The sequence below is a fragment of the Gallinula chloropus genome, assembly GCF_964237585.1.
Source record: "Gallinula chloropus genome assembly, chromosome: Z".
Classification (NCBI taxonomy): Eukaryota; Metazoa; Chordata; class Aves; order Gruiformes; family Rallidae; genus Gallinula; species Gallinula chloropus.
In genome coordinates, this window is record NC_140089.1 from 62,612,986 (window position 1) to 62,901,343 (window position 288,358).

Consider the following 288,358-nt stretch of genomic DNA (forward strand, 5'->3'; position numbering starts at 1 on the left):
CAGAAAGCTGAGCAGCTGTGGCCATGGCAGTTTCTCACCTGTCTGGTGAAACCAAAGTTTCAGCGGTGCTTTGTAATTTGCTAGCTTGCTACCTGGTTTTTAAATGCTGCTTTTACCAGGAAAATGCAATTTTATCAAAATAAATACACAGTAATGTGTATTCTTGCAAGATGGCTTAAAGTGGAAGAGTTAAAGAACCAATCAAGACCCATGTCAAGAATTAGTTGATATTCATACCAGAGCCTCTGATATTATAGTACATATTACCAGCAGCTGCTGGGGCTGCTAAGGAAACTGAAGGGTTGTTGTTTCCCTGTGTACACACTGAATGGTCTGCGTAGGAAGATTGCTTCAGTACAAGAAAAGGTCTTGCACTGTTTGAGTCTTGGCAAACCCAGCAGCTGCCTGCAAATCCTGCTGCTGAAGCTGCCGCAAGTTCAGTGCGGTACTACAGCTGGTACCATTCGCCATATACATTGAAACCCTAAAAAAAACCCCAATGATAAATAGTGAAATCAGTGTGTATCAGGCTCCAGATGCGTTCCAGATGTATGTCCAGGCTCTGGCTATGTGTGTGCACAGCACTGCTCATCCTTGGCCTGAGCCCAGCTGTACAGCTCTGAGCACAGCTGTGGTAGAGGGTCCGTCATCCCACTCCTCTCACCTGCCTCTTGTACTGGAGTGAGAGCTCTTACAACTCGTAGTGCTTTTAAGACAATGTCATCACAGAATCACAAGTTTGGAAAAGACTTAAGATCATCAAGTCCAACCGTACCTGTCATATGCCAAACCCTATCCCTAAGTAAGTACCTCATCTACCCTTTTTTTAAACGTGTCCAGGGTCGGTGACGCAACCCCCTCCCTGGGCAGCCTGTTCCAGGCCCTGACAACTCTTTCAGTGAAAAGTGTTTTCTTAACATCTAATCTGCCCCTGCCTGGTGCAGCTTTGTGTCGTTTCCCCTTGTCCTATCACCTTTCACTTGGCTGAAAAGGCCATCGCCCACCTCTCTACAACCTCCCTTCAGATGGCTGATAAGGTGGTGATAAGGTCTCCCCTCAGCCTCCTCTTCTCCAGGCTAAACAGCCCCAGCTCCTTCAGCTGTTCCTCATAGGGTTTTTCCCTCTTTTTCTGTGTCTTTTGGGACATAAGTAACCACTTTTGAAGTTGTGTCCTCTACTCTCTCTCCCTCACATGTGGTTCAGGGAAGGTTTATGCTGCACAGTGACACCTGTTAAAACAAGAAGATGTGGGTTGGGGCTTCTGGTGGGCTCCTGTGTTACAGCAACAGCTTCTCTGCTCCACAGGTCCTCTCTGCTGCCTCGGGGAACTCACGTTCCTGGCAGAAGCTCGCCTTACGTGTGAGGCAACTACAGCGCTGTGCACCCAGTGAAACTCCCCGGGCTGGCAGCCCTGTACCTTGTCTTCCTGCCGAGAGCCTACTGCTGGCCCCAGGGGCACCCTGTGAGGGAGGCCTGCACCTCTTCTCATTCTTTCCCTGAGCTTTTAGTGCTGGACACACCACCGTAGGGTATGGAATAGCCCTGCGGTCATTTGGGGACAGCTGTCCTAGCTCTGTCCCCTCCCAAACTCTCCACTCCAGCCTATACTTGCAGGGGATGGGGAGAGGGTAAAGAAGCACAGAAAGAAAACCTCAGCGCTGGCAAACCCTGCTCAGTGACAGTCAGAACACTGGTGTGTTACCAACACTGATAGTCACTAATCTGAAGCACGGCCCCACACAGGTTGCTGTGAAGACAATTAATTCCATCACAGCCAGAGCCTGTATGAAAATGAAAATCCAGATGTTGACACCAGCATCTGCAGGGATCCACAACAGCCAAATAAAGACAGCTCTCTGAATCACAGAACAGTTTGGGTTGGAAGAGACCTTTAAAGGTCATCTAGTCCCAACCCTGCTGCCGTGGGCAGGAACACCCGTGAACACTGCCAGGGAAGGGGCACTGCAGCTTCTCTGGGCAGCCTGTACCAGGGCCTTACCACCCTCACAGTGAGGAATTTCTTCCTGGAGAAGAACTGTACAAGGTCAGTCCATTTTCATAAGCTAGAGCACCAGGATGAAACAACCATGCTCTTCAGAATTATTCCAATGATCTCTCCTCGGACCCCTGGGTGACAGACCAGGCTTAGGCAAGTCTATCAAGCTCACAGCAGGGATGGTCACATGGGTCTGCAGGTTCTGACTCTCCACCTGGTACCCCAAAACGATTTCCCAGATTGCTTCCCACTGGCCCTGTGATGAAACACTGGTCTCCAAGGACAAACGGAGAGCAGTCCTACAGTAGGTGTAGCCCATAAGCCGTGTCATCATCAATCCACAGTCTCAGGCAAGTAGTCTTTCAAGCGAGTCAGTCACCAAAAGTTGCCCTGAAAATACTGTTTGGCCCTCAGAACAAGTGGGCTATGCTGCTGCTTTCTGTTGCCCAGCACTGATTGCTCGATCAGCATTTCGCCCACAGCCCACACCCAATCAAGACACCTTTATATGCTGCATGGGTATAACCACGCTGCCAAAGGTACACCTCCTTTTAAAGAAGGTTCTCTAGACAAGCCAGATGCCAGTCTGACAGTACATACAGCTGCCCAGCTTGTTCCCCCTCTACATGTGACAGCTGCCACGGCACTGTGTGAGCTGGGCCCAGTTTAATGACGCTGAATCAATTAAAATTGACTCAATCTTTGGGAATACTGGCTCTGGAAGAGTGCTGCATTAGCGGAAAAAGCCCCACAAATGGGCAGGTCTGTCAGGCAGGTGGAGAGGCACCACTGCTGTCAGAGCTGCACTTTTCCAGGCATAATCTCCTTTCCCATTCAAAAATTGTTTCTGGGTAGGTGAATCCAAAGAGCTGGACTCTACAGAGATATTCTCACAGCAGCTTCTTTCCCTATTTAACAAAGCACCCTAAACTGGTCATTTAATGAAGTCAAGGAGGGACAGAAAATAGTGACATGCAACTTTATAGTTTTGGCTTTGGTAACAGGCGTACAGGAGCAAGGCCAGGTCTGGGAGCCACCAGGCTGGCCAGCTCATTGACCTCTCTTGCCTGAGGAATCTTCCTGCTTTGCAAGGTGGAGAGGAATAAATCAAATGTGTGATTCTGAGGGTGTCAGTAGATCATCCGTTAACTGATGCTTGTTGTCTTCTCACTCGCTTGCTCTCTGTCCCTGAATTAACCTAAAACAGAAGAATCACTTAATGAGTAAGCCTAGCCTTGAAATTCTGACAACAGCTTTAAAAAAATGTAAATTATGGAACGAACTCATTATATAAATTGCTGATTATATAACCGAATGGAATAATTAATTGCAACAAGCTCGCACGCGCTTGGGTGGTAGGTGGTGAGGAGCAATGTGTTTACCCTCCGCTTTTATCTCTGCTTCTCGCCACCTCCTCCATCTGCCTGACCAACTGTCTTTTGTGTCTGCTGCACCTTGCCTTCAGCAAGTGCAGGAAAACATTCTCTTTAAGAGACCTTCCAGGTGTAGAGGTGCACTACAGGTGACAACAGCCCCCCCAAGCCCTGGGTGACAACTAGCTCAGCCGCTGCAGGCCTGTGTCACTGCCAACTTTTACACAGCTGGCGAGGGGATTGGGAGATGCTCTGTGCATGCATGCAAGCTACTTCTACATGCCTGCTTTGTGGAGTCCCACTGGGGGCTTGCCCAGCTCGGGGTATAACGCTCGTCTTCTGCATTGCACCATGGCATGGCTCCTCACCACTGTGGGGCAGAACTGCCTAAGGTAGCTGTGACTGGGGAATTTAAAGGAATTTGCATTTCAAAACAGAAAAGTAGGCATCCTTTTGGGGGTTTGTTTGGGGTTTGCTTTTGGTTTTGTTTTCCCAAGGCGTTTGTAGTGATGCTGTCATGTATGTCAACTAGGCAGAAGAGGTAATCCCTGTATCTACAGAATATTAGAATAGGGTGTATTTTGGATAACTTTTACTTTTCCAGCTATCTTTCTCAGTATAGGTTCTTTCATTCTTACTGTATGATGACGACATTAACTAAAGCAGGTCACCAGTGTAGTCACAGGACAAGGGGTAATGGCTTCAAGGAGAAAGAGAGTAGGTTTAGATTAAATGTTAAGTATTCCTCACTGTGAGAGTGGTGAAGTGCTGGCACAAGTTGCCCAGAGAGGCTGAGGCTGCCCCCTCCCCGGCAGTGTTCAGGGTTGGGTTGGATGGGGCTTTGGGACACGTGGACTAGCGGAGGGTGTCCCTGCCCGTGGCAGGGGGTTGGAAGTAGATGGAGTTTGAGGTCCCTTCCAACCCAAACCATTCTGTGATTCCGTGATTCGATTTTTGCTCTTAGGAGCATTAGAGAAGCTTTTAAAACATGGCCCAAACTTTTTGTTGACTCTTCCCTCCCGTTATTTCACGACGGGCCTCTCACCCGCAGCCCGGGAAGCGCGTCCGCGGGCGCAGCTGCCCGCAGCGCGGCACCGTGCCCTGGAAGCCAGCCCGGTTCAGCTGCCGGGCTGCACTCCCAGCCCGCCGCCAGGCACCGGGGCTGGCACAAACCCTTGCCGCCCTGGGACAGGGCGCCTACGCCACTGCTGGTCTGCAGCGCTGGCTTGTGCTAACTCTTCGGCAATCTACTGGGGGAAAGCAGGGGCCACCCCGCCGCCGCGCTGAGGTGCACGGAGGCCTGTTTGTCAGAGGAGCGCCCAACGGCAGCGACGGCGTTCACAGCTGGGGCCGGGATCTGCCGGACCGAACTCGCCCGGGGCACGCCGGGCGTTCCCGCCGCTTCTGCAGAGCGGAGGCTTCTCCGCCGAGTAACGAGGGCGCAAACCGGCTGCGTGCGGCGGAGAAGCCCAGCGGCCCGAACAGCCCCCCGCTCCCGCCCGCAGCTCCAGCCCCGGCCCCGCCGCCCCGCCACAGGCGCCGGGCCAGGGGCAGCAGGGAGCGCAGCGCCCGCTTCTGGGCAGGGCCTCGCGCCGCATTTCAGGCGGGATCCCGCCTGTCGCTGCGCCAGGAGCCGGCGGGAGGAGCGGGGTGCAGGGGGGAGGAGCGGGGGAGCGCCGCGGGGTGGGTGTAGCTGCTGCCGCCGCCACGGCTGCCCGGCTCGGCTGAAGCCGCCGCGGCGACCCCAACGCCGCCGCCCCCGCCTTCCGCCGGCCTCTCCGCGCCTCTCCGCGGCTCAGCGGGCCGGGCCCGGGCGGCGCCGCCAGGCCGCCGGGTGGCGCTGCCGCCCTCGCCGCCCTCGTGCCGCGGGCCGCGCCGCTCGCTCCGCCGCCCGCCCTGCAGCCCGGCGGCCGGGCTCGCGCCGCGCGGCCCGCACCATGGAGGCGCCCCCCGTTACCATGATGCCCGTCACGGGCGGCACCATCAACATGATGGAGTACCTGCTGCAAGGTAAGCGGCGCGGGGCGGCCCGGCCCTTCCCTCCCTCCCGGCACCGAGGGCAGCGCCCGGCGGGCCGCGGGCCTTGCCTGCCGCCGCGGGGCCGCTGCCGCCTCGGCCGGGGGGCGGGCGACGGGGAACCTGTGTCCGAGGGCGCTCGGGGAGGGAGCCGGGCGCCGGCGGGCGGGCCGAGGGGGGCCGCGGGGTGCCAGGCGTGGGGAGCGGGCCGCTCACCCGGGACGGGGTAACCGCGTAACCGAGCCGCTGCCCGCTGCAGGAAGCGTTTTGGACCAGAGCCTGGAGAGCCTCCTGCACCGGCTGCGCGGCTTGTGCGACAACATGGAGCCGGAGACCTTCCTGGACCACGAGATGGTGTTCCTGCTGAAGGGGCAGCAGGCCAGCCCCTTCGTGCTGCGGGCGCGGCGGTCCATGGACAAAAGTGGGATGCCCTGGCATCTGCGCTACCTGGGCCAGCCGGAAATAGGTGACAAGAACCGCCACGCCCTGGTGCGCAACTGCGTAGACATCGCTACCTCGGACAACCTGACGGACTTCCTGGTGGAGATGGGCTTCCGCATGGACCACGAGTTCGTGGCCAAAGGGCACGTGTTCCGCAAGGGCATCATGAAGATCATGGTCTACAAGATCTTCCGCATCCTGATGCCGGGGAACACGGAGAGCATTGAGCCTCTGTCCCTCTCCTACCTGGTGGAGCTCAATGTGGTAGCGCCAGCGGGACAGGACATCCTTTCTGACGACATGAGGAACTTTGCCGAGCAGCTGAAGCCTCTAGTGCACCTAGAGAAAATAGACCCCAAAAGGCTGATGTGACTGGAAAGCTGGAAGGCACTGGTTTTGTTAGTGTTTCCAAAGAGGGTGTTTTTAAAAAAGAGCCTTTTGAGGGCAAACCAAGACCCAAGAGGAGAATAAAGGGCTACGTACAGTACATACATACACACAGCTGTGTCGGTTGCAATTACTGAGTGTTCTTGCCTTTGTTTGAAGTGGACAGGGTGACGCCATTCAGAGTGTCAGTAAATGCTGGTAGCGGTACTGGCCCTTCTCCTCTCAGGGAGATAACCTGTCAGGAAGCATTTTTGCCTAACGATCCAAACCCACCAGCTTCCTGCAGTTCATTCCTTTGCCTGCCTGCACGTGGGGGCGCTGGCTTTTCTTTTTCCTTTTAAGCACCATTCCAGCGTCCTACCTAGTGATCCAAAATGTTTCTTTTTAAGTGACACCTGAAGTTAATACCCTTTATTGCGGGAGGGCTGTTTGGTTTTTTAACACAGTATGAAAAAGCAAGTGTACCGGAGTTTATGAGAGAAAAGTACTAGAGCATGTGACAGGAACAGGCTGGGGTACAAGGTAACCTCACAGTGAAATGGTTTCTGATATAACCACAGTTATAATTGGGAAACAATTCAGCAACCTTACACCTCCTAACAGGTTTTTCAGATCCTCTAAGGCTGTTCCACCTTTTTCACTGGGGGTGGGTACAGCAATGCTAGTTCATGGGAGAGCAGTAAATTACATGGCTTTATTTGGTATGGGGCTTCTCACACTGAACAATGACATGTTAGGGCATGATACAGCAGCTAACTTAACTAGTGATGATTTAGCTTAGCACATTTCCTGGAGCAGGATGGTTTGTCACCCTTCCCTGTATTTCAGTGATACCTGAATTGGGTTTGAGAGTTTTCAAATACAGCTGAAACAAAAAGAAGCTTATTTAAATGTCTCGAGTTGCGTGTTATTACCTAGATGGGAAATACTTTCTGGAAGGTACGAACACACCCACACTTCTTTTGTTCATACTCACCCCCATCAGACAGCTATCTATCATTTAGCTCTATCCTGGGCTAAATGTTACAGGGCACAACTTGCCAGGGGGAGAGGGGCAGACCTGCCCAGCGCTGCTGAACTCGCCAGGTTGCTCCATGATTTCAGCTGAAGGAATGGGAACCCTCAGGACTGGTGTCACTGTAACCACTTAGGCATCTGTCACTTAAGTGTCATTTCCTGCCACTGCAGCACCACTTGGGCAGCGCTTGCCACACGTTTCCAGGGCTTGTCTCCTGCGACATGAAGCTTCCAGAAGGGATCAGGGAAGCTGAAAGTTCTGTGCCAGCTTTTCAAAGGGTAGGCACTCCGAAGTACAGAGGCACATGGGAAGCAGTAAGTATGGCAGGTCCTTCTCAGATGCCTCTGAGAGGAGCTCAGTAATTTGCTTTCCAAGTGGGGGTGCAAACAGTGTGGATGAAACGGTGACAGAGAGGAAAAATCCCTCATGGAATCTGAGGCAGGCTATCTCAAGCAACAGGAGGCTGAATGGAAAGTTCCCAGTTGAAGTTTTTACACTTCAGAAGGCACTACATCTGACTATAGCTTGGCCTCTAGTTCCCAAAAACGCTAATTTAAAATAGTTCTTTTTAAGGAGAATTAGTTTCAACCTCGAGAGTTGCAGCAATCCACATTACCAGCCTTCTTTATTCTAGCTGTCATCTATGCAGAGAATAGGCAGAGAAAAGCAGCTTACTGCATCAGTGGTTACAGCTGAAGAAAGATGGACACTTGCAGGCACCTAATGCTAACAGTGTATCCTTTTATCTTATGAAATCCACTTTTATCTTCCTATGAAATTTAGCTTTTAAAGCTGGAGATTAAAGAGAGCAGCATTAGTAATACACACTGGAAAATTGCATAGCATAATCCTAATTATCACTCATTATATATACATGGTCTAATTTCATTGTAGTTACACAGACACATACAGAAATGCTCCATCTCTCCTTACTGAGAAGTACCGGGTTTTTAAGTTACACATGTAACTTACAGCACCACAAACATGACTTGTTTTTCATCTTGTGGGATTTCTTTTTGCCAGCTGCAGGAGCTGCATTCTTCAGGGTCAGGGCTTACCTCAGGACTCTCTGTTGCAGGATCTTACCCAAAGAAGCCTTAAGGTTTGGGTCCTGTGCAAGTAATGCCTTCTGTTATTTCAAACTATTCCTCCGGTCTTGTGTAAAGTTTCTACAACTTGACTGATTACCATATAAAAAAGTAGAAAACCCTGACTAAAAACTAAAGGTATGATTGATACTGATACAATTAGGCACCAGCTACTCCTGCTGTTAAGAAAATTCACTTTACAGCAGTTCATCTCTGTTCTTAAAAATTGCTCAGAAAAAAACTTCAGAAAAAGCCACAGGTTTATCCTCTTGGCGCTCCTGGTTCTTCCCAGGGAAAGGTCCGTGCTGTTGTTAGCTCAGTACAAGTGCAGGCAACAGCTGAGATGCTCTGGAAGTGCACTAAGCCAGGGCCACACAGGAACATCTTGTAACACGTCTCTGTCCTGCTAACACAAAACGAACTTTGGATACGTGAACTAATGTGGCATTCAAGCTGCCGTCGCAGTAACCTCAGTAATTCAAGCAAAATGCTCTGTTACATGTCTTCCACACATTAAAATACTGTATATAACCAATGTTTAGGCCATGAATGAAGTTATAAGGGAAAATGATATAAATAAGTTTCTGCAAAGCACTGAAGATTAAAAATAACTACAAACAATTGATTTTTCTTCATAATTTTTAATACTTTTCACTTTTAAATACTGGTTTTAAATTTGTGATTGTAACATGGAAGAGCCAACTTCTTTTCATTTTGAAAACTTATCATTAGGATCATAAAGCTATTATAGAACAGTTACACTCTACACACTCAAGGTACTCAAAAATATGATTCATGTTTTAAGTCTGTAGATGACCAGTGGCAATTCCAATACAGTGTTATCTGTACAACTTGACAAAAATACAGGTGGACAATCTGATTATAGAGAATCTGCACAACTTCATATAAGCCAGCTCAGCCCAATTATGTAGAAGTTAATTTGTTTTTCAAAATGCACAGAAATATGCCAGAGATGTTCAGGCTCTCAGGCCATCTCATCCTCATCCCCAATACAAGTTCTGTCAAGTAATCTTCAGATCTAGTTGGACAACATCCAAATTCTCTGAATGTATGCAGATAATCGAGGAATGATACTTAATGGAGAAGACTGCTGCATTCTCAGCCCTTCAAACTGGTTCAGTTAATGGAGACATCCATTCTAGAGTCAGGAGCTGCTTCCATGGAGACTACCACAGCTCGCCGCTCCAGTCACAGGAGTATGTAACTCAGAGCGCACAGACCTGAGAGGGGTGGGCTCAAGAGACAGAGCGAGTTTACAAAACCTTAAGAGCAAGATCCCTTTCAGAAGAAAGGATCTAATGGCTCCCTGCACATGGGCAATGCGAAAGGCCTACAAGAGATCTGCCTTTTTGTCACTTGTTTTTAAAGAGGCCAATTAAAACTGATTTCTCAGTCTTGCAACTCCTTCCATATCACAGAATCTCAGAATGGTAGGCGTTGCAAGGGATCTCTGGAGACCATCTAAAGTCCAACTCTCTGCTCTTTAAGAAGCCTCTTCCAAACTCTGATTGGGCAGGGCTAGCTATAGTGAAGTACCAGTGCCTTTATCTAAAAGTAAAATGTATTCTTTACAAATAGTATCTGTAGTGTAATTTTATTTACAGAATAAATCGCAAAAGTACATCACATTTAGTGCAAATGCAACTAATGATATAAGTTTATATACTGCTCTGTAAACTTTCCATACCTCTGTAAAATAAAGCTATCCAATTAAATTAATAAACTCACCTGTGTTCCAACAATTACCAGAAACGACAAATAAGGAGTTAAACTCTTCATATTTTGGATGTTGGTTTTGTTTTTTTTAGAGTTCCCATCAGTGGCTACAGTGGAATGAACCATTGCTTGACTGATTGTAAAAAGATGGAAGTACATTTGAGGTATAAGATTATTTCTTTTAACATCGCTATATAAAATGCTCACTGGTGACAGTAAACATGTACAAATTTTCATCTTATTTGCCTTACTAGCATTACCATATAGGCACTTTTCTACATATTCAAATTAACAGAATAACTCTGTAATAAGGCATATTCCATGCACACCATTAGAGAAAGGCAAATAAAAAGGGAAGAGTTATGGAGCATGAAATCTGCATGCATGTGTAATCATGTGTTACATATGATTTCATCTCTACAGAGAAGATGAACAGATAATGTTTTCAACACTGTGCAGATCACATTTAACCATTTACCAAATCTTCATTAAGTTACTAGATTATATTTATTTTCAGGCACCTACCATACTATATCAAGTAAGACTTCCAGCTTTCTTTTGACAAAAATATATCTGAAACTTTTTTCTTGAGATACACAGGTTAGTAAAACACCGAGCAGTCTCGAAAGAGTTTCCAGCTATGGGACGTGGATAAAAGACCTCAAGTCAGTACCAGTCTGCCACAGTCCTCGCCGAACGAGCATCCCCAGAATCAAAAGGCAGGCAAATATCTGACATGTAAATTCTCACAGCAACTAAAGGGAACTTTTCAGTAAGAACTACGCATCCGTATAGCTCTGACGGGTTTTTGATGAGGCGGCGAGTAATTTTCTACATGAACCTCATAGCATGGCTTTATTACGATGAGGAAAACACATGCAGGATCTGAAAATAATGTATTCATTCTCATTCTAGACCGGGAATGTTGTCTTATGTAGACCAAATTAATTCTATATATATATTATAGTGTACCTTCTCACAGCTTCAGGAAAGCCCTGGGTATCATGCAAGAAAGCAGTCCACATAAAGCATGGACAGATGACTTCTAGCTTTCAGGCAGTCTCTCGCCCTCTCATACAGAATCTTGCTAGATATTTCTAGATCATGTTTAATAACAAAAATTCTGTAGCACATATTACATAACTAAAAATACAATAGAAATATAAAGATATCTGGAAAAAAATAAAGCTTTTCACACTCTTACTCCTTCCGAACCAAAGATCGTCATAAGAGTAAGACAATAGAAAAGGCAAAGTCATCAGATATTGACAGCCCTCAGTTATTAACTGACATTTTTATGTAACAAGATGATTCATTATAGAAACCAGCAGCAATGAACTATGATTATACAAAGCGAAACAAAACCTGCCAATAAGTCACCTAAGGCTTTATTGAAGCCCCTCTCTCCCTTAAAATACCCCATCGATTTTTGTGCATATAAAGCGCATACGGTATGCTATGTGTGCACTTGTCTTTTGTGCTTTTTAGACATGCACAAAAACTGCACGAGTATCTTAGGAAGGCTGACAGTGAAAGTCTGCAACTGGTTTAAAATGAAATCAGTAATCCCCATTGGTGATTCAAAGTTGTATGCATTCTTCTTCTTCTAAAGCAAGCAAATAAAAATAGAGCCATCTACATGTTATCAATACATGTATTTATAATTACACACTGATTCAGCAAGAAAAGTTAGCAGGAGAGAGCTAGTGTTAAATATTCAGCCTCATGGTGTTGCAACACTTCTTCACTTCAGTATACAAAGCCTAGAACTTGGGCCATAAAAAGACTGTAGATCCTTCGTTCCAACATGGAGTGCTCTATGCGTGGTCACTTCTCCAACGTGGAATGCTCACCCAGTCTTGCTCCGGTTTCTGCAGGTAAGGGAAGACAAAACCACAGCACTGTGAAGTAAGAATACGAATAAAAAAGCAAGAACTTGTTAAACACCTTAAATAGTATCGGCACTGCTGCGATCAGATCTGAACTGTGGGCTCGTGACAGCTCTGTTTTTCATGGTTCACCTACACTAGTTCTCCAGCAACATGGAATTAAAAATGTGACTCACCCAAGGGCTACCTGTCACAGAACAATCAAATGACTAAGAGTGAGTTTGGAAGTCTGATATAATAAACAGATATAATAAATAGAACCCCTAAATAGCAGTAGCCTATGTCATGCATAGAAAAAAATCATAAAACTGATCTTCAGATCACGGTGTAATACTGTAACTACCAAATGGGATTCAGTGGTTTGACACTACATGTATATATAATCAAGTATATAGCCAGAGTCTACACTAACAAAAATTAAGTGAAGCCTCACTCAGCAAGAAGGCTTGTGTCTGGCAGATTCATACAGCCCCAAAAGTGATCAAAAGAAATCATCTTCTAATGTTGTATCATCATTTAGATGTTTGAAATCATTTTAGATTAGCCCAATGCCCTATACCATTAAAACACATCCACTGACTTCACCATACAGCTGTAGATCCCTTTTTTTCCTTAGGCTCATCAGAAAGGCTAGGAATTTAAGTCGCAGCCTTTTGAATACTCCATTAATGTCCACCAGTCTGTCAGAAAAGTTCCATTAACAGCCATCCTAGATCAAAACTATCCTGTCAATATAAAAGACTACCTTGATCTTCCTAATATTCTATCAAATACGCAATTATAAGGAGAATTTAAGATTTACCAAAACTTTGTGAGGCTCTAGAGAGGCTTCAGTATGTATTCTTTTCAGAACAAGTGGAAAATGCCCATGGCAGTTGAGAAAATACTTTATCCATCTATATTTCAACATAAATTAGACGTGTATGCAAAATTTTGCAATAAACTAGTAAGAATCTACAAAAAATAAATACATGGAAACTCCTGCAGCTCTTATTCTTCATGTCAAAAATACAAATGAATTACAGCAATGCTTTTAAAAGTGTATTGCATTGATACTTCAAACTAAGCACTTCATTCACACTCATCATGGCAAGGGACATTTCTGAACAGCATACTTCTCTTGGGCTTCAAACTCACAACAGACAGAGCAAACGCATACCTGCTGTTACTAGAATAAAATAGGCTTTCCTGCTGTTTTCTCTTGCACGTAGGATGTAAAGCGCTTCAAGAATTTTGGATATTCCCGTTTTGCCACTGCCCGTAACACTGACGCTGGCGCCCATCCTCCTGGGTTCACTAGAAGTAGACAGGAAGAAAACCATTTAAATAAATCCACTAAAGGCTAGAAAAATTGTTATTCCTGTAACTCCTTCTGAAGTAACAGGAAGGAGTAATGATCAGCAGAATTTTTTTTTTAATGCCCTTACAGCTTCTATTACTGCACTTCCTACTCCTAATACTCGAGCTTGGTCCAGTTTTATGATGTCATTATTTAGAAGACATTAAACATGCTGTGTTGCAAGTCTTTGGGGAATGCCCAGATGGAACGCGAAGGACTTCCAAGTAAGGGCAGAAAGAGAGTCCTGAGTTCCTTCTAATGTTGAAGAAAACAGAAGTCATGCTTAACTTCTCAGTAACCGCTGCACTTGTCTGCAGAATTGCTAAATAGCCAGTGTCTTTAAAATTATTTTAAAGCACTTTAAACAAATTCAAACTGATTCTGAAATAGACTTCAAATCACAGGTTAAGTATTTTGCTGAAAAAGCTGCCACTTCCCCTATAGTCAGAGTTCAGAATTTACTAAGGAAAATGTGGTTTTTATGGGAAACTTCTGAAAAGGAAACAAAGCAGCTTACCCCGGAGCTTAACACAATATAGTATACTTATACAGGGTTTAATAGAAATTACATCACTCCTATACAGCAAAGATTTACTGAACCAATTTTTTTTTGGACTTGGACTCTTCAGTAAGCCATGTAATTGATGGTTAAAATATTATGCAGGTGAGCTATGCTTAAAGCATTTTCTAGCTGCTGGAAAGGAGCTAATAACTACATAGCTCCAATATTACAATACACAGCACAATTCTAGGTACAGTAACAATACAATTTGGCCTTGGTAACTTTTCAGTCAATACCAAGGATTCTATCAGTTAAAAAAAATATAAGTGTAGTGCACACTAGATAATAATATAGTGTAGACTAGGTTATACAGCTTGTAAACATCCTCATACAAAATGTATTTGCTCTTTCTTAATACTGAGAGTAAGAGCTGTATCTTTGCTGTCAGCCTAACAAGACCAATCGGGGGAAAAATCCTAGAGCAACACATGAAAAAACACAGCATTACTGAAATGAAAAGCTATGCCAAGTTATCCCAGTTGCAGACATTTGTTCTGCCCACCCCTCCGCTCCCCAAGGTTCTGTGCTTAGGACTCAGCTACACACCGCTTCCATTTACTGCTCTCAGAATGCCACACAGTGAACGATCCCATTCACTGATTCACGTAGCGCATGAATCAGAGTCTCTTTGAACATGAGGACCACAAGTGTGGAGCTATATATAAATCTAACAGCAAACAGTTTTGTTGGCTTTCCTGCCAGCATTCAGCTCCCCAGAATTAGGAGGTATCGTGAACGTCATACTGCAAAAGTTTAGACTTACCGTTAGCTACATATGTAATCTTGCATAGGATGTTGTCCCTGCTTATTTCCTTGTTCCCCTCTGGTGGGCTTACTAGAGTCTGACAAATCATAGCAATGTTTATTTTGGCACGGACACAGCGATTGTTCAGCTGCCAAAAAAAATGAAACATTTGTAAGCCTAAACGAAATGCGTTCCAGCGCACTCGACTGCTAACATTTTCATTTACTATGAAGCCTAAGACACTCCAGAAGCTGTCCTGCTGAGAGTTTGGCTTCTAGTGCTGCATGGATGTAACATGTATCCAAACAAAATGAAAGGTACCTGGTGAATAGGAAAGGGTTAAACTAAAATAAACCAAACCTCAGGTTCTGTCTGCTTAACACATATTAGAAATTCGTTACTTTGTTCATCATGACAAATGAGTGAAGAACCATTTAAAGAATAACCTGTCAGCATTTAGAAGTATCTATTAGTAATTCTTCCCTGGTAAGCAGGCTTTGGCACAGCAATCAAGACAGAAATACTCCAAAGAAAACAATCATTGCAGAACTATGCAGGATGGGAGGTTTAACATATTCCATACCCAGAATGATACAAAAGCTTACTCCTATATCTGAAAATACTGAAGAGTTATTGATTCAATTCCACACAAAACAACCTAAATTCTTTAAAATGTTTTCACATTGCCAGAAATTTTGCTTCTGTTCTGCTGCAACACCCGAGGTCTGCCAACTGTCTGGACAAGGCAAGGATGCTTTTGGCTCAGAATGCCTTCATTAGGTCATTTTATCACCCGGTTTAAATAAACTGTATTTTCATGTAACCACCCCCACCTCCCTCACACCAGTACTGCACATGCCTTACCACACAAGAGAAAAATGGCACCTTGAACGCAGACCTTGCAGAATGACAATAGTACTTACAGGAGCACTGTCATGTTCCACGGAGAAATTGCACACAATCCATGTTTCAGGATCATTTTCACTGAATGCTGGTATCTTCCTGATGGCAGACAAGTACAGCACATCCCTTTGAGAAGCTGGCCACACCCTCTGTAGAGAAACACCTGAATATAAGCTTTACCAGCTTTGCAGGCAAAGTACTTACCGTCCTCAAATACAGGAACAACACAAGGAAGACAAAGCAGGTCAGTCATGTGAATTAAGCGAAAGTTTCTTCAAGTTACTAACTCCATTTTCAAAATGGAAACAAAACACACCTGTGGTATAGATGTGTTATCAGGTTATATGGCTACGCCTCATGTGAGGCCTTTGAAATGCAGAAAACCAACCTGCAAGTGATAAACAGGAAGAGCCAGTTCCCCTCCTGTTCCCTCAACCTCAGGTTTACATTTTAGTTAATACTTCTAAGTTAAAAACTGAACCAGCAGTTAAGTAAGCAGTCAAGACCAGGTTGGATAGCGTTTTGGACAACCTGGACTAGTGGAGGGTGTCCCTGCCCATGGACTAGATGGTCTTTAAGGTCCCTTCCAACTCCAAACGTCTCTAAGATTCCATAATAAGCATAAATAGATGTGTCTGCAGTTACTTATGTCTTCAGAGAAGGAGAGAAATATTTAAAACAAATATTATTTTTTAAAAATACTACTAATAGTATTATTTAAAAAATACTACATTATCTACAACAAAGTTTTAGAAGCAAAATATCTGATAAAGAAATACAAAAGCTATTTTCCTGAATAACCAATGGGGGGTGGGGGGAAAGTTCAGCTTTTACCACAACACTATACAGTTTACACAACTATCTTACTCAAAATGTGTCCTCTGTTACAGAAGTTTTAAGGTAACCACATTATTGGCAAAATTGTCGAAGTCAAAGAACTGGTTTCATATTTGAGTATACTCCTATCTGAAATCATGCAAAATTAAAGACACATTCGTGTACTTGATCCCCATTTTTTTAACCTTTAAGTTACAGTTGTTGGTTTAGAATTCAAATGAGAATTTTAGTAAATTTACATCAGAACTGGTTGGGAGAGCTGGGAAACATAATGAAGTGACAAGAACAAATCTTGTACCAGCAATTCTATCACCTCACAATGCAAATGTGTATGTCAACTAGTTGTGGTCAACAACGGCTTGCCTTATTGCAATAAAATACACAATACAGTGGTATATAGTCACTGCTGACTTATTGCTTCATTTTGCTTTAGACTACTCTTGCCTTGCCATCTATTTAGAGATTAAAAACAGTCCTCACATGTTACAAGCTCTATCAGGCACACGTAGGGCCAATTATGCTATCAAGACAAGTTTGAAAAATTGACATAAGTTGCAGCTTAATTGAGGACTTGTTCTGAACTGCTGTTTCAAACAGTAATTGTAAGATGTTAAGCCATTAAAGTATTCAGAATCAGATTACAACACATATGCCCCAGACTGTCTAAGGTATGCATATGGCTCAAGTGTTATTACCTTATGTGTCTGGTAAATGATGATTGCATTATCAGCTAAATTTTCCACAACATGGAAATTTTCAATTGTTGCTAAAAGAGGAAAGGGGGGGAAAAAAATTCCATCAGTATAAACAAGCACAGATATTAGGTCAATGTTATAAACAGTATCTTTGCTGATGAACATGCAAATCTTAAGAACCAGTTCCTTACTTTCCCAGTCATTACGAACGTCGACATTCCAGAAGTAGTGGCAAACTTCATGCCCCGTTACCCCTTTAACGGCATGGGTTGCTTTCAAAGGATCTAACACTATCCCGTTCTCTTCTACCTCTCTTCTGTACACCTATAGCCAAGCACAGAGAAAGAAAGAAATGCAGAAGAGAAACTGTGAAAACTGTGCATGTTCTGTTAAAAATTTCATCAAGGTTTTAAAAACACTTAAGTCTTTAAAAACACTTAAGTGTTTTTTTTAAAAAAAAACTTACCTGAAACACACTTACTAGAAAAATAATGCATTGAGTAATTTGCCCTGACCATGTTCCCTGCCAACTGCCAATGCAGACATTCTTAATGTGGCAATTCACATTAAAATTCCATTATCTTAAGAATCTCCATTCCAGAAGTTAAATAAAACCTTATTTATCACCATGTGCCTGAATCCATAGAAGCACAGTACAGCAGCCAATACAGTAACTTGCTACTCTGTAACATTCATACATCAAATTTACACATCATTTTAATACCATGTTTCAAGTAGGAGGGAACTAGAAAGTAATCTGCAAAGATAAAGCTACTGCAAGAGTTACTCATGCTTTTGAATCATTCTATGATTCTCATGCTTAGAATCATTCTATGATTTTGTATTAATAAATATGTTAGAAGCCACACTTCTTGTGGATTTCAGTCCTAACAAACTACACTGTGGTCAGGGAAAACTGCTTAACAGCATAACTTGTTGAGTGCAGGTAAATCTGAGAATCATTTAGGCTGGGAAAGACCCTCAAGATCATTGCATTCAACTGTAAAGCTAACACCACCAGCTCCACTGGATTGGAAGTATCTGTCTTCACAGGGCATCACTTTGAATCAGATAAACAAAATCCCAGACATTTACCTTCATTTCTCCTTCTTCTACTACTAGCTGCCAATTGGCATCCCCTCCTACATCTTGTAAGGAATACGTCATATGGTTTTGTACCATCTCTTCCACCTTTAAAGGAAAAAAAAATTGCACATTTTTAACTTGGAATGTACAGTACTGGGTGCTGCAAATCAGTACAATCATAAGATTGTGTGCTGGAGCTGAATTTGGAAAACAGAGCTTTCTATTACAGGTTATTACAGTTAAGAACAGATACTTCTGGTTTTCAGAAATAAAATCCAGAATCTTGATATAGCTTTCAACTTCATTCTTTCCTACCCTTCCTTTTCACCTCTAAACTGTCAAAACTCACTATTTCTACATAAGACAGTTTATCTCAGCATACTTCAGGTAACTTTACACAGTACTATAATGCACTCTAATATATTCACTGAAGACCATTTTAAAAGCTCAAAGGTGAGGGGGATGGGAAGGAAGACAGACAAGCTCTAAAAGATGAATGCATAATAAAAAACCAGAAATGATTACATAAAAAAATATGATGACACACAAACTCTGCTATTATAAAATACTCATTTTAAAACTATTTTGCTTGGCAGTTGTGTGAGGTTTTTTTAGGGGCCAAATATTTAATATATTTTTATCAAAATGTGTGAAACCTTTTTTTTTTTTTAAATTCCAAATAATATGCATGAAAATGGGTGCTGGGACAGAGGATGGATTTTTATTTTAAACCTACATCCTTATTTTGCTTCTTTGTTTCTCCACCCCTTTCTGAATTCTGCTCTTCCCCCAAATAAAAACAGAAGCAAAAATAAAAGGTATCCATTATTGCTGCAGAATATGTACAAGTGCCTTTCACCTGAAAGGTTAAGTCCACACGATTGCCACTATTTTCCTCAATTACTAGAAATGCCGTCTTTTTTAAAAAAAGAAAAGCACTACAAGCAAAGGTTAATCAATTGACCAACACAAAGGTTAGTCTATGAAGTGCACAATCACAATATTAATAGCCTGAAACCCTTAAGTGGTTTAGCACAACTTACAATAAATAAGCCTAGTGTACATATACAATAATATATAAATTGTATAGGAGCAAGTAGAAATCAAGATTAAAAATATTAATGATCTTTTTCTGATACACTACAGACTTGAAAGATGTTATTTACTTTTAATCTAAGGCAGTAATTTCATTTGTACTATGTACTCCATGGGCAATACACTTAAGAGCAGGAAGAAAAAAAAGGTAATTGAATCAAGTCAAAATCCTCAAAGTACAACATCAAAATAAAATCCATTGGATAGAATTTCTAGTTTATCTTATTTTAACTACAGACTTCTTTACAGAAGGAAAAGTTATCAGTCCAGTTTAGGAGGTTTTCTCTGGGTTGGTAGTTTTTGAGGTTGGGTTTTGGGTTTTTTTAATTATAATGAACTAAAAACACCTGGAAGATTTGTGTTTCTGCTTTTAGATTGGCCATTCTTTCCTGACAGTTACTGGCAGGTTTCCTACAAGAGAATTCTTCTTTTTTCCCCCAGTGATACAATGACAGTCAATCCAAACTAGGTAAGAATATGGGCCATGTAAGTACTTGGTTTACTGGCTCTAGGTCCCACTTCTTTTGGAAAGGAATCTTGGCAGCTCCCAACATTTACCTGCCACACCTTCAGGTCCCTCTGTCTCTTCTCCCATATTTCCTAACCTCTTAAGGACAAAGACAGCTTTTGTATGTTAGGTTTGTCTTTTGCTTTTTTGCTTTATGCTAAATGCAGAGGGCTGAGAGGAACAGCAAGGAAAGATGAGGCAGCACCCCCAGGAGTGCAACCTAAACAATTTTCTTACTTCTGCTTCACCAAGGAATTGCAGTACCTACAACTGCCTTGCACACACTACCTGCCCAAACTGTATGTAATCTACACACTGGTCACTGTCAACCTGCACCTATTTCAGAGGCACAGAATCACAGCTCTTTCCCCCTTCGAGGCCACACTATTACCTCTGGGTTGCTGGCAGGCTACATGCATGGTCTGCAAAAATACCTGTAACCTGTATGCCATGCAGCCTTGACCTGAACATGTAGAGGGACGTTCTTAACTTTAAAGGCCCTCAGAACATCTCTGACAGTCCTTCAAAGGAAAGTGACCTGCAAAACACACCCAGTGTTTTAGGCTCACAACCTCCCAATGAATAAATACCTTTCTAGAGGCACACTGAAGAACCAGCTCACACCAGAATACACATTAATATTTCTCAATCTTAAAAACAGGGCTGCAAATTTCTACCTGAACTTTTACAGATATGAAAACTCCATGCATGTGAATGAAGTATAGATACAAGTTACGTTTATTCAGAATCAATATATTAGCTTTACTTTCTAGAAGTCAAATCCTCAACCTAGGGACAGAGGCCAAGGTCCTATTAATAAGGTTGAGAGCAGGTTGCCACCAAAAAGTGTTCTGCTTTTCTCTTCATGCTCTTAGTTGTCTTTCACCTGCTTGTTTAGCAGCAATGAAGATCCACTGCAGCTGGACTGACTCGTTGATCTGGCAAAAATTTGTTCTAGGGAAAATACTGGATGGGAGGGTGGGGTGGATAGTTTCTTTTAAGTTAAGAAAAACTGTCCTTTCTGCAGTGAGTCCATTAACTCGAAACTGCATTCAAAACCACTCAGTAGTAACTTCTACACAGTATACATAATCCATGCAGCAGCTGATAAAAGCAACATCTTGACTCTAGTCCATTTGATCCAGATCCTCGGTTAGCATTACTGCGATAAGGACTTGATCCACCTCAATTTTTTTACAAATGGTTAAGTTTTTCACTCTGATACTCAGGTTTATCATATGAATGCATAAATGTTATTACAGGCATAAAAGAGCAGAAAATGAGGATGCTTGCATAATTTAGCAACTATGAGCTCCCCTTATGTTGAACTGCCCATGTATCTCTAGCTTGACAACCAGGTCCTATCTTTGGAATCAAACTTGCTTTCTATTACTTGATTTCTCCTCTCCTCCCAAGCAAAAACAAACTTGAAAAACTAATTTGACTATTGGAGTACCAGTAGATGATCCTATCAGTGTTGTGCAATATAAACTGCATATTCAATTCCATGAAATAGGATGACTGAAAAAGGTCAAGGCAAGTGTGGGGATTTCAGTTCAATAAGCAAGCTAGGGTCCTGCTCAGAAAGCTGGTAATAAGGTTTGCAGGCAGTACAATTCCAGGCTCTGTTAATTAAAAGAAAATCCATTTCTTCTATTTGGAGGAAAAAAAAAAAGTTGTTTGCAGTGTTACTAGTAATTTCAAAATATCAGATCCCAGAATGTTCTATATTCACAGTCACATATAGAGCACAGCAGAAGGAAATTAATGTCACGAAGGCCATGTCTGCACCAGTTTGAGAATAAAGAACAAACACATGAACTCACCTATTGACTTCTACTGTGACCTTCACAATAAGCACCTACAGTAATTTCATGTATCACTGTAACGTGTCACTATGACTACACTGACATTCAGGATGACAGATTGACTTTCTGAAGGATAAGCGAATATACTGAAATTCGTTGGTAAAAATTCTCATACCCACAACTGTGTTTGTCAACAACACACTTCATGACCTTTCAGTAATGAAACTAATTGTAGAGGTCAAAAACGGCAATAGCGAACCTTAACATTTAATATCTTAATGTCATTAACTAGTAAATCAAACCTTCAATTTAAAAGCAAGAAAAACTACTCAATTTGAAGCAAAGACTGTATCCAACCCACACAAAACAGGTGTAATTCTACTTTTGTTATAATCAGAAATGCAAAATTTTTGAATTGTAGGCATTTCTTCTAAAGCTACTGTATTAATTCCAACAGTTTCACAAGATTTGGGCCTCTGCACAAGTAATATGCAAGCAAGCATAATGTAAAAAGACAACCATTTAGTACAGGAATAGAGAACTCATTTGTCTCAATGTACTAGTCTAAAGCAGCAGTGATTTATGTAACAAAAAACCCAGGTTCTAGAGAAGAGGATGAAATACAGCAAAGATATGCAACCCCCACTCTACACTTCAATACAGTACCTGGGCGCTGAATCTGTGAACATCATCAGAGGCACTGACTAGATCAATGGAAGACATGGAGGAAGAGCGACTATAAGGCTACCAGAGACAGACAAAGAAAAAACCAAGTAATCAGAACAAAGGCACAACAGAGCATTCAGTACCAACTTGCAAGCACAAGATAATGAAGAAAAGGAAAACAAAAGCACCATAAGCAGCAAGCACAGCAGCGAATGCTGATTTCATGCACCTATTATGCATTATGCTCCCACTGTAGCCCTGAGAGAAGCATAGTGTTTCCAGTAACGCTAAAAAAAGTCCACTCATTCAGATACAAAAGACTGGTTTTGTTGGGTTTTGGTGGGTTTTACTTGTTCTGATTGTTTGGTTGAGTTTTTTTGCAAAATCAATTCAGTGAATTTTCATCAAAGTATCTTAAAAACACTGAGGTTAGCAAGTTGGGAATTTCCTTAAATTATCTAACTGGAAACATTCTAAATAGATACTCGAATCAGTATGTTTTGAGCCAAGATGGTCCACAGTCCCAACAGTCCCTCTCCAATTTCAGATACTTCATTTAAAAATGCATTGAAAGTTACTAGAAACACCTAAAAAAAAAATCTCACCTATCCATACAAAATATTATATGTAACTATCACAGGTCAGCCCATTATTCAGAAGAGATCAGGAGAAATATCTTACTTTCTGGACAAATCGATGAGTCCCCACAGCAGAATATGCATCTCCAGCAGGTAAGGATGTTGGCCAGTGTAATCTGACCTTTTCACTTTGGGACTGCAACAAAACAGACTTAATCATTAGTAGTCAGCTGCTAATGGGTGGACTATGAAACAGAGTGAGTCACCCTCAGTCTACACAGTGGCTACCATCACTAATGCTGTCCATAACAGGCATGAAACTGTCATCCTTCTGGAATTATCTGGAAGTGAATGTGCCTAAAGACTGAATTAGTTCCAAATTTAAGGTGTATTTCTGAGTTAAGGAAAACAAATCAGCAGCAATAAGGATCTATGTAGTAGTACAACACCCACTCAAAACTTCTACTCTCCACTAAAAGATTCCAACATAGATAAATTCTGATGGGCACTATACCTCCACTAGAAAGTCTTTTCATTCTTAACCAAGTCATTGCATTCTATATTCACAAGCCTAAACACATGTAAGACAAAGGATGCACCACTTTGTTATCCCACTCATTTTGTATACTGCTATGCATTCTACATATTCTACATATTTCCTCACATGCATCTTATCCCTTTTTGATCCTTGTCACCGAAATGCATTCAAGAAGTGAGTCCAAGAAGTAGCCAGCACCTACAGAATTTTTAAGTAAAACCAAACACCAACAGAACTATGACTTTCCTAATTCACATACTTCTATAATCAAAAGACATTTCAGATCAATAATTAGGTTTTGATAAATAGCAGCAGTGTTTGATATTCTTATTTGCACAGGGCATTGGTTACATACGAAGATAAGTTTTATCCAAGACACTTATTTAGGAATTAGAAACCATAGATACTCAACTAGTTTAATACTTTATAGAATGTTTTTTTCTGTGTAAGCTGTGAAGTCACTTTCTCAAAATCAGTGTTAAGCAACAAGACCTAACTGTAAAAAAATATTAAGTTAACTCCCCTTGTTAGTGGCAAAATAAAATATTCAGGATATCCTGGTGCACCCCAAGATTGAGTTTAAGCCATAGAAGTCTCCCACGAAGTGCCCATCATTTTTTCAAGTATCAATACCTGTTCTTCCATTTTATCCTGTCTATCGAGAGCAGCTTCAACAGCATCAAAAAACTCTTCTTCATTAATCAGACTATTAGGACCCTCCTAGAGCATAAGAAACAAAACCATTTCAAAATTTTGGAGACATCATGCTTACATATGGTACTGTGCTTTTAAGTGATCGAAACAAATGTCTTCTACAGGCATCAAATATTTTTTCCAATATTCTTCGTTTACAATTCCTCCAAAAACCTTAAGTTTTTAAGGAATTTTCTCCCTCTAACTACATTTAAGATAGTTGTATACAGAAGAAAAACAGGAAACTGAGTAACAGTCTCAATTTCCTTGGACATCAAATTTAGCTTTTAATTAAGATGTATCTTTACTTAAAAATGTTTACAGTGCGTCAGTAAAGTACATGTATGAACATAATTGTGTAGCTACACTCCTTCCAGGTATTCCAGTGCCCTAGGGCAGATTCAAATACACACTCAATACACAGTAATAGATGACAAAATTCTGGTGATCGCAATTGAGAGATTCTTGGAAAGAACAGTTTAACACTAAACACCAGGTACAGTTGAGTCACCTATTAAAACCTTGTGTCTAAGTAAAGTGGTAACTTGAGAAAATTAGGTTTAGTAATTTAAATGTCTTGTAAAACAAGACAGTCCAACAAATTAAGAAAACCTACTTTACAACAGGGATATCTTGGAAATGCAGCTGAATTCATAACCAGGTAGACAACGTCCAACTTCCTATCCATCCTTCTCTTTTACAGTGTATGTCTCAGTCACAACAGAGAACCTAAGCTCAATTATCATTTAAACATCTCAATACACTGATACTATTTCTATGTGATTTGTAAGTAGAAAAGTGTTTGATTAATGTACATGAAAGAGTCTAGTTCTTAAAAACTGCAAGACTGTTTGAGGTGTATGAGCTTCCATTATTCTTCACAGGGTAGTTCGAGCGCCTTAGAATTTGATTAAACATTACACTGAGGAGGAAGCTACTGGAATTTATGATCTAACAGACTAAAGGAACCTAAAACCACTAAAAGTTTGTCAACATTAAATTGCAAGAGGTGGTAACAAGTTAAAAATTAATTCACATTAACTTCAGATTTTAGGACTGCCTCTGTAGTCAGGATTTTCATATTTGCTTTACATATCTACACAGCTGAACCATTAAAAAGAGAAAGTACAAAACTGTTGCATATAAGCAGTATCACATGTAAAAGAAAAAAGTAACAGCAGAAATATCTGTAAGAAAATGCCTTAGATAAAAGCAGAACATGGAAACTTGAAGAGACACTTCCATTCTCAAAAATTAAGGACTGAGACTCCTCGTGGTTTCAGTTTCCGAGATGGAAAAACAGAAGTAGCATGAACACACCTGCATGAGCCAAACACCTTGATTTATACACCCTTTTCCCCACTCTGAGGAATAGGATAATCTTTAAATGTCATAGTATTTTTAAAAATCTCAAAAGCAGAATTTATACCTCATAGTCTGGCCCTCCAAAATGGGACTTTTTCTTCAGTTCTGTCACAGCATTTTTGTATGCTTCTTCAATTCTTCTTCTTTTCTCTATCTCCTGTAAAATTACATGGTCATTTTTTGTGGTGAGAACGAATCAACTGATTAAAAGTCAACGTGCCAATAAAGAGAATGACCAGTATAGCTTTTTTCAGTAACAAGTGCAAAGCTGCTGATTTCCTGAATTGATTTGCATGCCTTTATTATATTTGTTCATATACATGCATACATAATAGAAATCTTGGGGAGCCAGCTACCTTGAGGATAACTTCTTTAAGTCACGTGGAAGAAACTGGATCAGCAAGCGAAAACTGGTACCTAGTTTAAGTGCAGCTATTCATGGCTCATTGAGGGTCAGACCTTGTATCTGACTGACAGCATACATATATAAACTTTCTTGACACAGACGCTTGGGCAGTGACAACAAAGGGCGAAAAGCAAGACTGGATAAAAAGTTAACTTCTTGAACATGGTGAAATACTAACAAGTCACAGCATGTACATTTGCATCTATAAATAGCTGGCACAGGATCAGTATGAATCATTTTGTGAACTCCATGCAGAGACTAACAACACCGTTCTCCTATACTAAGTGTGTGACTGTAGCCACCAGTGATGTCTGTCGCATATTTTGAACAGGAGTAATGTTGGAATTGGATTGTGTCTAGTATTTCCTCTGCAAGTTCTACATACTGGCAGATATTCTCAGTGAAAAAGCTATAAATGCTTCTGAAATTCTTGCAGAACTCAGCTTTAATATTTAAGATGTTTCTCTGTCCCCTTTCAGATCAGTTCAGGTAGAAGAAATTTAGGTCGTATGGGTGACAACTGGGCACCACACACTATTTATTGCAGATAGGAGTATTGAGCAACCCAACCTGAACTTTAAAGATTCATTGGAAAACCCTTAAGCAATACTGAAAGGCTGAGTTCACCCACTGGGAATTTGGTGGTAACAGTCACTCTGGAACATGTTTTCCAGCTTCTAAAGAAAAGTTTGAAAAATAAAGCAACGGTTCTGATGTAAAACGAAGCAGTATATTTTTCTACAGGAAAATTCTTGGAGGGAAAAAAGCAGCACTTAAAAAGGAAGACAGTTTTGTCTCTGACTGTGAACATAGGCTTTCCCCTTTTGAAACTGTCACAAAGAGGCACTCACTGCTAACATATTTCATAGAACTTGCAAATTCATATTTTTTGAAAGTAACTGGAGAGTCCTGAAGATGCACAAAGCATGACTTAAGCATAAGCCACTGAAAGGATAGAAGCTCAACCAGAACACTTGGAGTGAAAACAAAAAAAAAAAAGCCCCAAACTACTCCCGCTTGCCCCAAATTCCTACACTTCCTCTGTTTTTTGTCTGCAAATTACTGATAATTCACATGTGTCAAAAGACAGCTCTCCAAATCTGTCAGCGTCTATTGGCAACTACATTAAACAAGAAAGAAATCGGGAAACTGACTGTGCAGAAAAAAAAAATTATTAAATGTATTAAAACTCTGAAAAATTGAGTTACAATTTCCAAATGTGAACAAAATAAGCCACATTAAAAAATGTTAATCTTGAGGTAAAATTTAATGTTCAGAAGACTAGTTTGCATATTAATAACAATTAGTAAGATCAAATGAAACAAGAATAGAAAAATGCTGCTGTAGTCAAGACAACAAGCAAAACATCACCACAAGGATTTTGTTGCACATAAAACAACGGACCAAATACCAGAAATTAAAACCTTCCCTGTTTGTCCATTTTAAGAGACGTCTATTTTAAAATACATTCAAGAGGCTAATGCTGAAAAATATACAGCACTGGAAAAATAAAAAGTCAAGTTCAAGACCCTAACGGTTAAGAGTACAAAGCCAAAAGCAAAGCTGCAACTACTACTACCTTTAGATAACATTACATGCTTTTGTATTAATTTTATTCTGGCCATCTGACTGTTTTGGTAACAGAAAGAAACTAAATATAGAATTCTAAAAATGCATTTTTGAAGTGCATTATTTTATCAGTCTCCTAAAAAAGATGCTCTTATAATCATTTGTTTTCAAAGGTTTTGAAATAGTTTCCAACCTGCAAAACTAACTTAATCCCTTTTATTAAAAAAGAAAGGGGGGGCTTTATAAAGATACTTAGCAACACTGTACTCATCTCTAGTTTAACTGTAGTCTCCTCTAGATTCAACAGATTACATGGAACTTGAGCTTTTTAATATGAGAGTATTTTTAAGAAAACTGTAATTCTGATACATGTTTGTTTCAAGCACAGCAGGTTTTTAGGCTAAGAAAGTCCTCTACAAGATGGAGGTTATATAATTTTGTGAGGTAGTAGGACTCTTTATTAATCCACTTTGTGTGCTGCTGTTAAGACAGTTCTGAAAGCAGTGGAATAATGAAACTGGAAAGGAAAGGACAGTGAGCTGGATTACAGTGGCACTTGCATTACTTATGAAACACTCATTGATTTTAGCCACTGACAGAGATCTTATTCTTCCTGTGACAAACCTGCAGAGTGCAGTGTCAGTGGCGTAAAATATGCTGACATGCAAAGAACAAACTTGATGTTACCCCTGCAGCCCCCCCACCTTCTCCACCAGAACCCACCCATGCAAAACTACAAGACTTTCAGCTAGATGGACTTTTACAAGCACTGAGCAGACTTAAAGAGCTCTAACACCCTCCCAGCTAGACCACAAACACAAGCAGGTGCCAAATTTAATGCTATTTTCCCCACTAATCTCTCAGAGAAGGTATTTTTAATTTTTATCATCTCACAGTATTTTTTGGAGCAGTTTACACACCTATCTAAGAAAACCAGAAGTAGAAAGCTCAACACCATTCTCCTCCACATCTACCAGATGATGGCAAAATGTTTTTAGCTCATGCCCATAGTTAACAGCAGATGCTCTTATAAAGCCATCTTTAACCACTAGAACAACAAGACAAAACAAAACTGAAAGCAGCTCTAGGACTTGAATGGAATAGTGTTAGAAGATGTCTAGTTACAGTAAATTGCTGTTTTTAAGGGTGTTAGTCACAGGGGACTGGAGGGGGGGACTCTGTGGGAAGAGGCCCAGGGGCTGTCCCATGTCAGACACAGACAGCTCCAGCCAGCTCTGAAACAGACCCACTGCAGGAGACAGCTGAGCCCATCTACCGTATGTGTGGCAGCTCTCTAAAAATGTATTTAAAAGCAAAAAATACCCCAGTGAGAGAGGAAGGGGGAACAAGAAGTGAGAAATAACAGAGGAGATGCCAAAATTAGAAGAGCAGTAGCTCCAGTACTGAGAACATAACCACACTGCAGCCCAGGGAAGACCCCATGCCAGAGTAGAGGGGCACTTCCTGAAGGAACTGTGTCCTGTGGAGGGCTCACACTGCAGCAGATCTTTCCCCAAGGGACTGCTGCTTGTGGAGAGGACCTGTGCTGGAGCAGGAAAAAAAAGTGTGAGGAGGAGGTAGCAGCAGGACTGACTACAGCCCCCAGTTCCTCACCCTGCACTGCTTGGAGCCAGCAGTGGGTAGAAGGGCCCACAGTGAAGGAGTGAAGTCGAGCTTGGGAAATAGAGGAAGAAAGTTAGTTTTGTGTTTGTCTTTTTGTTTACCATTAACGAGATCTATTTTAAATCAGTAACAAATTGATTTTTCCCCAAGTCAAGAATATTCACCCATGATAAGAACCAGTAAGAAACCAGACTGAAGCAACCCTGTCTGATCTCAAATTGTCCTTCCTTTACGCAGGAGGTTTGGGTGAAAGAGATAGAGAGACTTCTTGAGGTCTCTAGTCCAACCTGAATTACCCTATGATTCTATGGATAAGCTTCAAGTCCTGAAGGTACTATAATTCCTACAATTACTTTGGTGAAGCAGTAACAAATGAAGTGTTGACAGAAGTTGCAATACAGTCAGGGCCAGGCCTTTGACATGAACAAAGACGACCCAGGAGACAGAGGCAAGGATTCCAACATGGATGTATTTTGTCTGCAGGAATTTATTTTTGAATCATCTACCACTAAGACATGTGGAGTACGATTTGAAGTGCGATACAGACCAAATTGAAAACATGTTAAGTGAAAAACAAGAGACAACAACTGCTAGAGGACTGCACAGGATACCAATCAATAATGGCAGGATTCTAGAAATGTTCCCCAGGGCTCAGTGCTGGGGCCAGGCCTCTTTAACAACTTTATTAATGAGCTGGACAAGGGGATTGATCTCACCCTCAGTAAATTTGCAGATGGCACCAAATTGTGTGGAAGTCTCGATCTGCTGGAAGGCAGGAAGGCTCTGCAGAGTGACCTGGACAGGTAGGAGCAAGGGGCAGAGGCCAACTTTATGGGTTTCAACAAGGCCAAGTGCTCAGTCCTGCGCTTTGGTCACAATAACCCCAGGCAAAGCTACATGCTTGGGGCAGAGTGGCTGGAGAGCTCCCTGGAGGAAAAGGACCTGGGGTTGTTAATGGTCAGCCAGCTGAACATGAGCAGGCAGTGTGCCCAGGTGGCTAAGGGCATCCTGGCCTGTATCAGGAACAGTGTGACCAGCAGGATTAGGGAAGTGATTATCCCATTATAGTCAGCTCTGGGGAGGCTGCACCTCAAGTGCTGTGGCCAGTTCTGGGCCCCTCACCACAAGCGGGACATTGAAATGCTGGAGCTTGTACAGAGAAGGGCAAGGAAGCTGGTGAAAGGTCTGGAGCACAAGTCCTGTGAGGAGCAGCTGAGGGAGCTGGGGCTTTTTAGTCTTAAAAAAAGGAGGCTGAGGGGTGTCCTCGCTCTCTAGAACTACCTGCAAGGAGGGGGTAGAGAGGTGGGGGTCAGTCTCTTCTCTCAGGTAACAAGGGATAGGATGAGAGGGAATGGTTTCATACTGCACCAGGGGAGATTTAGGTTGGATATCAGGAAGAATTTCTTTACTGAACGGGGTATTCATGTACTGGAACAGGCTGCCCAGGGAAGTGGTGGAGTCACCATCCCTGGAGGTATTTAAAAGGTGTGTAGATGTTGTGCTTGGGGACATGGTCTAGAGGTGGAGTAGGCAGGATTAGGTTGTGGTTGGACTCAATCTTGAAGGTCTCTTCCAACCCAAATGATTCTATGAAGTCTGAGGTACAACCTAGCCAATCCTCCTGCACATCTCATGACACTGTTCCTTTCAAGCTGCTATAGCGGGTGAGTAGGCTTAACATGACCTGTCATTGCAATCAGAATAACAGATACTCTAATACCACACACCTAAGAAATTAAAACAATTAGTATAAGACATGATTTAATATCTCCATCTCCCAAAATGAAGTGAAATAATCATATCTTAGAGGCACTGGGTTAGAACTGGGTTAGTTAGAACTGGGTGTTCTCCCTCAGTATTGTCACCATCACTTATCACAATTAAAACGTTTAAGAGATTTGCATGTCATTTTGCAAGCATGGATAATTAGGTCTCTTTGAGAAACAACACACTTATTACTATGGAATACTGTCACGTCCTCAGTAGATATAAAAACATAGAAACACAATCTGAACACAGGCTGGAAAAAGAAAGACTATGATAAATAATGTTACTGTATCACCAGTTCAGATAATGCTTTATTATTTTATAGGTTAAATAATGAAAGCACTTAAAATTAATATATGCTGTATGTAAAAATAAAAGTAATACCAGGAATAAAAAAGTTAACACCTCATTTGAATTTTCAATCTCAAGCTAAAGAAACTTTTTTTCCATGAAAGTAAAGGAAAATGATCTTACCTTATCTAGCCTTTTTTGCCAGCTTTCTTCACGTTTTACCATGAGTTCAATACAATGAGAGAGTGTGGCAAGTATTCCAGCAGTAGTTGCCTTGAAAGTTATAGCTTCTCCTTTGAAATCTATGCCATTAATTCCTTTTGGTGTCACATGTGGAAATACTAAAAAACAAACATGAATCATTCATGGATAGCTGCCTTTACCTCAAACATTTTACATACATGCTTTGTTTTACAAGTGTTTGAAGAGCACAGGCTGGATAGAAACTTTATGTAAAAATAAAAATCAAAAGTGCTAATAAATTTCATCTATCCACAGGATAAGGAAAGAGATTCAAAAGCAGCCGCACATCCCTTCAGCTTCATCTTGCTATACTGTATCTCAACTCTGCTTGTAATGCTGTATTACTCTGCACTCTGCAAATCATGTGGGTGGAGGGAGTGGTAATACTTTGTAACAATAGCAGTTTGACAGCTTGAAGTGGGGACTAATTAACACAGAGCAACCTTACAACATATCTGATACAGCACTAAGAAAGGAACCATTTCAAAATGCAATCAAACCCAAACCATAACATTCTAAGTTGCTTTAAGCAGGTAATTATAGATTTAAAAACCTCCAAGTAAAAAGGTATGATATATGATAAAAGTATCAAATCTGTGGAATTATCCAAGTACTGTGGGTTTTGCAGTTCCAACAACTACTTCATGCTGTCAACCAAGCCATCTGTTGCTAAGGCTATTTAAACAAGTCACTTAAAATGTGTGACAAAAAAAGTACCTATTATATGTCAAACTCGTATGTAGGTTGACATAATAACAAATCAAACACTACACACTAATGTCATAAAATATTAGAAGGCAGAAGTAACACTCATGTTGAAGCTGACTGAGCCCAGCAAGTTATAGTAACTCCTGCTATGCCATGGGGCAAGCTAATGACTTATCACCTAGCTGGGTATCGCTTTCTCCCCTCCTCCCCAGTCTGTCAGTTTGTCAACATGCCACTGTTTTGGTTTAAAAGGTACAAATAAATATTTGTGTAAGTTTATCCAATATCTGTCTGCAAGGGCAAAGCGGAGCTTTCAAGCAGCTCGGTTCTTGTGGCAAAGAGAAATGCAACTGCTGTTCTCTAATGGTAAAGCATCTGTACTCCCAGAACAGAAAGCAACTGTCACATGGTCTTAAGCAATGTTTAGCCTCTAGAGGTTTTATATACCCTCCTTTCAGAAGGAATCAAACGATTCTTCAAACAGATGATTACAGGCCACACACTACTTCAAATACCTCAATAAGCATATATATTGTGTTAGAACGCAGCTTATTTTTCGTTTCTTGTTAATCAAGAATGCTCCCTAAAAGGTAAAAATTATGGGGGCTGGAGAAAAAAGAAAGTAAGGGAAAAGAAAAAAATCTGTTTCAGAGACAATGATGAGCAGAGCAGCTCTCCCTCCCCCTAACAGCTGCAGAGGGAACATGGAGGAGGCTGAGACTTGAAGTGGTGTAAGCTGGCAAGGAGGCGATGCAGTGGAGTCACTGAGAAAACTGAAAACCACACAAAAAGACCTTCACCCACAACACTTCATGACTGAAAAAATACAGTTCATACTCTTGATCTGCCCTGTTGGTGTAGACTGTGTTCATGTGCAAGCTTGCCAGCACAGCTATAACGCTTCACATGTGATTTTTCTCTCCTAATTATAGAACATGCTAGATGTGTTGAAGAAACTACCACTGGTTGCAACACTACAAAATAATTTCAAGAAATCTCTATAGTAGATTCTTACAGGAGATGCAGCAATAGAGTCTCCTTTCCTGGCAAAAGCCCAGGTTTTGTTCTGGGGTATCTCTAGGTCTCAGCTAAAACTCATTAATACTTCGATACAGTTTCAGTCATAATTTATTCTCAATCATTCTTAATGACTGGTCTTAAGGCAGCCATGATACATGCAGAGCTTGCAGTTCTAAAATCAGTATCCACAGTTCCCTTCAGCCATTATAAATGTGGATTATAAGTGAGCTCATTGCTGGAAGATGCAAAACATTTTCTTTGAAGAGATGGTCACTCAAGAGATTCCTTACAATGGATGGGGAGTATTTTGAGTCATTCTTAATCACAGGTAACATTTGTCTTCCCACAACATCAGAAGATGATCTTAAGCCTCGTCTCAGCAACAGCTGAGCTTTAGCAGAAGTATTTGTCAGGAGATTTTCTCTTTGAAGAGCCTTAACATCTTCTCTATTCCTTTTTTATGGTGGGTTTTTTTTTTTCAAGTCAGCTACAAAACTTGAGTGTTTCAAAATGAAATTTATCATCAAGAGATCTATATAGTTCAAGGTAAAAAGTAATAGGAAAGTGCTCTTCGAGCTTCATCAAACTGCATGCAGCCAACTGAAAAATACAGCAGGATGATTTTTCTCCTACTTTTATTTCAACATTTTCCAAGTTGTTTCTTTTTAATTATCACATCATTTAAGCTTTTTGCTTTATTTTTGATTTTCTCTCTCCTGCTCTTCATATAAAGGATTCTTCATACCATGCTTTAGCCTTCAACAGTTCTTAGACCTTTTTTCCTACACCTCTTTGTCTACTAAGATAGGTCAAGTTTTCCCTTCTTGTTCCTAAAAGATTCTGTTTGTAAAATGTCCCAGATACCATGTGTTTGACCAAATCTGTTTTCCAATGAAACAGAAAATTAAAGACAGTAAGCAGCAAGAAGTTCTATTGTCTTTTCCATTCTATGCCCCATAGCATCCCGTATCAATAATTTTAAGTGAAAAAATGTACGTTTTGGCCCACCACTTATTGATACTGCTATCCACAAATGATCGCAAACAGGTAAGATCAACATCACAAGTTCTCCTCTGAGAACCATCCTGTTATTTCAGCAATATGTTGGTGAATATTCTTCCTCCATTCAAAGCACAAAAATCCCAGTATGTTTTACATCAAATTTTTCCCCTTCAGCCTTTGGACCATTTCCATATGTATGCTTCCAGTACAAAAAACACCTTACCTCTTCAAAGAGGTTCCTTAAGTAGGTTTCACCTCCTCTTCCAATTCTTAAATAATTTTAATCCAAATACACTAATTTGCCCGAGTGGATACACAGGAACAATTCCTGATCAAGATTCTACGTTCTTAGAATAGAAGATCCCAGTGGATAAATATGCATCAGAAGGATTCTCCATTGGTGTTTTATACAAATTATAACTGTTTCAGTTACCAGATTTTTTAAATTGGAAAGTGAACAATGAATTTAAATACCTTCATAGTACTCTTCATTCAAAGAGAACACATAACAGAAAAAGCCTTCCTATCCAAAACATCTTATTCATGGCAGTACACAAATCTCTCTAGTCCTGATGATTTTCCCCTCCCACTCAGGGAAGGTGCAGAGTGGAACATATTTCAAAAGACAATGTCAACAGAGTCCTCTAAGTAAGTCTTAAATCTAATTATTTGAACATTAGATGGGTGCCCTAGTGGCTTGAACAACAGGTGTAAAGACTCCTCCTTATGATAGCAGGCTAAAGAAGAATTTGAACCCATGCTTCTCACTTCCCAGAACACTGACTGCAGAACAGCCCCAGAAGAAACAGGTAACATTTCTCAGCTACAGTTAAAAAGACTGTTCCAGTCCTTCTAGGACTGGATAGAGACTTTAAGAAGGAAACCTGAAATTTGAGAAACCAAAGAATCTGAACTGCTGCTCTGAGGCTCAGCTTTGGAAAACTCTGAAGTTGAAGACAAGTCTTTTGCTATCAGTTAGTCTGTAGTTTTCTTCCCAATACATGGGTATGGCGCTCTCAACCTGAGATATCTACTTCCCCCACTGTATCACTTACAACTTAATGATTCCGCCCTAGGGGAGAGACTTCAATTTTTCATTTCTAATCAAGCTTTGTAGCACTCAGCTACTAAATATTTAATGGATCTAGCCCTTAGAAATCAAACTGAGGCACAGAAAAACTAAAATGGAGATAAAGCTTTGCATAGAAATAATTGACGAAAAGTAAATTTAATGGAATCAGGAATCATAAAAACTGGAATAAGAAGTTCTGCAAAAAGCAAGTGGTTGCAGAAATCATTTTCTGCAGTGAGTTATCATGAATTTACATACAAGTACCCATAACACATAGCATTTTCCCCTAGCATGAAAGTTCCCAAAGACTCAAAGAACTTTTTAGAAGAGGAATAAAGCTCTCTCTTCAAATTCCTGTTAAACAGGTGATGAAAACATGAAGTCACTTACTTGCATTTAAATATTCTAAGATGACCAGATGTACCAAAAATACAGACATCCTAATGACATTCCCCATATCATATGTGTGTGTGTATATATATATATCAGATACACCAGAAGACTGTAGATAAGAAATGTTCTAAAGATAAATTAAGCTGAAACTCCTACATGATCCTACAAAAATTAAGTTTGACATAGACATCTCTTTCAAAACTAATCACACAGCAAAATTAAATTCTCATTTAACAGTTTCTAAAGGCTTTTTCAGTTTCCTGAAATTTGTTCTGACTTAACATACATTTTTCCTCTTTTGCTTGTAACAGTTTTGGCTATGCTGTAGAAAGAGCACTTCAATACAGGGAGGAAAGGTGTAACAGATAGGGACAACAGGCAATTAAAAAGCAAAGCGAAGTCAAGGAAAAGGCTTATTTTTTTGCCTATATTTTCCAGGTTCTTGATGAAAGTATATGCATTATTAAAAACACTTTTGGCAAGTACGTTGTGAGATTCCATCAGATATGAAACTCAAGATAGTGCAACTTCAATGATTTGTGAATCAAAGTCTTAGAAATAGTTTAGGACTAACTGAATTTTCAACATCTAGAGAATGCAAGCCTGAGAAGAACACAAACAGATTTTAAGTGCAGATTTTTAAATTTCGACAGATCAAGAGTATGAAGTTTCAGTACACTAAGGCTTGCATGAGTTCTGCCCATTAACTGCCTGGATGCAGGGAGTATGATCATTATATCATTTAAGGTAAGAATAACAATCAGAATTTTGTTCATCCTAACAATGAAAAATGTAGTTCAAGTGCTAAAATTATGCTGAGCTGGAATCACTAACAGCGTTGACTTAACCATTACGTAGCCATAGAACTTGGAAAAACCGAACTGGGACATGCCTAGCTGTAAAGACATTGTGCTCCACCACACTCCTAAAACAGGTAACACTTGCAGGAAGAACTGCAATTACTTTTCACAAATCTCAGTTCCCAATATCTGAATGATAACAGCAGTTTCAACAGACAGTGAAAATGGCTTCGGACACAGAATAGGAAATTCCATCTTGGCAAACCTGCATTAGCTTTTTTCTTTTTAATTAATATCTCAGAGAATCATGGAAAGCAGCTAATGAATAATAACATAAATAAGAACCTCCTGTCACATGTATTTAAATAACCCTTCTTGCCATTTTCTGGATAGAAGAGATATCATCATACCATTCAAATGACTTTTCAGTGAAAAGGTTGGGAAACACTTACATTTCTCTTTACTGTTGTTACTGTTATGTAAAAAATCCCCATCCGAACGCATTGTCGGGAAATCATCTTCATCATCTTCTACCACTAAATTTGAGAGAGAGTGTGTTAATGGGGCTAAGAAAGCTTTTCCAATTCTTTGGTGTGCACGCAAGAATTAAGAGCATCTTCGTGGGCAAGAAGCATTTAAGATTTTTTCATATAACAAGTCATGAACATCACAACTCCATGCCCACACCCCCCCACACTCTTTTTTTTTTTGACCTAAGACCACTATCAACATTACTGGAGAAACTATCAGGAGACTTAACATTTACTCAGTGTAAAAGTTCAGCACCCAATTCTAACTTGACTTCACCTTATAATGCTAAATAATTACTGATCTGTAACATCAAATGCTTAAATTTTCTTTTATACAGTTGACAGCTACAGGTTAACATTAAGTAAAGCCAATTTTTATGGGTATACAACTTCGAAAGTGTGACCAGGTAACTCCATTTATGCAGAAGTATCTACAATTCATCCCTATACCAAAAAGAAAAATTAAGATGCACATTTTATTTATATGGCATCAAATGCTGTATTAAGCACTTTGAGGCTATTACTATGTAAAAAGCTAAATTCCATGGAGATATGAGGTTTTGGTCACAGTTTACCTTTATCCCTCTGAAGTTCGTCTTTGGAAACTGCATCTGCGCAGGCATCAAAGTATTTCTGCAAAGTATCAACTTGTCTGCACAAGATATCTCTAAAGGTTTCCATTTCTGCAAGCTTCTCCCGTAAGCTATGGCCCTTCTGAAAACACAAGAGAAAAGAGCCTGAAATACAACTACATACTCAGCAATAGTATGATGCATAAATAAATTTAAAAATTTTATTTCTGCAGCTATGAAGAACAATTTCAAGTACACTAAGGGTGTTTTAGATATCAGCAGCTATGAAATACTGTTAAAGTTAGAAGAATACTGTATACAAGGGTCTCGTACTCATTTTGTCCGCTGGTCTTAATTTTAGTTCTTGACTGAATTTGCTATTTTAGAGCATTCAACAAAAGCTTATTAAAATGTTATCTTGCATGTTATCAATTTTATGCCTATCTGTCTGTAAAGAGCCAGATCTAGTTTAAGATCTGTGTTGTAATCTTTACTCCCCTTGTGTTGCTCCTCTTCTGCTGTCCCAGAAGTACAGTCTAACAAGTTCATATGTTAAATATGGTACACATAGACAAGGAAAGCCATCTTCTGTCAATTAGTATTTATCAAATTAAGTTAAATGAAGTAGCAGAATCAGCATTCCTTTTAATTTAGAGGCCCTGGTATTTTGAGGAGTAAATTAGGAAAAGTTAGTAAATGCTCCCACAGGCCTGATTTTCTTGCCACTGTTTAAAAAGGACAACTGCACAGAGGCATGAAAACGCTTCCTGCATCATCTGTTAACCATTATATGAATCACTAATACTTACAGTAAACCAAATACTTTGCATTTTTTCTATGAACAAGTGAATGAGTCTTCACATAAGTTACTGCTTTTCCAATGGCACGTCTTTCTTACATACTAATACAGAGGAAACACTCTTTACTAACCTTGAATGAAGAGGTGGATGTCGCAGAGTATCCACTTGCTCCAGAAACAAGAGACACCATGGAGCCATGGCGCCGTAAACTCGACTCAGATCCATAGCCAGATTCAGTCTAAGAAACAAATGACACACAATACTAGAGTGCTGAAGCTTTTAATAAATACGGAAATCATGAAAGCAAGATTAATGTAATATCCTCTGAAACCAGTCCATTTGTTTCTTGTCAGGAAGCAGTCGGGGCTAAGTAACTCAAACTGTGCCTGCATATCTAAGATGTTGATGCAGCATCTGTAAAGTTACTATGACTATTTTTTATTATCATAATGATTTGTAAAAACCTGCTTGTCTACAAACTATTATGTGCCCCTGAAAGAATAAGGCAACATATATTTAAGGGTTCAAAAAGAGGACAATGTTCCATTATTTTGGTTTATGTAATCCCTATCAAGCAATTTTCACACCGCATTCAAAAACCTACAGAACTCTACAATTAATTTGGGGATTAACATGGTTCATTTTGAAGACAATGAGCATCAGTTGATCCTTCCCATCACTCCAATAGTGGTATTTTATTTTTTTAAAGCAACAAAATAGAGATCACAGAAACCCAGACAATTACTGCTAGCGTGCTGGGGTTTTTTTTGCCTTGTTCCAGGCTTCTTTATCAAGTTCTTTATACTAGACTGAAATTATTACTTATAAAACACAAAAATCTATATTAAACAAGATGATAACAAGAGGAAGATAACATTAAAAATATCAATTTGGAAAATTTCCTCAAAAATCAAACAGAAGCAGATCTTGAGGAACTGGGAGTAAAGTACTTCTCTAAATGTTAACATAAATGGCCTTTGCATGGCAAAGGAGAAGAAAAACCCTGGAAGAGAATGTGAGAAATAAATAGATGGTTCAGAGCAATATTTGAAATACTTTTAATAGATGAGTTTGATCAAGTAGACAGTGACAAAATTGTCAAGGACTTTTGGCAGAAGTAGGAAGTTGAGCACAGAAATTGAGATGGGGCAGGGAGAAGGGGAGACAAAACAAATTATATAGAACATGAAGAAACAATGAAATTCTAGCTGTTGCACTTTTTATTGAAAAAAAAACCTTCATAGACTTTGGGAAGGCAGGAAAGTGCTATAAATTAAGATGCAAATGAACTTATTAAAAACAAGGAGAAAGTACAAAAATAGTTTGAAGTGTTGATCAATACAGGAGGATTTGGACAGTACTGCAATGGGCAGGACAACACATGTATGTTTAGGCTACAAAGGAGCAGTGGGAGAGAAACAAAGTTTTTTAGAAATTAAGGTATGACTGAAAAGAGAAATGTGAGTCCCAGAGTCAACGTAATTCCTGAATTAACATGACTGAATGAGATTATCTACCAAAATCAAGCAACAACGAGCCGAGTCAATTTCTACCTGGCCCATTTAAAGAAAGAGGAGGAAGACAAGAAAGCACTGAGAAAACAGAAGAGAAACAGGATGAGTATGAAAGTAGAAGCAGAGTTGAGAATTAATATGACAAAGAAATACAGAACTAGAAAAAGGTACTCCAGAAGTCTGATGGAAGAAGGCTAAGTGATCATCAACTTAACATAAAAAGAAGGGGCACTTGTAAATTCAAAGGATTTAATAAGGCACATCGTAAGCTCATTGCTTACTTCAGTAGAAAAATCAGAAATATGATAACTTGTATTCTTCAAGTTTATGTTTAGTGACAGTTTAAAATAAAATGACAGAGCACAAGACAGTTTCCTTACTAAGTCATACTATAAGGATGTATTAATTTAGTAATTTCTGCTGTAGAACATGCATTTAAAGCTATTTTACCCTGAGCAACAGTCCTAGAAAAACAGCTACATAAATGTAGCTGCCAAAATCCTAAAAGCACAATTCTTAAAGAATTAATCCTACTATTTGTGTTAAGGCTTGGCTTTAAAATATCTATTAGAATAAGCTTTTTGTTAAAAATGTTCAAATTGGACTTTTTAAAAAAATATCAGTTCAAGCAGTATACCTGGCTTTGGTAACGTATTTGAGCTGAATTTTGAATTGCAAGGCAGTTCAGTGTGAAGATTATAGCTTAATTCAAGGGCTTGTAATTTTAAATATAACAAAAATCAAATAGTGAAGCTTTGGCTATGTGTTGGGTTTTCTTTTTTCCTAGCAAATATTCAAGAATGGACTTTGGCTCTTTTTATGGACTTTTAAGTCCTAAAAGACTGGACAAGAAAAAAGAAGTAGGTAAGGGAACAAAAGAACTTTTACACAGAGAAGTGTTTCAGGCATACAATTATTTAGTTTCAGAAATGTTTAATGACCACAAACACCGGGAGCATTTTAAGAGTCACATAACAGAAGAATGCAACATTTCTTTTAAGCTTTCCTGTAAATGCAAATAAAAAACTTTACTGTTTTACTGGTAACTTCGGTGCTTATTTAAACATATGCTACAAATACTAAAATGACTCTGACTGGTTTACTACAGTCAGTTTGACAGTAAGGAGTCATTTTGATTTTTAAGTTTTACACACTAGAACGAAAGTAAAATTTCATTTACATATTACATATGTCTTAATAAACAGATTCATTTTAAGATGTAGAAATAATAGCCATTGGATTGATGTCAGAGCATTACAAGTAAGGACACCAAATGTTTTGATTGCTTTAAGTGAGAAAGACACACCTATGCAAAACCTGGATTTAAGCTCAGGAAGTGAGATTTCTAAATTTATTTGAAGAGTTAATCAAAGCGACTTTTTAGTACTAGTACTCTAGAACAGATATAACCACAGAAGTAGAAAATCTGGTGACTTATATTCTAGGAACACATAATGAAAATATAATAATTAAATAATTTTCTTCCAATATTACCTATACAGTGAATGCTCAGTCTATTTAGTTCACAAAATTAAAAGCTGAGAATGAAACAAAAAAAAACTTCTTTCCATATCAATATGTAAGCTTGATTTTTCAAGGTGCCTTTTTCAGCTGTGTATGTATATATTTTTTTGACTGTCATTTACGCTTGTGATTAATAATTCCACTAAACCGTTTAGCCACTGTTCAGAATTGTACACAAAACAGTATATACAGCTGTCTGCTGCATATAGCTTGCAAAACCTACCAATAAAAAAGGTGCTACATAAAAAGCACTGAGGCAGTTTTAACTACTTGCAACCAAGGAGCAAATTCTGCAGACTGAACAGCACACAGCATGAATCCAAAGAATGTGCATTTACAGATCATGTTCACAAAACGATTTCACACAATTGTATTTAAACGGCCAATGGAAAAAACATAAATTACATCAGGAATACTTATTTGTCAGAATAAACAGAAAATAAGTATTCCTTTATATCTGATGCAGAGACAAGCCACCCAGCTCACAGCAGACACATGCAAGCAGCTGAACATAACGAAACCGTGCATCATGCAAAGCCCCACCATTCTGCTACCGCAACATCTAAACGAGAGCAGGTCACTGCCGCATTTATGTCTTGCAAAGCAGATCATCATTAACTATTCCCTGCAGAAATAGTCAATTACATTGAGAAGAGGAATGCCGGCTTTAAGCGTCTTCTGTTCACACAATTTTTAATTTCCAAAGATAAAAATCTGAAAAGCAGATAGAGTCCATATGATAGAAGCTAACAGTCTCTGCTTGAAAACAAAATAACTTGCGGAAGTTCTATCAATTCATAGCACCAAGCACTAACGCTAAATTACCATGCTCCGTACACAGATGCAGTTCTTTGAAATTCCATGCATTCCTCATAGCTTCAAAGCTACACTAAAACTGGCATTTGGCAGTATGTTGCAACACCTTCTGCTTTCTAAGGCGGTGCACAAAATCCATTAATCCTTTTGTTATGATAGATGAGAGGAAAGAGCCACATGATCCAAAGCTTCATGTGATTCTTTACTGGAGCAGGTGCTGGTATCAGCAACAAGGCAGTACGTCAGAAAAGCTGCCTTCAGTGAAACAGCCAAGTATTCGCAGAATCATATTGCAGATCTCCATTACAGCTCTCAGATCCGCCAGTTAAGGGTTTCCTAAAGTGGGTCAGTAATACTCTCGAGTAAAGCACAGGCTCAGAAAAAAAGCTCCCCCACTTAAAAAACCCTCAAAATAAAGCGAATTATTCTCCCAAGTCTTCAATGAATTATTTTGATTATGTCTCAATTTAGTGCCTGTCAAGCACTTCAATGTATATTTGTCCACCAAGGCAGATATTTTCAGTTAGCATTATAAATTATTTATTATTTTACATAATAGAAGCAGCAGGCAGCTCCTCCCTCTAAGGCATATGGCTCACCCGAGGAGGTGATGAAACAGACGTTAGGATGCAGTACCTCTAATCACATTCTCTGCAGTATTTGTGAAAAATTCAACTAAACCATCACTGAGATCAAACCACAGTATCTTTTGAAAACCAAGAATGTAGCTAAGAGTAAAAACACAGGGTGAAAGGTACTATGAAAGACTTGGTGAAGACTAAGCAGACAAGCTCTGATCTATATTCCACGGGCAATTTTTAGACTTGCTGGAAGTAATTCAACATATACTTAAAAAAGAAGGATGACTGGTAGGAACAGCCAAGGAAAGCCCACCTGGCGATGGCTGCATACAGTAAGAACACCACAGACACTACAGAGCAGTCTGCGATGCATATCTGAGGACTGAAGTTAAAGACACAATTACATTTGTCTGTAGGTCTGATTTTTCAATTGTTCCATAGCTGCTGACAATGGAAATTTAATGTTTCAAAAAATGAGGCAGTTATTAGCATGAAAGCATAGGTAGGAATTTCACCATCCAGGTCACAGGAGCTGATGACTCCATTGCCTACAGCCGTCCCAAGTGCAGTGCAGGAGTCTAAAACGAAAGCAAAACCCCTTCTATTCTAACATGACCTTTATTTGCAACTGCAAAACCAGGTAAAGAAATGTAGATATATTTTTCCTCCAACAGACATAAATTGCAAATCCATTGCAAACAATCATACTACATACACAGGAGGAAAAAAGCCAGCAATTCTGAGTTGACAAGTAAGTATAATAAGACAACTGAAAAGACAGACACTATAGCAATATGGGCCTAAAATTACTGTGACTGCTATAGGTACTTGTACAACCTGAGTAACAATTACCTTTTGGGTCTTTGCTTCTCAAACTCCATATACTTTTGGTAAATCACTATGTGTTGCCTACAGATTATAAGCAATAAGCCTCTTTAAAAGCTGCATGAGCTAGTGTACTATGCAGGCCGATAAGCCCTGGAAACCCATACTGCTTTCTAAAGAGAAGGAAAAGGCCAAGAAGCAATATCAATGCAAATCACTGCAGAGAGAGGAGAACTCAGGTTGACAAGAGAGAACTAAAGGTAAATGTCTGTCCTTTGACAATGTTTATTTATCCAGGTATTTCACACCCACATTTAATTACACGGATGTGTACTGTTTATCCATGAATTCTCTAAACTGTTAATGTACACAGGAAAACTATTCAGCCAGTATTATTCAATACTTTTAAATGCTACGACTCCACAAAAGCTGAATAGGGAGAGGCTGGTGCTCCAAAAGCAAAATGAAGAACTTCCAGGACACTGAACAGGACACACATAAGCCCACAGAGGTGGTGAGCAACACACCTTTAGAATTCCTGCTCCTCAGTCTTGGGAGCCACTGTGTCCAAGTGTGATTTTACAGAATAAATCTCTTCCCTGAGCAAAAGCACCAAAAAACCAAGGTGACAGTAACTTTGTATAATGACTAAGTAAGAAAGCTAAAGCAGCTTGTACTGCTGGGCAATGAGGCTATAGAAAGAGTGGGAGCCAACTTACATTTGTTCCTCCCATGAATCTGGGCTGTCAATGAGAGGGAACAAGAAAGACCTGTAAATCTACAAAGAACAGAAATCTCCATTGTGCTATTAGACACTGTCAGGAGAAGCACTGATGTTCTGGCCTCAGCTCCCAATGCACTGAAATACATGTTTTACTCACTTTCATGGTTTAAAAGCTAGATGGAATAGTCATGTATTTTAGAGACCGAGTTCAAACACATACTGCTTTATGTTGGTTTAAGGATAGACCTTGCATAACTGTACCTTTAAAAGTAAGAACAGATCTGACCCTAACTGAAAACACTTGCCATTAATTTAAAATTCAAAAGGGAGTGTCACTAGGGACGACGCACAAGTGCTAGCAAGCAGGCGAGCCGGAGGGAAACCAAACCGGCTGCCAGAGCCCGGGAACAGGCCTCGGCGGCCGCTGCACGCAGCGCCCACTAGGTGGAGGGAAAGCCCGCGCCTTGGGGGCCAGGCCGCAGCAGCAGCCACAGCTCCGGGCACGGCTAACGTATTGCGGTAGTACCTGTCCTGCCCTTCCAAGGGGCACGGAAGGACTGACTGCCACTTACTCCATCGGAGTGTCTGTTTGATGGGGTGTATGTGTGTGTCTGTGCGTGTTTAACCTTTCTAAGGCAGTGAAGGGCTGTATTAAGATCACCTCTGCACAGCAGTGGAAACACACCCACCCACAATCAGTGTTACTCGGAACGATTTTGGGTTCTGAAGACTTAACTGGACTTCAAAGGGTTAAACAGGAAAGTTGTTTGTTTTTTCACCTTTGCAAAAAGTTACTTTTTGCAAGTCTGGGGCAGTTTTGGTCCTGGACTTGAGGTCCTGGACACTTCGCTTATTCAGAAGAAACAGATGAAGAAACCGAGAATTCAAAGTACAGGAGTGAGCAAAGTTCTTTCTTGCACAGGAAGATACGGACTACGGTAAGCTTTATAGCAACACAGAACAAACCCATCAGCAGGCTTATCGATAATCATAAACTATCAAAGCAAATAGTTCCACAAAAAACACAGGGGCCATTACATCTCTTGTTCACCTAGTGCAGTTCAGTTATCTTGTCACTGCCAAAGATGGCAAGAGGGTTTCTTTTTCCCCTTCCACTGAATCCCCAGCTAACCATCAGAATGTTTTGCATACCTCTGAGCATGCAATAGGTAGCAAGCACTGGAGGATGAAGAAAGTCAGACAGGTCAAAAATGGAAAAGTCTGTACTATGCCTGACAGAGAACTTCAAAACTGATCATCACCCAGTGGAAAACCGTGAGAACACATTCAGCTTAAACAGCAATCTCACATTTGGGAAAAGGAGTTTAATTTCACCACAGTGCTTGTTTTGCATCTCACAGCCTATCACAACTAAACACATTTTTCTGGACTTCCAAAACCTATTTCCTACTCATATTTTCTTCTTGCTGTGACCCTTGTTTTTATCAGGTCTCAGCAATCACTTCCCTCAAAACCAAGGGAGGCTCTCTGCACCCATTACACAGTTGAACAAAAATGGTTACATGAAATTAAAGGCTCCCCAGGGCATTCATCTTTTTGTCATGTTCCTGATAAAGCCTCAGATTCCTGAAGTTGTCCAGGGTTGAAGTTTCATAAAAACAGCCCTCCTCTATATGTTAAAATTATGTGTGCTTAGAAACGAAGACCAGTCTGATTTAAAAGCTCTTTTATGCACACAGAATCCTGCCATCAGTAGGAGCTTTATGCCCCTTTCCAACCATACATCAATTTGGCCATAATTCTGTCCAACGGTTATTTTTTTAAAGAAAATATTAACATATGAGATATAAAGTATCAGTTTTAAAGTTCTGAAAGGACAACTATGTAAACAAAAAAAGAACAGTTCTGCATGACAAGCAGAAAAGAGCTTACACCACAAGAAACACTTGCAAGATGTTAAGTCAAACACAATGGAAGTAGCACCATTTTAGGAAAAGTGAAATGATAACATGAATGGCTTTCAAAGACTAGGCCTACTTACTTCCATAATTCTGTTAGTTTGTGGGTCAAGAACAAGTCTAACATGACAAAACCAAAATTCTGAGGTGATAAATTATCATAACACTTCAAAAGACCTAGTCCCAGATACAAAAAGGCAAATATATGCATATTGTGCAGTTCCCACCTCAAAAAAGTTTTGAAGCACAATTAGATTATGCTAAGAGCTCTGTACCATTCAAAGGCACATTTGTATATAGAAAAGGATCAAAAAAAATCAGATAGTTTCCCATGGTTTATTGAATCATCAACCTAGAGCCTGAGAGTACATCCTCACATCACCAGACACTACCATACACTGTATTCTAACAGGTCAGGATTGGGCAAAGTCGTTTTTCACACACCCCATATTACTTCTAAGTCAATATCCTGTGTGACCGCCAGATGGAAATAGTAAAAAGGAGACAGACTCGTCTAAAGGTTACTATTGGTCAAAGCCCAACAGTAACCCGTACCCTGTTTCTGCTTCAGTCCCAGTGCATATAAACCTCCTTTCCTTGGCAGACCATTAAACAGAGCAGTTTTACCTTTCGCCTTTATAATTACATTTGAGACACACTGCTGAGGATGAAGTTTTCTGCACAAGAAGTAACGATGACATCTAATGCTGAAAGAATGGCAGTGAATCAGATGTTTAAATCGCACCTCTCAGCCAGTTCAAAACAGTAGCAACTAATTTCCAGTTAAGATTGTCCAAAGTCATTAGCACCAAATTAAACACTGACAAATACTTAGACACAGATTTCTTAAAACTTCATCTCACATGAAGTAGTTAGGCTCAATATAATTTAGCTTTAAAAAAGAACGCTTAACGTGTGACAAAGAAAACTGGGCACCTCTGCCTCAAGTACCATGTCCAACTAGTTAACTTTTCTTCACATGCAATTGCCCTGCCATTAATTTGCAGCTGTCAAACATACATCTCCTGAAAAGGAGTTTTATATACCAGACAGACAAACAGGCACAGGATTTCTTCAAATACAGAGTATGCATTAAGTAGGTTCTCACCAAACTATTTCTCCCTGTACACATATACACTTTGAGAAGCACCAGAAGAAACAAAATTCTATTTAAACCCTTCCAAACCCATAAAACAGTGATCACTACCCATGCAGTGGTGATAATTTCTTCAAGTGAAATGTCTCTATTTAGCCTATTCTAATGCTTAAGTTTAAGCAGGCTTACTTAGGAGCTTGCAAAACTTTTACGCAGTACATAAAAGCTAATTTCAGAAGGCTAATCTTTGGTAATTAAAATGCTAACTCACATTACACACAGTAATAGTAAACATATCAGTAAAAACATTACATTGAACTTAATCTGCCAGTACAAAACCACCCCCCACACTATCATTATTCATTCATGCGAACAGAAACAGACTGCTTTTATTTGCTGAAAGCCAACACCCTCTGTGCAAGACAATAGGAAAAACAACTTCAGGCACAGCACAGGTCTCTACAGTAAATTGACCTACCCAGCCCTTGAAGGAAAACTGGGGAACTGATGGAAAAAATAGCTTTCAGAAGGCTGTTCCTAGTCCACCAGAAGAAAGCAAACCAAAGGATCTAAGCTCTAAAATGCTCAGGACTTTGGAGATAAGCATTATCATCAGTTTTATTCAGGATTGTAATACTATTGACTATCGTTATGTTGTACATTGAGCTGTGGGTCACCTTTGTTTTTGTTCTTACTGCTTTCCAGAGGGGAAATAAACCAAGTATGAACAAGACAATGAATTCCAGTGAAGTGCTGGGTACTAAGACACACTCCCCTACACCCTCCCCACTCCCCCAAATGAGGATTAGCTAGAGATTAGTGTCCTAGTGATAAAACAAGCAGTTTAGTAGCCTATTCTAATTCTGTCTTCTATTAACTAAACTATCTCAGTTCATGACAGCATCACTGTCATTTGTACAAGCTGTAGGACTATTTTCTGTAAGAATTTGTGCATTAGCTGTACCCTGTACTATGAAAATCCAGGCAACTACAGAAACACATTCAATATGTATGTCCTCAGAATAGATTATTTTCTAGACCCATATATTCTCTACATACACTTGCATAATCCTTAAATCCTTTGTGTTGTTTCATTAGATTATGGGACGTGTAGTCAACAGCTAAGAGCTGCTGCCTATCTTTGCGCTGTCTTTTCACATTCCCAAATGGCAGGTTTACTTTAACACATTTCCTCGAACCTACCAATACATGAAATAGAGACTTTAGTTTTTGTTAATCTTGGTTCAGCGTATTTGTGGGCAGACAGAAACAAGAAATCGAAAACAAGCAGAAGCTGTACCTTCAAACAGTGAAAGACTGAAGCAAAATGTAGGGAAACAGAGCTTAACCAAACCCTTTATTTATCAAGTGTGAAAATCAGCACTAGATGTTGGTTTATCATAGAATCAGAATGACTAGGTTGATATCTCCAATACCACCTCCCTGCTCAGTGTGTGTCCAAAGGGATACTCAGCCTTCTATCCCAGAGGGATGTGTTCTTTAGAGAATTATAATATCTATTTTCAAAGCCAACACGATTGTTATGAAACGTAACTGGAACACACAGGCGACAAAAAAAATTGGACTGGTTAAAGCGAAACAATCTGCATTGTTTATAATTAATCAAGTGTGTTGGGCTGGAACAGACTGAAAGCTTTAGTCCAGCTTTAAACAGTTTAACTGTAAATACTTATTAATACAGCTGCAACTTACAGCTGCTGTTTGAACATAGGCCCAAGAGTGCCAAAAGGGTGCCAAGACAAAGAACTATTTTTTTCTTTCCTGAAAGGGAAGTTTCAACAGTTTGGAAAGGTTTGCTGCAGCATTTATAGTCAACTGAAACTGCTTCACTGACTTTCCCCCGAAGTCCTCTTGCAGGAAATACAGTTTCCAGCATTAAGTGCACTTAGCATATTTAGTAACATTGAATGACTAGCAATCTTGTATGTATTAAAGAGCTCCTGCTGAAAACAATGCTAAAATAATGGAATACGTAAGGCACACCCAAGCTTAGTTCTCCTCCTTGAAAAAGCATATTTGATTCAATTTTAAAGACAGAAACTTTTGTTATTTCCAGTAAAGAGCTATCAATTTAAGCAATCCATCTAATCTTCCTCTGAAAGCACAGCTTCCGTATAGCTTCTACAAGTTTCACTACCAGCATCATAACATACAACAGGGCAAGTAGTTCTTATCAGCTGAGCAGCCTCAGCTATATTGACTTGCTTAAACCAGCAACTTTAAGATAATACGCAAATCTTCACAAGTTATTTCAGATTACTGGATGGGTGGGGAAAGAAAGATGGACAACTCACTCTATTCTCCCCCATCCCCCAACGTTTCCTGATGTCTGTGTTCATACCAATAAATACAGGACATTTAAATACTAGCAGTTAAATATTAAACCTCTCTTTCTCCCCTCCCATCTAAAACAGGCATGCTGAAAACATCAGACTTTTTATTCCTCTGAAGTTAAGGCCACTAAAGTGATAACAAATGCCTATTTTCAAGCATGATTTGTTTTCAGAAAGAGAAAATAATCTTTTTGATGTCCTACAGTGCAAATTATATTAGAAAAATTACCTCAAGAGTTTCCAGTAAGGCAAGTAGACATTGAAATAAAAAAACCCTGAAGATGTGGCAAGTCTTCCTGTGTTTTCAAAAGAATCACCCCAACTCTTTAGAGTCACATTAGCTCCTGCAGCTATCTTCTTTTTCAGGAGGGGCAAGGGGGTGGCGGTGGTGTGTGTGTGTGTCTGTGTCTCTCAAAAGCCAAAGTTACCTCTGGTTCCTGTTACTGAATAAATACCATTGCTACTTGTGCACCCCACCCATGTGGCTGAATAGCATCTACTCCCTGTGGCTAGGGTGTAACTGGTCTGCTAAAATCAACTCCACAGGTTTCACCGTAATGAAAGGCCACTGAAGAACAAAAAAAAAATAAAATAAAACAACCCACACTTATCAACTCCTTTTAGAAGGGAAAAAAAAAAAAAGACTGCATTTGGTAGGTGGAAGCATAGAGAGTATCCAAGATTCTTCTGTGAAACTGTTAATGCACAGCACTGTTTAGGCTGATAATTAATAATTCTGCATAAATAGCCTGCAAATCTATTTGGCAAGTGTCAACTTTTAACTGTTTAACCATTCACTGCTTCCACATTGCAGCTTTATTTTCCGTTCTGCGTATCAAGAGCTTATCCTCATCTTCAGGGGCATTTACGACCGAAGTCAAGCTCTACACAAGTCCCTCACAATGAACAATATTGTTTTCAGGGAGACCACGCAAAAATGTTCTGTCACTGCCACCGAGACCTCAATTCCTAGAACTACCATGTGTCAATCTGCTGGTTACAAACAATGACATTCCCAGTTTGTCTATTAAGTTAACGTATACACTATCTAAATCATCTACCATAGTTGTTTTCACAAAGTGTATTGATAACATCTTTGAGTTTACTACTAGAATCTCACTTGTTTATAGAAATGAGATTTACTGCACAAGACGGCTGCATATTCAGTCTGGTAGCTCAGTTCTGGTCACCTCAAGACTCAGACTTGGCACCAAGTTTACTTTAGTGCTCCACATCACTCTTTATTAAACAGCATCAGAAAAATATTGACTGACATACTGTTCACAGCCTAGCAGTAGTGTTTGAAGCCTTTCATGGTATCTCATATCATATCACTTTACAAAGTGCTTTCTTTCATATGATATTGCACTCACAAGGCAATGCTCTGCTAATCTACATTTTGGGCTGTAGCTTTCAGTCACCCTTTAGGTATTTCAAAATACCATGGTTCACCAGTCCAGCTATATCCAGTGACCAAAAAGTCACTTTTACCTTTACATGCATTTAGATCTTCAGTCAATTCATACATTTAGCTAATTTAAGAGCAAGACAGGAGCAAAATTACCTCAACTAATTTCACTACTCTTTGAGAGGTAGGGGTTTCAGAGAAGAAAAGTTCAAGACCTCTACCAAGATTACAAAGACTCCCTGCTAATGCTTTGACTAGACAGAGGAGAGAACTTTTTAATTAAGAACATACGGCAGAGTGATCACAGCTTTCACGGATACAAAGATTTAAGATTATCTTAAGTGCACCTACATATACAGCTTCAGAGTCAGATAAGCAGTTCCCAAAAGAATAACAATCAAACTCTGGTATCAACCAAGATACCACTTAATGATCTAGCCTTCCTTCACCTAGACAGTGTCCATACTTTATAAAGTACTAGAAGCAGCACAATCACTTAGAAACTGAATCGAACGCAAAGAATTACTTCTGGAAAGAAACCAAAACCTGAAACAGCACAGCTGATAGAAGAGCAACAAAAACATAACACTTTGTACACTGTAGAAGAATGAAGTTCAAGGTTTAGTCTGTTCTAAGAAATACTGTGCTACACAAGTACAGGACACGTAACAATCTGCAGATAGTTCTAGAGACTAATCAGGTTTAGTGGTTCTCAAGTTTAATAAGTAAAAAAACTCATGGTGTTGCAGAACAGGATAGTTGACAAGGCCCAAAAAATAATCTTACATTCTATACAATAGCTCTAAGAGTCTCAGTAGGAATACTGAGTCTAATTTTGGTGCTGTGCCTTAAAGAAAGGTGAAGACTGAGTTTGGAAGAAAGCCACAGAAGGTATCAGAGTGTTGTAAAACTTGTCTACATGAACAACAATTGAGGAATAAGGAGGTGCTCAGGCCAGCAAAAAACCTCATTATATCCTAAGTGTGGTAAAGATTAAGAATCTCCTCCCCAAACTGGGAGTAAGACTAGACTATAAAGGAAAACTCAGATTAGATAAGGACAGCAAGAAGAAATCCCTTTAACAGGCTAAAGTGCTTCCACAACCCCTCACTGTTATGACAGGTCCAGCTTATGACAAAACATGGCATCTAATAATCAGGACTCTAGTTCACATTAGGGGAAGAATTAGGATTAAATTTATGAGTCTTCCTTCAGGAGGGCCCTTCAGTTTAATACTCCTCTGATACCTATACTAGCCTGATGTTACCAAAGCAAAAAGAAGAAATGTCAATATTTGCAGTTAAAGGATGAACGAACTTGACAAATCCAAGCACCTGGTCTATCTTGAGACAGCTACATCATTCTCCTGTGCAATTCCCACATTAGTCTGAGATTCAGGCCAAAATCTAAAGTAAGAAAGTATATTACTGCAGGGTTCAGAAGACTATGCTTGAACTTATTTTTTTGTTCAGTTATTAGGGAGTATCTACGCAACCACTGAAAATTCAGCTTTGAAGGGAGATGTCAAATATGAGTACATAAGTTAAATATTTTATGTCGACATACAGCAGTGACAGAACAGCAACAAGAGCAGATTTGAATTCCTGCACAGGCCTGAACAACACGGCTCTTGGTTTTTTAGGTTCACACTAGTATGCAATGCTTTTGAGACACCTGTAAGCACACATCACCACTCATCAGCGACATGCTTACACATTTCTGTCTGTTGAACAGGTAATGATTTTTTACAGCTTAACACATGTATCTTAATGATGTTCTCCAGCCTACTGTCAGGCAAGCTGCACTGCTGCTACAAGTCGGTGCCTCGCAACACCACAGTTAAAGCAGACCTCTAGCCTCTGGAGCAACACGCAGTATCACAGAAGCTCACGGGGTATTCTATACAATCCAAAGTGTCAGCATCAAACAGAAATATTTAGAATTTGCTCATGTGCTGCAGAGCATCAGACGAGAACAAGGAAGCCCAAATCAATATAGTAGAGAACCGATACCAAGGCTGCTCACAAAACTTGTTCTACAACTTAGGCCACTGATATCAACAGAGGTAAAAGGAAGCCTCATCATCACTCTCCTACAATCCTCCTTATAAGACTGAGAAATTAAAAAAAAATGTTAAACAATATTTACCTACTCCCATACCTTTTGTGCTTTCCTTCACCTGCACTGTTGCTTCCATTTAAGCATATCTTAAAAGGTGGGACAGAGGAATTGGTACTAGGATGAAATGCCGAAAAAAATAACAGATTAGGAAGCCAGATTTTTTCATTTTCAGATCTCAGCAACTGCTGCTGAGGAAGCAAATTATTTAAAAATCGCACATTACAGAAACACTTAAACTCCAGGAAAGGAAGTAGCGGGCGAAATGTCAAGGGAAACTATTTCTATTGCGCTCTCCTGTATATTGACATTAGGCTGTTGAAAAATTTAATTTTAAAATAACCAACAACGTTTTATTTATAATTAGCATTCACTCATCAACAATAGAAAAGATTCCATTTGCAAGAAATTACTTGGTAGTGACTAGATTTCAGGAATGTAGTAAACTGGTACAAAGAAATTACATTTATAAAGGTCCTAATATCAATGTAGACTTCTGGCGACCATTTGCTCAGTGCTTTGTCATACACTTAAATATAGCCTATATAAACATCCAAACTACTTATTTTAGTGGTTCTCCAAATATCTGCTAGAAAAAACCCAGGAAAATTAATGTACCAAACATTTTACTCATGGAAGAAACATATACTAGTAATTTAATTCCTATTTTAAACGTTACATCAGCATATTGCATGTAAATGTTTCTAAAGCACCCCCACTCTTCATATACTTTCCTATTCATTCTGAATTATCTTAATAATATTGGTTTCAGTCCATACACACAATAGATTGAGTGATTTATTTGCAGGTCTTTATTGGCATAGTCAGCAAATTAGTTCAGTTTTGGGGCAAGATTCGAGAGGTGTAGAAAAGGAGAAAATTACCCTATTTTCAGAAAATATTACAGCTCTCCTCACAATTGCTGAAAGCCTACAGACAAGTAATGCCTCTGTACTCTCCCTTCCCTGTTAATAAACTGAGCTCTAATTATTTATTACAAAATAAAACTCTCATATTAGTTTCCTGTTAGATTAACTAGTCAATTTTTCTTGCACTGAAATCCACTGCTAATGAGAAAGGTAGCTACACCAGCATTTGTCAACATCTTCTTAGCACAGCTAACTAAAAGCAATCTCATGAATCAGTATTTACACACAGTATTCAAACAAAAGCTTGACTTAAAATACTGTTACCATGAAATTTCTCAGGGCAGCTACTAGGTTGAAGGTAGATGCACTTGGATCTCAGAAGATGTAGGATTCCAAATACAATACATGAAGAAACAAGTACTCTGGGTGCTTATCATGTTGGAAGTAAAATATAAGGTTTCCTCTGAGTTTGAAAAAAGTTACTCCTGCATAAGGTTTCATATTTGAGTTCACAAGAAATATAACACAAAGACAGAAGGCCAAGTTCAATTTAAGAAATATTTTAATGTTGTACTTCAATATTTTGGATTGGATTCACCAAGGTGCAATCATGCATGAACAAACATGCATGATTGCACCTTCTAAGATGCACATTCTAAGATGGCATGAACTGGTTGGGTGGATGAGAAAACAGTGAACATTGTCATCCTGGACATCACCAAGGCTTTTGACAACTGTTTTCCATAACAAGCTTAGGAAGTGTGGGTTCAGTGAGTGGATAGTGATGTGGATTGAGACCTGGCTGAATGGCAGGGCTCAGAGGGTTGTGAGATTCTAGACTGGAGGTCTGTAGCAAGTGCTGTGTCCCAGGGGCCAGTACTGGGTCTAGTCTTACTCAACATACTCATCAGTGACATGGATAAGTGGACAGAACATACCCTCAGCAAGTTAACTGATGATCTAAGACCAGGAGGAGTGGCTAACACATGAGAAGGCTGCACTGCCATTCAGCGAGACCTGGGTGGGCTGGAGAGTTGGGCACAAAGGAACCTAATGAAATTTTTAAACTTAGTGAAACAAACAAAGGCAAGTGTGGGGTCCTGCACCTAGGGAGGAATACCCCATGCAGTGGTACATGTTAGGGGGTGACCTGATGGAAAGCAGCTCTGTAGAAAAAGACCTGGGAGTCCTGGTGGACAACAGGTTAACCATGAGCCAGCAGTATACTGGCAGCAGTTTATTAAAGTGAATCAACTGTTTTAACACTTATGCCTAAATTTTACTTTACTAGGCTGTCAAATCTAGGTTTTTTGGGTTTTTTCACCATCTTAACTAGATCTGTACTTAATACAAAAAAACTGGGATGTGAAGTATCTTACTCAGTTTGACTGCTGTTAATTTATAAGTAAATAATTGCTAGAAAAGAGAGGCTTTCTAGATTTTACTCTTCCCAATGTTTCTGTGTAACATCCATAGTAGTGGATTGATCCTCTCCCAGTATCTAACAAACAGTAAGAACAATGGAGTAAACACTCCTCCAAGGTTGTCACCTAAATTCCTTTCACAGTCAGACAAAAATACCTTGTATATCATCACTTCAAAATGAAAACCAGAACCTACCTATTCCTTATAAACCAAACTTATTTAATATCTAGATAGCCTCCAGAGAATGACCTTTTCCAGTCTGACACACATTTAAGACAGGTATTGTAAGAAGCTCAGCAAGATTTAAAACAGTATTTCAGTCTGACAAACATAGGATTTTGAAAATCCAAGACTTAAAACAGGGTCAATTTATTTTGCTGAAGACTTTCAAAGTCAATAATGAATATACACAGAAATGCATGGAAAAAAAGTTAAAACTAATGTGGAGCAAACCTAAGCTGATATAGAGTTTCTCTTTAAATGTTCATTTCCGAACAAGTTATCAGCAAGTTTAACTGAGGTGTTAGATTCACAATACAAGAAATAATTATCTCACCTCAAAAGTTCAAGTTAATTTGCTGAAAATAATTTTAATTATTCAGATGGTTCTCACTGCAAACAGCAATTTACTCCCATTATCTGCATCTTAAGGAAGTAACACAAGTTTGAATGTTAACATAACTCAACCAGAGTGGAGAGTAAAGAATGAAAACTTCAGGTAAGTTTAAAACGTGTAAAGAAACACTTTCTCCTTCAGTGAAGAAGTAAACCTTTTGGTTTTTTACCTTTTTACATTGGACACACTTTTTTTTTATTTACTTGAAGTTACATACTGTAGGAATCCATGTTCTCTACAGTTTCCTCTCAAGACAGAACTAATATTTAAGACTGTTTCCCTAACCCTACATTAGAAATTCCATTCTCCCGTTTTCAAACCACGGTAGACCTGGAGCCAGTCCTTCAATTTATTAAGAAGAAAGCAATTTTTCAAAAGCACTGATACCTTGGCGCTCATGCACTATCCATACTTTTTATGACAAAAAAAATGTGGAAACCCAGTTTGTTCTTGAATTCTTCAGCAATATACATTGCCATTTCATCCATCTAAGAAAAGGGCTCAGGGTAGGAGAACTGAGAAGCTTCCTAACAATATATAGTATTCAGTCTATAATAGTAAAGATGGTTATTCCCTGAGTACTCATCCTCAGGAACTGGCTGGCAGAGAGGGGAAGAAGAGCGAAATTCCCATGGTTCAGGATGAAATGATTAGCAACCTACTTGGCCAGTTAGACACTAACAAGTCAATGGGGCCAGATGGGATTCACCAGAGGGTGCTGAGAGAACTGTCAGATGTACTAGCCCTTTCCATCATCTACCAGAAATGCTGGCAGACTGAGGAAGTTCCACTTGACTGGAGGCTGGCAGATGTGACACCCATATATAAAAACGGCCAGAAGGAGGATCCGGGGAACTACAGGCCTGTCAGTCTGACCTCAGTCCCGGGGAAGATCATGGAGAGGGTCATCTTGGGAGCTATCATGCAGCACATGCGTGATGGCCAGGGGGTCAGGCCTAGTCAACATGGGTTTACAAAAGGTACATCCTGTCAAACTGACGGGATCACCTTCTATGACAAGGTGACCTGCTTAATGGACAAGGGGAAGGCTGTGGATGTGTCTACCTGGACTTCAGTAAAGTCTTTGACACGGTTTCTCACAGCATTCTGACTGAGAAACTGGCTGCCACTGGCCTTGACAGGTGGACCCTCTGCTGGGTTAAAAACTGGCTGGATGGACGGGTGCAAAGGGTGGTGGTGAATGGAACCAAATCCAGCTGGAGGCCGGTCACAAGTGGTGTCCCCCAGGGATCAGTTCTGGGTCCAGTCTTGTTCAACATCTTTATCAATGACCTTGATGAAGGGATAAGGAGGACATTGAGGTCCTCGAGCGAGTCCAGAGAAGGGCAACCAGGCTGGTGATGGGGCTGGAGGGCAAATCCTATGAGGAGCAGCTAAGTGAGCTGGGGCTGTTTAGCCTGGAGGCTGAGGGGAGACCTTATCACCACCTACAACTACCTGAAGGGAGGTTGTAAAGAGGTGGACGATGGTCTTTTCAGCCAGGTGACAGGAGATAGAACAAGGGGAAATGGCATGAAGCTGTGCCAGGGCAGGTTTAGATTGGATATTAGAAAAAAAAAATTTACTGAAAGAGTTGTCAGGACCTGGAACAGGCTGCCCAGGGAGGTGGTTGAGTCACCTTCCCTGGATGTGTTTAAAAAAACGGGTTGAGGAGGTACTTAGGGATACGGTTTAGCATAGGATGGGAATGGTTGGACTTGATGATCTTCAAACGTCTCTTCCAACCTTGTGATTCTGTGAATATACACCCTTACAAACAGATATTTCACAGATAGGTATCTGCTCAGTACATTGAATGGAACAGGTCCCTAAACTAGTACTACTATGACTTTTGGTATTCCAAGCTGGCAGTGATGAAGTGGCAGAGAGAAGCCTGAGAGCTATCAAAAGGGACTTTAGGGCATTGGGGTAATTAACTAGGGGTGCAAGACCACAAGTGATGTTTTCTTCCATCCCTTTAGAAGCAGGGAAAAACAGAGAGCAGCAGGAAAACACACCTGATCACCTTGTGGCTAAGAGGCTGGAGCCATCAGTGGAATTTTGTGGGTTTTGATTGTGGGATGGTTTATTTGGCCCCAGGGCTGCTGATGGGAGATGGGGTCCACTTGTCCCAAAGCAGGAAAAAGATCATAGCCCAGGAATTGGCAATGCCTGCGGAGATGGCTTTAAAGTAGATCAGAGGGAAGTGGGTAAAACCAGACTAGCTAGAAATAAGCCCAGGGGCAGCATGCTAGTGGAACCGAAGTCCAGTTAAGTGCATCCACAAGATTGGTGACAAAATATAGGATGGCAAAGGACTGAGATGACTCAGAGGAGTTGAGTAATGTTAGTGAGTTCCTTAAGTCTGTGTGGGATATGTTGAGGCACATCTGAAGTGCTTCTACACCAATGCATGTAGCATGAGGAACGAGCAAGAAGAGCTGGAAGTCCTGCCTCAGTCCCAGAGACACCTCTAGACCATCCGCTCTTGTCCTGGTGTGGGACTTCAGCTTGCTGCACATTAACTGGGAACACCACACAGCTAATACACAGGTCCACAAGAGTCCTAAAGCAACTGGGTGATAGCTTTCTTGTTCAGGTATTAAGGAAGTCAACGAGGAAAGGTTCCCTCCTAGCTCATAAACAGAGAAGGTCTCATGGGGGAAGTGGTGATAGGTGGCCATAGCAATGATAAAGTGGTGGGATTTAAAATATTTGGTGGAAGAAGGAAGACTGCCTCAAAATGTCAATACTAGATATGGGAAAAGCAGATTTTGGGCTGCTCAGGGAACCAGTTGGTAAGATCCCCTGGGAAACTGCTTTTGAAGGCATTGGTGTGGTCATAGTTTTGCATGGCTGGATTCTGGTGGAGAAGGAGCGGCTTCTGCACAAAGAAGCCAGAAGATCTCAGCAGGCCCAACAGAGTAAACACCAGCCAGCTAAAGGCCGAGCCCATCAGCAACAGTCACAGCCTCTGGGAATCACATTTAGGAGAAAATAAACCTGCCAGCAGCTGCTTTCTGACACCAGAGAAGGGAGTGAGAAGATCTAAGAAACTGTGCAGACACCAAGGCAGGGAAGGTGGGGAAGAGGAGGTGTCCCGAGTGCTGGAGAGAAAGACGCCCCTGCAGCCCCTGGAGAAACTGAGGAGATGTCCCCGGAGAGCCCATGGAAAGGGCCACAGACCCCACCTGCAGCCCATGGAGAGGTCCCATGCTGGAGCAGGGGGAGACATACAGGAGATGCTGTGGCCCATGTTGGAGCAAGCCCCAGCCAGCACTTGCAGCCCACGGTGAGAGACAGAGACAGAGAGATGAGAGAGACCCACACTGGAGAAGGTTTGCTGGGGGCTGGGGGGGCAGGCGCTTGTGACTCTGTGGAAGATCAGGCTGGAGTAGTCCAGGATTGAAGATATTCTGTGATTTATGACTGCACCTCATAGCAGTGACTCACGCCAGGGCAGCTGGTGAAGAGCTGAAGCCCTGAGGGAAAGGACTCACATTGGAGAAGTTCATGAAGGACTGTCTGCTGTGGGTGGGACCCCACAGTGCAGCAGGGGAAGGGCGTGAGGACTGTCCCCCTGGCCAAGAAGGAAACCAACTCGTGAGGAACTGGCTAAAATGGCCATTTTCACAGTCCCTGCCCCTCCCTGTGCCAGAATGTGGGGGAAGAAGGGAGTGAAATAATCCTAAAACTTCTCTATAGTCATGTGGTTGTACTTCTCATTACCCAACCCTGGTTTCATTCTGTGTGCAGTGCAGTGTAATAAATTAGAGAGTTTTCTTTCCTTTATTCTGTATTGAGTCTGTTTTGCCCATTACACTAATTGCAGAGTGATCTCACCCTGTCCTTATCTCAATGCCTCAGCCTCTCAACATTTTCTCTCCTATCCAGCTAAAAGGGGAATGATACAGTGACTTTGGTGGGCATCTGGCTTCCGACCAGGGCCAAAACACCACAGACCTCCATCAATGCTGCTCACTTTTAAAGTGCCATGTTCTAGAAGCACAAGAACAAGCAATTCCAGAACACTGGAAGTCAAGCAGGCAGGGCAGGAGGCCAGCTTGGCTGAACAGGGACCTTCTTCTGGGCTCAGGTGGATAAAGTGTACAGACAATGGGTGTACAGAGGGTGATAGTGAATGGGGTTACACCTCACTGCCATCCAGTAACTAGTGAGGTTCCCCAGGGTTCCATTTTAGGTCCAGTTCCTTTTAACATTTTCATAAATGACCTGGACTCAGGACTAGAAGGTGTCTTAAGTAAGTGTGCAGGTGACAGTAAACTGAGAGGAGCTGTTGATTCTGTTGACAGTGGAGAAGCCTTGCAGAGATACCTGGACAGATCAGAGAGCTGAGCAATCACCAACCACATGAAGTTTAACAAGGGCAAGTGCCAGATTCTGCACCTGGGAAGGGACAGCCCAGGCAACACATCCAAACTAGGGGACTGGAGGCCAGCCATGCTGAGAGGGATTTGGGGGTCTTGGTCAACAGCAAGTTGAACATAAGCCAGCAGTGTGCCCAGGAAGACCAACCTCATCATGGGGTGCTTCAAGCACGGCATTGCCAGCCAGTCCAGGGAGGTGATTGTCCTGCTCTGCATTGTGCTGATGAGGCCTCAAGTATTGTGTATGGTTTTGAGTGAAGAAGAGGGACATAGAAATATTGGAGAGTGCCCAGAGGATGTCAATGAGGATGGTGAAGGGTCTGAAGGGGAAGCCTTACAAGAAGCAGCTGAAACCTCTTGACTTCCTCAGCCTGGAGAAAAGGAAACTGAGGGGAGAACCTGATTGTGGTCTATGGCTTCCTGACAAGGGGGAGCAAAGTGGCAGGTGCCCATCTCCTCTCTTTGGTGACCAGTGATAGAACCCGAGGGAACAGCATGAAGCTGTGACAGGGGAGGTTAAGGCTGGACATCAGGAATCATCTCATCTTTACTGAGAGTGTGGCTGGGCACTGGCACAGGCTCCCCAGGGAAGGGGTCACAGCACCCAGCTTGGCTGAGTTCAAGAAGTATCTGGACGATGTGCGCAGCCCCATGCTCTGACTTGACTGACCCTGTGTGGAGTCAGGAGCAAGTCTATGATCCTTACAGATCCCTTCCAACTCAAGATATTCTATGATTCCATGATTTAAGGAGAATAAAGGACTCCTGGTTACATATCAACTACTTCCTCATTTGCCTCATTCATGGTCTTCCCACTTCTTTAGACTTTCCCCTCCTCTAGTTCAGGGAGATCAGTAATCATTTTAGAAGCTGTACTTTAAACATTTAATCCAGTAAGTGTTCAGGAACCTCGATAAAGAAATGGCTAATGCAGGGATTAAAAAAAAGCAGGAAATTCTAACATTTTTATGCTTGAACGGTACATGTTTTACATTTTTCAGCTGCCAGCTACTCACTGGTGCTGTTAAGCAGCAGTTTTTCTATGTCTGCTCATACTCAAATTTAATATAAAATTCATTTTAAATCAGTGTTTTCTCTGTTCAGAGCACAATGAAACACAGTCAAAAAGCTTTAGTCCATCTTTCATACTCTAAAAAGATAAACAACCTTGTGACATGCTACAGTAAATCTCACAAACACACTTTTGTTAGTGAACAGCTTAAGCAGCCTACCAGAAGTACCTACCCACTCAGTAAGCAACAAAGAGCTTCAAAACCAACATACTTATATAGCAGTAGATTCAAGTTAATAAAAGTGACTGCTTACTAAAGGAAATAATTTCCTCAATCTTATTCGAATTATTGTGTGTCAGTTCAAGAACTTAGTTCCCAAACAAAATCAGTTATTCCTCAGGAACAACAGTCTGTCAAGGAACTTCTGCTTGAGATTCGGTAAACTGATCAGAAAAATTCCTGCAGAAAATTTCAGACAAAAGTCTGAACTTCTTGGTGAAATGGGATTATTTTGCCCCATAAAAGCCATCTTCAAGTCTCAAGTGTTCAGATATAAAACTTCTCCCAAAGCTGAAGAAAACTAAAGGATAGGTGAAAAGTTACTTAAAACTAAGGATCACTAAGGTGTTGTTCATACAGATTCAGATGAACACCACAATTAAATTCCAGACTTCAAGAAAATATCTTTTTCAGATCCTATATTATTAAAAAGCAGTACATTTTGCCAGTATGGTTTTCTTATTGAGTTGTATATAAATTATAGCATATAGCACTAACCATTACATTGGTAACATGTGGAAACAAGACCTCTGGAGACAAATTCTTTAAGAAACACTGATAACCAGAACAAAACCTGGATTTGAATATTTCTGGTTTACATTTAAACACACCTATCTATGTGTGGATAGCATTCTTCCAAGGCTTCTGGTGACAAGATTCCTATGTATTTTAGTAGCAAGTTACTAGAAACAGATGCATCTCTGCACCTACATCATCAATCACACAGATCTGCTATTCTCAGCTATTGCCACTTAATACTTATATATTATAAATAGCCAGCAATTCCATAAAATTGTCATCTCTGAACTCAGAAACAAATAAGGACAGCTTTAGAAGAGGGAAAGAGCACCATGAAAAAGACTTCCCTTTGAGGTTGTGAAGAGCAGAGTTTAAGAGAAGATTTAGGTCTTTTCCTCATTCATTCCTGCATGGTAGTATGCAATGACCCAGTCAGCATTTCTGTATCTGGACTTCAGGTTAAGTTCTGCATTTCACCAGCTAAATATTTCCGCAAATTTAGTCTGAATTTTAGTTCTGGGTTATCAAGTCCCATGTCCCTACAACCCTATACCTGAAAACCCCCAGTGTCAGATCTATAGATGTGCAATCAAGCAACTGTATCCTCAAGACATTTTTTTCCACTGTTGCAATAGTAACAGGTTGCAAGTCTCAAGTGCACTCCATGGTCAAATTTGTATTTTTTTCCCCACTAGTCTACAGAAAAGTACGATTATTTTTCAAGTTAATATCCTGTATTTTAATGTTACTGCTGTATCAAGCATAATGCCAAGTTATAAATGGACCAGTATCTAATCGAGAATTTTTTTCAGACAGCCGTTATCAAAAGGTAGCACTTCAAATTTAAGAGCAAGTACTGCTTACTCTAAGGGTTGCCCAATTGAAGGTGAAATTTCCTAACTACATGTTACTTATACAAGCAATATGTCAAGAATCTCAAGGTAAAAATACTCAGCTACTTACATATGTATTTTAATTTTTATTCCTGTAACACCTGTATATCACAGATGGAGAAGTTGCATTGTGCTAGGTACTGCAGTTAAACTTAACTTGGGACAGTGCCTATCCTGTATTGAAAAAATAATGGATGCTTCATGCACTATGTACTTAAATATCTGATCTTCAAGCCCTATAGGTAAAATGAAAATAACCAAGTTAATTGGAAAATGTAGGGAATAGGTTAGGAAAGGTGAACAAAAATGCTGATGAAGACTAAGGCCTTAAAGTAATCAGAGTAAAAGCAGCCAAATGATGAAAGATAGGAACCTAAAAACCAGAATAACCTAGGAGAACTGACTCTAACAAGGTTAACATCTAAGACAGATAAGAAACAATTCAATAATCAGTGAAATGGGACAGACAAAACCATTAAAAAGTCACTCAAACATATGCAAGATTTTTTTCCTTCTCAAGCCAGGGAGCTCAAGAAAGGTTCACAGTTGTTAGCTCCCAGTTCTCTAAACTCATCTACTGGGAAAAAAAGAAATCAAGTATTTTGAAACTTATTTAACAGTTTTCATTTTGCAGCTTTTATCTGTTATAAATACCTGGAGTACTTCAGTGCCTGTATAGGGAAGTTTACAAATCTCTGCAAGCACTACCAAATCTTACAAGGGAGTGAGAAAGAAAAGCAAGAAAAAGAAGCGAACATACCTTGTGTTGTTCTATTGCATCTACCCACTGCTGCCTGTGGTCTCGATCCTGAGCTCGGAGGTACCAAACACTATCGTTCACACTAATATCAAATCTGCATTCATCAAAGTCATGGGGCTGTGACAGAAAAGAGTGCAAGAATATCTAAAATTAGAAACATGATCAACAATACGTCACAGAATATTTTGAACACTCTAAAACACTAGTTAAAAAATATGGTCTATACCGCCCTGAATTTATCCTAGATTCTAAATTGTTTAGTGTAGCTGCCTCAAATAATGAGCATACGCTTTCATACTGAAAGACACCACTGTTCTGAAACAGAAAAGCCTGTTTAATACATTCTTACTAAAATTGTCACAAAAGCATTCCATGCAAATATTGACCAAAGCCTCACACTTCAAAAAAAAAAAAATAATAATCTTTTACCATAAAACCTACTGGACACAGCCAGGAAAATACACCCTGTATTATTTATTTCCAAGCAGGGATAAAAAAGTTAAGGTTATTGCTATCAGTATTGATTTCAGATGGAAGGAATACATACAGCATAGCAAAAAGTACCAAAATAAAACCACGAAAGCAGACCATAGCAAAATGACAAGGAAGAGCACAAGCTGAAGGAAGCTGTGGCACCCTCTGCCTCAACTATTTTCACACTGCAAGACAGGATTTTCCAATAACTGGAGTCAACACACAATCATTTCCAACATTTCCACTCAAATGCATCTAACTTTCGATTCACATGCCTCTACTATAGAGCAGATACTATAAAGCTTTTACTAGCATTACATTATAGTGCTTTTACTAGCATTACAATGAAGCTGGTAAGGAAAGTACAGGGAAACAAAACAATGATTTGATCTGTCCTGTGCCCTGACACTGTCAGTTCAAAGCTACTCCTTCGTAAACATTCAACTGAGCACAACACTCCCCTTTCCCACTCCCTGAAAGTTATTCTTAAATAAACAGAGGTACAGCTTAGTATCTTTTCGCATTTGAATACAAAGAAAAGTTAAACTTGCAAATAACAGTAGGAAGCCAAAAACAGGCTCTAAAATTGAGGCAAATTACACCATTTGAATTACAAAATTCTAGAATACCAGGTTGGAAGGCACCTCAATGATCATCTGGTCAAACCTTTCTTATGGAAAAAGCGTTGTCTAGACAATGTAGTCCAGCACCCTGCCCAGCTGAATCTTTCATATCCAATGTTGGGGAATTCTCCACTTCTATGGGGATATTATGCCAATGGCTGATTGTTCTCTCTTGTCCCCAGCAGTAACTTGCACCCTTTACCCCTTGTCTTTTCCCTGTGACTCATAAAAAAGGAAGTCTCCATGTTCTTTGTAGCCACCCTTTAAATACCAGAACACGGTAATAAGGACCACAACTACTGATTCCAAATGCTAAAGACAAATCTACACGTTTGTACTATCCTTTATAATACATGAACCACTTTGCAAATGTTAATCTTGCAGACATTTCACAAGTGATTCACAAACTAAAACCTAAAAGCAAGTGTCTGTTGTCATACACAACAGCCCAGTGTCAGAATTATTTTCAAAGGATATGGAAATCAGAAGCTATTTACACCTAATACACAATCTTTCTTGTTTCAACATACTAGCAGGAAGATAAGCCAAGTGACCAAATTAAAAAAAATGAGCTAGGAGGAATTTAAAAGTAGTACAGGAAGTTTCAGGTCTGTTTTACATTTTTTTAATAGGAAATCAAGTTCAATTTAAAGAAATTTAAATTTCTCCCAGAAAAAAAAATCCAGCAACCAACAATCAAGTCAATCAACTGCAGCTACTAATTCTTAATCCTTGAATATCTCAATTCAATGCAAACAACTTTCAAAACTGGTTCCACAGTCAGCTTTGCTTTCACTGAACCACAGAATGTAGGGATTGTAAGGAGGGACACACGATGGGTTGACTGTGGATGCTTGCTAGGCACCCACCAAGCTCTACCATTCCCCTCCGTAACCACAAAGGGAAAAGAAACATGACATGGCTGTAGGTAAGGTAAGGGCAGGAAGATCACTCAGCAATTACTACCACAGGGGAAACAGACTCATCTTGGGGAAATCAATTTAATTTACTGTCAATCTAAATTAGAGAAGGACAGTTAGAAATAAGAACAAAACTAAAGGCAGTTTTCCTCCAACCCCTCCCTTCTTCCCAAGTTCAACTTCATGCCTGGTTTCTCTACCTCCTCCCCACCCAGTAGTGGCTGGTAATGGGGGCTGTGGTCAGTTCATCACATGTCTCTGCTGCTCCTTCCTCCTCATATTCTTCCCCTGTTCCACTGTAAGGTCCCAGGGGATTTGAAACAGACTGCCACCTACTTCCCCAATGCAAGTCCTTCCCGCCGGCTGCAGTTCCTCATGAGCTGCTGCAGCCCTGGTCCCTGATGCAGGCCTGGTGCAGACCTGCAGGAATGGACTACAGAATGGGTTCCCCACAGCACCACGAGTCCTGCCAGCAAACCTGATGCTGCCTGGGCTCCTCTCTTCACAGGGTCACAGGTCCTGCCAGTAGCCTACTCTAGCAAGGGATCTCCACAGGGTGAGAGCCTCCTTTGGGTGCCTCCACCTGCTCTGTCATGGGGTCCTCGGTGGATTCTAGGGTGGCTGTCTGCATGACTGTTAACCTCCACAGAGCACAACCTGCTTCACCACCGTCTTCAGCATGAGCTACAGGGAAATTTCTGCTCCAGCACCTGGAGCACCTCCTCCCCCTCCTTCTTCACTGACCTTGGTGTCTGCATAGTCTCTCTCATTTCCTTTCTTAAATATTACCACAGGGGTACTACCTGTCATCACTAATTAGCTCAGCTTTGGCCACCAGCAAGTCTGTCTTAGAGATAGATAGAACTGGCTGTGTCAGACATGGGTGCAGCTTCTGGCATCTACTCATAGAAGCCACCCACATAGTACTCCCACTACCAAAACCCAGCCACGTAAACCCAAGGACGTCAGGTCTTCTAGTCCAGGCCCCTCTTCAAACTGCATTTTCTACACTATTATTACTATAGAAAGACATTTATCTACTCTAGGGTAGTAAATCTGCCCTATCAATGTGTCCGGCTTATATGCCTGTTCCTAGCCACCTGCCCCTCAGGCCCTCCCCTCCTTCAGACATGTGGCAGGACACATGCATCTACAGCAGTGGAAGATTCTCCCTGAAGTCACCCTAAAAAGCAAGTCCACAAGAACTAACTATCAAAGTTTTTCCTGCTGTGACAGCATTCCTTCTTGATCTCTCCCTCTCTCTGAAACCCTCTGGGAGGAGTTAAAAGCAATTACATGCTGTGCAGTTAGGAAGACTTGCCAAAATTTATCTTAAAAGCCTGCAGTACTACTGATGCCATACTTCTATACACAAGTTGCTCCTCTGCACAACCGTCTTTGCTGTCTCCCCCCAGCCCCAATCTCCAACCTAAACATTATCTAATGTTATTTAAGACCCTTTCAACAGGAAAGTTTATGTGCTCCCTTTCTTTGCATACCAACTTTCAATGTATTTGAAAAACCTATGCCTTGTTGCTAAGACAGGGAAGTAAAGTGTTTTTCTTGAGGTTTAGCTAAAACCTTTAAACATGTTTCTGGGTCACTCACTGCATGCACACATCTGCATTACCTAGCTCATATTGCACAGATGGGCGTCCAGATGGGTCTTGAATATCTCCAGAGATGGAGACTCCACCACCTCCCTGGGCAGCCTGTGCCAGTGCTCTGTCACCCTCACTGGGAAAAAGTTCTTCTGCATGTTGGTGCAGAACTTCCTGTGCTCCAACTTGCAGCCACTGCCCCTTGTCCTGTCTCCACAGACCACTGGAAAACGGCTGGCCATTTCCCCCTGCATCCCATACTTAAGATATTTATAAACATTAATAAGGTCCCCCCTTAGTCTTCTTTTCTCTAGGCTGAACAGTCCCAGCTCACTCAGCCTTTCCTCATAGGGGAGATGCTCCAGGCCCTTAATCACCTTTGTATCCCTCCTCTGGACTCTCTCCAGGAGATCCCTGTCTTTTTTTATCCCAGGGAGCCCTGAACTGGACACAACACTCCAGGTGGGGCCTGACCAGGGCAGAGTAGAGAGGGAGGATCACCTCCTTTGACCTGCTGGCCACACTCCTCCTGATGCACCCCAGGATCCCATTGGCTTTCTTAGCCACCAGGGCACACTGCTGGTTCATGGCCAACCTGTCATCAACCAGGACCCCCAGGTCCTTCTCCATAGAGCTCTTCTCCAGCAGGTCAACCCCCAGCCTGTACTGATACATGTAGTTATTCCTTCCCAGGTGCTAGACTCTACACTTGCTTTTGGTGAATCTCATCTGGTTTCTCCCTGCCCAGCTCTCCAGCCTGTCCAGGTCTCTCTGGATGGCAGCGCAGTGTTCCTGTGTGTCAGCCACTCCTCCCAGCTTTGGATCATCAGTGTACTTGCTGAGGGTGGATGCTATTCCCTCATCAAGGTTGTCAATGAAGATATTAAACAGGACTGGACCCAACACTGAGCCCTGGGGAACACCACTAGTCACAGGTCTCCAGTCAGATTCTGCTCCACTGATCACCACTCTCTGAGCTCGGTCCGACAGCCAGTTCTCAACCCACCCCACTGTCCACTCATCTATCCCATGCTCTCTCAGCTTTGCTATCAGGATGTCATGGGAGACAGTATCAAAGGCCCTGCTGAAGTCAAGGTAGATGACATCCACTGCTCTCCCTCCATCTACCCAGCTGGTCATGAGATCATAGAAGGCTATGAGATTGGCCGGGTATGATCTCCCCTTGGTGAATCCATGCTGACTACTCTTCATGACCTTCTTCTCTTCCAACTGCTTGGAGATGGCATCCAGAACAAGCTGTTCCATCAGCTTTCCAGGGACAGAAGTGAGGCTGACTGGCCTGTAGTTGCTGGGATCCTCCTTCTTGCCCTTTTTAAAGACCGGAGTGACATTGGGTATCCTCCAGTCTTCAGGCACTGCTCCTGTTCTACAAGATCTGTCGAAGATGATAGAGAGTGGCTCGGCAATCACCTCCACCAGCTCCCTCAGCACACGTGGATCCATCCCATCTGGGCCCATGGATTTGTGTGTGTTAATCCCTTTGAGACGCTCCTGGACCACCCACACCTCAACCACAGGGAAGCTCTTCATTCCCCCAAACTCTATTACTTTCTTGCAGTGTCTGTGGGTCCCGAGGGGCCTTTGAAGTGAAGACCGAAGCAAAGGCAGCATTCAGTATCTCCACCTTCTCAGCATCCCCCATTACCAGGAAACCCGCCTTGTTCAGCAAGGGACCCACATTATCCCTGGGCATCCTCTTACTATTCACATATCTAAAAAACCCCTTTTTATTATCCTTTATGTCCCTTGTCAGTTTCACTTCCAAGTGGGCTTTAGCCTTCCTAGTCACGTCCCTACAGGCCCTGACAACATTCCTATATTCTTCTGAGGTGCTCAGACCCTTTTTCCACAACTCATAGACCTTCTGCTTCCCTTTGAGTTCACTCATTAGCTCTCTGTTTATCCACACATGTCTTCTGCAGCAACTAAACCACCTGAATCTCATGGGACCTGTTCTTAACTCAGAATAAATCAAGTTGTTGCCAATTAACCTTTTTCTCAACCAGGAATAAATTTCATCTTCCTTGATAGCTTGGCAGAATTTTCTATGTAACTTTTTGCTATCATTTGTTACATTCTACTCCCCACTGAGTGATGGGCAAACTTCCTTGGTTTTCCTCTTGTTATAAATGCTCTTATTGTTTTCTGTAGCTGCATCTAGCAGAGACCACAAAGCATTATTCACCACTTCCCAGGTCTGTCCTTCATTTTTCTTACATACTCTTCAGACTAGCTTGAGTCCCTCCTTACACTTGCTGAAAGTTCTTCTGTTTCTCTTCACTTTTTCTTCCAGTAGATCTCCACTCATTTAATTTAGATTTTTCTTCTGAGGTTCATTGTTTATAACCTAGTGTTCACTTTCCCACTTTTGTTGAGAAACAATGATAAAATGGCACAGTCCTTAGCCAGTGTCCTGACAAGACATTAGAGGATAAATAGGGATTTTGATCTGAACAAGCTAAGGACTTGTGCTGAGGCCAGCGTATGTCCTACTGCCTTTCCACAACCAAGATAAAGCACAAAAAAATGAATGGTTTAAGTCATGCAGGAAAGCAGGAAGCAAGTTGGAGTTCACTGTCTACCCTGAGGACCTAAAGCAGGTTGGAGAACTAGAGATGCTTTTTACCAACACCCCCACCCTGCAGCAGCCTGAAGCAGCATACATACAAATGAGATACAAATTGAGAGGTTGCTGGGATCAAAACCCAGACTGACATGACACTGTGAATGGGAACACCTGAAAACCTTTGTAGACTTTTCAAAGGTGAGTTGGGCAGACTTCAGGAATTTGCAGCAGAGGCAGTCTGTGTGCACACTAAGGGTGCCTTCCAGAACTGGCATTTTTAAAAAACCTAACAAGTGAATCAAAATTCCACACAAGAATGCTGTGAGAAATACGCCTCCAGCATCCCCGAACACCCTTTCTGGTATGCCTCCTAAATGGCATTTGGTTTTTGGTTTTTTTTTTTCTGAGGCACCTGCAGAGAATTCTGTCAAAATAAAAGGCAGTTTTCGAGTGGCCCGTATCTCTCTGTATAAAACCAACCAATACCAGCTTTTAAATTTTCAACAAGCAAGAACAGTTTACATGAAGAAACATTTACTTGACTACAGTTACTGAGGAAGTCCATAGCCAGCTCAGGTCTCATGAATCATTGCCACAAAACCCTTCCTGCCATACAGGTCTCAAGCTTGAAGTACTCCTAAAACAACCTTCAGAGCAGTATCTGCTTGAAAAAACAGCGGTTCAAGTGCTCAAAGCAAATCACGCAGCAAAGCTTAAGTGTTTTTGCATTTCATAACCTTCAGAAGCACTCCATGCGAAAAAGCAATACTAAATACTAGAACTAATAAACTCTTACTTGCTCTCTTACTACTCTAAATGGTATTGCTTTTTCTCTCTACGGAGAAAAGCTGGGGAGGATCACAGCAGATCCAAGTCAGGTCTGCGTATCACAGCTAAGGGTGCTTGGGCTGCTCTATCCATTGCAGAACTAAAACCTACCTATGATGAGATGATTTTAAAACTCTGAAGGTTTTTTCCTATTAATACTGAGCAGGTCTCTAGGGCACAAGACAAGCAATAGATACCTACAGAACATTGGAACCATTTCTCAATGGTGATTCTTTAGTTCTGTCTTGGACACAAACGTCACTAGCATACATGCAACACAGGCTGTTACCTAGCCTAGTTCCACCAGAAAACAAAACCGTATTTACAATACAGTCTCAGCCTGCAGTTTACAAACACCGTCATGCACTATAGCAACCTATAGTAACCACATGAAGACAAGCATTGTTTTTTACCTAATTCAGCCCTACAAAGCTACTGCAGCACAGTTTTTACTGTTTTTCTGATGCCAGTAACTTTTTCCATACAATATTATGAAAAAAAATAGTACTGATTTTGCCCATGGCTAAATGTAAATAATCTGTTTAGCTGCTAAATACGATTCAGGAATTTCTAAATTCCAGTCATATTTAAACTGGATTCAAAAAATGTCTAATGCTAATTCTCATTTATCCTGCTAGAACACCACATTATTTACCTTTTTCTGGATTGAGTTATCACAGCCATAAAAATCTTCTAAGAGAACCGTATTAATGAAAGAGGAATTTTACAATGAAGGCAAATATTAGAGGGAATAAACCAGGTAGTACTTAATAAAACTACTGCAAATTTGTGGTAAATCATTGCTTTAGAAATGGCACTGTGTAAAGGAATGCATTTGGGTTTACTTAATTAGGCTTTACAAAAATTGAAGGGAAAAAGCTTGCATGATCTGAATTCCTCTGATGATCAGTCAGTTTCAATCATTAACATAGACTTTGACAGTAGCTTTGAGCTAAAGCATGAAACTTGATGTTTCCTCCCTTCTCTTAGCACAGCTCAAAGCAAGATAATGCGACTTCTCACTCTTCCAGGTAGGCTTCTGAATGGTGGCAGTCAAAAGGTACTTAACTGGCAACTGCTAAAATGAGTTATTTTTTGGTAATCAAACTCAAAGGTTTTTCTCTAAAAACGGGTTAATATATATGCCTTATGTCAGCACATCTAAACATATTAAGAATGCTAACTCTCCGTGATTTGTTTTAAGCCTTATGTAAGTAAAACAGACTTAAGATTATTCTTCCTGTATAAGTGCTAGGTGTTTTGCATATATTCCACTGATGCAAATGCTGTAACCCATGCTTACAGTTTTTTTTGGGATTTTTTTTTTTTGCAAATAGGATGTGTATAGGGACAAACCACCCCAAGACCACTTCTCCATTCAGAATACAACTTGGTGCACTTTGTCTATTGATAAATCTGATGGTACCAGAATACCACTTTGCAACTCCAATGTCTATCATTCACATGCCTGAAAATTTTTTTTCAAAATAGCAGTCTCTACCAGCTGCAATTACCTCATAAAAGAGGACATGAAAAGGTATACCCTGGAAAATGAGATGGAAGCCAGACTATCATTACCAATGTTTACCAGCTCAGAGCTGAATACACAACCTTTTGCCATATGAACGGTGTCGCTTTCCTACAACACAAGGTACAATTTATCCACTGTTTTTTCCACCATCCCCATAGTATTCAGGAAAGAGTGTTCCTTCTGCACAACCATACAGCTTCCTGGAATCCTCCAGTTACACAGTACCTGAACAAACTATCACTTCCTCAAAAAAAAAAAAAGGGAATTCAGAGCATTTACCACACAAAAAGGTCTACAGATCTGCCTCTGTGTTCTCAGAAGTCGTTTACCAGGTCCTGGACCTTTTCACTCAAATGCCTAAACCCCCTCTGTCATCCCTAGTTTCCAACAGGAAATCCAGAAGATCATTCCAGGACCTGGAATGTGCAGGACAAGAAAGGGTAGAGGGGTACAAGCAATAATCAGAATACACTAAATGGGACCTATAACGCAGTAGTCCTTTTGAAACAGAGACATTCAAAAAAGAACTGTGTTCACACATAAGCAAGGGTACATCTTCACAGCAGGAGGCCGCAAGACATGGGAAAATGTGTATTTGATACTTTAAAAAGCAATAGACAAAAACACTACTACAGAGAGAAGGCATAAAAATCTTCTATGAGCTCCAGAAATATGATGAGAATCTCAAAGAGTAGCTTATCTGATACAACAGAAAAAGCAGAAGCCAGTGAAAGCACTGTAAAGTAACAACAGGTAACATGATCAAATTAAAAAGATTATTCACCATTTTCAGTAAGCAGCATGTATCAAAATAAGAAAACCTTGCAGTTACTGATAAGCAAGGCTAACAAAGTCTATATTTTGACTGTGGAAGCTAATTAAAAATTAACTTATGTGATACGAGGAAGAAAAAGTTGTATATCACTTTCTATAAGCACTTATGTAGAGGTGCTAACAAAAACCCAGATAAAAAGTTTATTTTCAGGTTTGTACCACATGACTGAGGGAATTAATTTTAAAAGTACACAGAAAACTACATTTCAGCTCCCATGTAAAACCAGTTTAGAATTGGCAAAGGCTGTGATTATTCAGCTAGAAAAAAAAGAGCAAGTGAAAAACCTCAGCCAAGTTTCAAAAAGTGCACATCTTAAAATAATTATTCTAAAGCATTTAATTCATGACAGATTCAAACTGCAGAGGAATTATGTCTCCTCTCTACAAAATCTAAAATGGCTGAAAACATACTAAGTTATGAAAAAGCACTGAACAGAAAAGACAGTGAAATAAAGTATCATGGAGATTATTTTAAAGTTGTACCCTATATGGTGAATAAAAATCATCGATGGAAAAATCCTCTCAATCAGCTGAATCAAAATACTTGTTTTACCAATTAATACTATGCTTGGTAAAAAATTTACCAGACAAGATAGGACTAAAATTATTATCTTTTGTGCCCTATTAAATACTAAGGAGAAGTATTTAGTCAAGTCAGTGTATTCCTTTCTGGACTAACTGATCCTTTTTTTTTTTTTTCCCCAGAATACAGCCTGAGCATGGCTATTCCAAATGGTTTACTCCTTCCTTGACATTATTCCCTCTGAATAGGCATCACTGTCCTGGTTTTGGCAGGGATAGAGTTAATTTTCTTCCTAGCAGCTGGTATAGTGCTGTGTTTTGGATTTCAGAAGAGAATGATGTTGATAACACACTGATTTTATTTGTTGCCAACCAGTCAAGGACTTTTCAGCTTTTCATACTGGCCTGCACAAGAAGGTGGGGGGCACCTAAGAACCTGGGAAAGGACACAGCCAAGTCAGCTGACCCAAACTGGCCAGAGGGACATTCCATACCATATAATGTCATGGTCCATATATAAATGGGGAGTGGCCAGAAGGTAGTGCAGCTTGGGAAATAGCTAGGCATTGGCTTCAGGTGGTGAAAATTGTGCTCTCCATAATTTGGTTTGTATGTTTTTATTGGTATTAATCTTTCTTTTTTGTCTTACTAAACTATCTTTATCTCAACCAGAAGCCTTTTCCCCTCCCCCTTTCCAATTCTTTCACCCATCCCACTGAGGGGGAGGCTGTGAGGGTGCAAACAGCTATATAGTTGGTTTAGCTGCCTCCCAGGTTAAACCACAACAATCATCACTATTTTCCTTCAGAGATTTCTTCCTTTCCCAAAGTTTGAGTACACACAGCAGAATCCTCTGTCTGCCTAGGAACAATCTTTGTTCCTTATTTCAAACAAATACATTAATTACAAACTATGTCTATAATAGATTCTAGGTAACTGTAGTGGCTTGACCCTTACTGGCTGCAAGATCGACACCCAGCCACTCTCTCTCTCTCCCTTCTCAGCTGTACAGGAGGAGAAATAAGATGAAAAGCTCATGGATCAAGGTAAAAACAGGGACATCAGGGGCAGAACAGACTCAACTTGGTGAAAATTTAATTTATTGCTTCTTGTATGGTGAGAAACAGACAAAACTAAAACCACAGGCACAGGGATATGGGAAATGAGGGCAGCAGTGGGTTTGTACTCCTTCCTCACACTCTTGCCCTGCTCCAGCATGGATCTTCTCCATGGGTGTAGTCGTTCAGTATAAACCTGCTCCAGCAAGAGCTCTCCACAGGCTGCAGCCTCCCCCAGGGCATATCTAGCAGCTATGGGAGGGTCTTCCACAGGCTGTAGTGTTAGAGCCTGGTCTGATGCCTCCTTTCCACAGGCTGGAGGGGAATGCCTGCTGTGCAGTGCTCTCCTCCATAGGCTGTGGGGAATCTCTGCCTAGCACCTGGAGCACCTCCTCCCCCTCCTCCGGCTCTCACCTCAGTGCTTGCAGGGCTGTTTCTCACACTTTTTCCTCACTCTTCTCTCACACAGTGTTGAGCAACATTTTTGCCCTTTAACAGTGTTTATCTCATGGTGTCACCATAACAGCTGAGGGGCTCAGCTGTGCCCTGTGGTGGATCTGCTGGAGCTGGCTGGAACCAGCTATGTCTGATGAAAAGCAACATGGCCTTTATCCACACAGGCTGACCTTGCAATTATAGAAGTCCATCAGGATTCTTCTGTGTTTGAGTTATTTTTGAAGATACTTGGTTTTGGAAGTGTAAACATTAAAGTTACTAAATGAAGTAATTAATTTTCCAAGAATATAATATCTTAACTGTCAGGGTGGATCAACTTAGAGAAAGCACTCTATTTCACTGTTCATAATACATTTAATTTTTAAAAAGTACTGCAAATGCAAGGGTTGTTGCAAGTTCTAATTAACTTTGTAACACTTTCCCCCTCCCCAACAACACCCAAGTAGACCCATAAACCTAGGGAATTAGGGTCAGCCAAAATACATAACAAAATTCTGATTTCCCTTTATGAATTCCATGATCCAGACAAAAGCTTATATAAACACTGAGCTAGGATGTCTTGCCTTTCATTGCTGTTACTCTTACACAATAAGAACACGCTTTTTAGTTACATCAGCATATAGGAGAAAAAACTGCAGTCAATAAGTAAACAAGATAGCTTTATGACTACCAAAGCAGTGATGACCTTTTTAGGTGGCAAAACATGGAGCATCTAATCATTTGCTCATTACTACATTAAAGAAGAGAAACATTCTCATAATGGCACACTTACACATGTAGAACACTTATCAAGAAATAGGCTTGGCAATCCCAAAGTCTATTAAATATTTTTACATTCTTCTACACAAATATTTAACTCCAGGTCTTAGGCTTGGATATTTGCCTCTCAACATCGTTTTTCTTTTAAACAATATCTTTCCAAAAGGTAGCTGAAGTAGAGGCCCACTGTACCCATGAAAGCAGAAGCATGTTAAGCAGACTTCAGTATCACTGTGTTAGCATGTGATGCAAACTTTAAAGTTAACTTCATTCAATCCATTGCAAAGTAGCACTCTCATCTGAGAGTCACCTTTTTAAGTCTGCAAAGTTATTATCATGTGAGTTTCCTTAGCAGTGAAACCACATTTAAAATTTGAAATACACAGTTCTCAAGAGCAAATCTGGCCAAGCTGGTTTTCTGCATACCTGGCAGAGTTTCAGCTGCAGAAGGGATCATGTAAAAATAATTCTTAGATTTTTTGATGCTTAATCAACGATCCTATAGTCTTACAGTACCTCATTTGTTCTTTTTTTATCCAATTATTTCCCTATTAATAATGTGGAACTACGACATAGTATCAAGTCATGCTGTATTGGTTTATACATAAAAACATCTCTGACATGCAATTCCCAACTGCCTACTGAGAAAAACAATGATGCACTTGAAATATCAGCTGAACTTTGGTTAAAGACATCAAATGACATTGTGTTTTTAGAAGAAATGAGGACAATGCTAAAATACTTATAAATCAGCATGTGCACACACCCATGGCCTAAGTGATCTACTAGTGACTCCGGATACCCTACATAAATGATCCAGAGATTATTCATTGGATATTAACAGATTGAGACATGCAGTGAGAAACTAATAGGTCTGTCCTGTTTGAACAGTCTGAAGAATCCTAAACTTCGGAGTTGTAACAACTTGCCTTTAGAGCACACTACTAGTTAATGACTCCAGATACAAGATACTGGAAATGAAGGTCAACATCATGCAAATTATGCTTCTCAGGTATTCATTAGGGACAAAATATTTACATGATCCACCATAATCATGCATCAGCCAAGGAAAAAAAAAACAAAACCAAAAGTATACTAACTGTAAAAACATCAGCTTAGAATCGATTTCAAATAACCAAGTTAAACTCATTAGGAATTCCACCACAAACAGCAAGATGCTATAGTTATTAATCAGGCAGGAAGCAAGGCAACTTTGTATCAGTTTTACAGAATGTGGAAACACTATATGCGCCCTTTTAAAAAGTTTATTTTTATAGGACACACATAGGAGCAGAAATCATATATACATTGCTGTATCCCCTAATTGTGTGGTGCTAAGCTTTGCTGTGTCTCACACTATGTATTGCTGTGTGCCATAGAAAACTCAAAAGCTGTATGTGCAACAGTAGCACAATATGGTTTTCACAAGAAAACCATGTGTCAATACCCAGAGAAGGGACTCTGTCCTAAGAGAAAACCCACAATTCGCAGCATTACGCTGCTGATCACAATGGAGAGCTCCCATCCCATGCAAGCAAAGGACCTGCAGCTAAAGCAGAGACCTGCTGCACCCATGAAAACAGCACACTAAGAATCAGGATTAGCTTGGTTTGAATCCTAATAATCAACTCAACCTAGGAAGGAACTTAACATACAGCTGTCCAAGCGTTTCTATAAATGCAGTATTAATATTACAACAGGTTTTACACTAACTAGGCAGGGCCCCAGTCTTGATCTGCAAGGCTCATTGTCAACTTGTGAAAATCGGTTCTCTGAACTAGTGCTTTGGTTTTGCATGCAAGGTTCAGGTGGCAGGGCAGGGGGAAGGAGGTGGGGGGGTGAGAAATTTCAGGTCAGTGAAAAATTGCAGCCTCCAGAGCTGGGAAGGCTGTTTCTGCTCTAAGAAGCAGCAGCTACACTAGAGAAAAAACCAACCACCTACCCTCCGACCCACAGGAAAAAGCAAGCAAACAACAAACCAACCAAACAGCTGAGCAACAGGGCAAGGAACTTGATGCATCTTGGGAAGGTAACATCTCCCCAGTAGCATACCACATACATTCCAGGACTGGGAGCCTCAATTATTTTAGTTTTTAAAAAGTTATTGAGGATCCTACAGTGAGTGGGAACAAGTGGGCATTGCCTACTTCAATTCTGTCCCTCCTCTGTCATCTACCACCCCACCACCTGTTACTGAAAAGTAAGGTCACTTTGACCTCAACAACTAGGACCATAAAGAACAAAGATATCAAGCTAGCTATATGGTACAGGGTACATCGTACTGCATACTTACAGTTAACTTAGGATAGAAGTCAGATGTAAGACTGACTGCTTTGAACACAATGACAATGTGACCAGCAGGTCACACAAGCTGATTCTGCCACTCTGATCACATGAAACTCCCATCTGGAGAACTGCATCCAACTCTGGGGTCCTCAACACAGGAAGGGGCATGGACCTGTTCAAGTGAGTCCACAGGAGGGCCACAAAGATGATGAGAGGGCTGGAGCACCTCTCCTATGAAGACAGGCTGAGAGCTGGGCTTCTTCAGCCTGGAGAAGAGAAGGTTCTGGAGAGACCTTACAGCAGCCTCATTGTACCTAAAGCAGGCCTACAGGAAAGCTACAGAAGGCCTTTTTACAAGGGCATGGCGTGATGGGTTTACACTCAAAGAGGGCAGATATATAGATCAGGTATTAGGAGGAAATTCCTCACTATGAGGGTGGTGAGGCACTGGCACAGGTTGCCCATGTAAGCTGAGGCTGCCTGGCAGTGTTCAAGGTCAGGCTGGATGGGGCTTTGGGCAACCAGGTCTACCGGAGGGCGTCCCTGTCCATGGCAGGGGGTTTGGGACTGGATGGCTTTGAAGTCCCTTCCAACCCAGACCATTCTGTGAATCTGTAATTGTTAGTGCACAAAACCCAAAGTATAATGATATCTTACAACGCATAGGAACTAATTATAAGCACAAGGCATGGTGCTAACAAATGCCAGCCTGAAAACTAGAATTAAAGTTTAAAATTGACCTGATTTGACAGGCTAAACCCTCCCATCCCAGCTATCTCTAATTCCTTGATACATGCAGAATTGTATTTGCGTACCTCTCTATATATTTGTCTCTCTATAATCCACAGATATTTAGTTGTGAAAGACCTTCAAAAGATTAAGAAAGAGCAACTTCACCCCTTAAGAGAGAGAGCAACTTAAGCTTTAAGAATATATTAGACTCCAGTCACAATACAGTCTAAGTTAAATGCCTGGAGACATGTGGTAGCAAATTCTGTTCCAACTGGTCCTCTTAGCTGAGGACTTCAACTGAATAGAAAGACACACCAAGTAGACCAAGAAGCAGCTCAAGTCAGACAGAATATTTAATCTAACTGACATGGACTAGAATTCATGATGAATATAGCAAAAGCAGCAACTCAAGTATATGACTAAGGGAGGAGGCAAAAATATGAACTGGGAGAAACAGACACCATTCCAACAGTCATCTGTGAAGAACTACTCTAAGACAGAAGCAAAAGGCTAAGTTAGCAACTTTAGGAGGCAAAAAAACCAGGAGACGGCTTGGTGCAGCTGCATATAAAAAGAGAGTACTTTTTTACTTGGGTATGTGTATCAGAGAGAAAGGTCTGGCATTGTATAAATCCTCAATAGAGATGTTAAAAATATCATTAATGACTATCACAAGACAGATCAGAATCAACAGCAGTTTGCCTAGCAGGACTGTTGAGCAACACTACAACCCCAAAGGGGGTGACATATGAACCAACTGTATTCTTGAACAATAAACAAACTATAAATCAATCTTATGAAGTTGCATATAAATTCAGATTGAGCAAGACTATGGATTGCAAATACTACAAAAAAATGTTTGGTATAAGTCACAGCTTTAACACCAAAGGCAAACACGGGGATATTTAAGGCTTGATATAACGTCAGTGAGAACTGTTCCACAGCATGGAAATGCTTCAGTATAAACCATGGACAGGAATTATGATACCGCAGTGGATGTCAAATCATGAACACTTTGAAAACTTAATTCTATTAATAAAAAGTCAAGTAGAAGAATTATATTCTAATTGATAATAAAAAGTTGACAGAAGTGCTGTTGGATTACACCCCTAGTTTCAAGTGTGTAGTAACACACGATTATATTCAAGTACCAAAACTAAATTCTTCAGCAATATTAAGTCACACTAAAATATTTGGTTAATACATATTACTGATTTAACTTCTTAATCATTATGCAATTCTTCGTGATAACATGAAGAATGGTTTCAGCTGAACTGTTCTGGATGCATATTTTTCTACTTCTGACTTCATTTCCTCAATACATACTGAGGAAATCTTCCCTGCTCCATCCTGCCAAGTAATTCCTTTTTGCTTCCCAAGGATGTAGCACTCTAGAGCACCTTGATAAATACAGGACAACATTCATTTTCACTTTGTACATCAACCCATTCATCACTGGTTCAGGTAAATCAGACATACACAAATTTGTAGACAGGATGTGAACACTAAAAATAGTTGTTTAGGAGAATCCCATGTTGAAGCAATTTCTGCCTGCTGCACCAGCATCGGTCTAGTGTCACTCTCCCCCAGGCATCAACTCCCTTTCTCTCCCTCACTCTCCTGTGGCTCCCTGGCATTTTGCTCTCCGGAATACAATCACCTCAGACCTTTCACATGTGAGTAAGCATTCCTGACCATACTTGCTTCTGTCTACAATATCCATTCAGATTTCTCTCCCATTTAGCCACAATTTTCCACCAGTCTAGATTTAGCTACATGATTATTTAAGGCACACACCAAAGCCTAAAAGTACTAATTGCCACGTGTTCTAAATAAACCCCTAACTAGTTCAGGCTTGAATTCTAGGCCCTAGTTTATGCAGGTCATCTTTACAGTAGCAATTAAGGCTGAGGAAGCACTTTATCAAATTACAGAAAATGAATTATTTAATTAAATACTCATCACTTCATACTTACACAGATTTGTTTTCCAACCTCAGACAGTTGGAAACAATATTTTCCCATGCAATTAGCAATTACTACAAATTTACTGCTACGGTATTTCTGCCCAGGGCACGGATTTATAGCTTAGTTTTTTTAATAAAAGCTTTCACTAACTGAAAGCTATTAGTTACCATTCAACATAACCAGCAACAGGCTCAATCAAACCTATCCAGAGATAAAAGCTGCAATTACATCATTCTTCTTTTATCATAAGCAGGTCTGTTAGCAAGACTAAAGTTCAGAGCAGTAGCTAGAAAAAGACAGATCATTTACCTATGGTAGTCCTCCAAATGAGTACACTTCTATAAACTACTGCTCTAACTGCTTTTGAAATAGTTACACCTCACATTTTATAATATTTAAAAGAAACATGTCAACATACTGTTAACATCAAGGTAAATTTTTAAAAAGTCTGTTCTGCAAGGCATAACTTCATTCTCAAAAGTGTTCTATACAATACTAGGCAGAGTATTTGTCTAGCATTGACATCTACTTCAATTAAATAGACACCTTTATTCTAAAACTGAAATATTTGTAGAGTTTGAGTTTTTTTGAAAAAGCTCTGATATAAAGCTTCGGTATCTGTTAACTTGTTGATCTATTTTTAAAAACATCAATGTGTACTTCCTCTCACAAGTGGCCAATTAACAGTGGCCAGCATCATACTACACACAAACTAGAAGTACTACTAGAATGAGGAAGGGCAGCTGTTCAACTAACCATAGCTTTAAAAAGGTGGGGTAAGGGAGTTTTTTTATTAGCAGTTCATTACTGGAAAGAACTACCCCACTCTTTCATCAATCTGCATGTAAGGGAATGGGAGTCATCAAGCGGTAAACTGCCAGCTTTACTCTGACAGAGTCTTGTTCTCTTCATAAACTGGAACTACCACGTTTATACCAGGCCTAATTTATAACATGAATATTTATTAAGTTATTCAAAATAGCAATTTATTATTATTTAGGGAAAAAGCTAAGACAATTCACTAAGGTCTCATGCAGACTTCAATTTTCTATCTTCCTGTCTGTCCTGAGTTCCAGATATTCACAATACTCAAGAAATAAAATTTTCAGAACTCCATTCAGAAGGGGAACGGCTTGTAACTTATATATTAAACTTCATTACTGCCTTCATTAAGCAACAGTTCTTTCTAATTATTGATCCTGGAAAAAAAAAAAACACAACAACTACTTTACTGAAAATATCTTCATTATGCAAACTGCATTTATTGCTTAATCTTGGTCCAGGCATTTTACAGAACTATCTAAGCATCTCTTTACAACAAAACAATAAAATTCTAAGAAACCTGATAACCAATAGCATGTTTTAATTAAGATTCTGACACAAGTATGCACCATTATAGTACAACCAAAACCAAGGCAAATCATTGCTTCACAGTTATTGAATCTTATTTAAGTTACCACATTAGAAATTGATGTTTTTCTAGATCAGTAATTTATACACAGGAAGGAAGATGAAGAGCAAACACTTCAAACAATATGGCAATTATGAATCATAACTGAAGAAAAGCTGAAGCTTAAGTTGGAACATAAGCCTTTGGAACTCTTCCTGTATAGGTAGTCATGTCTAGTGACAAAAAGTACAAAGATCACACAGGGCTGGGTTTAAGCATCCTTAGAACTCATGAAGTGTGACATTTAAGTGTTTTTCAAGATCCTCCATATGGATCCAAGCAGAAGAGCTATCCTGACCCACCACATCCTTTCTGGAATAACCCTAGAATTCATGAGACAAACACTTCATTGTTAAGAATCTGTAAACAAGTTTGAAAATCTATTAATTACCACCAGGATTAAATTAGTGCTGGCCTTTCTGTGAGACTGCCCAAAGCAGCAGGGGGGCATAGCAGATGACCTCAAGAGTTCCCTTCCAGCTTAAGATTTTCTATGGATACCATGTTATTCTTGACATATCATGATGTGACTGCATGAGTCAGTGCAAGTCACTCTGTAAAAAGAAGTAGTGATGGCACTATCAGAACAGACACAGTAATGAAGGCATAAACAGTACAAGTTAAAAGGCCAGTTTGCCTGGAAGTTGGACTTCCAGACGCATTTTGGTTTGTTCTTTTAATGAGACTCTAAACTTCCAACTCCCAAGACAAATCCCACAGATCCAAACTGCCATCAACACCCACTCCTAATCCTGCATGCAGAAGTCTCCACAGAATGTCTGACTTCAGGATCAACTAACTACAAAGCTTTATGGTAATACAAGTGTATATTTAATAATTACCATTTGGTTTTGACAACCAACTGCAGCAGTACTTGACAATGTCCAGGCTAGATTAATACAACAAATCTTAAATCTGTATGTGTATGAACTTTTTGAGATACCACTAATTCCCTCTCATCCCTTGACCACATAGAACTTTTCACTTGAGTTCAAGCCACCATCCTGATAAACACTTTCAATGTGTTTTTCCTTAATTGGCTAAAAGCAACTCAGCGTCACATATTGACTTTCATTGTCCTCCCCCATAACTTAATTCACATTGCCAGTTCTTGACAGTTCAGTATTTGATGTAATCCAGCAAGTAAGCAAAAAATATTCATCCTTTAATCCTCTATTTCAGGAAAATCAGCTCGTCTCAGTAGTTAATATAACAAATAGCCCAATCAGATCCCATCTTTTCCATCCAAGTAAAGACTATTGTCCCAGGAACCTACCTGTTTTGGAGGAATAATTTAATTCCGAAGAAGCTATTTAAATTAATTTAACAATTCCTCCTCTCATCAAATAAAGAAGAGAGAGATGAGTATCATCTTATAAAATATCTGTGTGGAATTATCCATCAGTCTCTCCCCAATGTGATAGGAATGCTAAAACAAAAGCAGAAGTAGCTGCTCTTTCTGAATACAACATTCACGTCTCAATGACTACTCAGTGACAGCAGCTTTCCAAATCTATGCTCGTACATCAACATAGGCATTCCATACTACTAGTAGCATTAATTACACACATAAAATCATTACATTTCCCACTGAACCCAAACATGCGTATGTATCGTGAGCACCTAGAAGAAATATTCATGAACAGCCAATCACCCTTTCCTACAAGGAAACATTACAGCCATCAACACCATCGCATTCCAGCTCTGTCCTCTTTTTACTGAAAGAAAACTTCTTGACATACACCAGGTTCAGTCGTCACTAGGCCAGATTCTGGATCAGCAAGATCAAGAAAAATTGTATCTATAATATAATAAAAGACTGCTGAAAAACATTAGGGATTAAGACCCCCAACTACCATCAATTCAGTGCTACTGCACAGTAAACCAGTCAGTAAAAAACTGACTTCTCTACCAAAGCAATCACATGACAGAGTTAAGTTCTACTGATAGCAAATGTAGTTTTCACACATTATCACCTCAACATTAATTCTCTCTAGCCTTGGTGTTCTCCTATGCATTTAAATACATGCTAGGAAGCTTATAGTTAGCAAGACATTACAAGGACATGAAAGTAAAAATCAACTGTGTACTCCAAGAAGAGTATTTTAAATGTTTACCGTTGTGCATAATTAATTTTTAACAAGTATTTTGATTTTTAAAAAGTATTCAACTTGCTACCAATCAACTATCAAACCAGAAACATTCGTGTTAAAAAGTCTGGCTTAGAAGAATGAGTTCTAAAATACGAGAGAATAATGAGAGGACAGTTTCAAAAGTAAATTTCTATGTCCTACACATATGAAACAATCCAACTCTATTGCTGAACCTTTTATACTTACACAACCACGTTAGCTGCAGCTACATATAATTAACAGGAGTTTACTGGGTTTCAGAGATGCCATCTCAAACCACAATCAAGCAATTAAACTGTAAAATACCACTCACAAACCATGAGCATGAAAGAAAATGGAACAACATCAGATCAAATTTTAGATCTGTGCCCACTTTTTATGTTTTTCTCCAGCTCCATTGTTTCTTTCTCAACATACTCAAGAAACTCCAGAACTGGAAAAACAAGCAAAATGATTCAAGTTATGAGAAGTTATCAAGTGCCAGATAAAAGAAAGCAAGCTATCTGTAAGAAGTTGTAGTGTACACACTTCCTAGTCAGGAGATAAGCTTTCCAACTTCCCTTCACAAAGTGCAATGTACCAAAACATTCCAGCAGCAACAGCAGCATCCATATGATCTCTCAACTCTGCAACCACAACCGGCAATCAGGCTGCTGAGAAATGCCTACAGCATGCTCCAAGTCATCCCTTAGCCTACCTCCTTGCCACCACCTTCGTGTCTCTGCCTGGTTGGCAAGTTAAGCCTCTTTCTAAGTGAACCTGAGACCTTTCTGAAAGTCCGGATCAGACGCTGGTACTACTGTAGACTGACAGAAGTACATTTAAGTCAGAACTCCTGGAAACCGTTGTTGTGGACCATATATTCCTGAGTAAGCCAAAACTTGAGCAAGTGTTAAAAGTTTAAGCCATTTCTTTTTAGAAGTGTTTAAAATGAGGTAATATTTTGTAATTTTTAGATGACCGCATTACCTATCAGGCATCTAAATGTAAAAATTGCTTTTTCTTCATAAGCTTTTTTCAAAAATGCATACAGTTCGTGCAACGAATCCAGTCTCTTTCAAAACAAGAGTTTTAATAAATTTCTACTTGTAAGCTGATTATTTGTAAGAAAGAAAACGCATATTTTTTTCATTCTTAATTCAGGTTGAAAAAATGTATTCACTGGAATAAAAACAAATACTAAAATTTAACACTACTACTCTAGGAACTTGTGTGTTTCACAGAAATCCACCTCCTTTTTTCCTACATAACATAATTCGACTAACAGTAGACAGAAAAGCTGTGCTTTCTGGCAAGCATTAGTCATAATACATACAGGTCATACGTCATAATTAACACATATCATTAATAGTCATAAACAATATATAATTAAAAGGTCAATCCATTTTTCTGAGATTCCATTTATAGGTAGGGTCTTTATTTTTAACAGTTTAATACCAGATCTTTTAGCATTAGACAAAAACAGCACCACATCTTCTACAGTCATGTTCAGAAAGTACAGTCAAAGAACTACCACCCTCTCTCTAGCGTAAAGACTGAGAACAGATGGTACCTCCTTCAGGAAGCTGCTGTGGGGTCTTAGGCTGACACCTGGAAAAACTTTGTAATCTCCAGAGGCAAGCTGTATCCCTATCCAGAGAAACCTCTAACATTAAGAATTGAAAAGCTGCTTACTGCAGCCACAAATAAGAACAGCTTGTTTTCCTATTTGGAACTCCTTGCCCTGCTTCACCATGTTCCACTGACATGACTAACTTTCTTAAAAGATGCCCTGATAGAATTTGACATACCCGTATTTGCTTTCACCAGACATTACCCTACAAATATATAACACCTCAATACATGAAAGGATGTCAATGGAATAGCACTTACCGTAATCACAGCCTTGCTCAGACAGATAGAGCCTCTGCAGCCATATTCCGTTTCATCTTCAGACTTGTAATAACTGAGTGTGCTGCTTTTCAGAACTACCCATCGATCCTGCCATCCATGAATGTAGTTGGTCCACTGAAAAAAGAAGTTCCAAAAATCAGCTAGTAACAAAAAACAATAAAGCACAGTAGATGATATTTCTCAAGCTTTCATGCACCAAGAGAAGAAAACAGCTTATTTTTAGAAGTTCGAATTCCTAAAGGTACCAAAACCCAGTTGTTCTAAATTAACAATATGGTAACAGATGTCTTGACTGCAACTACACTGCCAAAGCCAGATAAAATAAAGGTAATAAACATACTGATGACACAAATTGAGGAAAAAAAAAATCAATCAAACTTAAACGCTAAGGTGAGTTTAGCTACCTGACTTAAAATCTGGAGTTAGACTAAAAGGCAAGCCTAAATGGAACTTAAAATAATTTATATAAAAATTAATTTCTACACAATTTTAGTAAAGGATATAGTCCTCTTCATATAAATACATGCCATCATCCCACAGTAAAGCATATAACTATCATAATGCCCAGAGTAATCAATTCTTTACCCTATATATATTATCTTTGGTTTCAATTCCTAACCACTTTTTCATTAAGATGCTTGCTTATCAGGAAACATGCCAGTATACTTGCACTATTCAGACATTTTTCTAGGGAGTCAGCATTCACACGTGGAATTAATCTGATATTCCAGGAAAAAGTCCTGGATTCATCCTACAGTTAAGAAGCAACTAAAAGTTCTGGTTATTAAACTTGTATTTGTAGCATCTTCCCAACTGCACTTCATACAATCATACAACACTGATGGAGCGTCAGGGATGTTCTCTAACTCTGAATATACCACAGTTTAAAAATTATAAATTAGATCTAAATGGAAACTAAAGCATTGAAAATAATTTTATCATGATGAGGATTTTACTTGATTTATTATATCCTTATTGTATTTATTTGACCAGGGCAACTGTACTTTGACCAAAACTGCTTAGAAACAAGTTCAGTTCAGCACATAAATCTAGTAACTATTCATCATTTTGTAATATACAAATGGGGGCGAGGGGAGAGAATGTCAACTAACAGGCTTGTTTCAGTATTATAGTACACATACTGGTTAATACGTGTCTCATTAGTACATGTTAACTCTAGTAATAAATAGAAAAAGGTCTAAGGAAAACAAATTCTGTATCTGAGAAATTCTTAACAATTTTCAAGTGTAAGACAGACCTTGATTTGCTCTCCAAAGACAAAAGCCTGTTTTGATCTCTTAATACATTGACTTGCTAAGTGTAGTATTTCTAAAGAAAGCCTCAGCTGTGCTCAGTACATTAACTGGTAGCACAAGCAGTCATGGAGGTATGTTATTTCCTGCCTTTCCCATCTCTCACATACTCAACTCCTCCCAGACATGAAAGGCAAAGTCCAAAGTAGTCTTGGACACAAGAGCAAGGGACAGGGAGGAAAGCACCTTTCCGTCTTTGATGGACCTGAGACAAATATAGCAGTTGATCTTGCACTTGCTGTTGCAATCAACGCTTGGTGTTGCAATCAAAATGCACCATGAATTAAGAGACTCCTTAAAGTATACTGGGTAGGCACAAGGTTTGGGGAAAGAAAAAGCCACTTGTTTTTCCTTAAAGCATCTAGATTCTCATACTTCAAGAAAGACTCTTCCACACTGAAGTTCTTTCTTCATAACCACTTTCAAACTGTTAGCAGGCAATGCAGTGGAAAACAGTCTAGAGTTCTAAAGCCAGCAGGATGTACTTTTTGTTACCAAATTAGTCTTCTTCCTTCAAAGCTCCCTCTTCACAGAAGAGCTGGGGCACTACTAAGTGCACAGTGAACTACTGCTTTAGAATTTCATTATACATAAGTTAGTAAAAATAGATAGTTCCTTAGTAGAAAATTTGGTATGCTGCCATTTAATTAGTTTGCTCAAGAATTACCAAAGCATCAACTAACAAAAAGTAAACTTAACCCTCAAGCATATTCACTGCAACAGGTTTCACCATACTTGACTATTCAGATTACTACCCATGTTCTCAGAGGAAAGGCAGTGTCAGCTACACGCCACACAATCATCCAGAAAATAAAAAGTTCGCACATACCTAAGCTACAGAACGTAGGAAGCTGCAGCTTCACCTGCTACGCCAGTATGAAACAGCACCTGGACTTATTTAATTTGCCAACATCACAACCAACCATGTTACAGTTTCTAATGATGGAAGCATCTAACCGAAGGAAAACTTTGCAATGAAAAAAAAACCCCAAGGTCTCACGTTTTAACTGCCGTAACATCTCACATCCACATCATTCTCTCCCTCCCCCCATCCACTAGTAGATGACAAGATCTTACAAATGAAAACCAAGACCCTCCTTCTCTCCTATCCATTCCTCTCATCTCTGGGGTCAGAAACATCTTCAGGTTCGAAGGAGTTCACCAAGCCGCTCATAAAAAGTATAGTAGTAGCCCAGTTATGGCTTTATTTCTCAGCATCCAGGGGCAGTTTATAATTTCTGTGACCTGCGCATCTTACACCAGGTTGGGTCCAGCCTTATGGCATTGGGCAGGGTAAAAATTCAAAACACAGTGCTTTAATTTTAAATATATTTCAACATTATTCCGAAAGCACTTTCTGTAATTAAAAAAAAAAAGATCTGCATTCAAACTTAATGATTCAACATTCAACTTAAAGGAACTCCTGCAAATAAAATTTCCCAGTATCAGCCAATACATACTTGCAAGTCATCTTCTTTTCAGTCATGACAAAAGCAAAGAAATGTTTATTTTTAAAAAGGGAAACAAGCTTTAGTGCCATTTTCCTTCCTCTCCACTACCCGTATCTCTTGCTGCAGGAGTGTTTTATCGCCCTGTTCTGCTACTTGGACTAAAGGCAGTGCCGCTCCGGTGCCCGCTCCTGGAGAGCGACCACAGGCTGCGCCAGGCACCGGGAGCTCCCCGGGATGCCGCGGCCCCAGCCCGCACCAGGGCCCGCCGCCGGCTCCGAGAAGCCTGAGCCGCGGGGAGACGCCCTCCCTCGGAGCACCCGGCTGCCTCCTTCCGGGCCCGGCTCTCCGGAACCCCACACCGGGCAGCCAGCGGGCTTGTGGCAGGGGCAGCGAACAGCAGTGAGTGCCGGGCCGCCGGGCCCCTCGGGCCGGGTGGCAACGACACCTCCCTCAGCCCCTCGCTCAGACTAGAGACAAGCCCGCGGCTCTCCCCCGACGAAGGGCTTCCTCCCGCGGTGGGGAAGGGCGGGCGGCAGCTACGCACAGACGGGAGGCCCCGGCGGCGGCGATGTGCCGGTGCCCGCGGCTGAGGGAGGGGGGCGCGGGCGTTTGGCGCCGGACGCCGCAGCGGCTGCCTGGCAGACTCCCCGCCGTCAGGTGGCAGCTGCCCCGGCCGTGCCAGCGCCTCCCGCGGAGCCTCCCGGCACCCCCACCGGCGCCAGGAGCTTCGGCCTGATCCTCCGGAGCGAAGAGAAGACAGGCGGACGGGGATGACAGCCTTAGGCCAGCCGCGAAGCGGGCAAGCGAGAGGCCGCGGAGCGGAGGGAGAGGCGACTTACCTTACTGAGCACCCCGCAGAGCTCAACAGGCAGCCCGAGCTCGGTCTCGGGGTCCTCCTCGGAGCCGGAGGAATGCCAGCTCTGGTTGTCCGACATGGAGACCCGAGCCACAGCCACAGCCGAGCAGAAAAAGAGACGAAGCGGCCCCCGCCCACAGCAGCCTCAGCCTCCTCCTGCCGAAGGGACGGGAGCGGCGGGCTCTACCTGAGCGGCACCGCTCCGCGCCCGCCGGTGCCACCAGCGCCGCCCGTCCCTGCCAGCGAGCGAGCGACCGGCCCCGAGGCACGCAGGCTCGAGCTTCCCCCTCACCGTAGCTCCGCGGCCCCCGCCCGTGGTACGAGCCACAACATAGAGGTGGTGAGGGGAGGAGGGGCGAGTGAGCGCGCGTCCGCCAACCGCGCTCCCTGCTCAGAGTTCAGCAGCAGCAGCCGCCGCCATCTTACGCGAAGTGGGTGCGCGGTGCCACTATTTACCAGCTCCGCCCCACACCCGCCCTCCCAGCCCCGCTGGCCGGGCCTGGCCGCACCGGCACCTGCTGGGATTTGTAGTCCTGTCCCCGTACGGTGGGACGCCCGAGCGACGGTGCCCCTTGGGAAAGGTAGTTTCTGGTGCTCGCAAGTGCAGCACAGCGTGCTGGGAGCTGTAGTCTGCCGCCGTGGCCGTTTCCCACCGTCGGTGGGCAGCCGCCATCTTGGCTTCGTCGTTTCTCTGGCACTAGAGGTGGGTCACGCCTTCGTGCCAGTGATGAGGTGGGGAGCTCTGCTGGCGCGGGCCGAAGGCAGCGGTGCTGCTTCGGGCGATATTCCCTTTATTTTTTGTGGGGCGGGGAGAGGCTCTTTCTTTAGTGAGGTGAAACGTCTCTCCGGCCCCGCTTGCTTTCGAGTGTGAGAGATGTGGCCCTGTCTTCCTAGCCTCAAACCGGCAGGACTTGGGGGGTTGAGTGCCAAACCTTTCCCTTAACAAAAATGGTGGCAGTTGAGGCCGCAGGAAGGGGCGGGAGGTGCTGCCGAGTCCCGGGTCAGTCGCGAGGGGAGGGCGGGCCGGCCGTCGCACCGCAAGCTGCGGGGTCTCTGCCACCCGCCGAGGCTGGCGGGCAGCTTGCGCTTGTCCCCGAGGCCGCGGGGCGAAGAGACCGCTCAGGCCCTCGCCACGCAGGCGACAGCGATCGCGATTAGGCGCGGCGTGCGGCGCAGTCGGCGCTGTGCGGCCGCGGGTGGGCCCGGCAGCTCGCTCCTTCCCCGCCGATGGGGCGCCTGTGCGCCGCCCGCTGTCGTTCAGTTTCGCCGACTGCGCCTGGAGGCGAGTGATGAGCAGAGCGGGGAGTGGTGGTCAGCAGTCTCTCAGCTGCGATCCGCAGTTCAGGGGGCGAAACTGTGTATTTCTTTGATGTATCACATCCGTCTGACGGATATATATATGCTTGACGATATCTATGGATGGAAAAGCATTCGCGGAAAGGTAAACGAAGGCAGTCGAATGTGTCACTTCGCAGTTTGTGAACAGGCATAGTAGATTGGGAAGGACTCTGTGCTGGCTCATTTTCTATCTTCGAGATTTCTTAAAAAAATGTGAAATAGTATTGATTGAGGAAAAGGAAACTTCAGTTTCAGAACACACACTTATGGTCATATTGCGTGAGCAGTGCTGGACAGTTTTGTTTTCTCTGTCTTCCTCTTTACGATAAATCGTTGTGTAATTTTTCCACGTTATGCTACTTGAAAGTTTCCATTGAGGTGGGTTTTTTTTTTGGTGGTGGTGGTGTTAATCTCTTAGCATTGTCACAGCTATTTATATGCATTCTTTATATATGTAGGAGCTAAAAGCTAAGCAAAGTTAGGACCAGCTCAAACTCTGTGGTATAAAGATACTTTAATGAATGTAGCAGCACTGAGAGCGATTGGTAAAGCAGCATCATTGTTCTAAACAATTCGAAATAAGGAACAGTCACAGACATCTTGATATTTGTGTAATCGCTGGAATGCACAGAAAAATTTTCATATGAGTATACTGTGGGTGGTATTTTAGACAATTATCTGGCATAGAAAGTGGTGCTGAGAAACTATGTTCTTTGATTCACCAGCAGTTTGGAAAGAAACCAAGCAAGGGTTTTTTTCTCTTAGGTGTCTGGTGCAATGTACTGCATCTGTTAAGCAAGCAGAGTGATCGCGTTTTGTATGTATTGGCATATATGAGAATAATTTATAGTTCTTTTCTGTAGTACACTGATGAAATGAAGTGATATGACTTGTAAAGCGAGTTATGTTTTCCCCACTAAACTCTGAATGAACTTCTTTACCCTGATCGAGAACAGGAGGTGGAGAGACATGCCTGAACAAATCCTTTTGGTAACGTCAGTGATGTGTACTATACAGCTCATGCGCTGTCATGCTTTGTGTCTAGGTCTATTCACTTCGTTCCAGAACTAGCTTTACTCACCCCCACTCCCCCGCCCCTTCTCTCTCTCTCTCGCTCGCTCGCTCGCTCTCCCTCCGTCTCCGTCTCCGTCTCCGTCCCCCTCCCCCCCCCGTTCTCCCTCGCTCCTCGCTCGCTCTCCCCCCGCCCCTTCTCTCTCGCTCTCTCTCTCCCCGCCCCCTTCTCTTTCTCCGCCTTCTCGCTCTCCCCCTTCTTGTGCTTTCCCTTCCCTCGCTCGCTTGCTCCCCCCGGTTCCACTTGCTAGTTCTTTCTCCCTCCCCTTTCCTCCCTCGCTCCCAGTCTCTCCCCTCCCCCCCGTCCCCTCACTCCCTCTCCTCTCCTCTCTGCCCCTTCTCTCGTACTCTTTCACTATTCCCCCCCACCCCCGCCTCCTCGCTTGCTCTCCCCTCCCCATTCGTGGGCTTGCTCTCCCTCCCCCTCGCTTGCTCTCTTCCCACGCCCCGCCTTTGGTTGCTCTCTCGCCCCCTTCCCCTTCGGTCACGCTGCCACTACCATCACCCCCCGCCAGTCTCGTTCGGTCTCTCCCCCTCTACCCCTCCACTTGCTCGCTCCATCTCTGCTCACTTTCCCCCACCTCACGTGCACACGCTCTCTCCCCACCCCGCCTTCTCTCTCTCCACCTCCCTCTTCTCCCTTCTCTCACCCTCTCTCTCTCCCCCCCCGCCTCGCTCGCTCACCCTCTCCCCGCACTTGGTGTCTTCCCCTCTGTGCTTGCTTTTGCTCTCTCTCCCCTCTCGCGTGATCACTCTTGGTCCCCCCTTCTCTGTTGCCTCTTCTCTTTTCCTTTCCTTCTGTCATTTTGCAGAATATAGATTGACTCAAAAACGTGTCTTTTTTTCCCCCATAACATCACCAGCTTTTTTTGTTTGGAAAAGTGTATGCTTTGGCCATCTTTTTCATATATAACTCAGTGTCTGTCACTCAGCAAGATCAGGCCATACCCACCTTAACACATGTGGTGCAATGGAGAGTAGATTGGTAAGGGAAAGATTTGGTGCTGAGGGGCTGAAGTTCAATTATCCTCTATATGCTCTAAGAGCTGTTTCTTTAGGCTAATACTAGTGTGGTCCCATGGAGGGCAGCTGCATTGGCAATTGCAATGTATCAGGTGTGCTCTGAAAGCAGAGGCTTCCAGGTTGGTTTATTTTGAAAAGAACCTGTCTGGTTTGCCTGCTCCAAGAGCAGTCTGGGATGTAAACCAAAGCATGGTACATGGAGATGATCGAACTGATATGCTCATGTAGAACATGTTCTATGTCTTTTCCACTGGACCTTTATTTTGTGCTTCATTCCTGTGTTCATTCCTTCATCACAAGACCCAGTCAGTCATGTTCCACTTCTAGTGTCTTGGAGGTGGTGAGAAGCTTACAGACTACTGTTTTAGCTGGAAATAGTTAGAATACCTTTGTTAGAATACTGTAACAGATACTTTTTGTCTGTATTGCTTATATATTACTTAAAATATAAAAAAAGGACTTTAGAGTTTTACTTCTAAAGATGTCAGTCATAAGTATGAAGTGGGCAACTTCATAAATACCTAGTTTTTCTTCTCCTTATTTATATATGTCTATTATTGTACCTTCTGGTTTTGTGTGTTAAAACCCATCCACCAGTAGTATATAAACATTGTTATGTTTGGTTTTAAATTTAATGTTTTTCATCAGAGGATCTTTAAAGAAGCTTTGTGTATGTCACAGCATGTTGCCTAATGGTCTGCTATCTAAGATAGAAATTATTCAGATTTGTTTTTTAAACAATTGCAGTCTCTGTGAATCATTGTTGGGGATTTTCTTCTAAGTAAAAAAATAAAGCAAACAGAAATTTACTGCTATTTATTAATATATTGGCAATAACCATATCTGTAGAACTGAGTTTGCAGATTACTACACCACTTCAAGTGTGTACTTGTTACTGAGAATAATAGTTCAGTACCTTAATTATTTTCTTTATGAATTAAACTGTGAAACCATTTGTTTTCAGTAGTCTACAAGCATTAGGAAAACTTGGTTAGAAACTTGAGGTAAATCTTTCTGTCTAAAAGGTCATGTAAAATGCTGAATGGAGACAGAAGATATCACAGCTATTTTGATAAAAAGAATAAGCTTTGAATAAACTTTAAAGTTTCAAAGACATGAGAGGGGTTTTTTTAGACAGAGAAGCTGAAAGCAGGATTCACAACAGAATTGTACTGTATCTTGCTGCCAGAAAATTAATAGAGGATGACTATTCCCCTTGTTTCATTTGCATTGCTTTTTGTGGAGAACTTTTGAAAAAAATCTAAGAGGCATAAAAAACATATTTTGACATTTAGTTTTGAGTACTGTCAGAAGCACTGTCTATTATCTGTTTACTTTGTAGAGTGAATTAATTACTTTTTAAAAGGATTGAATTGCCTGAAAATTGTTAGATCTTAAGAATAGTGAGTTCAGAAAAGAAATCATTTTAGGGCTTTGGGTTTTGAAGGCTAGTTCTTGGTAGTTGAATGGGATCTATGTTTCTTGTAAAATGCTGAGTCAGCTACTATTTGAAAACTAGTCCTATTCAGCTGTGTCAGCTTGGTCTCTTGGAATTTTCATTTCTGTGAATCCTGGCCTGTCTTTCTGTTCAGTATAAATTTGCCAGGTACATTGGCATATTCCTTCAGTAAAAAATACTTACATGTTTTTTAGAAGATTCTGTTTTCTAGGGAACTAGATTTTAGTATATATTGAGAGAGAGTATAAACAAAACTAAACAGTAGCAGTTTTGAATCTGCTAGAAGGGAAGCTAGGTGGTTAACACTGTGTATATTAAATGCTATTAACACTGTTGTGCAGTTCCTCCTGCCAGTTCTTTTCTTGTAAATCACTACAGGATTAAAACTGACAGGAGTCCTTTTCTTGGGGCCATTCGGAAACCAGGGTTCTAGTAAATATCAAACCCCCTGTGGCTGAAAAGAATTAAGCAGATAGTTCAGAAGAACAGTCTGATGTGCTTGCTTACACATGTCTTTATTTGTTTGTGGTTTATCCTGCTGAGAAGGAGAGACTTCAGAGCAGCTGATCCTTAAATCATTATTGGAGGAATGTGTTTTTACAAGGAAATGAGAGTTAAGGAGTTTGTTAAATTTGATCTTGTCAGCCAGAATGTTTCCTTGCCAAATGAATACTCACAAAAGGTGGTGCACTTATTGATGGAAAGTATGTAATGCACTATTACTGTTTTGGGATAAAATCCTCATCCAAGTGATGGATAAATTAGGTAGTGTGAAATCAAATGCATTGCTGGAGTTTCTAGTATAACCTATTAAATTTCAGAAACAAATCTCACAGTGTTGAATTTTCCTAATTTGTTGAATATATTTATGTGTCTTAGAAATTAAAGAAATAAAGCAATTTATTTGTGGAAAACCCATTGTTCATATGGGCTGACTGTTGGTACATGAATTTTTGTACCAACATAGTTTAGCTGGATTTTAGTTCTTCAGTGATAGTGACTTGAACAGTGTCATGCACAGCCTGAAGGAAAGTACTTCTTTGCAGTGAGTGGAATAAGCAGTATAGCTGTGTGACCACCAGTTCAATCTTAGGTAGCAATTTGAGTAAAAATGAGGTGATGTCCATTAAAAATGTTGTTTTAGTGAGTTGTAGTCTTACTGGGAAGGTCTCATACAGTCTCTTTTATTTGTTACTCATACTGTTGTTTCAGTAGTACCCAGAGGCTTTGTTTCAACGTGGCCCGTGATGCGGTTTCCAGCTGTAATAATTTCGAGTGCAGTGGAGCCATTTGAAAGGTTGGAATTGAGAGTTACTCTTGAATCAGTCTGCTTGGCTTGTTTGTTCTGCATTCACTCTTCAGTCTTTTATTCTTCAAGTATTCTTCAGTGCTTGGCAAAAAGTAATGAAGCAGATCAAGTATTTCATGCTTACTTGTGAAGTATAGTCTTTAGTACAAGTGATTTTGATTTCTGCCCAAGATTATCCCCATTCACATAGAATGGAGTTTTACAGCTTACCACATCACTTGTAACAGTTTTTGGTAGGTTTTGTTTGGTTTGTTTTGGTGTTTGTTTTTTAAAATTACTTGATTTCTTATTCTTTGATTCAGTATGTATATAACTTTATACACAACTTCTTTATGGTATATTTTGTATTTTATATTTCTATAAACTTAAAGGGTCACTAATAGGTGAATAGGAGTTGTCCTTTATGAGATGTAGAACAGTAGCCGTTCATTAGTTTATGGGTTTTGGTGGAAGAAGCTGCAGCACTGAGCTTAATTCTATCTCAATACAAAATAAAGTGACTGCAAAGAAACGTTATTTGTCACTTTTTTGGTAGCATTCTCGTGAAGGAAATAGACTTTAACAGCTTGCTTACTTTCGTTGATGTTGCTTGATTTACAGGGTGTGGTGGTTTTTTTTACTGGCTTAAGCATGTATTATGGTGACGTTGTGGCCCAGCAAAGTTCAATGACACGTGGTTTTTGAAGTAACTGAAATTGCCTCTTTTAGAGCCTTAAACTACTGAATCACTCTTTTATTGCAGATGTGTTAAAGCTGGATGTTTCATGTTTGACTTATGAGGATCTTATGAAATACAGGAGTTCATATTGTTCACAACCATCTTCTACTGTTCCCAAGGGAACAGCATGAAGCTGTGACAAGGGAGGTTTAGGATGGATGTTAGAAAGAGGTTCTTTACTGAGAGGAAGGTCAGGCACTGGAACAGGCTCCCCAGGGAAGGGGTCACAGCACCCGAATTGGCTGAGTTCAAGAAGCGTCTGGACGATTCACTCAGCCCCATGCTCTGGCTTGGCTTGTCCTGTGTGGAGTCAAGAGCTGGACATAATGATTCTTACGGGTCTCTTCCAACTCAGGGTATTCTGTGATTCTACATGGATGTGATCATTATAGTAATTGTTTTGTAGAAGAATTTTTTGCATCTCATATTTGCACAGAGTGCTCCAAACTCTGATAATGGATCACTTGTAAAGTTTTCATAAGGGAAATAAAATACAAAAGATCTCATATATATTACATATGTATGCTTTTTCACTCTTTTTCTTGTCTTTGATGTTTTTGGTATAGTGCTAAATTCAGAAGCATTTACCTTTGGAACATAAAGATATACCTACGACATTATACTTGACTTTCACCAAAAGCCTGAGAAGTGTCAAAAGTCAAAACGGCATGAGGTAAGTGCTAACTTTGTTAATTGCTTATTGTACTTACTGCTTTCACATAACTCCTATTAACACCTTGACCTTGTCATTGATATTAAGCGTAATACTGATTTTCTTCTGATGCATCCTGTGTAATGACAGGATTCCTGAAGTTATCTGTTCATCCCTTCTCTACATTTGCACGTGAAGTTAGCTGTTAAAATTATCCTGTGTTCTTGCTGAAGTAAGAATAGAAGAGTTTAAGTAAATGAATCTTTAAAACATTTTAATCAAGTGAGAACAGGAAGTTTATTTTGGGCTCCTGCTACAATAAATGAGGTGTCAGATTTTGATGAAATGTTATTGGTGGCTTTTATGAGCTGAAATTGTACTGAAATTAAAGCTACTATTAGGTTTAGATCCTGGGTTTAGGCATCCTAAAAATAGTAATTAGAAATCATATAGAAAGGAGTCTTTAATAATTGTGTTGATACTTGCAACATCACTGTTGGGAGGCTTACTTAGGTCAATTGGGATGTAAAAAAATGGTCTTGTGCATCTGTAAAATACGTCTTGATACCTATGTTGAGCTTTTGAGCTCTGGGGGGAAGTAGGCAGCTGTGTATTTTAGTAACTTCTTTACATCTCATTGTTGGCATGAACATCTGTAATAACAAAGATGTCAGAGTCTGATTATTTTTTTCATGAGGACTGGTACACACTTTACATGCATCAAATCATAATTCAGTGTGTAAATAAATTATTTCTCAAGCTTTTCCATGGGCATCATTTTCCAGTCCTAATATTTCTTCACACCAAATTGTTAGTGCTGTCAATAAAAGGCAAACTGTTAACAACCTGCATAATACAGTACGTCCACAGAACAGAAATGTTCTTAGAATTACATTTTTTTTTATGTCTTATTACATGAAAATAATCATATGAAGGTGTCCACATTTTCACAGAACACACAGGGTTTCTGTTTGCTGGTATCAGAGAGTATTCACTGAAGACAGGCTGGCGGAGTGGCACAGGATCAAATAGAAGCCATTTACTTCCTTGTAAATGTGCAGTCAGCTGTCAAAAATATGCTAAATTTGAATAAAGGTAGAGACACTTGAAATTACACTGTTGCTCTGATCTTACTGCTGTTTCACTCACTTGATATTTCCATATAATATATAACCCTGTCTGTCTGCTTCAGGTGAGGTTTTGTACCTGATGCTAGAAGAGCTTGTCTGGGGCTTTATTACTGTTTTTTACCCATTTGTAAGCATCCCAGATTACTAGCAAAGCTTCCTACACAGTAATGCTGTTTTGTGGTTCCTCTCCACCTTTTTTGTTTCGCATTAACTGCTGACATCCCCTGCTAAAGTCTTCCTCTCTACCTTTAGAGGTCCTTCCAGCAGCAGTTGGAAATTTACTTCCTTCACTTACAGATGGTTCTCCTGCTCCCTCCCTCCCATTCCCAAATAACAGGAATAATAGGCTAGTATTTAATTGTAGACTGCCTTCACAGACTTCTCTGATTTCACACCCTACTTACTCAGTATGACGCTGAGAGAGATTTAACATCTTCTGTTAGAGGTAACAGCTCAGTCTTCCAGCAGCTTCTTGAGGTGACGGCATGCCAAAAATGTCACTTTTTGTCTAGACTGTTCTGAGTGTTTAATTAGACTCAAAACCTTCACCTACTTTTTCCAAGTTGTTATAGCTAGTTTTATAAGATTATGTCACCACAAGCTACATATTGTCTTTAGGTCAGTTTGCCATTAAACGGTTACTACTTGTCCTTACCAGTTTCTGCACTGACATTTTGTTCACATTTTGCCATGTTTCCAGTGGCCACTTGTATGTTTCCTTCAGATATTTCCATTTTCACTTCTGCATTGATCTACTGCCAGTACCCTATCTGTTGTCTTATCGTAGCTTTTGTGATTCATTTCAGTAGGCCAAAGGTTTTACATATTTTTTTCAGGCCTGTTAATCAGTAACCAAGGTAATCTTCAGGTTTTGTTTATGTTAAGTGGCTGAAAATTGTATCAGCTGTTATTGGTTGAGAACTTACTGAATAGATATTTTCTTCTTAATTCCAAGTAAGGTGGTTTTGATGTTTATACACTTTATCATCTGGTACTAGCCGAGTATTTTGTTCTACACAAGAAGCTGAAAAGATAAAACACATCTGGAGATCACCATTCATGAGACTTTATAAAGACAAATATTTTTTTCATCACTGGCATTGGCATGGTAATTTTTTTTCCTCACTGGATATATAAAAGTGTGATAGAGAAGGCTTTTGACTGACATAAATTAGTGTTTAAAGCTTCTGCTATGAAAAAGAGTGATCTGAATTGGGATTGCAGGGTGGGAAGATTTGTGTATGCTAGGGAAAAGGATAATTTCAGGAATTAAGGAACAGCTAAACATATTGCAAAGACTGGAACAGGAAAGGGGAACAATCTTGTGTTCATTCTAGCTTCTTGAAGGCAGAGAACGATAAAAGAACCAGGGGGAATAGTGGAGGGGCATTTACCTTTTAGAAAAATCTTTAATTGGGAGTTGTCCCCATTACTTACCAGAGATTGCAAGTAATTAGTGTGAAGCTAATTGATATGGGGGTGCGTATGAGCTTGCGATGAAATTTGGAATGTTGTGTGGGATGCAGTACTTTTTCCTTTGAAGTCTGGCAAACCTGTTCTGGCAAATATGTATGCTAATTGTAGGACATTATCCTACTCCAAGTGAAAAATTTATGAAAATTTTCATCATTATAATGTATACACACAAAAGCTATAAAGTCACTCCCATTCCTACTTGCAGCTATAGTAGCTCAGCTGTTACTGCAGGGTTAAGAGAAAATTACTGGTCTTTACCTTACCTTTTGTTCTTTGAAATACAGCAAGCTGGAGATAGACATGGCATTACTAACCTGATAGTGATGGTTTTGCCCCAGCTACAGCTAAACCACAGCACCACTCACTCAATCCCCACACAGTGGGCTGGGGAAGAGAATCAGAAGTGTAACAGTGAGAAAACCTGTGGGTTGAGATCAAAACAATTTAATAGGTAAAGCAAAAGCCACACACACAAACAAAGCAAAACAAGTATTCACTATTTCCCATGGGCAGACTGTCTCCAGGAAAGCAGGGCTCCATCATGCGTAATGGTTACTTGGGAAGATGAATGCCATCACATCTCCTTCTTTCTTCCTTTTTCCTCCAGCTTCATGAGCATGATATCACATGGTATGGAATATCCCTGTGGTCAGTTGGGATCAGCTGTCCTGGCTGTGTACCCTCCCAGTTTCTTGTGCACCTTCAGCCACATGCTCGTGGGGTGGTATGACAAGCAGGAAAGTTCTTGAATGTGTAAGATCTGTTCAGAAATAACAACAGCATCCTTACATTATCAACACTGTTCTCTCAGCACAAATCCAAAACACAGCTGCACACCAGCAGCTGTGCAGAAAATTAATTCTCTCACAGCCAAAGTCAGCACACTGGTCTTGCATCTCTTGAAGATGTCATAAATAATAATCTGAATTAGTAGTATTTGATTAAAATTGGGGTGTTTTTGTCAGAACATGTTTCAGGAGAAGATCTTCAAGAAAATATGGCCTTTGCCACCATTAATTTTAGAGTTCACCCATGTGGTTCTTTAATGACAAAAAGTTACCTCTAAGCATGAAAATACATAATGACTTTATTCAGTTTGGTTGCTAATGAGGCCAACTTAACTCCTGGAGTGGGAAAGTGGTATTTAAGAAAAAAAAAAAGAGTCACAGCCTTAGATTTGTGTAATTTGTGGTTGTTCTATAGAACTACTGTTAGTGCCTGAAAGGGTGTGGCTCGTCCAAGCAAGAAGGCCTACTGTCACAGGGAGCAGCTTGAAGGGGAAGTAGAGGACTGAATATGCTTCCTGCATGAGGGTAAAGCTGAAGTGGTTTATGAGTCAGCAACTTTGACTAGGAGGACACTGCTTGCTGTATGCTTTTCCAGTAATAAATACAGGTTAAGTAATTTATACCAGCACCACACTTGGATTTTGTTTTAATCTAGCAAAAATAAGACCATAGGTTCATGCTACAGAGGGTTAAATTTGCTTTCTTCAGTAGTTTTTTAAACTTAACAAGACAGTTAACAATGCAATTAGTGCCTATCAAAGGATTCAGCTGTTCACTTTCATAAGCAACAAGGGAAAATGTCAGAAGTTCACATATGAGAAGTACCTGGAAATATAAGAAATTACTGATAGCAGTAATTGAGTAGTAAAGGGTTGGTAAGTTCTATTAGTAGGATACCATGACTCTACCAATTAATGAAAAAAAAGAATGGTTTCATTTTACCCTATATTAAACATAAATAAAAAAATAAACCCTAACCAGTAATAAGGATTTTACTAAAAGCTTTTAATTGAAACTCTGTTTCTAAAAGATGAGCTTTAACACAAACAAAAGATCTGAATTTGAGTGAAAAATTCCTGTTTAAAGATTCTACAGCTTGTCTCAAGCAGGAATGGAGTTCAAATGAACAACGGTCTTCTGCAATTTAAAAATAATTCAATTTCTTTTAATAATATAGTGAGCATTATTTTGTGTTTAAGGGGGTATTGTTTCATCTACAATAACATAAAGGCATACATCTCATGAGCATGTGTAAGTTACTAGCCTTTTTGTGAAATTGGTGGTGCTCTGTTATTTCTGTAAGGGATCTTTTAAAAGGATATGTTTTTAACTTAAAGTAGAAGCTTAGTGTCTGTGAGCACTCTAGCTGAGTTGTAGGTGGCTTTATGTGGTGAACATGTCAGGTCAGCCATTTTACAGGAATAGAAGCCATCATATTTGTGATGTGTGGTGTTTTCAGAATAATTATTAAAAACTTATTCAGTAAATACAGCAAGTTAATTCCTTTTTTCCCCCCATGTTTTGTATTGTTCAGCTGGAACTGAAACAAATATATGCCTTGATACCTGAAAAAAAGATTAAGAGACTTGTTTTGAAGAAGTACCATGGAAGACATGAAAAAAGTTGATAAGAGCTCTTGCAATGATGGAGTTCTACTTAGAATGGGCCTCAATGATAACAAAGCTGGAATGCAAGGTTTGGATAAAGAGAAAATCAATAAAATCATCATGGAAGCTACCAAGGTTAGTTTGATTATTCTTTTGGTGGTGCTTTATCTGTTGTCCAGTATGATAAGGCCCTCTTCTTCCTTTCCCAAATTTTATCCCTCACATGTGTAAATGGGGGGCTGCTTCTAAGAAGAGATCCGTGTGTGGGGAAGGAGTGTGTGTGTGTGTGTGTGTGTGTGTGGCGGGGGGGGGGGGGGGGGTTGTTGTAGCTTAGGACATCACGGGATACTGTTGGCTTTGTCACCAGGGACTTGGAGGAGCACAACTGAGTACTTCCTGGGGGGCTCCCTTTTTGCCTGAAGCAGTACATAAATATCACAATGCTTTCCAGAGATATTTGGGAAAGTTTCAAGTTCCTTAGGTCTCTTGTTTTCCCCTTTTCCATTCCTTTTGCTCAAGTCATCATTAATCAGCGATCTGCTGATGTGCCTCTTGGTCATCTTCCTGTAACTGATGAAGTTGATATAATCAGGTTTTTCTAGTTCTTTCAGTAGAATTTCTTTGTGCTTACTGCTTGCATCCTTGACTGTCCTGTCAATATTTAAGAGAGGTGGCCTTTTGTATGAAGAATCCACAGAGGACCCCACAAATCTGCAAAACATTGGAATATTAATTGTCTTGTTATTATAGAGTCTTAATATAGACTGTATGGGACTAACACTGTATTTGAGCAACTTTGGATTTTCTTACTTTTCCTTGCACAAATACGTATTTCATTTGGACCTATGTTACAAGCTTAATACTTCTGCTCATGAGTTAGTTCTGTGCTGACTACTATTGTTCTGTGGTGAACTGCAGGGATGGGGGAAGCAGAAAACATAGTACAAAGGGCACTTATTTTGAAAACTTGGTTTTGCTTGCATTTTCACTTTGATGATACTTTATATGTTACCAAGACTCTTACTGATTAGATGTTTCTTCTACTTACTCTGTTCACACTTTATTGAAAATTTAGTGCTTTGTCAGAGTACCACCCTAATAATGGTACTTGGATACGTTATTTCACCACAGCAGCCACTGTTTCATTTCCTAGTATGAAACAGAATGAACTGTAAAATAGGTTTTCAGAACTGATACACAGGCATCTAGTATTAGAATACTACTCTGTCAAAGAAAGCAGGAGAATACAAATACCTGCTATAGCTCAAGATGTCAAAAGAGTCATTGATTCATTTTTTTAAGCTTTTGTCTTTAAAGTTATACCTACAAATACTACCCACAATTGTGGGCGCAACAAGATTTTAGTGCCGCAAGATTTTATGATGCTTCAACTGTGAAATAAACTGGAAAAAAAAAACCCAGAGCTTAATAACAATTTTAAGCATTGCTACCTACACCAATATTTTGGTACTTATTTCCTTCAATGAATTTCAAGAAGTCATCTTTGACTGCAGAGGGGAGAAAAGATGAAGTGCATGGCTGAAATTGGAAGAAAACACATGCTAATTTCTTCTAATTAGGGTTTTTTTCTAAGCAATGAGATATGACAAATGAATGGTCTTGCTGTTCATCATTTTATCATTGTGATAAAAGTGGGTATTTTTGCTTTTTATAGAAATGCCTGATTGATTTGACTACAACTGAATTCTTGGCAAGAGTGACAGTTTGATAGTCAGAGGCACTGATCTAAAAATGTGTCCACTTTTGCAGATTTATCAAAGCTTTCAGGTGATTTAATAAAAGACATCACCTCTTCCTGCAAATGTTACTTCTTTTCTAAGCTCACCAGATGTTGCAGGAAAAATATTTAATTTCCTGGTTTTGAATTTTTCTCTTTTCTATTTTGTCATAAGTCTTCTTGTCTCTGTTAGGAGTCAGGAAGGGAAGTCACATTATATATTCTCTATATGATTCTTGTCTTTTTAAGTTTTCATTACATGTCTTTTTATTACTTAGTTTTCTTGGAGGAGCAATTGCTTCCTTAAGAGCAAGAGGTTTTTTCTACACCCATTTGCTTTTCATCATGCTCTTTCCAACAGTTTTTAATTCTGCAGTGTCCTTCAAGATTAAAGGGTCAATGAAATGCTCAGCATAAGTGGATTTGACTTTTACAGTGTTACTATTTATTTTCATGTAGATTAAACTATAGGAAAGTCTAGTAAAATGTTTAAACTTTTTTTTAAGAGTTTGATACTCCTAATCTTGAAGGTACTGCGAAGTAGTTTGACTTTTATCTACTATTTTTGAATTTCTGTGGTCAAAAATGTAATCTGCTAGAAAATGTAAACATGATAAGTTCTCTAAATAATCCCCTATACTCACATCTGAGTATAGGAGAACTGAGGAGAAATATATTTGTGTCATTTCTAAGGAAAAATATATTTGTGTCATTTGAGGAGGTAGATATAAAGCACTATTGATCTATTTTGTGTAGGATTTGTATGAAAATCCAAAGTATACATTAGAAAACATTACTGTATTTTATGTTTACTATATTTAAAGATAAAATCTGGTTGTTTGTAGGAAACTACAAATAAAAACCTTAGTGCTTTTGCAATTTTCTTCCAGGGCTCTAGATTTTATGAAAATGAACTTAAGAAAGATCAACAAGTTAACCAAAGAATTGAAAAAATGATGCAGTTAAAAGAGAAGATTACAACACAACAACTCTTGAAAGCACAGTTGCAGGTACTGATCTCGTAAAGACTTTAGAGAAAATGGTAAATGGTTAACATTTTGATGTATTCTGGTTTCTTGCATTAATTCTGATAAGCACAATGTTAACTACCATTTTGATGTCATGGAAATAAAATTGCACAATGTTTTGATGATGTAATCTTTATTAAAACTTGCTAGAGTAGATTGCAAGAATAGATTGCAAAATCAGTCTGAAATATTCTCTTAAATGAGTAAAATGAGGCAAAGTAATTCCTGTTTTTCTAAGTCTGATTAGTTTAAAGGAATGTCATAATTTATGTAAAAGTTTTAAGTACACTGTTAATAAGTATTATGTAATTCTTGAGTTTGCTTTCTGTTTTTATAATATATGTATATTTGTGTTCAGTGGCCTGCAGTGGGATGAGGGGTATCAGAATTATCAGCTCTTCTGAATCAGTATGTCAAGCAGCCACAAGAAATACAAGCAGCCTGAGCTAGAAAGGTGAAGAGGCTATTTCACTTCTCAAATGCTAATGTGAGATTTAATAGTGCCCAGAGTGTTACTGTCTATGGAAGGCGGCTCAAAAAACCAGTGGCACCAAGGTTGCACGCTAAACACTCTCAGGCATGATGAAATTAAAGTTGCTTGTAGAAGCTTAATTCCTTTCCTTTTTCATTTGTACCAAGATTCAGTCTTTAATTACATGATTGCTTGCTGGTTTTCCCTAACAGAATTCTTGCTTCATTCAGTGCACAGTGCAGACAGTGGTTGCTGAGTGGGCAATTATTCAATATTTACTTGCCCTCATTGTTCAGTGGGTGGCCTCAAGCTTTATTTGTTGTACACAAGTCCAATGCGTCTTTGAACGCAAAATTACTGACTTACATAGACTTTCTATGTCGTGTACGACATATTGTGAATCTTTTAAATTATTCTTGCAACACTGCAGTAAAGTAGTGTGATATTTTGATTTTTCGGATGAGGAGCTAAAGCACATAACAATTTAACACAGCCATTAATTTTGAATGCCATTGTGAGGGTTATAGATCCTGACTTTGGTGTACTGTCTTTTTTGTTCACTGCAGATTTGAAAATCCCTTCTGTAAATTAGATGCCAGTGTCTCAAATTTGTTCCCAGAAAAGTCTGCAGTTACTGAGTACCCCTGAAAAGTTTGCTACAGGCCTCAAGTGGTTTTACTTAATCTTTAACATGGATTAATTATGTATTTGGTTATCCTTTTCTGTTTGTTTGGTTGGTTTTGTTTTCTGTTATAGCTTTTAAGACATTTAAATGTGAAAAAACACTTCCTTCACCACAGAACTTTTCACTTTACAGAGAACAGTCTTTCTTATAAAATGAATGACATAAATGACACAGATCCTATAAAATCAGTATATGGTTATATACGATTATGCAATTAAAGAATATAGTGAAAGCAAATAAATTTGAATTGCCTTGACTACCCTCATGCTGTCTTTTTCTGAATTTGATTCTGTGATCATGCATCATCATGTTATCTTCTTTGAATGTTTTGTATGAAAATTGCTTTCTGTGGGAGAAAAAAGCAGCTTAAAAAAAGAGTGAATTTCTTTTGTGTGGGTCTTACTGAGACCTGAGTTTCAAACCCCATGCTTGAAACCTTTATGCCACTTGCTCAAATAACAGCTGTCTTTGTTTCCAAGTGGAGTGTCTGTTAAGTCAGCTGCCATACTGCATGAAAACTGTCAATAGAGGGGGATACCTTGCACACTTTTTTTGCTGGCTAATTTTAGATTGTTGCTGTTACAAAAACACCTCAGAGACTTGGGTTTTGTATTCTACCCTTCGTATGCAGATAAGCTCTGGCTCATGATTGGTTTTGCCCTCATTTCTTCATCACAAGTTCTGACCCTTTTTGCTCTCTCTTCTCTTAATTTAGCATATCCTGAATTTTTCTTGTCTTGTCCCACATCCCCATTAGTCCTCTTTCCAAAGCAGTCCTTGTTTGTGCCCCCAGAGTTTCCACTGAAGTCCCTAGCCTCCTGGCCCAGCCAGTCTTTAATCAGTGTCTGATACCCTCAGTGTCCTCCTCTTTTCCTGTCACTTACCTGCCAGCCTCTCTTCCCCAAACCATCATCTCCACCTTTAACTTTGCAAGTCTTGTTTGTCCTATTTGGTTTTCTTAATATGTGCTGTGTGTTGTTTAATAAGTTTCTATACATCTTCTGATATGGATATAATCAGCTCTCATTATTTTCTTTGTTGTCTATCAACTGTTCCTTTTAGTGTTACTTTTTGATACACCATGAGAGAACAAATTGTTCTCAAATTTCTAAGCGGGAAGTGCTCTAGAGTTGCAAAGATACCCATGTATCTACTTTGAATGCTGCAAGTTCACATCTGCGGTCCAAGGCTTGTTTGTATAGGATGGTTAGAGTCTCTTGTATGGCTTCCTGACCTGGGAGTTGATGTTAAGTGCTGTAAAGTAAAAACAAACAAAAAAATCCCCACTTACAGGATTTGTGGACAAAATCCTGTATATGCAGTGGAAACAGCAATGTAAAAAAGTTGTAGAACCTACAATGTCATTGTGACTTTCTCACTGCTAGAGTGTGTGTATACCAAGGAATTTATGAGCGTATTTCTCATTTTTACCATTTTCTTTAGAAGCCCTTCTTTGCAGAAAGGCACTTACCAACATGGATTTTGCAAATATCAGAGATTAGAAAGGATTTGTGAATCTTCTTGAAACTGTCATTTCTACGTAGAAATATTGCTTTGTGTTTTACTCCTTTATCTTTTTAAATAATCTGAAATGTGAAAGGTAGTTTGAAGTTTTCCTAATGAGTGTCATTTTTGTCTTTTAAGAGAAATGTAAGTCTTAATTTTTGAAAACTTTTCTGTAATAGTTAGATTATCCTAACAACTTAGAATGGAATTGCTTGAAATTCAGCAGTAGTTAATAATACTTTAAAAACTATCCAGATTTATAAACTCCTGTACTCCTGTTTGCTGTTTTTGTCCACCTGGGTTTTAGCCCAGATTCTGTAAATAGTTACTATTGTCTTAGGATGGTATCACTGTTATCTCTTCACTTTGTGATGTGGTCGTACAAATATAAAAGACGTTTTGCATAATTTTTCCCCTTCTCGCTTTGACAAAGCAAGATAAGATAGAAAACTTGTGTTTCAAATCATAAGAAAGAATGAGAGGGTACTCTTGAAACTGTCTAATAATCAATAATCACTCTAATAGAAATTAAACTTATAATTAAAATTTGTACTTTTTAGGTGTTTTGTTTCTATGATGGATAAAAAAAGGAAAATTAAGAGCAGCTTTTAAAAATACGTCAACCTGGATTACATTTAAGAAACCATTCCACAACTTTCCTTCTCTTACTAAGGAAACATTTATAGGTGCCCAGAATTCTCTGAGTATGTCTGGGTGCGCTTTGTCTTGGCATATTACTTGTATCAGTTGGCTTTGCTGAAGAGTTATCTTTTTGTGTTTCTGGTTAGTTTAATGTAATTTTACTCCATTCTTTGGATGTTTATGTAGGCTGATAAGTAACGATCTTGTTAGAAATACATTTGGGGAGAAAAAGCAAGTTATGTTATGCAAGTAGAGAAGCAATTGACAGTGTTAACTAAGCAATCATTCCTCAGCAATTTAGTTAGAACATTCTTAACCATTTGCCTTGGTTCAAGTGTCTTCAGCTCCAAAGACAGGGCTTTTTGCATAAGACTTTAATGCTTTTTCAGCTGTCCTGTTGGGGTGAACGGGAGGAGGGGGCAGGAGGGAAAAGAGAAACTGTCTTCAAGTAACCATGTAAATTGCACATAAATATTCCTTTCCAGGACTAGAAAGCCATTGCTGTTGATACAGATATGTACTTTGATGTCATGAATGTGTGTGTCCTTGTGCTTGCAAGCAAAATGAAACTTACGTTTCTTGAATTTCATGCCTATTTGTTGTTTGGTTGTTTGGGGTTTTTTCCTAGCAGTAGAAACCTCTCATATAAACAGAGGCTAGTGTAGTCCTTAGTGTGCTTAGATAATCACAGTTTTATAGCACTTCTTTCTTTTTTTTATATATTTTTGTCTTTCACTTCTAGAGTGCTCTGTAGTACTGCCAACATAGTCCTTTTAAATCAGTAGAGCTTAAAAATCCCTTGTCAAATAATATATTTGTGCTTTCTGGTGTCACTCAGAAGTTCATACCTCAGTCACAGTTGAAAAATATTTCAGAAACAAACATATGATCTGCAAGTCTTTTGGTAAAAGAATGCAAGCAAATTAAGCACAATTAAAGTATTTCATGGAGAGGTGTGAGTGCTTGGCCTCTTACCTCCTAACATGGAGCTGATGAAGCAGGAGTGGTGCCTGCAGTCTTAAATGCTTGGGGTGAAAGGTGCTTTGCACACACAGACTTTTCTATAAAAGCCACCATTGCAGTTTTGGTAGTAATCCAGCCTAATGGGATCTGCATTTCGGTTACAAATGTTGAGGAATTTTTTGAAGGGGTTAAGAGGGAACCTGTTTGAGACCATCTTTCCAACAAAAAAAGATATATGGATCTGCCCTGTGAGTCTGCTCTGTGAGCTGTTAGTCTTCTCTTCACCTGTCCAATTTTCTCAAGTCTGATAGCTTAATTTAGGAGTGTTCAGGAAATTCTCTAATGGCATGTTTTAAATTTTTAGAATAACGTGTATCATAGTAACTAAAACTGCAATGGTCTTACAAAGTTTCTGTCTCTAAATGATTTTTTTCTACATAGGTGGATATTTTTAATCAGTAACTTGGTTGGGTTTTTTTGTTGTGCTAGTTAGACAGGGTTTGGGTTTGGTTTGGGTTTTTTTTTTCGAAATGATATGCCTAATCTGTTTGAGTTTTTAGGATCATTTGTACTCTTGCGCTTCAGCTGGGTTAATATTTTTTCCACTATTGGTTTACTCTGTTCAGGTGGACAAACTTGTGATAGAACTGGAACAGAGCCGTAACCTCAGTAATACAATTGTACACATTGACATGGATGCCTTCTATGCAGCCGTGGAAATAAGAGACAATCCAGAGCTGAAGGAAAAGCCTATAGCAGTGGGATCAATGAGTATGTTGGTAAGGCCAAAAGTCAAGCAAATATAAAAACCAATTACATAAATCAAAAGCCTAATAAACTATAAAATAATAATATGATGACACTACTGTATAGAACATTCTTGTAAGTGGGGAAAAAAAAAACCAAAAATAATAGTGGAAACCCCTATTCTAACACTCGTCCATGTAAGCTGAATTTTATTTTTCAGTAAAAAGTGTGATAAGGAAATCTTAAATTATGTAAACAGATTGAAAGGGGTGTGGGGTGAGGGGGCGCATATAGCCTGTCAGTCTTGTCTGCCTGGAAATATGTGATTAGAACTTCATTATTTAATAAAAACTTGATTATTGAATACTGAACTTATTTAATCTCTCCTAAGTCTACCTCAAATTACCATGCTAGGAGATTTGGTGTACGTGCAGCCATGCCTGGATTTATTGCTAAAAAGCTATGTCCACATCTAACTATAGTACCATTGAACTTTGAAAAATACGGCAAAGTGAGTAAAGAGGTAAGTTTGAAAGAGCTCTCAAACTAAAAGTCAATGTACTTGGTTTTAGACTCAATCAATACATCAGTTCTAGATGATACACTAAACGGTGGTTTAAATATTAATCGCTTTGGTGATCTGGCTTTGAACCTAAATTGAACAAAACATTGGTGCTTTTGTGCAAGTTGATGACAAAAGTACTGCATTCACCCATCATGCTATTTTAATGAAGCCAGTAGTGATGCTGATAGAGATTTTCAAAACTGTGTAGTCAGCAATTGATACCATTTCAGCCTTATTATTCTCAAAATTTCAAAACCATTGAGCATAATCTAATTACTAGGAAGCTGGAAGTAGATAGGAAACAGATAATAATGTCATGTTGTGCATAGTCATAATTTTGAATGCTAATTACTAGAGGGAGAAGCAAAGAGCATTAGAGAGTTCTAAATGCAGATTCATTTATTTTAGAAGGGACTTGAAATACATAGCAAAGAATCAGGGAAAAAAGAAATAATGTTGTTCTTAAATCAAACTAGTGCATGGGACAAGTTTCTCAATTGCAAGAAAATTATGCCAATATTTAGTTGTTTATTTTTATGAAGCCTTTATTCACATAAAGTAAGCTAATTAGTAATTTTGATCTTATTACATTTTTATCACTTCTGTTGTAAAATGTTGTATATAAATATGAATATTTCAGAATGGGTTTGAACGTAATAAGGAGTTTGAATTTCATGATAGATATGTTTGATAGAGTAAAGTATTAACAGTTCAGGTTGCTTTGGTTTTTTAGTTATGTTTTTCTCTTGGGATTTGGATTGAAAACATTTAAATTCATTTCATTTTTGTCTTTAAAAGTTGAATGGTGAATCTTACCTTTAATCAGTTTCAGAAAGTTGCAGTGCACATGAATAAATGTTGCGGTACCTAAGAATTTCACTAAAACTAATAAAGAAAACATGATGCAGTCAAGTTTTCCGCCTTAATTAAAAGGGATGGGGGAAGAGGAGAAAGGTGGACAATGTTATTTTGACCTTTTAATTTATTATGTTGCTGTTGGGGAAGTTGCACTGATCACTAAAGAATTTTCTTAAGTTTTGTGGCATTCAGTGCTTTGACACATTTGTTCTAACTTTACTGTGAATACATTTTAAAGTTTAGGTGCGTTTTTGCATGTGTGATGTCTGACACACAGTGCACAGAAAGGTGCATCAGCTCATGTGCTCTACTAAGTTCCTCAGCCCCCAGAGTTTAATTCAAGTGATTACTGCAGTGTCTATGAACCTAGTGGTTGTACTAGTGCTCCTTATATGCCAACCTTGATGATCTCTGCAGTAAAATACATTGCTCAAAATCTGTTCAGTTCTTGCTTATTATTGATACCTTGCTACTTGTGAGAAGCAGTACCCTATTTTTCCAATATCAATAAGAATTTGTTCTACAAATACGTTTAATATTTATTGGTCATCTTGAATTTTCAGAGTACATTTGTTCACCTCATAATTGTGTGTCAAGATCTGCTCTTACAGCAACAAGGCTTTAAAATTTCACTATGTGTTTGTCAAGGTTAGAGAAATACTGACCGAATATGATCCCAATTTTATGCCTATGGGCTTAGATGAAGCCTACCTGAACATAACAGAGCATTTGGAAGAAAGACTGAACTGGCCTGAAGATAAGAGAAAATTCTTTCTTAACACAGAAAGTACTACAAAAAAGGGTAAGCGAATTACTCTCTTTTCATGTGGTCTCCTGACACTGAGGGCTAGCCAGTTTCTTTTAGTAGTCCTTGGCAGAATGATGATGGTGCTCGTCCTGGGTTTGGCTAACTAAATAGTAGTTAAAATTTAAACTTTATTTTCTTGACAGAAAGTCCCCCCTTGGGACTTGTAGCTGGTGGTTTTACTGACAGTGCTCAGGGGGCTGTTAGGCCTCCCCATTGGGTGGTGGGGTCATCAACACCAACCACTTGACTGGGTGCCTGGGACCTTCAGGGCTGGCAAGGAGGGGATTAGTCAGCCCGGTACCCAGGAACCTTAAGGCCAGTGGAGAGGGGAAGAAGAAACCTGTTTGGTCACGAAGAATGGCTGCTTGCCTTATAAAATGGTGATAAGTTATGGTAAAGATATTGCCAAGGTTGGGGAGCAGTGGTACTAGCCACATATGCATATAACCTAAGTTTCAGGTAATCTGCACCCTCTGGAAATGTAGATACTTGCGTAAATCATCATCCTGTATACTTTGCCTCTGATTTGTTAGTGTACAGGTTAATTTCCTCCACTACTGACCTGTGTGTAAAAGATATGTATGCTGATGATGATTTTGTCTTGGAAGATCTTGGAGGTTTCTTTTAATGTCAGTAAAATGTGTGAAAAGTGGTACTAGTTTTGCTAAACCAAATTGTGTGGTTTAGGAGTGTATTTCTCCTTTAAAATTCAATGTGATGATTTTGCCAGTAGGTAGTAACAATCTTACAACTTAAGGAAGCACAGAATAAATACACTTACTGCTCTGCAAGTTCTTTGTATTTTGAAAAAATATTTCCTAAAATACTGTGCATCAGAAACATGAGAAATTGTCTGCAAATATGTCAGCATGCATACACTCTAATTACATGATTGTTTTACAAAACTAAAATTGCATAAAGAAATCAGCACTTGCAGGAGCTGCAGTAATGCTTAAGATATGACTGGATTTCACTTGGCACTAGAAGATGGAGTTGGAACCCTATCCACAACCATATAGCCAATCAGGAATTATATAAAAGGAGTCATACAAATGGTTGTTTGATGCACAAACTGGAACATTTATGTTATTAATATTAAAAAATTACCTAAATAGTCATTAAGATCATAATCAAGGATACACTACTACTAAAAACCATTGGTAGAATAGAAAGAAACTGGCATAATGTTTGCAAAACAAATAATGCAGATGAGTAGTTATATGCTTCATACTTCTGACATATTTATTCTTTTGAAAAACAAGCACTTTACTATAACGGTGAAGTTTGTTGCTCCTGACATCACTTGTTCTACCATGACTGCAGTTGAAAACAAGAAGCGGATCAGGCTGGTAAAGTTTACCAGATATTCCAGAATCCTAATTTTCTTAGGAGAATGTTGAAAAAAAACTTTTGCAATATGTCTGCAAAAAGGAAAGCATCTGGCCTTCACTCTGTTGTGAAACAAAAATAATGCCAAAATGTTGATGTTTTCAGCTGCTACAGCAACAGGCCATTAAACCTAGCTGCTTTTCTGGAAGTTATCCTAGCCAATTCTAATCTCAGCCAAGCTCAAATCATACTAAGAACAAAGCAGTTATGACTCTGTTCTTCAAAGACACTCCTTTCTACATCCACAATTGTTTTGGCAAAATAATTACATTATTTTTCCAAAACATCAGCAATGAAAAAACACAACCTGGTAATGGACTCTTCAGCCACTGCAGAAGGAAACCATTGTTTTATGTGGGTGGATTGTTTGTGTTTCTGTCCAACATAGATAAAGATGCTACAGATGGGTCTGCCAAAGTTAATGAAGATGGATACTCTTCTTCACCGGTACTGTTTGAAGACAACACACCTGTGATGGATGACCACCCTGAACAAAGAGATCAATCAGTGGAAAATTCAATTGTCTTTGGAACTTCTGCAGAGGAAGTTGTGAAGGAAATTCGCTTCAGGATTGAGCAGAAAACTCAACTGACTGCTAGTGCAGGTATTCCAACACATATGAATAACAATTATTATTATTTGTATTTCCACATCTTCTACACTAATCTCAGAAGGCATTAATGAAGAAATTAGCATTGCCACAGCATTTTTGTGCTGCAAAGAAATATGTTCTCTTTGCAAGTCTGTAAAGTCTGACTTTAAAGTGTTTCAAGAGATACTGTGGCTCCTGATTTGTTTAATCATGGAAACAGTTGTATAATCTTTTTGCTTCTCTCTTAAACTATAAGTAATGTGGAAAAATGACTAGTGCGCTCAGGAGCTAATCTTAGTACTGGTGGTTATTGTTTTAGTACTTCATGTAAAGTGGGTTTTTGAGCCAGTGATCATAGTGAAATTGGTCACTGGTTGCTAAATTGCCGATAGTTTGAGTAGCACATCCATGTTTTGAAGCATTTCTAAGAGCTCTCCACACTAGTCCTTGCTTAAGGCAATATAAAAAATGATTACAGAGTTAGCTCTCAGAGAAGTAAACATGTGTTTAAGTTAATAAACCTAACTGGCTTTTTAATATTTACCATTCGAGGTTTATGTCTCGACTTCAGGCAGCCTATTAGATGTTTTGATAGTAGTCTGGATTAGGTTACTAAAAAAAATGTATGTCCTTAGCTACTTAGTTTAGATGCCACCTGAACTGCTTTGTAAACCAGGTCAGTGAGGCATCAGGAAGTCCTGAGCTTTATGAAGCAGATGTGGGAAGCCAGGGACTGGTTCAATGTAAGTAGAGGTAAAGGAACAGCTAGTAGGAAATAGCAGGATGAGACAGACCACGGCCTTCCGTGTGTGTTATCTCATAAGTGGTAGCAAAACAATAATTTTGTTCTACTGAAATTTTTGTGTAGAAAACAGATGTAGCTCTTATAAGGGGTTTTAAGCCTGAAAATTAAAAACAGTTAGAAGTCTAATAGAAAAAATTCTCTAAATAAATAGAATTACTTCTGGCATGGTGAATAATATATCAGTGTGCAAGTCAAAATTCAGGGCTCTAATGCAGAATAATATTACTTTTCTTGCTAAACCAATTCCAGAGTACAGTTGTGAGGAGTTACTTTGATAGGAGTACATCCCTACAAGTGTCAGCGAAATACATGTTTCTAAATGGTTACATACTGCAAAAGATGTTAATTCAGTAGTTTTTGCAGAAAGTCATTCAGTCTTTTTTCTGAAATATGAAGAAGAAATGTCTGCTTCTCACTAAGAGATACCACAATCACCATCATAAAATAGTTCATTCGTGTAACTGATGGTATTTTTAAACAGTTGGTATTTAACCCCTCATGGCTGACTACTGCCTGTTATGTTACCGTGACTATATTAAAATAGTAGTACACTTTACCTGGTGCATCCATTATATTTAATCTGCCATGTGTATTTACGTTCTCACATGTCTATTACAAAATGTTTTTGCAGAATTGTAACAAATCTGGTTATCAGTCATCATCATTCTTTTATGTCTAGTCTTTCCCAAATCTGCTGGCCACTCTTACTCTTTTAAATATTGGACAGTTGTAATTAAGCATTGTCTCTTTTTTAAAAAAAGTAAGGTTTTTGTTTGTTTTAAAGGAATAGCACCGAATACAATGTTAGCAAAAATGTGCAGTGATCGTAATAAACCTAATGGACAATACAGAATTGCTTCTGAGAGACAAGCTATTCTAGACTTCCTAAAAGATTTGCCTATTAGAAAGGTAAGAGATACCATGAATTTTACTATGCAATCATGTATGTTCTTTATGTTCAAAAAGCAAGATTTCTGGTGAAGAAATAGACTTTTATGGGTAATCTGCCCAGTTGTGTTTGATGTAAATTATTCTTGGTATTAGATCTACAAATGGAAAGTTTCCACCATAATACTTGCCCTTTTTCAGGTGCCGGGTATAGGAAAAGTAACAGAGAAGATGTTAAAAGCCCTTGGAATTGTGACGTGCTCAGAACTTCACCAGCAGAGGGCACTGCTTTCTCTTCTCTTTTCAGAAGCATCTTGGCGTAATTTCTTGGATATTTCCCTTGGTTTGGGTTCAACACATTTGGAGAAGTATGTTTGGGGTTTTTTCTCCCACATCTACATTTTCCTAAATTTTTTTCTTGTGTATGTTACCTACTGTACATTTTAAGACACACCTTACTGTCAAACAAATATTATGAAAATTTGGGTCATTTAATATATCTTAAAACACATCTCTGATACCTGTTACTGTTATATGTATGACTAAGATACACCAAAAAAGCCAAACAATAACCAGAAAAAGGTTGGGCAGCCAGGACTAATATATGAAATCCCAAAAGTCTGTCAGAGAATTTATGCTTAAGCGCATATCAAGAAATCAAGTCAGTATCATTTAGAATAACCTCATAGTTACTAAAATAGATAGAGAAATTAGTTATACTAAACAAAAGGTGTTCAGTTTTGTTTCTTCTGTAAAAATAATCTGCATTAATTGGTTTTCATTATTATCTGGTTGTAATGAAAAAACCACATTGGTACTTGATCTTCTCTGCTGATAAATTGTCATATTTCTAATGAAGGAAAGCGAAACTTCTGTGTCTCCTATCATATTTGTGTTCATATTTGTAATATCAACTTGTGAATTTGCTGGAATAGAACTGAATATTTTATATCCTTCTTCATATTTATTCCTTTAAGATTCATGCTGCTTCAATGGCTTTTTAGCCCACTGTTCGGGAGGAGAGAAGTCAGTCTTACTCGTGAATACATGGCGAATACACATCATTTCTGAGCCTGGATGCAAATTATGAACACTTGCTGCTTAAAAAAAAAACCAAATCCAACGTAGCATTTTGCTGTTTGTGTAACCAAGAGTCTTCATTTATGATTGAGTCGTTTCTTTTAAATATTCCTTAAATATCCTTCCATCCATCCAAAAGTGCTGGTACTATATTTAAGAAAGGCTTTACAATGATTTGGTTAAATTAGGAATTCCACTGTACTTCTGAAAGTAAAAAGACCTGTTCTGTATGTATTGTTAGTTCTCTGATGGTAACAGGTCTTACATGCTTTCCATTTGACTACAAAATAAGATACATGGTTAGAAGTTTGTAGCCCAGGATGTGTTCACACAAGTCTTTGTTGGGTGGGTTTTTCTTCCAGAACTGTGTTGACTTGAAACAAAATATGCAGTAAGGTTGGCTTTGTGAAGGTGACTTGATAAAAGATAAAAAGTGGTTTTCTGAATATTTTTTGCAACCTCAAATGGTCCTTTAATAATTGTACACTCTCCAGTTTAGGTTTTGTACAGTCTGGGAAATTTCCCAGTACGTTTAAAAAAAAAAAAAAAAGAAAACCACAGAGAAAGCATTTCAAAAGCCAGGATTACCATTGTGAAGAGGAATACAAATTTAATGGTGTTGTCTAAGAAATTTATGTCTTGGTTTTGCTTTTATTAGCACCAACTTGTTTTCAGTGATTTTTTCTTTTTTTTTTTTTTTTTAGTGAGGAGAAAGCAAGCCATTAAATACAAACACCCAAGTCTTCAGGAAATACTGGTCTTATGGTCATTGTCTTTGACCACCTTTGTTTAGCAAAATCTGAGGATACAAAATTTGTTTTTTCCAATACATACAAACAGAAGGGCCTAACAGGAAAATGATCTGGGAAACTCTAGATGCAGAACAGTTGTTAAAAGACGCTCAACTAAAACTGGAAGGAAAAAAACAAGCAAGCAAACAAGAAAAGCCTTAAGACGTCACCTTTGACAAGGGCAATAATTTAGACAGAAAGCAAACTAATTCCTCAGATAAATACTCAAATATACTTAGAATGTTCAGAATTTTGAGTGCAGTGCTTCACAGTTACAGCTAGGTGAGAAAGTGTATGATGTGTAGTTAGTTTTGTATTTAAATATAACTCTCTGATACAAGAAGGGAGTTTTGTTGGGGGGTTTTGTGTATATTTTTTTTTTTACAAACTTTTGGTGTCTGTGGATGAACTATGTCATATGCAGTAGTTTAAAAAAATTCTCTGCTTCACACTCACTTAAACTTGATGTATAAGGTTTGTAGAAAAAGTTAACATCCAAATTTTATAGGAGAGGCTGCTGCTAGTTATTGAAGCATGATTGAGTTTATTGAAAATATAACAGTTTAAGGTGAAGTGAGTATAATAAATTGTTTTTCTTTCCAAAGGGATGGAGAAAGAAAAAGTATGAGCACTGAAAGGTATGCCTCATTAATATTGAAAAAAATTATGTCAGTCACTAATCCTACTTAGTATTAAGTAGTGTATACTTCTAGTCATGGAATTTCAATGTATTTCTGTGTTAAAAATCTGCATGTACACTAGGCTACATCAGATTAAAGTTTTATTATTTTATCTTCCTTGGCTTCATAAGACAACGGAGGTACTTCTGTTGGTTCTTTTCTCATCATCTGATTCTCATTGTGCCTTTAATGCATAAAAGTGAGCTTTAAGCCTTAATGTAAGGTGGAAACATGTAAGAACTGGATTTTTAAATATACATTCCAGTGTAACGTCAGTATAATTCTGTTAGCCTACAGGCACATACACATCAAGTGTAGCATAACACAGACTTGTAAAATAGGCAGTAGTTTTGCATGGTTAAAAAAGTGGTTATGTTTCCTAATTTTAATGTTTTTATCAATGTAAAGGGTCTTAAGAAGGTAGTGTATGTCATTTTCAAAAGTTCACTTTCAAAAAGGAGAAACTATAAAGAGAATCTGTAGAGCACCGTGATAACTATGCCTACTCCTGTGTGTTATCTGTTCTTAAGTAAGAAGATAAGATTCTTACTCCTATTAAGATTTAATAGTTGTGGACAGCTTAAATAAGCCCTGTAAAGTTTGGTATCACCAGAGCTGAGAAATTTTTGGCTGTAGTCTTGTGCTGGTTAGCAGGCAAACAGGTTATCTGAGTAGCCTATTGCACCTTTCTGCTTTTGTTTCTTCTTTCTTTTTTCCTAAGGAAAATAGTTTTAGACCGGAGACATCAATGGGCTGCTGAGATCATGGAACTAGTTTATATGAGGGGAGGAGATACACCTGAAATAGCATTCTCTATCATGCACCTGCCAAACTTAGGACATTTACGGCTTCCCAATTACTGCAGCATTGCAATGGTGTAGACCACTGCAGCATTGCCAGGGTAACGTGAATTAGTCCTTGGATAGTAACATGGACCCACAGTAAAATATTTATCTCTGTAGTTTGGCAGCATGCAAACGTTTTTAGGGGAATGCAAATCATAATAGAGGATGACATCAATATAATCAGGTAAACCTGAATATAACCTAGAGATGCGAAATCAGTGTAGCCATAGGGTCTTTACACACATAAAGCCTGACATGGAACCATGACTCTCTGAAATCTCTCCAAAAGCATCTAGCAGTTCTAAGTTTTGTTTCCCACTTCTCTTAAAACCAGTGCTAACTGAGGGTTGCCATTCCTCTGATGTTATTACTAAAAAGCAGATGCACAAACAACAAAAAATTACTGTAATTTCTCTGCTGAGAAGCTCTAGCAAAAGCATTTAGCGACATTTTTGGCAGAAAAATATTTTCCTCCTCTGAAGCTAGACATAATTATAGCTGGTATTTTTTTCTTAGCATCTGCATTATTTATTTCTGATACTTGGCTCTGTTGATTTTCTAATCCTTTCTTCTGATGTTACACAGCACTGTACAAAGGAGATTAAATACAAATAACTAGGCTGGCTCATTAATTCAGTTGGTGTTCGTATTCTCTCTTGCAAATACTTAAGCATTAATGACCTTAAATCTGATATATTTTCAAATAGAGCATGAAAAATTGAAAGCCAAATTATTTCATTATTTGAAAGGCTTTGCAAACATTTTGAAACAGATAAACGTGCACAAATCTTTCTGTATAATATTTGTATAGATACTAATTTTTCCTTGAAGTAAACACTTAAACCTTTTACAACCTTCTGATGTAGTTTTGTTGAGCTCCTAAAAATACATTTAGATGGTAGTCACTGAAAATTTAAAGGATTCATACTGACAAAAAGATTGTGTCTTTCTCTTAGAACATTCAGTGAAATAAGTGTAGCAGAGGATCAGTACAACTTGTGTCGAGAATTGTGCAGAGACCTTGCTCAAGAGCTACAGAGAGAAGGACTTAAGGTATTGATATTGCTGTGTTTACTTGCGAAAGGACAATACCTTGCATTACTGCGAATGCTTTCAGCAGCATCACACCATGCAATCTATTTTCAGAATTCTCTGTTCTTCAATTTGCAGATATTTACGATTCTTTAGGCAACATTTGGTATTGTTCAGGTGGCTATCGGTGTGTGGGGAAAAAATGAAGCTATTTAGCATATAAACATTTAAAAAATTGTTTATAAAATCAATGTTTATAAACAAATATTAGAGTTGATCATCTCTGAGCTGTGCGTTGGTTAATTGTGTAATACGAGTGCACCTAAACCACCGTGTTATTCCCCTGTACTCAAGCCAGATCCAGTCGATAGCCAGTAGTGTAGTTTAAGAAGTTCACATGTCCTGAACTTGCTGCTCTTAATGTTAGGAACAATCCTTGTATTCTTTACCCCAAAATTTCTATTGATTATCTATAAAGAACAGTTTCCATTTTCTGTGAAGGTCCTCTTAGTAAACCAAGGAATAACATTCAAGACCTAAAAGACTTGTGATTAATCTTCTTCAGCCATAAAAGATTGTCTCAGAAGATGACAGGTTGAAAAGGAGATAATCAGCTCAGAAGGAAAAAGGTTATTCTTACAAAAGGAATACCATTTATTTACATTTGGATGGACACACTGAATCACACAAATGGTTTGAAAGGGGTTGCCAGGGGAGTATCTGTGCCAAACACAGATGCTACGTATGGCTCTAACAGTGCCATGCAGGGGGAAGGAAGCTCTCAGCGAATCCTCAACTGGGCATCTCTTACGCATCCTTAGTAGTTTTCCCAGCACAGTTAAGATATCTGGTGCTGAAAAGTTTCCAAATAAAGAAATATATTTTTTTAGACAGTAGAAGTTAGAAATTAAGCCAGAGAAAATCTATTGAACGTGCAGTGGTGGCAGATGGTCTGCTGGGACCCATAGCCAAATGACCCAGTTCAGAGAATTCAACTTTGGCAGCAGTTTAAAAACAAGTGCAGTATCTTGCAGACCAATTCTTGGCAGTGCCCCTTGCTGTACACAGTTAAGCACAAAGTTTTGACCATGGCTTGAGGGCCCTTGTATAGATGCTACATAGTAATTGTTTCTGTGCTGTATATGCCATGCTTAACTTTTCTTTCCCTCCCCCTGCCCTCTCCCCCTCCTTTTTTTCCTGCCTAGGGTAAAACTGTTACCTTGAAGCTAAAGAATGTGAACTTTGAAGTTAAAACAAGAGCTTCAACTATGCGGTCTGCTGTTTCTACAGAGGAAGAAATATTTGCTGTTGCTAAAGACTTACTAGGAACAGAAATTGATAGTATTGCTCCTCACCCTTTGCGGATAAGACTTATGGGTAAAATATTTTAAACTAATTCTTCCTTTTCAGACTTAATGGGTATTGAAATAGCATGGTTGGGCAAGTCTTCAGGTCTGATAAAATTGTACAAACCTTGGGATCTATTGTTGGTATTTATAGGGTGTATAGTTTCTGTTTAGAGATAAAACACACTTTATTGAGTAGATGTATACCTCAAAAAGTGTCAATTAAGAATTATAGTGCCAGTTTTATGAATAGTTCATAATTGTCTGTTTTTTCATTATTAGGTGTAAGAGTATCAGGATTTCTAAGTGAAGAAGAGAGGAAGTACCAACAAAAAAGCATTACGAGTTTCTTAAAATCAGGAAAAGAACCTGGTTGTCTTAGGCTTCAGCCACTGAAGTCCAAGCAAGACTATTTCACAAAAGATTCAGAAGTATCTCCCAAGGAGAGTTTTTTTGATAAAAAGCGAGCTGCAAGGCAACTAAACCATGAAAGTCTGTCTTCAGATGAAACTGTAGGTAAGCAGCTCTTTCATGATAGGAAATCGTCAGGATATCCTGTGGAAGAAACAAAGAATGTCACAGACATGCAGAATTTTGATCTGCATAAGAGCTTCACCTGCCCTGTTTGCTTTGAGGAGCAAAGAAGCAATACTCTGGAAGACTTTAATAGGCATATTGATGAATGTCTCACTGGGACTGTTGTTAAAGATACCATTGAAATGTCGAAGAATGACAGTTCAAGAGAAAATACACTTAACTTTCTTCCACAATTCAAAAATGAAAATTTTGATGAATGTCAAAAAAATAAAACACACGATTTAGCAGGAAGAGACCAGTCTGCAAGTGCATCTGAAAATAGCAATAGCACAGAAAAAACTCAGATAATATCAGATAAACTTCACGGAGAAACACATCCCAGCAATCTCAGTGATATTGCTCGAAATGTCTGTGTGAAACAGTGTCTGTTCCCCAAAAGAATTTCACAAGATAATGAAGACCAGTTCGAAAAGACTGAACTTAGAGAAGAAACTGGCTCATCCTGTTTCTTTGAAGCCAAAGAAGACAGTGTTCTTGTTTGTCCAGTTTGTAATTTAGAGCAGAAAACCACCAGTCTTGTGTCATTTAACAGACATGTGGATATCTGTTTAAATAAAGGTCTCATCCAGGAGCTGACAGACAAAAAAGATTGTCCTACTAATAATATGGAAAACTCAAACAGAATGGGTAAGTATGTACACTAAGATATATTTGATTATTCAGATTATCTGCCTGTACAATTTAAATAATTTGTAATCTTGTACTTTTCAGGGCTTTTGAGATTTTTGCAGCAAATTCATTTGAGCAAGGCCTGTGTAAGAGTGAACATTTGAATATCAAAAATATCAACTCAGTTTTCATGCTAAACTGGATTTATGATGGTAGTTACACAGTGTGTTATCATTTGCCACAATGGTGACCGAGGAATTACTGCTCATTTCTGTAAATTCTATGTTTGCTAACTTGCAGCCACCTTCAGAAGGTTGCTTGTCTGGCCACTGAGATTTAAATGAAAAATCAATGAAACCATCTTCCAGCACGATTGTTTCAGAGATTCAGTAGACAGAACAGTAGTCCCACTGTGTAATGTGCTGGCTGAAACAGAGAGGTGGTGCATGGAAGCATGAAGGCAGAACTTGCAAGCCTGGTTTACATTTAATAAAATCTATTACATAACTGCACCTGTAGCATGCCAAACCAGTAGCATGTTTATTCAAGTAGTTTCTCTTTTTGATGAAGAGTTCATCTTTGTCCAGATCCGATTTGTCAGTGCAAGTAGTTAGGTATCTGTTTGAAGTACCCTGTCCCTAATCTAACTTGAGAACTTTATAACAGGAAATTAAAATGCTGATGTGTTAGAATTATCAGAACACAATTAGGATTTACCATATCAATCTCTTACACAGAAACTTTTGTAAATAGTATTGTTGTTACAAGTGCAAAACAGGCTTTGTATTGCATGAAGAACTTAACTGTTGGCAAGTATTCCCTCCCTGCCCTCCCCTTCCCCCACAGGATAAAAAAAGATAAATTGAAAATACAGTTTTCAATGAGCAGCTTGAAAATGGAGTACTCTGAAATGTTTCAGAAAGGTACAAGGTTCAAATTAAACAATTACAATTCAATAAAGTGTTTCTGTTTTTCTCTTTTATAAATGTTAGAATAAATGGCATTACTTAAGCGGCAGATAATAAAATGTTATCTTGTCCTTGAGACAGATTGGTAACAAAAAGAAAAAAAAATAATTACCCAAAATTATTCTTTTAAAAGTTCTGTCATGTATGTGACTTCTGAACCATTCTTTCTTTCTTGAAGTAATTAATTTGCTTGTTTCCATTTATTTTCCATTTATTTTTCAGGAGGTTTAAGCAAAGGACAGCAATGCACAAATCCGTCACAAGGAACAAAAAGGTAAGTCTCTTCTGAAAATTTGACTGCACAACTAAAATAACATTTAGAAAAATACTGAGTATTGTAAAAGTCATGTAGGTATGCATTTATATATTTTAACCTCTTACTGGTGGTTTTTGTTGTTTTTTTTTCTTTTTTTCTTTAACTTTAGGTCTGGACTAACAACTTCGCAGTCAGTATCAAAAAAAGCCAAGTCAAGCAATTCCAAGCATACAATCGAAATGTTTTTTAAATGACTGTGTATCAACGTATTCCATATGAAATACTTCATAGTGGTTTATGACTACAAATTAATTTAGCATTGGTGCTAGGCTGGATTCAGGTGCCTGTCCCTTTGGAGCCATGACATGCCTGTTTAAAAAGAACATGATATTTGAGGTGGAAGTACAACTGGGGTGGGTTTTGTAATTTTTTTTTTTTTAGAATAATACTGATTTTTTTTTCCTGGTTGTTTCCAAGAATCAAAATTCACTAGCACTTTAGCTTGGTTTATATTAAACATGTGGAACTTTGTTGTGGGTCACGAGCAGCCTCATGAATTCTCCCTGTTGTTCAGCAAACAGAAACAAGGGATTAGAGCTGCAATTGAGCAATGCTGTAGGGCAAGCTACCTGGAAAGCAGGGCTCATTTAGCTAGTGTCACGCTGAGCTTACTGAAGGTCCTCTTTGTGTTGGTTGTATTGGCCATGGTAGCCACAGTAGCTCAGGCCAACAACAACTCGACACAAAATGTAATTTTGGTATTAGCTTGCAAACGTGTCTTCTCAGCAGATGCAAAAATTGGTTTCCTCACAGTCTCAGAGGAAAGGGGCAAGAATGTTGAGCACAGTCAAGCTTCCATTGCTGTCACTGAAAGTGACTTCACTAAGAGTGGATGGATCAGCTCCGTGGGACTCACTGTTATGAGATGCAGGATGCCTCGCTAGTTTTAAAAAATGGCAATAAACCTGTTAATTAGAGAAGGATTCCTCCAGGTTGGTCAGACAAATGTTTGATCCTTGGTCTTTCCAAGGAGACAAAACTTCAATTTTCTTCACAAGTGCGAAATTGTTACCAATAAGTAGTACTAAATTTACTTTAAATAAAAGGTCCGTGGTGCAATAATAATAGGAATGACGTGCAAATATGCAAGATGCTGAACTTTTTATTATCTACCTATCATTAAAATTCTATACTTCTGAATATTAATTCTGTATTTTATGAATGCATATGTGGAAGGAAGAGGTGGTAAAGTGCAAGTATTTAAAATAATCTGCTTAGATTTTTTCTGTTCACAACAAATTGCTTAAATGTAGACATCTTATTAAAATTAAATATTTATCAGGCAAATAATTTATGATAGCATATTTATTAAGTTATACAAACTAAGTCAAACCCCTATATGAAAAACAAACTGCTTTTTAATTGCAAAAATATTTAAGTTGCTACTGTAGAAGCATCTAGTTTGGTGTATAAATGTATTGGAAGTACTTCAGGGTTTGCTTGTGCTTTTAAACAGCTATACCTGGTATGTTTTAGATGCTTTGGCTAAGTCCAGGACACCTTTTGTTTGTGTCCAAGCTTGCTGGAATGATTTCTCCATCTCCACCTGCTCATCTGTTCATTTTCTAGATGCCACTGTACCCACAGCTGTGTCATTTGAATTCATATCGGTGCAATTCATATCAGTTTTGGACCAAATCAGCTGTACTAGTTCAGAATACATAAGGTGACACAGTTGACTTTTTGTAAACCAGGTCAGTGAGCATTCAGCACGAGCTGTTCCATTGGCAGATACACAAGCTGGAAACTTTAAGTAGGAGCAACGTAAAGGGAGCTGAGGGAACTATGATTTAAGCTACAAGTGCTGTTTAGAAAGTGAACCTCTGTCCCTTTATTAGATTGTATCTCTTTGATTCAATAAAGTGTAGGATGTAAGTATAACCTTGTTGTTGTGTGTGTTTCTTTGAAATGTGTGTTTTTACACAGACATTACTTAGGAAAAAGTAAATTGCTGTAAGTTCTTGAAGTGGATGAAAAGAACCTTGTGGAAAGGTGATACTCTATGTTTACAGAAAGTGCCTGATGAGCTTTATGTTTTTATGTTTTCCATGTAAATGATTTACTGCAATGCAAAAAGGAAGCCATTTTTCCCTTCTTATAGTTTTTAAACCATATTGATTACTGTTAACTGCAGGAGCCTTTAATACATGATTAAGCATTGTCAGAAACGTCTGTGATACGATTTTTCATCTCGGTTCTTGTGGAGAAGACTACATAAGTGTCATTTTTGGTTTGTATTTTTATTTGCTGTCTGTGGGTGTTTATATAATTCACCTTCACTTAAAATCTGGTTTCATTAGCATCTGGAAATTTCTTTGTAGTTGTGTTTAATGTATAAGTTATTTCCTATGTGTGTTAGTCCATGCTTATTGTATCCACCGTTCTGAAGCATGTGAATGTTCTAGGTTGGCAGCAGATGAGAATTTTTGTGTAGTCTAAATCTCCCTTATTTACAGTACACAGAGATATACTCTGCCTCCAAATCCTCTTCTAGTTATGAATGATAGAGAAACTAGAAGAAACCTTAATGTTGTCCTCTCCACTTCTGAAGAAAGAAATGCAGACAACATCTGCATGGTCACAAAGCATTTATCTGGAAGTAGGATGCTTAGTGTAAGTGGAACAGCCATAGAGATGCCCCTCTAAGGACAGGACTTGCTTGAGTTTATCTTGCAAATCCTTATTACCCCAAAACCTAGGCTGTAGAATAGCATTTTCCTGTTGAATCTGTTTACTGCTATGTATAGGATTATCTTAAATTACTTCTGAGTTTAGAAATACCTTGCCTACAGAAAGTCTTTCTGTGTTTGGATATCACTGACCAATTTATTGACTGTTTATTAGTCATCAGCCAGGGTGTCTCAAAAATCTCTACTTCTAGAAACTTTCCTGTTGAGAATATATAAATATATGGCTTATGCTATTTTGTTTGCAGAGTTTCTGAATTTCCTCTTTGAAATGTCAGTAGCAGACGGGAGCATCAGCAGGACAGTGTTTGTGCTTGTATTGCTCTGCCTGTCGTAAATGTCAGAATTGGTTTTGGGTTGTGTATCACACTGCTGACTCTCTCTCACACATGGTAGTATGCACATCAAAGCAGAAGGTTGGAGCCTTCAAGAAACACACTGCCTACAAGTGAGCCTAAGGAGCAGCCCGCAGCTGCCTGAGTATGTTGGGCAGCTGGTGTCGTGGGGATTCCTGCCATGTGTTTGCTGATCGCTGTTTGTGTACATGAAGGACTGGGCCTCTCCATTTCATTGTCCTAATTACTGCTCATCAGCAAAGGCAAGTGGCAACAGGTAGCTGTAACCAGAAGGTATGAGAAGGAGTGCAGCTGGAAGGTGCTGCAGTTGCATTGGATAACACCTACAATAGAAGTACATGGCTTTCTACAGATTAACATACGCTTTAATAAAGACTCACTACCTTGACTTTATCCTCAAATCTCACTGTCTTTTACAGGACATTTTTTGCTGGTTCCTCCTTATGAACTATTCAATATGCTTTGGTCTTATGCTTTTTCTTTATGTGATTTTAAGTATCAGAAAGATGCTCTGAGTTCCTGGCAGAGCACTCTGTGAAGGTGAGAGAGGAAGATGTTCCAGTTCTCCTTTGAAATTTTCAAAGTTTGTGCACATAAAGTATAGTGCTGGCGAAGTTATGGGCCAGGGATGGGCTGTGAAACTGCTACTGTATAGTAGCAGTTAGAATTGGAGCTAACAGCTGATGTTTGTACAGAGTGTATATAAAATTATGATCATGGTTTAAAGAGTCACACTGTAACTTGTGGTCTGTATGATATTGCAGATCTGTTGCTCCATTGGTGCCAGCTTTGTAGGCAAACTTAAACCATTCCACAGTTGTCCTTGTCTGTCATTTTGAAAATGAGCATTAATATTGCAAACAGTGGGTCTGGGTTACTAGCCCTGTCATCGTACAGAAACAAAACTCTTTAAGAAGTTTTGCTGGAACATTTGAGTCACAGGAGACAAGTAAAAGTGAAACCTCTGTGATTCAGATATGGCTAAATCAGTTACTTGTTCTTCTCACTCTGAGTTTATTTTCACAGGTTGTTTGGGGTTGGGTTATTTTTTTTCAGATGAGTTGCATTCATGTACAGGAAGTACAGTCGATGAAACTGTCTTAGCAGACCAAGGTGTATCACGTGTAGAGATTCTTACACATCACAGCCTGACTGTATCAAAAATGTTTAAGTGAGGAAAGAACTGAAATCTCTTCCTGTATGATAGCCAGAATCTGAGCAAATAAGTTTTGTATCCAAATTTACTCAATTTACAAACTCTCTTAAGTCTTTCAGACTAATTTTACCAGGACTTCTATGGTGTTAATCTTGGAAGTTAAGGTGACACTGTAATATAATTACAAAGAATTATGGTGAAGGAACTCAAATGTGTCCTCCATTGTATAAGGCTGCATACAGATCGTTCTTGGGGGTACTTTAAGAATATTTATTGTTAGATGTTAGCAGTATCAAAGGCTGTTCTTAAACATCACTTTAAGCAATTTCTATGCCATATCTCAAAAATCATTGTATGAAATATCGGTGCTGGCTTTAGACCAAAGGAGTACTGGATTTCAAGATACCTTGAGAAATAGGTAGATTAGCTCTCAGTACATCTGTTGACAAAAACTGGGCTTTTGGGGATGTGTGGACTTTGGACAAAGGCAAAAGGAAGTGCTATCTGTCTGAAAATGAAGAGTCTGCTTGCATCAGTACTGCTGCTGCACTGTGTATTTCTGACCAAATCTATGGCAGAAGCACTTCGCCCTCTCACATCCCAAGGCTCTGTGAAACTTTAAGGGCCAGTTGTCCTTTCCCGTTGTCGCAGTTTTGCGTAGCTGTGCTGCCAAGATGGCTTCTGCAAGAAGCAGCTAGAAGCTCTCTGCAGGCCCCAGACAGTAAACATTGGCCAATTCAAGGCCAGAATTGCTGCTGACCAGGGCAGAGCCCATCTGCAATGGTCACAGCGCCTCTGGGAATCATGTTTAGGAGAAAAAAAGATGCAAGCAGCTGCATTTTGCCCCCAGAGAAGGGAGTGAGAAAATTATAAGGAGCTGTGCAGGTACCAAGGCCAGGGAAGAAGGAGTGGGGGGGGGGGAAGAAAGAGAGCCTTCGGATGCCAGAGATAGAATTTCCCTGCAGCCTGTGGAGAAGGACCATGGTGGAGTGGGTGTCCCCTCACAGCCTATGGATAAGGACAGGGAACGGAGACCAGCTACACCCTGTGAAGAGACTGACCCATGCTGCAGCAGGTTTGCAGGGGGACTTGTGACTTTGTTGGGGACCAGGCCAGAGGAGTCTGGGCCCAAAGGTCAGCACCCTACGGAAGGGAGCTGCGCTGAGGCAAGTGGTGAGGGGATGACTCCCCGATAGGTGGGACTCATGCTAGAGAAATTTGTGGAAGACTGTCTCCCGTGGGTGGAACCCCATGGTGCAGCAGGGGAAGGGTGTGTGTATGGAGTACCACCACCACCCCCCCCCACCCCCACCCCGACCCCAGCTAAGAAGGAAAACAACTTGGGAGGAACGGACTGAAAACCCCCACTCCCCATTCCCTGCCCCTCCCCATGCCATGTTGTGGGGGGAAGAAAGGAGTAAAACTGTGAATGAAGTTAAGACTGCTAGGAAGTGAGGGGTGGGGGGAAGGTGTTTTAACCGCTGGCCACAGTTCTCCTTACCTGACTCTGGTTCACTGGTTGTGTAGTTATAGTGTAATAAATTACTTTTCTTTCCTTTATTCTCTGTTGAGTCTCTTTTGTCTGTGAGACAGACAAGTGATCCCTCTCTGTCCTTATCTCAAGTCCTAAGCCTCCCGATATATATTTTCTCCCCTTTTTGGCTGAAAAGGGTAGCGAGAGAGCAGCTTTGGTGGGCATTTGGCTGCAAGCCAGGGCTAAACCACCACACCAGTCCAGTGAGCACTCTTTTAACAGCAGTGGGAATAACATCCAGGAGGAATTTCCCAAAATGTGTCTCGGGACCAAACAGGGTTACGTTTTGTCTCGTGTGCACCTGTAGATGAAAATTGCTGTTTGACGTAAGACTAACCACTAGAGAAGGCCTAGGGGGAATTGTGCAAGAATGACCGTGTTCAGTGCCTCGCCACTATCAAGAATTTCTGTGTGGTTAGTTCCTGGTTTCATTTAAAACAAACTCTGAAAGCTGCTCTGCACCTCTCCCTCTCCGGATGATGTGACAAAGTGCCAGGGTGCTGCTGCAGGCGTGCTTGTAGAGGTGTGTTGGGCCTGGCTGGGTGTGCTCCACTCAGCTCTCAGCCCCTGGAACCGGTTTGTTGGGGCCAGCCCAGGGCACCTCCCTCAGTGCCTGGGGCCCCTTCCTTCAGGTGAGGAGGAAGAGGAGCTAAGAGCTGCAATGAAGGGTCTGAGCCGCCTGCTCGGCGCTGGGGAGGATGCCAAGCAAGGAGCCATGGCATCCAGCCATGATGGCCGTGAGTGCATGGGGTCGGAGGAAAGGTGACACCAGGCAGCGCTGGTCCCTCCGGCGGCAGGGGGGAGGGGGAGGAGTGGGTGCTGGGGGAGGACAGCCCCAAATATTGTCAGAAGGCAGAGCACCAAGCCATCTCAAGGCTGCTGTGGCAGTGGGGCCCACCCAAGCCCCATTGTTGCCTCAACTAAAGAACAAACTGAGGGGTGGGGAAGGAAAAAGGTTAAATGAGCTGCTTCATGTATAGTAAAATACATCATCAAAGATGTGGGACTGCTGTCTGTCTTACAAGGGTCCGGTCTTTCAAACTGCCCAGTGCCCTGCTTTAACTTCACCCCTGAATCTGTCTGAGGGGGTTCACTGGCATTAGTCTCATCCTGGGGGCTGAGCACCTGCCAAGTTTCCAGGCCCCCTTTTTGGGGAGCACATAGAAATAAGCGGACCTTCTGGCCTTCTTGGACTCAGTGATGCATCTCCCATTGACAGGGTCTCCAGCTTTCATCCTGCAGAATGGCTTGTGAAAGAACAGCCTGTTCCAGCACAGGCTGCAATTTGTGAAAATGGGTTATTTGTGGAAACTGAGTGGTAATTGTTAAAGCCTGCCACAGGTCTCTCCTGTGATCGCAGCGTGACAGCCAGGAGCTGTTCTCCCAGGCCATGCTTCCTGCTTCCAGTCTCGCAATGAAAGCAGATAAAGAAAATACACTAATAAATTACCACTGTTTTGGACTCCATAGGTAATTTACCCCCATGTCTTTGGGGGAAACAATTATTTGAGAAGATTCTCATGACTTAACAAAATACCTACTTTGCCCATGTCCCTTCTTACTGCAGGGGCGTTTGACTAGATGACCTCTAAAGGTCCCTTCCAACCTTACACATTCTAGGATGATCCTATGATTTTATTTCCACTAACAAACAAGAAAACATAGAACACTGAAAATGTTACCAAACATATGATTTATTTTTTAGAAACAATAGAGTAAAAATATTTTTTGTCATTTGAATCTGAATTTGTTACTGGCTTTGAGGTACTTTAACTCCTTGAAATGCTTCAACCAATTAAAATTCCTGGGTTTTTTCCACGTGTTTTTTTGAGACAATGACTGATTTCATCTTGTGGGCATCACAACAGGAAATTTAAGAATGTGGGGGAAGGAAGTGGAAAGATGTCCTTTGTATACGAGTACTGAAAGCTCTAGTGCACTTTTTTACTTCTTTGGAAGGCATCCTGAAGGCATCCTTATTTGTCCTATCACTGAAAAACAGATAAAAGCCACTGAAATTAGACGTAAATATGAGGAAAGAAAAGTTGAAGGTACCTCAGGACTTGGGATTCTGTTGAGAAAAACTTTTCTGGTTTTAGGTCAGCGAGGTGACTTGCTTTTCTGCATACATTTACTTCCTTGCCCTTCCAAGACATTAGAAATTCTGGAATGTTCAACACACCACAGACAAGGCTCTACAAATAAAATCAACTGATAAATTTAGTACTTTAGGTTCGCTTAGAAGAAAATTTGAATATAGCTATTTTGTCATTATAAATACAATTATACAGTTATGATATAGCCTAGAGGACAATAAGCCAGATATTTTGTATGAAACCAAAGAAAACAGCCCCCCCAAAAAGACTGACAGACATGAATAGGTAATCAATTGCTGCTGCTTGAAAATCGAGCTATTCCTAATAGTGTAAGGAGTGCCAAATCCTGGAGACCCCAGCTTGGATAGAAAGCTTCCATTAATCTGGAGTCTGACAGGTCTATACTCCTGTAATTTCATGCATGAAAAAATCATTTTGCAAAAGCAGCAAAAGGTTATGCAGTAAGTCAGGACCGTGGTGTGTCTCGATTGCCACTATTCTTAACTCTTGAATTTAGAGGTATTAAGAGAGACAGAGATTATTAACAACCATCACACACAGATCAAAAGGTCATCTTTTTTAACAGCATCCGGCTAGTTCATGACTTCTGGACAGGAGAGAAATGCTTAGTCATTAATTCTTTGTCAGAACTACAACAAAGCTGTCCTTGATGCAAGTACAGTAAAGAAACATCTTTTTCTGTTGTTTCTTGAAGGCAGCCAAGGTAAACTGGGGATTGTTCCTGAATCTTCTGAGATCCCACAACACTTATCTTTGCATCCTCAGGCAAGATACGTCTATAAGCGCTCATCAGCAGCCAGCAGGCATGGGTGGTCTATGTTTTGTTTTCATGTTTGTCACAAATTTGCATTGAGCAAGACATCCTGCCACCCCTGGTATACCTGTGTTTGACATCAGGGTAGCGGAAGCTCTGCTGGGTACTCCTTTAGGCTACAGGCTGTGACAACTATGAGTGCAGCTTTTCTTGTGTCCATCTGTGTTCATGATACTGGTTTTGCTGTCCACCACACTCCTTATCACAGATGCCAAGGGGTGTGATTTTCTTTGCCACTGCTTTTTTTATTACTATTCTTGGCTGTGCCCCTGTGTTGTACAACAAGCAAGTAATATTCTGTGATTTCATGAGAATTTTGGGAGCAAGCTTCTGGTGTTTGATGTCATAGGAAAACTGGAAGCAGCTTTGTCAGTGTCCAGTTTAATTTCCAGTTTGCTTTGTACAATACAACTGTACTTATTCCCACTGAAATTACAATCATGGGTAACATGTAAAATGCAATTAAGCAAATACCATACGGATTTTCCTTGGCGTGCTCTGTGGTTATACCGCCTCAAGCTGTATTCTCATTAGGTGTTAATGAGTTTAGATGCGATTCAGTAGGATGAAATTGCATGAGAGGCCTCTAAGGAAAAGATAATTTCTGCAGTTTCTAGTTCAAGAGAGTGCTGTCCAAAGAGGACAAGTGGCTTTCAGGCCAAAACACTCTAGACAGAAGATACCGATGTGATTAATAACTTTTTTAGTTTGATATGCTAGGAAATGAAAAATATCTATTTACATCTTTGCAGCTGATTTAACTGCTATGCTAATTTCTTCAAAGCAATTAACTGTATCACACCAGAAGGCTGCGCTGCCATTCAGTGAAGTCTTGACAGACTAGAGAAATGGGTGAAGAGGAATCAAATGAAATTCTACAAGGGCAAGTGCAGTGTCCTGCCCTTGGGAAGGAATAACCCCAGGTACCAGTACAGGTGAGGGGTTGACCTGCTGCGAAGCAGCTCTGCACAGAAGGACCTGGTGGTGCTGGTGGACAGCAAGCTCTCCATGAGCCAGCAGTGTGCCCTTATGGCCAAGAAGGCCAATAGTGCCCTGGGATGCATTAAGAACATGGCTAGGAGGTCAAGGGATGTTCTCACCCCCCTCTACCCTGCCCTGATCAGGTCATACTAGAGTGCTGTGTCCTGTTCTGGGCTCCCTAGTTCAAGCAAGACAGAGAACTACTGTTGACAGTCCAGTGAAGGACTACAGAAATGATGAGGGGACTGGAGCAGCTCTTTTGTGAGTAAAGGCTGAGAGCTGGGCCTGTTTAGTCTGGAGAAGACTGAGAGGACATCTTATCAACATGTAGAAAAATCTAAAGGCTGGATGTCAAGACAAATGGGGCCAGACTTTTCTCAAGGGTACCCAGTGACAGGACAAGGGGCAATGGGCACAAACTGGAATACAGGAAGTTCCATCCGAACATGAGGAAAAACATCTTCACTGTGAGGGTGACCAAGCACTGGCACAGGCTCCCCAAAGAGGCTGTGAAGTCTCCTTCTCTAGAGATACTAAAAACTCACCTGGATGATGTCCTGTGCAGCCTGCTCTAGGTAATCCTGCTTTGGCAAGGGGTTGGACTAGATGATCTCCAGAGGTCCCTTTCAACTGCTGTTGTTATGTGAAATCTGAAGTCTTAAGGCAGAAACATGATAAATACTCTGACCTCTAAGCTAGCTAAACCAGTTATCAGATATTTGAATTTTATTTTTCCAAAGTTACTGAATATCAGATGTCTAAATGCGTGCCGCAGCTGCTCTAGTTGACAAAAAGAGATGTTCTTTTCTGGGATGAGACATTAAAGAAAGGTCCCATATTAATAGTAAGTTCTACATTGTCACCAAATTTTGAGTTCAAGAGCACACTTCCCCCTCCTCCTCCCCCCCACCCCCTCTCCCCCCGCCCCAAGCCCCCACCATTAATCCCATAAAACTCCTGGTTTGTTTTGGGAAGGGGGGATGTTGGTTTGGGTTGGGTTTTTTTCAGTTGGGTCATACCATTTGGTAGCTGTTACACAATCTTATGTGTGTTCTGTTTTAAAACAGAGCAACTTTTCCAATAATAGGATATGAAGGCTGCTGTTTGTACTGTTCACTGCTATGCCTATAAAATACTTTGGGACCTATTTGGATGGGAAGAGCTTCATCAGTGAACTTTTGTTCCTGTAAGCAGTGCAAATAATGGTATTCCATGCTGTGGAAAGTCTATACCTCTATTTGCACTTAAAAGTTGAAACTACAAACATCAGCCAGATGTCTCCAGAGGAGGAAAATGTCCTCCTTCTATGATAAGGAAATGATTCTCGTAATATGATATCAGGACAAATAACAGAAAGTAAGAAGGGTATTACCATCTCTTAAGTTGGTTATGTCTTTTTAGTAATACAATTTTTTAATCAAGTTTTTCCACAGTATTGCCACATGAAAGAGAATTTCAATATGCTGCTAAAATGAACAACTTGGAAATCATGGAAAAGCTGTTGAAAAAGAATGTTAATGTAAACGCTGTGGATTCTGTGAGTATGAAGCATCTGAGCAGGCTGCTGATCTGAAGTGTGACTCCTCGGGGTGGCATGGTGGGGAATCCCCATCAACAGCAAAGCAGTGAGGCTGCAGGAGTGCCTCCATAAGAAATACATCCACTGTGGACAGTAAGATTTGTGCAGCCTAACTCCCAGGTCTTTGCAGCTGGCTGCTAGTCTGTGCATCACATTGGGAACAAAGGACTCTGAGCTGCAGTCTCTGCTGTAATACTTGCTTTGTGTTCTTGGGTAACTTATTTCTCAAGTTTCACATCTTTCAGAGCAGGAGGGCTTAACGTCACAGTCACTTTGAGAATGAATTCATCCTGCTAGTATTACAAATTTCAAGTGTGAGGTGTTACTGTTTGGTTTGTTATGGAACCACACGAGCATTCTACCATGTCCTCTGGCTCCAGGCTGAGATCAGAGGTCAGATTTGCCCTAGATGCAAAAGCATTTCTTATGCTGGCATCAAGTCTAGGCCTGAAATCTGAGGATGTATACTCCACAGTCACAAAATAAAGTGCTGTGTTTCACACGAGAGGTAGTTCCACAGTAATGGAGCGATTGCGATATTCACCTGGGAGTTGTGGAGAACAGTTTGCCCTCCGTCACGATGTATAAATCATCTACCTGCAAACATCCAATGTTACTTAATCATGGGTTCTGAAAAACTTGCTTCCCATGCCCACATGCATTTGTGCCCACTGAGGAACTAAGAACAGGTGTGTTCCCTGGCTTGTTTGTGAAAAACTGAGGGACACAATTAAGGGGTTTTTTAAGCAAACTTCTCTTGAGCAATGAGCACTCCCATCAATTAAATACCACTCTAAAAGGTGACTTTAAAATTAGTTCTTGCTTCTTTATTGCTTTCCTGAATTCAGGAAATCAAACTAAATGATTTTCCAGTCCGGTAGTTTGAATCTTTACTCTGTCATTCTTAAATCAGAGTTGTAAGAGATTAACTAGCATAGCTATGTGGGTGTTGTGTATTGATTGATTCTCCTAGTGGGGTGATAGCTTATAATGGCAAAAAGGTTCTTTTGTTCATGTTAATCATTTCTGTCCCTGTATTCCCAAGAAAATTAACCAAGGCTGCCAAAAGGCAAGTTTTACTGGTAAAACTATTTCTGCACAAGGGGCTTTTTTTCTGGCAATAAATACACATCACAAATCCCATCTTTTTATGCTTTTAAAGCATTTAGCTGTAAATTTAAGTTTGTACACGGATACATCAGCTGATCTGCAGAGAAGCATAAGAGAACAAATCCAAACTGACTTAAAGTGAATTGGTTAAATCACTTACATATCCTTGTATGGAAACTCTCAGTGATTATGTTCAATCTAGTTATGTTCACTTTATCTGAAAGCAAAACTCTCTACCGAAGTTTAGTTCAATTTAACCAATCCCTTTTAAATTCACACCATTAATTCCTTTAATGAAAAAATTAATCCTGTGTTTCTGATAAGCGCTGAGCCTATTCACCTCTGTAAAATTACTCACTGTTCGCAGGCTGGAAGCTTTCATTTATATAGATAATGACTCAGTCTGGGAAGGTGACTAATACTGAGGGAGGGAGGGATCTCATCATGCACTGCAGAGATGTAGTGAAAAGCAAGAAGCTTTGTAAAAGCAAATCTAATTGTGTCAATCCAGTCTTCAGCTTTTCAAATCAAACCAAATAATAAAATAGTAAACATGAACACTTCCTGTCCTGCGTGCATCTCCTCAGAGTGGTGTATGATTAGTTAATCCCACTTTGACATTTCAGTGAATTTCAGTGAAGGCATGGTGCTACATTAAGTAACTAAACCATTCTGGTTCTACCACAAATCTTTAAGATCAACATATAATTTTGGTAAAATTATATCCAAGTGCAAAAGAGCAGGTAAAGACTAACTGTGGCTTTTGAAGGAGAAATATGCAAATGTGTCAGAGAATTCAGAAATCCTGATCATCTGCACCAGGAAAAAAGCTGACCTGACAGCCAATGCTTTGCTTATTTCAGCTGAAGCGCACTGCGTTCCATTTTGCTGTCGCGAGGAGCCATGTGTCGGTGGTGGATTTTCTTCTCCATCACAAAGCTAGACTTGATATAGCAGATCAGGTAAGCTTGTTTACATGTTTTGATTCACACAGTATAGTAATACCTTAAGGGGAAATTAAAAGTAGATATTTGCCTTGTGCTCCCTGTTTCACAAAATTAAGTGCTTGCTGTAAATGCTTGAGTTTGTGTTAAGACTGCTCACCCTTGTGTGAAAAAAATACTGTTAGAGGGAAAAGACATTGCCTGGAGGTTTGGCTGTGTTGAGTGCTGGAGTGAGCACAAGGGTGGTTGAAGCCGACCTTTGCACACAGGCTGCCTGTGGTAGTTCTGTATTAATCATCGACCACTTTATAAGAAAGCAAACACTAAGAGTAAAAAATAGCTCTGGAGATTGCTAGGAGATGAGAATGTAACTTCCTTCTGCTCATTAACATTTTTATGTGGATACATGCAAATCTCTTAATGCAAAATTGTCAGCTACTCTGCAGCCACTAAGGTATTAGGAGTGTGTGGGTAGTTTTGTTGGGCCAGGTGGTGATCAACAGTGCAAGATTTGATTCCAATATTAAACCCAAATATACAGTATAATAATAAACAGGCTATTGAAACTAGGAGTTTTCCAGTGAGCTAAGTAGTGAAAGTAGAAGAACCATTTACCCTTTCTTCCCCTATTCGCTTCTTTCTCCTTATCCACCATATGCAGCAGTGTTTGAGTTGTAAGCAAGATAAATTACAGATGGTGGAGGGAAGAAGCTGCCTTGTTTTCACATTGTGTTGTAATGAAAGTAAGATGAGCGACCTGTCAGTTCCAGTTACCAGCAGCTCCTGGCTTAGGCATGTTCTTAACAGTGCAGGTAACCATCTCCTCACTAGCGCTGCTTGAGCTGCTCTGAAATGATCTCCCAAGCTGTCCTGTCAGTGAACACCTCACACACTGCTTTGAAGAAACATGGTTATCTTTCTGGACCCTATCAGCTACTAAGCAAATCTTGCACTGCTGTCTGCCAAGCTGAAAAACATTGCCTGAATTAAATACTCTAAAATTAGTAAGTTGTAATATAGATGCTAAGAGGTGGACAGTTTTCTTTAAGTAGAATCATAGAATCATAGAATTGTAGTAGCACTCTCTATAGCATCAGTTAAGAAATGGATCCCTGGATGTTTTACGTAGTACCACTAGGTATATTGTTAATGTCATTTATTTTGTAACTATTGTGAATTAGTCTTTATGGCAAATTACTTTTGGTGGCTCTCTGTTGAGGCAACGAAGTTATAGGTAATTTAATTACCCTGATAGGGTGCATTGAAGGGAAGTTGGAAACATAGGCCCTTAACAAATCTTGGCGTTCTACTCAGCACTCAGAATCTCATTCTATTTAAGGTTTGCCCTTTCAAGATTAGCTGTCTGTAATTCTTAGATGTTGCTAATCATCTTTGTTGAAAGGCCATTGGAAAAACTCCATCATAACTAGCTTACAGACCTTAAATGTTCTGAGGTTCCATATTGTATTTGACAGTGATTCCGGTTCTCTCTGGTGGTCAGCATGATCTTGGCAATTGGTAACAAATAGAGTGAAGATACTGTGACTTTATGTCTTACTCCATTTCAGTTTCCAACATACTTTTTGTATTAATAAGTGTAAGGTCTTAAGCACTCTTAACATTTCCCAGTACAGAAAGTAAGCTGATCAAAAGCACACAGTGGTGTTCTCAGCAGCAGATACGTGGATCTCCCACCTTTAGACTTGACATAACTCATGGAGATAGTTAAGATGTTTATTGATTAACCAGCACGTCTCTAAGAAAGCAATAATACATTAATTGGCTAATATTAGTAGTATCCATTCATAATTATATCACTCCAAGTTGCAGTGATTGAGTCACAATTCTATTGCTTATTATTAGTATTAGCATTGATACACAATGGCATTACTACAAAGACATTTTATACTGCTAAGCTGCAATTATTTTGCCACTGCACTTAATATCACAGTAGAAGTTTATCCCTTCTTATCTACCTTACCATTACAACCTTTTTAGACATGGCCCTGAAGGAGAGACCAGCAGGACAGTCCAAGTCTTATGTCAGGGGACTGCAGGTCACTTTCACCACTCTCAGCAGGAGTCCACAATCACAAGGTTATGGATATCAGAAGATCCTTCCCATTTTTGTTCTCCACTTGCTTTTATACCTTACTTATATGTTTTGTGTTGGAGATTTTTGGTTGGGGGGGTGGGGTGGGTTTTTTTGTTGGGTTTTTTCCCTGAAGACACCTTTTTTGCCACCCTTGTGCTTCCTTTTGTCTTCCCAGACTCCTCCTTATCAAACAGCCCTCATGCAGAACCACACTGAGTGGCTGAGGTGGGAATGTCCAGAGATGACCTAATCTAGCCTCCTGCTCAGAGCACAGTCATGAAAAACAGGTTGCTTAGAGCTGTGTCCAGTTGGGTTTTGATTATCTCCAATGATGCAGTCACCATAATCTCTGGGTAAATGATTCCAGTGTTGGATTATCCATGGAGTAAGAAAGGTTTTTCTCACTTTTAAAAGACTCTTCCTGTACTTTAGCTTGTGCCCATTGCCTCTTTCGCTGTGACTGGACACCACTGAGAATCATCTGGCTGCATTTTTTTTACTTCCTTCCATCAGGCATTTATACACAATGATAGGATTCACCTCAGCCTTCTTTGGAAGGCTCATTCAGCTACAGTCCCAGGTCTCTCAACCGCTCCTCATACATCAGATGTCCCTTTAATCATCTTTGTTGCCCATTGCTGGACTCTGTACTGTATGTCTATGTCTCTCATAATGCTGAGAAGCCCAGAAATGTACACAGTACTCCAGGTGTGTCACAACAGTGAGTAGAGGTGAAGGATCACCTCCCTTGATGAGGTCATGTTCAACTGTTCAACTGAAGTGTCTGCCAGGATCCCCAGGCCCTTTTCTGCCAGACTGCCTTCCAGACAGTTGGCCCCAGTCAGTGTTGGTGCCTGGAGTTGCACCTTCCTAGGTACAGGACTTTGCATTTCCCCTTCCTGAATTTCATGAGGCTCCTGTCAGCCCCACTTGTCCAGCTTATCAAGGTCCCTCTGGATGGCAGCACACCAGTCTGGCCCATCAGCCACTCCTCCAATTTAGGATCAGCTATAAATTTGCTGCGGCATGCACTCTGCTGTCCCATCATTTAGGTAATTGTTCTAGATGTACAAAACTGGACCCAGGATCAATGCCTAGTATGCACTGCTGGTGACTGGTCTCCAGCTGGACTCTGCTGCTGATCAGAGCACTTTGGCCCTGCCAGTTCAGCTGGCATTTGGTACACCTTGGTGTATCTGTTTGCTTACACCTGTACTTATGGAAGTTGTAACTTACGGAAGTTGACATATACATTCACCTCTCTCACCTCATCTGCCAAGCTAGTCTTCTTATTGTATAGGTCTAGTTACTTTTTCTTCTTCATCATAGTTAAGAAGGTTTTTGGGCAGACTTTTGAGTCACAAATTTTGCCCAAGCCCAAATAGATTCTTTTAGCCTGTGTATGTTGTCTACTGCCCTCCACTATTTTCCACTGAAATTTCTGCTTGTCATGCCCAGTTTGGGTCTCCTCAGTCCAAGAAAGACATTAATAAGCTGGATTGAGTCCACTGCAGAGCCTCTAGGATGATTAGGACTGGGGTACGTGGTGTATGAAGAGATGCTGAGAGAACTGGGTCTGCTCGGCCTTGCAAGGAGAATTGTAAGGGGGAGACTTCATGGCTGTCTACAGCTGCATAAGGGGAGAGGGTAAAGAAGACAGAACCAGGCTCTTCTGAGGGGTGCACAGTAATACGACAAAAAGCAATGGACAAAAATTGCAACGTGGGAGGTCCCCATTAGGTACAAGGAGAAACACTGCCCGAGTGGTCAAACACTGGAGAAGATTTTCCAGAAAGTTTGTAGAGTCTTGATCTTTAGCCAATTCAAAACTTGAGAGGAGAAGGTCCTGAGGAGCCTGATCCAGTTGGGCAGGCTTTGAGCAAGAGACCGTACAAGTGTGACCTCCAGAGGCCAGCTCGAACTGTTCTGTCACTCAGTGAATAGCTAGTGAGTATAATACTGAAGTTACTGTCACTGCAAGCATCCTGCTGTCCACAGTGTTATGCCAACGTGCATTAAAAAAAGTTCCTGTTCTCTATTATAGATGAAAATGAAGCTATTTATTTATCATTTATAGAGGAGAACTGGGGAAGGGTTATAACTGTTAAGGAAGTGCCTTGATCCCTCTTGCTTCTTCTAGGTTCCTCTGACTCCACCTCTTAGACCAGGTGCTTTTATGGTGGAGTATGAATGTCTTCTGTTTTCACAGCACTTACCATAATGAACCATGATTTGTTATGTCCCACCTGGACACAGCACACAGAAAATGAGGAAGAGACGTGGAATAGCTAGAGAGATCCATGGGCAAGATGGGAGACAGTGGCTGGAAATTCTTTATTCATTTTGGCTCTAAGAAGTTAACAACAGAGGGTCATTTTGGAGGGGGCTTTTCTCCTATAAAAGAATAACATTTTAGAGAATTTGAGAAGAAAAGAGAATATTTAAAAGAGCGCTAACTACAAAATTATGATGACTCATGGAAATTACGTATCACACCTGAAATGTCACCTAGTGCTAACTACATGGTTTCTGGAGAGAAAGAAACATTTCCAGGTAGTATCTCACTCTCCACAATTGGCATCAGTCCTTCTCTGGAGATGCCAGACACTCTTTCAAGAATAGGGGCAGCCTGAACATCTAACTAGGTCTTGATACATGACATTTAGCTTAAATTAAGTGAGATGAATCCCACTCACACTCCCAGATGTTAATACTGATTTTCTAAGAGCCTGCAGAGCAGAACTCAGTAATAGGCTGAATTAATCAAAAAGATGTAAAGAATTTGGCATGAGGTATTTTGGTGGTAATTTCTGCTTTATTGTTTTATTTGAAGCATGGCCTGACAGTGATTCATCTCGCAGCTTGGACTGGAAATCTGGATATAATGCGAAAATTAGTCAAAGCCGGCGCTGATCAAAAGGCTAAGAATGAGGTTTGATGATGACAAATTATTGCCAGCTCTAAACCTGTTTATGTTGTAAAAGAAACCACCCCTTGTTCTTACAAAGTTGCTTATGGTTTTTCAGGAAGGAATGAATGTACTGCACTTTGCAGCTCAGAACAACAGCGTTAAAATAGTTGATTATTTTCTCCAAGATCTTCATCTGAATGACTTGAACAAGCCTGATGGGGTACAGTATGTTTTCTGTTTATTTCTTTGATATCATGAGGCATCTGTTCTGTATAAAAAAAAAAAAGCCTTAACTTGGGAAATTTAAATTAATTGAGATTTATTGCCAGTTATATAAACTTTTAATTACTGATTTGGATATTGAGAAACAAGTGAGAAAAACAGCCAGACAAGCACTTGTGGGAAACACCTTTCCTTCCTCATTGTGTGTCTCAGCTGAACTCCAGACACCTCTCTTCCCCTGCTCCTCTTGCTTTATGCTGCCCATGGTGCTCAGTCCCATGGATAAGGTGAAGGGAGGCAGAGGGGGTTGGGGTCAGACAGTAGTTGTCTTTTTCCCCCCCTCACGCCTTTGATTCTTACTCTCTCCCTCTCAGCAAGGGTTCCTCATGGGCTGCAGTCACCCTACAGGATTGTGTCCTCCCTTGCCTCCTCTCACGTCTCCCCCTTATCTCCCCTTTCACGTACTCCCCCAAAGTAGTGACTAGTGACCTTTCTTAAATACATTTCCGTATCATGTGCTCCTCTGGAGGGTTGAGTGCTGACACATGGTGAGTCAGTTTGGTCCACTGATAAGCCATCAGGAAACCGCTGTGATCAGCAGAGGGCAGACTCTGACCCCCTCCCACACAGCTAGCCTCTGCAGTCCCCTGCCTGTACCAAAACCTCCGAGTTATGGCCAACGTGAGCAAACTTCACAAACACGTAGAGCAGCCACCCTGCAGAGGTGCACCAACCCTTCAACAGTGCCAGGGACTTCTCCTCATGAGCTTCGCTGTGTTTTAATTTATTCCTTCCCACCATGTTGGAATCTTGCTTTGATGGCTTATTTTTAGCTAAATAGGATGTTTTATCTTTACATGAGAAAAAATTAAGTCTTGTAGGAGCTGTCACCAAAAGAACAAAGCTCCCCTGTCCTTTTTGCTGAGCCTTGAATTGTATTGATCCAGTGGTGCAAAGTGCAGAATTCTTTCTATGTGTGACACGGCTGACAAAGCAAACAAAACAAACCTTTGTGTTTCAAGCCTTGGGAAAGGAAAGGTGAAGAATAATCTTATTTATGTTGAAGTTATTTCATAATTATCAGTTGCTTGCATTTTTTTTCCTTAGACGTTTAACATAGGCCACTAGTTTTGTTAGATGTTTTCACTGGTCAGTCAAGATATGGTTTCAGGTCAGGATAACTTTCTGCAGTTGAGTTGTAAACAGCTGGAAAAGCCTTTGTTAGTCAAACCACCTGCAAAAAAGCCCCCACAATGTACAGCACTAAATTCAAACATCCTGGATGAAACTCCTGTGATGTGACTGTTCTGGTATGTGTTTGCAGAATTCAGATCAAACATGTTTATGCCATGGAAATAAATATTACGACTTCTTCACTGCCCTTTTCTGAGTGCCATGAGACTTTTAATGAAATAGTTCTTTTGGAAAACAATTTCATACTGAGAGGAAATAAGAATTAAATGTTTTTGGCACGTTTTCTACCTTATTACCATTTACAGCTTTACAATATTTTCTTCAGGTTATGCAAGCTGTAGACACTGGTTTTCTACACTAAGTAAATATTGCCTCCTTCTTAATTCTTACTTTTCTTGTATTTTTTATATATATACACACCCTTTTATGTTGATTTACTTAATCACACGTTACATAAATCTTTATGCAGAACATACATACACATATGCATGCCATATATCTAGTAACTGGAAGCAAAGTATTCTTACTTTCAATAACACTGTTTCTTCCCACATTTTTATTCTAGAAAGGTAGAAAGCCATTTCTTCTGGCATCTGAAAAAGGCCATGTTGACATGATAAACAATTTGATTACTCTGAAGTTGTTTACGTCTGAAAAAGATAAGGTAAAAGTTTCTTTTCCATAAAAGTACAACCAAAAATGTGCTTGTGAAAGACGACTGTGGTTTAGTGCAGTTACCACATGAACAAGTGACAGCAGTAAGCTGTGCAGATGCCATACTCCTGGCAGTGATGTGCATTGGACTGACAAATATATAAGAATGATTATTTTTCCCTAATGAAGGGACAACAGTGAAACTTCTGGTCTTATTGCCAGGAGACTTTTCCATAAGCATTAATAATTAATGTAAAGCAAGTCTAGCATATGCTGTCTGTTGGGAGAAGTGGGAAGGTCTGATGATAAGGTGCCAGCCTCTGTGCTGGGAAATCATGTTTCCCAGTTTTTCACTCTGCTTGGCTGTGTCTGTGCGTCACTGCTAAAGTCCCACATGACTGATTTTTCAAAGTAGTTTAAATACAAATTAAATTCAGATTTTTTCAAAGTTGTTTAAACACTTCAGGATGCAAATAAAGACCCATGGGTATTTTTCAGAAATAAAACACTAAACACTTCATTCTGATTAAGTTTGCTTTTGACACTGCATTTTAAGGTGTCTAAATAACTTTCAAAGTCCTCTCTTAAATTTCCTTAGCTCCTTACTTCACATGTAAGTGAAGGCATGAGCCTGTGGCACGAGCCTGTTAATGCATCTCCACATCCAAGAAATTGAAATGATAAATACATTAAAAATTGTAAAATGGTCAGATACTGCATTTATTGAACCCCCTAAGCAAGCAGCCAGGAAGTTGTGTTTTGGTGGGGTTTTTTTTTTGTATTCCAGTCATACTTTAAAAGCTTCAGTGCAACCTGGAGCTCTGACATGCTAAGTAGTTTTACCAGCAGCAGTTAAATAACACTGTTGTAGACATCTAGAAGCCTGAATGTGTAAAGCAGCAATGATGGGATGCAAATGCTGTGATCCTGAAAAGTAAGTAGGTGAGAAGCCAGGACAGCAACTCATCTCATGGGTCACTGAAAACAGTCCCACTGTAACCATCTATTAGCAAACATACCTACCTTTTCCTAAAATGTAATTGATTTTTCTGCCCCTCCACATCTGCAGTGATCTGACTGAAAGGCTGTTCTGGACCCTCATTTCTCTGAGGGGTAGGGTTCTTCTCCTAATTTCTAGCTGCAGTTGGTTCTAGCCAGTTTTATACTTTTTCTTGTGCCAGTATTGTCTTTTAGCTTAAAAGCTGTGTCTCTTCCTAGTAATAATTTAGCTTGTTCATTGTTTTTATTTGCTTTTGGATGTTCTTTTTAAATGATTTTTTTTTAATTAGCTAGGCAAGAGTTATACTGATGAAGAAGAGGATTGAAGATTGTAATGTTGGCATCAAAACCACTACAAGATTATATATATTTACATAGGTTTTGACCATTTGTCTTTAAATCAGTGCTTCTTGGAGCCTGATTTTTTTGGTAATGCATTAAATTTTTCAGAATATGAGACAATCAACTAGGCCAGGGTCACATTTGCATACATCTGAAAAGATTTTGGATTAATCTGAGTCTTGGAACATGCTGTGTGGATCTGCCTCCTTGCCCTTTTATGTAACAGAGGCATGGGAAGACCAAAGGCTTTGTGTTCGAGTGGATGCTGGTTTTCGCTTAATGTTTTGACTTTATCATGGGTTTCAAATATATCTTACTTGGCATTTTAATTTTTTATTTCAAGGAGGGAAACACAGCATTGCATCTGGCGGCAAAAAACGGTCACAGCAAAGTTGTAGAAATTCTGCTTGAGCAGTGGGAGGATATTAATGACCCCAATCAGGTAAGGACACAGAAATTACCAAAAGAAATAACATTCGAAATTCGACAAATCAACAAGATCCCAACATTTTAGAGGAATAAGTGGCACTGAGTAGACTTCATTAGTGATGCTGCTTTTCGAGTACCTTTGTATCCCCACTGAATGGCCTCCCCTCCCACCTCAAATGCATAACTGCTGGCAGAAGGAAACAGAGGCAGGCCTAACCTCCACCCTGTGTGTGTCCTCCAACATTTCTGGCCATGTGATTCCACTTTTGCCACCTCTGGTGCTTTTTAGGCTGATCATTGAGCCAGTTCCATGTGCACACTCAGCACATGCCGTGGCAGGTACCTCAGCAAAGAAGTTTCAGATTTGTTCCTTGTTCATCTGATCTCTACTGACTACACAGAACTGGCTGCAGACACTGCCCACAAGCTTTTTCTTTCCTGGGTTAGTGTTGGTGAGTTCAGCCAACATGTTCATAAATTGAATATTACCTGTGAAGGCTGTATCCCTGAATATGTAACTAATGAGCTTAATTTTACATCTTAAAGTAGGGGTGGAGGAGAAAAGTGCACACTAACTACTCAGCTCTGTGTTCCTGCTTTGCAAAGAGTTCTTGTCTTCTTGTCTTCTGCCTCCTCTGTGGCACAGCTGGAATGAACTGGGAAATAATTCACTTTGCAGTGGGCTGTCATGCCCATTGTGGGAACCTGCAATGTGTTTGACAGTCTGTTCCACTTGCCCAGTGTGCAAAATGATTGAAGGACAAGCGCTCTCAACCACGGCCCTTCTCTTCCTCAACCAGCAGCAGATAGACGAATCGAGGCGTAGGTGTTCTCTCTTACCCAATTTGTCAGTTATTTCCAGCTATGCAAGCTTTGAGGCACATGAGCTCCTTCGATATGTGAAGCCCTCCTGCTTCCAAGTCTTGTCTAAATCTTGCTTCTGCATGCAAAATGTGTACAGCTTGTGCCCCTGGCTTGCCATGGCTAATGGTGTGACCTCCATGTCCAGCTGGAGATGTACTCGTCTGTGGATAAACAGGTCTTTCTTTCCCCAGCATGAGCAAAGCACTGAAATCTATATTGTTTACCAGACTAGTGAGGGCAAGAGTTTAAGCAAAGAAAAATGAGTTGTAAAATGATGTCACTAATGATCATTGTTGAAAAGAATGCAGTATTTATAAAAGGCATTTGTATCATAAACCTGGCTGCGTATCTGTCCACAGAAATGTCACCTGTACTTAGGTGTTGGTGAGTCACCATTTCATTTAAGTGTTAATATGGGAACATGCAGGTTGTGTTCCCTTTTTCCAAACTGGACATGTCTGATCAAGTTAACCTGTTCTGTCATGTGACTTAAATTGGAACAGACATTTTCCCTCTGTTGGTCTAGGGCGGAGAAACTCCATTTTACTTGTCGGTTGAAGGAGGGCATCAAAAATGTGCTGAACTCCTACTGGAAGCAGGGAGTGACATCAATGTTTTAACTCAAGTATGTACACAGTACCCCTCCAGCACACAGGTACTGAGACATCCTGGGCTGTGGGAAGAAGCTTGTGTTCTCTTTTCTGTGTATACTAATAGTGTATTTGCTCAGCTTATTTTTATGAAATGGTAAAAAAAAATAAATTAAAAAATAGAATTGTGAATGTAGAGAGGGCTAACAGGATAAAACTGATGTGGAAGAAATAATAGCACAGATTTCTTTGAGAGAGTACCGTGGTGGATGGAGCTTTGTTATTTACTGTATGTCCAATAGTTAAACATATAACTAGGAAATGGTTTTGAACTAGAAAAGGGGAGATTTAGGTTGGATATTAGGAAAAAGTTCTTCACTGTGAGGATGGTGGATCACTGGAACAGATTGCCCAGAGAGGTCATGGAGGCCTTGTCTCTGGAGATATTCAAGGTCAGGCTTGATGGGGCTCTGAGTGACCTGATCTAGTGAAGATGTCCCTGCTTACTGCAGCGGGGGGTTGGACTAGATGGCCTCCAAATGTCCTTCCAACCTTAGGCATTCTGTGATTCTACGAAATATAGCTGACCAGGGTAATTGAAAAATCCTTTTTGGCAGCATATATGACTGACCTGACAACAAACCTGTTACCCACGTGTCTGCCTGGACTACAGTCCCGCCCACATTCAATGGCCCTGGCTTTCCTTCTTGCAAGAAGTTTATGGTTCCAGCATGCTGAGACCTTGTTTGTTTTGACAGAAACAGTAAATGAAATTTTGCTATTGATTTATTTTAAAAAGTTTATTAATGTGATTGTACTTGCTCATTAAAGGTCAAACTGAACTAACAGACTAGGAGATGTTGGCTTTGTCGTTGTCTCTGGTGCAGCATAGCTGACAATGCTGATTTATCTCTAAGAGAGATTGAAAAGGACTATCAAATCCTCGTGGTTTTAGCACATTTGTTATGATACACACACAAAAAAGGAAGCTCCTTCCATATTTACAAAAACACATGACACTAACAGCTGATCAACTTAATTTTGTATGTTTGTCAAAGAGGTGTGTGTGGGGTGGATAATAACAACAACAAAAATTCAAATGAAAGATTATCTGGTATTGATATCTATCTTTAGTGCTGTTTTTCCAGCAACAAAAATGTAAGTTTTTGCTGTCCATACTATTTCTTTCAGAACAACAGCAACGCTTTGCAGATTGCAATTCAGAATAGACATCTATCCTTGGTCACTTTTCTTATTGGTAAGAATATTGACCTGGACCCTAAACCTGAGGTGAGTGTGTACCAGTTTCTGCAGTTGTTCAGTCTTTTTCATGTTTTCCTTGGGAACACAAACAGCTGAATGGGGCTGACTACTCAGTAGTTTGGGTTTTGGTGGGGTTTTTTTTTCTGTTTTGCTGCACATGTTCTTACACGGTTTATGGATGTTGGTTTTGTTGTCATACAAAATTGGTCACTGCCTGGACAGAGTGGTGCAGTGCAGTGTAGAAGTGTCCAGGCTAAGCCAAGGACTGAGCAGTGTGAGAAAATGAACAAAGTGACTTGTTTGAACTAAGCAGCAGCAATGCAAGCAAACATCTCTGTGTGCCACTTCATCTTGTCATTAGCAAAGAGTTAGTGGTTAGTGCTTGTAACTGGTTTTGAATAAAGGTAAGTAAAATGTAAACAAACATTTCAGTGCTTTCACCCTCTCTGCTCAAAGCATATCCCTTCAGATGTCATGTCACCATTCTTTGAGGTTTTAAAAGAAAGAGGCATTCCTGATATTTAAATCCTGTCTCAGTTTAGATACTGAAGGTTTTGTTATGTCTGAGATTTTCTGTGAATAGGGAACTATTTTCCACTTGTACAGGATGAAAATAGAATCTGGGCTTCATGACTTGTCCAGCATGATCACTGACCTGTTGTGTAATGTTATCAAGGAAGAACAGTTTTATGATGTGCTTGAAAAGGTTCATTTTAAAGATCAGGCAGTTGTTGTGCTGCTTGTTGTCATTGGCTTTCTGTAGCAGAAGCAACTCATAAAACTGTAACTTGGGATTTGGAGACAGAGCTTGCTTTATTTTTCTGTAGTCCTGAAGAAATGGCTTTGATTTATAAAGAGACTAATGAACTGGCACTAGTGAATGGCACTGCTATGGAATTATTTTTCAGCTGTATTTAGCAAGAAACTGATGAGTCACATGTTCAACAAGCAAAGTGATCTTGCCAATCTAATGGTTGGATTGTGACTGGTGTTGGACATGTGCCCCAGTCATTTTCATGAATAATAACTCAACTAAAACCCCCTTAATTTCTTTCTAGCTGTAATTTGCTTTTTATAAATATGACAGCAAGCCAGTTTAGTATGAAAAACATTTCCAGTGGTAATATGTGACAAGAGTTTATTTCTAGAAAGTACATTTTGACATCTGTTTACCCAAGTACAGAATTAAGCTGTCTCCTGCCTATTCAACTAAGGGCAAACCCATCTTCCTGAGGAACAGAAACATTACCCTAACCTCTCTATTGTTGGCCAAGGGTAGCAGCACATTCTGGGTATGAACACACAGGAGGAGTGCCTTGCTGTGTTCCTAGGTGTGATACACTGATAGGCACCCTGCACAGGCAACATTCCCAGGTTCCTCAGCTGTATTTGTTTACCTGCTGCTGCGGAAGGTGTTGCAGGAACAGGCTGCCATGTCTGGCATAGCTCCACACCTCAGGGTGTGCTTTCTGCAGTATTGAGCCTCTGCTAGAGCACATCACCTTTGCAAAGGGACAGATTTTAATAAGAACCTCTTTCTTGTTTGAATGAACTTCTAATAATGTACCCAAGTATAACAGTTTTTTATTTTCCTTCTACAGCAGAAGAATTCCCCTCTCCATTTAGCAGTCATTAATAACCATCTACCAGTAGTAAAAAGCCTCTTGGATGCCAATCATGATATAAATGCCTTAAATCACGTAAGAAAAACCTGGGAATTAACATAACTTAATTCTGAGGAGATTATGTGGATTTTGCTGGAAATAATGTTTTTCCTTACGAGCTTGCAGCACAAAGGAGTATGAGGGCAGAGGCAGTTGCCTCATTTTTTGCATGCATGCATATGTATTAGTCACTGGTACACGCTGTGGTAGTATTGCTTGTGCAAGATAAGGGTAGAAAAATGCTAAACAGAAAATACTTGGGCTAATTTATCATTTGAGCATTACAATTCGTGTGTAATAAATAGGAGAAATATTTCAATAGTATTGATCTCCAAGGGAAACCCAGTGCAGACAGACACTAGGCTGGGATATAGGTAGATTTATCTGTAGCAGCCCCTGTGGTGCAGTGTAATACACTGGGGATGTGTACGGTGGTGGGAGGGGGTGCAACCAAACAGATGATGAGAGCTTACTATCCTCTGTACCACACATCACTCTGAGTGATGAGGTCACAGGTCTCTGGTGGCATCAGCTAGTACATTCAGCTGGTAACTAAGCAGTTGGTGATTCTAGCCCATCCCAGGGATGCTGGCATTGTTTGTTCTCTGCTTGGTGCCAGTGGCCTTTGGGGGACTGGTTGGTCTTGGTCCGGTTTGGTGAAGACCACCTCCACCACCACCAATCCCCTCAAGCTCTGGATACCCTTCGCTGTGGAAGGCCATGTGATGCGTGCTGATGTATTTACTGTGGTGCTTGATCCCTTTTTCTGCAGTACAAAAAATATGTAATAGTTAACAACCATTTTCAACTTTTGTGGTGTATCACTTTGCTTTGGTTTGCCTGGGAGGCCCAAGACAAAAGCACAGGCCTGAGACCAAGCTGGTATTTTGGGCCCTATGTTGCTGCTGTCCAGGTACTTAGAAAACCATGCCATGGAGAAAATGAACAATTACACCTTTCTCCCTTTTGCCTGGGAGAGATGCTTTGTGAAGAGAGGACTGAATGGTATAGATGCCCTTCTTTTTCTTCAGGATAGGTGTCTCCAACCTTCTTGTGACAGCCTCTCAGCTTGTGGAATATCCTTGTGTAATCACACTGTTCATACCAGTGTGTGTCATGAGCCTGATTTTGATTAGTGTTCATAAGGTTGAACAAGTAATTGGGAATGCCACACAGGAATGTGCCTGGAGGCAGTTGATCCTTGGGTTGCAGGGTGTGTGTGAGGAGTTGGCAGGTGCCTGGGGCTGCTGTAATTGCCTCCAATGCTTGGGATTTCATGCCTGAACAGGCATGTAGTTGCAGGTAATTTGTACACCATTTGAAGGAGTGGAGCCTTGCCTCCCCTGATGGAAGAGTGACTTTAATGCTGTTCTATGGCCTGGCACATGCCTACTGAACCGCCATATGGTGCCCTCAGAAGAGAATCTCCTGATCAAGGAGCACACAAGGCACACAACAATACCATAGGAGGAGGTATTCAATATTTCAGGGAGTTAACCATGATGGAGGTGGTCTATAGCAACCTGGTCAACAACAAGGCCTCCAAAAATCCAGATGACATCCAGTGCTCATCGTTCATGTGACGGAAGTCTGCACAGAGCTCATGTGTGTTGTACACTGGCACCCTGGCCATAGTGGATGGGGCAGACATTGAGGCACCAACTGCATGTAGACAAGCCTGCCAGCTGCAGTGCTTCAAAGAGAATGTCTCTTCCCCCTCCTCCCCAACCCACATCTCAGCTGTGGAGACACTGTCCCACCATGTCTGTGGAGTCTCACGTGGGACATCACGGCTCCCTATTGGGGAAATGCACCCTGGTCTCCTGTAGCAGGTGGGGATACTCCTCACAATAGTAACAAGGACTAGGCTTTGACAAATCTGTAGTTTTCCCCTTCCCATTGGTCACTTTATTGCTAAAGATTAATTTATAATATCTGAGGGAGGCAGAGGCTGGTATTTGTGGCTGGAGCCAAGTACGATGTTAAGCTCTTTGCCACATAACAAAGAATTTGGTAAACTGCAAACACATATGTTAGAGATGGTTCATGCTTTGTCTTCAGCTTGTCTGAAGTTACATGGAATAGCTACATACGTACCTGTAAATTACTGCAGAAAAGAAAGCAGGATGTATTGTGGGGGGAAATTTATGAGGTCATGTGGTCACAGTGTGTATTCCCAAAAAAGCTGAGGAGAGACTAATGTGGAACCCTGAGACTAGTGTTTCTTGGCATGTAAGGTCTTTGTGTAGACTCTGTAACTTTTAAGGTAAGATCTAAAGGCCAAAAAAGTTCTCTATGGAATGTAGATTTGCAACATCAGACAAGTGTAGCTACAAAGCCTTAAACTTAAAAGGATGCTGTGTCACATGAAACATGCTAAGAGACCTGTCCAGATATGCAGGATTTCTGTACATGACAACATATCTTACACACTGCTGTATTACACCTGTAGATGTCTGGTATTTCTTATTCTAATATTCTTTAGAAGGATAGGTGAAAAAATAGATTTTGTTTGGGAACACGCAGCTATGTAAAGACTACACAACCCTCATTTCAGGACTGAAGGTTAGACTTGAAACTGGATACCCCCTTAGCTCTACTTCTTGTTAATGGTATGGCACTATTTAATGCTGCTTTTGTTTCCCTCTTTTTTTTTTTTTTTTTTTTGGGTGTGGGGTGTTTTGTTTTGTTTTGTTTTGTTTTTTCTGTTTTGTTTGTGTGTGTGTGGTTTAAGGTTCGCCGAATGCGTTAGGGAGCAGGTAGGCTTCTGCTACGTTGTTTTGCGGCAGGCCTGGCTAACAAACCCTGTTATGGACAGTGGTGCAATGCACTATTGAAAATTATGGATGTGCAGTTGTTTTTCATTAATTTCAACAGGGAAAAGGTTAATCAAGAGGGTAGTATGGCAGCTGCATAAATTTCTCTATGCAAAACACCCTGTGTTAGGAGGAAATGGAGAGAGCTTGTTAGGTTACTCTAATAGCTAAGAGGGGCATGACAGCAACTTCCTCCTGATCCAGATGAAACTCCTGCTGGTTTTCCTGCAGAGATCCCAGATGTTGTGTTGTTTGCCCAAAACAAAACTGGCATTTAGATCACTCAGAAGTTAAATGGTTTAATTCTGTTCCGTGTGTTCTAGCCAAGGCCACTTCTTGCTGTGAATCTCCTTTAGAGTCAGACTGTGAGCACTCCACTTCTAAGAGGGAGTTTGACTTACCTTATTTATTTGGTGTCATTAATTCCAGAGGCAGGAAACCCCTCTACATCTGGCAGCTGATCTTGGCAATGTGGAGCTGGTGGAAGTGCTGCTGAAGGCAGGCTGTGATCTCAGGACCGTGGATAAGGTAGATTGCATTCCTCATCCATACAAAGACTATGTGAACTTTTTTTTTTTATTTTTTGTTTTATTACCTTCTTGCCAGAGATGCAGGAAACACTTGTAGCTAGGTTTTTTTCCTAGGTAAAACTCTGTTACAAAGAAAGTCTCCTTTTAATGTTGCTGCACCTGAAGCTTGCAGATATCTGAAACAGTTTTAGTGAAGAGCTGTAGAACTTCCAGGCTCTGTAGTTTGAAGGGTAAACCCTGCTGCCAGATACCTCTGATGGAAAAAAGGACTAGGTTTACAGGGTGGAAAGCAGCCTGTGACTGTTGTAACTGTGCACCCACAGCCAGATTTGGTGCCAGGAGAGGCACAGGTACTGCCAGCTTCACTAGTTGCAGCCCTGGTGAGTTTACCCATTGGCTCTGTGGGCCATCTGGAATTGGGTGCTGCACCCCTGAGAAGCCATCCCTGACCCATCATGGGGGTGCTTAGATCCTGTTGCTGAGGGGCAGCCTGGAGAGACCCAGGCAAGAATGGTCATGGCTGGAAGAAGTACAAAACCAAAGACTCTCTGGGGAAGTAATTTTGAAAGAGCGGATTACCCAATCCTCAGAATTTTTGCTGAATTCCTGCAAGACTGATCTTCCCCTTTTTATACTGTTACAACTGTACTGATTTTCTGTACCACAGAGTCAACAGGTTTTGTACGTATCATGAGCAAAATCTACCTCTTTAGTAATTAGAAAAAGTAATTTTCTTGCACAAAACTATCTTGATGAGGAATAAAGCTCTATGGACTAGAATCATCTCCTTTTCCCCTAGCCTGATGCAGGGCTTGGAGCTCTGAGCATGGGTGACATGGTTGATGTGTTTCAGGAGGCTAAGATGCTGCATCACAGTTAAGCCTTCCCATTCAGAGTCATGGCTGCACGAGCCAGGGAGCTGCAGTTCTCATACCCAGAATGAGGGGTGCTTTAGGCAGCACCTCAGCCAGTAGCAAACTGTCTCTGTATTCCAAGGGCAGACACAGAGAATGACTTCATATCATCTGCTTTGACATGAAGCACCTGCAAGCCTTGGGGCTGGGCAGTAGTGCCCTGGTGGTTTCAGCAGTCCTGACAGGGTCCAGGGCATGTTGCGACTGTCTGGCTCTGAGCCAGCACAAGCTCTGTCACCTTTTTGCTCTAGTTTTATTTCTTGGAGTAGGTTTTCCCTTGTCTGTTTGCTGGACCTGAGTCCATGCCACCACTGGGAACATTTGCAAGTACAGTCCTCTGTACAGTATTGCTGCTGAGATGCCAAAAACGTTCCTGTCCTTACTGAACAGCAGGCAGGAAAGAGGGAGCTTGCTTCAGTTGCATCTTTTTCCCGGCCTCTATCTCCCACCAGCAAGAGTCCTCAGTCCTCAGAGCATGTCATCAAATCTGTTACAGCTCTGGACATGCTTTCTTGGGAGGTTTTCCTTCCTCACACCTGCAGATATGATTGTTGGTTGGGATTGGTAGTGCAGAGTGTGCTCCCTGTGTGCAAGACTGCTGTGGTACCTGTGTCTGCGTGAACACAGGAGGCCAGAAGCACCCCCTTTTCCAGCCCTTCACCTCCCTGTGAAGAGCAGACCACCTTTCCAGAGGTGTGAACCAAGGAGCCATTGTGGTCTCTGGACTCTTCACATATGAAGTATGTCTATGCTGTGAAGATTTTGTGAAAAGTAAATGCCTTAGCTTCCAGGGTGGTGCTTTTCTAAAGAATGATCAGAGCAAAACAAGGGGCTAGAACTCAAAAGGTATCTATTAGGACACTTTAATAGCTGGAGACTTGAAATGCCTTGTAATTAGATTACTGAACCTTCTAATTAAGGGGTTGGCTTCCTTTAGGTCTAATTTTCTAGAATTCCTAGTGCTTGTTAGGTGGAGAATATCCTCAATACTTAAATCTGAGTCAGCTCCACTTAGTGCACATCTGCTGAAAACAGACAACTGCAGAGAAAAACCATACAGACCCAGTGAGGTGCCCTTACTTTGAGGTGCTGATAGTCTAAGTGGGTTCAGATGGGCTGAGCCACCCTCTGCAGCTGGAATTAAAGCAATGTTTTGTAATTCCTTTGGCTGCCTGTAAACAATGAAACATCACCTTCAATGGTGCTCTCTTCAGTTGTCATAAGAAAGTCATTCCCACACCTTTCAATTCAGTGAGGCAACTTCTCTTGGCACCCAAAACAAGATGGTGGGTTTGCCCTTAGAGTTGGAGGTTTCCAACGTTGCCAGTCTATCCATCTGAAATGCCACTTTAACCGTAACATGGGAATGAACTGCATCTGTGGGACTTTCCAGCCTGTGGATGCTAGGATGAACTTAGAAGTTTATACAGCTTCATGGGATTTGGAAGCAGTGACTGGAGAGCACAAGCTGGTATGACGTTCACAGCAGCCTGGGTGCAGGGGATTTCTGAAGGCAGCTGTACCTCACCAGAAATTCTTTAGGGGCATTTCAGTGCAGGAGGAAATTTGGTACCTTGGGGCTGAGGGTACAGCTGAGGCAAAGCACAGAACTTTGGTTGTAGCTACTCTGAGACGCTGAAGTGTAGAAATATATCTTCTTGAAAAAAGGGGATGGGTCCTTTTTTTTTTCTTCTATGATATACTTATCCTTATATGTGGAATAATCATATCCTGGGATGCATCAGGAAAAGTCAAGGGAGATGACTCTTGTGGGACCCCACCTGGAGCACTGCATCCAGCTCTGGGACAACAGGGGCTTTGGGCAGCCACGTTAAGTGAAGGGTGTCCCTGCCCATGGCAGAGAGGGTGGAGCTACATTGTTTTCGAGGTCCCTTCTAACCCAAACTGTTCTGCAATTCTTTTAATGTTCTGATTCACTACCTCTGCTTTCAGCAAGGAAAATCTGCACTAGCTGTGGCATCAAGGAGCAATCATGCCCTCATTGTAGATATGATCATTAAAGCAGAAAGGTATTATGCCATGAAACAGGTAAGTGACACCTTTCATTACACTGGGGAGAACTATAAGGGAAGAGCCAGTTCTGATCTTAAAGTGTCCTTTGCCCCAGCTGGTTCCTTTAGGCAGGGTGCAAGAGAGGCCTTGACAAATTCAGGATAGGAGCGGGAACTGGAAGGTATCTACTCCATCCAGGCTGTATTCCTGACCAGCTGTAAAACTGTAGGCAGATCTTACCATTTTCCTGCAACAACCTCTGCACACGGAGATAAAGGGGTGGAGAGAGATTCAAACTGCCATCAGCAGCAGGGCTGGGATAAGCTGAATCCATGTTGATCCCCATGTCCTTCGGTACAGCAAAATCTGCCGTTGGAAGAATGGGGGATTGCAGGTGTCTGCTGCCCCTGTTGCTAGGAAGAGCTCAGCTGCTTTGGCCGGAGCTCCCTCTTCTGTTTTGTGTGTGATAGTTATGAACTGCAATTAATGAAATGGGAAAGAACCAGACAAGAAGTGTGAAGGATGTGGCTTAGATTGACCTTAGGTTGTCTGAATTGCTAACCTTCTCTCTTATTTGTTATTTAAACATCAGCTTCTCAGTGATGGCCCAGATGAGCGTTATTTTGGGCTGCGCTGGGTAGCCCACATCACTTAGAGATGGGTACATGCTTTGTAGGCAGAGTCTGTACAAGAACACAAAAAGCTAAGCTTAGAACTGGGCTTGGCTGCTGGTGAGACCCATGCTAGCAATGTGCCTTGAAACTCAGACCCAGCCCTAATGGGTCTTGGAAAGTCAGGAGTCTTAGCTGGGACCATTAAAGTTCTGAGAAAGCTGATTTATTCTGTCAATGACAGCTGCAGCAATGAGCCACAAAGAACCTGCTATTTCTACACACTCGATGAAAGGGAGTTATTCCATATGATGAACATATTTAGGGCATATAATTGCTCCATAAATCTATTGTTTTGCTGAGTTTTTCTTGTTTGGAGCCATAGGCTTGGTCTCCCTTAGAACTGATTAAATGCGCTGCTGGGTTTTGACACAAAAACCTTTCTCAGACCGTTTGTCCGCAGAGGGGCCCTAGTAAGGGAGCAAAAGGCATTTCTTGTAGCATCCACCACAAAACCTCCAAGGAGGATGATGCTAATACATCTTATTTATGTAGAGCAAGTAATACTGTAAGCAGCAGAGCTAGCAAACCAGGGCAAAAGGACTGGTGAGAGGAATTCACTTGACTGTCAGCTCCTGCATCCTCATCGCAGAGCTGCCACACAAATCTGTAACTTCATTCTCAGTCCTGCTGCCTGCTGGAAAACGTCTGTTTTACCAGGTTCCCCCCCGAGTGCAGGGACATTAAATGAGTCCATCTTTCACCACTCCACTCCTGCCCTGCTGTCCAAGTCGGTGACAATGCTGCAGGGCATTGTGCTGGTGGTAAATCACACATTAGATACATTACCATGAGGAACACCTTCATGAACCTTCCTGTGTTGTGTGTATTTGATCTACATCGGTTCAGCTGGAGTAGTCAGTTATGTTATGGTTTCTTTTTGCTTAAGGGGGGTTTAGAATGTAATGCTCCTAACCTATTGGCATTGTTTACCAAATTGCCTGAGGAGAAAAGGAGATGTTTAAGCAGATGGTTTTCTGCAAAAGATCCACAGATGCTGTGAAAAAGAAACAAAAGTAGGTAGTTGTATCCCATTACCTGAAGCTAGGAGCACAGCCTTTTGGAGCAGCTTAGATCTTACAGCTATGGAAGACGGTGATGATCAGGTGGTGTTACCATGTAGGAACCTGAGGTGTTTTGAACCATTGTAATAAGGATGGTCTTTCTGTTACATTGGGCTTGCTTATCAGCTGTGCCAAGGTGTTATTTACAAAAGGAAATGTCATGCTGTAAGAATGTGCACATGATACTCATGTGTGTGAAGGAGTTTCTTGTTCTCTCATTTGCCCTTTCCCCCTACTTGCTGCTTCTACCTAACCCTTCCCCATCATTGTCTAGGCTGTTAATGACTAGATTTGAGTGGGGCTGGTACTGTCCCACCCTCCCATTGCCTAGACACACAATTAGCAGCAAAGAGAAGCTGTGCTGCTGCAAAGGGAGGAGAAAAAGTTCATTTGCTTGTGGGTTTTTTGCTGCTTTTTTAAAAAAGAAACAAGCTCAGAAGAGAAACACTGAACTGGGGAGAGCCTGTCCTACAGAATGGCGTAAACCTCACCATGCATGTGTCAGGAAGCAAATATTAAAGTCTGCAACAGAAAAATGAAATCAAACATACATGGCAACACTTGCTTACTAAACTAAGACATCCTTTTTTCTCTTGTAAGACTCTCATAACGTGAGGAAATAACCCTGTTGTGTTTTTCTGACTTTAATCTAGAATGGAGTATTTTATACTCAGGACTTTCCAAATGTGGCATGCTGCCGTTTCCTTTTTTGCTTAATATCTGCTTTTTAATCTTGTATCAACTTCCTGAAGACTTTGGACACTGACTTGAAACAGGACTAGCATGTAAACAAAGTAAAATATTGTAACATGAGCTTACCTACACTAGCAACAAGGCTTTTCCCCAGGCACTGCTCAGCTAGGGCTGAAATCACTGCTAGACGTGACTTTTGCAGAGGTACCCAAACAACAAGCAACTCCATCACTCCTGCTTCAGGCAAGCCATTCACGTGGTGGCTACACCACTTTAAATCTAGAGGGTATATTGCTCGCTGCTTTGATATCTATCTGGTTTTGCTGGTTTTACAGGCTGTAAAACTAGATTCAGGATGGGTCTTTGAGCAAACTGGTTTAGTGAACGGTCCTTGCAGGGATGTTGGAACAAAATGCCCTCCAAAGGCCCTTCCAGCTCAAACTGTTTTGTCATCCTATGATTCTATGACTCAATGTGAATGTGCTGGGTGGTTCTTGGACACTTTGCTGAACAAGGATCTGCACGATAAACCACATGGCTCATGTGCCCATCAAATGGCACAGCTTCAGCCAGGCAGAGCTGAGGCAGGAACAGCTTGAGCAACTGCCATAACAGTGGTGCCTCTTCTTGGGGAGAGATGAGCACTTCAAGAAGAGGAGTAAGGAACTGTGGCTGAAACACAGCTGTGCTTAAAATGTCACATACAATGTAGACAGAGCCAAGGAACCCCTGACTGCTGGTGCAGTAGTTGCTGTTACTTGCTATTGTGTATTAAGTGCCAGAGAAAGTTGTTTATTTTGCATTTAACTTAGTAAGACATAGCAATAAGACACTGGTGGGCTTTGTTTCTGTCTTGTTATTATGACTGTGATAACATCATCCATGCTAAGACATCTTCCAAAGAGCTCCACTAGCCAAACATGGTTCCTTTACCGAGCAAACCCCCTGTCAGCAGCTACACATGGCTGTACAGGACAAGGTGGCTGCAAACCCCAAGCAAAGGTTCTCAGCTTCATTACAGAATTTATTACCTGCTTTCCTTTTCAGGAACATGCAGGTCATAGCAATGATGGGCCAGGCTTCAGCTTGTCCTTCAAACAAGACCACAGTACACAGACCGAGAAAATCCGCTCTTCCCTGTGGAATCTAGCATACAACCAGTTAAAACCCCAGGAATGGAAAAAACTGGCTCTGATCTGGAAGTTCACAGATGAACAAATGAAAGCTATTGAAGAGCAATGGACAGGTAACAATATCCCAAGGGCTAGATATTAGATATACAGAACACATGGCAGAGTTGCTTTTAAACTGTGAGAGTACTGCAGACACATGCTGGCCATAATGATCTTACTGAAACGATGAGAGTGGATGCAAGCTGTGTCCCTGGTTCCTGGGAAGCCCTGCCATGGAAGTATAGGCCATTTCCATTGAACCCTCATGGCCTGAAGGAACCTTCATCTTTGGAAATCAAAAATAGCAGTGAGCAGCGTGGAAGGGTACTGCAGGTCACAGTGCACGTGGGGACCTTGTGACACTGGAAGACCTTGTTCACACTCTGCCTTCTCAGCAGCCATGAAACAGCAGTTTCTGGTTTCAGGCATCTCAAGTGCTGGGAAAGCTGTATTTCTATAGCGTGCATTGTACTTGTTTACTACGAATCCAGGATAAATTTCCACATGTTGAGTGAAAATGAAAGGAAAAAAAAATAATTTAAAGATGTATTAGCCGCCCCAGCCCCTTTCCAGTAGCCCCAGGCTAAAGCTAGAAATTTTATTTTCAAACTTTTGAAAGTCTTGGTCTTCATTTCACTTCTAGGGAAGAAAGGAAGTAAGAGTAAATGATCAGGTTTTAAAACCTCTGGGAACTCTAAAACATAGTTTCCAGCCAATGGAACAGACAAATGCTTTGTGTATTGCATAGGGAAAAAAAGTTACAAGGAACATGGAAACAGAATGTTGCTCATCTGGTTACATGGTATATTGCTGGCTCATCAGAACCCTGTCAAGCAAATCTATGAAGACCTGGTGGAAGCAGGATTTCAGCCTTTAGCTGGTAAGTCGTGAGGTGCTGTGCATCGCAGGTTATGCGGTGCTCTGTGGGACTGTGGTGCAGTGCTGGGAAGGTGTGACTCTGGTGGAGGTGGAGGACAATCCTCCTTTAGGGGAATCTGTCCTTGCTGGAGGGTGAGGTTGCTTGAGGAAGAGCGTTTAAATGACACTTGAGATTTCTAGAAGAAGATAAAAATGTGCGAACTTTGCTTCCCCCCTTTGTCCTGCAAACATGGTTACAATACAACTGGTCCCCTTCAGTCAGATTAGTCTGACCTTGTCAAAAGCAGAGCATGTCAAGCAAGTGTTTTCTCTTCTTACTTTACAGAGAAGATCAGAGGTGCATGTGGCACTCACAGGGACCTCAGAAAATGTGCAATTTCCTGAGTTCATCAGTAAAACCTGGCATACATGCGATGGAATTACACACCAGATGGAAAGTTACTTTCAAATACAAGTAATATCTTTTCTGGAAACAAAAAACAATTTGAAGTTGTATAACTTTTTCCAACCTAGAAGAACTTGCACTCCTGAAATATTGTTTAGGCCTCTTTCATATGCTTGCTATAGAATGATGTAGAAAATTCAAGAGTGAATGGCTAGCTGGTAATTTATGACTATATTGCTAAGCAAGAACAAGCTCCCTACAATTTCTACACCTGGCTTAACACTGATACACTAATTCTGTATTGGAAATGTAAATAAAGCTATTCTGTGTTTGACACGAAATGCAAATTGGATGTTTTCTACCTGGAAGAAATGAAATTTAATAAGTGAAAATAATGTGTATAAATCAACACTTCCAGAAACAGGTCCCACTTGGGATTCAGGTTTTTATGAAGACTTACTAGGATTATAGTGTTCATGTCTGAAGAGGGTTTTTCTCTTGTTTAATTAGCACTAGCATTAGGACAAGTCTTTCTTCTTCAAGATTTTAGTTATGTAGTGAAATTACACAAAAATGTGATGTCTAAAGCCATGTGTGAATGGCTGCAGTATTTTCTATCACAGCATATCTTTGGCAGGGGGGTTGGACTTGATGATCTCTGGAGATCCCTTCCAATCCCTACAATACTGTGATTCTGTAGTATCTTTGTATACATACTCAAGAAAGAACATCTGATACTTAATAGTTAATACAATTATTTACCTATTTATTACTCATGTCTTGAATAACATTTGGTAGTGTCTTGCTGAGCATGTTTTAATGGTTTTCTCATTATTGAGTATGTTTCGTATCTAAAAAATTACATAAAATGTCTCTGTAGTCTCCTCTAGAAGAAAATAGCAACAGCTTTATGTAATGGAAGAATTTAATTGCCTTCCATATCTCTATATAACTAGCATTATTTTGTACCAAATCTTACTGTTTGTACTAAAAAGACGATGATCTGTATCTTAGTCTGAAGTCTTATGCCTAACAGCCCTCTTGTGTGCAGCCTGTTTTGACATGGCTGCAGTGTCATGTGACTATGAAGAACAGACTGGTACGTGCTCAGGTTTTGGAACCAGGTACCTAAGATGACAAGAGTCTTAGGTCCTGACACGTGTGCATCATGTTCTGCACCGTCAGCTTAGAAACTGAGGGTGTGTAACAATCTGACAGGCCTGGCCCTTCCCATGAGTGAAGGCTGCCACCCCGCTGTTCTTCATTTAAGTATGCTGGTGTAGGGTAAAATTAAAATGTATCTCAACAACATTTATCTGCATAAGCACCTAAAAGCATACATAACAAAAATAGATTTCATTTTTGCTTGAAAGCAGATGTTAATAACGCTGGAACAAAACAAACGTTTCAGACAAAATCACATTCTACACTTTATTTAAAATTGTGCAAAAGATTCCTTAAATAACAAATGTTCACCGTAATAAAATAAGTTCTCAAATAGTTTGGAGGTAGAACATTTCAAGTTCTCTCCTGCCACTCCAGATGTTTACTACAAAAGCACCTTTTTGTTAGAAAAGGGTAAAAACACAATATATACTTTAGGCTTTGCTACATCAAACCTGAAAAGACTGGGAAGAAGTTTAAATTGTACCTTGATAAAAATCCCCACCAGAAGAGAGATACTCAGTCAACAACTTTTATTGACTGAACGCTGTTGGGAGTTTGGCCCTGAAACATTCGCCCAGCTTGTCCTGCAGGTCTGACGCTGGCCGAGCCGGAAGAATGCAGCACAGTTCGAGGATACCTCGCAGCAGTGGCTTGGGATATGGTTTGCTGAAAAGGAATCAGATATGTCAGAGCACTCAATGGGAAGGAAAAAAACCCCCACCTCCCATTAAAACAGCTCTAAGTGAGCTGTAGTTTAAACTGAAAGATTTGCACTCCAGCACACTGAAATACACTTTAAAAAAAAGAGAAAAAAGGAAAAAAGAAAGAAAAAGGAGTTACTTTCACAGAATGAGTTAACTTTTCTTTCCTTCCTTATCTCTAACAGACATTTTAAAAAATGCTTAACTTCCAATTAACTACATACCCTGAGCTTTTATCATCTAAATCTTATCTCAGGCTTTGTTTGGTTGTTTTTTTTTACCAAATATTTCAGAATTTTCCTCTGTAGTGCTAAGTTAATCATGCCAACATTCCTTTGGAGGTTCAGTATTTGCTATGAGGAAGTCTCTGAAAGGAAAAGGCTTGCATTTACTTAAAAACAATTAATTTGCTTCCCAAAATATACCCTACTGCAACAGTAGCCATTCTGCTTTTGATCAAGGTAAACTGTCTTCCCTGTCAGATTAATGCAAAAGAAATACTGTAATCCAATAGACTTCCACTTAGGCGTTTATTTAAACAAAGAATATATGGAATATATCTCACATTTATTATGTTAGAAGTCAGTTTTTGGTATGGAAGTTTGGGTACTTCAGTTGTTACACCAGTCACACAATCTGAACCAAAAAGTTGTTCTTAATGAAAGAAATCTCACGCCAAACCTCTAAGGACATGCAGTTTAAATGAGTTTCTGCTCAGGAGGCCACAGTCCCAAAAGCTATGTGCAGCTTTTATGTGCCACTGGACTCCCAATTCAGTGCAGGCAGGACATGACTGAAAGCAGAACATCCCTCAAACTGACAGTTACCAGTATCTCCAGATCAAAAAAGGACCTGATGTAGCTCTGCTTGTTCTGGCAATATTGCTGAAGAGAAACTGGACTGTCAGATAGCACAGAGGAAACTCAGCTCCCACTTCACACATCAAAATAGCAATTGTAATAAAAACCTTCAACTATTCCATACACCTTCTGTCAAAACATTTTCTACATGGTTTCTAAACCGATTTCTCAGATTGGTCTGAAAGCATAGCAATTGCCTGGCCATTTAGGCCACTCACAGTCTTCTTGTCCATTTATTCCTTACTCTATTAGTACACCTAATTGTGTTTTTTTCAGGATCAGCAGGGGCGTGGGAGAGGTAAGACTCAAAACACAAGCAGCAGCAGGCTTGATCAGATTGCCTCTGGGCAAGGGTTTTAGTTCCACACACACCCCTGCCCCACCCCTCAATAACTGGCTACAGTCAGCCTGTCAGTTGAATCTGTATCTCTACCACCTCTGGTCTGATGAGTCCTCCATGAAGCCATACACCATGAAGATTGTCTTTATACTGTGGTTGCGTGGTGATGACACCAAACATGGCTGTACCAACCAACTGCTCATACTGTGGAGGGCAACTTATGGAAGAGCTGGCCAAGGAGACAGCTAAGAGTACTACACCTGTCAAATAGTTACTACAGAATCAAGACAGACTGAAGTGGTGATATTCACTTCCTCTCCTCACTAGTGGCTTCTACCAAGCTCAGAGACAGTATTACTTGTTACTTTAAACAGGACTGGTCTGAGCCCTGCCTTCTATTACTTTGTGATGGTTGGTGTTCTTCAAACTACCACCAGATGTGTTACAGTAAGAATACTGTTATACAGGCACAATTCTGGCTTACCTGAGTGACTGGGTGATGTTTTTCAACAATGACTGAACTCTTGAGTGGTGCAACTCCCATCACTGCTAAGCTGCCACAGATTCTGGCTTTTTGTCCCATATCAGCTCGGCCCATGATGCGAGCAGTGATCGTTCTTCCTGCTTTCTGTGGAGCAGATGCTATTACTTTCGCCATGGGCTGCAAACAAATTAAGTATTAGTTGGTAAAAAATGTGAAACACGACACTTAAAATGCTCCAGTATGTCAGCTTCATTCTATCAGCCACGTGCCTAAACAGAACGTACGATGTTACAGACCCAGTTATGTTATTTGGGACTGAATTTGCTCCATCTAGTTGCAGCCTGGGTTTTTTTCCATCTTTTTCCACCCCAAGTGGAAATGAGATAGCATTTTGAACAAGTGACTTCTATCCTGGGGGGAGTAAGGCTAATTTGACAAAAAACAAGCAGCACAGATAGTTTAGCTTTGCTCACAGGCTGCATACTCAAGTGACAGCTGCAGGCACTTCCATCACCCTGGAAAATCCTTCTAGCAGTGGCACTGCAGATAGAAAGAAGCTTCCATGCAATAAAATGCTGCATTTTTCTCTGACAGCTGGTAGCAAACTGTATCAGGTGGGAAAAAGAAAGAAAAGCAATGCAGAAGACAATGGAGTAAAGTAAAAAGGACACTTTAGCAACAAATACAGAAAAGGGAAAGAGACATTTCATTTCAAACAGCAGGATGCTAAACCAAAGCTCGTTCTTTCCAGAATAAAACGGTATCATGTGAAACACTAATGGTTCCTCAGCTATTCTTCATTTTGCCACACTTTCCCCTCTCCACTCCAGAAACAATTTTAAATTGCTCCTAACATAAACAGGTTTCTGTAACATTAATGAGCGTTTGCATGCTAGTGTCTTCCCACAGCTACATATAACCTATGGCAGTTTCCTCAAACTATATGCTTGTGTTGCTCTGAAAAAATGCAGAAATAACAATACCCAAACTAATATTTGTTACAATTATGCCTTTAAAAAATTAGAAGTTAATTTTAGCACATTACCAGTTTTTGGGTGGACGCCATACCATATCCTGGAGCTGTGCTAGTGATGATTACTGGAGAGTCGGAATCTAGCCTGGTCTGAGAAGTGCTTGCATGACCCAGGTGGCTAGAAAACTGTGAATGAAATCAGAGTTTACAAAGAATGACTGTAACTGCCTAGAAAATACAGTTTTACTCCTCAGATAGTCAGTTTCTTGATCATTCCAATGAGCCTTGTAAATTTAACTTCTTTGCAGATATTCTGTCTGTAGTTTTACTGTTTTCTGGCTAATCTATAAGTGCTTGTCTAAAAATTGCTGAAACATTGTGAATAATGTTTGATACTACTAGAATGAAAAATCAGTAAGAGAGGCAAGCAAACCTCTATTCTAACCTGTGCTCCAGCTTGAATTTGTTTTTAGTTGCCAGTATCTTAAGCGGGACTCCAGGGCAGGCGCAGGACATCTAAGCTACCGAATAATGATCTGGCTAAGCTGACATGGCAGGACAGTAAGCTGAGTTTCTGCAGCATCTATGTATGTTACACTCTCAAAAAATAAGCTTCAAGTCAAGCTAGCTTTTCTTCTTTTCAGAATATACTAAGGTCAGTTTTTTTTTCTTCAAAACAGTCTTCAACAGCTTTTTTTTCCCCCGAAAGAACATTAGAGAACAAATTCTACTTGTTACCTTCTCTTCATTAGCTTAATGCATTGTGACCAAAATAGAATACAGCGCTTAAAGAAAGGCTAGCAGCTGTGCCCCTGGTCACTTCATTTACACAATGCAGTCTGAGCATACCCACAGGTTGCTTTTACACTTAAGACAGTCTTTGGATTCCTTCATGGGCTCTGACATTCATCTTTAAAAAGCTCCAACTGAGGAGGTTCATTTTTGTCACTACCAAATACAGTTCTGTTCCAGCTACACACTTACCATGTCTTCTAGCTGGAGAGCAGTTGCTGGTGGAGGTGGTGGTGAAGGTGGAGTATTTTGTGAAGGAGGTAGCCTTCCTGCAACAATGGAACCATTATCATTTCTCCTACTTCCTACATCTATTATTAGAAACACAAAGTAATGGGATCAGCACATAATCTAGCAAACCCTAAGGGGAAAAAAAAAGAAGTAAGTCACAGAAAAGACGTTATTGTTCCTCTGGGATTTCGGTGTGATCTGATTAAAAGGATCAGAATGTTCTCTATAGATGCATATGTATGTACATACAAACATAACCATTCCTGTATTTGACCCTTCCTTTCAGATGCTTGGAAATAGTACTTTCCAAGGGGTACGTTTCTGTTTTCAACATCCCTGTGGCACTTCCTTGTCACATACTTGTAGTGCAAAGGTCTGAGGTTCTCCGTGCTGTGCAAGAGCTGCTCACATGCTAAAGGCCAAAATCCAGTTCAGTTAGAGGGCAGTAAAACACAGGAAGGCCATAATGGACTGCTGAGAGGGCATAAGATCTTTAATAAAATGTTATTTTAACTTTCCTGAGAGCCTATTGCAGTTCCAAGGAGTCAGAGATCATGCTCACCAGCATCTCATCTCCACATACAATGGCTGGACACTGGCCCTGTCTTGGCTGTAGGGCCGGGAGGATGTACAGAACCCTACAACCCCCCACCTCCCCCTGCCAGCTGGGTAAGCCTGAGCTCATGCAAAATCCAGCCAGGATTCTTTTGTCTGGCAGCGCAGAGATCCTGGGGAGGTCAGATGTACAGACCCAAGCACTATTTTTTCCATGCAGTTTCGGCCTTTTCCTTTAGAATACAAACTTCCTTAAAGGAAGCAGAGAAGTATTCCTCTTTACCTTCCTACTTCTGAAGCAGACGTTGCTAGGCGCAGTTCCAGCGCAAGGGAACTTTGCTCATTCCACGGACTCGAGTGACACCATGTGGTAGTTGTGGGCATTTTTGGGGTTTGTTTTTTCTCTTGATGTGAGCACGAAAAATACAAGGGAAGAGTTCAAATCGGTGCAATATTCAAGAGATTCCAAGAATGAAAGCATCCCAGAATATGCGTTTTGTACATACATATGGATGCATACACACATGAAGCTTAAGCATAGACAGGACCAATGCACAGTTACAGACCAATCAGATCTGATCTGTGTTATTTAAAAAAGCAGCATTAGGTCTTTTAAATTAAAAAGTCACAAATTATTGTCGTTTCAGTGTTTTTTTAAAGAAAGATGTTTAAAATAATCTTAATAAAAGTAATAATAATAGCACTACTACCCCCAAGACCTGTCAGGAAATCAGCCAGAGACTTTAGAACATCAACACTGACTGACATCAAACGTTATGGACCCATTAAGGTTGTGATATTTGCAAACGATTAATAACCTAAATGATAATGTGTAATACATGCAATCTTTTTGTGTATTGTATGTAAATTAAGTGTACATTACAATAACCTAATGATAATAAATCTGTAAAGGGACCAAATTCTGCTTTTATTTGCAATGGCAGTAGGTGGCACTGCAGCATCCCTGTAACCATACAGTCATGGACTGACTGCTACATGCGTGTTCTCAGGTCCACAGGTTGCAAAACTAGAACAAATGCCAATAATCATCAAATCTGATGTCTGAAGTCCCCTGATGGTCTGATCACTGTTCTGTTACACCTGAAGAAGAATACAAACAAACGGTTGTACAACCATATTAAATAATTAGGTAATTAACTTCATTAAAAGCACCATCTGGCTGTAGCAAGAGTAAGAGAGCATGCCCAGGGCAGGGTAGGAGGTGGTACAAGAGGCAGTAGAAAAAGATGGCAGGCATAGGACCAAGAACAAGAGATACTGTGAGGTGCTATGAAGCCTGATGAGGACTACAGTGACCACAGGAAATAAAAAAGCATGATGCTGGATGCCCAAAAAATCTGGGGTACAAGTACCTCAACATTGTCCTGCACAATAAAATCTCTAAGGACTGTGCTTGTGTAGAGTACGAGCTCCTGCTTCATAGAAAAATCAAGTAAATGTTTGTTCCATGAATCCCAGGACTTGTTCATGGTGGCTCTAGGCCTTCGTTTTCTTCATTTCCTTCCTACTTACCCTCCTTACAGGTTTGCAGGAACAATGCTTTCCTACTTCACACCACTCGGCTACCCATCATTATTTGGGAGACCCACTGTCTGTTGCATGCTTTTGGAAAACAATCAACAAACAAATTAAAAATACAGCTTCAAGAGAGAGAGTAGTTCTTAATTTAAAAGATAGTAAAAAATAAAGTACTTGGGCAACGCCCTGTAACTTTATTCCCAAACTTGGTATCTTCAAGAAATCATTAATTCTTGACCTTCCCCAAAAACCTATGTTTTTACTAGCACACAGCTACTGCCCTTACCCAATGCTGTGTTCTGGTTTCCTAAGCAACTGCCCAAACACCATATATGTTTAACAGGCTCAGACAGCTGCTCACCAAGTATTCTCATAAACTTGGTTTTTATTTCCTTTGCGTTATCTACATTTTTGGGGAGGAATTTCTCTGAAGTATCTCAGAAACTTCTGGCATACGACTGTTAAGTTCAGCAGCTGAAGCTTCTTGTCTAAGGCCAGGAGCAAGGGCTGACAGCACATCTTGCTGTGAAGCCACACATACAGCTATGACACACTCCTGCTGGCACAGCTATTTCCTCTTTAATTCAGGCTGCTGCATCAGCACCATTATGCTCCTACTGCTATAGATTGCCTCACTCTGAGGGGGCGATTTCATTGCATCAGTAAGGGCATGCAGCTCTTTCCTGTGTAGCTGCACTAGTTTTATGAGTGTGCTGCAGATATAATTACACCAGCATTTCCTGGTCTGACACAGAAGTCCCAACCAACCACAGATCTTGGGAGATTTATTTGCCCTTTTGCTTTAAAAGATAAGACTAAGAAAGAAGGGAGCGCTGTCTGGGAAGAGCAGATTCACTGCACACTGACATTCCAGAGAGCAGAGAAGGGTTTTACAGGATTTCCCCCTGGCTGCTGACAGAACTCTGGATAATCTTCTCCAGTATGCTAAGAAGTCTGCCATCCCTGGCTGCTTCTTTGCTTCTTCCGCCTTCAGCTGCAGGTTACCACGCTCACAGCAAGGCTGGATAAAGAGAATGTGCTCCACCTTTCAACTACAGCATTACCAAGTTCAGGGTCACAATATTTCTCAATATATTCAACCGGACCTTTTAAGCAATAAGAGTTGGATGAAGTCTGTATTGTCTCAAAACCTAATGTTAAATAAATAAACAGAAATTAAAAAAAAAACAAGAAAAAGGAAAGAGCAAAGGGAGAATCCTTCAACACAAGCCAAAAAGTCCTCACACACTACCAGATGAGAGCTGCTTTTTATACTGACCAGGATCCGTCCTACTGTCCTTGCCCTGAAACATTGTCATTGCTTCCAGATTCAAAGCACACACACCACGCATAAAGGCTTTCTTCATGGTGTCTTCATACTGTTCTCTTTCACTCTGCAGTCGCAGAATCTCAGCTTTTGTCTGTTCCAAAGTAGCAGTTAGCTACAGAAGAGAATAAGGAAACAGCTAACTTGTACTTCTGAGTGCAAGCTACCAACATATTCCTTAATCAACTTTAACAGCCACTTACTACTTTTACAAAGATATGCATTCTCACTCTAAATCTCTGGTTCACCAGGGACTAAGAGCTACTTGTCATTTCCTTGTACTATAGCACATTGTTTGTACTAGGGCATGCCCACGACCAGAGTGCATAAACCTGAACTCAGCCTTTAACAGAGTAGCAATTACAGGAAGAAAATACTGTACTCATCATGAGTATTCATAATAAAAACGGTCTATTTCAACTTTCTTCAGTAAGACCTCAAAAGGGAGAGCCACTACAAGCATCAGCACTATTGGTGGGCAAATGGAGACTCATCCCATTTCAGGAAGAGTTCAGTTGCTTCACCTGTGTGTGCAGATCACCATCATCTTACATCAATGGGGGGAGTAAGGAGGGGTGGCGGGGAGAAATCCCACCTAGAAACCATGGTCTGCGATCTCCTCAGTTCCTGAGTACTTGGGAGTCCAAGGATTTTTCTGCTGGAAAGTCCCTATGTTTTTCCATTTTTCTGAGAAAGAGATATTTTGGAGGGATGGGGGAGTAAAGAAGGAGAGAATAAGAAAAAAAACAGCCTTATTTTACCTCTGCAATTTTGGCTTCATAATCATTGGTGAGCTGAACACAGACGTCTTCTGCCCTCAACTGACAGGCTTTTGCAACTTTATCTTTCCATTTTTCTTCACTAAGGGAGCGCCACGCTGCCCACACTTTCTTCATCAAAGCTGTCCGAAATTGTCTGTCTGCTATTCTATTAGCATATTCCTTAGGAAACAAATACAAGCACATCACAGCCACGTTCAGGCTTCCTAAAATTTTATGTACTCAAAACAGCGTGGATGATTGTTTCATAACTGATTACACAGACTGCAGTAGGAATGCCTAAACCAAATTATACGTGCTGCAGTGAAGGGGTACACACACACCATCAGCAGCTCAATGTTTCTTCCTGCCCACTGTTCCCAGTATCAGAAAACAAATCTGTAGGCTCCTAGGTTATACAGAACAGTGTTTATACAGGGTATAACCCTGCATGCAAGAAGCCATTGAGGGGGTATGTGGCACATTTTGATTCACTGCAGGAACCATATAAAACCTGCAGTCACAAAGATTGCAGATGATTAGCATAAAACAACTATCTTTTTAATGCATTTAGGCTTAGGGATGTTTTAAAAAATCCTTTAAGATAATTCTATTACTCTGATCTCTTTCAAAAGTTCCTAGGCAATATATTTCAGCATTGATTTTCTTCAGAAATTAATGAGAAAAAATAAAAAGAGCTGGGTAAAAACAGGAGTTTATTGATAATATGGAGTCTAAGATGTGAGGGAAGGAAAAGAGAAGGCTATCCTTCTCTGCAAATCAGCAGTTTTGGTTAGCATCAATGAACTTGAGTCTAGCCAGGAATCTGTACCAGTGAACAAAGCTCCCAACTACAGCTTCTCCCTTTATGGAATGGGAAATGCTTGTAGTCTTGGCACAGGATCCTTCTTTTTTGTCACCCTTCACATAGCAGACCATTTGCTGTTAGATGCCTGATGCAACGCCCAACATCTTGTCTGCGACTAGATCTTAGCTACTTCAAGTTTTGGCAACCTGAGAAAAGAGGCCTGCTGAAGCTTGAATTGTACCGGTGTCTTACCCAAAAAATATGATACCATGTTCAAACATAATGTGTTTGAAATTTATATAGATTCCCTTGGCACCTACTTCAAAACGCAGACACTGTAAAGTACGGTGACTTGCTGCCAGCTGATCACAGAAACTGGAGCAATATAAAACAAGTATAGGCTTGATTTTTCTCCCCATCCCAGTGAGTATTCTGATGGCAGTATTCTTTTTTAGAACTGATGTTTTCAAACTGTTATTAGACATTGTCAAACACATCAAAACAGAAACACTGTCATTTCTGCAAAATGTAAGAGGACCTGCAGCAACTCTGACCCTTTTGAGTTCAGAGGTTTCGTTTTCATTGCGTTTTTATTTTGTGCACATACCTCTTGTTTGGCTTTAACGTGCTGAATCCGCCACAGCATAAACTTTCTCATCAACTCTACTCTCTCCTTTTGCCTCTCTAGTGCTTGACTCAAGTTAGTAATCACCTGCAAAAAAATTTATTAATGCTATTCCAATAGCTATGATCTTTGTAGGGTCAAATAGAATGTACTTTATGCATCAGTTATTTTTCACTTGAAGCATTTGGTTTTAACAGACACTCTTGACTGAATCTTCCCCTTACTCTACTCAAGCAGGAGAAATATAATCACAGTTCAAATCAAAAGTAAAATCGCTGTGGCTTCAACACTCACGCTACAGCACTTAAACATTTTCACTCTGTAGTTTTAGGAAAAGTTTAACTGAATTGTTATCTCATCCTGTATCTGCAGGCACTCATGCAGCTTCCTTATAACTATATGCTACTGAAGCATAAGGTCAGAAGAATAGTTTTATTCAAAGACAATTTTGATAAATAAGGAACGTTTATATTAAAAGTTTGGTTTAGTGCATTATTAATTAACTCAAGTATAAAGCAACCCTTTGTCTGCACAAAGCTTATTCAATTGTCTGATCAGAATAAACATCTAAGGAGTTGCTAAGAACTGGGAAAATATGATTAAGAATAGTTTTTAAAAGTCTTCATGAAAGACATCATATAGGCCTTCAGCAGCCAAATAATTCAAGATGGCCTATTGGACAGAGAGTGCAATGAGGGACTTTTACAACCAATCTCTAAGTATGCTTTAATTTGTATGCAGAAACAGCTGAAGTTCTCTAAATAAAACATTAGGCCAGGCACGATGCAAACTGGATGCACCAAATCACCAAGTATTTCTATATTTTTGCCTAACTTCTTAAGCTAGGTTCTGCCATCACTGACATCTGAGCAACTCCAACAGGCAACAGTGACCAATCTTGGGACTCTTGGGAGTAACATAAAGTGACTTTAACTACTGCACAAAGATTGTTTAAGAACAGTATTCTATGATGTTATATGTAATATAGATTTACTATAAGTAGCTTTGCTGAAAAAGTGCCATATACTACCAGATGAACTTGTGACACTGCACTCTGTTGATACATACTAAAGGACTTAGCCTAAACCCATGTTTGTTAATTAGTGTAATTCTTTTTCCTTAAAAGTATTTGTGCAATTTACAACATGGGAAAAAAATTAAAGAGGAATTAAATCTACAGTGGTCCCATTTGTGAGGTTGATGTCTGCTGGGCTACAGGCATGACAGAATACAGCAGTTCTGATAACTATGGCGTGACACTTAGAAGTGCTGCCAGCCACTGTTAAGACAGTGGCAATAATAATTCTCTGTTGCAAACAATTTTATTTTTTTTAGAAACAAAACTATAAAATTGGCTGAAGAAATAATTTCTTTGGTAGCAGAAAAGAAAATGCTGCTTTTAAAGCATCATCGAGAATCATGGTGCATTACACATGACTGACCTACAGTTCTATCCAACAGAGTTAGATATGTGTAAATGGCATACATTGAAATAACTGTGGGTCTATACATAGGTACTATTTAAATGATATTACACTAATCATGTTTTGCAGTGTTTCAACATTCATATTTGTTTGGTCTGCAAGATTGGACAGTTTTCCAAATGGACACAGAACACCCTTTTCCTCCAAATTTTAACTCCTTCAATGGATTTTTTAAGAAAAGGTAAATAGGAATTAAAATGCCCAAATTCCATTAAATGTCCTCAAATACAAGGTTAAAAATTCAGGGTGGCAACAAGATGATTCCATCACCTTACATGACTGCAGGGCTGATAAAATTTTATATCAATTTCCACAATCCTGGTTAATTTTGAAGTTGTTGATATTGTTGATAGCAGAAAAGCATAACTCAGAGTCCCCAAACGTACAATCCTAATAATCTGTATAATTGTACAATTCCTAAGAATCCTAAACCACACTGTTTGACATTTAGGAGACTGCTGTCCATTTAAAATTCAAGAAAAACAATCCAATCATTGAAAAATCAAAAGCTTTTAAAATGCAATAGCTAATAGATTCATCTAAGAAAGTGCAATCGTAAATAAATAAGAGTAAAATAAATCCTAGGTTTAAGCAGCAAGGCAAAACATGTACATTCAACACATTGTTTCCATTGTTAGTATGGACAACATTATTAACAACAATGACTCTTTTTCTACTATAAAGTTGAAATATGTATTTACTTCTCTATGTCACTTCCTGAAAGAACACTTTTGTTCAAAGAGACAGACCCAAAATTTCAGAGTGGGTATTTTAAAAAAAGAGATAAACTGTTGAATTGTGAAATTGAACTATTACCTGATCTTTTCTGCCATTGGAGATTTCATAAGTATGTAGCAACTCCTTCAGGTTTTCCATCTCATTGCTCAATTGCCTCACATGTGCAGCATGTTTGTCTTTTTCTTGTCTCATTTGAAGCCTGTAATGTTCAATTAGGCTAAGCTTCCACTTTTTCAATTCAGTCAGAACATTCGTCTGAAATGTTCAAGGGGTGACAGTAGAGCAATTAGTAAAATTATTCCCTCCTCCCTAATCTTTTAATCTTAAAACAGTTAACAATGAAGGAGAGGTGAATATTTACAGTGATGCCTTCATTACACAGGCTGTTTATATTCATAAATATCACCAGGCCTAATGAATAATAACTGAACATCCTTAATGGAGAAAGTTATTCCAAATTTATTGAAATAAGGTATTTTAGTGTTTATAGGCAATATTCAACAACTAAAGCAATCAAAAAGAAAACTACTATTTTCCAGTGCAACTTTTACTGCACTCTTGCTTATTCTACAACACACTGAGATCTGTATATGGTGTTTAAGGATTCCATACAAAATAAACACCTTAAGATTTCCACTCCAGAGATCAAGTATGTTTTCTATTTGAGTGAGTTTTTCATCGGGTAAAGTTAATTCAGTCACTACAGTTTCCTTGTGTTCTCCTGGACCATGTGTAGACCCTAGTGAAGAAGTCTCTTCTGACAGAGCAGGGCAGAGTTGTTCCATATTGGCCTCAGAAGGCTCCTTCACTAATGTTAAGACTGAAAATGAAACAGAGAATAAGGATTTATACTGTGGAAAGGCTAGCTGGTCTGCATTCTGGATAAAGGTCAAAAGCCAGGCAATAGAAAGAAAAAAACCCAACAACCCCCCCAAATATTTATGCCATCAGAGACCTCCTTTCCCATGAAAACAACCAACCCAACTCACATATATGTTTCCAAGATGTAAGCATATTTAAAACAACGGTCCTATCGTAACCACACTGAATTAAAACTACCACTCCTTTGAAGAAATCTTTCAATGTCCTTTCCTTTTAGAGAGGATGCTTACAGCAAATACCACAAAAAAAATCCCAAACCAACCATTGCCAGAAACAGAGAGCATCTCTATTAGCAAAGACTTTTTGCTGACTAACCTCGCAGGTCAAAAATCAAAAAAACTGTTGCCATTTTTCTCAATTAGACCGTGAACTCCTGATTTCAGGGGCCTTCCTTTGTGCATTCACAACACAACTCGCGGGTATATTTCTATGTTGGTATATACCTGCATCCATTTTCCTTACAGATTTTCTCATCTAATTATGATGAAGTGGATGGGAAGCAGACCAAAGCCCCCCCATAATCCTAGGGGAACTGGTTAGTGACCTGCTCAGATGCTTAGATCCGCCTAAATTCATGGATGGGATCCACCCAAGGGCACTGAGGGAACTGGCACAAGTGCTTGCCAATCCACTTTCCCTTATTTCCCAGCAGTCCTGGCTGACCAGGGTGGTTCCACTAGACTGGAAGCTGGCACATCTGACACCCATCTACAAGAAGGGCCAGAAAGAAGAGCTAGGGAACTACAAGCCTGTCAGCCTGTCCTCGGTGCTGGGAAAAGTGATAGAACAAATCATCTTGAGTACCATCACCCAACACATGCAGGACAACCAGGCAATCAGGCCCAATCAGCATAGGTTTATGAAAGGCAGATTGTGATTGACCAACTTGATGTCCTTCTACGACAAGGTGATCTGCTCAGTGGATGAGGGGAAGGCTGTAAATGTTGTCTACCTGGACTTCAGTAAAGCCTTCAATACTATCTCCCACAGCATCCTGCCAGAGAAACTAGCTGCTCATGGATTAGATGGGTATACTCTTTGGTGTGTTAAAACTGGCTGGATGGCTGGGTCCAAAGAGTTGTGGTGAATGGAGTTAAATCCAGCTGGTAGCAGGTCACAAGTGGTGTTCCTGAGGGCTCAGTGCTGGGGCCAGTCCTCTTTAACATCTTTATTAATGAGCTGGACAAGGGGATTGATCTCACCCTCAGTAAATTTGCAGATGACACCAAATTGTGTGGGAGTGTCAATCTGCTGGAAGGCAGGAAGGCTCTGCAGAGGAACCTGGACAGGTAGGAGCAAGGGGCAGAGGCCAACTTTATGGGTTTCAACAAGGCCAAGTGCTCAGTCCTACACTTTGCTCACAATAACCCCAGGCAAAGCTACATGCTTGGGGCAGAGTGGCTGGAGAGCTCCCTGGAGGAAAAGGACCTGGGGTTGTTAATGGTCAGCCAGCTGAACATGAGCAGGCAGTGTGCCCAGGTGGCCAAGGGCATCCTGGCCTGTATCAGGAACAGTGTGACCAACAGGATTAGGGAAGTGATTATCCCATTGTACTCAGCTCTGGGGAGGCTGCACCTCAAGTGCTGAGGCCAGTTCTGGGTCCCTCACCACAAGCGGGACATTTAGATGCTGGAGCTGGAGAAGGGCAAGGAAGCTGGTGAAAGGTCTGGAGCACAAGTCCTGTGAGGAGCAGCTGAGGGAGCTGGGGCTTTTTAGTCTTAAAAAAAGGAGGCTGAGGGGTGTCCTCGCTCTCTAGAACTACCTGCAAGGAGGGGGTAGAGAGGTGGGGGTCAGTCTCTTCTCTCAGGTAACAAGGGATAGGATGAGAGGGAATGGTTTCAAACTGCACCAGGGGAGAGTTAGGTTGGATATCAGGAAGAATTTCTCTACTGAAAGGGTAGTCAAGTATTGGATTGGGCTGCCCAGGGAAGTGGTAGAGTCACCATCCCTGGAGGTGTTTAAAAGGCATATAGATGTTGTGCTTGAGGACATGGTCTAGAGGTGGACTAGGCAGGGCTAGGCTGTAGTTGGACTCAATGATCCTGAAGGTCTTTTCCAACCTAAGTTCTGTAATAATTAGATTTTAAACTCTTTGAGAAAGGAAGTATCTACTATAAACTTAGATAATGCCTTACACAATAAGGACTCAGTTTCAGCTGCAGTGGCTAACTACCACTGCAATAAAAATGATCCAGTCCCCAGAAGTGAATAGGCATGTGTCTGAGTTCCAACAAGAAAAGAAGAAAAACATGGGTTAAAAATAAAATAATATTTAAGCAAACAGAGGAAATGAAATATTGTTTCATATTTAGTTATTCCTTACAGAAAATCTGTTGAGTTGACAGTTGAATAAAAAAATTTGGCAAGGGAAGGAATTAGCAGATACCTGGAATTAATAACAAACAAGGCAAGTTCAAAAGAATATTCTCCCTTCATAAATGGAGAGAGGAAACCTTCAAAATTTTAGTCTTCACTTCTGAATACAAATGCTATCTGTACAATTAGTTTCATAATGCATGGGCACTAATTTTTGATACAAGCATGCAGAAATAAGATTAACTGTTTGTCACAAAGCAGTATTTTCCAGTGGTTCCTAATTTACTCAAAGCTGGGCCTGAGGGCTGACACTCTCCTACTGTCACTTTTATGTCTCATGTCCAAACGAAGTAAGAGGAGGGAGCTCTCTGGCTAATACCCTCCCTGACCAAGTAGGTTGAATTGCAACTACTACACTCTGGCTCCAAAACAAGAAGGAAATAACAAAGCACTCTGATGCAGAGACAGTTGCAATTGGTTTGTGGTGTTTCTCCCAAGGTCATGTACAACTACACATCATAAAATAAAAAACAGCTTGAGCTAAAAAAAGCACCATTTCTCTAGACTAAATTCCCTACTCCATTACATAAGTAGAAGACCATAAAGAGATTACTCCTAATGACATCAGAATATTAAGATCAGGCTCTAGTTTTTTGTCATTGTTTGTCCTGCATGTGAGAGAAGCATTGCTTAGCTAATGGCAGAATTTGAAGATCTGATGCTTGTACAAATCTCCTAAAAGCATGACATGTGAGACAGATGACCCAGACTGCTCCAAGTATTTCAGTGATTAAGAATCTGGCTGGCCATACACAATGTAAAATATTTGGTGGTGTCACTATTATCATCTTCTGTCCTTTACCACTTGTTTCCATTCCTGCATGCCACGGTGTTCTTCCTTGAATTGTGACACTGCTGCAAAATGTGTGAAGGTTTGGTTTTATTTTCAAACTTCTATTATTTGCTTGGATTACAAAGATAAATGATTTACACAGCACAGGTTGCAAGATGTTCAGAATGAAAAAAACAGAACAAAATGTAACCAACAAAACCAGGATATTAACTTAAGACTGACAACTGCCATGGTCTGAGATTGCAAGTTCATCACTCCCCTCTTCTTAATCGTCCCTATATACAGTCAGCTTCCATTTTTCTCAATTTCTATAAGATGTATCTTTTACTGGATCCTATGAAAGATCTACTACATGTTTCTAGCATCACCTCATGTAATTTATCTTGCCCTTCCAGTACTGACATAATTTTCTAGTTGTATACGTAATAATTTCATTCTTGCTCCTAATGCACTACTCCTCCCACCTCTACCCCTGCTACTGCATTACATGATGTTGCTCAGCTGCAATGCACTAAGTTACCAAGGACACGGAACCATTTGGATATGATAAAGTATAAAAATGTACTTTATTAAATAACCTTCACATGCATTTACTCCAACAAATAGACCTTATTATTGTTTAGAGTAAAGATAATTAAATTAGCTGGTTTTCCAGATGTTTGTTATCCAAATATTACTCATCTGATTGGTTTTTGTTGGTTTTATCCCTACTTTCCCCCAGTATCTGAATTCTTCTGCTTTTATTAAGTAATTGAGTGCTGACGGACTGTTCTCACTTCCACCAACAGCCCAAGAGGGTACCAGTTTGCTAAAATGTACAGGTTTTTAAAAAATTAATCCTTAGAAGTTAAACAGATCAATACTGAGGATTGGTATACTGAAGAGAAGGAATTTTCCCAGTGGTTAGGTATGAGTCATCATTACACATCTTTGCTGCAAATAATTTACTGCTCCAGCCTTCGTCATTTTCAAATTTAATCAACTAAACTGGTAACGAGAACAGGAAATTAAGTTTTAGGTTTCAAAATTTAAAAGCATTTGGACATTGAACAGTACTGCATATTTTATTCCAATTATTTTTCTTGTTTGACTGGAAGCTTTTAGTGAAGATTTTATGTACCATTAGATGTACTGCAACAAATAGAGATTACCAACAATTAATTAGACTTCCACCCTCATAGTGGAAACATTCACTCCAGTTTCAAAAATCTGAGGAGATAGTGAAAATTTCAGACCAAAAATACTTTAAACACTGAACTTCATTTCAGAAGGCATCGCACAGCACTGGAAACTGTTGATTTCAACATCAACATCATACAAAGAAGTGGAAGAAACTCTGCAGAAGAACAAACCCAGCAGAGACATGCATTTTGAATTGCAAAGTCATAGAATGCTACTCTGATAATTTATTATTATGTTATTTTAAAACAGAAACAGCACTAGAGATGTTAAAGGAAAGAACAAAAGTCAAAGAGCCTGTTTTTTTTGTATGAACATGTAGCAATGCTAAAAAAAAAAACAACAAAAAGACCCTGTTGTTCAGAAACAACCTGCTATTTAATTATAATCCCAGTGATCAGTATTAAGAGCTATGGTATTGAACTTGAATTTAACTTTCTCACTGTTCATCCAAAGTCTTGTTACTAATAACAACAAAATAAAAAAAGCATTCTGAGGCCGTTAACACTGGCAAACACCACTCAAATATGCAATCATCCTCCATCAGGACTAGAGGTTATATAGAAGAGTTGGACAGATTTCGGTCAGATCCTTTCTAACAAGTTGAAATAACCTTCTTATTACATCTAGATTGTTTAAAGGAGATATATGACATCTCTTTTGCAGACTGTCAGGACATAGTGACATTATGAACAGCAAATCTATGTTTTGATCAAATGGCAAAGTACCAGAAGTTTATTTATGGTTTGTAGTTAATAGAAGCATGCAGGGGCTGTGTAAATACTCTACTTGCTTCACTCTGAGAGGACCAAGAGCACCATCTTTACTGTTCTTAACCATTTTTAAAATTTTGAAAATAAAAGACAAATTGTATTTTGCAAGGTGCTACCCTTGCAAAGGTAATAAAATCTGAATCTCTAAAACTGAGGGGAGTAAGTGGCTCCTTGTAATGAGCAGTACATAAAACTACAATTCACAATTTTGATACTCTCAACTATGAGTGTTTCCCCTGTCCCATGACAGTTAACTACAGCTTGCAAATAACTACTCCTATTTGATTACACTAAGCATACTAAAAGACAACCCTATTCAAATACTTCAAGAGAAGCAATCTAGAGAATGCAAATTTGTCTTCTCACTTCTGTGGCACACCTTCCTGCATGTGGTGGTTTGAGTCTGGCTGGAAGCCAAACAACCACCAAAGCCAGTCTCTCACTCCCCTTTTCAGCTGGGCAGGGAGAAAATGCACATTGAAAGGCTTTGGAGTCGAGATAAGGGCAGGGAGAGATCATTCCACAGTCAGCATTGTGGGCAAAACAGACTCAACACAGAACAAAAGAAAGCAATCTTACACTACACCACACACTCAGTGACACCAGAGTTGGGTAATGAGAAATGCAACCAGATCTTAAAGCACTTCCCCCACCCCTCCCTTCTTAGCAGGCTTGACTTGATTCACAATTTTTCTCCCTTCTTCGTTCCCCCCTCTGGCCCCCATTGTGGCACAGGGAGGGGCAGGGAATGGGGGTTTCTGTCAGTACCTCACCAGTTGTTTTCCTTCTTAGCTGGTGAGGGGGGAGCATTCCTCACACCCTTCCCCAGCTGCAGTGTGGGGTCCCACCCATGGGAGACAGACCTCCATCAACATCTCCGACATGAGTCCATTCTTATGGGGCTTCAGCTCTTCAACAACTGCCACAAGTGTGGCTCCCTTCCATGGGGTGATGACTGCTCCAGCCTGGTCCCCTCCAGAGTCACAATTCCCCCCAGCAAACCTGCTTCAGTTGGTCTCTCCATGGGCTGCAGGTTTCACTGCCAGGAGCTTGCTCCAATGTGGGCTTCCCATGGAGTCGCAGCATCCTTCAGACCTCCACTCACTCCAGCGTGGGGTCTTCCGTGGGCTGTAGATGGGATCTCTGCTCCCTGTCATCATCCATGGGCTGTAGGGGAATAGCCTGCTTCACCCTAGTCTTCTCTACGGGATGCAGGGGACTTTCTCTCTGGCACTTGGAGCGCATCACCCTCCCCCCTCCTCCTCCCCTGGCCTTGGTGCCTGCACAGCTCCTTACATCTTCTCACTCCCTTCTCGGGTGGCAAAGTGGCTGCTTGTGGGTTTTTTCTCCTAAATGTAATTCCCAGAGGTGCTGTGACCATCACTGATGGTCTCAGCCTTCGTCAACAACAATGCCAGCCTTGAGCCAGCTGGTGTTTACTCTGTCAGGCCTGCAGAGAGCTTCTGGCTGCTTCTTGCAGCAGCCACCCCTGCAGCAGCACTCCCATCCGTCACCAGAACCCAGCCACAGAAAACTACGACAATGCAGTAAAAAGGAACTGGGTTTTCATAGGCTACGTGTTTGTCCCCAGAAGGAGACAAAGAAACCAACCCCAAACCATAACCCCTCTCACAGAGATAAAGAGAGCAAGCAGACAGCACTGGCTAAAATCTCATCTTCAGATAAGGATCATCGAAAATGGAGTATACAGTCACGTACAAAAAAAAAAACAACCAAAAAAGGAAGGACAAGTCAAGTGTTTTGATTCTAATCCTCTTTCTTATGAAAAGCTGTATCAGACATCACAAATATTCCCTTACAAAACAAGGTTCCACCTGAACTGGGAGACAAAAGTCTGAGCCGACTGCACTAGGGACAAGACCTGAACTGGAATTTGCTCCATAACGTAATTCCATACAGCTGAGCTTGACATGTTTTACTCCCCTTTTACAAACAACTTCTTATGCTGAGAAATGCTTCCAGCAGCTGACCTTAAGTGTTCTATAATACAAGAATTATGCAGGTGCATTTGAATCCTGGCCCTCTGCTAGTGTGACAGATGCTACAGCCTGCTACAACAGAAGATTCAGAGATCACAGAACAGTTTGGACTTAAAGAGACCTCAAAGTCATCTCGTTCCAACCCAATGCCATGGGCAGGGGCACCCTCCACTAGACCAGGTTACCCAAGCCACATCCAACCTGGCCTTGCACACTGACAGGGAGAGGGCAGCCTGGTCCAGTGCCTCACCACTCTCACAGTCGGTAATTTTTTACTGATATCTAATCAAAATCTAACCTCCTAGAACTTAAAGCCATTTCCCCTTGTTCTATCATTCCACACCCTTACAAACAGTCCCTCTGCAGCTTTCTTGTGGGCCACTGTTAGGTACAGGAGGGCTGGCAGAAGTAAGATGAGCACTGTGCTTATGAAGTTCTGTGAAGAATACAGGGAGTGACCAGAGCTGTTTCACAGAAAGCTAAATTTAACACCGTGAGAGGCCATTGTTTTTAAAAAAACACTGTAACAGTTAAGTGCATCCAACTGGTTGTGTCCCCTTAGTTAAGAAGTGTGAATGCACTCCTGTGCTAGCCAGATGAGAATGTGGAAAACCCTGGCCCAAGCCAGGCACAGTATAAAAAATGAGCAGGCAGCAAAATGATCTTTCAAAAGAGCAACCGGCCTGAGCCGGCTTTAACCCAGAGTCCTTCCTCAGTAACTGGGGACCCCTAGTGTCATGATGGTTAGTGTATAGAGACTGGCAACAGGAATCATGTTTGTACTGTGCTGTAATTGTATATAACAATTACTCTACCAAGCTGTGGCTGTTCACAAAGTCCTGCCTAGGTTTTGACTAACACACAGCTCACACTAAGGCCTGGTGTATCCTGGGAGTGCTGCCATTAGGACAAGTTTGGACACGATGGACAGAAGGGGAGCCATTATCATCCACAGCTTCTTGTCTCTTGCAGGCATAATCCTTGTGATACCTTAAAAACTTCTGTAACACATGCACATTGACTGTCTAACAGTTCCTTCAGAATCTACTAACTTACAGAAACAGTATCAATCAAGCTTCCAAGCTGCAAGGTATAAATATGTCATCTTATCCAAAAAGCTTTTGAAACTTGATACCCAACGACAGCTGGAATGCTGAGGCTTTTGTGCTTCCTGGTGTGATTCAGGGGAGGTCTGTACTGTGCTCGACTGATCTCATAGCCTTCTATGATCTCATCACCAGCTGGGTAGATGGAGGGAGAGCAGTGGATGTCATCTACCTTGACTTCAGCAAGGCTTTTGATACTGTCTCCCATGACATCCTGATAGAAAAGCTGAAAGAGCATGGGATAGATGAGTGGGCAGTGAGGTGGGTTGAGAACTGGCTGTCAGACCGAGCTCAGAAGGTGGTGATCAGTGGAGCAGAATCTGACTGGAGACCTGTAACTAGTGGTGTTCCCCAGGGCTCAGTGTTGGGTCCAGTCCTGTTTAATATCTTCATTGACGACCTTGATGAGGGAATAGCATCCACCCTCAGCAAGTACCTGATGGTACAAAGCTGGGAGGAGTGGCTGACACGCAGGAACACTGCGCTGCCATCCAGAGAGACCTGGACAGGCTGGAGAGCTGGGCAGGGAGAAACCAGATGAGATTCAACAAAAGCAAGTGTAGAGTCTTGCACCTGGGAAGGAATAACTACATGTATCAGTACAGGCTTGGGGTTGACCTGCTGGAGAAGAGCTCTATGGAGAAGGACCTGGGGGTCCTGGTTGATGACAGGTTGGCCATGAGCCAGCAGTCAGCCCTGGTGGCTAAGAAAGCCAATGGGATCCTGGGGTGCATCAGGAGGAGTGTGGCCAGCAGGTCAAAGGAGGTGATCCTCTCCCTCTACTCTGCCCTGGTCAGGCCCCACCTGGAGTATTGTGTCCAGTTCTGGGCTCCCTGGTGTAAAAAGGACAGCGATCTCCTGGAGAGAGTCCAGAGAAGGGCTACAAGGATGATTAAGGGCCTGCAGCATCTCCCCATGAGGAAATGGGATGCAGGGGGAAATGGCCAGCCCCTTTTCAGTGGTCTGTGTAAACAGGACAAGGGGCAATGGCTGCAAGTTGGAGCACAGGAAGTTCTGCACCAACATGTGGAAGAACTTTTTCCCAGTGAGGGTAACAGAGCCCTGGGACAGGCTGCCCAGGGAGGTGGTGGAGTCTCCTTCTCTGGAGATATTCAAGACCTGTCTGGACGCCCATCTGTGCAATATGAGCTAGAGAGCTGCCTTGGCAGGGGGTTGGACCTGATGATCTCTTGAGGTCCCTTCCAAACCCAATGATTCTATGATTTTATGGAGAAAGAAGGATAAGCATTTTCTCTATCAGGTTAGACAACTATTTTGCTCGTAGTGATATGAGCTACAAGTTTCTAGATATGAACTGGAGAATTTGTGAGTTAGAAGCCTCACAAATTAAGGGATGAATTAGACTAGTCTGTACAAAGAAGATTGAGCTCTTGTTCGATGTGTTTGTTTTCTTTTCTGTAGAGCTCAGAAAATAAAATTTCATTTACAGAGCATGCTGACCAGTCAATCTGAGAGATCCAAATAGACCATGACGTGTGCTTGCATCACAATCTCAGCATACTGCTCTAACACTCTGCTAAAGCAAGATGCCACCTAAGAGCAAATACTTTCAGACAAGTAAACCGGTATAGAAAACTAAAGCCTCCCTGTGCGCAGTATCTAAACGAATCTAGTCAGAGAGTATTGGATGGCTGACAGCAGCCACAGAATGTTCTTTGGCTGTGGAAATCACAGGTAATTCAAATATTACCCTGAGTTGAATCTTGAAAAATGCAATTTTTGGTACCACAACTTGATATAACAGATGAGGATGTTTTATCCCCCTAATTAAAGTATTTTGTGTCATAATTTTTTAAGCCCAAATCAACCACTCTCATACTTCAAGTTGCAGGAATACCTCTTACTATACTGAGTTGTTTTCAACTTTTTTACAGTGCTTAACTATTAACTATCAATGTATGAAATACCAACAGTTTCTATTGATCTGATTTGTTATGTAATTTGGTACAATTCCCACACAGGACCTAAGTACACCCAAGTAGTTATGATCAAGTTAATTACCTTCAATATGCAAACATCAAAATGCATTTTCGAACATTATTCACATTCCAGTTCTAGATCTAATCCCAATACAGAACATTCTCTCTATAAATCTCCATTCTCATGTTTCCAATGAACCCAGTATAATGCTTTCTACATTTCCTATGACAGTCTGGTTTTTTGAACCACCACCCCAATAATACTGTATAGGAAGAGCTGTAAGTCCTTAAGGATAAAGATTCTCTATTAGTTTATAAAAATGATACAACATTTCTCCTTACGGCATACCAGAAAGAGGAGTATTGGCTTGTGTGTCCAAATGTACCTAAAGCCTGCTGCACTGACTCACTGTGGAAAGACACAGAGCATAACCAATATTAACACCCTCACTTAAATCACATTCCTTATTTTAAGAACCTCTTTCTACATGAAACATTTTTTCTTATATAGCATTAACTTAACTAAATTATAATTGACAGCTTACTAAGACTGCTTTATATTCCAGTGAAAACAACATATAATTTAAGAATATTGATATATTTTTACTCATGCTTCTTCTTCTAATATGAAATAAACAACGTTCAGCGTCTACACTGCTCTTTGCAATCACCTACGAGAAGTTACTCAACTTTGATCAGCATGGCCAAGAGTTCTTGCATACATTAGACATCAACAACATTTACTCCAAGACAATGACTAGCACCAGATTTACACAGCACTTCATTATCTACACATTTTACACCCATACTCCTCTACACAGTGGAGACAACCCATCCTCAAGGATCATAAAAAGAGGAGCAAAACCTGTGGGTAGATATTTTTATTATGAAATAACATGATAAAGAAGTTCCTTTAAAGTAAGTTCTTCCTGATTAAGTTAAACTCCCTAGTGAAAAAATAATACAGGTAAGATTGTTTACTATTTCTGGTTAAGCAAAATTAACAGAGCTTCCTCAGTATAAATGCTGGCAACATAAGCAAACAGCATATAGCTATAAATATCAGTGTCACTAATGCAACAAAAGACACTTAAATTTATACAGTCCTAAATAACAAACAATAAATTAAAACTTGAATAGACAGATTGAACTAAAAAAGCAAGAAAAAACATTCATAGAGTGACATGATTAATCGTTACACAAAGGTCTTTTAAGGTAAATTATATCTATATTTTGACTGGTTAAATCTTAGTTTAAGTATATTACAAGGGCATGCTTTTTTGCAGTATTACACCAACTACTTTAAACATCTGCATCACAAAACACAGAGATCTCTCAGCATATCAATACCATCACCTAAAAGCTACGTTAGAGAGAACATCCTTCAGTGAACATGCCTTCCTAAATTTCTTCTTGTGCAAAATGCAAACATACTACAGAGAGCTATGTATATTTTTCAAAAATAGGCTATTAGAAAATTTAAATCAAGATGTTACATCATTATTATTGTAAGCTCAACACACAGCATTGCACATACTACCTGTAGTCTTACTGTGAACGGCACCATCTGTTGCACCTGAAAATCTGCCACCTGCTCTCAGTTCTGAAGCAGGTTCTGGCCACTTCAACACACCCTGTTCAAACTCCGGAGTCACTACAGCGTAACGAAGCAGCTCTTCATATTCATCCTGTCACAAAGTGATGAGGAATAATTATAAAACTACAACTACTTTTCAAAAAAGTAGGTATATATGGAAAAAAAGGAAACAATTTTCAGTAATTTTTGAATGATTTCAAAAATAATTATTATGGAGTATATGAAGAGGATTTCCCTTAAAGTTACAAACACAAGTTCTTTTCCTACCATGTTTATAATAATTTATCTTTCCTCTTGTTTCATGTTTAAGTTCATTCCAATTACAACTAGATGCACTGTAACAGTTACACAGAAAGACTATGCTAGATGCCAGGATTTGATACAATATCAAGTACCATAAACTAAAAAAGTTCCAGAGTAAGGTATTGATCACCTGATACTATTTCTGAGCATTAATACTACTGCAAAGAAAATCAGGTATTTTTATAGCTATGACAATGATACTACTGAACACAGTCACATTTCACATTTCATAAAAGTACAATTTCTTTGGTGGGACTTCTAAAGAAAATCATCAAAACACATTTAATTATCCAGTATTTTCTTTAGATGGGAGACAATTATTCTAATCTTATATTATGTAATTTTAAAATAACATACATAAAGGGAATATGTATGTATAACTAATACAAAAGTATTTCCTGTTAGTTATAAACAAATCTTAACTGATACGTGGCATTACGCTATGTATCAAGGTAAGCCAATTACCATTTTTTGAAATCTGCTAAGTAAACAGATTCTCAGCATAATAGTATTTAGAGTTCAATGTGAAACCATGAACAACCTGTATTATAGCTTAAACACACAATCCAGTAATTAAAAAAGTTCCAGTAGCAGTTAAATGCTGAAACCAGTCAAAGCCATTAATTAATAATTTGGAAAAAAATGCCAGTTGCAAAGTACTAAACCAGACCGCCAGCAGTAATTTTTTTTCTTCACTTAATACTATAATACTCATTCTGTTTACTAATGAGGTCAAATCTCAGAAGCCAATTGTGATTTGAAAAAGCATCTTCTTCAAGTTGCGGAAAGTTAGAGTGGAAACAATCAGTTATGTATTTTTTTTTCACATCTACCAGCTGAAAAGGATAATGATTTAAAACTTTTGGTGTAACCCTCACATTCATCTAAGTTTCAACTAACTTGAGAACATTGTAAGACTCTAAGCGTTGCACATTTTAGCTGAATTTGCCTTTCATTTCAAATTTCCATTTCCCATCTTCTGGCCTATCATGTTAAAATGAAAAGGCTAAATAGATGTATGTAAGGCTATATAATTATAAACAAATACATACTGTATCTTTTTGCTAAGCAAAAGGAAGCATCATATTCCACACTGAAGATATAATTAGTTGTGCATCAACACATTACCAATTTTTCCATATCTGTATCTTTCTAAAGAAATACAGATTAGATTTTATCACATATCAGAAGAAAGCTGATATCCTCAGATGAATTATTCAACCAGGAACTACATGGACCTATAAAAAAATTCCCTGCAGCAAAATTACATCAGAGTAAAAAAGCTAGTATATCAGTCTTTACCTAAATTAAATGACTATGGGGAAGACATAAGATCACCTCTCCACTGTCTTCACAGACGGTGTGACCAAATATCAATTTAAAACTAATTCTTCTCCCCAAACAAGTTGGTCTTCAGTCAGAGCTGATCCCGCTGCTTCCTTATCCATTTCAAGGGACATACTAGGTAAGATGTGCCACAAGGCCAAGTGCCAGGTTCTGCATGTGGGTTAGCACAATCCCAAGCACAACTACAGGCTGGGTTGGGAATGGACTGAGAGGAGCCCTGAGGAAGACTTGGGGGTGCTGATCGATGACAAGCTCAACATGAACTGCCAGTGTGTGCTAGCAGCTCAGAAAGGCCAGCTGTGTCCTGGGCTGCATCAAGGTTGAGGGAAGGGATTCTGCCTCACTACTCTGCTCTTGTGAGACCCCACCTGGAGTACTGCATCCAGCTCTCAGGTCCCCAGTACAGGAAAGACATGGAGTTGTTGGAGTGCAATGAAGATGATCAGGGAGCTGAAGCACCTCTTCTATGAGGACAGGCTACAAGAGTTGGGCTTGCTCAGCCTGGAGAAGACACCAGGGAGACCTAATTACATCCTACCAATGCTTAAAGGGGTCCTACAGGAAAGTGGAACAGGGACTGTTCAACAGGGAGTGTATTGATGAGACAAGGAGTAATGGCTTCAAGATGAAAGAGGGTAGGCTTAGGAAGAAGTTCTTTACTATGAGGGTGGTGAGGCACTGGAACAGGTTGCCCAGAGAGGCAGTGAAGCATTCAAGGCCAGGTTGGATGAGGCTGTGGGCAACTTGATCTAGTGGAGGGTGTCCCTGCCCATGGCAGGGGTTGGAGCTAGATGATCCTTGAGATCCCTTCCAACCCATATCATTCTACGATTCTACGTGGCTTGAGTCACCCAGTTTAAACAATAGGACACAGTTTGCCTTACTACAGAGAGCCTGAGCATTCAAAATATTTGTATCAAGTTTTGGCCTAAAATTTATTAGTCTTTCAAGTTCTAACACTCTTATTAAAACCCCAAGAATTCACTAATTGCAAGATTACACCCTCTTATGCACCAGCAGAAAGTGTCAACAGACAGCATCCAGTGAAAAATCTGGAAATAAGCACTTAGAAATCACAATATTACAACACTGTTGGAACAGAGTTGAAAGCAAATATCAACCCCCCTCCCCAGTATCCCCAACTGTAAACAGAAACTTAGATATGAAAGAAAATTAATCCTGGAGACTGCAATACGAATATGGAAGACAGGTAAATGGAAGCTTTAAGTGATAAAGTGCACACTATCACAATTTTAAATATTACATAACAAGGAGAGTGTAATTGGAATGCAATATTGACCACTAAATTTCAAATGAGAACACAATAAAATAAAATTAATAATATGTTTGGTTTACTTGCTGCTTTTGTTCTGCTTTACAAAAAACTTTCAAGTTGTCATGCTGACTACAAAAATTATTCTAGAGCACAAAACTACAGTTACATAGTTCTAAGGCCTGAAAGTGAGAGAAATTTTAATCATTTAATACATGATACCTTGGTTTTGTAGAAGTAAATATTTAGTATTGCAATGAACAAAGCACACAACCATTCAGAGGTTTGGGACAGGGGGGGAGGATGGTGCTTCTACCTTCTTAAAGCATTATAAAAATCTACAGATGCTGCATAGTATTTGTCCTTAGGACTGCAGTCAACCTTACTAACTGACACAAAAAGAATGGATTGAATATACAAAGTCTTGCAAAACTCAAGTAAACAGCAATTCAACATGAGTCACTGGATTCTTTTTATAAAGAAAAAGGTAATAATGTGACCCCTGTTTAGAAGCACAAAATTATTAGAAATACAAAACTAAAAAGGCCCTTCCCTTTCAACATTCCTATTGCTCAACTGTGATCCCAGTGTTCTTTTTCAACAGTTACAGACTCCTATAGTGGAGGAGTCCAGTGGAGGGCTCCAGATTTGTCCAGTTTTCAGGAAAGAACAGAGGGCAATCTCATTGCTCTCTACATCTTTCTGAGGAGGAGAAGTATAGAAGGAGGTGCTGATCTCTTCTCCTTGGGATTCAGTGATAGGACACCTGGGAATGGTTCAAAGCTGCACCAGGGGAGGTTTAGTCTGGATGTTAGGAAGCATTTCTTTACCCAAGCGGGTGGTCAAACACCGGAACAGGCTTCCTGGAGAGGAGGTCCATGCCCCCAGCCTGTCTGCGTTGTTTAAAATGCATTTGGACAACCTCTGGTCAGCCCTGAAGTGGTCAGGCAGTTGGGCTAGATGATTGTTGTAGGTGCCTCTGAACTGTAATTATTCTATTCTAGGTATGTTCTCAGTTGTGAAGCTGTCATTCATTAGTATTAGTTTACTTTACAGTTCTCTGTAACGTGTTGTTAGAATCTCCTTGATAATCAACCCGATCATAAAGGAGAACTTTCAAAAATTCATTTCACGCCTTCATCTTGTTTTCCAACTAGGAAAGGCACTGGGAACACAGATTAATTACTATTGCTTTAATTTATCCATGAGATACGGTCAAAACCAGAGAAGCATATGAACTTCAGAAATGAATCATCCATAAACTGGCAGTTTGAAAAGGACAAAGTAAATTCCCATGAAGAACCACCTCGCCCTTCTATCACCAGGTTACAAAAGTGGAGATGCTTTTCTACAAGGCACCTAGCAAAATTTCTTTTTGTCAAAACTAGCTTTGGATAGAATTCTATCAAAGAATAAATCCACCAAAAACCACAACAAAAAATAACATGCAGTATTCAGAAGAGAATAAATGATAAATAAAAGACAAAAAATTGCTGGTTTCAGAAGAATAGCACAAAGACTTGATCTAGTACTGTTGCTCTGTGTGAAAAGTATGCTAAGCACAGAAATGGAAAAAAACCCCACCAGTAGAATTCCAGCATATTGTGGTACATTGCAAAAAATAAATAAAATAAAGCATTTGCTTTCTGAGATTAACCTGGACACAGTGCTACTCCAAGGGAAATAAATCCATTCATAAAAGTTCAATTCTTAACGGATCATATAAGAAGCCTAACATACTTTCACTTCATCTCTCAGAAAAACTGGTTTTCTATCATACTGTTTCAGATTTATGCTTCTTTATGAGACTTCACACACATTAGAAATAACATCAGGAAAAAGAAAAAATTAAGAAAACTTCTATTTTAAACGTAGCTGTCACTGATTAACCTCTTAAGTTAAGAATTTTCAGATAAATGGAAATTTCTTGTGAAATGCAAAAAAGGGAATCTAAGTGAAGATATTTTAATCTTGGATTTGTCTAATTTGCTTCTTTTCAGTAACATTTTAATTATTTTCCTGTGCATGCAAAACTAAGAAAAATGCGTATTTTGTTAGATTTCCTGATAATTATCCTTTCCCAAATAAAATGCCATGACAGTGAATCAAACGAGACTGCCTCTTTCCTACCTGGAGATCTGAAGAAACAGAACTGCCCCGAACAGAGTCTTTTGGCAGAACTGGACTTGTGCTTTTCTCCTCATCTGATGACATCATGCACAAAGTTAGTCTATAAAACAGTAGAAGCTGAACTTCATTTCTCAGTTCCAACATGGTTACTGTATGTTCACCAACATTTTCCCCAGAAACAGACACTTTGCTGTAGAAGCTACATCAATGTCCATTTGGTGAGCTAAAGTGATATTACAGACATTATATAAAGCCAGGTAGGAAGCTGCCTGATTCAAACCAGTCCCAAAACCATGAAAATACTTCCACAGATATTAAAACAGCAAAGACCCAAACCCAACAATGTAGAGGTTTTCTCTTATTTTACACTGACTGAATAAGTTTAATACAAAATGCTTCAGATATACAATTTTACATTGTGTATTTGTGCTCACTAAGATACACTGCTGGAGGAAAAAAAAGATAAACAGGTATAACAAGCGTAACATAAGCCTGTAGTTATGGATACATTCCTGCTTCTTATTCACGCGGTATTGTTTGGGAGCTTATCAGCCTGTTCTGGTACAAAACTGATATAACAATGACACAGGAGTGACTGAGCGACACTGCTGTTTTTCCCTCAAACTACCTTGACCACAGTCTAATCTGAGATGATGCCCACTCACTTCAATACCCTGAAACCTTCACTCACTCATCAACTCACTCATCAGTCTCCTACCTTTTTGACTTTTCCTGCCTTCTAGGCCCAGAAAGATGAACAGATGTGGAAGGGTAAGTAATGCCTTAAGTTAAGCTAATGTCCATCATTTCAGCATTTTTAAAGTCAGATAGTGAGGTATTCTTTGAACATCTGGGAGGCAGGTGATTTTGTAGAACTGACCAGAAACTTTAAGTTATGTATATATATCATTCAGAAAGTCTTACCTATTGCAGCCTTGAATAAATCCTTTCAATGAAGAACTGGAACTCTGGTGATAAAACTTCATAGAATGTGGTGAAAATGAACTCTAAAGCTCTTCCCATCCCTCCTCTTCAAACCCATGGACTAGCCTGCTCCATCTGCCCACCCCCCTCCCCGGTTTTGGTTGTCCATTCAGTCTCCACCTGATTACCTTTACCAACTTGAATGTCACTTCAGATTCCACTAACAAGTTAGTTCTTAAAGTTAAAGCTTTCCCCACATTTCTATGTTTTGCCTGTCTGTGTCTCTAACATTTCTGCTCTAGAATCTAACCCCACATTTTGATTATTGTAACATTCCAGTGAAAATTCCAGTAAACCTAAAATTCTATAAATCTGCTTATATACAGTGTAACCGATTAAATTACTATGATGAATTAGTATAAACACACTTCTTTCACAGGCATCATCGTCACACAGAGCTAACTATAACTTGTCAGCTTTGATCTCAGTAAACAAGCACTAAGTTCAAGAAAATACTAAGTTTCTAAAAGAAATCGCGGGGTATTAAGCACCATCTCTGCATCAAGAAGTTGATTTTCTAAGCTGCTAATCATTACATGGTGAAACAAGTGAAAGGAGCATCTTTATACTTACCACGTTCTTCTAATATTCCCTGACCATCTGCCCAAACATAAGACTGACCTCATTAAAGAAAGATTCCTGTTAACAGCAGTAGTTTCTTCCAAACTGTAAGTTTGGAAGAATTATTAATTCTAATAATTAATTAGAGTGCTAAGACAGCTGCTTTTAGGAAGAGGATGCAACCATAAAGATCTTTGTTCTGACTCACCATGGCTGCTCTCATCCTTAATTTTGAACTCCTTGAGCTATGCTCAGGATTTTGTGCTTTTGGTGGTGTTTGCAATTAGAAATGATGTTTTCCAAATCTCAGCTAATGTTGTGTTCAGACCAGAGGACTCAACACCTAGGACAGAATTACTAACCTTCCAGGACATACTTTGTTCCCCTTACTTGTACTCCCTTGCAAAACAACACAGCTCACAGCCCAGGGTTTTTTTTAAGCTTCTCACTACAGCAGCCCTGCAGCTCTTTGAAGCCTGCAGCACTCACGCTGCAGTGACAACCACTGTCACGTCAACCCGCGGCAACACGGGCCAGCTGCAGGGTGTCACACGGACAGGCCTGCGAGGCAGAGCGGGGCAGGCACACGGCGGGGCCTGCAGCAAGCAGCGCAATCCCGTACGTGAACCGGAGACCTGTTCATTTTATATTATACGTATATATATATTTTAACTGTGTCTTTAAGGCAGGCAACCAACCCTACCACCCGGGGACAAGGGGTGCCCACGGGCCCTCTGACAGCGGTGAGGAGGTCGGCTGCGGGAGGGCCCCTCAGGAGCGCCGGGACTGTGGAGAAGGCGCTGTGGCGGTCACGGCCCCCCCCGCTGGGAACGCGGCCCCTCGGGGCCGGCCGCCCCCACACCACCCCCCTCACCTGCGAGCACCAGCCTCCCCCGGCCGACGAGCCAGACAGTTTCAAACTATCAGGGCGGAAGAAGCGCTGTCCCGATAGGCTCAGGGTGCGTTTACAAAGCATTCTCCGATAGGGCAGTTTGGAGGTAAAAATAACCAATTACAGAGCTCAGCCGAGGTGGGGGTGGGTGCGGCGCCCTGTCCCATCGCCGCTCTGCTGCGGTCTGCGGCCGCTCAGTCTCCCGCCGACGCCTGCCCGACAGCGGTTGGTGCGCGCTGATTGGCGGCGCCATTCCCGGGGCTGGTGCGCGGGCTGCCGCCGGCCGTTGGCAGGAGCGTGAGCGCGGGGCGGGGCTGCGCGCGGGTAGGGCGGGCGGTGCCGCGGGGCGGGGAGCTCGCTGCCGGGGGGCGGGGAGCTCGCTGCCGGGGGGCGGGGAGCTCGCTGCCGGGGGGCGGGGAGCTCGCTGCCGCGGGGCGGGAGGCTCGCTGCTGGGGGGAGCTCGCTGCTGCGGGGGGGAGCTCGCTGGTGCTGGGAGGAGCTCGCTGCTGCGGAGAAGTTGCTGCTACGCCCTCTGCGGCCCGGCCCCTGACCCTCACCCAGGGCCGGGCCGTGTGGGTGCGCGGGGTGGGGGGCGTAGAGGACCGTGACAGCTTGAAAGGTTGGGCTAGGCAAAGGCTGGTGCTTTCCGTGTTGGAGAACAGTGGCTGAAGGGCGGTACTATGGAGAAAGGGGATTTAAAAGAAAGGATTCCGTGTTACTGCTTCGTTCTGAAGTGTTTCCACCTCAGCGAAGTATGAGGCTAGAAAACTGCCCTGAGTAAGCGCTTTAAATTTGCGGCGATGTTGCAGAAGGAGCGTGTGTTTTGCAGCGTTTCCTTCCATGCCACCCTTTCTATAAAGCCTTTTGTAGGTGCACGCCCCAAAATGGGGTTCTTTACCGCGTGCTCAGAGGGTTGATCGCACACAGGGTTGAGCTGTTTGCTTTACTGCCTGTCTGCACAGAGCTGGGGGCAAGGTGGCAATGCCACAAAGCTAGCACCTCAGTTACACTGCGTGCTTGCACAGTTCGGAGTGTTGTTTTGGCCTATTGATACCGCCTTCACTGCAATTGGTTAACTCTTACAGCTTTGATTGAAAGATGAAGTATGTCCTGTACTCACTACGCATTCGGTGAGCAGGGGTCTTTGAGGGGTGTGTGTGTGTGCACCCGTGTCCGCTGAGATGTGGTTTCACAGAATTGTAGGGGTTGGAAGGGACCTCAAGAGATCATCAGGCCCAACCGCCCTGCCAAAGCAGGTTCCCTAGGACAGATTGCACAGGTAGGTGTCCAGACAGGTGTTGAGTATCTCCAGAGAAGGAGACTCCAGCTTTCCAAGGCATCACCCCCTGGGCAGCCTGTGCCAGTGCTCTGTCACCCTCACTGTGGAAAAATTCCTTCACATATTGGTGTGGAACTTCCCATGCTCCAGCTTGAAGCCATTGCCCCGTGTCCTGTCTTCACAGACCATTAAAAAGAGGCTGGCTATTTCCCCTTGCGTCCCATGCTTCAGATATTTATAAACATTAATAAGATCCCCTCTCAGTCTTCTTTTCTCAAGGCTGAACAGCCCCGGTTCTTTCAGCCTGTCTGTGTAGGGGAGATGCTCCAGGCCCTTAGTCATCTTCATAGCCCTCCACTGGACTCTCGCTAGCAGATCCCTGTCTTTTTTATACCAGGGAGCCCAGAACTGGACACAATACTCCAGGTGGGGCCTGACCAGGGCAGAATAGAGGGGGAGGATCACCTCCTTTGACCTGCTGGCCACACTCCTCCTGATACACCCCAGGATCCCATTGGCTCTCTTAGCCACCAGGGGACACTGCTGGCTCATGGTCAACCTGTCATCTGCCAGCACCCCTAGGTCCTTCTCCACAGAGCTCCTCTCCAACAGGTCATCCCCCAGCCTGTACCAATACATGTGGCCTTCCCAGGTGCAAGACTTGCTTTTATTAAACCTTATCTGGTTTCTTACTGCCCAGCACTCCAGCCTGTCCAGGTTTCCATATGATAAGGAGACAGTTCACTCTAAAGACCCAAATAGAGGAAGTTTGCTGACTTCAAACTCCCAAATTTGTTCTTCTGTTCAAGGTTCCTTTACTACATCTTACTTAAGTACACTTGATTCTAAAAATAAAAGGTATGTAGTATGTTAGTTATGTCCTTAAGCAGCTAAGCAATTAATCGTTAGATGTGCTAAATGAACTGAGATGTTGAATCCAGTAGAACTGGATATAGCACACTCCATCTGAGACAGTGGTGTTGGATCAGCAGTTGGAGCAGTAATTGCTCTATCTGATCTCAGAGAGAATTGCTTTCCTTACTTCTATCTCAGGCTTTAATAAATGGAAATTCAACAGAAAGTTTTAAATACTTTTGTTTATTAAACACCAAGAAACAGAGTTCTGTTTTTAAGCCTCCATTTATCCTGATACCATCTTAATTGATCTTTTTGTAATGCAAGCTGTGACGTAGGAAATACTTTCAAAATAATTTACAGTGTTGAACTGGCTACAGCTGTATAGCTCCATAATATGTGAATGTACTTTTTATTGCACCAATGTATTGTCTAGTAACATGAGAAGGATAGCATAGATATAAATATCCAAACATCCACAAAATTCTAATTTGCACTTTATGAACAATATACTTATCTGGTTCTAGAGTCTTCTATGTCTGTGAAACACAGTTAAACAAGTAAGGAAACCAGCACAAAATTTAACCTCTCCCAGAAGCATTAAGTTCTACCAAAGTAACCCCTTTCCAGAGTAAAATGCCTACTTCAGTATTTAGGGTTTTTTCACCCCAAAAATGTCTCTGTTATTGCAGCATCCACTTGATTATCAATTTTATCTGATGTGAAGATTCACTGGAGTGTTTTTGCTCCCAAAAAGCTCTGCTCTTTCCCACTTTTAGCTCTGAGCCATACAGAACATGATCAAACCTAGTTCTTTTTAGACCACTTTTCAGACTGCCTGAGTTATACTAAGGCAGTTTTGTCTACTTTTCTAGGTCATCTCTAAAAAAAGGCTGATATAAATAGGTTCTTTGTGTTTTTTAAAAATGTTATTAACAGATTATTTTCAGGGATCTTTTACCATTGCATATGCCAGGTATATTTTTTTCATTTTTATAAATTACTGTTTCACATATTAATGTTAGTGTCTGTTGTATGAATAATGTGCTCATTTATTTTTGGTGGAAAATTGGTTGCTCAACTGTTACCTCGGGCGCTGCCCTAATTACAACCAAGTGGCTGATATCTGTGAAGGTAGTTCCTTACCTCGGCCATATGCTTTGGTGCAGTAAACTAAATTCTTCATTCACCCTTTTCTGAAACTTTTATCTTTAATTCCAGTTGTGATGTCGGTCTATAGCAAGTGACCAGCAACTATCAGAATTAAAAGAAATCATTCCCTCTGATCAGCCTGGATTCTCCGTTCTAGCAATCTACACAGTAACCACCTCTTTACCTGATGTATTCAGATTTTCTTTTCTAAAGACTTAATGATAATTTCAGTTTAGCTAGAGAGCGGTGCTGACTGTTAATATTAAATGCCTTAGCAATTGGCACCTCTGAAAGTTAGACTTCCCTTAGGCCTAGGAGCTCAAAGAATAAAGCAAATTTCCCATAGTTTTTGTAAATGTATAGCCCTTTCTACATCTAGAATCCTTCCTAGTCTATAATAAATAAGATAAGTGTCTTCTAAAATTAAATTTAAGTCATTCCCAACCTACTAATACTACCATGGGTTCAGCAGTGTAGTCTACAATGAGCCAAACCCTTCAAAGCCTTTGATTACCAAACAATAATCCATGCCCAACCTTAAACCTTGTCTAAGTCTCAGCCAGTACATCTGTATTTGTTTCAACCCCAAAAGCGATGTGTTCACCCTTGCCTGTGTGTTAGCTTCCTTCTTACGTAGGAACGTTTTCGGAACTGAGCAACAGACATTTGGTCGCTGCTTTTACAAAACTTGGCTCTAAACACCTACTTGCTTTTAGTCTTGGCTGTAGCCAAGTTAACAGTGTCTGCCCCCAAAACCTAAGCACAAGCAATTGGTTATATTTTTACAAACTGCATTTATTGTCTGAGACCTAGGATGGACCTGTTGTCAGAAGAGACAAGTATGTAGTCAGGACAGCTGCTCACATGCTTTGTTAGACTGAAAATGGGAAAGGGAGATGGTTCAGTTTTGAACCCATCAGGGTTTCAAGACAAGTTTTGTTCCACAATACTGTAAGGTCTCCAGGAAGGGGATGGAGGCTGTTAACCTCTAGAAATGACTGGTCGCTGTTTTTGTGGGGTTAATGGAATCTGTTTAAGAATAGTTTGGAGACATATTTGGTGTTAGAATTTAGGGAAAGCAGCACCAGAAAACTGTTTTTAACTGCAGCATCTGGTAAGGTTTGCATGTTTTGATGAGCAAAACCTCCAGCCTTGTTAGTGGATAAATTTTCTGATAAATCTGAAAATTCTTTTCAGAGAAAGCATGTGAATTGGAAATTAATACTGAGAGATTGAGAGTAGTCTGGAATGTAGTATTTGCTATGTCTGAAAATACATTGTCCCCTTTTTTTTTCATGGTTGTATATGGGCCTGTGCATGCTGTAGGCCAGGTGAAGTGTTCATATATACTTAATAGTTTCTCCTGGGGCTTCTGAATTTTTCATATGAGTAAGCTCTTCTGTATCAGCCAGTCTTTTCTCCATCAGTAACAGAACCTATCATAACTAAAGGTATGAATAGATTTTGCATGAATTGGAAGAAAGGCATTTCTACTGTAATGAAATGCTTTTCTACATGTTAGATACAGATTTTTGGTTATGCAGAGAAAAGTGCTTTTACACTGCATTGAGTAACAATACATTCATCTGTTTTTCCAGTGTGATACCACACATAAAACTGGATTTGTAGGCCTTGGGTGAACATAAGGAGAATGCTTTCCTCAAGATCATTTAATCTTCCTTCGGCAGATTTTTTTTCTTCAAGCTAGAGAAATGCCAGCTGCTTCTGCTGTGTCTTTAATGGGAGAGATAAGAGACCGGCTGATTAAAAGAAAGGTATTTCAATGGTTGTTCTCTTCCATATATTGAAAAGAATTGGAATCGAAGATGCCTTAATACTCTTCTGTGCACTCTGTGTTCTAAATTCTGTTCCATGGCTCTATATGACTTCAGCAGTCTGCTCTTCCTTCTGTGGCAAATAATGGTAGCACTACTGAGTCTACAATATGATATTTCAGTCAAATAATTTTCTATGCGAAGTCCTTGATAGCAGTGAATTGTTTGAATTTTTAATAACTTCTGTTGCAGATTTCTGAATTGAAAAAAATACAAGCAGCTTGGTAAAATTGTACAATGCCATGGGTATTGTGCATAAACAAAACCAGCATTGGCAGTCATGGGGTCACGGGTATGTTCCAGCTGTAAGAAACGCTCTTGAAGTGGTCCAGAAAAGATTTGTCACCAATTTTGTAAAGAAGCACCTGAAATATTTTTGTGGTAAAGCTACTTTTTCTCCTTTCAAACTCTAGAGAGCTGATGATCAGTTAAACCTCTTCTCTTAGAAAAAAAAAAAAAGGAAAAGATCAACATCCCTAGAGATCTTTCAGTGTCAGGTGCACATGTGCAACATATTTGTGATGACATATTCTGCTGCAGGACATACAACGCATTTGTGATGACATCTTCTGCTGCAGAGGCAATAGAATACTGCTGTGTTGTAGGAGTCTTGAATGACCATAAAATGCACCGCATCAGTTTCCTTCACAACTAGCATCAAATCTGCCCATAAATCTGCTGTTGAAAATCATATCTGAAGAATGAATACTGCTTTGGGGGTTGTAATTGTTCCTCACAGCAGCGTACAGGGTTTTGAAGAAAGGTATTTCTTGTAGGAGTTAACAGAAAGCAGTTGGCAGCAGTTAAACAGGACGTTTTTGAAAATAAGTAAAAAGTTTTCCAACCTTAATTATATTAATGATGTGTTCCTGAGGAAAACACAGTCTTTATAAATAACACAATCTTTGTGATGTTTATTGTTGCCTTAAAAGCCCTCCCACACTCTGCTTTACCTATTTGCAGAGATTCTTTGCGCAATTGAATACCAAGCAGGTTATTTAAATTGTTTCCATTATAAAGCATGGATTTATTTGGCAAATGACGTGCAGGAAAGTCTTGAAGTGATTAATGTGAAGCAGACTTTCATCGTTCCTCTAAGAACAGCCCATTTACATGAGTGATTGTGTAACAGTCCTGATGTTTCAGAATCTTAGGGCAGGATCAACCCATTGTCTCTTGACAGCTGTAAACATGTACGTTTGCACTGGTTTGAATGCCTCCAGCTCCTTTGCCTGTAGCCATCACTCCCTCTCTCCTCTTTTCTCAGGCAGGTTCTTCAGGCCCTGTACTTGCCAGTTTTGCATCATCACAGGGTGAAGGACGGTTTCTTTCCTCAGAGCTGATTTCTTTCCAAGACGTGAGTCAGCAAGCAAGGGAACTGACGACATTGCCGGTATGGGCCACGAGGAGATGCGCCTCTGCAGTGACAGTCTTTGCTCATACAGGGGGTCAGCTAGGATTTTTACATCACCTCTACACCAGGTGGCAACATACCATGCTGCTCTGCTCCTAAGCGGGCTTTCAAGAAAGAAACGAGTCTGGTATGCAGCTGTCTGTAGAATTCAGTCAGTACAGAACGGGAAAATGAGCTTTAGGTGTTAAATAGTCATTTGGTCACATTCTGTCCACTGCTTATACTTGCTCATTGAACTTTGCTACTTTAAAGAGCTCTGAAAACTCACTGATCTGTTACAGGTGTTTTGCAAGAAGTGGTATGACTTTCAGCTCTGGGGTAGCTCTCTAGTCATGTCCCAGGACTCAGTGTATGCTAGGATGAAAACCTTACTAGGTTTTATCATAGGTACCTTAAGATACGTATAAACACAAAGCTGTATGAAAGTTGCCATCTATTGCCCCACTCTTCTTGCCAGGATGAGAAAGCGGCAAAAGAAACTTCAGTCAGTTAAAAATAAGCCTGATTATTTTGCATACTTTTTAGAGCTGTAGAATTTCCTAGAATTTGGGGCTTAGTGGAAACTGTCACTTTTTTGACAGTCAGGAGATAAGACTCAGTATTGATGTAAGCAACAGTCCTTTATTACGTCCAGAATCACAAACGTAGTAGCAATATCCTGACTCTGGTATCCCTTTGTTTTGTCTTTTTTTCATTTTTTTCCCTTTTTTTAATTCATTTCTGGTATTCGTATTACTATGAATATAGATTATATCAATTATATTAATGTTGCCAAAGACTAGTGGAATGTCATCTGAAAGGCAGGAAGTAATTTAATTAGATGGTCTAGGTTGTGTGAGAGCATACATCAAAGGTACCGTTTTAAGTTTTAGAGAGGATAGTTGGCATTCATTTTAAGGTGCAAAATACTATAAATTACAACAGTTTTTTTCTTTCAGATTTTCTGGCACCTAGTTAATTATAAAGGTTCTCTCTGCTAATAGAGCAATATCCCTAATCTTTGAAACACTAGCATTCCCAATTCAGACTGTAATAAAAACCTAGGTTGTTACTAAAATGCCTTTCAAATAAGTGTTCAAAAAGGGTGCCTAGCTGTATATGTCTGTGGCATTAAGGCTGAAATGTTAACTTAAGGCCTTTATATTACAAACATCTTTATCTGGGCTATTTATTCTGGATTCCCCTTATAGTTGCTTAAGGGACATCTGAGAGAGCCTCATCTGAAAGATCTTTTAGTCTTTTATAGTCCTAGCTGAGAAACAAGTGCCTGCAGGGTTCAGTTGATCTCATACATTTCTGAAAGGTCAGATGAATCATACCACAAAAGTGCTTATCTCTCTGTTGTGACTACAAAGAGAGTCTAGACAACTAGTTCAGATATCTACATTTAAGACATTTGCATTTGCTCAGATGATTCTTGTAATTTGAATTTACTAGTACTTCAAATAGAACTACAGACTCTCTGGGGATTTGAGTATTAAACCCCTGAATTTGTCAGTTTGGCACCCAGATGCTGCAAGCCTGGCTTAAATATTGATCTAAGTAATTCTAATCCATTTTTGGAGTAAGTAGGCACAACTCCCACTATATCAGGTGAGGGATGAATCTGGTATGGTGGTGTGGTTTTGTGTGGCAAGGTTCTGGAAGAGGAGGGTGGGCTGCAGGGGAGGCTTTTGCAAGAAGCAGCCAGAAGCTTGCCCTAAGCAAGACAGAGTAAACACCAGCTGGCTCAAGGCCAGACTCTCCGCTGACCAAGGCCGAACCCATCAGCACCCATCATAGCACCTCTGTGAATCATATTTAAGAGAAAAAAACCCACAAGACACTGCTTTTTGCCAGCAGGGAATGGAGTGAGAAACTTTGCAGACACCAAGGTCAGTGACAAAGGGGAAGGAGTAGGTGCTGTAGGTGCTGGAGAGAAAGATTCCCCTGCAGCCTGTGGAGAAACCCATGGCGGAGCAGGTTGTCCCCCTGCTACTCATGGAAGATGATGGGGAGTAGAGATGCCATGCTGGAGCAGGTGGAGATGTGGAAGATGCTGTGACTGTGTTGGGACAAACCCCTGGCAGGACCTGCAGCCCGTGGAGAGAGACAGAGAGATTTCACTCTGTGTGTGTGTGTGTGTGTGTGTGTGTGTAGTGCAATAAATTAGATGCCTTTTTATTTCATGTTGAGTCTGTTTTGCCGTGACACTGATTGCGGAATGATATCTCCCTGTCCTTATCTCGACTCCTAAGCCTCTCAATATGTATTTTCTCCCCTGTGCAGCTGAAAAGGGGAGAGACAGTGAAGATTTGGTGGGTGTCTGGCCTCCAGCCAGGGACAAACCACCACACAGGACCTGTCTGACTCCATTCCAGGCCACTGTGTTAACGTAATAAAAGCACAGTAAAAGCAATGTAATGGAAGAGTCTTTGTTAAAGGTTTAAGTGACTTATTCTGTGAGGTTTATACAACAGACATAAAAAGCAAAACAGAGCTGTAAAAGTTTGTGAAGTATTTAAAATACAAGTAAGAGTAAACTGACAAATGAGACATTTATGGAAGACAAAGACAACATTATAGGAGAGAACGGGAAGATCATAGAATCATAGAATGGCATGGGTTGGAAGGCGCCCCAAGGATCATAGAACTCCAACCCCCCTGCCACATGCAGGGCCACCAACCTCCAGGCCTGGAGCTACACAAGGTTGCCCAGTGCCCCATCCAACCTGGCCTTGAACACTTCCAGGGATGGGGCATCCACCACCTCTCTGGGCAGCCTGTTCAAGCACCTCACCACTCTCTGTAAAAAACTTCCCTCTAATGTCTAATCTAAACCTTCCCTCCTTTAGTTTTAATCCATTCCCCCTTGTCCTGGCATTGTCTACCCATTTAAAAAGTTGATTCCCCTCCTGTTTGTATGTTCCCTTCAGGTACTGGAAGGCTGCAATGAGGTCCCCCCGCAGCCTTCTCTTCTCCAGGCTGAACAAGCCCAGCTCCCCCAGCCTCTCTTTGTAGGGCAGGTCCTCCAGCCCTCTAATCATCTTCGTGGCCTCCTCTGAACCCTCCCCAACAGTTCCACATCTTTCTTGTATTGTGGGCCCCAGACCTGGACACAGAACTCCAGATGGGGCCTCACGAGGGCAGAGTAGAGAGGGATGATCAATTCCCTGTCCCTGCTGGCCACCCCTCTTCTGATGGAGCCCAGGATACCATTGGCCTTGTGAGCTGCAAGAGCACACTGCTGGCTCATGTTAAGTTTCTCATCCACCAGAATCCCCAAGTCCTTCTCAGCAGGGCTACTCTCAAGGAGGTCTTCTCCAAGTCTGTACCTATGTCTGGGATTCTTCCGGCCCAAGTTCAAGACCTTACACTTGGCAGTGTTGAACCTCATTAGGTTCACCCAGGCCCACCTTTCCAGCCTGTCAAGATCCCTCTGGATGGCTTCCTTTCCTTCTGTTGTGTCAACCACACCACTCAGCTTGGTGTCATCCGCAAACTTGCTGAGGGTGCACTCAATTCCATCATCGATATCATTGATAAGGATGTTAAAGAGCACCGGTCCCAAGACAGACCCCTGGGGGACACCGCTTGTCACCGGCCTCCACCTGGACACAGACCCATTGACCACCACCCTTTGTCTATGTTCTGTCAACCAGTTTCCTATCCACTGGATGGTCCACCCATCAAATCCACATCCCTCCAATTTAGAGATAAGGATGTGGTGGGGCACTGTTTCAAAGACCTTGCACAAGTCCAGGTAGATGATATGCAAGGATATATGAAATAAAGAATACAAAATCAAACCCATGAGTGTGAAGTGAAATTAAGGGAATAAAAGTGTTTATGGAAATTTTTGCAGTCTGAAATGAAAGAAGGAGAAGAGGAAGGAAGATATGTGTAGGTAAGTGACAACATATTGGGCAGAATATCAAACACCTTGACATTGGGGTGAAGCCAAATAGACAGTGACAGGATGTATGTAAGCTTGTACGGGACTACAATGAATTAATTAATCAGCAAATTGGAAATCCTGCTTGGAAAAATGTGGTTTAATTATTAACTTTTGGAATCCATAAGCTACCACTTTTTTTTTGAAATTTTTCATATTTCAAGGATGCTAGCAGTGCAGCGTAAAACGAATTCCACCTGGAACCCACAGATTCTCTCTGATTATCTTTACAAGCAGACTTTGAGACAGCAACTGGAGGTTGAGGTGGCAAATTACCTACATGTATCTAAATACATAAAACCACCCACAACTTTACACATAGTTATGAGGTTCAGTTATGAGGTCCCCATCTTCAGTCACCAACAAGGTCTTCATTTTACAACAGACTTTATAAGAACATTAATTTGATGCTTAGAGGTTGCAATCTCTGCCTTTTAAAAAAGCTACAGATGAGCTGGAAAAAGTTCAAAGGCAAAAAGGATGATCTGAAGGTGAGGTGACTGCATTAGGAAGCACAATTACGAAAACCTGGGTTCTTTGTTCTGGAGAAAAGGCTATTTGATGGAAATGTATTAGAGCGCTAAAAAGCTCCAAGTGATATGAAGATACTGCATCATGGATTTCTTGCTTGTTCTTGCTTGTTCTAGCATCAGTAGAAGCTAGCATAAGCCTCACTGAAAGCAAACAAGACCCTTGGTTCTTCATCTTGTTTTAGCATCTGTAACATCTTTTGTAAAAAGCTGTACAGACTCAGTCTACAAAGTTTACATGCCTTAGGGAGGAGAGCAGACAAGGTCATGGAAGTCCTGATGTTACATATTCTTGGAGATTAGGAGGTAGTTCAGAAGAAGTCCTGCTATGTGCAGGAGGGGAGGGGGTGGGAGGGAAGGGAAGGGAAGGGAAGGGAAGGGAAGGGAAGGGAAGGGAAGGGAAGGGAAGGGAAGGGAAGGGAAGGGAAGGGAAGGGAAGGGAAGGGAAGGGAAGGGAAGGGAAGGGAAGGGAAGGGAAGGGAAGGGAAGGGAAGGGAAGGGAAGGGAAGGGAAGGGAAGGGAAGGGAAGGGAAGGGAAGGGAAGGGAATGGGCTTGTAAATGCCAATTTACAAGATGATGTAAACATCTGGCATGAGATTCTTCATGTGCAAATGTGAGCTGGAAGTCAGAACTCTCTTTTCTAACAGCAGTGAGAAATATGCATATTTAACATGGAATTTATTTAACCCTATTTCAGCTAAAACCTATTACGAGACTGAGGTAACTAGTTCTGGTGCAGATATCTAAAGCTATGTGAGATGTATTCCATTCTTTGTTTATGTAGGGGTGGCATTACTGTGCTGTTGTGCAGGAAGAGGAAGATGAATGGGGAGAAAAGTTTCAGATTTGAGTTCAGGAGACAAAATATTCATGCTCTTGTTTTCCTGAGAACATGACATTGGGAGATTGATCACTGTAGCTTCTTTATCTTAACAGAATCATATATGCATGTATATTGACTCATGAAAGAAGCAACAGCCTGAAAATATGCATAAAATCAGCATGGAAGCTTGTAACAAGGAGGGAGAGATCTTGAACTGAAAGTAGCGATACTCAGAACGTGGTTTGACACAGTCAGAAGATGTTCTGCTGGTGTAAAACCTGTGCTGATGGAAGAGGCATCCTCCCTGTTGGTACCAATATCCACCTAAGGACCTGACAACACAGCCTGCAACAATATGTACTCACACTTGTGGTGTGTGTTTATGAACTTGCATGGTGCTTTTGCACCGGTAAGTGATTCAGAGCATGGACACATCTAGCAGATGTGCAAGGAGAGGCACCAACTCTACCAGACAGGAATGCAACTAACCACTCAGGGTTCCGTGAGAAAGAGGTGTGGGGAAAAGAGATTTTTTTGGGACGCTGTTGTAGGAGGTTGTTTTTGCATGTGTTTATAATAAACATTTCATAGGCATCTAATATTGTGGTTTATTAGCATTTTGTATGTAGCTAATATTGTGGTTTATTTGGATTGCTGAATCTTAAATGTACAGCTCACTGATTGCTACTTAATTGTATGTTGTTAATAAATTGCTTCAGTTCTAATTTCTGTGTAAACTGAGCAGTTTTTCCCTACAATAATGTATCAAGTTTAGGAGAAGGACTCTGAGGCCAGTGTGCTGTTGCTGCTGCTGTACTGAGAGTGTGTGAAGTACAGCACCACAGAATAGGAAGGACAGTTTTTTGCTGTAGAGCAATAGCAAAGTTAACAATGAGGTGACAAACCAGTTTTTGATTTATGGTAAGATCTTGCCAGTCTCTGAAATGCCTACCATGGAAACTCTTAAAATTTTGCCTCTAGACACAACGAATATATCAAACAAGGGTCTTATTTTCATTATCAATTAACTTACAGTAGTTCTTGAGGTATAGAGGAGAATCCTTCTATAGCTAGGAGTTTGATTAAGAAATATAATTCAGTAAAGGAGGGCCATAGTTCGTTCATCCTGACTTGAGTAAAAAGGGAAGTAGAATAAGAATCACTGGTAGTCATTAACAACGCACCAAGAACATTTCCTGTGTGACGTGATGCGAAGTGCTGCTCTCTAGAGTTTTGTGATGAACAGATTCCTCAAAGACAAAGTCGTGATTGAAACCTTGGAAGTAAAAGGATAACTAAGTAATAGTTGGAATCAATTTTCCTTTAGTTAAATGACATAGTTAAGATGTGCTCCAGTATTTCTAACCAGTTCTAGGGTTTGTATCAAGTTCATAGTCTTTAGTTTTTAAAATGTTATGACAATTTTAATTGACTTTAAGCTTTAAACTTCCCCATTTGAGAAACTATGTGTGAATAGATTTTGATCTTAAAGAACTGTGTTTAAAAGCCCTGAAGTTATATGTATGGAAAACAAAGAATCTCTGTTGAGACATTTAACATACTTTGAGGTAATAAAGGATTTCTTAGTTATAGTTGTGAAGCAGAATTGTGCAATCCTGAGTTAATTTTTAGTCATTAAGACATTATTTGCAAGATTGCATCTTTATTTTCTTCTTCAAGTTGCCTCATGCTGCAGTGTTATCATTTCAGTTTTAGTTCTTATAAAGATAATAGTATGTCTTGAAAAGAACGTTTTTCTTTACTTCTAAGGGGAGGAATTGAAGTGTGGTATTAAGTAGATTGCATAAAGGCTCTTAACTAGCTGGTGGCCTTGGCAACCCTTAAGAAAATTCTCATTGTTATGCAAAAAGTAGTTTTTCGGGTTTGTTTCTTTTTTCAGCTCATTCAAGATGTATCATTGGACCAGTACAGAACAGCTAAGTATTATAACTGCTGATTTTATATGGCAAGAATATATCATGTCTAGACGCTGTCAGAGTCCTGTTTTCATTTCTGTATACTGAATGCAGATGGGACATCAGCCTGTCAGTTCTGTAGCTCATTTTATTCCTTGTACCTAAGGGACAATTTTAACTATAAAAGTGTTTATATGTTATTATATATTTAATCAGAGATGGTGATTTTGAGAAGCAGTAACTGTTCTGCTCTTTTTTAAAGCACAAATAGAAGCCTACATTTCTAAATCCTTAGAATGAATCCAGGTTTATAATTTGACTCGTTAATTTATTGCCATATTACGTCTTCCAGAAGCTACATGTTTCCTTTTTCTACTTGTGTCTGGTGGTAGCTTACCTTAACAGAGCAGTGCTTCTGCAGTTAATTTCACATTTAGGAAAGCCTTTTGTAGTACCAGACCATCTCCTGTACCATATTCCGATACAGCTTCTCCTGGCAGACAGTACTAATTTGATGGTTGTATTCGTCAGGCTTATAATTATTTTATCTTTTTTTTTTTCCTTGAGGATACATGAGTTCTGGCATTCAAAACAAGTGAAAATTATTTTTATCCTTTTATCTGATCTTACTTACCTTCCTGTTACACAGTGTTTATTATTAAGCTCTCTCCAAATTTGCTCATGGGTATTTCAGTTATGTTGTGTTGCAGATCTAGCACTTTTACACTGTGTCATGCTCCTTCCCCGACTGCATAAACTGTTAACATTGTGAAGTCTCTTTTGGATTTCATAATGCACACACAAATACAGATCCTCTAAGTGTTTGTGTAGTTGGCTTTCTGTTGTCTTCTTTGCCAGAACAGCTAATATGGAAGCACCTGAAAATGTCGTACTGAGAAAAAAAATGCTTAGAATTTTAAAATTTAATTTTATTTGATAGCCTGTGCAATATTTTTTTTTGTTTACCAACTCACATAATAAGTTAGGTTTTTGGGACCAGGTGTGTAGTTAGGATTTCTAGGTACTTCGTGGATATTTTTAGCGAAATGCAGCTTCTCTTGGGAAGGTGTGTGAAATTTCAAAAAGAACCCTTCCAGCAAATATGTTGTCACACAGTTTGAAAAAGGAGAAAAGTGAATGAAGAAATGAAGTGATGCTGTCCATCTGAAATGATTCAGTGGTACAAATACAGGCAACAAGTTTTGAGTTAGCCTTGTATTGCTACAACTGATGTGTTTTAATAATGGCTTGGTATTCAAATATTATTTAATGATGAAGTAGGTACATATCACTAATCAGTACTGTTGCTGGGCTTTAAGAAACTAAAATATTGAAATGTAGATAATTTCAGTCTTATAGATTTCATATCAACTGTTCATTTTGCATGTCCCCATTTCGATGTGCTGACTGCAAGATCAACAAAAAAGAATTTGATAGAAAGGTTCTCCACTGAGGATGGGACTTCACATTGCTCTTCCAAATTGCTGAGTACTCAATCTCTTTCAAAAGCAATAGAAGCTGCAACTCTTCACCACTTGTGGAGCTGAATGGTGCGTATGAACTTGCTTGTCAGCTAGCATTAGTAGAAACTTGGAAAAGTTTACTAGTCACAAGCCATTCTTTTACTTCACTTGTGTAGAACAGGTACGCTTTAGCTTAACAACTAGCTCGTCTTTGAGTCTTGTGTGAAGGAACTGTAACTTCCAGAGCTTGGCCATTAAGATTCTTAGGGATCCCAATGCTTTTCCTCGGGAAAAGCTAACCCGGTTAGCTAACCCAGTGACCCAGGTTAGCTAATCCAGTGATGTTCAGCCTAGTCCTTTACTTCTCCAGTTATGAGACAGGTCTCTGATGATATAAATACCTGTAGTGGAGCAACTAGCTGTGAGAATGGCCAGCAACATACAGCTGGCTGTGACAATGTACAGCAGTCTTCTAAATTGATGTCATTGCTGGGTACTTTTTACTTGTTTCAGTCCAGTTCCTCAACAAAAGAATGATATAAAAATGTGCTATGTTTTTTTTACATTTATTTTTTTCAACAGAGAATTTTTACTCAACACAGTGTTTTATAGTTTTCTTATAAATGAAAAAATAATTTCAGCGATTTGGGATTTCAAAAGAAATTAAGTTTTCCTATGTAAAGACATACACTTTGCATATTGGCTTCTGCCACTACCTTCTCCAGCTCCTCCTCTCTTGAACATGGCTCAAATAAGTCACATTGTGTGACTGCGGTTAGCTTTTTGCTGCCAGTGCTTTTGTGACATTCATTGTATTCAGTGGGACCGGGCTGACAATAAAATGAACTCTCTTACTACAGCACTTAAATGTTTATTGAGTAATATCACCACAGTCATGCCTAATTTGGTGTGTCCTTCCTCCTTGGAGGCTGGAGGGAGCTTTTTTATTCTTGAAGTTGTGTTTTAGAATACACAGTACTCCTTGAGAGCTGTTCAGGATCTCACAGGATTCAACTCATTAATAATATTTTCAATAGCTGCCCAAATAATGCTTGTCAGTTTCTGCCTCTACCTACCAAGATAAGAATCTCCTAGCTATCTAAATTAATATCTGTACGGATGCTGGTTAATTACAACCTCTCCCAAGCACTGGGACTAATTGACAGATAATGCCAGGCACATATTAGTAAACTCTCTTATCCTCTGAAACTAGGGTGGTTGTGTGCAAACTGTCTTTTAGTAACAGTTTAGTAGGTCAGTACTATAGACATAATCTTCAAGAGAGCCTGAAAAATCACAACATTTGGAAGAGGCAGAAGGGTAATAAACAATTCCCATTAGGAACTGTAGAAAAATATTTCTGTATGCATATTTTGAATTCTGTATATATATATTTAATGTTAGATAGATATTTGAGATGAAGGCTGATTCTTTGCAGGAAAATCTGCACTGATGGCAGAAGTGGTAGGGCTTGTTGCAGGGCAATCATTCATATAACGTGAGAATGAACCATAGTGATAGTTCTCTCTGGCCCTAAAGCTGAAACACAGTTAACAAGTTTGTTCACTAAGAGGAACTCAGAGAAGGCAAAGGTTGCATGAAACTCTGCAGCTGAAGCCATGTAACTCCTAATGCTTTCATGGTATGACTTGCAGAGGCTTGCATAGGACTACCATCCTGAGGTTCCCGGGACACTAATAACGGGAGCAGGTTCTTCTTCAGCAGTAAGGTTTGCACATACTCATCACCTTAGATATTAATGAGCTCCAGCTTCAGTAAAGGTGAACAGTGGGCTTTGTCCACACTGACCCAAAGTGGAGAGAAAGAGACTCAAATTCCTATTTTCTGTATCGCAGTATTGGCCTGTACAAGCTGAAGACCATTCCTACAAGTTGCATAGTTGCCTCTGTCCATTGTGGTCTGGGATTGGCAATTATTTATCACCTTGGAAGAATGTTTTATCCTTGGTTGATAGTATATTTAGGATAGTAAATTACTAAGTCTTCACAGGTTCATCTGGTTTTAGGAGAATGTTTTTGCAGTCATCTGATATTTATATAGAGATTTTTTTTTTTAGGCACGTCTGCTTTCCTGAAATAACTCAAGTAATTCCTACAGGCCCATATTACGACACTTTTTCTGAGAAGAAACAGCATTTCATCTTCCAAAGAACTTCTGGTCTAAGAAGACCCACTGAATAGACACACTGAAAGCTTTTCTTCTTCAGTATCTCAATGAACAGTATAGTACCTTGACTTTGATGTTACTCTTGGCATGCAGAATTAGCTATGTCATTCTCTTAGCGGTTCAATTTCATAATTTCACTGCCATTAAGTGTCCCTTAATTTAGTAGTAACTGGAGCACTGGGCTCATAGGCTTAGACTAAAGTTTTTGCATAAGGAGGAGTTTTAGAGTATGAAGATTTAGTTTGAACAGTCAAACAAGATGCTGTCTTCAAGACTCTTAAATATAAAAGATGATGTATGCTTGCCTTGTATAACCTGTGTTTTCTCAATTTTGTATTTAAAAAAATTTTTTTGAATTATGGTTCACTGATTTTTTTTTAATAATTTCAATCATGTGCATCTTCAAACCGCTTTATTAATCAGTAGTTGCACAGCAGTTTATTGAATCTGCTGAGTGACAGTATGGTTCATATATAGTTAATGGTTTTCCTGTTGTAATTCTTAAATTTTCAACAGTCTTAATCTTGGTTAATTTCTTTCAGTGCAAATAAATATTTTCCCCATTGCTATATGTAGTTAATGGCACAGTGTTTTTCTCAATGTAAACTGTACATAAATTTTAAATACAGAAAATCTTTAATATGAACAGGTGGTAAATAGTCTGATATAATGACACAGGGAATTAAGATGACAAATTATCCAGCATGAGTGTGGATCACACCTTTTTTACAGATATTGGAAATATTTGTACCCTAGAGCCAGGGGATACTGTTCTGTATTCCATCAGAAATCTCAACCAGGAAATTAATTTCTAAGTTTTACATCTCTACAGCTATTTTTTAATGGCTTGTTTGGCATAGTAGATGGTTCTTCCATTTTTTCCTAGTTACTTGGATATCATTCTAAAAGGTTCAAACAAAACTCCCAGGCTCAACTCAGAAGCTACTGGGGAGGCATAAGCAAAAGCCTTAAGCAAAAGGGGTATGGCAATGGTCCCCTTTGGTCATGAAACCTACCTTCTGTTTAGCATAGAGAAAATACAGACCTTTTTCTCATGGTATAAATTATTGAGAAATGCAGGGCCTGGACTCACAAGAGTATGGATTTGACTGGGTATATGGGTATATAAAAGTCTAGGGTTAAAATTTGGATTATTTAGATTTAAATTGATTGGCTGTTTTTATTTGAAAACCATAGAAATAAATATTTTTTTTAAATAGTATTTTTCCCAGTGTGTGGGTCTAGATTCTTTCCTCAGGGCAATTTCAGCATTGTCATCAAGACCGTGCTCACAAGGTATGCAGGAATCAGACAACAAATAAATACTAGTTTGGGTGTGAAAGCCCAGTGGGAACTGTGCATTTAGACATACCAGCGGATTAACAGACTGCCAGTCCAGGTCCTGCATTTCCTTACAACCTGTAACGTTTCTTTCCCTAAGCGGGCGTTGAAAGCCTCACTGAGAGCAACTAATGCTGCGCAGGCTGTAGTGTGCTCTCGGTCGAGGTCTGCACAACGCCAAATTATGTCTGTGCTTCCCCAAGCCATTCTCTGCCCTGCTGCAAATCAGTACAAAAAACCCTGGCACTTGGGTGTACCGGGAATTGCCTGGCAGAAAGACAGAAGACAGAAAAAAGAACAGATCAAGTTAGGATACCTGTGCACTGAGTGCAATTCGTGACGGTACCCTCTTTCTGTCTTCAATTTTCTGTAGGGAGAAAATGACTTGGAGGGCAGTGACACAACATATGGAGCCTTTCAGCCATTATCACTCTCTGGAAAGAATCTAGAGCTTTTTTCTCTTCTCTTGTAAAGAAGTGCATTACAGTAGCTAGATAGGAAACCAAAACCAGTAATCAGTCATCCCCAATGGAACAGAAAGCTGCTGAAGAGATTATAAACCAAAAGTGGGCAGAGCTGCTGACTGCTGAGATAATTTATCCTTTATATTCAGTTTTTCCACCTTTGGAAGGAAGAAAATGCTGACTTTTAGATTGTTAACGCTGAATAGTAAATCTGTCAAATGTAGGCATTCATGCCTGCCTTTTGTCCTGTGGGGAAAGCTTTAGGAAAGCCCTTCCTGAGGTCCCAGCTCCAGGGAAGTGAGATGCTGGCATTTTATTCATGGCCAAAGGTAATGAACTGGAAACAGAAATAAATAATTTCTTTTAGGAAAACTATGCAGTTGTGATAGCCCTGAGACACCCCCTCAGGGTATGTAATCCTCTTTTGAAAAGTTACGGAGTACTGCAGTACTTTCAGGTGTTTAAAACAAATGCAGCTGACCATAAGATGGTGCAGTACAGGACATCTCAAGGATTTTTGGTTGTGTGCAGTGATTTTAAATATTGGACTTCCTCCTAAAAGTGAAGGAGCTGGACTTGGTGACTTTACAGAGGTTTATTGCCCTTCAGTGTGGACCGTTCGAAATTATCTACAAAAACTGTTTATTCTTCTAAAAACATATGAAAATAAAAGGCATTATCCAAAAAATGGAATAAAAGGAGGTCTCCAGAGAAGTGTAAGAAGGAAGCACATAAAATAACCATTGATCTTAGAAGCATCAGAATATGCAAGAAAAAGCTATACAAACCAAACCAGAAAGTAAATAATGGAGGATTAAGGATGAAAAAAAAGGGAACATGATATGGGAATGCAGTAATTTTATTGTTGTTTCATAAGATCAAGATAACTTTTCCACTGAAAGTACTGTATGTTGATAGCATTTCAATAAACAAATTGTTCCTTTTTGTTTTTTATGGAGCAGGATCTTCTGTGATTAAAAGCGAGCTGCCACAGATCTGCGCTTAAGAAATGGGAATGGGGTTCTGAGCAGAATGTGATGAGTGAGTGAGCAGCACTCATCAGCAGAACTTAGTAGAACCTTTGGCAGTAGTAAGACATACCCTTCAGTGCGTATATCTCTCATGGATTTTCCTATCACAGCTCTAGAAAACGCATATGATGCAGTTTGGGGAGTGTGTTGAGCCTCGCACACAGCTGCAATGACACGTTAGGGTCCAAATTCTTGTGAAATGCTGTCTGTAAGCTGTGAACTTCCACTGGAAAGTTTCATGTGAGACCACTGCATTAGTAGGGGTCTTTCCCAGCTCTCTCCAAGGGCTGTGCCCTGATCACACACAGATAGCAAAGGGTGAAAGCTGCTAAGAGCCTTGTAATACATGTGTGCCTTTGCTGTGATGACCTGTCACCTGGGCTTTGTTAAGTAGGTAGCAATCTCACTGTCACTTTGAGGCACTTGGGAAGGCAGCTCTGCTGTCCCTCTAACAGCCCTGAGCATACTGCGTGCTGGGAGCTTTGAGACTGTCTGTGTGAAAGAGCTGTATGCATAAGCATTCTCCATTTTGTTCAGTCCACGACTTCTTATGCCTGGCCTTTGTGCTGGATTGTTGGAAGAAGTGGGTTTGTGCCTCCTAAGTGATGTGTCATCCCCCTCCCTCAGGTAGGCACCAGGCTGGCTTGCAGGGATAGAAGTGTGACTATGGGAATGAAGTTCTTAATGACTTAACGTCTTTTGCTAACACATCTACCTTTATATAAGTGCCCAGTTATGATTGTTTAAGGCTTGATATTTTCATCAAAGGGCATTGATTCATATTTGTGGAGCTCATTAGAAGCATGATCATACATCCACACATGCATCCTATTAAGTCGTGCAATGTAATGTGCGATGCAATTAGCTGTGGGGCAGTGAAGATTAAGTAGCACAGGATCTTTCTTCCAAATTGTATGCTGCTGTTTATTATTTCTGGGACTGCAGTTCTCTTTCCTCTGTCTGATTAATTCTGAGTCATACAAAGCATGTCCTCATTGAAATGGGGTGCACAGCAGCAAGGGCTGTCATGCTAGTTCTGCACCATTAGGTAATTGTTTGAGTTTTTTCTAGTGGAGATGTCTGTTACACAGGCTGTACAAAAAGACTGGGAGAATGTGGGCGTCTTGTGGGAGGATTCAAAGTTAGGGGAAAAATACCTATTAGAAAAACTTCAGCTTGAGCTTGCTTATTACAAACTCACCAATATTTCAATTTAAAATATTTGTAGGATGTAATTCGAGATATGGAAATGATTGTTCATATGCAGAACTAATTTTCCTTATTACAGTGAAAAAACTGTACAAAGATTCATCTGCTTGGGGATATATATATATATATTTGCTTTGTTTTAATCCCTCAGCCTCATTTGGTAACAAATTTAATAGGGCATATTCTGTTTTAAAAACAGGGTTACCCTGAACATATGAAAGGTAAAATTTGAAGCAGAGTACTACAGTAAATATATTTAAAATTGATTTTCTCATATACTGGCTAAAATTCAAAAGCTGTTTACTCAGAAATAGGCAGCCTACTCCTCCACTACTTGGAGAGATATCAGATTAAAGAAAACAGCCACCAAGGACAGCACATCAGAAATGACATCTATAGTCACAAAGGGAGGTATTTATGCAGGGATGAGGCACTTCCCTCCCCCCTGCTGTGAGCAAGTCAAGAATGATCATTATGGATAGCTGAAAAATTGCCTCTTCCCTCATTTCGCTGATGGGAGAAGAAGAGAATGTCTGGACAGTTGATTTGGAGTAAGAAGTAGAGCAAAACAGAATGGCTGACGTGAAACATGCTTTATTTTTAAAGTGTTGGTTCAAGTACAGATTTGCTTTGGTAGCGGTGGGGATTTACATTAGATAGAAACGTGAGCAGAACTGTGTGAACGAAAAGGTACAGTTAGCATATTAGTGCAAAAAAGCCAGAACACAACACTATTAGTGAAAATGCTTTATATAAAAGTAAATAATATTATTCCTTTTCCTTTCTTTGAGGTAGACTGCTGTATAAAGAGAAGATGTGTGTGTCTATTATTTTACATGTAATATATCTCTTACTTATTTTTAATCCCTTTTTGCTTTGAGATACCACGGCTGTGAGTTATGAGAGTGTCTTTTTTACTGTGTGGATTTCAGTAAAATCCATTATTAGGTCTTTGTTTGAATTCAGTTCACATCGTCTTCTCATAGGCTATAAAGAGGTTCAATCTGTTCCAGAACAGTAATCACAGTCCATTACACTCTGTTCCCCGTAGTCTTTGTTCCCAGTTACATATGATGCTGTAAATGTGTGTGTGTGAGAGGGAGGAAAAAAAAATCTTTAAGCAGCCTTGCAAAATTGTTGTGAAGATCTACCAGTCCAGGCAAAACATATGCCTGCTTTCCCTTTAAAACGATGTTACTTCCATGGAAAATTTGCAAGTGTTTCATTCTCCCAATTAAAAAACCAGAAAAGCACACCCCAGCCCCCCAAAGCAACCACACCATAGAGGAGGAGATTTTTCACAAAGTGGTCTCTAAAAGAAGTTATTGATTTATTAGTGTTCTTGATCATCAACTTCATCTGCACGCTGTGAAGAGAAGCTGGCGGGGGGGGGGGGGGGGGGGAATAAAAATCACCTTTCATGTTAACTCAAGAGATAACAGAGTCCATGATCTAAAAGGTTGTCTCTGTAGGTTGTAGGCCTAGTATTTTTCTGCTGCATCGAACCAGTTTTGAAGAGCTTTAACTCCACTGATTTCAGTGGGGCAGATCATAAATTTGGTGTAAGATCATAAGCTCACTGACAGATATAAGTTAAATAATGAATACAGCAATAAAGGATGTTAAAGTAAAGCTGCAATGCTATGTTGTTTTCACTGTGATTTCTGTGTAGAGGGATGAAGTGTCTCAAAAATGGATGTCAGTTGAGCAGCCTGACTGATCACTGTAGCTGAGAATGCTACAGAAGTAGGTTTCTACCTTTTTTCCATGCCCTTTCTACAGTTAACAATATTCTCAGCATAGTGGACTATACCGTGGAGAGCTTCAGAGAAGGTAGAGCACTTCGCTTTTTATTTAGTTGCGCAAGGTAAACCTGTTCAAATAAAGGAGACTGAAAGAAATTTAATGAGAAAAGTTAATCTGATTACCCACATAGCCCTATGTTTGACTTGACATGAGCAAACTAGTTTGGTTTCAGTGGGCTACTCACATACAGTTCAAATCTTTAGTTGTTTTGCTGAAATAAAATCAATGAATTCTGCAGTTCATAGCCTCAGGCCCAACAGTCTCAGAGCTATAGGCATCTCCAAACCTTGCACAGTATGGCTTGTGGTCTTCAGTCTTTTATGTAGCCTGCTTTTTCTACAACATGGTGGACAGAGAATTGATTCAGCATTTTTAGAACCACCTTTAATTTCTTGTAAATACTTAAGGCTTAGGGGAAAAATATTCACAGCAAGTTTCAAGAGGGTGAGAGTTCTGATGCTGAATGGTAAGATGCTGGTCAAGAGAGGAACCTGGGCATCCTTCTCCTGCATTATTCTGCTGGGATTTACAGAAGCATAACTGTTCTTTCCAAGGCACCAGGGATTCCTTGGAATTAGTGTTGTCTTACCCCCTGAGCAGTATTGGCTATTACAGAATGGAAAAGTGCTTTTAAAGATAGTATGTGGGGAGTTGCCATAGGTATTTCTTTTTTTATAAAAATGAGCACAGTCAAACTGCAGTATCTACCTGTTCTTTTCTTCACAAAATAAAGGTTGTGCTGCAGTTTTCTAGAAAGAATGAATACCTGCCAGCAAGCTGTTATTCCTGAGGAACCATACAGAAACACACAGGGTACATGCTTGGAGGAAAAACAGAAATTTAGTTAAGAAATAGTTTTCAATTTTCAGTATTCAATACTTTATAACAAAAGAGAAAAGTCTATTTTATGAAAATATTTTGACAGTGTCCTTTTAAATGAAAGCTTTGATTTCAAGGCGTTTAATTTGCAGCATGGTTTGACTGTGAAACAGACATAGTAATTATCTGGCCTGTTCTTCCTTTTTTGAATAACAAATTTGTTTAATTGGAAATTGGATAGCAACTTGAAACCAAATATACTGGGTGAAATGGTAAGGATCTGGAGTGGAAAAAGTCTGTTATACAGTGGACAGTTGCACTATATTCTTGGGCCTTTGTTTGTTGGTGCTGAGGGTAGCAGTTTAAGAAAGACAAGGGACACGTGGGTTTATATACCATTAGAGAATATGATTCAGATATATGATCTAAACCTGTATATTAGAGTAATGTATAGAGGATTGGACATGGTCAGTGACCAAAAGATGAGCATAAAGTGCTATTGTGAGCCATCTGAACATGGTCTTATTCTACTACAAATGTGAAATATTTCATATTATTTTCTTGTACAATGAATGAGGTTTGGTCCCAGACAAAGAGAAGAATCTGTGAAATACACATTACGTCTGTGGAAATGTATGATACATGTAATCTATTCGTAATGTGGCATCTGTTTGGATACTGTATGCAATAAAATGCTGGCAACTGAAAGTTAAATTTGATTCTCCTGTAATTTCCTTTGGGGTGATCTTCTGATTTTAGTTTAGTTTGGATATGAGCCTTTGATAACTATATATAAAATTTTCAGGTTTGTAGTTTCAGAGAAAAATTAAGGAAGACTGCATAGGTATGTATTGGATATTCAAGACATAGCCATCTGAAATTTAACATAAGAGGTATTCCTTTGTCAAATTGCAAGAGAGCCTTCCTCACATGTGTAGTTCCAGAAATACAAGGACAAATACAAAGTTCACACTCCTATTTTCTTCTGTCTTGGAGGTAAATAACACAGACATCTTGGGGATCAAAGCTGCTTTTAAAAAAACATTTTTGTTTTGTGCTTTCATAGAAACAATGCATAATAAAAACGTGATTTGAGAAAAACATTATTAAAGGAATATTAATCTTGAAAGGTAAAGCTCTGAAAAGCACTGCAATTAGGATTATTTATGTGGTATGCGTGAACTGATACTATAGCTGAAGTACATTAAAATCTTGAACAGTACCTCCTGTTTCTTCAAACACTGCAATATAGCAGCACAGTAACAGAGTTACACAGATCTATCACCTTTGAGTACTGTGTGCCATATTGTGTACACCAAGTAAACGGACTATGATGGGCACATGGTAAAATGTTCCATGTATGGAGTACAGAGTCTAGTTCCTATGGTAAGGTTCCTATGATAAGGTGCTATTCAATCTAGTTTTGGGGAGTTGTACCATTATCTTTAACTAAAATTGTCCAAGGTTTCCTATGATGCTTGTAACTGCCCCAAATTTTGCTTGTTTGCCCTGATGGCTTTTTGTAGGTGGTTTATTTCAATATTATATTTATTTTCAGGCATTCTTAGGATTAATGATAGAGAAAAGGTGCCTTTTCTTAGTGCTTAGAAGAAAAGTAAGTAAAGGATCTTTAATTGGGCATTCTTACCCTTACAAAGGGTGTACCGTTTGAGATGGTATTGTAATTCACCATGGGAACAGCCTCAAGAATACACTTATTTTATTCCTATAACATTTGATCTGTATAAATGTGTGAAGAATTCTAATTTGCATATGCATGAGTCTTTTAGTATTAATCAGCTCAAATTGCAAATCCTGGTCTGTCAGGGCATGCTTCAGTCTCACACAGCTCTAAGTACTGATAAGGCCATGCATGAGATTTCTAGGCAGTTATGTCTGATGCAAATGTCTCTGTGATACTCCTGCAGCAGGCTGAAGCTGGACATTGGCATTGGCTTTCTTCAGCTCTTCCTCTCCTAGGTGTTAGTGCCTACACAATAAGGAGGAAAGCATCAACCTGACAGCTTCCTAAGGGGCAAGGAGTCAAGGGCAAGGAACATGGATGGCAAGGTAATGCCTCGCCAGCCAGGGCCCTGTCCCACTGCCCCTGGTGAGGTAAGCAAGGAAGTCATGGAGATGATAGCCAGTTTTAGCCAAGAGCTGCTTTGCAGATAATCTGTACTATGGTCTTCAATTACAGACTCACCTTCTGTTTTCGGGTTTTTTTTTGGTGGGGGGTTTATTTGTTTGTGTGGTTTTGTTTGGTTGGGTTTTTTTTTGGTTTGGATTTCTTTTATTTTTTTTATAATGGACAACACTGTGTTATAGTTGGAAAGCTAGATTTTGTAGGATTCTGCCTCATTTACTGCATGATTTGAAAACATCACAGTGTATATAGAGGGGAATTATAGTAAGGGGGTGGGCTATCATGAAATTACTGAGTATAGGCTGGTTGTGTCAACATAGGCACTTGTGATAGTGTAAACTATTGCACTTGGCCAAGTCTGAAGGATGCAAATCTGCAGATCGTGTGTCCTATGACCGCCCTGTGCAAGTAGCTAACAGCTCACAGCAAAGCATGAGAGACAGTTATGTTTAGTCACCTGAACTGAGACCCTAACTTATGCAAAGTACTTAGATATTAAAATAATGACAGTACTGGAAAAAAAAATTGACAATCTTGAATACTGGGTTGGACATAAGAGAAATGTTGGAGTGGCACGATGTAAGTTTGATTTAGGGTCTTGCACTGAACAGTATAGATAAAGCTAGTAGATGATTGCTAGATAGGCACAAGACATTTGGTGTGGAATCAGATAGTCTGTCCATATGAGAAACAAAAGAATATGAGTGCAACTGATTATTTTCATACAAATGCTCAGATCAAGTTTGCTTCAGTAGCATAGGCCTCAATTCTTTGTCCTTCCTTCACTTTAGATACTTTTATTCTTCTAATAGTTTTTGTGTGGGTCCATTCACCAGAAACTAGTGAGAAAATACAGATTTTTCTCTATCCACAAGGAAGTCAACAGCAATTAAGTACCTCACTTCTGGTGTAATGGAAAGTGATGCTGCTGGTTGAAGTCTGTGCGGTGAAGAAAAGCCCTAAATTTAGCCTTCAAAGGAGCATATAACTAAATGTCTCCATTTGTGTCATAAGCTCTCTGACCATTTCTGTAAATGCAAAACAATGTAAACTATACAAATAACAATGTAGAACCATTGAAGATTAAGAAATAGCACAGGTGTATAATAGTTGAGCTATGCTGTATTGTCAAGAAATATCAGCACACACACATACAAAGGCTAAGCTTTTATGTTACAGATACTGACCCAGGCAGGTAGTCAGCCTTCCTGTTCCCATTCTAGCTGCCTGTGAGAGGTAAATTGTGTGGCATTTATTATCTCTGTCTTAACTCTCAGACCACCCAAGTCCCCAGTTATCTTCCAAGGAAGTAGTGGGCCATTCCAAGCTGCATCCAGCTGTGAGAGCCACTGTGGATCTGCTGCTGACAGCTGGAAAATACTATGGTACTGAGGGACATGAGCTTTCAAGCTGTATAGTTTTGACAGCCAGGCTGTCAAATTCCCTCTTAGGTTCCCTCTATGTTTAAGGAAAAGCTGTAAGAAAAATCATGCCAACTTTATAGCAAGCAAGGATTCCCCTTAAACTATGAAATTTCCAAGTACCTGCCACTTAAGCATTCAGGATGGTCTTTGGTTCTCTAGTGGTGTAACACCCAAAGTCTGATAAGCGAAATATGTCCGAGGCAGCAGTTCTGTTTTTCACTGGAAATATGCCACCATGATTTTGCAATGGTAAAGATAAATGTGAACACGATTGAGTATAAATGGCAAATAAAATGTTAATTTGAGCCTGCAGTCTATTCTTTCTTTCCCTCTCCATCCCCCTCCCCTGCCTAGTTTCTCTCACTTACTTTTGGTTAGAAATCAAAATAGTGGACTGGAATGCTAAAAGCTTTTCTCTCAGTGGTGTGTATATATACTTGTGTGTGTGTTATGAAAGCCTGTAAGAATTTCAATGCACGAAGAGAAAAACTTAAAGAAGAACATGCTGAGGTTCGGTACTTGCAAGAATGCATCTCATGCTGTGTGTATCAAGTTAATTTATGCCTCCCCTTTTATCACCTGCCTTAAATGGAAATTTGCCAAAATTATAATGCAGATTATTTGTTTCTGGAAAGTTAGTGCTGCCTGCACTGCCCTCAGCCTTGGTGCCTGCACAGCTCTTTAGACCTTCGCACTCCCTTCTCTGGAGGCAAAATGCAGCTGCTTGCGGTTGTTTTTCTCCTATATGTGATTCACAGAGACGCTGTGACCATCGCTGATGGGCTCGGCCTTGGTCAGCAGCAACTCTGGCCTTGAATCAGCTGATGTTTACTCTCTGGGGCCTTCAGAGAGCTTCTAGCTGCTTCTTGCAGCAGCCATCTCTGCAGCCTCTCTACCAGTACCCATCTGTGACAACACCCAAGCATGGTCAGCCTTCCCACGCGAGGCATGGTGACACACAAGCACAGCACAGTCCACGCTGGCTCTGTCATCCACAACAGCACCCTCCAGCAGGTTTCATGACCTCGCCGTCTTGGCATTACGTTGCTGTTGGGAGCCAGTAGTGACAAGGGCACATGGCCAACGTGGTCTACGTGGCCAAGGACATGCGGTTTTAAGCCCTGGCCTGGAAAGGATGCGGTTTCCAGGGTGCTGCTGCCCCTACCAGCTCGCTTTCCCCAAAATGACCCCAAGTCCTCACTGCATTATCTGTGAAGCGAGCCCCCCTCTAGCATCGCTCCCCCTTGACTGCCTGTGAAACCTGGCTCTTCCTCACAGCATGGCAACTCCTGTGAGCTTCTCACGCCGATTGCTGTGGTCAGCCATTTCTCTTGTCAGGGGCACAGGTTTCCCACCTTCTGTTCAGTTAGCTGAGGCTTATGTCAGGCTCTAACCACTAGCTTGTGGGCCCTAATGCATACCCCCAACATCGCCCGTGTGTCCCAGCGTACATTCCTGTCATCTTTGTAGCCTCCTTGCAACAGCCTTCTCCATCCCATGGTGGCACAGAGCCACCTCATCTCTGATCAGATGCCCTTTCAGCCCTTTTGGGTGACTCTCCCCCTTTGCACCCAACTTGACCGCGGCTTTTTGTGGCATGTGCAGGGCATGGAAGTCCTTGCCTTGAGCTGGAGACAGAACCAAAGCATGGTCAACTGTGAAAACTGGAAACTTTATTTATAAAGAAAGAGAGCCACGTCAGCCCCAGCAAGTCAGGTGTGCACTCAGGGGAGAATGGGCAGGACAGAGCGGGCCCCTGACGCTGAGGCTGCCTTTGGAGCAGCAGGCACGGCCCCAGAAGGAAACTGGGGCGGTTCCCTGCAGCCTTGCTTGTCTTGCTTGTCCTGCAGCTCAGACTTTTATGCCCCTCAGTGCCTGCAGGAGATCCTGCAGCAGGCTGAAGATCTTCAACACCTTCTGATGGGGAAAAGGGCAGGGTGGAAACCAGCCCGACTGCGTTGGCTTTGGTGTCGGCTTCTGCAAGGGTGTTGATGTGTAGACGGACTCGGGCGCCAATGTGAAGATGGGCTTTGGCATCGATGTGAAGGTGGGCTCTGGCGTCGTAGGAGCCGTGGTCTCTGGGTGCAGGCCCATCTGCACCAGGATCCAGTCATAGAAGTGCTGGGTGGAGGTGTAGACCCCGGGCTGTTTGGGTCTCCCACAGCCTTTGCCCCAGCTGGTCACTCCAACAAGCCAGAAGTAGTCGGCATTGTTGTCCTTGCAGACGAGAGGCCCACCGCTGTCACCCTGCAGCAGAGAGAGAGGATAAAGGGGGTGTTGGCCGGCCATTGTCAGCACTGCGGCTGGCCCCTTGTCTCTTGGGGTGCCTGCCAGAGCTGTCCTCGCTGCACCGAAAGGCTCAGCTCAGGTTCCAGAGCCTACAGAAGCCTGTGTGGGAGAGGGTGGTGGGCCTGTCTGATGGGGCTCTGTCTCATCTTTGCCGAAGGGGAGGTGAGCCCCAACAGTGGCGGGTACCCTGCCAGGCAGAGTGTGCGCCAGAGCATGTTAGGGCAGTGGCGGCAGGGCTTCTGGTGGTGCTGGGGGCTGAGTGGGAGCACGGTCCTACCTGGCAGGTGTCGATGCCACCCTTCATATAGCCAGCGCACAGGTTGTGGCTGTGGATGGCCCCTCTGTACCACTGGCTGCTGTTGCAGAGCCTGGTATCGATGAGGTGGACCTTGGCCTCCTGCAGCACATCGGGCGGTTGTCCAGCTGTGAGCACAGAAAAGAAACCAGCAGCTCGTTGCCGGTGTTCCTGCCCAGTCTGGGTGAAGTGCTTGTCTGGGAGGTCTTGGCTTGCTTTCTGGAAGGAGCTGTCCCTTCTGCCTCGCCTTGGGGAATGTCTCGGGCCCACCCACCTCCCTCCGGGTATCCATGCCCACAGCCTGAGTGGTGCAAAATTTTGCCTCTGCTGTCAGGGAGCTGAACCTGCCTCCCCAGGGGGCTGAGCTGGCGCTCGGGACACGAGTTCTTGCTGGGAACTCACATCTCGCCACCGTGGAGCCCCAGCCACTGACGTAGCAGGTCGTCAGCTCTGAGACTCTCAGTGAGGCATCGGGCACGCAGGCGAGCTGGATGTAGTTGCTGCAGTACACAGGCTGGTCCAGTTCCAGCAAGGCAATGTCATTCTTTGTGAAGTTGTTGTACTCCTCGTGAGCCAGCAGCCGCCTGATGTAGCGCACCTGAGCCTGGGGACCTGGGTGACTCAGTCGCGTGGCACCGATCAGCACACGCCACCTCGTGATGTGGCTGAAAGGCAGAGGGAGAGGGAAGTCAGAGGGAGTGAAGCCCCGTGCTGCAGCAACCCAGCCCTTCCCCGCCATCTGCATCTGGAGGGAGAGAGGAAAGTGGCACTGCACAGGGTACATCTGCCCCAACAGGCCTCAGGCACAAGGAATGTGGAGCTGGAGGCAGCTTGGAAGCAGTAGCACGAGCCCAGCATTCTCCCAAGCAGTCTCTGCGCTGGGTTTGGCAGTGTCCAGGTGCCGGGCGTGCTGCAAGCAAATGGGGTGGAGTAGCAGGTGGTGCTGTGGACAGGGCAGCCTGTAGCTCTGTGGGGATATCCCTGTCCCCTGGTCCTCCTTACCTGGCATTAATGAAGCAGTGGGCCGCTGTCAGGACCCACTGGGGGTTAATGAGGGACCCTCCACACAGGTGAATTGTGCCATTGTTCCTGGGAAACTGGATGCTGACAATCCAGGGCCAGGCTCCTGGCTGGGCGTCCTTGCCACCCACCACGCGTGCCGTGTCTAGCTGAGAAGCCATGGGGCGGAGCCCGCAGGTGTACCTGTAAGCAGAACCTTGTTAGTGTCCTGCTCGAGGGCTTGTCGCCAGTCAGACTGAGCAGGGTCAGCCACCTTCCTTTCCCTTCCCTTCCCTTCCTTTCCCTTCCCTTCCCTCCCTCGCTCCCTCCCTCCTTCCCAGTTTCTCTCCCCTCCGAGTGCTGTATGGGTGGCAGGGCCAGGGAGCCCCACAGAGTGTGCATCTGTCTGCCCCTGTTTCTGCTGTAGCCCCATCGACCAACTCTGTCAGCAGCCTGGGTGCTGACAAGGAACCGAGGCTCCCCCGTGGGGCCAGGGAAGCTGTGGCCTGGCCACGGGGGACAAGCAGGCAGCCACCAGTGACTCCCACGAGGGTCGCCCCAGCTCCTTTCTCTGGGAGCCTCAGGCCACTCACCCACAGCTTTCCCATGCTGCCTGCACGGGCCCACAGGCAGCCAGCAGGACAAGGAGGGCAAGCACGTGCATGGCTGCCACCAGCACCAGGCTGCAGCTGCACAGACCATGGGCACGTACCCACTGTGGCAGCAGGTGAAGTGCCCGCAGAGCCCACGCTGCCCTCGGCCCGGGGCAGATGTCACAGAGGCGCTGGGTCATAGTAGTGGACAGAGTGGCGAGTGGGGCCGGCGGGTGGGGGAGGGGCAGCGTGGGGGGTTCCAAGTGGCATGGGAAGCAGAAAATGGGCTGGACAGTCCATATGGCCCCTGCTGAACACTCTGCTTGTGGGAGGAGGCTGCACAGGCTGTGTGGTGGGCAGCAGCGCCTGCTCTGCGTGCATGCCTTCCAGTAGCTAGCAGGAGAAAACCAAGTGTGGCATCACAGCCTCTTGCCAAGCTCATTGCCACCCTGCTCTCTGCAGCCACCAGGCCCTTCCCAAAAATCCTCCACCCCAGCTCATGGCTGGTCCAAGCAGCATGCATGCCTGACTGGGGGTTTGGAAGCCGGCCTGCTTGCAGCCGTAGCCGGCAAGCAGTGATGTGCAAGCCAGAGAAACCAAGTACACCAGGGGTGGTTTAGGCCTGTCTGGAGGGCAGATGCCCACCAAAGTCAGTTTATCACTCCCTTTTTCATCTGGACAGGGGAGAAAATATATGTTGAGAGGCTTAAGAGTCGAGATAAGGACAGGGAGAGATCATTCTGCAATCAGTGTCACAGGCAATACAGACTCAACACAGAATAAAGGAAAGAAAACTCTCTAATTTATTACACTACACTGCACACAGAGTGAAACCAGAGTTGGGTAATGAGAAGTGTGGCCAGCCCTACTGTGTTGGCGTTGGTTTTGGCCTCTACAATAGTCTCCTATGTGAGGGACCGCACACTGGAGCAGGGGAAGGATATGAGGATTCTTCCTGCTCAGAAGGAAAGAGCGACAGAGACAACATGTGATGAACTGAACACAGCTCCCATTCCCCTTCCCCTGTCCTGCTGGGGGATGGTAGGGTAGAAAATCAGAAGTAAAGTTAAACCTGGGAAGAAGATGAAGAAGGTGAAGAAGGTATTTTAAGATTTGGTTTTACTTCTCCTTACTCTACTCTGATTTGATTGGTTATGAACTAAATTAATTTTCCCAAGTTGTGTCAGTTTTATCTGTGATGGTAACTGCTGAGTGATCTCTCACTGTCCTTACCTCTACCCATGAGCCTTTTGTTGTGTTTTCTCTCCTTTGTCAAGCCGAGGAGGGGAGTCAAGGAGTGGCTTTAGTGGGCACCCGACGTCCAGCCAGGGTCAGCCTACCACCTTTGCTCTGTCTGCTGGTGAACAAGAAGTAGTAGCCCAGACAGATCTGTAAATGATCCACTAAAGCAATACCCCTGCTCCTGCAAGAGAAAAAAGCCCTAATGCTATGAAAATTTGTACAGTTTACTTCATATGCTGTTTTCTTCCAACATCAAAAATAGATAAAGCCTGCAGGAGCAATGCTGGTTTCCTTCCTAAATTCTGTTCTCATACTTCTGGTTTGTATGATGCTCTAATGCTAAACTCATTTCCCAAACCTATGACACTACTACAAGGCATGAGGTTTGAAAGCCCACAATAGCCTCTGCTGTGGCTGACTTCTGAGCATGACCTAGAAGTTAAATTTAAGATTTCCTTGCCACTACAGTGACCCACATTATGAAAATGCTCTTGCTGTCATAAAGTATGAGAGGGATGGTCTTCTCTTCTAAAACCAAGATCTGGAAAAACATTCCCTGTAGGACTCTAGATATTGTCTTCTCATGTTTGTAAGTTAAAAGCCTACCGAGTAATAAGGGCTACTTTGGGGCATATTGTTCATTCATCAGACAGGCAGACTTCATTATTTGTCCTCCTCAGAACACTTCATCTTGTAAAGTCTCCTCCTGGTAAATGGGCAATAAAAAATAATTTGGTACGCTTACAAGAAATTTTAAAAAATCATTTAGAAGATTCATACCCTCTTCTAACAAAATGTCACCTGCTGTATTCATAGAAAAGAAGATAAAAGAGTTTGGCAGTTCTTCAGGAAGCTGCTATCCACAAACATCCAATGCATCAGACAAAAAAGGAAGAACAAGAAAGACAATTATCATCAGGCAGTAAGACACAAATCTGGTTATAAGCAGCAACTTCATTTTAAACTTCCATGCAAGTATATATACAATATTTGAATAGTTCACTGAAGTTCTCTAGTGGTGTAACACCCAAAGTCTGATACGCAAAATATGTCCGAGGCAGCAGTTCTGTTTTTCACTGGAAATATGCCACCATGATTTTGCAATGGTAAAGATAAATGTGAACACGATTGAGTATAAATGGCAAATAAAATGTTAATTTGAGCCTGCAGTCTATTCTTTCTTTCCCTCTCCATCCCCCTCCCCTGCCTAGTTTCTCTCACTTACTTTTGGTTAGAAATCAAAATAGTGGACTGGAATGCTAAAAGCTTTTCTCTCAGTGGTGTGTATATATACTTGTGTGTGTGTTATGAAAGCCTGTAAGAATTTCAATGCACGAAGAGAAAAACTTAAAGAAGAACATGCTGAGGTTCGGTACTTGCAAGAATGCATCTCATGCTGTGTGTATCAAGTTAATTTATGCCTCCCCTTTTATCACCTGCCTTAAATGGAAATTTGCCAAAATTATAACGCAGATTATTTGTTTCTGGAAAGTTAGTGCTGCCTGCACTGCCCTCAGCCTTGGTGCCTGCACAGCTCTTTAGACCTTCGCACTCCCTTCTCTGGAGGCAAAATGCAGCTGCTTGCGGTTGTTTTTCTCCTATATGTGATTCACAGAGACGCTGTGACCATCGCTGATGGGCTCGGCCTTGGTCAGCAGCAACTCTGGCCTTGAATCAGCTGATGTTTACTCTCTGGGGCCTTCAGAGAGCTTCTAGCTGCTTCTTGCAGCAGCCATCTCTGCAGCCTCTCTACCAGTACCCATCTGTGACAACACCCAAGCATGGTCAGCCTTCCCACGCGAGGCATGGTGACACACAAGCACAGCACAGTCCACGCTGGCTCTGTCATCCACAACAGCACCCTCCAGCAGGTTTCATGACCTCGCCGTCTTGGCATTACGTTGCTGTTGGGAGCCAGTAGTGACAAGGGCACATGGCCAACGTGGTCTACGTGGCCAAGGACATGCGGTTTTAAGCCCTGGCCTGGAAAGGATGCGGTTTCCAGGGTGCTGCTGCCCCTACCAGCTCGCTTTCCCCAAAATGACCCCAAGTCCTCACTGCATTATCTGTGAAGCGAGCCCCCCTCTAGCATCGCTCCCCCTTGACTGCCTGTGAAACCTGGCTCTTCCTCACAGCATGGCAACTCCTGTGAGCTTCTCACGCCGATTGCTGTGGTCAGCCATTTCTCTTGTCAGGGGCACAGGTTTCCCACCTTCTGTTCAGTTAGCTGAGGCTTATGTCAGGCTCTAACCACTAGCTTGTGGGCCCTAATGCATACCCCCAACATCGCCCGTGTGTCCCAGCGTACATTCCTGTCATCTTTGTAGCCTCCTTGCAACAGCCTTCTCCATCCCATGGTGGCACAGAGCCACCTCATCTCTGATCAGATGCCCTTTCAGCCCTTTTGGGTGACTCTCCCCCTTTGCACCCAACTTGACCGCGGCTTTTTGTGGCATGTGCAGGGCATGGAAGTCCTTGCCTTGAGCTGGAGACAGAACCAAAGCATGGTCAACTGTGAAAACTGGAAACTTTATTTATAAAGAAAGAGAGCCACGTCAGCCCCAGCAAGTCAGGTGTGCACTCAGGGGAGAATGGGCAGGACAGAGCGGGCCCCTGACGCTGAGGCTGCCTTTGGAGCAGCAGGCACGGCCCCAGAAGGAAACTGGGGCGGTTCCCTGCAGCCTTGCTTGTCTTGCTTGTCCTGCAGCTCAGACTTTTATGCCCCTCAGTGCCTGCAGGAGATCCTGCAGCAGGCTGAAGATCTTCAACACCTTCTGATGGGGAAAAGGGCAGGGTGGAAACCAGCCCGACTGCGTTGGCTTTGGTGTCGGCTTCTGCAAGGGTGTTGATGTGTAGACGGACTCGGGCGCCAATGTGAAGATGGGCTTTGGCATCGATGTGAAGGTGGGCTCTGGCGTCGTAGGAGCCGTGGTCTCTGGGTGCAGGCCCATCTGCACCAGGATCCAGTCATAGAAGTGCTGGGTGGAGGTGTAGACCCCGGGCTGTTTGGGTCTCCCACAGCCTTTGCCCCAGCTGGTCACTCCAACAAGCCAGAAGTAGTCGGCATTGTTGTCCTTGCAGACGAGAGGCCCACCGCTGTCACCCTGCAGCAGAGAGAGAGGATAAAGGGGGTGTTGGCCGGCCATTGTCAGCACTGCGGCTGGCCCCTTGTCTCTTGGGGTGCCTGCCAGAGCTGTCCTCGCTGCACCGAAAGGCTCAGCTCAGGTTCCAGAGCCTACAGAAGCCTGTGTGGGAGAGGGTGGTGGGCCTGTCTGATGGGGCTCTGTCTCATCTTTGCCGAAGGGGAGGTGAGCCCCAACAGTGGCGGGTACCCTGCCAGGCAGAGTGTGCGCCAGAGCATGTTAGGGCAGTGGCGGCAGGGCTTCTGGTGGTGCTGGGGGCTGAGTGGGAGCACGGTCCTACCTGGCAGGTGTCGATGCCACCCTTCATATAGCCAGCGCACAGGTTGTGGCTGTGGATGGCCCCTCTGTACCACTGGCTGCTGTTGCAGAGCCTGGTATCGATGAGGTGGACCTTGGCCTCCTGCAGCACATCGGGCGGTTGTCCAGCTGTGAGCACAGAAAAGAAACCAGCAGCTCGTTGCCGGTGTTCCTGCCCAGTCTGGGTGAAGTGCTTGTCTGGGAGGTCTTGGCTTGCTTTCTGGAAGGAGCTGTCCCTTCTGCCTCGCCTTGGGGAATGTCTCGGGCCCACCCACCTCCCTCCGGGTATCCATGCCCACAGCCTGAGTGGTGCAAAATTTTGCCTCTGCTGTCAGGGAGCTGAACCTGCCTCCCCAGGGGGCTGAGCTGGCGCTCGGGACACGAGTTCTTGCTGGGAACTCACATCTCGCCACCGTGGAGCCCCAGCCACTGACGTAGCAGGTCGTCAGCTCTGAGACTCTCAGTGAGGCATCGGGCACGCAGGCGAGCTGGATGTAGTTGCTGCAGTACACAGGCTGGTCCAGTTCCAGCAAGGCAATGTCATTCTTTGTGAAGTTGTTGTACTCCTCGTGAGCCAGCAGCCGCCTGATGTAGCGCACCTGAGCCTGGGGACCTGGGTGACTCAGTCGCGTGGCACCGATCAGCACACGCCACCTCGTGATGTGGCTGAAAGGCAGAGGGAGAGGGAAGTCAGAGGGAGTGAAGCCCCGTGCTGCAGCAACCCAGCCCTTCCCCGCCATCTGCATCTGGAGGGAGAGAGGAAAGTGGCACTGCACAGGGTACATCTGCCCCAACAGGCCTCAGGCACAAGGAATGTGGAGCTGGAGGCAGCTTGGAAGCAGTAGCACGAGCCCAGCATTCTCCCAAGCAGTCTCTGCGCTGGGTTTGGCAGTGTCCAGGTGCCGGGCGTGCTGCAAGCAAATGGGGTGGAGTAGCAGGTGGTGCTGTGGACAGGGCAGCCTGTAGCTCTGTGGGGATATCCCTGTCCCCTGGTCCTCCTTACCTGGCATTAATGAAGCAGTGGGCCGCTGTCAGGACCCACTGGGGGTTAATGAGGGACCCTCCACACAGGTGAATTGTGCCATTGTTCCTGGGAAACTGGATGCTGACAATCCAGGGCCAGGCTCCTGGCTGGGCGTCCTTGCCACCCACCACGCGTGCCGTGTCTAGCTGAGAAGCCATGGGGCGGAGCCCGCAGGTGTACCTGTAAGCAGAACCTTGTTAGTGTCCTGCTCGAGGGCTTGTCGCCAGTCAGACTGAGCAGGGTCAGCCACCTTCCTTTCCCTTCCCTTCCCTTCCTTTCCCTTCCCTTCCCTCCCTCGCTCCCTCCCTCCTTCCCAGTTTCTCTCCCCTCCGAGTGCTGTATGGGTGGCAGGGCCAGGGAGCCCCACAGAGTGTGCATCTGTCTGCCCCTGTTTCTGCTGTAGCCCCATCGACCAACTCTGTCAGCAGCCTGGGTGCTGACAAGGAACCGAGGCTCCCCCGTGGGGCCAGGGAAGCTGTGGCCTGGCCACGGGGGACAAGCAGGCAGCCACCAGTGACTCCCACGAGGGTCGCCCCAGCTCCTTTCTCTGGGAGCCTCAGGCCACTCACCCACAGCTTTCCCATGCTGCCTGCACGGGCCCACAGGCAGCCAGCAGGACAAGGAGGGCAAGCACGTGCATGGCTGCCACCAGCACCAGGCTGCAGCTGCACAGACCATGGGCACGTACCCACTGTGGCAGCAGGTGAAGTGCCCGCAGAGCCCACGCTGCCCTCGGCCCGGGGCAGATGTCACAGAGGCGCTGGGTCATAGTAGTGGACAGAGTGGCGAGTGGGGCCGGCGGGTGGGGGAGGGGCAGCGTGGGGGGTTCCAAGTGGCATGGGAAGCAGAAAATGGGCTGGACAGTCCATATGGCCCCTGCTGAACACTCTGCTTGTGGGAGGAGGCTGCACAGGCTGTGTGGTGGGCAGCAGCGCCTGCTCTGCGTGCATGCCTTCCAGTAGCTAGCAGGAGAAAACCAAGTGTGGCATCACAGCCTCTTGCCAAGCTCATTGCCACCCTGCTCTCTGCAGCCACCAGGCCCTTCCCAAAAATCCTCCACCCCAGCTCATGGCTGGTCCAAGCAGCATGCATGCCTGACTGGGGGTTTGGAAGCCGGCCTGCTTGCAGCCGTAGCCGGCAAGCAGTGATGTGCAAGCCAGAGAAACCAAGTACACCAGGGGTGGTTTAGGCCTGTCTGGAGGGCAGATGCCCACCAAAGTCAGTTTATCACTCCCTTTTTCATCTGGACAGGGGAGAAAATATATGTTGAGAGGCTTAAGAGTCGAGATAAGGACAGGGAGAGATCATTCTGCAATCAGTGTCACAGGCAATACAGACTCAACACAGAATAAAGGAAAGAAAACTCTCTAATTTATTACACTACACTGCACACAGAGTGAAACCAGAGTTGGGTAATGAGAAGTGTGGCCAGCCCTACTGTGTTGGCGTTGGTTTTGGCCTCTACAATAGTCTCCTATGTGAGGGACCGCACACTGGAGCAGGGGAAGGATATGAGGATTCTTCCTGCTCAGAAGGAAAGAGCGACAGAGACAACATGTGATGAACTGAACACAGCTCCCATTCCCCTTCCCCTGTCCTGCTGGGGGATGGTAGGGTAGAAAATCAGAAGTAAAGTTAAACCTGGGAAGAAGATGAAGAAGGTGAAGAAGGTATTTTAAGATTTGGTTTTACTTCTCCTTACTCTACTCCGATTTGATTGGTTATGAACTAAATTAATTTTCCCAAGTTGTGTCAGTTTTATCTGTGATGGTAACTGCTGAGTGATCTCTCACTGTCCTTACCTCTACCCATGAGCCTTTTGTTGTGTTTTCTCTCCTTTGTCAAGCAGAGGAGGGGAGTCAAGGAGTGGCTTTAGTGGGCACCCGACGTCCAGCCAGGGTCAGCCTACCACCTTTGCTCTGTCTGCTGGTGAACAAGAAGTAGTAGCCCAGACAGATCTGTAAATGATCCACTAAAGCAATACCCCTGCTCCTGCAAGAGAAAAAAGCCCTAATGCTATGAAAATTTGTACAGTTTACTTCATATGCTGTTTTCTTCCAACATCAAAAATAGATAAAGCCTGCAGGAGCAATGCTGGTTTCCTTCCTAAATTCTGTTCTCATACTTCTGGTTTGTATGATGCTCTAATGCTAAACTCATTTCCCAAACCTATGACACTACTACAAGGCATGAGGTTTGAAAGCCCACAATAGCCTCTGCTGTGGCTGACTTCTGAGCATGACCTAGAAGTTAAATTTAAGATTTCCTTGCCACTACAGTGACCCACATTATGAAAATGCTCTTGCTGTCATAAAGTATGAGAGGGATGGTCTTCTCTTCTAAAACCAAGATCTGGAAAAACATTCCCTGTAGGACTCTAGATATTGTCTTCTCATGTTTGTAAGTTAAAAGCCTACCGAGTAATAAGGGCTACTTTGGGGCATATTGTTCATTCATCAGACAGGCAGACTTCATTATTTGTCCTCCTCAGAACACTTCATCTTGTAAAGTCTCCTCCTGGTAAATGGGCAATAAAAAATAATTTGGTACGCTTACAAGAAATTTTAAAAAATCATTTAGAAGATTCATACCCTCTTCTAACAAAATGTCACCTGCTGTATTCATAGAAAAGAAGATAAAAGAGTTTGGCAGTTCTTCAGGAAGCTGCTATCCACAAACATCCAATGCATCAGACAAAAAAGGAAGAACAAGAAAGACAATTATCATCAGGCAGTAAGACACAAATCTGGTTATAAGCAGCAACTTCATTTTAAACTTCCATGCAAGTATATATACAATATTTGAATAGTTCACTGAAGTTCTCTAGTGGTGTAACACCCAAAGTCTGATACGCAAAATATGTCCGAGGCAGCAGTTCTGTTTTTCACTGGAAATATGCCACCATGATTTTGCAATGGTAAAGATAAATGTGAACACGATTGAGTATAAATGGCAAATAAAATGTTAATTTGAGCCCGCAGTCTATTCTTTCTTTCCCTCTCCATCCCCCTCCCCTGCCTAGTTTCTCTCACTTACTTTTGGTTAGAAATCAAAATAGTGGACTGGAATGCTAAAAGCTTTTCTCTCAGTGGTGTGTATATATACTTGTGTGTGTTATGAAAGCCTGTGCTGATTGCAGCAGCAGGAGTCAGCTTCAGGGAACAAAAGCTGGTTCCTCTCCCTTCCACTTCCTGTTCAGAAATTAATCTTATATGTGTATGTGTTCATGCACAAACACACACCCCTTACCCCCCTTGAAACACAATGGGGGCAACACAATGGGGGCTGGAATTAATTTCATCAGTGTGTTCCCCATAGCTCTGCATGAACTAATCTCACTTATAATCTTTTTTTTTTTTCTCCTGCAACTTTTCCTTTTAATACTAAGATGATTTTTGTGTTTCAGAAAACCTAAGAAAAAATATTTTTCTACACAGAGCATGAATTTATCCTAATACAGCAAGTCATCAGCCCTTCCCAGAGAGAAACAGCTGCATAAATTCTCTTTCTTTTTTTTAATAAAATGTGCATGAGATGGGGTTTTCTGTTTGACAGCCCAGAATGAGAAGTTTGAGATAGAAGTGCCAGAAGTCAGGTCATCAGTTGTCAGGGGAAAACTGAGGAAGAACATAAAATGAAACTGTAGGGATGTGAATTATATCACTTGTAGCAGTGTCCAAATCAAGTGGCAGTGTCCAAATCAAATGACAGTGTCAAAAATTCCATCTTAAAAGGTTGTGTATAAAAAATTTCAGGCACGCCAGTGACACTGTGAACCTACAGCCATGATGGCAGTTTTAACCACTGTTAAACCTGTGCTTCTTAAATCAAGGTAATGGTGGAAAATGTTATGTTCGGAGAAGACATCAACATTTATGGACATTAAGGAACCCAATGCCCATTTCACAGGTGTGCAAATTCAAGATGCTTTTTTGTTTGATGTCTTGTTCCGTACTTGGGGTAGAAGGCTGCATTTTCAACTGGTACTGGAGAACAGAACCAACAAACTTAGAAGGTTCTTCCTTTATAGGTACAGGATTAGTTAAAATACAAACGGTGATGGGCGGGATATGAGAAAAACAGCCAGTAGCAACTGAAGGATATTTTCACCCAAATTCTATTAGTATATTGCTTTAATGTTTGCTTCTCAATACAGACATGCGCATTTCCTTTTACGGAAACCTTTGTCAGCGTTTCTACTTCCACAAAGACATCTGAGTTGTATTTCTTACATCCCTGAACTCGAACAGTGTTTCTTTCATGACTGAAACTCTAACAATTCTGATGTGGCAGAAGAGCCGAGAAGGAAAAAAAAGCAGCAAATAGGCCAGAAGATTCTTCTTGCTTTAAACGAGAGGAGAAAAGGTGTAGTGAAATTACAGTTTCCAAGGTGCTGCTGCTTTCAGCCTTTCATGGGATATTACTGGTATTTGAAATCCATCCACAAACTTATTTTTACTGTGTGAAATGCATGTACAGTCCTGTCATACAACTTGTTTTTCTTTTCTTTTTCTAATGGAAGGGAAAAGATAACAGAATGTTAGCCAAAATAACCACTGATATTAGTGTTGAGAAATGAAGCTTTGCAATAAGGTGGTGTAGGAATTAATTTGTTAGTTTCCAGTTCATTTTTGGATGAAGCTGGCAGCTACTCTTCAGTCAAATCAAGGTTGCAACCCAGAGTCTAATATCTTTCTTGTAAACAGCTGCTAGAAACAGCATTTCTTCTTGAGGCTCTGTTTCTTGTCAAAATTGGCTTTGTCAGCTTCTTCACCGTATGAAGCCAACTGAGTGATGAATTCTTGGCTGAAGCATTTAAACGAATTGTAAAATGAATATTTAGGAAGGTTCTTGTTTATTTTCTAGCATGCTCACATATGCCTGTTTGTGACCAGTCTTCCGCCTTGTAAGAATTTCAATGCACGAAGAGAAAAACTTAAAGAAGAACATGCTGAGGTTCGGTACTTGCAAGAATGCATCTCATGCTGTGTGTATCAAGTTAATTTATGCCTCCCCTTTTATCACCTGCCTTAAATGGAAATTTGCCAAAATTATAACGCAGATTATTTGTTTCTGGAAAGTTAGTGCTGCCTGCACTGCCCTCAGCCTTGGTGCCTGCACAGCTCTTTAGACCTTCGCACTCCCTTCTCTGGAGGCAAAATGCAGCTGCTTGCGGTTGTTTTTCTCCTATATGTGATTCACAGAGACGCTGTGACCATCGCTGATGGGCTCGGCCTTGGTCAGCAGCAACTCTGGCCTTGAATCAGCTGATGTTTACTCTCTGGGGCCTTCAGAGAGCTTCTAGCTGCTTCTTGCAGCAGCCATCTCTGCAGCCTCTCTACCAGTACCCATCTGTGACAACACCCAAGCATGGTCAGCCTTCCCACACGAGGCATGGTGACACACAAGCACAGCACAGTCCACGCTGGCTCTGTCATCCACAGCAGCACCCTCCAGCAGGTTTCATGACCTCGCCGTCTTGGCATTACGTTGCTGTTGGGAGCCAGTAGTGACAAGGGCACATGGCCAACGTGGTCTACGTGGCCAAGGACATGCGGTTTTAAGCCCTGGCCTGGAAAGGATGCGGTTTCCAGGGTGCTGCTGCCCCTACCAGCTCGCTTTCCCCAAAATGACCCCAAGTCCTCACTGCATTATCTGTGAAGCGAGCCCACCTCTAGCATCGCTCCCCCTTGACTGCCTGTGAAACCTGGCTCTTCCTCACAGCATGGCAACTCCTGTGAGCTTCTCACGCCGATTGCTATGGTCAGCCATTTCTCTTGTCAGGGGCACAGGTTTCCCACCTTCTGTTCAGTTAGCTGAGGCTTATGTCAGGCTCTAACCACTAGCTTGTGGGCCCTAATGCATACCCCCAACATCGCCCGTGTGTCCCAGCGTACATTCCTGTCATCTTTGTAGCCTCCTTGCAACAGCCTTCTCCATCCCATGGTGGCACAGAGCCACCTCATCTCTGATCAGATGCCCTTTCAGCCCTTTTGGGTGACTCTCCCCCTTTGCACCCAACTTGACCGCGGCTTTTTGTGGCATGTGCAGGGCATGGAAGTCCTTGCCTTGAGCTGGAGACAGAACCAAAGCATGGTCAACTGTGAAAACTGGAAACTTTATTTATAAAGAAAGAGAGCCACGTCAGCCCCAGCAAGTCAGGTGTGCACTCAGGGGAGAATGGGCAGGACAGAGCGGGCCCCTGACGCTGAGGCTGCCTTTGGAGCAGCAGGCACGGCCCCAGAAGGAAACTGGGGCGGTTCCCTGCAGCCTTGCTTGTCTTGCTTGTCCTGCAGCTCAGACTTTTATGCCCCTCAGTGCCTGCAGGAGATCCTGCAGCAGGCTGAAGATCTTCAACACCTTCTGATGGGGAAAAGGGCAGGGTGGAAACCAGCCCGACTGCGTTGGCTTTGGTGTCGGCTTCTGCAAGGGTGTTGATGTGTAGACGGACTCGGGCGCCAATGTGAAGATGGGCTTTGGCATCGATGTGAAGGTGGGCTCTGGCGTCGTAGGAGCCGTGGTCTCTGGGTGCAGGCCCATCTGCACCAGGATCCAGTCATAGAAGTGCTGGGTGGAGGTGTAGACCCCGGGCTGTTTGGGTCTCCCACAGCCTTTGCCCCAGCTGGTCACTCCAACAAGCCAGAAGTAGTCGGCATTGTTGTCCTTGCAGACGAGAGGCCCACCGCTGTCACCCTGCAGCAGAGAGAGAGGATAAAGGGGGTGTTGGCCGGCCATTGTCAGCACTGCGGCTGGCCCCTTGTCTCTTGGGGTGCCTGCCAGAGCTGTCCTCGCTGCACCGAAAGGCTCAGCTCAGGTTCCAGAGCCTACAGAAGCCTGTGTGGGAGAGGGTGGTGGGCCTGTCTGATGGGGCTCTGTCTCATCTTTGCCGAAGGGGAGGTGAGCCCCAACAGTGGCGGGTACCCTGCCAGGCAGAGTGTGCGCCAGAGCATGTTAGGGCAGTGGCGGCAGGGCTTCTGGTGGTGCTGGGGGCTGAGTGGGAGCACGGTCCTACCTGGCAGGTGTCGATGCCACCCTTCATATAGCCAGCGCACAGGTTGTGGCTGTGGATGGCCCCTCTGTACCACTGGCTGCTGTTGCAGAGCCTGGTATCGATGAGGTGGACCTTGGCCTCCTGCAGCACATCGGGCGGTTGTCCAGCTGTGAGCACAGAAAAGAAACCAGCAGCTCGTTGCCGGTGTTCCTGCCCAGTCTGGGTGAAGTGCTTGTCTGGGAGGTCTTGGCTTGCTTTCTGGAAGGAGCTGTCCCTTCTGCCTCGCCTTGGGGAATGTCTCGGGCCCACCCACCTCCCTCCGGGTATCCATGCCCACAGCCTGAGTGGTGCAAAATTTTGCCTCTGCTGTCAGGGAGCTGAACCTGCCTCCCCAGGGGGCTGAGCTGGCGCTCGGGACACGAGTTCTTGCTGGGAACTCACATCTCGCCACCGTGGAGCCCCAGCCACTGACGTAGCAGGTCGTCAGCTCTGAGACTCTCAGTGAGGCATCGGGCACGCAGGCGAGCTGGATGTAGTTGCTGCAGTACACAGGCTGGTCCAGTTCCAGCAAGGCAATGTCATTCTTTGTGAAGTTGTTGTACTCCTCGTGAGCCAGCAGCCGCCTGATGTAGCGCACCTGAGCCTGGGGACCTGGGTGACTCAGTCGCGTGGCACCGATCAGCACACGCCACCTCGTGATGTGGCTGAAAGGCAGAGGGAGAGGGAAGTCAGAGGGAGTGAAGCCCCGTGCTGCAGCAACCCAGCCCTTCCCCGCCATCTGCATCTGGAGGGAGAGAGGAAAGTGGCACTGCACAGGGTACATCTGCCCCAACAGGCCTCAGGCACAAGGAATGTGGAGCTGGAGGCAGCTTGGAAGCAGTAGCACGAGCCCAGCATTCTCCCAAGCAGTCTCTGCGCTGGGTTTGGCAGTGTCCAGGTGCCGGGCGTGCTGCAAGCAAATGGGGTGGAGTAGCAGGTGGTGCTGTGGACAGGGCAGCCTGTAGCTCTGTGGGGATATCCCTGTCCCCTGGTCCTCCTTACCTGGCATTAATGAAGCAGTGGGCCGCTGTCAGGACCCACTGGGGGTTAATGAGGGACCCTCCACACAGGTGAATTGTGCCATTGTTCCTGGGAAACTGGATGCTGACAATCCAGGGCCAGGCTCCTGGCTGGGCGTCCTTGCCACCCACCACGCGTGCCGTGTCTAGCTGAGAAGCCATGGGGCGGAGCCCGCAGGTGTACCTGTAAGCAGAACCTTGTTAGTGTCCTGCTCGAGGGCTTGTCGCCAGTCAGACTGAGCAGGGTCAGCCACCTTCCTTTCCCTTCCCTTCCCTTCCTTTCCCTTCCCTTCCCTCCCTCGCTCCCTCCCTCCTTCCCAGTTTCTCTCCCCTCCGAGTGCTGTATGGGTGGCAGGGCCAGGGAGCCCCACAGAGTGTGCATCTGTCTGCCCCTGTTTCTGCTGTAGCCCCATCGACCAACTCTGTCAGCAGCCTGGGTGCTGACAAGGAACCGAGGCTCCCCCGTGGGGCCAGGGAAGCTGTGGCCTGGCCACGGGGGACAAGCAGGCAGCCACCAGTGACTCCCACGAGGGTCGCCCCAGCTCCTTTCTCTGGGAGCCTCAGGCCACTCACCCACAGCTTTCCCATGCTGCCTGCACGGGCCCACAGGCAGCCAGCAGGACAAGGAGGGCAAGCACGTGCATGGCTGCCACCAGCACCAGGCTGCAGCTGCACAGACCATGGGCACGTACCCACTGTGGCAGCAGGTGAAGTGCCCGCAGAGCCCACGCTGCCCTCGGCCCGGGGCAGATGTCACAGAGGCGCTGGGTCATAGTAGTGGACAGAGTGGCGAGTGGGGCCGGCGGGTGGGGGAGGGGCAGCGTGGGGGGTTCCAAGTGGCATGGGAAGCAGAAAATGGGCTGGACAGTCCATATGGCCCCTGCTGAACACTCTGCTTGTGGGAGGAGGCTGCACAGGCTGTGTGGTGGGCAGCAGCGCCTGGCTCTGCGTGCATGCCTTCCAGTAGCTAGCAGGAGAAAACCAAGTGTGGCATCACAGCCTCTTGCCAAGCTCATTGCCACCCTGCTCTCTGCAGCCACCAGGCCCTTCCCAAAAATCCTCCACCCCAGCTCATGGCTGGTCCAAGCAGCATGCATGCCTGACTGGGGGTTTGGAAGCCGGCCTGCTTGCAGCCGTAGCCGGCAAGCAGTGATGTGCAAGCCAGAGAAACCAAGTACACCAGGGGTGGTTTAGGCCTGTCTGGAGGGCAGATGCCCACCAAAGTCAGTTTATCACTCCCTTTTTCATCTGGACAGGGGAGAAAATATATGTTGAGAGGCTTAAGAGTCGAGATAAGGACAGGGAGAGATCATTCTGCAATCAGTGTCACAGGCAATACAGACTCAACACAGAATAAAGGAAAGAAAACTCTCTAATTTATTACACTACACTGCACACAGAGTGAAACCAGAGTTGGGTAATGAGAAGTGTGGCCAGCCCTACTGCGTTGGCGTTGGTTTTGGCCTCTACAATAGTCTCCTATGTGAGGGACCGCACACTGGAGCAGGGGAAGGATATGAGGATTCTTCCTGCTCAGAAGGAAAGAGCGACAGAGACAACATGTGATGAACTGAACACAGCTCCCATTCCCCTTCCCCTGTCCTGCTGGGGGATGGTAGGGTAGAAAATCAGAAGTAAAGTTAAACCTGGGAAGAAGATGAAGAAGGTGAAGAAGGTATTTTAAGATTTGGTTTTACTTCTCCTTACTCTACTCTGATTTGATTGGTTATGAACTAAATTAATTTTCCCAAGTTGTGTCAGTTTTATCTGTGATGGTAACTGCTGAGTGATCTCTCACTGTCCTTACCTCTACCCATGAGCCACGCAAAGCCAGTGGACACAACATCAGAATGGTTCATTAAAGATACAGAACCTAAACATATTGTGTGGCACAGGTGGAACAGCCAAAAAGAAAACTACTTAGAAGCTGGAATATTTACATGATCCCCTTACCAATAAATATTTTCATCACATACATTTATCTGAGGTAGATCAGATGCCTTTAGGAAATATCTGAAGGTACCTCTCAGGAACCTCAGTTTGGCTTGTGTTTATTCTTTTATTTATGCAATAGGAAAAAAAATGTCTAAATTTGTTCACCTTTATTGGCTGTGATATATGCTTTCTACAGAGAAACATCTTCACAAAAAAGTAAACTTAGGCAACCATGTCTCGTCCAAAGAAAGAACATTTGAAATGCAGCAAATTTGTTAAGCTTTTAAAACTTCTTACTAGTGCATTGTCTTTGCTTTGGTAATGCTGCCTGTCATCACCTTCTGACTTAGACTGACACTGTTTAGAAACTACTTTCAGTCTGTGCCACAGCTGATCATGCAAAACAATATCCTAAAAAGTGGTAAACTTCGTGGGAAATTAGAGAATTTAACACTTTTATAGAACTAATTTATCCATCATTTCCATTCTCAGTCTTGTTCTGCAAAGATTAGGACCCAGAAGAACTCTGCAGAAGTGTAACTGGAACCCAGGCTGTCAGATTTGCTTCATCTAAGAGTGAGGGACCCCACACGTGCAGAGAAAGGAAGAAATTCAAACCTCGTATTTTGACAGAAAGATTGTGTGTAAAAATAAAAAGCACAACAGTGCTTTAAAGAGTGAAAGGCAGTCTAGCTTTTCACTACAAAAATCAACAGTACTGAGCAAATACTGTCTTAGTATAAAGCCTACTAGAATGCAACTTTAAAAATAAAAATTTTTTACTTTATCATCTTCAGTACCTGAAAAAAAAAACCCATCAGAGAAAGACCAGTAAAAATAGGAACAGTTACATTTTAACAAAACTAGTTTTCTGAGTGAAAATTGCATTGACCCTCCCGCAGTCATGCAAAACAGATGTGGTGGGTTGACCATGTCTGGAGGCCAGGTTCCCAGCAGACCCTTTCTGTCACTGCCCTCCTCAGCTGGGCAGGGGAGATAAAATACAACCAAAAGCTTGTGGAGTCAAGATAAGGACAGGGAGAGATCACTCACCAGTTACTGTCATGGGGAAAACAGATTCAACTTGAAAAAAGATGTATTTAGTTCATAACCAATCAAATCATAGCAGGATAATGAGAAATAAAGCCAAATCTTAAAATATCTCCTCCTCCCCCTCTTCCTCACAGGCTTAACTTCATTCCCAAATTCTGTACCTCCTCCTCCCAGCAGCACACGGGGACAGGGAATGAAGATTGTTGTCAGTTCATCGCATGTTGTCTCCAACAACATTTTTTTTAATATGATAGTCTCTAACACCCTCCAAATTATGAAGAAAAAAAGAATGATGAAAGATAAATAGAAGAATATAGAATAGGAAAGACAGCATAACTTTAGCTGCCACCTGCTGTCTATGCTATTTCTTTACCTTAGCTCTCTGGGAGTGAATGGCCTGTGATAATGAGATCTGTCATCCCGACTTGTGAACTTCTCGTCTTCATTATATGATGGAGAAGTCCCAAGCTCCATCTGGGACTATTAGCCTTCAGGAGCCTATAATAAAATGGGTTCCTACAAGACAAGTGAAATCAACTCAAAGCTAGAGACTTAATGCTCTGAAAAGACTTAATGCACACTTTGTCTCGTGTCCTAGTTCCGGTGTAGTTATAAGAGCTTAATAATGAACACTAGTGAAGCTTTTTTTACCCCCGCAAAAATGATGTTCAGAAACTTAGAAGAGAAAACCAGGGAGAACGCTTTTGGGAACCTTTGTTTTATTTTCTTTTCCATTTCACCACCTGGGCTAATAACTGAGAACAGCAGACTGAGAACAGCGGACTAACTCTGCAACAGCTGCTACTGATGCACACCACTAGCTTGTCTCTAATTAGAACAAAAGACTTTCTCAGCAGCACTAAATATGTAGTAACTTAAAAAGTAATGATGAGAGCACAGAATGAACAAATTTCCCACTGTTTGCTCTTGCTCTGCCTGGTTTTAAGGTTCTTTATGCACCTTATGAACTCTTCCACTGTTCAAATAAATGCTTGGACAAAAAATTTTGCAGGTCATTTCATAGCGACAACTACTACCCAGATATTTTCTATTGGGGTTGCATTTCTGCCTCAGTATGATTTCATGCTATGCTTTTCCAGGTCTAAGAAATATAATGCCATGCAATTCTCCTGTAATAAAAATGCAGGTGCATTTTTTATTATTATTTTTAAAGCTATTTTGATACTTAATAGGAAACAGTTCTGTTACTACTTTTGAAATGGCAACTTCCTGGTGATAGGAAAAACAGCTCACTAGCCATTTGTTTATTGTAATGAAGCTGCTATGTGACTCTTTTAAGTTTCCTTAGATGACTATAATTGTAAACTAACTAGCAAAAAACACAAATAGAAATGCCTAGGTTTAAGACAATATTTGACATTGTCTCTCTATTCTATGTATTTCTGCTGAGGAACATAACGTTGGCGTCTGCAGGGTAGCTATAATTATCATACAACACTTAATCTTACAAAGGATACAGGACTTGAACATGAGTTGTGCCGGTGAGGCATTCCAGGGCATGGACTGTGTCCCGCTTCGGAACTGTGGTATGCATATTGCCTGTACTTAAAGACTGCAACAAGGAGCTGACCACAAAGCACTGCCACTAATGAGAATGGGGGAAAACACTTTTGCAGTGCATGGAAAATGTTAATGGTTTATTTACTTTTTAAATTTTTGAAGTAGAAGCAAATCACAAAAACTGTAGAAAAACTTGGGTATCTGTGACAGGATTTTTTTGTGCATGACAAACAGCTGGTTTCTGTTATCTTGTAAGTTAGCTATTTAAACTCTGCTTCTGCATTCTCTGGTCAGTGGGTACTCTTTCATTCTTTATCACTTATTTGCATCTTTTCCTTTGAACAAGCAGGTGCTCTTGATTCTACCACCTTTCTTTTACATTCTCTTCTCCCTGGGACCTAGCCCTACTCTTTGTAAGAAAAAACACATCATCATTTACTTCATACCATGCACTTTCCCTGACTTACCAATGGCTCAATCAAAATTTTGAGGCACCTCTGGTTTTGATGAGAAGGACCATTTTTAAAATAACTGTAGTTGTTTGTGTTCAATGATTAACTTGATTAAAAACTTGCAAATAAGCCAGGTATTTCTTAGATCTACTTTTGGTGATAAACCTTCTATAGGCTATTTCTAGGTTTTTAGTATGATAACTGAAGCATGCAGTATATAAAATTGCCTATGTTAATGATGCATTCTGCTAGTTCCAGAAATACATAATCACAAATAAATAAAACTAATTCATTATCTATTAGCAATGGATTCAGAAGCATAAAGTAATGCTTCCTTACATAGCTGAACTCCCCACCCACCCCCAAAAAAATGCTTATAGTTTGGTATGTTGGCCCCAGAAGGGTCGTTTCTTACAGTATTCCTAAAATTCATGATAACTAGATACATCTTTTCAGAGTATATTATTTGAAATGAAATATTCCTGCAGGAAAATGCCTGCTCTCTGTGCATCCCCTTTGATTTTCTGCACAAACAGTAGTTTGTGTTGGGGTAAATGTAACTTCTGTTGCACCTCTTAACAGATCCCACACTCCTGGTCTTTCTCTAAATGTGGGAAGTGGAAAAGCAGCCCAGAAAAAAGAGACAGTTATGCTTGTTGAAGACAAGTTGCAAAAGTCAGAGAAAAAGCAGGAAAGAGGGTTGTTTAAAGATGTAAATTTGTGCGTCCTTTAGCAGGGTGGCCACATGGTGTACTTTGTCATGGTAAGGAAGGTGCAGACGGAAAGACTCTTCAAGGTGGGACAACCTTTTGTATAGTCATGTTGTGGTTCTTCAAACCAGACTCGAGGCTGCTGCGTCAGCCACTGAGAGGATATAAAAGTTTACTCATTAAAGTTGTCTTCCATCCAGCACAATCAGAGTGCGTGCTTTTCAATACACCACATTTAAATCCTTGCATAATGATGTTCACAGAGACTGAATTCTGTATGGGATCTGTGGAGCTTTGCACAAAGCAAGATGGAAATGCCTCTGTTCCTGCAAGTGAAGAGGGGTAATTTTTTTGTGTCTGGACATGCATGAATGCAGGAATAAGGAACAGAAAAAGCCCTCTGAAGAGTTTTTCTGCAATCAGTGCAGAAAAAATGGATGAAAATGGAGAATAAAGTCCATGTTCTAAAGACGAGCAAACATTTGTATTCTCATTTCCGATAAATTTAATAATGTATGTTGTTCTGTTATTTTTACTGGAACACAGAACACAGGGTGTGCAGTCAAATGCAAAGCTTTTACAAAATTTTAAATTCTGTTTTTCAATATCTGTTTGCTGCTGATAGTGAGACACATCCTGATTGAGTACATGTTCAAGTACTTTTGTCATCATTGCAACACAGGAATCAGTTCTTATGTCCCAGCTGTATTGCTGAAGTTGCAGTAATATCAGCTTTCAAGCTTCTTCTTTTCTATCTTTCCCAAATTGATTTTGAAAATAAATGTCCCCTAATCTCATAGCTCTTTTACACATAAGGATTTCATCAAGTTGTCATAGAAGTTAATGGTGGAATTCTTACTGACTTCCGTTAGGCCTGGGTTCTGTCATGTATTCAGAAAGTTACCAAGGATGGACCTTTGGGAAAGTATCATACTGTCATTTATTAGAAACGCAGAAAAAAACAATCACAGGCCCTCGTCTTGCAATTATTTGTATAGACTGAAGGTTACACCCATGCAGAGTCTCAGCAAAGTTAATGGTGTCTCACGCTGGCGCAACAATCTGCTCATCTGCTATAATTGCAGGATTGAGATCATAACTTGTAAATTACAACATTGATGGGCCTAACTGAAATGCTAATTCTACCTCTGAAACTCTGGGGGAACTTCATCCCATCTTTACCCAGAAAGCTATGCAAGAGGTATTTGTTCGGTGTATAGATGGCAGTGATGTTTTAGAGGCAAGTGGCTCTGTTTTTGGAAGCTTTCTCACTGCATTATTGGACTATTCTGAGACATCCTAGTATTTCAAACTTTCTGAAGTTATTTAACCTAATCAATGTATGTAGGATATAATTGACCTCTTTGCTGTAGGAGGCAACACAGGAAAGAAATGACATAATTCTGCATGTCTCTGTTCTGTAGTGACAGCCTGTCATTTCCTGTACTCTGCTAGAGGTTATGAATAGACAATGCATGTAGGCTGAACATAGTTGCTTGGAAACCATCTTTTTTGCTTTCTTAAAGGTAATCAACTTCTCTTCAGAAAAACATTGATTAGTTTAATTTCTTTTGATGTTGAAGCAATACATTTGCCGGTAACTCCTCTGAGTATCTCAATAAATAGAGGGGAGGCTATTTAAAAGTTCAAACTATTAATTTCCTTGGACTTTGTAAGGCAAGTTGTCCAATAAATGTTAGTGTGGACATGGCATAATAATTTCATTTTTTCATTTGTTGAAAGATTATACATTAAACTTTGAAAGTATACTCTGGATTGTTTTTGTGATACAGGAGTGAAATGTTTGCAAATTTGGTACAAGAGTGAAACATTCACAAATTCAACACCCTTCTGGTTAAAAACCAAGTTTGTTCACCAGTTAACTACATGAACACTATTATGACTGCAAAGCCACAGAAACATTGGTCTTTTATATGCTATACAGACTAGGCCATTATCTGATTTTCATAGTTTTTTGAACTCCTCATTAAGAATGCCAGGTCCTGCTTGGCAGCTGGGCGGTGGGCACCAGTGAAGGCTACCAGCTGACCCTTTAACTTCCCCTGACCCCTTTCTTCAGGTACTCCGTGCTAGCTGGAGTCATGCTGGCTGTCTGGGGAAAGCCGAATGGTGGGAGGTCTTGGACTGTGCAGTGTCTCTGGGGAAGCTGAGGGGGAGAGAGGGGCAGAAAAGGAAGTCTCTGGGGCTGGCTGGCAGCCACCAGGCCGCATTTGCTGCCACTTCTCAGCCTGCAAGGAGATCATTTGGAGGTCCTCTCTCCCCTCCCCTCCCCTCCCCTCCCCTCCCCTCCCCTCCCCTCCCCTCCCCTCCCCTCCCCTCCCCTCCCCTCCCCTCCCCTCCCCTCCCCTCCCCTCCCCTCCCCTCCCCTCCCCTCCCCTCCCCTCCCCTCTCCTCGCCTCGCCTCGCCTCGCCTCGCCTCGCCTCCCCTCCCCTCCCCTCTCCTCTCCTCTCCTCCCACTTTCTGGCCCTTTCTTTGCTTTTCCATTCCTAGCACCAGGAAAGCTCTGAACACCTCTCTTGGCAGGTCATGGCGACGGGAGCTCAGGAGGCGGTGGGGCAGAGCACCTCTACCGTGACGGCCGCCACCAGCCAGCTGCAGCGGGCAGGGCAGATGGAAGCAGCAGCAAACAGCCAGTGCTCCATCTGCCTGGGGGACATCACCAGCACAGTCTGCACCGATGGATGCTTCCACACCTTCTGCTTCGACTGCATATGTCGGTGGGCTGCCGTGAGAGCCATGTGCCCCATCTGCAGGCAGCCTTTCCACCACGTCCTGCACACAGTGAGGGCAGATGACGGCTACCAGGCGTACGTGGTTGACTCATCCACCCACCGGCAGAGGACTGTGGTCAGGGTGCGGACGCGCAGCAGACCCCCATGGCGACGCTACCCCCTGTGCCCCAGACCCACCATTGAGGAGCCAGCAGCTGGCAGAAGAAGGTCTTTGGGGAGGCACCGAGGGGCACGGGGTGATGCAGCTCTAGAGCATCCCAACACCTCTGCTCCACAGGCTCAGTGGGAGCACCCAGCCATCCTCCACTGCGGGCTGGTGGCATTGAGAAGACGGCAGATTACACTTTTATAACTTCAATAAATACGTGGTAAAGCTTATTTCAAATCCAAAGCACAAGACATTGTGGGGAGTGCTTTCCAGCCTCCCCACTTCTTCCTTCCAACCATTGGGGCAGAGCTGTTTACATCCCTTGCCCAGCAGCCAGGCCTCCTGTCCCAAACATCTGCAAAGCTGGGTGCTATAGGCAGAGGACATGCTGACAGCCCTGGCCCCACTGGATTTTCCTTCTGGTGCCTCCACATGCAAACGATCTCTGTCATGACCCAGTCACAGCCCTGGGAGCCTTCCTTGGACACTTCTCAGCAGTAACCCAGCTTCTCCAGCCTCAAACACCATGGCTGTGTCTGGGAGGCAGGAGGGGGTTGCTGTTTCAGAGAAAGGCTTTCTGCTTCCCAAAAACCATCCCGGGGACTGAGGGCTGTATGTTGACCTGCAAGCCTTGCCTTGGGCTTGGTCAGGAAAGCAGAGCTCCTGGCATTTCCACAACATACCAAAGTTTGTGTCCTGGTTACTACTGTGACATACTTGCCTTCCCAAGCAGCCAGCACAGGTGAACCAAGTTGATCCAGGCTGTTATCCACACCACATGATATCATGCCCCCATAAAAGGGGCTGGTTGGGGAGGGATGGGTTTGTGCCATTCTGGGACAGTCTGAGTGCAGTTGGGCATCAGGTCAGGTGTCAGGTTGGTTCTCCAGATCAGTGATGTGCTCTGTGTTACCACTTTGTCGTGTTGGTTAAGTGCTCTGTGTCATCACCATGTGCTTGTATTCTGTCCCAGGCTCTGTTGTTGCTCCCCTTGCTTTGCTGTGTCAGTAATGTCCTTATCCCAACCTGTGGGGCTTTGTGCTTCTCCTCCCAAGGGAGGCATGAGTGAGAGGGATAAGGTGCTCAGCCACAGCCTAAGGCTGAACCATGACAACTGCCCAGAGAAGTTTTTGTGGCTGACCTGGCAGTGTTCAAGAACGGGGCTTTGGGCACCCTGTGCTAGTGCACCTTTGGGGTGTGTGTGTGTGTGGGGGGAATGATGTCACATTGTGTGGAAAACAGCCTGGGCCAACTCTGCCCACCTGTGCTGGCTGCTTGGGGAAAGTAATTCTGACCTGGCTGGAACCAGGACATTAACCACTTCTTTTTATACACCATCTACGTCATGCACAGGTCTTACATTCTCAGTTGATTTGGGTGGTTCATAACATACTGTTTATCTGTTATTCATACCATCTGCCATAGACTGATTTGTTCTATACCAACAATTTAGCAGCTGTCCTCACCTAAAATTAAATCCCCTTGGGGAACACACTGGACTCCCCTATCCTTTTGTATTACCCACCAAGTGCACCCAGGTCCCTGAGCCAAAGCAACCTCATGAATGGGTTTGCCTTTGCCTGAAGCAGGGATAACACAGAGTGTCCTCCCCAGTAAGTTTTTCATGTGCAATATAGGGACTTCATCCTCCTCTACAGTATGTGGGAGCTTTGTTTGTGCAGGGCCAGCTCAATTGGTAGACCCCCTGGAGTTAACTAACCACATGGCCTTGGCTAAATCCATATCCCAGTTTTTTAAGGGTTCCACCACTCATTGCTTTTAGAGTAGTTTTTAACTGTACCTCTCAGTTTTCCCAGAGGCTGGTGCATGGTAGGGTATATGATATACCCATTTAATGTTGTGTTCTTTGGCCCAGATGTCGATGAGATTGTTCTGGAAATGAGTCCCATTGTCTTACTTGATTCTTTCTGGAGTTCCATGACCAGAGGACTTGTTTCTCAAGACCCAGATAGTATTCTGGGCAGTGGGATGGGGCACAGGATATGTTTCTAGCTAGCCAGTGGTTGCTTCTACCATTATAAACACATACTGCTTGCCCTGACGTGTTTGTAGGAGAGTTATGTAATCAATCAGCCATCATCCTCCATACCACAGAGGCTTTAACTGCTTGGCTTGCTTAGTCGAGGCATATGTTTCACATTCATGGATGACTTGCGAGACAGTGTCCATGGTCAAATCCACTCCTCAATCATGAGCCCACCTATATGTGGCACCTCTTCCTTGATAGTCTGATGTGTCATGGGCCCATCAAACTATAAATGATTCACCCTTACATTGCCAATTGAGGTCTACTTGAGCCACTTCAATCTTAGCAGCCTGATCCACCTGCTGGTTGTTTTGGTGTTCTTCAGTGGCTCAACTCAGGCACATGAGCATCTACATGACATACTTTTACAGTTAGGTTCTCTAACTGGGCAGAAATGTCTTGCCACAGTGGAGCAGCCCAAATGGGTTTGCCTCTGAACTGCCAGTTGCTTTGTTTCCTTTGCTGCAACCACTCCCACAGGGCACTGGCCACCATCCATGAGTCAGCAGAGAGGTACAATTTCAGCCACTTTTCTCATTTGGCAATGTTTAAAGCCAGCTGGATAGCTTTTACCTCTGCAAACTGGCTGGATTTGCCTTCTCCTTTGGCAGCTTCTGCAACTCATTGTGTAGGACTCCGTACAGCAGCCTTCCACCTCTGGTGTTTTCTGACAATGCAACAGGGCCCATTGGTGAACAGAGCATATTTTTCTCATTTACTGGCAGTTCATTATATAGAGGGGCCTCTTTGGCATGTCACGTCCTCCTCTGTGACATTCCAAAATTCTTGCCTCTGCCCAGTCTGTGATCACTTCCAGGATTCCTGGGCAATTGGGATTTCTCATTAGACCCCACTGCGTGATAAGTGTGACACATTTGCTCCACGTAGCATCGGTGGCATGGTGTGCAGTATGGGTCTTCCTTTTGAACATCCAGCCCAGCACTGGCAGTCAGGGTGCCAGGAGGAGCTGGGCTTCAGTCCCAGTCACTTCCTAAGTGGCTCATACCCCTTCATATGCTGCCAATAATTCCTTTTCTATTGGAGTGAAGCGGGCCTCGGATCCTCTGTGACCCCGACTCCAAAACCCCAGCAGTCAGCCTCAAGTTTCCCCTGGTGCTTAATGCCAGAGAGACTCCAAGTAGGGCCATTCTCTCATGCTGTGATGTAAAACACATTCTTTACCTCTGTCCCTGTTCAGATGGGCCCAATGGCTACTGCATGGACTGTCTCCTGTTTGATCTGTTTGAAGGCTTGTTGCTGCTCAGGATCCTATTGGAAATCATTCTTCTTCTGGGTTACATGACAGAGTGGTCTGACAATGAGACTGTAGCTGGGGATACACATTCGCCAAAACCCCACAATGCCTAGGAAAGCTTGTGTCTCCTTTTGGTTGGTTGGAGGACACACACCTGCTATTTTATTGATAATGTGCATTGGGATCCAATGACACCCAGCCTTACATTTATTCCTAAAAACTGGATTTCTTGAGCAGGTCCCTTGACCTTAATTCAGTTAAAGATGAGTGAGAAACCTTTGAGATACATCCTCCTAAGAAAACTATGGCATGGAATTCAAATGGATATTGACATACGTGATCCTGTACCATGGCTACAAATGTTACCAAACCAAATCTCTCAGCTTTATCATAAATGCTAGACTAGAGTATGTAATTGAAAAGGGAAGATCATACATTTATACAATCATGCTATAAGCATGCAGTTAGATACCAAATTCCAATAATAATAATCCATATGCTGGTAACCACTTTTCATAGGGAAATTATAAGTAATAGCCATCTTATTTAACGCAATGCTGGGGTCTATTTTCTTCACCATTTTCACAACCAACACTGTCTCTTGCCAGAATACATCATCCACCCAAGTGATGTGGTGTCTCGGGTGTCCCTGTTTGGTGCCAAGGGAGCACCTACTGGGCTCATCAAAGGGCTCTCAGGGAAGATGGACTTGTCCTTTGTCTGCCATGGGAAGACCCAGAGCTTGGATGGGATGTCTGGAGGTCTCCGTGTCTAACCCCTTACACCCCTGTCCAGTGCTGTCTGGGTAACAGTGGTGAACTGGACATTGTATGAGTTCCACTGTCAGAAGTGGGTGAAGCAAAGAACACAAGAATGAATCTAGATATGTATCTTCTTGGCTGGTTATTCAGTGTGTGGGAATAGAAATAAACAGCTTGTGGATGAATTACAGATAAAGTTGTAATCATCTGAGCACTGGCTGATATGAAGGAGCAGGGAAGGACACAAAAACCCTCTTGATAGATCCTTCAGTACTTAGCAGGAGATCCAAAATGTAACTCCAGTGCCAGAATGTGTCAGGAGACCACCAGTTTTGCAGTTCGATGTAATTGCTTCTCACCTTAAAGTATCACTTAAAACATTTTTCTTCTCTTCCAATATAATTTCCCCCACCACCCTCAAGCCTATTAGTAGGCGATGGTGAAGACTGGAAGCACAGTTTTTACTTATGCACTGAAGTGGTTTTGTCCATTCTGTGGCTATTTATTATTGCCTGAAGTGGTGGTATGGAGCATGAAGTGATGCTGTGAAGCACAAACGAAGAACTGTGCTGTGGTAGCAAACTGCTCCAAACAACTTTTAAAGTAACGGAACCATTTAACAACCAGTCCAGATTTTTTTTTTCCCCTGCAGAAATCGGTATAACTTCATTAGAAAAGCCGATTTGGTTCATTTTACATTTAAACATATTCCATAGCTTTCTGAAAACTCCAAGGCTTTGACAACTTTTTAACTTTCTACTCCTCCCACTCCCCTCACCCCCCCCCCAACCAGGACAGGCCTATGAAAATGAAATTTTGCTTCAAATTTTGCCCTGAGTGGGCTAGGGTTTTAGTAAGTGAGTTATTGTGGGAGCACAGAGGTGCAATAGTGTCTTTGGGGAAGAAAAATATATGTTTTTTTCCTAACATTGATTAAGCATGAGAAGAGAAAAAACATAAACAAAGCCACATTTCAGATTCAAGATGTCAGTCAGCATAGAGTGTATTAGGTAAAAAGAGAACAAAAAAATAATATTTTGTCTTTCATGTAATCCTTATTGATGTCTTAGGGAAATTAGGAAGAAAGCAGAAAATTGCATCTTTGCTTCCAAATGCAAATTGTGACATCATTCGGTTAAATTTTCTCCTAATATTCACAACCAGTGAGACAAGAATGAAAGAGAGATCAGAAAAACAGACAGGGCTAAAATGCAGTGCAAGAAACAGGAAAGAGGTTAGTGGGCAGGGCAACCAATTGATTAAATGAACAACTAGGGTGGGTGAGGTCTAACCTGGGAGAGTAGAAGGGAGGCATCAGGCTGATAGGGCACCAAGTACAGAGGTCTGATGTTTAGAAGCTAGAGCTAGCATGTTGTTTCAGCTGGAAGGAGCAGCTGTGCACCACTGGATGCTCACTCACCTCTCTCACGGGAGGAGAAGCGCAAAGCCTTATCCCTGGGTTGGGATAAGGACAGTTAGGGGGGAACAACAACAGAGCCCGTGACAGCATACACAAGTGATGGTAACACAGAGTACTTTAGGGACCCAACTACTAATCTGACAGCTGAGCCAATAACAGACCACACTCAGTCTGTCCTAGAGCTTCACAGAATATCCCCAACCTGACCAGCTCTTTTTTATGGGGGCATGATGTCACGTGGTATGGCTTGGCCAGCTTGGCTCACCTGTGCTGGCTCTGTGGGAAAGTTAACTCTGTCCTAGCCAGAACCATGATAGCAGCATGTCCCAGTGCCTCGCCACCCTCACAGTTAAGAATCTCTTCTGTAAACCTAATCTAAGTCTACTGTCCTTCAGTTTAAATGCATCAGCCCTTGTCCTACCACTGCACTCACTGATAAGTAATCCTTCTCTATCTTTCTTGTAGGCCTCTTTAGGTACTGGAAGGCTGCTATAACGTCTCCCTGGAACCTTCTCCAGGTTGAACAAGCCCAAATGTCTCTGTGCCTTACTAGGAGAGGTGCCCCAGCTCTGTTGTCATCTTTATCACCCTCTTTGAACTCAATCCAACAGCTCCATGTCCTTATGCTGGGGCAGCAGAGCTGGGCACAGTATTCCAGGTGGGGTGACATGAGAGCAGAGGGGCAGAATCGCCTCCCTCAACCTACTGGCCATGCTGCTTTTCATGCAGCTTAGGATATAGTTGGCTTTCTGGGCTGCAAGCACATATTGTCGGCTCATGTTGAGGTTTTCATCTACTGACTCGTCATGTCCTTCTTCTCAGGGCTGCTCTAAATCCACTCTCCACCCAGCCTGCAGTTGTGCTTGGGATTTTCCTGAGCCATGTGCAGGATTTTGCCTTAGGCCTTGCTAACTTCATGTGGTTCTCACAGACTCACCTCTCCAGCCTGTCAGTGGGTGGCACCCCTTCCTCAATAGATGACACCACACAAAGATACTAAACAGTGGCAGTCCCAATACTGACCCACTCATCACTGAGCTCTGCTTGGACATCAAGTTCTTTGAGTGTGACCACCCAATCAGTTACTTGTTCACCGAGTGATTCATTGATCAAATCCATGTCTCTCTAATACAGAGACAAGGATGTTATGCAGGGCTGTGTCAAATGCATTGCACAAGTCCAGGTAAATGACAGAAATTGCTCTTCACTTATCCATCAACACTGTAACCCCATTGGAGAAGGCCACCAAATTTTTTCAGACATGATTTGCCCCTAGTTAAGCTATGTTTTCTATCCTCAGTCACATTCTTATTTTCCATGTGCTGGACCAGAATTTCCAGGAGAATCTGCTGTGTTATTTTGCAGGGCACAGTGGTTAGACTGACCAACCTTTAGTTCCCCAAGTCTTCTTTTTCTCTCTTTTTAAAAATGGGGGATATGTTTCCCTTTTTACAGTCAGTGGGGACATCACTGGACTGCCTTGCCTTCTGAAATATGATGAAGAGTGTCTTAGTAAATTTTTCCACCAGTTGCCTTGGGATCTGCAGGTGTATCTCATCAAGTCCCATGGACTTGTGCATCTTCAGGTTCCTTTGATACTCTCAAATGTGATCTTTTCCTACACTAGGCAGTTTTTCATTGCTTCACTTATTCCTTCCTAAAATTCTTCCAGAAAAATGGACACAACTCTTCAGTGGTATTGTTATGTCCCACTTTATTCAAAATAATGGAAATATATTTATTGTTATTGTGTTACTGCAACACAATCGATTAAGATTGATTTGCTATTTAAAATAGAAGACAGTCTATATTCTCTGAGGTCTGCGCATTTCCAACGTTGCTATTATTATCTTCTTCTCTCATTATTTTTTAAGTAAATTTGGGAAATGAAAGAAATAAGGACAGAAACTAATTTCCAGCTTAACAGCCTTTTGTTCTTTAAACTTTCTGACTAGATAATTGAATCTATGTGTTCTTTTTTGAAAGACACCATTGATGAGTGATGTGTTGAGAAGGTGCTAGATACAGGACTAAACACACATGGACTAGGAACTCATGACAGATCGTCTGAATTGTATGTGACAGCATATTGATCTATTTACTGCTATTTAAGTGTTTACATAGGAGTTTCATGTCTAAATGCCTTTGAGAACCTTGGCCAAGCACAAGCTGTGTTGTATATAGCAACATATACTGGTGCCTTCATTCTGTAGTTGGTCACAGGGCTTCTTTTTGTTATTTAGATGAAGTTTTTTAATCTGTTTTGCAGCTGGAAAGCAACTGATTCTTCATGGGACTGTTTGGGATCTGTATAAAGTCATTAATAGCTTTTAAAATGGGCCTTTTGTTTGTACGCTGATGTTTTGTGCCATGGCTATTTATGTTCATACTTTACTACGATGTGGAGAACAAAATGTTGTATCCTATGTTCTTATTTCTGTTCTGAAAGCAATGAGAGAAGAACTGTTGAATCTTTATTCATTCTCATTATGAAACTGTTTAGGTTCTTTCTCAAGCAGATACCCTGGATATCCTCTTGCTCTGACAGTATCATGGGAGGGGCATTTATTGATGGAATGAAATTCCTTGCTTACAATGGGAATACCTTCTCAAAATCACAACACTGGTGTGAATTATGTACTTCCATATAAGACATTTCTCCTTGAGGAGACATGAGAAACCAGCTATGATTTTTAATAGTAATTGTATTCTTAAAGGCATTTACACTCCAAGTAGACAATAGCTCTCCTATAATTAACGACAGAAGAAAGAAGAGCTCTTCAGTATTGCCTCCCTTCTTCCCCCACATCTTTAGCTGTATCACTGAAGCTTTGAAGCCTTTTTGTTCCTGGCAGATGATATGCATATACTGAAAATATATTTTTAAAAAAAGTGGAGAAATGTTACAGATAATGCGCTCTGTCTGTCAAGATTACATTCTACAGAGCAGAAGAATAGTACATATAATTAAACCTTCCTGTCTTTATAGCTACTAATTCCGCCTACAAAAATCTCTAGGGTTTTTTTTCTTATAATCACAAATATAATCAGCTTCCAGCAGGGCTTTATTTCTGCAAATGTCCTCCCAACCCATACAGAATCTCAGCAGCACTTCTACACAAATATCAATAGGCTGAAGAATGCCTTTGTAGAGAATAAGAAATTCTAACATCTAAATAGACTGTATCATGAAGAAACTTAGGACTTCAAATAGAAGAACACAGGTGTTTGGCTTAATAAACTATATAATCTATATTCCCATCTTTCTACATATAGAAAACCTTTACTATTCCTTCTTTACTACTGTTCTGATGTTTGGTTTCTCTTTTACTTATATGTGGAAAGACAGAAAAAAAAGAAAAAATATGTTGTATTTGCATCTGTGCAAAACCAAGAGTTTCATTAAACCTGGTACGTGAAATTTGCAAGGAATGATTGAAGGAAAGTTCGAAATGAAATATCCATTAGTGGGTATTTTCACTTTAAAGATAATGTCTGGTTGTTGCTTGGAATAGATATAATTTTCACAGGGGACATAACCAGAATAGCTGACCCAAACAAGCCAAAGAGATATTCCATACCATATGATGTTATATTTGATATATTAAGGGAACTGGTCAGGAAGGAGGAGTCACTGGTCTGGGATGGGCTGGTCATTGGGTTTTGGAATATTGAGCAAATTTCTTTGTGAGTAACCTGCTTTGTAAATTCTTCTATAAGTACTGTTGCTGCTGTTTTTCTCTTCCTTGGCAGTTGTGTTAAACTACCATTACCCCACCCCACAAGTTTTACCTTTTTCTTCTGATTCTCCTCCCCATCCCACTAGAAAGAAGAGGAAGAGAAAACAAGTGGTGCTCAGCTGCCAGCTGGGGCTAAATGACAGTGGTCTATTTGGTAACACGAAGGGTTGAGGTAACAACAGATCTGACCAGAGTGTGTTTAAAAACAGTTGTTTTAAGTATTTATAATATTATTTAAACAGTTGCTGGTCACAATGGTGCTTTGTGTGTTCACATGGTTGTTGTATGTAAACCCGTAATTGCCCTACGTATTCCCCAAGGATCTGTTTGTCACCTCTGGTACAGAGGTCAGGGTTTTCATTTTGCTGTTTGTGTAATACCAGCTTGTGATAGGACATCATTGCTGGTGATGAGGTTAAGCTGTATTTGTATGTGGCATTGCTGTCATGCCCATACCCAAGACAACATCTTGCAGAAATTTTTCATAATTGTGCCCAGTATATGGGGAGGACTGCGAGGAGTGGGGGGAACCTTGTGCTGCTCTTTTACCTCCTCTTTTCCCTTCAGTCTACTTACAGCAGCTTTTTAGAATTTTGAGTATCCTTAGGATGTTCAAACCAGCATTCTCCTGTTGCTATGACTCCAAATGGGTTTCAGGCTTTGTTCTTAATACAACCCAGAGATCTGCCCCAAGGCTCAATAGTCATGGGTCGCATGGCATGTGGGAGAATATAGGCAGAATTACAGAATTACAGAATTATCAAGGTTGGAAAAGACCTAAAAGATCATCTAGTCCAACCATTCACCTATTACTACTAGCTCCCACTAAACCATGTCCCTCAATACAACATCTAGTCTTTCCTTGAACACCCCCAGGGTCGGTGACTCCACCACCTCCCTGGGCAGTGCATTCCAGTGCCTGACTACCCTTTCAGAGAAGTAGTGCTTCCTAATGTCCAGCCTGAATCTCCCCTGGCGCAGCTTGATACCATTCCCTCTAGTTCTGTCGCTGTCTACACGGGAGAAGAGGCCGACCCCCAGCTCACTACAACCTCCCTTCAGGAAGTTATAGAGAGCTATAAGGTCTCCCCTGAGCCTCCTCTTCTCCAGGCTGAACAATCCCAGCTCCCTCAGTCGCTCCTCGTAAGGCCTGTGTTCCAGACCCCTCACCAGCTTAGTAGCCCTCCTCTGAACACGTTCCAGGGCCTCAATGTCTTTCCTGTAGTGAGGGGCCCAAAACTGAACACAGTACTCGAGATGCGGCCTCACAAGTGCTGAGTACAGGGGGACAATTACCTCCCTGTTCCTACTAGTAACACTATTTTTGATGCAAGCCAGGATGCCGTTGGCCTTCTTGGCCACCTGCGCACACTGTCGGCTCATGTTCAGCCATGCATCAAGGTAGGTATCTAGAGAACTTCTCACATCAAATGATTTGGAACCTCATGCCCAAACCCTGATAAAGTGATAGAATCTTTGAAAGGAAAGTTGAGTCTGTTTCAATGAGGCAGAACTTATGACACTGTGCTGGGTGCACCCTGGCCACTATCTGCCAAACACCGCTAGATATTAGGCAGTACCTGCAGAGAGAAGAGAAGAGAAGGACAACAGATTGACAGCCACTGCAGCTGAACCAAAAAAACAACATGTGCTGGTATCACTAGCCCCTATTCACAAGAAGAAATACACTAAAAATCTGTTCATTTAGTAAGGGATAATGATGAACTAGACCATAATGAGAGCAGAAGGAAGAAGCAGAATGAGAGGTAATCAACTGATCTGTGTTCCTAAGCAAGCTCCAAAATATGGAAAGGGATATCAGTCGCTATCCAGGCAAGTGCATCATTAATTGCCTGCTCTGATGCTGAGAAAATGGGGCCAGTAGCTTGGAAATAGAAGGTAGGGAAGTAAAACAGAGGTGGAAGGCTACTATATGGAGTCCTACATGACAAGCCACAGAAACTGCTAAAGGAGAAGGTGAATCCAGCCAGCCTGCAGAGGTGAAAATCATCCAGCTAGCTCTAGACAATGCTGAAAAAGTGGCCCATGGTCTCCCTCTATACTGATTCATGGATGGTGACAAATGCCCTCTGGGTGCAGCTACAGCAATGGAAACAGAACTGGCAGCACAGATGAAAACTCATCTGGGCCACACCAGTGTGGCCAGGTATTGCTGCCTGGCTAGAGAAGCTGTTTTAGAAAGTACATTGTGTAGATGCCCATATACCAAAGAGTTGGGACACTGAAGAACATCAAGACGACCAGCATGTGGATCAGGCTGCCCAGAATGAAGTGATTCAGGCAGATTTGGACTGGTAACATTAGGGTGAATTATTTATAGGTCAGTGGGCCCATGACAACTCAGGCCACCAAGGAAGAGATGGAACATATAGATGGGCCATATAGATGGCTTATGATTGAGGGGGAGCACTTGAGCATGGATACTATTGCATGTTATCCTTAATGTGAGATATGTGCTATAATCAAACAAGCCAATTGGTTAAAACCCTCATGGCATTGAAGATGATAGCTTAAATAAAAAGATGGAGAGGGCTGGCAAGTTGATTGTATCGCACTCCCACAAACTTGTGAAGACAAACTCTGTGCTTACAATGGCAGAAGCAACCACCAGATGGCTGGAAACATATCCTGTGCCCATGCCACCAGCTGGAACAGTGTCCTGGGCCTTGAAAAATAGTCTTGTGGCAACAAGGCACTCCAGAAGGAGCTGAGTCAGACAGTGGGGCTCATTTCCAAAACAACCTCATAGACACCTGGGCCAAACTCATCTGTGGGACTGCTATTGCTCGAGGAAATGGGTGCATTTGGTCAGTGATGCAGCAGGATGAAAAAAATCCCAACCACATGGAACTACCTGTAAGTGTTTCCATGTTAAGTTGTTAGACTGGAGGGACACGGTGTTTCTGAGCGCAAATATATTCACCATGTGTCAGATATTATGATAATACTTACAAAAAGAGAAGTGTATAAATAGTAATCCATGTACAGATGACTTATGAGCAGATATTAAAATTAAGATATACTATATAAGATAAAAACATTTGCAGATGAAATCTTTCACTTCCTAAAGGCTCTAGGTGTGGATAAAACCTATGCATAGGTACCTAATTATTTTCCTATCTCACAGAAATTTCTACTGTTCTCAGGGACAGAATAAGGAGCTCCTACTTGTCAGTTGGGTAAGATTTTCTATCCTCATAGTCATCTGGCTAAATTTAGAGCAGCTTCCAGGGTTGGGACTAGTCAAAATGTCAGGAAGTTGCAACTGTTGACTGACACCCATCCTAATGCACACACCTGACCTTAATTTATGATTGGCAGGGATCGGCTATTCTTGGCAGATCAATGTTGTATCGGCATTGCTGGTTTAGCTTTGAAGCTGTGAAATATCACTGAGATAACAAAAGAAAATGAAAGCAGAGAAGAAATAGCAAGGCAAAAGATACTGAAACAGTAACAGATCAGATAAATGTTTGGGAACATTGAATTACTGTAGGACTTTTAGATCACTGGAAATTAACCCTTTTAGACTTTCAGCCTATTCTCTCATCACTTAATGCATTTTTTTAGTATTTAATTGTTAAAGTAGATACAACTACATCCTTTAATGTTCATTTACTAAAAAGGTTTTTAACCACAGAGTTTTAACTTTTAAAAAAATTTGTAGTAATTTTGCATGAAAAACTAAATCTATAGGCATGTCTGTTTTCTGTTCTGATGCATAACAAAATACGTAAACACTAGACATAGCTTTTTCAGTTTTTCCTCCTAGCTGGTGTATTGGATAGGATATTCTTGAGGGCTTATTCATTCTTCTTCATTACTTCTCTGCAAACACACATTACTTTTCTATTTCCAGCACCCCTTATTTTATTAGCCATCCCATTATTGAATTTAACATTCATCTGGTGTTATTTAAATTGTGCAAAGTTCATCACTGAATATTACTGAAATCTTTAAAGAGCAGAAGCAAATGTGCTTTTTCTTTTCAAAAGATTCTCTGTGACGATGGTCTATGATGTTGTGCTCTTCTGTAGTTTTATTGTTCAATATACTCTGGATTGGAAGGAAGTCAAAATACCTGTAAGGATATGTATTTGCCACACATAATATTACCCCTTCTTTAACTCACTGGCAAATAAAAGAAGCAGACTAGAAACTAGAGAGAATGAAATTGATAGAATATGTCATAATTTCTCCCTTCACTCAATTTCCCCCAAAGGGAAATCAAATGCAACAGTCAGCTGCGGTGCCAATGGGAATGTGATTGCTGGGTGACCCCAACACTGAGGAATGAAAAAGGCAGAATTGCTGGTGCTGAACCTTAAGTGAATGACCAAGCTCCTTGACCTTTCTGTTGTATAAGGAAGAGCAAGCACAGTTTAGACCTGCAGCAGACAAGGTGGAGGCTATGTCTGTGAAGTCTGTGAAGTGTATGTCTAAATGGTATAGATGTTGTATCTGTCTAAATACTGTGTGATTGAATCTGTATTGTGATAACTGGTGTTTATGCCCCACAGGATGCATGTGGATATAGGGTTGTATTGTGCAACCTCCGTTTTTATTTCTTTCTTTGTCTCTGAATTAATGATCCATTGAATGATCCTTTAATTTTGTTTGTTTGCTTGTTTGTTTTTATTTATGTATGCACTTCCTTTACATGTGGTGCTTTTGAGAACAACTATTCCTTTCTCTATTAGCTATTCATAAATTTATAATCCCTCCACCTCCTTTGCAGAAATAAAACAATCCCTTCATTCCTGTCATAAAATCCAGCAGGTAATTTAAGAAGCGAAACTAAATAAGGGTTGTGTAGAACAACTTGTTCTCCATGTATTGCTAGTGTAAACAAAAGTGCTAGGGAGACAAAAGGGCCAAACTTTTGTGACTTCTGGAAGACTTAAAAGAAAAATGTTACTTTGGAGGTTAATTTGTTGTGAGGAGAGATTTAAGGGGATTGATTTTCTTGCAACAGACTAAAAATTTGTTATTAAAAAAAGAAATATTTAAAATTAAGAAGTACCCCAGAAATACGAACAAGCTACCATGAGACAAAGAGCCTCGAGGTAATACATCAGGCAATACATCAGAATACATCAGACAATTCACAGAAGTTGCCTGAGAGGTGATTCTAGCCTCTAAGAAACACAAAGCTAGCTTGAATGATGTCTCCTGGTAATTTTCTTCTCTCAGCTGTCTGGAATTGGGTAGACGAACAGTTTGCAAAATGTAAACTGCAAGGTGTTAAATAGCTCAATCATAGTAATTTGCTAGTAACTTTAGTTATTTACTAGTAACTAAAATCATCATGAGTCACACAACAGTGCAGTAGTTCTGTACAGTTTTGTTTTAGCAATACAAAGATGCATTATTTGTTATTAGAATTCAAATCGCCTCTAATCATGCACAGCTTGATGTCAATGACATTAAAGCAATTACAGTGCAATCATGCACAATAACATTGTTAGCAGTCTATACTTAAAGTTTCTTAAATAGCCACATTCCAAAAGTCAAGCATTTATTTATGTTATCATTAGACTGATTGTACAGTGCATCTGCAAGACTTAAAAAAGAGAGCATGCCAGTTTTATTACCTGGTCTCTTCACATGACTTTTAAATCCAATATTGCCATCAAAAGCTAATTTCTGTGGATCCAGACTAATACTACTTTTGTCTTATTTAATCACATTTTGTGCATTGCAATCTCTGAACTAACTTCCATCTCAGCAACTGTAGTTATACAGAAACTTCCAATTTTGTAAATACATTTCCAGTGGAAAGGTTGGATTATGCACCGACTCTAAGAAAATGGGAAGATTTTTAACTGAACTGTGATTCAACAGAAACTGGCATCACAGTTTCTAAGATTTCCATCAGAGATTTTGAACTCAAGAGGTTAACATTTTTTTAAAAAGTGGTTTATCTTATGTATTTAGCCTACATAGGTGTAAAGATGGTAACAGAAGGCAGTTGGCTCAATTTTTTACTCTGCCTTGCATAGCCTGTCACTACAACTGCCATGCAGATTTGCCATATGCTGTGTATTGATGAGTATTGATGAGATCTTTTTATGATTATAGAGGCAGGCACTAACAAAAGCTATCAACAGATTCAGAAAATGAGTTGGCATAGAATTTGTGATTGGGTTTCTGGATCTTCTAGGAACTATACTCCAGGAAAACATGTATGATTGTGTCAAATGTAGAAGGCATGCATTTACCAGAGGTAGTACTCATCAGCTAGAATAAAGCAGTTACCTAGTTATGATTAGGTTCATTGCAGTGTTGCAAGGAAACTCAGACTCATCAGCTGAATTCAGGACATTCCACGTAATGGAAAGGCATGTCCCCTTGTCATGAAATACAGGTAAATTGACAGGCTATTTTTGAGAAAAAATTACTTAGATAAGTCATGGTCCTTCGTGCAAACTGTGGTCTTCTCATTTTCCTGTGACTTTATTTTACCTTAACCACTATTTTCCTCTGTCAGAAGTGACAATAACCAATGAACACTTCAGCCAGGAGATGGGAGAAATGACTCCTGATTTGTCATATAAGCACAGTTTTCTCATTGATAGATACTGTTCTGTTCAGGCCATGAGAAAGAGACAAATTCCCCATCTTACTTTTGAAAGCTTTTGACCACATTTTACTCATTTTTGTTTTATATTTGCTAACCTACTAAAGGATTGCATAAAAAAATAGCAGAGTTCTTAGAGGGACAAAAGTAGCACAGTTTTAGAATATTTGCTCTAATGATAGCTTCAAGAATATTTATATTAATATGTTTTATTCCTTGTTGGCATAGTATTTATTTTACATTAATCCCATCCTTCAAGAGTCATAAGAAGAAAAAATTTCCTTCCCTCTTCGTGCATAATTTAGTTTAGGGAGATATTTTTCTGTTATAATTTCAGGTATTGATGGGGGATGCTTGCATGTGTGTACGTACATGTATGTATGTTCTTAGTTGAGTAACAGATGGATAACTGGTCGATGTGTGGTCCTTCTACATTAATGATTAATCAGCCAGAACTGGGATCAGCCAGAAATTTCTTCCACCCTGATCTGATCAGTAACAGCCTATTTTTGTTTCCTATTGTAATATGGAACACAGTCTACTCTTTAGGAGTACTTAGATGTGTTTTCCTTCAAACATTCTCCATTATGTGGTCCAGGACATTGGGAATACCGTCTTCACTCTTCGTCTGGAACATTATATGATTTCTACAGGTCTTAATATTCTTGTAAGGTGTTAGAATAATTTTGTTAAGCTGGGTTTGTTTGGTCTTATCAAAATAACCACACTTCCTATTTGTCTGCATTTTCAGGACTTGCTGATGCAAAGTGTGATTAAAGTCTGCATGGCCTTTTCCCTCATTAACTAATAATTAATTTTTGGCTTTAATGTTTACTTACTACAAATTATAATGGGAAGGAATCTCTTTAGGTTCCTTTTCCTACTAAACTCTAAAGAGTTCAGTTAAGAGCTCTACACATTAGGACTAATTCTTTCTCAAAATGTTACACAATAATATTTCATTTCTAATTTTTTTAAATTTACATTGATCAATTGAGAGTCAGGACTTGATTCAGCCACAGCTAGTAGACTTTGTACTGCAGAATAAAATTATATAGTCTCAGACATCTGAATATCCTTCAACAAATACAGATCACTGTAGAGGCAAAAGGAATACTTCTAGTTAGATTAATTAAGAAACTGGTTGCTTGAATAGTTTTATTTCCATACTTTAAATATGTTACCTTTTCTTGAAGAGTGGAGATAAAAAACTTAGCTTTTAATTTTTTTTTCACAGCTTCACCTGTGAGTCATCAGCATGAAATGAAATCCTCATAAATATTTTCTTCCTATTAGTAGCTGTTCAGATTTCCAGACTACACATCAGATTTTTCTTTTGCAAGTGTGGTGGTTTAGCCCTGGCTGGAGGCCAGACGCCCACCAAAATCAGTCTATTACTCCCCTTCTTAGTTGGACGGGGGAGAAAATATATATTAAGAGGCTCAGGAGACAAAATAAGGACAGGAAGAGATCACTCTGTCATCAACAACGTGAGCAAAACAGACTGAACACAAAGTGAAGAAGAGAAAAATTACCTAATTTATTACACTAGACTACAAAGAACAGTGAAAAACCAGAGTTGGGAGCATGACCAGATCTTAAAGCAAACACAACCAGATCTTAAAACACTTTCCCCCCACCACTCCCTTCTTAGCAGACTTCAGTCAGGATTTTGCTCCCTTCTTCCCCCCTGTTTCCAGTACAGGGGGAGCAGGGACTGGGGAAAATGGGGTTCTTGGTAGCACCTTCCCCCCACCCCTCCATTCTAAGCAGACTTCCCTTTAGCCATGATCTCGCTGCCTTCTTCCCCCTGCTCGCAGTACAGGGGGTCAGGGACTGGGAAAAAATGGGTTTCTTAGTTATTTCTTCATGAGCTGTTTTCCTCTTTCTGATCTTAAAACACCTCTAACCTCCCTCCCTGCTCCCTTCTTAGCAGACTTCACTCTAGCCATGATTTCACTCCTTTCTTCCCCCCATCGCAGCACAGGGGGACAGGGACTGGGAGATGGGGGCTTCGGTCAGTCCCTTGCAAGTTGGTTTCCTTCTCAGCCAGGGTGTGGGGGGGAAACAAAGACACATGACATTCATTCAACACCCTCCCTCTGCTGCATTGTGGGGTCTCACCCACAGGAGATAGTCCACGAATTTCTCCAACGTGAATCCTTTCCCCAGGGCTTTATCTATTCATCAGCTTCCCTGGCGTGGGTCACTGCTATGGTGGGCAGTCATAAATCACAATGTCTGTCAGTCCCAGTCCTCTGCAGGGTCACCAGCCTCCCCCAACATACCTGTTCTGACGCAAATCTCTCTCTCTCTCACTCATCTCTGTGTCTTTATTTCTCTCCATGGGCTGCAAGTGCTGGCAGGGGTTTGTTTCAATGTAGGGTCACAGCGTCTTCTTTATGTCTCCACCTGCTCCATCCAGCATGGAGCCCCTCCATGGGCTGCAGGTGGGGTCTTGGCCTTTTCCATGGGTTTCTCCATGGGCTGTAGGGGCATCTTTTTCTCCAGCACCTGGGTCGCCTCCTCCCCAACCCTTCTCAGGCTTTGGTGTCTGCACAGCTCGTTACATCTTCTCACTCCCTTCTCTAGTGGCAAAATGCAGCTACTTCTGGGTTGTTTTCTCCTACACATGATTCCCAGAGATGCTGTGACTGTCTCTCGGGCCGCGACTTTGGCCTTGAATTGCTCGTTGTTTATAGTGTAGGCTGGCAGAAAACTCTAACTGCTGCTTAAAGAAACCGTCTCAGCAGCACAGCCTCACAAAACTGCAACAGCATGTAATAGTTCCTCATTTTTATTTGATAGTATTACTAGTTTGGGAGTGGAAAGTTTGTTGCTGCTTACAGTTAGAGAAGTTTGCAACTGCTTATTTTATAAACAAAATGAATGTGTTGAAAGAAAAGGGTCAAAGTTTTGTGAAATAACAAGTTTTGGTAAATATATGTTAATAGCTCAGACAAAATGGAAAGTATTTTGAGTCCTGATATTTCTTCAAATTATCATTCTCCAGTGAATAATCGTTATGTTGAATTTCATTCACTAGCCCTGCTCTGAGTCACTTAGCCTTCCATATGGGAAAGCCTGGCAAGATACCTTGGATGATGTTGGTGCTGCCACCACCTGTCTGAGATTTCTTATTTCATAGAATCACAGAGTAGTTTGGGTTAGAAGAGACCTTTAAGATCAACTTGTTCCAAACTCCCCTGCTATGGGCAAGGATACCTCACAATAGACAAGGTTGCTCAAAGCCCCATCCAGCCTGGCAAACACTTCCAGGGAGGGGGCAGCCACAGCCTCCTTCAGAAACCTGTTCCAGTGCCTCACCCCTCTCACAGTGAAAAACTCCTTCCTTAGATCTAGCCTAAATCTACCCTCTTCCAGTTTTACCTCTCATGCTAATGTTACATGCCCTTGTAAAAAGTCCCTCTCCAGCTTTTCTATAGGCCCCTTCAGGAACTGAAAGACTGTTACAAGGCCTCCCTGGAGCTTTCTCCTCTCCAGGCTGAATAACCCTAATTTTCTCAGTCTGTCCTTGTAGGGGAGGTGATCCAGTCCTCTTATCATCTTCATGGCCCTCCTCTGGACCCACTGTAACAGTTCCATGTCCTTCTTATGTTTGTGGCCCCGGAGCTGGTTGCAGTACTCCAAGTGGGCTCTCACAAGGGCAGAGTGGAAGGGCAGAATCACCTCCCTCCACTTGCTGGCCACACTGAAAGTTAACATTGATGGGTCATGTTGAATTTTTCAACAGACAACCCCAAATCCTTCTCCTCAGGGTAGCTCTCAAGCCATTCTCTGCCTAGCCTGTATTTTTGCTTGGGATTGCTCCAACCCAGCTATAGGACCTTGCATTTGGCTTTGATGAACTTTATTTCCTACAGTATGCTTGAATGTGAGGCGATAGAATATTTCAGGATAAATGGTATGTTTGAAGTTAAAAGAAGAAAACTCACCTTAAAGTTAAATTGACTTGCCTCTACTGGACAACACTGAATAAGGTATATTCAACCTTTAGTTTTAAGCGAGCACATGGAAAAACTAGTTAAATTCAAATGAGACAGTATGAGAGGGTCTGACACTGTGGATACGTGTCTAGTACACATCATAATTCAGTGTAATGAAGATTTGAAAGAGCTTTCAGGAGTAAAACAGAACAGTTCCAGAAGGGTGTAGTCCTACACCACCTACACCACCGTGACTGACTTGTTGGGCATTGGCTGTGCCATCATTACACTGTTTCTCAATGTACTTGTTTGGAAAATAAGTAGAGCACCAGAGAGCTTTCATTCTTAATACAAAGGTGCATTTTTCTCATTAGTTCATAAGGGCAAGTGCTATTGTTATTACTATTACTTATCATAATTCTGTAGCTATGTGAACTTACCCATTGTTAATTCAGCACTACTGTAATACATTTGTTGTATTATTATTATTATTATTATTATTATTATTATTATTATTATTATTATTATTATTATTATTATTATTATTATTATTATTAAAATGGCTCATGGAACTGTGGAAATAAGTGCTTTTTCCCAGGCTTACTGTTACTCTTTCCCTCATGTAAGGAACCTATAGTCTTTGATAGGCCTTGAAAAAGCCCATATTTTGATCTCAGTTTCTGTAAGTTTGGGCTTGAGCTAAGACCACAGGAATATTTCCCTCTCTTCAAGGTATCTGGCAACTAAAACAAACCCCACATATAATTCTAGTAATGGACATTGCAACATCTGTGACACAGAAAAATAAAAAGCATTTTGGTGAAAATCACAAGTAACACACATAAATTAAAACTCTTACAGATAATTTTGATTAAACTATTGATGAATTTTATGTATTCACAGAATCACAGTGTTAGGGGTTGGAAGGGATCTTGAATGATCAAGTCCAACCTCCCTGCCAGAGCAGGATGACCTAGATTAGGTCACACAAGAACATGTACAGGTAGGTTTTGAATGTCTCCAGAGAAGAATTTTACCAATATTTTGTCTCGTTTACTGAACTGCCTGTCAGGTGCCCACTGTAGAATTTTGGAATCTCTTTCTTGGTTGACCCTTCAAATGTAAGTTAAAAATATCTCAAAATTTCACGTGCATGGCAGAAGTAGTCTTGAGCAGCTGTTCCTTCAAAAGGTCTGTCTGTCTTGAAAGCTGTGTGTCCCTTTATATTCTTTCAGTGACAGAGCTATAATACCTTTAAGATATCTTTGTTGGTTTGATGCAGCTTGTTTACACATCACCTCCTTCTTTAGTGCAGGACAGTACTTCAATCCCTCAAGGCATTTATGTAGAACACTGGACTCAACACAGTGCTGTATCAGCACAACTCAGGCTGGAAAGCAAATCCTTGTCTCTTTGGTTACAAGTCCCTTGGTTTCATGGGGTCAATAGAAGACTGCATAAAAACCAAAATGTTGTTCCTAACCTGCAATACACTTCTTGCCTTCCATTTCATGTGACATCGTGATGCAGAACAGATGAGGAGTAAATCAAATATCATTACAACTTCATTTTCCATCTTGTTCTCCCTTCCTAGCACATCTTTTTCCATGATACTCATTCACTAGCATTTATCTAGTAAAACAGAGTACTTCAGAAGAGCAGTGCCAGCAGGTGGTCTTGAGCCATGTTGTGGGAGGAAGATAGAACTAACGCATTCTACAACTTTTGCTAAGAAGCAGGATTGTTTTTATTGAAGAAGTCACAGAGAAGTTAAGTAATGGCAACAGAACACAGGGAAGGTAAATCTGTAATGTGAATTGAAGCAAAAAATTCTGCAGTATTCTGAAGTATTAATTTATGGTTAAGAAATCAAACTTTATATGCTTGTAAGTTATATGTAAGAAAACCCACAAGTATGTACACAATTCCTTATTGTGGCCTATAGCCCAAACATCTGTATCTCAACCACTTGATTGTTTTTGACTCCTTATGAAGGTTTTTTTCCTCTGCTTGTTAAAATCCCTGATTCATATTTCACAGTCTGAAGTAAAGGCAAGACATTGTTTTAAGCTCACCATCGAATGGCTGTTTGCACAGAACATTAGAAAACTTTCCTTGTTGACTTCATGTTACGAGAAATGGCAGCTTTTTACCTCTCTGTGGAGCAGTTTAGGCTCCCTGGCACTTGACCCAGATTAGAGTAGGAGAAAATGCATAGACTATACCTTCTTTAGTGTGCTTACACGCTCTTCTCAAATCAATCAAAGTTATAAAGAAGAGTCTGGGAGTAGAGAAGCAATCTTTACTGGGACAATGTAATCCAATGCAGAAATGGGATACAGGTTCTTTTCTGATGTAAAGCTGTCCAAAAGACAGCTCTTGTCTTCTTAGTATGAGGAAATCATAGGAGTCAGAGGTATATGCCAAGGAGCACAGATTGGTAATGCTATTTTTTCTTCATTCATAGAGTCGTAGCATCATAGCATGGTTTATGTTGGAAGGGACATTTAAAGATCATTCAGAGCATCGCCCTGCAGTGAACAGGGGCATCTTCAAATAAACATCTGAAAATGTTTTAAACAATATATTTAAGGCAGGTAAAAATATTATTTTAATACAGCACTCTGACTTTCCAAACGCTTTTCAAGTCAACCAAAGCTACCTTTATATCAACAGTATTTTGTGACTAATCAGGCAGCTCCTTGGAAAACCCATTCTTCTTTGTGAAAGCCTGTGGGGTTGTCAAGAAAAAAATGATACTGAAATTCCATAGAGGAGAAAATAATAGTTTACCACAGCTACACAAATGTAAATTGTACATATAGTCTGGGTTTGTAATCTGTTAAAAAATAAGCTCAGTAAGCCTTCACTTTGGTGAGTTGCTTCCACTAAAGTTATTAGAGTGTTAAATGCATTTTCTGTTTTTAGCAAACACAGAATTCCATTCTTGGTTTTAACACTTTATGCTCTTCCATGTGATTCCTAGATCTAATGGCTCTGTCACCCAGACTGCTTAATAATATGATTTTGCTGCTCTTCTGATCTTTTAAAGCAAATGCAATCACATATTGCTAGAATTACAACATTATAATTGTCATTACATGCTAGTAGTAACTTGTAAATAAAGCAAGCAATATTCTAAACAATTGATTTTGTTTTACTGAGTCCTTCTTTTGAAATAAATCTTTGGCTTTACAGCATTACTACATTCATTAAAAATAACTGACTTTTCTTATTTCCCAATCCATGCACCATCTGCAGTTTATTCTCTCTGATACATTCATGGCCAGACAGTTTTTAAAATGTATAGGGTGGGGTGGTGGGATGGGGTGTTGTGTCACAAATATGTTATTTCATGGCTATATTTTTTTCCTCCTGGACATTTTATACACCTGCAGTGAATGAAAAGTTGCTTATATTCCGATAAGAAATATAAAGTGTGGGAAAATTTCTGCCTTTATTTTTCTTCTATTCACAAAATGAGAATTCATCTGGATAAATGGCTGCTAAGGATTACCGTGGGGATTTATAAATTAAAATGGATTTGTAGAAAAACTTTAATGTTCTAAAAGATAGATATATATATATAGTATATATAAGAGCTATATATACTATAGCAATTGTAAAAAAGGATATCAAAGCCCATCTTCAGTAAAAGTATATTTAATAGGAGGAGATGACTTTTATCCAGTAAAATGGATCTGAACATTCTGGCTAAACTTGATATGTTGAAATAAACTTGATTTACTGTAGTTCTAGTTTCAACTCTTTTCATGTCTGAGAAATGCATATTCACTGACACAACTTTTTTCTGGCTTTTACTGCATAAAGCTTATTTGGCTTTTCAAGGATATTCTCCCTTCTTCCTTGGAAAGTGAAACAATGCTGTTAGCAGATAACTTTTTGTTGTTTTTTAAACAAATCATCTTTGCAATACAATACATCATTTAAATGCAGTTGTAGTAAGGGCCACTCAGGTGATGTTTTAAAACAAACATATTGTACCAGTCCTATTTGCTGTTACTCTCAGGATTTTAAAGTTAATGTCATTTCCATTGAGTAGTTTCTTTGGTATTTTCCTTGACCTTTAGAAAAATGCTTTGAATATTTTCCTTCTCATCTTCAATTTTTGACAGTATTTCCTTCTCCTTGCTGATGCTTAGAATCTCTAACTTTCAGTTAATTGCTTCTTTTGTAGTGGTTTTCTCTTCTATTGTTCTTTCCCAGAAAATGCTGTCTTTAACATAGACACATTAAACTAACTGAAACCAGTTTGGGTTTTGCCATGGGTTCAGTGTGTATCATTCCGAATCAATAAATTTGTGTGACCTTTTTCTTTCCCCAGAGTGTTCAGGCCTAATTCCCCTATAGCTTGTGCAAACCTTTCCTTCCCTTTAGCAAGGATGAACCAAGGATTCGGTTCCAAACCCCTTTTAATTTGGAGGACATTCAGATGAGTACGCAGACTTTGTTTTCCTGCAAGCTTATGTTTAATTATATACAGAACTACCACTTTGCTGGAAAGGCAGCTGTTACTGTGGTCTCTCTTTGAGTGCCAAGCTGTTAGTGAGTCACTGGCTCCTCAGTGTGGAAACTTTATAACTTGTTTGTAATTTTTCAGTTGTTTTCCTTAGTTCAAAACAGATTGATAGATCAGATGAACACACATCTGTTTGCCTCTCTGAACAGGCAATCACAATGGCTCTTATTTCTGCTCTTATACAGGACAGTTTCCATCACCAGATATGCATGATAAAACCCAGACTGCAGGTATACATAACTGACCAAGACTTAGCCTGCTTGTGCCTTTTTGCACATAGGATGTATGCAGCAATTGCAGTTTTCCTTTTTCTGTTTTCAATACATGACAAAAGCTTTATTGATGTTAATTTTTATGCTTGCAGACAAACTGTTTCTCAAACACATCTCCATCTTCTCTCAACCATATCTTTCACAGCTTTGCATATGGGGGTATGTAAAACTGCTCGCTTCATCGTTTCAATTACGATTTCATCAAATAGTATTACTGTGAAGTTTGTTGTGAATTCTACTTCATAGCAAGTATACTTGTCTTCATTGTTTCTCTGGATCCAAGTGTTTTGTGGTTTATATTTGGGTTATATTTGGTTGGTTGTTATCTTTGGAATGGTAGATCCACCATCTTGGTGGCTCTCCACTGAACTCGGTCCAGCTGACTCAAGTCATTCATGTGCTGGGGGCCTGATAGTGGACACAGTTTCCTACATGCAGTACAATGAATACTTGGTAGGGTGATAATCATTTAACTGGCTGTGCTTTTGTTGATATAGCCTAGGATGCTGTTGGGCATCTTAGTTGCCTTTTCTGCAGAGCTACTCTCTAGGCAGATAGACCCTCATCTGTCCTCTATGATGGCAATGAGTTCCTGTTTCCCAAGTGGAGGAATTTGCATTCATCTTTTCTGAAATTTTATGTCATACAGTTCCTCTTGGCACATTCCTTCAATCTGTGTAGCTCTTTTGTGACTGTGCTCCTCAAGAACCTGCCCTTCAGCATATTCACTGTCATGCCCCAAGGTCCATTATTTCCCTTCTAACATGGGACTAGGCAAAGCTGAGGCCACCAATGCTGAGCCTTGTCTGTTCTTTTGATTCCTATTTTATCAGTTCATTTATTTGGAGCTGGATTAATATTTATATGCAGATTTTTTTAATGGATAGTTTTAGAATGGATGTGCACTTCCTGTACTGCTTCTCACTTTCTGACCCTTTCCCACTCTTTCCCATCACAATTGTATTACACTTAGACACACTGTAGACCTTAATTTTATATGCTGCATCAAGAAACTTTTGGGGTTTTTTTGCCTGTGAGATGTTTAGCAGATACTGGGTCAGACCATGAACTCCCTACTGGCATTATTGAATTCTTATTCATAGTGTTACTTGCTTCAAAAGCTTGAAGAATTTACATATTGGGATTTGATCCTGTCAGTCTCTATTCATGCAGGCAGACCCATCTTTCAAATGCAAAGTCAAAGGACATGTCTCAAATAAGACAGGTTTGATACTGTGCTTAGCAAAACTAAACAGAAAAACTGAAGACACATGTCAGGGAGGCAGTGCCTTTTTCAATAGAGAAAGGAACTTTTCGAGGTCAATTTCAGTAACAATGAAACTCAAATCTGGTAACAAAAATGTAAGGGAGGATAATTAGCAACTGGGAAATTTAAGCTTCTAGGCAATGAGCAGCACTTTGTCCAGCATTAACTAAGCAATGAGGAACTTCAACCATACATCATCATTTTTATCATTAAGGCCTTATCAAGATGGACCTTAAACATGGAAGTGTCATGGGAATTTCTTCACAGTTTTGCTAAAAAAACTTACTGCTTTAAAAAAACCAACTCTGGTCAGACTCTGAACCCCTACTAACATAGTAACACTTTCCCAAAGCCAATAGCATAAGCCTGAATTCATTACACAACACAGATTTTCTGCATTCTCCTCCTGCTGTATTACCCCATAGTGGGAACAACTGTAGGTATGTTCAGATTGGAGGCAGCGAGAAGAACAGCAGTGTAAATTTAGCTAGGTTTAAAATAATTAGTACTGGTACCAGTGTAGCCACCACAGAAAGTAAGCTAGCCATGAAGCAAGGTAAATAAATGTGTGCTATCACTTCAATGTAGAGCTATACAATTAGACTCCCTATAATGGCATTTAACACAGCTCTATCATCTATATTCACCATGACATCTAATTTTAAGAGAGTTTATGCTGTTCATAGAATAAGGTAGATAATAGGACCCAGAACCTAGCAGCACTGAACCGCTATCAATAGATGATATGAATTCTTCATTGCCATGTCAGCCTTACCTCTATGCCTGGGAAGATCATGGAACAGATCCTCCTGGAAGCTATACTGAGGCACATGGAAGACAGGGAGGTGATTCAAGACAGTCAGCATGGCTTCACCAGGGGCAAATCCTGTCTGACCAGTCTAGTGACTTTGTATGATGGGGTGACAGCATCAGTGGACATGGGAAGGTTGATGGATGTAATCTATCTGGACTTTTGTAAAGCCTTTGACGCAGTTCCCCCAACATCCTTCTCTCTAAGCTAGAGAGATATGGTTTTGATGAGTGGCCTGTTTGGTGGATAAGAAATTGGCATCCAAAGAGTAGTCATCAATGGCTCAATGTCCAGATGGAGATCTGTGACAAGTGGTGTCCCTCAGGGGTCTGTATGGGGATCAGTATTATTTAGCATCTTCATCAATGACATTGATGATGAGGTTGAGAGCATCCTCAGCAAGATTGCAGATGACACCAAGCTGAGTGGTGCAGTTGACATGCCAGAAGGACAAGATGTCATCCAGAGGGACTTGGAGAAGCTGGAGAAGTGGGCCCATGTGAACCTCATGAGGTTCAACAAGAACAAGAGCAAGGTCCTGCACCTCTCTTGGGGCAATCCTCATCATCAATACAGGCTGGGAGATGCTATAATAGAGAGCAGCCCTGCAGAGAAAGACTTAGGGGTGCTGGTGGATGAGAAGCTTGACATGAGCTGGCAATGTGCGCTCACAGCCTAGAAGGCCAATCATGTCCTGGGCTGCATCTAAAGGAGAGCGGCCAGCAGGTCAAGGGAGGGGATTCTGTCCTGCTACTCTACTCTCATGAGACCCTGCCTGGAGTACAGTATCCAGTTCTGGAGTGTCCAACATAAGAAGGATTTGGAGCTGTTGGAGTGAGGCCAGAGGAGGGCCATGAAGATGATTAGAGGGCAGGAGCACCTCTCCTGTGAAGACAGAACAAGGGGGGTTGGGGTTGTTCAGCCTGCAGAAGGCTCCAGGGAGATCTTATAGCGGCCTTCTAGTGCATGAAAGGGCTTACAGGAAAACTGTGGAGGGACTTTTTAGAAGGGTATGGAGTGATAGGACAAGGGGGAATGGTTTTAAATTGGAAGAGGGTAGATTTATATTGGATATTAGGCAGAAATTCTTCACTGCGAGGGAAGTGAGGCACTGAAACAAGTTTCCCAGGGAGGTGGTGGCTGCCCTCTCCCTGGAGGTGTTCGAGGTCGTGTTGGATGGGGCCTTGAACAGCCTGGTATAGTGAGAGGTGTCCCTGCCCATGGCAGGGTGGTTGGAACTTGATGATCTTTAACATCCCTTTCAACCCTAACCATTCTATGATTCTATATCAAATTGTGAGATGTAAGTCTACATAATAGTCTGTTGAAATGTGCTATTTTGATTATTTCACCTTGTGTTGTAATGGAATAAGGAAAAAGAAAGATGAAAAATATTTTACTTTCATTTCATTAACTGGAAGGAAAATTACTTATTCTTTTTGGGAGACTGAAAGAACAAGATCTTGAAGTGGCTTCTCTGCAGCTATTTGTGTTAGACTTAGTTACTGTTGAGTTTCATTCATGGGTTCATAATTTCTTTAAAGAAATTTCCTATCTTGGGCATTATAATGTAACTTCTAGAAGTTTGTGCCTATATGTGACACCAAAATCTGTCCATTTTCCAGAATTAGCATTTCTCAAAATACTTCCCTACATTAATAGCATTAGGTCCTTCCATAAATGAGGAGAAAATAAAGGCAGTGAATTCTCACTGTGAATTCCCACTCTTGAGTTAATTTCCTCTTTGAATCACCATCCTTACAGGTAGTCTGTTTAATGCCAAATACTATCCCATGCCCTTTAAAGGGCAAGAAATCTGCAGTGTAACCTTACTGCTTTTGACTTTCAATTCTGTCCCCTGTTAAAGGACTCATGAAGATTCACTGCAGATGCAGAGAGCTGAGTTATATTCATACACATATTAGGCATATTCATAATGCCATTTTGCTTAGCTGGCAGAGCTGAACATTTTTTTTCCTAATCTATCTGACTGGCTAATTATACAAGAGTGGTACGTATGCTTTCTCTTCTGAGTAGCTGTGGGTGGGCACTGAAAGCAAAATGTTATGTATGCTGGCTTTGCATGAAGAATGATTTCAGCAGTAGTCTAACAACAAGTTTGTCTCACAATTTGGCAGTGAGGTTTATTTTAGTACAGCATTGCTCTCAGATTGCTATAATTATGGGTCAGACAATAGTTTTGTTTGAATCTTTCCCAGTGATTTATGACCTTCCAAAAATTACTTTTTCATCTGTCTTTTTCCGGCTTGTTCTTCATCAAAATTGGTTATTTTTAATGGGAAAATTGGAAGAGATTTTTTTTCAGATTATGTGTTATGTGAGCATAAAGAAAGAACTTCTCCTGGCATTTCAAAAATTAAGCTTTTTTTACACTGGAGTCCTTTAAAAAGGTGGATGTCTTGTTTTTTACTAGGAATGTTTTCTTCAAGATTCAGCTTTCACAGTTCAAGCAAGTGTAGGCTTAAATGAATAGCTGTAATTGTCAAACATCAATGCATTTCTTGACTTCTCTTCTTTTGGAATTCCATTGACTTTGCATAAGGAAAAACAAAAGCAAGAGCTGAAGAAGAAAATCTAAATTACACATCATTAGCAAAACTGTTCTTCTCGATAGCAGTTTAGCTACCATGCAATGAAAGACCACAGGTTTTTTTGATTCCATTAAAGATAGAAAAAAATGAGCAGTTGTGAAAAAAAAATTATTTGGCAAAACATACAACAGGTCCTATCACAACGACAGCAAAAGGACACAAAGAGAATCATGCATACAGTTATTAGTAACATTTTAGTAAGTATGGATGTCTAGAAGAGCTAATGGTAAGTTGACATGAAGATAGTTTTCTTTTTATATATAAACCAGGAGTTAATTACTGAAGAATCTATAACCCATACAAGTCTTTAATTAAATTATTTCTGGACTCAGAAATCCACTATAGCAATAGGTACACCTCTGGATGCCTTAGAAAGAAAGTGTCTAAAGGAACCAATTACTATTCAATGAAAAAAAAAAATCATAACATGACGTTATGGGAGACAGTCCTTAAAGCAAAGGAGCTCAGGAGCGATGGACACTTTTCAAGAAGGAAATCCTGGTGGCACAAGAACAGGCTGTCCCCGTGCACCAGAAAAGGAGCTGATAAGGAAGAAAACCAGTTTGGCTGAGCAGAGAGATCTGGGTGGGCATCAGAAAAAAAAAGGAAAGTCTATGAGCTTTGGAAGAAGGGGCAGGCATCTTGGGAGGACTACAGGAATGAAGTAGGATCATGTAGAGAAAAAATCAGAAGGGCTAAAACCCAGCTAGAACTCAGATTGGCCAATTCTGTGAAAGATGATAAAAAATCTTTCTCCAGATGCATCAACAGCAAAAGGAGGGCCAAGGACAGTCTCTGGCTCTTACTGGATGCAGGGGGAACATTAGTGACAAAGGATGAAGACAAGGCTGAGGTACTTAATTCCTTCTTTGCCTCAGTTTTTAATAGTAAGGTGAGATGTTCCCTGGGTATTCAGCGTCATGACCCAGAAGGCAGGAGAGGAGAGCAGAACAAAACTCCCATGATCCAGGAGGAAAAGGTTAGATAGCAGCTAGACCAATTAGACATTCACAAGTCTATGGTGCCGTAAAGGTTCAACTGGAGGGCATTGAGGGAGCTTGCCAACCCCTTTTACATCATTTACCAACAGTCCTGGCTGACTGGGGAAGTTCCACTTGACTAGAAGCTGGCAGATGTTACACCCATTCACAAGAAGGGTTGGAGGAACTACCCAGGAAACTACAGGCCTGTCAGTCTGACCTCAGTGCCAGGGAAGATCATGGAACAGGTCATCTTGAGTGCTATCACACAGCGCATGCATGACAACTGGGTGATCAGGTCCAGTCAACATGGGTTTACAAAAGGCAGGTCCTGCCAAACTGACCTGCTCACTTTCTATGACAAGGTGACTTGTCTAATGGATGAGAGAAAGGCTGTGTATGTAGTGTACTTGGACTCCAGCAAAGCCTTTGACACTGTTTCTCACAGCATTCAGCTTGAGAAATGGGCTACTACTGGCCTCGACAGGCATACCCACTGCTGGGTAAAATCTGGCTGGATGGCTGGGCCCAAAGGGTTGTGGAGCTAAATCCAGCTGGAGGCCGGTCACAAGTGGTGTTCCCCAGGCCTCAGTCCTGGGTCCAGTCCTGTTCAATATCTTTATCAATGACCTGGAGGAAAGGATCGAACATTCCCTTAGTAAGTTTGTGGATGACAGTAAGCTGGGAGGAAGTGTCGATCTGCTTGAGGGTAGGGAGGCTATTCAGAGGAATCAGAACAGGATGGATCAATGGGCTGAGACCAACAGGATGAGGTTCAACAAGGCAAGTGCAGAGTTGTGCACTTGGGACATAACAACCCTGTGCAGGTCTACAGGCTTGGTTGGAGCAGAGCAGCTAGAAAGCTGCCTAGCAGAAAAGGACCTGGAGGTGCTGGTTGAGAGCCAACTGAACATGAGCCATCAGTGTGTCCAGGTGGCCAAGAAGGCCAATGGCATCTTGGCTTGTATCAGGAATAGTGTAACCAGCAGGTCTAGGGAAGTGACTTGGCATTGGTGAGGCTGCACCTTGAATACTTCATTTAGGTTTGGGCCTCTCACTACAAGAAAGATATCAAGGTCCTGGAGCCTGTCCGGAGAAGGGCAACCAGGCTGGTGAAGGGGCTGGAGAGTGACCATTACAAGGAGTGGCTGAGGGCACTGGGGTGGTTTGTCCTGGAGAAGAAGAAGCTGAGGGTAGACCTTATTGCTGCCTACAATCACCTAATAGGAGGTTGTAGAGAGATGGGTGTTGGTCTCTTTGACCAAGTGACAGGTGATAGGATGAGGGGGAATGGACTCAAGCTGCACCAGGACAGGTTCAGATTAGACATTAGGAGAAACTTCTTCACCAAAACCGTTATCAGGCACTGGAACAGGCTGCCCGGGGAAATGGTTGAGTCACTGACTCTGGATGTATCTAAAACATGGGTAGATGAGGTGTTTAGGGATATGACTTAATAGAGGATGGGTATGGTTGGACTAGGTGATCTCAAAGGTATTTTCCAACCTAGTGATTCTGTCATTTTATGCCAGGAGCAGTCAGAAATATCAACATTCCTTTTTCTCCTAAGTTATCTGTAAAAAAAGATGAAAGTATATGGGATTCCATAAAACACTTGAAGGAATATGTAAATTTGTCAGAATCAAAGAATCTTAATGTAAAAAACACATTGAGAAAGACACCTAGCAGCCATAGTTTTGTTAATATTAATTTGAATATATGGGTTGCATAAAATTTTAGTGAGCATAACTGGACTCCGAGTGCTGTCAACAGAAACAATGTCAGATTGGTGTGTCTTACAGGCAATATATAATTTCAGGTTTTGGAAAACAACTACCTTGTAATTTTTGTATGATATCTTAATAAACTGTGTATTATATTAATGATAGTCAAAAAAGCAACTTTTTTTGGAGGCAAGGGAGCCGCATCTTAGGAGAAACAGTCAAAGGCTGTTGCATTTTTTTCAGTCCCAAGAAATGCTACTGCCTCGGAGAAATTCTTTTTTTTCTTAACTTCTGTAGCAGATCTGCCACTCACTCTGTTAAGCCCATGCTTTCATCTTGCTTGTTCAACATTATGTTCCAAGAAACTAAACACATACTTTGCTGACAAACCAATTAGGCCTGAACTTCTGAAAAAATGTTGAATGCTCTCACCTTCCAGTAAAGTTACTCATTCATTGATTATGAAGCCAGACACTACCTTTGTTGTTATCTTCACTGACTGTCTCCATTCTGTAGGCATGAGTCTTCCTGTAATTATCTGCTATGCAAAGTTGAGTATGTCTTCAGAAAAATGTCTGGGTTTAACCTGAATATGTCAAGAATGGAAAACCCATCCCAGGTGTTTGGAATTGCTCCAAGGATTAATTATTCTTCCTGTTAAAATATTATGTCTATTTGTCTAATTTTATCTATTTTGAAGCTTTAGCCTTTGGTTCATGTTTTATCTGTATATCCTAACATTAATCATAACTCCTCCTTTCTTTCTGATAAGTGATAGATTTTTTCAGTCTTTCACAAGAAGGTGTGACTTGTGACATTTTAAGGACTTCTGTGGCTTTTCTCACAGTTTTTCATCACTACTTCATATGAGAGGCACAATATTTGTGTCTTTGCCTGAGCATTTTGTGGGCCTCCCCATGGACACTGAAAAGGCTTCACTTTCTATTAGAAAAGCAGCCATTGTTTCTAAAACTGCAATAGTGTGTACCACTGATAAAAATAAGATACCAAACTGTATTCTCATACAGACTGTTTTAAAATGCAGTATTTTTCATAACACAGAAAAACACCCTGTTTAAAAACCGATGCACAACATATTTTTGTAATGTGTTTCTCTAGGCCTTATCTTGAATTTAAATGTTTTTCTGTTTTTGAGCTCCCAAATTATTGGCATGCATGTATGAAAAGCATAAATACATTTCAGTTTCCAAATGCCATGGTGGTAATAATATGTCTTTAAAAATGTTTATGCTTATTTTATTTACTAGTGTTTAAAGCCAAGTACTTAATTTAATCTGCATTTTTAATTGAGCAGTTTTTCCACGGTAATGACAGCCTGTTTTCAGATTTTAGTGGCTGTTTATTTAAAAGAATTGTGAAGAAAAATGCTCTGATTACAGGAATCTATGATACAAGATGCAAAGATGTGAGATTTGTTTTTAGAAGAGTCTTGAGTAGCACAGTTCTTGTTACATCTGATAGCAGCTCCAACAAATATTTGCCTACTTTCAATGGGTATTCTGTTCTCAAATTCATGGTTGAATATCCAGTTGCTTGGGGTCCTTGCCTTCTAATGAAGGTGAGGACTGGTAGATAAGACTGCAATTACTGATACTTCAGGCCTTTGTTCAACCCTCCTCTTGATTTGGTTTCTCGAAGAAACAGGGCAGCCTGAGTTATAGCAAAACCTAAATTAAGTAAATTGTAAGAGTACTAACTGCAAAGAAGATGGCTCAAGGCCTTAGTCACAGCCTGAAAGACAGATGGGAATCACTGGTTTAACTATATTTGAAACATTTCACCACATGTCACAGGCATAATGAAGGACATTGGAAGGGACCTTTGGAGCTTGTTGAGTCCAACCCCTGCTCCAAGTAAGGTCATATAGAGGAGGCTTCTCAGGACCATACCAAAGCAAGTTTAAAATGTCTCCAAGGATGAATATATGACAGCCTCACACTAAACAGCAGTGTTTTGATTGTTTGGGTTTGGGGGGGTTATTTGTTGTTTTGTTTAATTTAAATGGAATATTTTCTACATGTCTCTCTACTGATTTTATTTGCTCTTTTTTTCTTAATGGTAGTGATGGAAATACTTCAACTTGCTAAGTAGAAGTGGAAAGGGAATTGGGAGATATATTTTAGTATCTTCTTGCTCTAAGGAAAGATAAATAAATAATTCCTGATAAATATTTGTATTAAAAAAATGGCTTTCAAAAACCCTCCAGTCATGAAGCTTTTGCAGTCCTGGGTGACGTGTCCCACTGCTTCACTGTCGTACTTATGAGAAACTTTTCCTGACACTTAAGAAAATCAAATTTACATCAGTTACCCCAGTACTTGTATGTTTCATAGAGACATACAAAATGTTATTTCATTGTGGAAATTTTTTTTGTCTATTTTAAGGCTGTTCCCCTGATCCTCTCAGTCTTCTCTCAATTCTATCAATCTAGTTCTCAGTCTTCTTTTCTATGTCATTTTTTCCTAAGCCTCTAATCATCAAAGATACTCTTTTTGAGCTTTAATTTCTGAAGAAGTGCAGCATACAACATGGTACTTAAGCAGAAGCCATACTGGTAATAAACGGAATGATTTTCAACTGCCCTGCACATAATACAGTGCTTTACTCTTTATGTGTTTGCATTTCATATGCTATTCATGTGTATGAGTTTGTATTTAATTTGAGATTAACAGTGTGCAATGCAAAGAAAAAAAGTGCAAGGAGTTGCTCATGCAGAATGCCTTTTATGCCATGTAAACGCAGTTTTAGGTTTTTCCATTATTATTTTTTCCCATCATTTCTATCATCATTACATGGCTTACGATTTATACGTATTTGAACTTAACAAAAGTATAGTAGTGGTATTCATGGGGTATTTGAACTTTAAAAAGTCTAGGGAACAGTGGTCTCTTGTGGACAGATTGTGGTGGAATGCTGGTTGCTGGCTAAGTGATGCTTAGCCTTTTTTTGAACATTCAGTGTAAAACTTTCAGGTGCATTTAAATAGAGCAGTTAAGATTTGCTTTAGCAAGCAATACATACAAGAGAAGTTTGCAGACACTGGTGCTCCTTAGTTTAAAGAAAACTAAAGGGAAATAGTTGTATTTCCAAATGTGGAAAAAAATATTTTAATGGATTGTAATGAATCCTTAAGGATAAATCAAAAAGTAAAAGACTAATTTGCAAACATGTAGAAATTTATCTGAAGTATGCAGATGAATTAATAGGATCAGTATTGCTGCATGAATTGTTTAGAATGTTTTTTTAATCTGTCTTTTCTTGTTAGTACATAATTGGTAAAATGGTTTAGAGAAGTATTTTTTCTAACATCTTCAGAGACAAGAATGATACTAAAGAAGCAAGGTTTCTAGCAGGTAGAGTGTGATATTTTCTTTGCTGTGTGAATTGATTAGTTATTGTCCAGCATGGAGAAAGATTCTGAAAATTTTATTTCTGATTGTATTATCATATAATGTTAATGTTGATAATGCAGAATGAAAACATTTCTTATGTTCCATCAGTGGACTACTGACCTAAGACCAGTGTCCTGATTGATGTAGAAAAGTAAAAGACACAATACTTTGTGATGAATAAGTCATAGCAGAGCAAACAAAAGGAAAAAGAGGCAAAAGAAAATGGAAATATTTGCAAGCTAGTATGCACAATTTACAGGCTTCATGATGTTCCTTGATTAGATTCACGCTGAGTGTCCCCTGCATTCCTGGAAGCACAGTGTTACAGTAGGTCTTCTTGAAACCATCTCATTTTCCTCTTTGTGGACTTCTCTACTTCAGACGTACAAAACTGTGTTTCCAAGCTCTGCTGTTGCTGATGCCCAAAGACTGCTCTGCCCTCTGCAAGTGTGTTAATTGGAGGCAAGACACTTCTTATCTGGTCCGGAAGAGTCAACCCAGGGGAAAAAAAAGCTCTAAGAGCACCAAGTTCCTCCTTGCTGTGATGCTTAATGTTGTTAGAGAAGCAATAATAAAGACCAATTTTGTAAAGATTTCTTCTTTACCATGTGTTATTTAGACATATTGGGAGCAGACATAAGAAAACTAATTGGATTCAGCATTGTTTTCTGAAAAACAGGTAACCTTCTATTCACTAACAATATTATTTCATTAACAACCATTCATTTAAAGTCCTGTGGATCACTTTTTCAATCACAGCTCTGATGTTTTTGACTCTTATTTCCACTTTCTGGTTTTGTACTGTGGAATAAAAAAGAAATCTTCCCACTGGAGTCTTAGCTGTAAAAAAATTGCAGACAAATATGAATAGGTAATTTTGAAGATGCACAGAAAGCACTAAATGTAATGCCAAATAGAATGGTGACAAGCTAGCTTGCTCATTGTGACAAAGAAACAGCACAGAAAAAAGCCAAACTATTATGCTGACAACTCCTTTGTTTTTTCTTTATACCTACATCACATATTCTTGCTTCTGACTAGAGCAGAAAGGTATCTGGCAGGTCAGTTTCTGGTTGCACAGCTGATGTTACATGCAAACCTTTGTCTTTGGTAACTATTTTGTTTTCTTTGAAGAATAAAACCCACAGGGGACAGATGGACAAGAGCATCCTTGCCAACAAATTAAGACTTTCATCTAGGTTCACTAGGTAATGTGGCCAAAGTCTGAAGAAAAGTCTAGAAAGGCATGAGAGGCAGTAAGGAAGTGCCTGGGAACACAGCATGAAGGACACTCACATATTTCCACTGAGAAAGCGGTCTGACTGAATGCCTATCTCAGGCACCTGTGCATCAATTCACGCAGCATGAGATTCACACAGGAGAAGTCCAGGTGCAGCTGCAGAGCTATGATCTCATTGGGATCACAGAGACATGGTGAGAGAGTTTGTTTGAATAGACTGGAGTCCTTAGGTAGGACGGACTAGGAAGACAAGGAGGAAGGATTGCAGTGTACACAAGGGCACAAAGCTCAAGGGTACAAAGCAGCTCAAATTCACAAATGGATGGGTAAAGGAGCATCAATGAGTCAAAAAGACTGATTTCATGGTAGATGTCTGCTATGAATTGTCTAATACAAAGTAGATGATAATTTCCTTAGATGACTGGAGGAAGCCTTAAAAACTCAGGTCCTGCTTCTAGTGAGGAAATGAGCTACTACAAACCTACTGAAAGACAGCTGGGCCGAAGCAATCCAGGAGGTTTATGGAGTATGTTTTTTACAATTTCTTGATGGAGAAACTGACTAGGAAAGATGCTCTACTGGATTTATTACTCTCAGAAAGAAGTGATTGGAAATGTGAAGGTCATGCTAGTCTTGGCTTTAGCCATCATGAAATGGTAGTGTTTCAGATACTGAGAGAAGTGAGCAAGATTACTAACAGAGTTATAACCACGGTATTCAGGAGAGCAGAAACATGATGAACTAAAAATATAACATATGCTTATTTTACTACAGACTCACTGTGATAACTTGGTACCCAGTACCAACTGTCTGTGGGGTCATTACTTCTATTTGACTGAGTCTGTGTTTGTGCAATTTATCAGACAGACAATTAGAGCTAAAGCACTAGATTGAGGCTCCTTCTTACATTTTTGCAATTTAATATATCCACTAAAGACAAGGACTCATTGAAACTCATCTATTTCTTGCTGCTTTTTTTTTCCTGTTTAAAGCCAGGATTTTCCTGATTTCACTGCAGATTTATTTTAAAAGAAATCATTTCATCCCCTGTGTGAAAAAGGGATATGAGTTCTTGAAATTGATTTTCTAGTTCCAAATCATATGTGCACTATATAATGAAATGTCACTGACAGGACTGAATGAAGAGGTCAATAGGTGAAATGTGGAAATGAAGTGCTGTAATCCTGGGTAAAGCACACAGTGAATTTTCTTGGCTATGAGGCTGTCATAACTTCTAACATTTGGAACCAAACTATGTGAGAAGATGAAGTGCTGCTATACATTAGATTTAACTCCATAAGAGTTGCACATGATTTGTGCCAAACCCATTTTTCTCCAGGAACTTTTCATATTGGAATGATGTCAGCAAAACCTCACTTAAAAGCCCCATGCATTTTCTTTTTCTTTCCTGGTCTCTAGTTTATATTTAAGAAGCTGAAGCGTGAGGCAGTTAGCAGTACAAACAGGAGAATTTTAGGCTTCAGCAGTCTGTCTGGCACATAGATATTGCAATCAGACTTTTGAGAACACTTAGGGCACCTTCATGGACTTTCAGCATATTCTGCTCTTGTGCTGCTGCTGCTGCACCACTGAAAAGTTCAACCTCATTTTTAAATTATTTCTTATGTCCTCAGAACCAGCCACCAAGTTAGATGCCCTCTGTCCCTGGACATTTCTTAGGGGATGTTTGGTGTGTAGACATGGTATTTATGAAAGTATTTTTCTAAGATGTGAAGAGTATCATAAGACATGTACACACCCATGCTAAGGCTACATTTCTAAGGGAAAGATTTATACCCATACATAAGAAATGTCTGGATAGTTTTTTCTGACTTCTGAAT

General features: G+C 41.1%; 8 protein-coding genes across 9 annotated transcripts; 3 read left to right on the forward strand and 5 right to left on the reverse strand.

The window, feature by feature from the left end:
- The first annotated feature begins 5,271 nt into the window (after positions 1-5,271).
- MED18 (mediator complex subunit 18) lies at positions 5,272-6,631 on the forward strand. Its single transcript, XM_084278099.1, has 2 exons — positions 5,272-5,379; positions 5,645-6,631. Exons 1-2 carry the CDS (start codon positions 5,307-5,309, stop codon positions 6,196-6,198), a joined length of 627 nt encoding a protein of 208 aa, XP_084134225.1. The 5' UTR covers positions 5,272-5,306; the 3' UTR covers positions 6,199-6,631.
- A 4,948-nt stretch (positions 6,632-11,579) lies between these two features.
- Positions 11,580-90,152, reverse strand: CERT1 (ceramide transporter 1; the record flags this gene model as incomplete). 2 transcript variants are annotated; one of them, XM_084278672.1, is made up of 18 exons in its annotated part: positions 11,580-11,927; positions 13,105-13,241; positions 14,610-14,739; positions 15,515-15,643; positions 17,027-17,097; positions 17,218-17,350; positions 18,122-18,217; positions 22,190-22,267; positions 22,871-22,963; positions 23,939-24,025; positions 25,428-25,520; positions 31,203-31,360; positions 36,710-36,793; positions 37,363-37,501; positions 38,290-38,397; positions 63,801-63,917; positions 86,433-86,567; positions 90,057-90,152. In XM_084278672.1, the coding sequence occupies 17 exons, from the start codon at positions 90,150-90,152 to the stop codon at positions 13,114-13,116; spliced, it is 1,875 nt and encodes a 624-aa protein (XP_084134798.1). In that variant the 3' UTR covers positions 11,580-11,927; positions 13,105-13,113. The 2 variants fall into 2 exon arrangements, with proteins under 2 accessions (XP_084134798.1, XP_084134799.1); XM_084278673.1 differs by lacking the exon at positions 22,190-22,267.
- Positions 90,153-102,645: 12,493 nt separating this feature from the next.
- POLK (DNA polymerase kappa) lies at positions 102,646-124,788 on the forward strand (the record flags this gene model as incomplete). Its single annotated transcript, XM_084278592.1, has 14 exons — positions 102,646-102,779; positions 105,273-105,392; positions 110,305-110,457; positions 110,817-110,948; positions 112,497-112,650; positions 114,434-114,649; positions 116,227-116,351; positions 116,532-116,698; positions 118,807-118,839; positions 120,683-120,779; positions 121,964-122,135; positions 122,387-123,328; positions 124,501-124,552; positions 124,704-124,788. Exons 1-14 carry the CDS (start codon positions 102,651-102,653, stop codon positions 124,786-124,788), a joined length of 2,577 nt encoding a protein of 858 aa, XP_084134718.1. The 5' UTR covers positions 102,646-102,650.
- A 6,200-nt stretch (positions 124,789-130,988) lies between these two features.
- Positions 130,989-162,533, forward strand: ANKDD1B (ankyrin repeat and death domain containing 1B; the record flags this gene model as incomplete). The annotated part of the gene is given in 17 exon segments (XM_084277944.1): positions 130,989-131,064; positions 135,673-135,780; positions 137,701-137,754; positions 137,757-137,764; positions 137,768-137,890; positions 142,801-142,899; positions 142,994-143,098; positions 144,860-144,958; positions 146,633-146,731; positions 148,109-148,207; positions 149,364-149,462; positions 151,037-151,135; positions 154,345-154,443; positions 157,313-157,408; positions 160,848-161,046; positions 161,721-161,852; positions 162,177-162,533. Coding segments are annotated over 17 exon segments (1,653 nt in total). The 3' UTR covers positions 162,236-162,533.
- Positions 162,534-163,659: 1,126 nt separating this feature from the next.
- POC5 (POC5 centriolar protein) lies at positions 163,660-193,401 on the reverse strand (the record flags this gene model as incomplete). Its single annotated transcript, XM_084278995.1, has 11 exons — positions 163,660-164,069; positions 165,789-165,965; positions 166,834-166,947; positions 167,746-167,864; positions 171,158-171,320; positions 171,967-172,146; positions 173,379-173,483; positions 175,697-175,873; positions 176,242-176,438; positions 188,208-188,355; positions 193,318-193,401. The coding sequence occupies 11 exons, from the start codon at positions 193,399-193,401 to the stop codon at positions 163,920-163,922; spliced, it is 1,614 nt and encodes a 537-aa protein (XP_084135121.1). The 3' UTR covers positions 163,660-163,919.
- Positions 193,402-225,234: 31,833 nt separating this feature from the next.
- Positions 225,235-227,148, reverse strand: LOC311203737 (acrosin-like; the record flags this gene model as incomplete). Its single annotated transcript, XM_084278495.1, has 4 exons — positions 225,235-225,630; positions 225,950-226,095; positions 226,349-226,632; positions 226,970-227,148. 4 exons carry the CDS (start codon positions 227,146-227,148, stop codon positions 225,235-225,237), a joined length of 1,005 nt encoding a protein of 334 aa, XP_084134621.1.
- A 4,361-nt stretch (positions 227,149-231,509) lies between these two features.
- On the reverse strand, positions 231,510-233,423 carry LOC311203738 (acrosin-like; the record flags this gene model as incomplete). Its single annotated transcript, XM_084278496.1, has 4 exons — positions 231,510-231,905; positions 232,225-232,370; positions 232,645-232,907; positions 233,245-233,423. 4 exons carry the CDS (start codon positions 233,421-233,423, stop codon positions 231,510-231,512), a joined length of 984 nt encoding a protein of 327 aa, XP_084134622.1.
- A 6,139-nt stretch (positions 233,424-239,562) lies between these two features.
- On the reverse strand, positions 239,563-241,476 carry LOC311203740 (acrosin-like; the record flags this gene model as incomplete). The annotated part of the gene is made up of 4 exons (XM_084278498.1): positions 239,563-239,958; positions 240,278-240,423; positions 240,698-240,960; positions 241,298-241,476. The coding sequence occupies 4 exons, from the start codon at positions 241,474-241,476 to the stop codon at positions 239,563-239,565; spliced, it is 984 nt and encodes a 327-aa protein (XP_084134624.1).
- Between the last annotated feature and the right edge of the window lie 46,882 nt (positions 241,477-288,358).

What these genes read in the sequence shown, in the direction of transcription:
- MED18 (XM_084278099.1), top strand. Translation starts at nt 5,307, where the DNA reads ATGGAGGCGCCCCCCGTTACCATGATGCCCGTCACGGGCGGCACCATC. An exon ending in GATGGAGTACCTGCTGCAAG is followed by an intron (nt 5,380 to 5,644) that starts GTAAGCGGCGCG and finishes TGCCCGCTGCAG; the next exon opens with GAAGCGTTTTGGACCAGAGC.